The 251753-nt window shown below is 31.1% G+C and overlaps 4 protein-coding genes across 10 annotated transcripts; 1 reads left to right on the top strand and 3 right to left on the bottom strand.

Moving 5' to 3' along the window:
• Positions 1 to 1869: 1869 nt before the first annotated feature.
• On the bottom strand, positions 1870 to 4171 carry LOC129615671 (uncharacterized). The gene is made up of 2 exons (XM_055530998.1): positions 2376 to 4171; positions 1870 to 2317 (listed from the first exon to the last, which is right to left on the bottom strand). The coding sequence occupies exons 1-2, from the start codon at positions 3279 to 3281 to the stop codon at positions 1901 to 1903; spliced, it is 1323 nt and encodes a 440-aa protein (XP_055386973.1). The 5' UTR covers positions 3282 to 4171; the 3' UTR covers positions 1870 to 1900.
• A 2686-nt stretch (positions 4172 to 6857) lies between these two features.
• On the bottom strand, positions 6858 to 15232 carry LOC129615670 (small subunit processome component 20 homolog). The gene is made up of 4 exons (XM_055530997.1): positions 15117 to 15232; positions 12172 to 15058; positions 7364 to 12117; positions 6858 to 7305 (listed from the first exon to the last, which is right to left on the bottom strand). The coding sequence occupies exons 1-4, from the start codon at positions 15150 to 15152 to the stop codon at positions 6889 to 6891; spliced, it is 8094 nt and encodes a 2697-aa protein (XP_055386972.1). The 5' UTR covers positions 15153 to 15232; the 3' UTR covers positions 6858 to 6888.
• Positions 15233 to 17920: 2688 nt separating this feature from the next.
• LOC129615665 (AP-1 complex subunit sigma-2) lies at positions 17921 to 147770 on the top strand. 4 transcript variants are annotated; one of them, XM_055530990.1, is made up of 6 exons: positions 17921 to 18077; positions 60880 to 61058; positions 89100 to 89208; positions 147250 to 147291; positions 147413 to 147501; positions 147616 to 147770. In XM_055530990.1, the coding sequence occupies exons 1-5, from the start codon at positions 18075 to 18077 to the stop codon at positions 147464 to 147466; spliced, it is 387 nt and encodes a 128-aa protein (XP_055386965.1). In that variant the 5' UTR covers positions 17921 to 18074; the 3' UTR covers positions 147467 to 147501; positions 147616 to 147770. The 4 variants fall into 4 exon arrangements, with proteins under 4 accessions (XP_055386965.1, XP_055386964.1, XP_055386963.1 ...); XM_055530989.1 differs by having other exon boundaries at positions 147413 to 147497; XM_055530988.1 differs by lacking the exons at positions 147250 to 147291; positions 147413 to 147501; positions 147616 to 147770 and adding exons at positions 132728 to 132865; positions 134905 to 135060.
• Positions 109766 to 243374, bottom strand: LOC129615663 (diacylglycerol kinase theta). 4 transcript variants are annotated; one of them, XM_055530984.1, is made up of 10 exons: positions 243250 to 243374; positions 242861 to 243182; positions 242575 to 242804; positions 242355 to 242503; positions 242003 to 242269; positions 233777 to 234062; positions 231139 to 231295; positions 230947 to 231054; positions 184961 to 185121; positions 109766 to 109963 (listed from the first exon to the last, which is right to left on the bottom strand). In XM_055530984.1, exons 2-9 carry the CDS (start codon positions 243107 to 243109, stop codon positions 184966 to 184968), a joined length of 1602 nt encoding a protein of 533 aa, XP_055386959.1. In that variant the 5' UTR covers positions 243110 to 243182; positions 243250 to 243374; the 3' UTR covers positions 109766 to 109963; positions 184961 to 184965. The 4 variants fall into 4 exon arrangements, with proteins under 4 accessions (XP_055386959.1, XP_055386960.1, XP_055386958.1 ...); XM_055530985.1 differs by lacking the exon at positions 109766 to 109963 and adding an exon at positions 150611 to 150655; XM_055530983.1 differs by lacking the exon at positions 109766 to 109963 and adding an exon at positions 182683 to 184556.
• Positions 243375 to 251753: the final 8379 nt, after the last annotated feature.

The raw sequence follows: 251753 nt of genomic DNA on the forward strand, positions 1-251753 counted from the left end.
CAATGCTCAGAGAGAAACTTGAAAGCACGAACTTATTTTATATGGGTTTTTTTTAAATCGAAGTGGTTATATTTTGAGAAGAAATATTAAAATAAATTTACACTTATTATAAAGCAGGTAAAATTCTAAAAATATATTTGGAAAATCAAGAAAATATATTAATATTTTCATTCATAATTATTTTAAAATTCTTGAAACAGCCGAAAAACAACAAGCACAACCTTCGCCTTCAACATTTTATATGTTGCTGAAAGTATTTCATTATTTTTAAGTGAACATTTTTTTTTTCTCATAGGGTAAGTTAACTCAAGATATGGGAAGTAACTGTGGTGTCAAGTTGAGAATATAATTAATGAAAGATAATTATTAAATATTGATATGAACACATAGTAAAGAAAAAATTTGAAGAGGGAATTAGAAAATAATATCTAAAATACAATCAAATATTATTTTTTAAATACAAATTTTATATATTTTTCTAAATTTTCCAAAGATTTATTTTATATACACTTCTAGATTTTCTAAAGATTCTAAAGATTCGAATATCTTTTTTATTTTTTAAATAAGTAGTATCTTAGCAAATGACTCAAAAACTCCGATTGTAAAATGACAAGTAGTAGGTACTGATATCCGTAAATTTTTGTCCGTTTGCGTTTACTATTAATATTCATACACAGACAGGGCCATTTTATAAATAAGTTGCTCTTGTTTACCTGCTAAGAAAATATGAAAGAAGAGCACAACAAATTTTTGAAGCACTTAATATAACATGTTTGAAATAGTTTTAAAATAATTATTTAAAAAAAAATTGATGGGAAGTAGGTAATCGTACATACATATTTATTTTTAATAACTTAAAAACTAACTGAAATTATTGAAACATTTTTATAAGTAACGTATTAATAACCGAAATGAATAATTCAAATTGTTGAAATGTGTCAACCTATATTGTTTTTACTAACATTTTTGTTAGTCGACATTACTCAACCTTATATAAAACCTAAATAACTTAAAAACTAACTGAAATTATTTGAAACAATTTTATAAGTAATCTATAAATCACCGAAATGAGATAATTCAAATTGTTGAAATGTGTCAACCTTTATTACTTTTAATAACATTTTTGTTAGCCGACACTACTCAACTTACCTTATTGGGAAATACAAAATGTGCATAAAAAATCATACATCCTTCCTCATTAACATTTGAAACCATACTGAAATATGAATTTGAATTTTTTTTTCATTTTTTCTTTCCTCCTACCTTTCTTTCTTTTTCGTGCAATAGAATTTAAATGGGAAGTTTTTTAAAAAATATGTATAATATCCTTAGATTTTTTAAAATATTAAACTCTTTTTTACTTAAAAAAAAGAAAAAAATAATAAAAAATATGACACGATCAGTGGCATTTAAAGAAAAAACCAGCAACGAAGCCAAAAATTCGTAATATTTCGTAAAAAAAATTTAGTATTGGGACTTGTTAGATATAAAGACATTAAAAAAATAATAAGAAATATGACACGATCAGTGGCATTTAAAAAAAAAACAGGAACGAAGCCAAAAATTCGTAATATTTCGTAAAAAAAATTGAGTTTTGGGACTTGTTAGATGTAAAGACATTAGTAATAGGCATGGTAAAATAATTTAACTATTTTTGTGAGAGATTAGCAATGTTTATAAACAAATTTGATTAGCAATATTTGTTTATGATCACAAATATAGCGCAGTTTTCGCTATATAACGCGATATACTGTTTATGAAAAGTCCTAGAATCTGCAAAAGATTCAAGTTAACATAGAATCTATTTTTGGTAGACACATGCATTTCGAATTCAGAAAGTTTCAGAATTCAAGAAAAAGGAAGTTAACGTTTTTCGTAAAATCAATAAATGTACTTTATTCTAAAATAATTCATCATTTTTTCTTTTCCTTTTTTTTCCAGCAACTTTACCTTTAATGACATCTATCTTTCTCTTTTTTGATATTTCTTTTTTTTTTAAAACTGATTTCTTTCGTTTTACTGCTTTTATTGGGTTTAAAACTTTTGCTATTGCGATTTCCTTCTTTCTTAAAGTACGTTTTAGAAGTAACTTCGTCTGAAGTTCAGCCCTCAATTTATCGTAAACTACAGATCCAATTTTTTTACGTAACCTGCTTCCAATTCTGCAAGATTGTTGGTTCAATTCGGGGTGAATATTTTGATCATCTTCAACCATTTCTCTTACTAAGGGTGATAATATACTTACTGCCAATTCTTGTATTATATTTACGTCCAATATGGTTATTAATCCCTCGTAGAAATTAAAAACAAATTTTCGCTACAGAAAAAAAGAAGAAAATTAGGAAAACAGCAATCACATGTATTTCAGTATATACCAAAATAAAACTATGAGGAGCTTTTGAAATTTCAGCTTGAACTATATAGCGCATTCGTCTTAAAAGCCAGTTTAAATTTAATTTACATCTTGTATGACTTTCATTGTAAGTTGCAGTAGTATTTTTTGCATTGCTCATTAATTGGACTGCTTTCAAAATATTAGCAAATATGAGAAATATATTTGTGATTTCCTCAGCCAAAAGCTCACTAGTTTTTCCTGGGACCATTTGAGCACATAAATCAAGTGTCAAGTTTTTAATACTGTTTTCAGGCGTCACGTACAAAAAACTAATATCACTTTCATTAATTTTTGTCTTTTTTGTCAATATATTTGTAACTAACTCGTAATCAATATGAGAAAATATGTGTCTTATAATCTTAACCGCATTCAAACGGACCCATTCATGCTCATACCCCAGAAGGTTTTGACATTCAAATATTAATTTATCAATTGATTCATTCCATTCTGCATGTACGAGAATACTATCAGAAAAAAATTCTAATATCTTGAGTATGCAGTTTTGAATTTGAATCAATTCATGGTCAGTAGCTTTTTCCTTTTCCTTTCGAATGTAAATATTTTTTTCGTCTAGACTGAAACTTTCTCTATTGACAACGCTTTTTTTTGAAATTGACATTATCGCAGAGTGACCTGGTTGTTTAAAGGTATTTGAATTTAAAAATGTTACCAAAATTGGAAACAATATATTTATTCGTGGTAAAAATGAGGTTTTTTCCACCGAAATAAAACGAGAAAGCAATGTAGCAGCCATTTCCCGCACCGCTGGTTTTTTATCATTATTTAACATTAATGTAATGTCAAATAACCGTTGCTTTATATGTTTGTCCACACGGGCTATAAGAATTTCAATACATTCTGCCACTGCAGCTATACAACTCGGCATTTCTTCGTTAACTAAACGTGTCCCCAACTGTATTTATAAAAATTCGGATTTTTTTAATAGAAAATCGTAAGGTAATTTACGTATTGCCAGATCAATAAACTTAACAGCAGACATCCTTCCTATTGAGGTTTCATAATTCAATTGTATCGCAAAGAATTTTATTATTTTTTCACACTCTTTTTCCTTTGAATATTCAATAAGGTACTGTATCAACAAAGATCTAATTTCATCTTGTAAAAAAATTGATGGAGATATTATAGTTATTTTTGGTAAGTTTTTCATCACATTATGTAATTTTTTGTGTTGAATTTTTCGGAAAACCATAGCTTTAAGTAAGTTAATTGCTGCTGGCTGCCGTTCGGTCTCCAAAATATATTGTTCAATGTAAAATAAAAGCTGCCCAATTTGTGTTGAAGTCATATCAATTTTTGCTACATTTCGTAATAATGCTACAATTGTTTTCAATGCGTTTTTTACCAAACAAAAGCTGTCATCATTTCGTGTGGCCCCACAAGCTGAATATTTATGCAATATTTTAAATATTTGTTCTAAAATGTTATTTATCTCTAAATTACATTTCTCAATTTTGTAATTCTTATTCCAAATTGATGTTAAACATTTCAGTGCCAACGTAGTAACTTTGATGTAATTACTTTTCAGTGAATTATTTAAAATTGGTATAATTTATTTAAATATGGTTCATAGCTTATGTTAGAAATTTTATTCCGTTTGAGAATTATATTTAACAACTCTAATCCGAATTGTATTAAAACATGCGCGTTAGCTTGCGCGTTATTTTTCACATTTTTGTGAAGCATACTAAAGTTAGAGTTTGGGGACTCAGGGACCAGAAAGCAATCAGAAAAATTTCTTGTAACGTAATTTTTTTCTTTTTCTTTTTTCTTTTTTAACATTTAAATCTTAACCCGCATAAAGATTTTTTGTTATTCATATATGTAAGTATGTTTAAAAAAATAACAATCGTCTTCTTAATGTTATACATACATTTAAATATATCACTTTTTTAAAATAATTCAAATGCTTACTTTGAAAAAACTGCCAGAAATGTCAAAAACAAAAAATTTTAGAAAATGCTGTCAGTTTAAATTTTTTACAATGCGATTTTATTTCGTAGTACCAAACCACTTGCAGATCGCAAATCAACTTACGCAAATTTTTCGACTTTCGTATTTTTACATTGCAGGCCAGCAAACATGTGTTTCTGTCAGCCGTAGTATGTACCTATATAAGTTTACGTAGAAAGTTATATGGTTGTAACATTTCCGAAAAATATTATTAGTTATGCAAAGCGAGGGATAAGTGTAATTTCTGCAGATTACACCAAATTTAAAAAAAAATTCAAACTAATATAGAATAGATTTTCATTAACACAATACTGCAAGCAATGATGTGATACATACGCAATATATTTCGACAGTTGTAGTAAAACTTTTATTTTTTTGAATTTGCAGTATTGTGTTCAAGAATAAAAATTGTCGCTAACAAAAAAAAATTATTTATTTTGGGCCAAATAGTGGAAAATTCTATTTTAGGAAAAATAAAAACTAAGAAAAACAAAAAAAAAAGTTATTTTTAAGTACAATACTTAACAATTAAAAATGTAAAACCAAACCGCAAAAACTGGTAAAAAAAAAGAGTACAGCTGATTTAATTGTACTAGTAATGTCTTTATATCTAACAAGTCCCAATGCTCAGAGAGAAACTTGAAAGCACGAACTTATTTTATATGGGTTTTTTTTAAATCGAAGTGGTTATATTTTGAGAAGAAATATTAAAATAAATTTACACTTATTATAAAGCAGGTAAAATTCTAAAAATATATTTGGAAAATCAAGAAAATATATTAATATTTTCATTCATAATTATTTTAAAATTCTTGAAACAACTGAAAAACAACAAGCACAACCTTCGCCTTCAACATTTTATATGTTGCTGAAAGTATTTCATTATTTTTAAGTGAACATTTTTTTTTTCTCATAGGGTAAGTTAACTCAAGATATGGGAAGTAACTGTGGTGTCAAGTTGAGAATATAATTAATGAAAGATAATTATTAAATATTGATATGAACACATAGTAAAGAAAAAATTTGAAGAGGGAATTAGAAAATAATATCTAAAATACAATCAAATATTATTTTTTAAATACAAATTTTATATATTTTTCTAAATTTTCCAAAGATTTATTTTATATACACTTCTAGATTTTCTAAAGATTCTAAAGATTCGAATATCTTTTTTATTTTTTAAATAAGTAGTATCTTAGCAAATGACTCAAAAACTCCGATTGTAAAATGACAAGTAGTAGGTACTGATATCCGTAAATTTTTGTCCGTTTGCGTTTACTATTAATATTCATACACAGACAGGGCCATTTTATAAATAAGTTGCTCTTGTTTACCTGCTAAGAAAATATGAAAGAAGAGCACAACAAATTTTTGAAGCACTTAATATAACATGTTTGAAATAGTTTTAAAATAATTATTTAAAAAAAAATTGATGGGAAGTAGGTAATCGTACATACATATTTATTTTTAATAACTTAAAAACTAACTGAAATTATTGAAACATTTTTATAAGTAACGTATTAATAACCGAAATGAATAATTCAAATTGTTGAAATGTGTCAACCTTATATTGTTTTTACTAACATTTTTGTTAGTCGACATTACTCAACCTTATATAAAACCTAAATAACTTAAAAACTAACTGAAATTATTTGAAACAATTTTATAAGTAATCTATAAATCACCGAAATGAGATAATTCAAATTGTTGAAATGTGTCAACCTTTATTACTTTTAATAACATTTTTGTTAGACGACACTACTCAACTTACCTTATTGGGAAATACAAAATGTGCATAAAAAATCATACATCCTTCCTCATTAACATTTGAAACCATACTGAAATATGAATTTGAATTTTTTTTTCATTTTTTCTTTCCTCCTACCTTTCTTTCTTTTTCGTGCAATAGAATTTAAATGGGAAGTTTTTTAAAAAATATGTATAATATCCTTAGATTTTTTAAAATATTAAACTCTTTTTTACTTAAAAAAAAGAAAAAAATAATAAAAAATATGACACGATCAGTGGCATTTAAAGAAAAAGCCAGCAACGAAGCCAAAAATTCGTAATATTTCGTAAAAAAAATTTAGTATTGGGACTTGTTAGATATAAAGACATTAAAAAAATAATAAGAAATATGACACGATCAGTGGCATTTAAAAAAAAAACACGAACGAAGCCAAAAATTCGTAATATTTCGTAAAAAAAATTGAGTTTTGGGACTTGTTAGATGTAAAGACATTAGTAATAGGCATGGTAAAATAATTTAACTATTTTTGTGAGAGATTAGCAATGTTTATAAACAAATTTGATTAGCAATATTTGTTTATGATCACAAATATAGCGCAGTTTTCGCTATATAACGCGATATACTGTTTATGAAAAGTCCTAGAATCTGCAAAAGATTCAAGTTAACATAGAATCTATTTTTGGTAGACACATGCATTTCGAATTCTGAAAGTTTCAGAATTCAAGAAAAAGGAAGTTAACGTTTTTCGTAAAATCAATAAATGTACTTTATTCTAAAATAATTCATCATTTTTTCTTTTCCTTTTTTTTCCAGCAACTTTACCTTTAATGACATCTATCTTTCTCTTTTTTGATATTTCTTTTTTTTTTAAAACTGATTTCTTTCGTTTTACTGCTTTTATTGGGTTTAAAACTTTTGCTATTGCGATTTCCTTCTTTCTTAAAGTACGTTTTAGAAGTAACTTCGTCTGAAGTTCAGCCCTCAATTTATCGTAAACTACAGATCCAATTTTTTTACGTAACCTGCTTCCAATTCTGCAAGATTGTTGGTTCAATTCGGGGTGAATATTTTGATCATCTTCAACCATTTCTCTTACTAAGGGTGATAATATACTTACTGCCAATTCTTGTATTATATTTACGTCCAATATGGTTATTAATCCCTCGTAGAAATTAAAAACAAATTTTCGCTACAGAAAAAAAGAAGAAAATTAGGAAAACAGCAATCACATGTATTTCAGTATATACCAAAATAAAACTATGAGGAGCTTTTGAAATTTCAGCTTGAACTATATAGCGCATTCGTCTTAAAAGCCAGTTTAAATTTAATTTACATCTTGTATGACTTTCATTGTAAGTTGCAGTAGTATTTTTTGCATTGCTCATTAATTGGACTGCTTTCAAAATATTAGCAAATATGAGAAATATATTTGTGATTTCCTCAGCCAAAAGCTCACTAGTTTTTCCTGGGACCATTTGAGCACATAAATCAAGTGTCAAGTTTTTAATACTGTTTTCAGGCGTCACGTACAAAAAACTAATATCACTTTCATTAATTTTTGTCTTTTTTGTCAATATATTTGTAACTAACTCGTAATCAATATGAGAAAATATGTGTCTTATAATCTTAACCGCATTCAAACGGACCCATTCATGCTCATACCCCAGAAGGTTTTGACATTCAAATATTAATTTATCAATTGATTCATTCCATTCTGCATGTACGAGAATACTATCAGAAAAAAATTCTAATATCTTGAGTATGCAGTTTTGAATTTGAATCAATTCATGGTCAGTAGCTTTTTCCTTTTCCTTTCGAATGTAAATATTTTTTTCGTCTAGACTGAAACTTTCTCTATTGACAACGCTTTTTTTTGAAATTGACATTATCGCAGAGTGACCTGGTTGTTTAAAGGTATTTGAATTTAAAAATGTTACCAAAATTGGAAACAATATATTTATTCGTGGTAAAAATGAGGTTTTTTCCACCGAAATAAAACGAGAAAGCAATGTAGCAGCCATTTCCCGCACCGCTGGTTTTTTATCATTATTTAAGAACATTAATGTAATGTCAAATAACCGTTGCTTTATATGTTTGTCCACACGGGCTATAAGAATTTCAATACATTCTGCCACTGCAGCTATACAACTCGGCATTTCTTCGTTAACTAAACGTGTCCCCAACTGTAGGTATAAAAATTCGGATTTTTTTAATAGAAAATCGTAAGGTAATTTACGTATTGCCAGATCAATAAACTTAACAGCAGACATCCTTCCTATTGAGGTTTCATAATTCAATTGTATCGCAAAGAATTTTATTATTTTTTCACACTCTTTTTCCTTTGAATATTCAATAAGGTACTGTATCAACAAAGATCTAATTTCATCTTGTAAAAAAATTGATGGAGATATTATAGTTATTTTTGGTAAGTTTTTCATCACATTATGTAATTTTTTGTGTTGAATTTTTCGGAAAACCATAGCTTTAAGTAAGTTAATTGCTGCTGGCTGCCGTTCGGTCTCCAAAATATATCGTTCAATGTAAAATAAAAGCTGCCCAATTTGTGTTGAAGTCATATCAATTTTTGCTACATTTCGTAATAATGCTACAATTGTTTTCAATGCGTTTTTTACCAAACAAAAGCTGTCATCATTTCGTGTGGCCCCACAAGCTGAATATTTATGCAATATTTTAAATATTTGTTCTAAAATGTTATTTATCTCTAAATTACATTTCTCAATTTTGTAATTCTTATTCCAAATTGATGTTAAACATTTCAGTGCCAACGTAGTAACTTTGATGTAATTACTTTTCAGTGAATTATTTAAAATTGGTATAATTGGATTTAAATATGGTTCATAGCTTATGTTAGAAATTTTATTCCGTTTGAGAATTATATTTAACAACTCTAATCCGAATTGTATTAAAACATGCGCGTTAGCTTGCGCGTTATTTTTCACATTTTTGTGAAGCATACTAAAGTTAGAGTTTGGGGACTCAGGGACCAGAAAGCAATCAGAAAAATTTCTTGTAACGTAATTTTTTTCTTTTTCGGTCAACTGTTGGTTCTGAGAACTCGGTAATAATTCTGCTATCTGTTCTGATACTGCGCCATAAATGAAAAATAACATGCTTTCCTTTGATATTAAAGTATTTTCCGCTAAACCAATAATAATTTTTTGGAAACAGACCTCAATTTTTGCGACCGATTTTTGCGATATATTCTGCGCTAAATATTCTTTGAAAGGAATTAGTATATCTAGAAGGCAAGATTCTGGAATATTTCTGGCTGCAATATGTAACGACAAATAGCTTTTTGAACTTGGTTTTGCTTCCGGTGTGTGAGCTGCAATTTTATTAATTTCTTTTTGGTCAATAAATTCAGAAAATATATCATTCAGAATTATTTCTAAAATATCTTGTAAACATAATTCGATATGTGCAGGTTCAAATTTTTCCTTTAAAATATCCAATACGCCATGCAGTGTTACAGACAAAACATGAATTTGAAAACCTCGAGTTAATAAAGTTCGTAATTGTTCAATCAACAATGGTAAATATTTAGATCCTAGAGATAACATGATCTTTTTTAAAATATCTCTAGTTAGCATTCTAACGGACTTTAAAGGCGATTTTAAAAATGTGCAAACCTTCGCGAAAACTCCTGGTAAATTATCTTCTAAATAGTTCTTAGGTAATTTTTGCAAAAGTTTTATTAATGCAAGAGCTATCGGAACTTTATGTATTTCTTCCTCTTCCCTTTCTATACTATATCGTTTCCGATTCAACTTGTGCCTTGAATCATGAATACTTTTTTCATTTATAGAATTATTTAAAGTCGGAATTATTATAGAGGAAATATTGTTCAAAATTCTTTTAGCGGAGGAAGTCTTCAAAATTGTGACACTCGTTGGAAAGCTGGACTTTTTCTCCAAATTTTTATTCTCAACATATTTAAGCTGTGATTGAATCGCCAGAGTTTCCCTGATGAAATCTGCACTCTGCTCTGTATTCTCTTTTGAAATTTTAAGTTGATCTTGATTTTCTGTTGTACAATTATAATTATCTATAATTTTTTCACTATCGCTTGTATTTGATAAATCAAAATGAAATGAATCTAATATTGTTACTACTATTCGAACAGTTTGTTTCTGATGCTCATTTGACGTTCTCAATTTTCGCAAATAATATTTTAGTAACATTTCATATTGTTTCCAAGGTAAAAGTTTGCAAATAATACCGACAGATTCAAGAACAGCATCAATTAAAGCATTTTTATTGGAATATTTTTCGTTTAGTAAATATTTTGACGTCAACGGAAGTAAAAAGTTTGTTAATGTTTTCACATAAAATGGTTCATTTAAATTTTTGGTAATATTAGAAAATCTCTGCCAGGCTTTGATATGTCGCTGACTTTGTAGATGGGAGATATTTACGAAAAAATCAGTTTCTTCATCCTTATAGTCAACTAGATGGCAAAGATTTCTTAAAATGGGATTTAACATGTAACATTCTTTTGCCATTTCCCTTAATATCAAAATTCCTTCATTACGTGCAACATCATTGTTGTCCCGAAGTAAGTTTTTTATAATTTCAAAAAAGACTTCATTTATAATATAGTCCACATCCTCATTTAAATGTTGATTATCTTTTAATAGTTTTGGTACCAATATTTTGAGAAGTTCACTTGAATTTTCCCGTAATCCCACATCGCTGTCATATTTCAAAAAATGAAAACAATTGCATGCTACTATAATACCAAAATCAAGATTAATTTTTCTAGAGTTTAAAATTCCTATTAAACATTTGATCGCTGAAATCCTTTTGCAATAGTCTGGTTGTTCTACCCATCTTTTGTCCCACGCATTTAGTTCATTTATAACTTTAGCTAATTCTATCATATGTGGTAAAGTCGATATGTATTTTTCAGATATTACGCATAGTAATTCGCACAATTGCTTTCTTAAGCCGATTACTTTAGTATCAACAAATAATACGCAAATCTTTTTCAGATAGTCTACGGAATTACTAGAATTTTTTATTAAATTGCATACAGCTGCAATGGTATATTGTTGGGTTTCTTTATTTGCAATTTTTGTTTTTGCGAGCAAAATGGGTAAAAATATTTCGGTTATATTGTTACATATTTCTAAATCTTGTACAAAATACGTTAAACTTGATATTATATTCATATCGCGTTTGTTTACCTTGTTTTTGCACTTTTTTAAACATAAACTGTTTTGAAGACGCCGTAAAATTTGATGTATATGTGGTCTTATAACAGCTGCACCAAAACTATTTACATCAAATTCATCATATTCGTTGTAACATGACAATAATAGTCGTTCAATCATTTCTAAAATTGTTTTTCGTATTATGGGTCGAGCTTTCTCATTCAAAAGTAAATCAATAACAAATTTGAACGCAACTAGGCCTTCTTCACTTTCAATTAGGAAATAGGAGAAATATCGCTTATTTTGTGACCATATACAAAGGAGTTTTAATAGTGGAGTTGGATTATGTATGCTTTCGTAAGCTAATTTTCTTATGCTTGGGCAAATAAATATTTCATTTATTGTTTTTATTTGATTTTCTTCCCAGTCAAAGTTCTTAAAATGCGCAAAAAAATTAGTTATACCTTCCAGAGCTATTATTTTAACGTTCTTATACATAATCAAAAATTTAATGTTTTGAATTTTATCTGAATTTCGTAACACTTTTTCACAGGTATAACCAATATATATCATTATATTAAACATATATGTTAGAAAATCTGTATCCATAAGTCCTATAAAGCTTTTGTATGTTAATGCTATAAGGTTTAGTGTGCTCTTAAATATTTTAGCAGACAAAACGCTTTTTAAGTTAAATTCGACGTCAATATGGGCTACCATATTTTCTAAATCATTCTCAAAAACATTTCCATAATCCTTAAGAAATAATTGTAAAAACCAAAATTTGTCATCCTTCGCAAAATTTGCCAAAAATTGCAAAATTTGGGCTGAAATTTTTTTTAATAATAAAATATTTTTAAATATGACGAATAAATACAAACCTTTTCTCACTTGCTTATTCTTGTTCGTGCCAGCCACCTTTGAATTTATTTTCCCATGCAATATGCGCATTAAAATGTTCACAAATTCCGGACTGAATTTAATTTCTTTTTCCGGACTTTCTGCATTAATTTTGAAAGTTAATATTTCATCCTTAAATTTTTCTTCATCGACAAAATTATAAAGATGGTCTTTATACATTATCAAGTAAGTGTTTTTATATGCCATTAAACAATCTAACGCCAACTTTTGCAGAAGAGTATTTGAGCACATTAATAACTCCAAATAGACTTGATAAAGTTCCTTTTGGCGATGAAGTTGTTTTGGGTTATCTTGATTTTTAAATACATTTAATTTTATTACCAACGTTTGAACTGTATTTTTGAATGTTTTATTGTATTGAGTAAGTTGCTTGACATTTTTTTCCGGCACCTTTAAGCAATCTTTATCATTATTTTTATTGCAAGTTTCTAATAAGTCCCACGTAGTATCTCTTTTTTTTAAAACTTTGTATTCTTGATTAAAAAAATTTAGAAATATCGTAACAATATCCCTATTTTTAATTTCAACGAGTTGTTTATATGTAGGTAATTTTGACCACAGTAAATTACGATAATTTCTGTAATCTACTTTAACTTTATAGTCTATTGCATTTTCGAATATTTGTTGAAGAATTTCTGAAGAGAATGTTTTACCACTAAAAACTACTAATGTTGGATCTGCTATTTCTTCGTTAATAATTTTTGCTGTTGTTTCCAGTTTAGATTTATAAATTTCACAAAATTCCGAAGTTAGCGACAAGCAGTTTACTAGATTTTGGGTTACTTCGAAGATTGGTTCCCACAACAGTTTAAAATTATGATATAATAAACCTAGCAAAAATTTCAAACAGTCCAGAATCACGTATGTTTTGACTAAATGTTTCATGTACACCCCATTAGGAAGCAATTTGTTGATTAATATAATTTTTTCTCTGTATGTATAAATTGTAGTTTCGGTGCATTCAATTTTATAAAAAACTTGGTAGACATCGTTTGTAATAAGATTTTGTGCATTATAAAATTGGTTAAGTGTGTGCGCTGTTAACGATCTAAAATCCATCAATGGAGAAGATAAGTTGTTTGAAATTACCTTATGTATTTTTGTGAATAGATCGTATGTAAGTAACTCTTTACAATTTGAATTACAGTAAACACAAATCAAATTTAGCAATTTTAAGCATGAAATAAATTTTTCTTTTCCACAAAATGTTATAATGGTGTTAATTATGTTCTGTAGTAAAATGTTCTCAATTTTTAAATTTAAATGAAAAAGATTTTCAACAAATACAGCTAGCACAATAGTTTGCTTTTGGATGTTACTATCTAATTCAATTTCGTCAAATGTTTGCAAAATTTTGTTTATTTCGCTTTCTATATAATTTTTAATATCGCTTTGCACTTTTATATTTTCCAAATGTGGCGCAACAATTGAAACCAATAAATATAATTCAACTTTACATTCATCTTCCTTTTTACATTCGACAACGTTTAAAATTCTTCCAGTATTGTTGAGTTTAATAGGATATTTTTTCCAGTCAATGTATTTCCTACCGTCTTCACATAATGGTGCTTTAAATAGAACTACTTTAGTCAAAAATGTCAAACTATGAATATCAAAATTCGATTCAATAAATTTCAAAAAACTCGGAAGCATGAACAGTTCAAATTGTGGATGTGATTTCATATTCCAAATGAAATTCTCATATACAGAACGATATGGAACAGTAAGAATTTTTTTACACATTCTGTTTAGATCAAATTGAGTAATGTTACAATTAGAAAGTAATAAACAACATAATATCTTGTTAAGCTGAGTAAGAACTACTTCACTCGAATTATAGGAATCAAAAATTTGTAATACGACATTAGCAAGTAAATTGGGACTGATTAAATATTCCCCACTTTTATGCTCTATGCATATACCAATTATTTGAATTAATCGAATTATGTTTTCATTTTGTTCATCCGTTGCTAATATTTTTTCGACAACAGTAAAAATTGAATCCCAAATAATTGACATATTACTTGTGTTTACGAAATTCAAAATGTGGTGAACCATTTCTTTGACAATTTCGGTCAATATATCATTTATCGGAGTTATATCACTCAATAAACTTTCAAGTAAAAGCGGAAGAAGTTTCTGTGCGACCGAGTGAAAATCTTTATTGACTCCCCTAATAATCTCGAAGAACAATTTTCCACCGCCTTTAATTATACCTCTGCCTTGCTTTTCAATATTTTTTATAAAAACTTCTAATAGCTTTTTCTGATTTACTACATCTCGAGCAATATATGCAAGACACTCAACAGCAAAATTTCTAATATGATCTGGCCACTGCTCTTCATCAAAAAGTGGAATAACGAGGTGAAATATGAAACTTACATATCTTTTTAGAAACGTCTTAAGAGTCTTAAAAAGGTATGCCAAGCAAATTAAAGTCCACTCTAGTTGCTCTACATTCTGAGTGTTTAATAAGGAAATCAAACAATCGAATATTCTTTGAAAATGTTCTGTGTTACAGAAGTATTCACTTAAATCTTTTGAAAGACTCACTAGTATTTCTAATAGGGGTTGCAAAAATAATGTTGTGGAGGTTGATAGTTTTTCAAGTAAGATGTCTATTATAATATCTTTTTGGTGTAATAGTTGCGGAAGTGATATTACATTATAAAATCTCCTACTGAAATCGCTAAATTCCGCTGTCAAGTTCAAAACTGTCCATTTTCGAATAGTTTGGTGAAAATATGTTTCATTTTCTTGTAGAACATTTTCATTTTCTATACCAATACGATACAATGCAGTTTGTCGAATATCTATTTCACTTATCCTTTCACTGAAGGATTTAAACTAGAAAAATTTAAATTTTAAAATTTTTCAAGATTTATCAATTTGTTAATATACTCACCCGGAACCTGTTCAAATCTTTATTTTTTTCCGTCATAATCTTTCCAAATTTATCTATTTTAAGTATAAATGTTTAGCATTCCAAAGTAAACATGTTTCTTTTTAAACAACACGTGCACTGTAAAAAAGGCTATATTGTTGCACATATACATACATAATAGAATATGTATGCAGTATTGTTAACTTTATTACAATTGTACTATATTTTGGCATTTTGTACTACTATACTACGGCAAAGCCATTTTTACTACTTTTTTCAATACATACATTGGCTTATGAAAATGCCATTATTGTGTTGCTAAAAAAACCACTTGCACAAAAATAAAGAGGCCATAAAATATAAATTTTTTTTTTCTAAAATTAAAAATTATTTTCCAAAAGTTTATAAATTGTTAATGCTTATGGTCGCCCTCTACGCGATATGTGAATTAACAGTAACCAGATCAATTTGACAAAAAAAAACAATCAAAAAACAGAAAAAAAATGTACCTAACGTTGCCAAAATCGAAAATATCAATACGTTACGTAGGCGTATATGTCATTTGGATGACTTGATTTTACATGTACGAAAACAAAAATATTTTTACCCAAGCACTTCCTGCTACGCATCTATATAGCTAGATGCCTTACTATTTGTTTGGTATTAAGGATAACTCCAAATTACTACGCTAAAGCTCTTCATACTAATTTTTTTTAACACAAAATACTACTGAAAAACAAGTTGAAATTAACAACACTCTATGTATGTATATTGAAATCAATAGACGTACGTAACCCAGCATTTACACGTACAAGTTACTTGCAAGAAAGTTGCAATACATACAAAAATTTTACTAACACATTGAAATATTTCTACTTGCTTGTGTACTTGCAGTTCAACTTGCAAAAAATTTTGCTGCCAGTAATTTGAGCAAGTAATTTGACATATTGAGAAATTCACAAAAAAAAATTTGTTGTTTTGATTTTTTTTTTTTTTTTTAATTTAAAATTTTTGAATTTTGTTTTGAAAAAATTAAACTTAGCAAACTTATGGTTTCTAAAATTTATAAACAATTATATATATTGCTAGTTGTTTTCTTCTCAAAGACATTTTCAAAAATTAACTTGCTAAACGCCTACGTTATAATAGCAAGTAATTTGACATTTCGAAAAACTAATTGACAATTAATATTATACAAACTTACTTGCAAGTAACTTGTATGTGCAAATGTTGGGTAATCGAAAACCTAAAATTTCTCACTTTCTCAGAAGCCATGTGGCCTACTATATGGTATTACCGTCTTTAAACGATTCTCGCATTTCAAATTTTGATACTATGTAAATCGAATATCGCAAATTTGCGTATGCGAAAGTAGCAAAAGTAGGACAACAGAATGCTACTTTTGGATGCTTTTCATTCACTTGCCATTTTGTTTACAAATCTTACTGCGAAAGTCTAACCCTCGACGCCCAATGAGAAGAACAACTATAACGACTACATATTTCAAAAACAATTTTGCGGTGTCGTTGAATTAAATGAAATTTCAATTAAGTAGTATTTAGTTTGGCAAGCCGAACTATGTCGAACCGGAATACATTTGGTTGTTAGGCTGTTTGTCAATTTATAAATATTAAATAATCAAAAACGGAAACGACCTTTTTTATAAATGCACGTGTCAAATGAATGTGTTTAAATTAAATAAATATATTAATGAATTTTTAATATGTATATTTGCAAATTAATAAAAATAAGCTGTTAAAACGACTTTTAAGCACTGTGTAACACATAATTTTTATTAAAAATAAATTTTTCATTTTAATTGATTTTAGAAAAGTAGTAAAGTAAACAGATCGTTGAATTTTGTCGTTCCTGTTGAGTGTTGTTTCCCCGACATCTGCTGATTACGGTAAGTGTTACAAAAAATAAAACTAAACAATGTGTTACATTTATTTTGCTTTAATAAATTAAAAAACCCTTGCATATCAAACATTTAAATGTATGTATAATATTAAGGAGGCGATTGCTGTCAATTTTTTAAACAAATATGGTCGAGTAAAGTCAAGAAAATGGAAGCGAAACAAATTTGGTTGTTAGTACAAAATTAGTGCTATTTTTCTTAAACCGGAAAGGATTTGTATTTTATTTTGACCTATAATTATAATTATTAATTACAAAAATTTAGTGAACTGCAGTAAATTTGAAATGCAAGATTTTTTTAATTTAACAAAGCGAAATAAACATAACACTTACATTGTTTAGTTTTTTTTTGTTTAACTTAGATTTTCACAGCGTATACAAAATGGCAAGTGAATGAAAAGTATGCGAAAGTAGCATTCTGTAGTACCATTTTTGCTACTTTCGCATACGCAAATTCGCGATATTCGATTTACATAGTGTTAATATTTTTGCCATAATTTTTTAATAAGTTTTTATAAGATAATATTCTTTCTTTAACACTTATTTTTAAATATTTTAAGATTTTTTATTTGCAAACTGCACTAATTTTTTAAATAAAATAACAAAACTTTTGTTTACTTTATATATAGCAGAGCAAAGAAGAAACTTTCTTGAAGTTTTTGGCTTCACTATTTTTATTTTTCAAGATTCGATTTTTTAGGTAGTGTAAGCGAGATAGAAACAAAGATGCTTTTTCGTTTGGTATTCCTAATTCGTTTTGCGCTACAAATGCTACACATATCAGGAAAAAAATACGAGGAAACCGTCGATGTTTTTTGAAGTATTTGAAGTGACATTCTATCGATATGTCGATGTTAATATTTATGATATATCGGCCGAGCTAATTAGTAGTGCAACTAGTTTTTTTTAAATAGTTCACATTTTCGTGTTGAGTGTTGAGCACAAACTTTGTTGAGTGAATTTAATATTGCATTTATTGAAATATAGACTTTAGATATACATAGATATACCTAAATGTAGATTTCAAATACAAATACGTACATATATTTATTTACTTTTGAAATGGTAAGTTCTGAAATATGTTTTGATGTTTGCTAATTTTGTGTTTTTTTAGTAAAAATTTAAACTTAGTTTAAGTTCATGCAATTTTTATAAAGTTATACGTTATTTAGTTAAAGTTATTGCTCAAATGACAACGAATTTCAAGTGTTGAATGCACATACATACATAGATATAATTTAAACTTAGATTTTACTGAATATTAAAACAAAAAAACTTCAATAATACTACGTAAATATTTGGTCACCATTACTCGCTGTCTCTCAATATAGGACGTAATATGAGCTCAAATGAACTATTCTGTTAACAGATAAATATACATGTATTTCCAAAAAGTTCGAATTACAGATATTTTTTTCTAGGAATTTGTGCAAAACTAAGAAAACTAAATTTTTCATAATTTCATACATAATACTTTTGTACTCATTTAGATCTAATCAAAATTTAAAAACAAAGTTATAGTATCTGAAGGTATGATGTGAAATATGAAAAAGAGAAGAAACTAATACTCTAAATAAAGATAAATTATTAAAAAGAGGACTTTTCTATTTAATAAAACAATTGCAAAGTAAACTTAGTACCGATACAAAAGATCGTCTGGGTCGACGTGAAAAGGACCTAAGGACCTCGGTCCTCGGGAAAGAAAACAAAAACAAAATTTTGTGCTAATTGTGTCCTATGTTTGACACTAAAATACAGCACATTCGGTTAACAAATGTGTTTTGTAATGCTATATAATGTTGTAATAATATCGGTTTGCAGGATTTATTGGAATAAGCTTCTTTTAAATTTTTTTGTTATTTAATAAAAAATTTATAAACTGGAAACAATAAAATATTTAATTTTGTGGCTTCATATTTGAAACTTTAAAAAACATATGACAATTAAAGAACTTTCACAAATAAAAAAGCTGTTAGCTAAAAATTGGCCACTATTAGGATTAATTCAACATATTAGCAATATTATCAACATCTACATTATTCTGATTTTGGTCATAAACATCAAATTATACCTTCTAAATCAGTCAATGGCCATTTTATAACTAAGATAAAAAATAATACGCCTGATAACGAAAACTAATATGAATTTTCGGCTGTCGTCACAAGACTCAATTGATTACTTTTATTTTCCTATACAACTTATATTCCTGAACAACTAATTTAAACAGGGTAAACTTGGTAACGAAAGTCTAAAGAATGAATTTTATTGTTATAAATTATGAGTTATTTTGATTGTAATCAAAACTCTGATGATTGTCTTGAGACATTCAAAGTTTAGTTTATAATTTTATACTAAATTGTCATTTCAGAAATATCCCTACCCTGATTTATTTAATTTTATCAATTTTATGGAACAGAAGTACATATAAGATATAAGGCTGAAGAATGGGGCGATTATGTCCCGCCTAAAAGATCTATTGTAAAGTACCTCCCCCCCTCTCCCCCCTCCCCATCACTTAAAACTAATCCACCAAGCACGTGTTTGCGATAGGTTATTACCTTTGCTTCATGCTCGCAAAGGTGCTCTTAGTTGCCCGAATGTCCTCTTGACTTCTTCGGCATTCTTGAATCTACCAGGCGCTACAGTTGTGTTCCTGGCCATACAAAAGTATGATAAAAATTTTTTTTTTTTTTTATTATATTTCATATTGCAACTAAGAAAGTAATTCCTATCTAGCAATTTCTTTCTGTCTTGAAGTGGGGGTTATGGGCGCATCATCCACCGATGAGTTCCCCGTAACAAAATTTATTTTGATCTAGTCGACGAGTTCAAGTGGTCTGGTCCGTTTTAGGCGTCTTTGCACTTGACCAACATCTAATAGTTGCAGCATCTCGGGATTGTCATGCTGAAGTAATCTTGACTGATGGTGTATGGCGTGTTTTTTAATCTCTTCTTTGACTGTACGTACATTCAGATCTCGATGTAGAGTATCGTTACTTACGTACCATGGCGCATTAGTAATGATTCTGAGGACCTTATTTTGGAAAGTCTGTATAATTTTAATATTGCTGTCTTTGGCGCAGCCCCAGAGCTGTATACCATAAGTCCATATAGGCTTAAGAACCTGGTTGTAGAGCAAGAGTTTATTATGTATGTTAAGCTCAGAATGTCTTCCCAGGAGCCAATACATATTTCTAAGTCTGATATTTAGTTCTGTTTTTTTCTTTTTGACATGTTCCTTCCATTTAAGCTTTGCATCGAGTGTCATACCAAGGTACTTTGCTTCGTTGTCATATGGAACTACTACACCATTAAGTTGGACCCCAACCGGATCGTCCCTCCTGTTGGTATAATTTACATGAACCGATTTGGATTCATTCAGCTGAAATCTCCATTTTTTAGTCCAAGAAGACACTTCGTCTAACGAAACTTGCAGCTTACTTGTGGCCTCAACAACAGTTTTACCTGTTGCCAGAATCGCTGTATCATCTGCGAATGTTGCAAGAAATGTTTCATCATTTTGCGGGATATCTCTAGTGTAAAGAAGGTAGAGAAGAGGTCCAAGAACACTTCCCTGAGGCACACCAGCCTCTAACTTTTTGAAGCTTGAGTATTCCTCCTCAAATTTAACCCTGAACAGCCTGTTCGAAAGGTATGATTTTAATATCTTAGGAAACGGCTCCGGCAGATTTTCTTTTATTTTGAAGTTGAGACCCCCGTGCCAAACTCTGTCGAACGCCTGGGCCACATCTAAAAAGACGGTTGAGCAATACTCTTTTTTTTTCTAAGGCGTTTTCAATGACGTTCGTCAGCCTGTGGACCTGATCAATAGTGGAGTGCCTAGTCCGAAATCCAAACTGGTGATCAGGAATCAAACCTCTGCTCTCGATAACTGGTTTTAGACGATTTAATAACACTCTTTCAAAAAGTTTTGAAATCACTGGTAGAAGGGAAATTGGTCTATATGACTTCATTTCATTGGCCGGTTTGCCAGGTTTAGGTACCATGATGATTTCTGCGACCTTCCACTGGTCTGGCACATGCTTTATTCGTAAAGATGCATTGAACAAGTAAAGCAATTTCTTTACAGCGATTTCAGGTAGTTTTTTTAATACTTCAGCTGTTATCAAATCGTATCCTGGAGCCTTATTATTTTTTAGGTTCTTGATTTCAGCTGTTAATTCGCCCATTTTAATTTTCGGGATTTGAACAGGAGCAATTTGATTTACTGGAGTTAGATTTTCCTCTGATGTTTGTCTGGGTAGTGGCACAAAGGTTTTTTCAAGGAATTCCGCAAAACAATTTGCCTTCTCTGCATCATTTATTATCCAAGAACCATCGTCTTTTCTAATTGGGGGCACTTGATACTTAGGCCTCTTAACATTTTTAACGGCCCTCCACAAAGAGTAGTCGTGTTCCTTGTCAGCAGATAAATTACTCAAGTAGTTGGCTATAGCTGCATTTTTTATCTCTTTTAGCAATTTTTTAAGTTTGTTTCCAAGTTGGTTAACACGGGCTTTGTCCTGTGGAAACCTTGTACCTTGCCATATTTTACGTGCTTTTCTTTTTTCAGCTACGAGATTCCTTACTTCCAATGGATACAATACATTTTTTCCTTTTATTTTGATTTCTGAGGAGCTATCCCAAGCAGCGTTTTGCACATTTGTGATGAATGTGTCGAGTTCATCCTCAAGTTGGTGTTTATTTCTGAGGGGTACGTTTAGCAAAGTGTTATTTTCAAGTATACTCTTAAATAAATCCCAGTTGGTTGTTCTGTTAGTTAATTTGGGTATATCTGGCTTGAGTATCACTGTTTCGGAGACTGTCAAAATAACTGGAGAATGGTCTGAGTTTAAATCGTAACTTTCACTTACATGTATGTAATTTTCGGAGACTCCTCTACTTATGAAAAAGTCCAAAAGGTCTGGAATTCTATTTCTGTCAGTCGGCCAGTATGTAGGCCTCCCCGTAGAATGAAAAATACAACCCATTCCAGCTGCTGCTTCATATAAGGCTTTACCTTTAGGAGTGGTGAGTCTAGATCCCCAGAATGTGTTTTTAGCATTGAAATCGCCGCCGACCAGAAAATCTTCACCCATACAATCCAGCATTGATTTGTAATCCTCCATTTTCAAATTGTACCTTGGAGGACAGTAGATGGAGGAAATCATTAGATTTTTATTTTTAATATTAATTTTGACCGAAGCCACTTGCATTGTTTGTTTTTCGATATTTACTTGTCTTTGATGCTTAATATTGCTTTTAACAAAGATTGTCGAGCCACCTTTAGCTCTATTATCTGGATGAACAGCGTTATAGCACATATAACCACTTATTTCTAAGTGAGTTTCTTTGGTAAAGTGGGTTTCTGTAACCAAACAAGCGTCAATTTTTTCTCTGTTGAGAAAGAGCTCAAGCTCTTGGGTATGTTGCAGAAGACCATCGGCATTCCAAGTCATAATTCTTAGGGTTTGCGTCATCTTTTAATTAATCTCGAGTTTATTTTATTTTCTAATCTATCTAATCTATCATTAAAATGTTTTTCAGCTACTTTTTGGTCGTCAAGTCTTTTTAGTATCAATTCTAAAATTTCTTCTGTTGTAGATCTTGAAACCATTTGGGCATAGGTCTTTTTGGTCGAGTTGGTTTTGGCAGTTGCTTTTTTCTCAATTATTTGAGGTATCACAGGTACATTCATATTCTTTGGCTTAGCTTGGGATATTGGAGGAGCCCCCGAAGAAGCTTTAGATTTTTGTCTTGCATTTAGGGCCAAGTTTCTTCTACGCTGGAGTTCCTTAGCAACTTCACATCCCCTATAGTTGGCAGGATGCGCCCCATTACAGTTGGAACATTTTGGTGGAGTATTGCGGCTCTTGTTGCATGCAGAGGTAAGATGATTTGCACCACATTTTACGCATCTGGGAGATTTTTTGCAGTAGGATTTGGTGTGATTGAATTCCTGGCATCTTGTACACTGTGGTATAACTTTTGTATTTTTCCTTATTGGTTCAATTTTGACTCTTAGGTTAAGGATCGATTTGATGTTATATATTTTTTGAGTGTCCTGATTTTTATCGAATGTTAGCATGAACAAAGACAGCTTTTTATTGTGGACGACTACTTCTCCCCTTTCATTTTCTGACCTGTCCTTTTTCATTATATTGGTTGCATCTTTGACTTCGAAACCTTGGTGTAGAAGATCATTGATGATATCATTTTTTTCGCACGACCAATGTAATCCCCTGGCCATAACTTTGATCGGTCTGTCATTTTTATCTTCATATGAAAACCATTGAATCTTATCTTCTTCTAGCTTTTTAACTAAAGTGCGATAACTTGAAGGGCTTTCGGTGTTAACCTTGAATACATTGTTACCCAATGTAGTTATTTTGTAATTTGTGATGACAGCGTTTAGTAATTTGCACAGCTTGGGGTAATCGGTAATCCCCACAATATTAACGGGAGGTGGTCTGTGCACGTAAGTTTCCTTAATCTCGGCCGGTAGGTCTATGTTATTGTCAGTGTTCCGGGTATTCAATTGTAAGCTGGACATGGTTGGTTCATTATTTGCAGCTGGTTGCTGGACAGTATTCACTTCAGGTGACGACTTTGTTTTTCTCTTTTTACAAGGTCTTTTCTCTCTATGACTGGTCACAGGTTCCATTTCCGTGTCATATCCGGTAAGATCAGACAGCTCACTTGAGCCCACTGCTGCTCTTGAAACGACTGAAGGTTGTCCGCCCCTCGCTTCTTTGATTTGAGTTTTTAAGGCCTCGTTTTCAGACTTAATTTCGTTTATTTCTTTTCTCACGGTTAGAAGAATTTCTTCCATTGATATTATTTTTTGACGAAGCTTTTCATTTTCCTCTTCAAGAAGAGTGCTGGACCTTTCTGAAATGTCTTGGTACAGATTTGAAAGTGAAGAGCTTGTTGCGTTGGCCTTCTTTTCCACATTGTTGGCCAAGTCCGCACGCCTGCACCTTGTTGAGGGTGTATCATGCGATAATTTTTTAGGTGGAGTCCTTGGTGTTAATTTGCTCCTGCTGGAAATATTTGAAGAAAGCAATGTTTGGCCCCCCCCAGAATCCATGGGACCGACCTCCGAAGAGGGTGGATTTTCCAGATCAACTGGTCTGCCACCTGGGGTAATAAATCCTTTTGTTTTCGACATTGCATATTGTTTTTCTTTTTTTCTAAAGATGTAGAATTTGGATGCACATTTATAAAGCGAGCCGCTTGCTGCAAGACAGACGCCCGCCCGGAGCCGCCAATTATTGGAACAGACGCTCCAAATTAAGCTTTGATATTATCTCCACTTAACCGCCAATCTCGTCTGCTAGCCGACCCGAACTACACCATCTGGGTTGGAACCAGATCTTTCATTGGGGTTGCTCAGCGTAACAGGAGGGACCACTTGTAGGTGAGATGTGGCGTTGAGTAGTTTAAGCTAGGCTGCGGTAACAGGAAACCCGACAGCTATATTGCGCAATACTACCCCATTCCCCCCCCTAATGATAAAAATTAGAAAATAAAAGGTGAAATAAAATTTTACCAAACACTTTTTTCTGGTTTCTGAAGCAAAGTAGAGTGTTATTTTTATTGAATTTTTGGAATTCGATTTTTTTTTATCCAAAACAATTTTTTATTTTGTATTGTTTATGTATATGTGTGCGATTAGCGTTCATAAGGTGGCAAATAATTTAAGAGATGATTCTTTGATCAATTTTCAGCAGAAATTTGTACAGGGGAGGGGACAGCAGATATACTCGTTTTCGAGCTACAGCCTGTGGAAAGCAAAAGATATCGGACTTTTGCTGAATATAGACAAATGCTTATAACTTCGGAATCATACAACATATGTTTATCATTGGGAGCCCGTTTTACAGAATCGTTCTTTATTTGTGGTCTTCTAGTGAATTTGATTTGAGCCACAGTTTTCGGAGTCATCTCGTCAAAGTCAGAATTTTTTATTTTTTTTTTAAGTTTTTTTTTTACAAAACTCAAAATTTTTCGAAAATTTTTGTTATTATTATTATTATTTTCTTTTTGATGCGCTACGATGAGTTCTAAAAGGTAACCCATATAGCATTTTTCTCTATCGAGTTCCTTGATACAATTTTTGACCCACCTCGTCTTCCCCAGAATGTCGCAAACCAAGCTTCCCGCATTATGTGGAGGTACAGCGGTGGCAAGCCAATCATAACCTCCAACGCAGCGGTAGGAACCGTATGCCTCAGGTTTGCTAACGAAACTTTTACCGCCGATGACCTTCTTTATATAGTTATTCTAGGGGAGATAAAGTATCCTGCAGTATCCAACTAATCTGTCTACTCGTCATCGCATGAATCTCATGTTTGTGTAACGATTCGCAGATGATCGGTTAAGGTGTTATCTAATGCACCCTCAGTGTCAAAGAAGCAGCTAACTGCCATCTCTTGCACAACCAGTGTTTTATAGAAGTCTCCCACTAGGCCCTGCAGGGCGAACCTATTTGACTTTCCCGATTGATAGGCATCAGGAATAACCGTTGTCCGTGCCTCTCTGGCTAGCAGAGTGCCCTAATGTGGTAATAAAAAAATCGCCAATTTCGCCAAAAAATAGAATTTGGTCAAACCAATGGTTTGTATCGTGGTACATTTCTCTTCAACAAGTGAAAATACTGCTGCTAAAAACAATTCAGCGTTTGAACAATCTAGCGTAAAGTTATTGTCATTCACATACACATATATTACGAGGTGTTAACATAATTCTTGATTTTAATGGTTAATTGCGTAAGTTAAGAAAATAACTATATTTTTTAATGACATGGCAATTGTCGTTAGCTTTCTTAATTTATATAAATTTGGAAAAGCTAGCAGTTTTGGAGATACATACAAGGAGGTGGAGGTAAGAAAAAGATTTTCTAACGAAATGAACTAGTTATTAGTGTCTAAAAGCTGCTTAAACTTAATACCCCCCTACAGCCGGCGGTCTAGAAGAAAAGCGATATCATAAATTAGGAAAAACGGATTTTAGGTAATCAAAAAATGGCATTTTTAGGTTTTTGAGGGGCTATAACTTTCAGAGGAAGGGAAATAGGTAAAAATTTTCTTCTACGGAATTAAGTTTCTAGTAAAGATCAATGTATGTTTAAAATTTCAACTTTCTATCTTCATGGATGTACGGCTCCCAAGGCAACTAAGCCTCTGTTGTTCGTTGTCTATACTAAATATGGTGTCCCAATTCTTGATACGATAGCTCATATGTCCGTGTGAAAATAAAAAAATGTATATATTTATGAATAATATATGTGTATTTATAAATGTCTTTCTACTTAAATTTCTAAACTTATATATAATGTGCGATGATTACACTTTCAGTTTCATAGAAGTTACATGTATTTTGTTGTTGTAAAAAGAATGAACAAACTGAAGAAGGATTTTCAAAGTTCTTTAACTTTTTCGCCTTTTTTAAAATTGTTTAATTAAAACTGATAGTGATTACCTTTCACGTTTTTAGCACTGAGACACTGACTTGAAAACGGAGTGTGTATTCAACGCCACTGGTAATGAAAAACAAATGGCATAAACATGATAAAATTGATGTGAAAAACAAAATATTTTGGTTGATATTTATTTTACAATAACAAGATCTAACCCTTGTCCGTGCCTCTCTGGCACGTCTGTCAACAAATATGTGAAATGCACAAAAATTTATGGTTATTTGCATGACTTATTTTTTACCCATTCGTTGATGTTTACAGTTACGTTTGACGGAATAACTTGTAGCCCAAAAATCCTAATTTGTGAATTTTTGTAGCCCAATTTGTCGCGAGCTACTTTTTTAAAATTCTTTGGATGAATTTTTAGAAAATGTATTGGCGAAAAGTAACCCAATCCGGGCACTTTACTGGTTAGATCAATATCCGTCATCGTCCTGACAGGTGTAGACATGGAATTATTCAGAATAAAATACTTTTTTTTATTTTTTGCTAATATATCACAACATCGGGAGTATCGATGGGCAATCCACTTTCACCATTTATCGCAGAATTATTTATGTCCAAATTGGAAAAAAGAATGGAGAATGTTGATGACGTCTTCGCGATAGTGGACAAGGAAGAACTGGAGAATATAAACAGATGCATCAACAAATTACATAGAAACATCGAATTTACATTCGAAATTGAGGAAAATGGAGTGTTACCTTTTTTGGTCATACTGGTGAAAATAAAATCTGAAAAAATTGGATTCAAGATATATAGGAAGAAAACAATAACACAAAGATGCATTCCAAAGGATTCGTACCATTCAATGAAACATAAAATGGCGGCGTTTAACTCTATGATCCATAGAATGCTAACCACATCGATGGACAGACACGACTATAAATCAGAAGTAAACTTCATTTTGGACACGGCTGTGAAGAACGGTTATTCTACTGAACGTATTAACAAACTCATTAGGAAGAAAAAACGAAAAATTGAGCAGGAGAATATGAGCACATTGTTTAAACAGAACAAGATATCGGAAGAAGAAAGAACAAGATGGGCATCTTTAAGTTATGATCGCCTGTTGGACCCTTAACCTGATCCTTTACTATGTAAGGCTCTTACATAAGGGCGACGTTGAGGTGATCCTTCATAAATCTATGAGCCATATGATTTTTTCCGGCTCTTGTCCATGAGCTTTGGCCCTTTAAACAAAGGCTCTACATGGGATCTTTTCCTGTTTTTGGCCTTCTTAACTTGAGTTCCGGTGAACATTTTTTCTGACGGTTCACTCTCCTTTTTAGTCGCCACAGCACTCCCTTTTGACGTGGGGACTCCATATTCTTCAGCAGCAGGGCTTAGGCCTTTTGGTTCCGCTGAAGAGCTTGTCACCGTTGGCGGTGGTTTTGTCAGCTCCTTCGAGCCTGATCTGACGCCAGCGCACTGAAGTGATTTTCTCCCATTTACTCTAACGATTATTCACAAAAAATTAGAAAAAAGACAGGACTCCGCTTTCCATAGACCTTTCAACCGGCACCCCTCGTTCATCCATTTGGATCCCTCTCCAAGTGCTCACCTTGAGGCTCGGATTTTGTTTCATGTTTGAAGGTTATCTCACCTTTTGGGCAGTAGATAACAAAGATGTGCTGTCTGGCAATATTTTGAACATTAGTTACAAAAGTCCCAAGGTTTAATCTTACTGCAGAAACTGGTAATAAAATTCCTAATATCCCGGTGGCTGCATGTGACACATATCTATCCGTTCCTTTTCGAGGACGCAGTAAACTGGGGATGCGAGTCGGCAACTTTGACCATTTCGTCCATGATGGCTACTTTTATTTTGATGATTTTTATTTATCGAATTTTTTGAAGGTCCTGCACCAGGAGCGTTACTCTGTGACCTTTTCCTCTTTTGGGGATGGTTGGTTGTAATAACCGTCTGCCAGGTCTTCTGCTTTTCAAGCCTTTTCCTTTCGTATTCGCCGGCTTCTTTTGGGTTCATGCCATCCCAAATGTATGCCGCAATATATGTTTTGGAGGCACCAAAGGAAAGAAGGTTCCCCTGATCTTCAATTTCTTCAGCTCCTCCTCTGCTTCCTGAATGAGAGGTCCCATTTGATCCTGCTCTTCCAATTCCATACGAGAGGATTCGCCGCGAACATGGTCACGACACGAATATAAATTTGGTCATTTCAGTCATCTTTCTACATTTCTGCCACCACCGGGACCCACCGCGTGGGGGTAAGAGTGGAAGTGCCAAATTTGGCTATACAAGAAACAAAGCTAAAAGAACGACATTAGAACGATAAGAACTAAGAATTGAAAATTAGAATTTATATTATGATTAAAAATAAATTGTTTTAGTAATGTGTGTTTTTTTTATACAATGAAGTTGTTATAAAAGCTAATATTTTGTTTATTGAAACTAAATTTTTGGGAAACTCCAAAGATTTAGTAAAGTGAAATAATAAAACTAAAACTTATTTGAATAACTTGAATAAAAAATTTTATTAAAAAAAAATGAAACTTGTTTAAATTAAAAAAAAAAAAAATATTTTATTTGGATATGATTTTGCATTTCTAAATAATCGCATTTACGAGTATTATCGTATTTTGCATTTGCTGTGCACCTTCATAATCCTCGTTTTTGGCCATATTTGCATCATCGATTGTCTCGTTATTTACAAAATTTTCAACGTTTTGTTGCAGACGTGTGTTATGCACTGCGCAACGTACGTTTACAATTTCAGAAGCTTTGTCGGGATTGTAAAGCAGTTGCTTGGCGCCTAATATAAAGCGAAATACATACATTTTTCATCTCTGCAATTGTTTGCTTTATAGTAGCTTGAGTTTGTGAATGGGTGTTGGTATATATATTTATCTTCCAGATTCCCTCCCACTAGCTGACCGCAAAGGAACCATCATAGATAGCTTTAAAGAAAACCACAATCACCTATAAGTAAAAGTCATTTTTTAATAATTTAATTTATCTTCTATAATTAAAAACTTATTCTTATATACATAGTATGTTATTCTTATAAACTCATTCTTATATACGTATGTATGTATTCTTAAATACGTATTATACATGTAATTTCAAGGATGTTTCTTTGATCAATGTCCAGCAAAAACATTTTATGGGTAGGGAGGGGTTCAGTTTTCGAGCTACAGCCTGTTGGAAACAAGAGGTACCGGACTTTTCCTGCATATAAATAAGTGCTTATAACTTCAGAACCATTTATCATACATAGTTAGAAATTTTTGACATGACAAAATTACTAGTTTAAATAATTTTTATACAGGTTGCAAAATATTTATCAAAAATATTTTTCAACCTGTATAAAAATTACTAATGTCTTACTAGTAAAACTTAATACATACTATATTTAAAATTTTTGATTTCTTGCAGATAGTAAAAGATCTTGAATTTTTTATATTAAATAAAATACAAAACTACTTGGAAATTTTACTTTTATTACCAAATGAGAAATTAATGCCATATATACATATGTATTTATCGGGCCACCAAATGGAAATTATTATGTTTTGAATTGAAAAAAATTACCAAATCAATTTTCAATGTTTTCGAAGTATGCCGATTGAAATATTTTTTTATTTTTTTTTATGAAATTTTTGAGTATTCTTTGTGACTCTCACTTTGTTTAGTATGATAAAAGCCGTCTAGATTATAATTATTTTTTGCTTTTTTTCAATTTCTTTTTAAATTCTATTTCTTATTAAAAAATTTTACTACATTAGGAAGAAAAAATTGGATTTTTTTTTTTTAAATTAAAAAAAAAAATCGTAAAGCAAAAGAGGACCAGTAAAAAACGAAAAGCGGAATCATCCCCGGAAGTGGTTCAGGTGACGATCAACGCTGAGAAAGCGGATGTTCGTGATTCTAAAAGTCGAGGCGATGTCACGAAAAACTCTAGGCCGCCTCCAGTAGTCATAAGTAATGTGGTTGGCTATAATCAAATAGAGTCAACATTGAAAAATAAGGACATAAATTATAAGGTTAAAACGATGAATAACAATCAATTTAAGCTTATTGTAAATTCAGAAATGGACTACATGAATCTTACTAGAGCCATGAATGGATCTGGACTAGAATGGCATACATATGAAAACAAGCAGACCAGACCAATACAAGTCATGGTAAGAGATCTTCACCCCAGTTGTAAACTGGAAGATATAAAGGAAGACCTAAGCTCTAGGGGTTACAAGATCTTAGATGTAACCAATAAAATTAAAAAAATAAAAGAAAATGGGAAAACATTATGGTGCATTTATCACATTATGCAAAAAATACTAAAATACCGAATACCAAAAGACCTGGTAAATGATGGCACGAGGTAATCTTAAAATAGCAACATGGAATTGCAATGGTATTGCAAATAAAAAGGACATGCTTGAAGTTTTTCTGCATACACACAATATAGACGTGTGCCTCGTAACTGAAACACATATGACCTTTAGAAGCAGGATTCGGTTTCCAGGTTATAGAATTTACAACTCGAACCATCCTGGAAATATAGCGAAGGGCGGAACGGCGATAATAATAAAAGAAAATGTGGTGCATTCCGATCTGTACCAGATGCAAACCGAGGGAATGCAAATGACAGCGGTTCAGATCACTTCGACTAAGCAAAAATTTAGAATGGCTGCATTATATTGTCACCCCAGATTTAAAATTACGACAGAAATGTTTCAAGACGTTCTGACAGACCTAGGCGATAGATTCACATTGGGGGGTGACTTTAACGCCAAGCACACTGATTAGGGTTCAAGGGATACTTCAACTAGAGGAAGAGAACTTAGGGCAACAATTGGCGGCACGGGGTGTCTTTTTCAAAATTTCATCAAGGTTGTTATGAAATTAGTTTAGTTGATGTTTGGGGGACGACCTGGCAAAGCATGTCATCCGCAACTGGTTTTGGCATCGGCCACCAGCTACTTCAGTGTGCATCTAGCTGTGTCCCGGAGCTTCAGCCTGGGGTGGGTTAATTAGAAGTAGCCGGTTACCACCAATGGCTACGAAGCATAAACAGAAAAAAAAATTATGCACACGTTGAAACAAAATAAAAAAATAAATGCGATTGGAAAAAAAATAGTGAGGTTGGATTCAACTGGAACACCTTGTAGTGAACCAGAACGTGAAGTGCTGGAATAGGGTGCACCACACGGTACACCACTGTGCTGACAGGGTGACGAATCACCACTGTCCCGAGCCCTACCATTCCATGAGTCCCAGATGTTGTTGGGACTCCCAACTTTGCTCGAAAAACCCCTAAATTTTGAACACCCTAAAGGAGAAAGGAATTACTACTCCATCATCATTGTATTGAATTTTATATACAATTTGTAAATTCGATGGTCATTGATATTATTACAAAAAAAAAACACTTTTGAATATACATATACATATATTTTGAATTCTATTCCATTTCAATTTCAAATTCAATTTTTTTTTTTTTTTTTTTTGCATAAAACTCACGTTAAAAATTGCAATTTAATTTTTTTTTTTTAAAATATCGTTACAAAAAAATTTTTGTTGTTATTTTACAAATTTTCTTAAAATTTGTTAATTTTTACATTTTTAGTTGCAGAAAAATCTTAATATTAAAATTTATATCGTTTTAAACCTTTTTTTTCTAAACAATTTAAAATTTAAAACATTGTTTTAACATTGTAAATTATAACATTAAAATAAAATAAAATTTTTATTTTAAAGTCGGAAGTACAAAAAAATAACGAAAAATATTTGCAGATTTTATTAGATTTTATTAAGTTTTTAATCTCTTATTATGTATTTCTAAGTATTAAAATCCCATAATGTATTACTAAGTATTAAAATCTCCATGCTTGGGGGGGATTCCTTCCGTCATATTACATATGTATGTATTATTTAGATATACATGTATTATTTATATAATCCGTAAATTTAATACAACTAAACAATAAATGCATGTTTTCACGCTCCTGTGTATCAGTAATGTGTCCGTTGATGTAAAAATTGGTAGCAACAGGATACAGAATAATTAAATGCAATTGAATCACTTATTTGTGATTAATTTAATGATCAAGTTAATTAAATTTGTTATACACAAAAATATTTATAAAAAAAATCATTTTTAATTTTTAATATCATTTTAATTTTTTTCTTGTATATATAATGCAATTAAATCAGGAACGTTTTGATAATTTGATTGTCTTATTTTAATTGTTAATTACAAAAAAAAACAGAAATACTTAGGTAACACATTTATGTAAATACAAAAATTTTAATATTAAATTCTATAATATTTTATTTTAGGCAGGGTGTACTTATTATATTATAAAAGTATATTAAATACAATTAAACTTCTGCAATTATTAAAGTAATGTGAAACCATTAAAATTTTCTTTCATTTTTTGTCTGCTAAAATTTCAATATTTAATATAAATTTTATTTTTATTTTAAATAAATGCCATTAAAATTTAATTAATTCGTAAAAATTTTTACAAGTTTACTTTCACATTTCTTCTTGCTTATGTTTTTTATTATTGCACCAATAAAATTAAAATTATTATAAAAGATATAAAATAACCACTTTCCTTTTTTTTAAATTAAAGAAATTTTTAATATTTTAGTATTTTGTTGAAATTATTTGAATTAAACTGCAATTTTTCTTTAAAAAAATTTTTTTTTTAAATGAAATTAAGTTATAATTTTAAATGTTATTGCAAAATTTTTCAGCTTTAAAATATCCACGTGTAGTTATAATTGAATCACTCAAAACAAAAATGACCACCTTCCCTTTATTTTATCAAATAAAATATTTTAATAAAATTTATCAAGTGACAAAAAATAAAAGATATTTTTTCTCCATTTTTTTTCTAAATTCTTCTTTTACTTGTGCGCTTTTAATTTTATTTTAACATTTTTTATAAGTACACTTATGTATTTTTTTTGAAAAACAATTTTTACCGATCGTATTGTGTAAACAATAGGTAGGTTATGTGATGGCAACAAATTTTGCATATCGAGTTTTCGGTGGGAACGTACTTCTCCATAGTAGGGAAGTGTAAATAAACTATTTTTAGCAACCTGTCGGTCTGTCGGTCTGTGTGTGCACGCGTGTATCTCAAGTTCGGCTCAACCGATTTTGATGGAATTTTATATGTAAGTTTATTTCCACCATGGCACGGATCGATCAACTTTTGGTATATATCAGGCCTCGGGAACTGCACTTTTTAGCGGGCCTGTTTTACATTTTTGAACATTTTGAAGAAAATATTCAACCGATTTACTTGAAATTTTATATATAAGCTCCGCTCGGCCGTCCGTATTAAAACAATGAACATATAAATTTTTTGGAAAGATCAGATTTTACATTTTTCACCATTTTGAAGAAAGTATTCAACCGATTTACTTGAAATTTCATATATAAGCTTTGCTCGATCATACGCAAAAATTCCTTACTTTTGGAAGAAATCAGACATCAGCAACTGGGCGTTTACTACGGGCCAAATATACATTTTTGTGTATATAAAGAGAAATAATCAACCGATTTCATTGAAATTTAGTATTTGAGTTTCTCGTATTAAAACAATGAACATATAAATTTTTTGGAAAGATCAGGGCTCGAAAACTGATTTGCGGGCCGATTTTAGATTTTTCACCATAGCTACGGAACGAATTGATGGAATTTCTTGAAATTTGATATTTGAGTTCTGGTTGTTACCGAAACTAACTGGCGATCATTTCAGGGAATTCGGGTAGCACAAAGCGAAACTCTACTAAGAACCAAATTTACATTTTTCTAAGTATGTTAACTATAAGCTTACTAATGTCCTAAAAATTGGAAAGAAGTATTTAACAGACATTTTTATAATATTCTGTAACACTTTCATTTAACTAGACAATACACAATGCGGTCGGTTATGTGCTGACCACATCAGATTTTTTTTTTTTATAATTACATTAAATATATTTTATACATTTCAATATTTTAAATTTTTCAATAAAAAAAATTTATTTATATTTTTCACTTTTATTGATACAACATTTCTAATTAAAATCTAACTATGAACTCCCAAAAATTTACTGACCTATTTTCCAAAGCAATTCAACATCAAGAAAGGAAAAAAATTCCATTATTCATTTCCATTTCATACATACATAAAAACTTCAAAATTCCTAACGGTAGAATCGTATGATATTTTACTGGAAATTTCGATTCCGAAAAAAAAATTCCTAATAGAAATAAACCAACAACAATAAATCGGATCATAACACAAAAAAAAATTTGCATGATCCGGATATTTAACCCTAAACAGGATTCTAATATTTAATACAATTTGTTCTTATATAACACCTACATGATCATACACACATCCATAATTCGCATTAGGATGGTATATGACATATAAGGTTAGCAAAGAATTAGGTTATTTTAAACTGAAATGAAAAAAACTACAACAACAATTTTCATTATGCGTATGAGAAGAGAATAGAACGAAAAAAGAACAATAAAAAATTACAAATACCAATGAGGTACAAGTATACTTATGCGTAAACATGCAAATCATGCGATGTACATTTTTTGCTATGAATATGTATGTTTATGAATAACATTGTGTATACATATACATAGGTTATATGCATGCATACAAAATTATTTTGTTGAAGCAAAAAAAAAGTAATTGTTATGGAAAAAGAGGTATAAAATCTGACCAATTTATTATTAGGGATGGGAATTTTAAATTGCGTTATTGCTACCTAGAATAGAGCAATTTATGTAAAATTAAAATTTATATGCATGTATGAAAAATTTCCTTTGATGTTGAAGTTAAATTTTTCCCATAAAAAGTAATTTAATTTTTCGGATGAAAAAAAAATGTTACGTGCTTATACCTAGCCCATAACAAGGCAAGTTACACGACACGGTTGTGTAAGTTGAAAAAGGAATAGGACAAAAAAAAAGTGAGAAGTATGTAAAACAACCCAAAGAAAAATTGAAAGAAAGACTAGAAAATATAATAAGAGAGACCAGGCTAAATAAAAAAAATTTACAAGCAGTTGTTTTTTTCTTCTTAACAAAAAAAATTGAAGGTAATTAGGGCACGAAATGCACAAACACATTTCCACCACTGTTTATATAACTTAAAAGCTTCAAGCAGCCGAACTCTTTATATCTTTTGCATGGTACGTAGCTATCCTACCAGTCCCTTCATCCTGCAGCTCGTACATGCAATTCCCCCGCATCGCCAGAACCTTAGCCTTAATAAAGGCTGGTGCAAATTTAGCGCAATACTTCTTACTCGCGTCGCTCAGAACAAAGTTACGCCGAAAGACCATGTCCCCAACCGCAAAGTTTGGCAACCTGGACCGCAAATTGTAACGCTTACCCGAACGCTCGAAGGCGCTTTTTATATTCTCCAAGATTTCAGTGCGAATTAATTGGAGTCTATCTACAGTACTGAGCTCAACATCCTCGCCTCTCAGCACTTCCAATTTGCGTAGCAATTCGTAATCCTTCGCGTGGTTCGCCATGTGCAAGCCAAATAATGCGTGGTAAGGTGAAAATCCTATGGTTTGATGATAAGAACTTCTCAGCGCCTCAGCTATATCGGAGATGTTTTTGTCCCAATTTCTTTTATCTTTGTCCAAGTACGAACGAATCCCTGCTATTACTGAACGGTTGACTCTTTCGCTTGCGTTCGCTTGTGGACTGTACAAGGCAGTAGTAATGTGACGAATGCCTCTGTCGGCCATGAAATTTGCGAATTGCTTGAACTTAAACCGTTTCCCACTATCCGACAAGATAATTTCCGGAGTACCAAACACAGAAAATATTTTCCCTAAGGTAGCTACAAATTACAGAAGAATCGAATCGTTTAATAGGCTTCAAAAATGGAAAATTAAACACATGGTCGAGAACAATAATTAGGCCTCTATTACCAGATTTAGATCGGGGGTAAGGACCAAGTAAATCGATATAAAGTTTCTGGAATGGACGCTGAACCACAATTTGCGAAGACATAGGTGGGCGTTGACGGCCAAAAGAAATATGTTCGTAATCTCTGCAGCGTTTTTGCAATTCCTCCATGATAACATTACCAATAGTTTCGGTGATCAAATCCTTCAGGAATCCAAAGTTTTCAGTTATATGATTCACGGAGCTGATCGCCATCGGCATGTTCTGTACGCTTGTAAATTTTATCATCCATAATCTGAAGATCAGGAAGCCGACTACCGTTGTCGAGAATGTATTGCTTAACTTTTACGTATTTTTGAGATTTGAAAGCATCGGCACTGGAGTCTACCATTGCAGCCAAGTCAATTTGCGATATTTCCTCACAATCCTGCCTTGAAAGTGCATCTGGTACGACGTTCTGTGAGCCCCGGCGGTGTTCAATTTTAAATCTGAGACCCTGAAGTTTGAGAGACCACCTCGCCAATCTGCCGCTCAAATCGGTTTGACGCATCGGCCATTGCAAACTCGCATGATCTGTGATAATAGTGAAATCAAAGGAGCGGTCACTGATGCAAAATTCGGCACAAACCTACGGTACCAGCCGGCCATGCCCAAAAAACGACGAAGTTGCTTAACCGTTTTCGGCGATGGATAATCTGCAATCGGCGAAACCTTTTCCGGATCGGTGCGTAATGTACCCTTCCCGACAATGTAACCCAGATACTTAACTTCGGACAGACAAAACTTACTTTTCTCGACATTTATTGTTAAACCGGCAAGCCTTAATTGACGCGCTACCTCTACCAGCGTCTCCATATGCGAATCGAAAGTCTCAGAGATAATCAGAAGATCATCCAAGTAGACGAACACGCTTTCACGAAGCTGCGGCGGTATAACGCGATCCATCAATCTACATAATGCCTGAGGCTAATTACACAAACCGAAAGGCATGACGCAATATCTATACAAAGGTCGATTAGGAACAGTAAAACAGGTTAAATCACGAGAATTTTCTTCCAACGGAATTTGCCAGAAAGCATTACGTAAATCCAAAGAACTTATGAACTCAGAACGCGGCGAACGAGTTAATATACCCTCAATATGTGGAAGCGGATACGCGTCCCTAATTGTTAGACTATTTACTTTTCGAGAATCCAAACATAAACGTGTTTTATCCGATTTACGAACCAAAACTACCGGACTCGACCACGGGCTATTCCGCTCCACTTCGATCACTAATTTTTGCAACATTTCGTCAAATTCACGATGCACGAGCTTTTCCACTGCAGGTGAGATCGGAAAATACCTTTGTTTAATAGGACGGGAACCGGGTTCCAGTTCAATTTTATGTTCCATTAAAGACGTTTTCCCTCAATATTATACGATGGGAACAAGCCCTTCACAGCTTCCAAGCGGCGTCATTGAACAAAAGAAAGAGTATGCATATTCGGATCAATCTCCGAAGAAACTGACACGGGATTATCAATTTGTGAAATGAGATGGGGTGCAAGTTGGAATTTAGACCAAAAATCGATACCTAAAATCACATTCTGCGTTAAACTAGGGACAATATAAAATTCAATTAGTTCAGACTTTTCCTTAAAAGTTACTGAAAGTTTAAAAGTACCAAATACTATCTGCTCACGTCCATCGGCAGTTCTAACGGAAGTTTCACGAGCGACGCAGTTTTCGTTATTACGAATCTCTTTTTCAAGATCGCCCCCTATACATGAAACTTGCGCGCCAGAATCTAAGAGACCTAAATAAGTTTTATTCAATATGCTCACCTCAGCATAAGGTTGCATATCAGATTTATTACGAGTCAAAGCACAGATAGACCTTATTCCAAAAATTACGAATTCGGACGGACGAGCGTTTAAAATTATGAGTAAAATGGATTTCGTTTACATATCTAAAAATTTCAGCCCTTTTCTTTTCATACGATTTCAATCTTTCTTCATACGAAATAATCGGTTTTAAAATAGTTTTATAATATTTTATATAGAAATATTTGCAAAATCAAGGACGGAGGATCGGGAACAGGAATTGGTGGTTTTAATTCGACCGAGGGTATTATTTTGTCCCCTCGGGAGCTCGCAAGTTTCCCGACCTACACTTCGGACAATTAGGTTTATACGCGTTAGGAAGACCGCATCCGTAACAAAATACCTTCCTATCGGCCAAACAATCGTGATAGATATGCCCCTCCATTCGACAGTTCAAACATACCAATTTGGACCCAGAATCCCTCAAAGCCTCAACCTCGCTAATATGTCTCCCACTAGGATTTTGTTGCGACCTCGAATGGCTAAACGCGATAGAACTAGAGCCAGCAATCTCCTTCAAAAGTTTCTCCCCCTTCAGGCAAGATATGGATGGGTACGTATAACAATTGTTGACGAACACGCGGCCTAAGACCACGACGCAATATCTCAACCAGCTCAGATTCCGGCAAAGGGTCCTGCAAATTTTTAGAGATTTTAAGAATTGCATCGCGATAATCATCAAAGGATTCGGACGCACCTTGCTTAAGACCACGCATTGCTTCCCTCAGATCCGCATCGGAATAACAGCCCCCATAGTATGTACGCAGAGCTTGACAAAGACTGGGCCACGTAACACGCGCGACAGTACGGCGATAACGCCAGTACCAATCCTTAGCGCCTCCACCGAATAAAATCTGAGCGTGTTCACACAACGCATTAAAATTACCACCGAGAGTATCGACCACTTGGCTTTCAACACGGTAAATAAAATTTTCTACTGAAAATCGCGAGGTTCCCTCAAATTTAATATCCCAACCAGAAATAAGTCCTACAATTTTACTACTACCCGAAGATAGAGTACTATCGCTAGGCCGAAAATCGCCAAAACGCGAAAAACTTGTGTTTCCACCGCGGTCATTAGTGTGAAACGTTGGACCCTCACGCGGCCAATCAATATCTTGAGGATTAACTTGTGGAACTTGCACCTCCCGATTCGAAGTTTCTAAATCACGAAGCCTATTTGGCGTCCCAGTTACGGTGATGTCGCGTAACTGGGACGCCAAATTATTTTGAATAATTTGCGAAATATGCGCATCCAGGCCTTCCAAATTTTCGGTCAACGTCATCTACAGTAGAAGCGCTACCCGACGGTCCAGCATCCGCACTCGTCCCAGGTACAGATTCCGAATGACTCGCGCCAGGAAATAATTTCAACTTCAAAAGCAGTTGACAAATAGAATTATACCTGGCAACACCAAGTATCGGTTGCGCGAAGTACCAATCAAACTAAGTAAATAAAAGTAAAGATAAACAAGTGTATACAACAATAGAGTGTACACGCGCAAGGTAACAAAATGGAATTTTAATCTGATAAATACAAAATGGAATAAACAATCTGACAACACAAAGGAAAGATTGCCAGAAAAAGATATAATCAAGAGGATATAAAAAAAAATAAAAAGATAAAATTGTTTGATAAATATTTACATTCCCAATATGGGTGTCCTAATTTTCAAGGATTTAAAGAAAGCATTCGTACAAACATGCACAATGAATGACAGTGCAGAGACACACAATACCTAACAACACTCCACAAAATTGAGTTCACAGCGGTTCACAACCAAATTGCATTCGCGACACGAACTGGAAATACGTGTCGGCCCGCGGTCTGCCAGAACAGCATATAGCCAGATCTGCAACAGTAATTCCAGCTAAAGAACGAGTAGCGAGGTACACTATCCAATTCGAAAATATTTGTAGAAAACTTCAATTCTGGCAAAGATAAATCTACTACGATCCTGGTCTGTAAAATCTCCATAACGCTAATTTTTAACAGTAATTCCTAGTAATCAAAATAGAAATATCCGAATCGACTCTACAAAAAGAAACCTAGAAAAAGTTTTCACACAGGGTGTTCATGTTTTTTACGCGGTCTGCCAGAACAGCATATAGCCAGATCTGCAACAGTAAATCCAGCTACAAATAAATGAACAAAAAAAACCGCATTTCAAAAAGAATACAAGACAAGGTGTTCAAGCGAAAAAATAATACGCAATCGCGGGACAAAAAAATAATTTTTGGATGCCCCTCTGAGTCCTCGCGGTGTTGTTGGAAGCCTCAGTTTCGGGGGCCCCACGTTGGGCGCCATTTTCTGTTATAAAATTAGTTTAGTTGATGTTTGGGGGACGACCTGGCAAAGCATGTTATCCGCCACTGGTTGGGGCATCGGCCCCCAGCTACTCCAGTGTGCATCTGGCTGTGTCCCGAAGCTTCAGCCTGGGGTGGGTTAGTTATAAGTACCCGGTTACCACTAATGGCTACGTAGCATAAACAGAAAAAAAAATTATGCACACGTTGAAACAAAATAAAAAATTAATGCGATTGGAAAAAAAATAGTGAGGTTGGATTCAACTGGAACACCTTGTAGTGAACCAGAACGAGAAGCGGAATAGGGTGCACCACACGGTACACCATTGTGCTGATAGGGTGACGAATCACCACTGTCCCGAGCCTTACCCTTCCATGAGTCTCAGATGTTGTTGAGACTCCCTTTGCTCGAAAAACCCCTAAATTTTGAACACCCTAAAGGAGAAAGGAATTTCTACTCCATCATCATTGTATTGAATTTTATATACAATTTCTAAATTCGATGGCCATTGATATTATTACAAAAAAAAAACACTTGTGAATATACATATACATATATTTTGAATTCTATTCTATTTCAATTTCAAATTCAATTTTTTTTTTTTGCATAAAACTCACTTTGCATAAAATTTTCTTAACATTTGTTAATTTTTACATTTTTAGTTGCAGAAAAATCTTAATATTAAAATTTATATCGTTTTAAATCTTTTTTTTTTCTAAACAATTTAAAAGTTAAAACATTGTTTTAACATTGTAAATTATAAGATTAAAATAAAAAAATCTGATGTGGTCAGCACATAACCGACCGCATTGTGTACTGTCTAGTTAAATGAAAGTGTTACAGAATATTGTAAAAATGTCTGTTAAATACTTCTTTCCAATTTTTAGCACATTAGTAAGCTTATATTTTCTAGGTATGTTATATAGTTAACATACCTAGAAAAATGTAAATTTGGCTCTTAGTAGAATTTTGCTTTGTGCTACCCGAATTCCCTAAAATGCTCGCCAGTTAGTTTCGGTAACAACCAGAACTCAAATATCAAATTTCAAGAAATTCCATCAATTCGTTCCGTAGATATGGTGAAAAATGTAAAATCGGCCCGCAAATCAGTTTTCGAGCCCTGATCTTTCCAAAAAATTTATATGTTCATTGTTTTAATACGAGGAACTCAAATACTAAATTTCAATGAAATCGGTCAATTATTTCCCTTTATATACGCAAAAATGTATATTTGGCCCGTAGTAAACGTCCAGTTGCTGATGCCTGATTTCTTCCAAAAGTTGGGAATTTTAGTGAACGGTCGAGAAAAGTTTATATATGAAATTTCAAGTAAATCGGTGGAATACTTTCTTCAAAATGTACAAAAATGTAAAACAGGCCCGCTAAAAATTGCAGTTCCCGAGGCCTGATATATCCCAAAAGTTGATCGATCCGTGCCATGGTGGAAATAAATTTACATATAAAATTTCATCAAAATCAGTTCAGCAGAATTTGTGATACACGCGTACACACACAGACCGACAGACCGACGGACCGACAGGTTGCTAAAAATAGTTTACTTGCACTTCCCTACTATGTAGAAGTGCATTCCCACCGAAAACTCTATATGCAAAATTTGTTGCCATCACATAACCTACCTATTGTTTACATAATACGGTCGGTAATAAAATTTTTATTTTAAAGTCGGAAGTACAAAAAAATAAAAAAAAATATTTGCAGATTTTATTAAGTTTTTAATCTCTAATTATGTATTTCTAAGTGTTAAAATCTATACTAAGATTTTTCATGCATACTTCGAGTTTTTCGTATATATAGTTGGAATATTACATTATGAATCTATATGTTATTCAAATAACATGTTAATTTACAAATTATGGTTTTTATAAATTTTTTTTTTCTAAGATACAAAAAAAAAACACAACTTAAGCAAAAAAAAACAAAGGACTGGGCCCAGTACTCACGTGCGCGGGGTTCTTCGGAACTCCATGCTCGGGGGGGTTCCTTCCGTCATATTACATATGTATGTATTATTTAGATATACATGTATTATTTAGATGATCGGTAAATTTAATACAACTAAACAATAAATGCATGTGTTCACGCTCCTGTGTATCAATAATGTGTCCGTTTGATTTAATTGGTAGCAACAGAATACAGGATAATTAAATATAATTGAATGCAATTGAATCACTTATTTGTGATTAATTTAATGATCAAGTTAATTAAATTTGTTATACACAAAAATATTTATAAAAAAAAATCATTTTTAATTTTTAATATCAACTTAATTTTTTTCTTGTATATATAATGCAATTAAATTAGGAACGTTTTGATAATTTGATTGTCTTATTTTAATTGTTAGTTACAAAAAAAATAAAAATACTTAGGTAACACATTTATGTAAATACAAAAATTTTAATATAAAATTCTATAATATTTTATTTTAGGCAGGGTGCACTTATTATATTAAATAAAATTAAACTTCTGCAATTATTAAAGTAATGTGAAACCATTAAAATTTTCTTTCATTTTTTTCTGCTAAAATTTCAATATTCAATATAAATTTTATTTTTATTATAAAGAAATGCCATTAAAATTTAATTAATTCGTAAAAATTTTTCACAAGCTTACTTTCACATTTCTTCTTGCTTATGTTTTTTATTATTGCACCAATAAAAAAAATCTGATGTGGTCAGCACATAACCGACCGCATTGTGTATTGTCTAGTTAAATGAAAGTGTAACAGAATATTATAAAAATGTCTGTTAAATACTTCTTTCCAATTTTTAGGACATTAGTAAGCTTATAGTTAACATACTTAGAAAAATGTAAATTTGGTTCTTAGTAGAGTTTCGCTTTGTGCTACCCGAATTCCCTGAAATGCTCGCCAGTTAGTTTCGGTAACAACCAGAACTCAAATATCAAATTTCAAGAAATTCCATCAATTTGTTCTGTGGATATGGTGAAAAATGCAAAATCGGTCCGCAAATCAGTTCTCGAGCCCTGATCTTTCCAAAAAAGTTATATGTTCATTGCTTTAATATGAGGAATTCATATATTAAATTTCAATGAAATCGGTCGATTATTTCTCTTTATATACACAAAAGTGTATGTTTGGCCCGTAGTAAGCGTCTAGTTGCCGATGCCTGATCTTTCCAAAAAATTTACATGTTCATTGTTTTAATACGGGGAATTCATATATTAAATTTCAATGAAATCGGTTGATTATTTCTCTTTATATACGCAAAAATGTATATTTGGCCCGTAGTAAACGCCCAGTTGCTGATGCCTGATTTCTTCTAAAAGTTATGAATTTTTGCGTATGATCGAGCAAAGCTTATATATGAAATTTCAAGTAAATCGGTTGAATACTTTCTTCAAAATGGCGAAAAATGTAAAATCGGCCCGCAAATCCGTTTTCGAGCCCTGATCTTTCCAAAAAATTTACATGTTCATTGTTTTAATACGGGGAATTCATATATTAAATTTCAATGTAATCGGTTGATTATTTCTCTTTATATACACAAAAATGTATATTTGGCCCGTAGTAAACGTCTAGTTGCCGATGCCTGATTTCTTCCAAAACATACGAATTTTTGCGGACGGTCGAGCTGAGCTTATATATAAAATTTCAAGTAAATCGGTTGAATATTTTCTTCAAAATGTTCAAAAATGTAAAACTGGCCCGCTAAAAAGTGCAGTTCCCGAGGCCTGATATATACCAAAAGTTGATCGATCCGTGCCATGGTGGAAACAAACTTACATATAAAATTTTATCAAAATCGGTTCAGCAGATCTTGAGATACACGCATGCACACACAGACCGACAGACCGACAGACCGACAGACCGACAGACCGACGGACCGACAGGTTGCTAAAAATAGTTTATTTACACTTCCCTACTATGGAGAAGTACGTTCCCACCGAAAACTCGATATGCAAAATTTGTTGCCATCACATAACCTACCTATTGTTTACACAATACGGTCGGTAAAAAGGAAAGTGGTTATTTTATATCTTTTATAATAATTTTAATAAAAGATATAAAATAACCACTTTCCTTTTTTTTTTAAATTAAAGAAATTTTTAATATTTTAGTATTTTGTTGAAATTATTTGAATTAAACTGCAATTTTTCTTCAAAAAAATTTTTTTTTTAAATGAAATTAAGTTATAATTTTAAATGTTATTGCAAAATTTTTCAGCTTTAAAATATCCACGTGTAGTTATAATTGAATCACTCAAAACAAAAATGACCACCTTCCCTTTATTTTATCAAATAAAATATTTTAAAACAATTTATCAAGTGACAAAAAATAAAAGATATTTTTTCTCCATTTTTTTTTAAATTCTTCTTTTATTTGTGCGCTTTTAATTTTATTTTAACATTTTTTATAAGCACACTTATGTAATTTTTTTGAAAAACGATTTTGTTTTTTTTATAATTACATTACATAATACTAATGCATATATTTGAAATTTCAATATTTGAAATTTTTCAATAAAAAAAATTTATTTATATTTTTCACTTTTATTGATACAACATTTCTAATTAAAATCTAACTATGAACTCCCAAAAATTTACTGACCTATTTTCCAAAGCAATTCAACATCAAGAAAGGGAAAAAATTCCATTACTCATACATACATAAACACTTCAAAATTCCTAACGGTAGAATCGTATGATATTTTACTGAAAATTTCGATTCCGAAAAAAAAAATCCTAATAGAAAAGATCATAACACAAAAAAAAATTTGCATGATCCGACATTTAACCCTAAACAGGATTCTGATATTTAATACAATTTGTTCTTATATAACACCTACATGATCATACACACATCCATAATTCGCATTAGGATGGTATATGACATATAAGGTTAGCAAAGAATTAGGTTATTTTAAACTGAAATGAAAAAAAACTACAACAACAATTTGCATTATGCGTATGAGAAGAGAATAGAACGAAAAAAGAACAATAAAAAATTACAAATACCAATAAGGTACAAGTATACTTATGCGTAAACATGCAAATCATGCGATGTACATTTTTTGCTATGAATATGTATGTTTATGAATAACATTGTGTATACATATACATAGGTTATATGCATGCATATAAAATTATTTTGTTAAAGCAAAAAAAAAGTAATTCTTATGGAAAAAGAGGTATAAAATCTGACCACTGTTTTAAGTTTTTGTATTGATTTTATTATTATTAGGGATGGGAATTTTAAATTGCGTTATTGCTACCTAGAATAGAGCAATTTATGTAAAATTAAAATTTATATGCATGTATGAAAAATTTCCTTTAATCTTGAAGTTAAATTTTTCTCATAAAAAGTAATTTAATTTTTCGGATGAAAAAAAATGTTACGTACTATACAAATCTTAACTCCGATCATTCTGTGGTTATTCTTGTACTTAAGGAAAATATAGTTATGAAAAGAGCGAAACCTGCGCTGATAAAAGGAACTACAGATTGGTCAAGATTTCGCTTAGAGATTGAAAGACACATAGATCTAAAGAAAAGAATAAGAACGACCCAGCATATAGATGAGGAGGCCGAATACTTTACTAAAATTATTCAAAATGCGGCTTGGAGTAGTTCCAAAATTAACGTTATTAGGAGGGGGGCATTAACTATCCCCCACATATACTAGCAAAAGTAAGACGAAGCAGGCGGGCGAGAAAAAGGTGGCAGCAAACGCGTGATCCTGCTGATAAAACCAGATATAATCGTGAATCGCAGCAACTAAGACGCTGTATTAGAAAATATAAAGAGGACTCGGTTGCTGATTATGTTCAAAATTTGACGGCGTGTGAGAAAACCAATTACTCACTGTGGAGGGCAACAAAGAAAATGAAGCAACCTATCAAACATCTCGCTCCTATTAAAAACAGAGATGAAACGTTTGCAAAAACTGACAAGGACAAGGCAAATGCGTTGTCCTTTATTCAATGACAGAATATATCGGCCAAATGATCCTTGCGGATCATTTGGCCGATATATTCTGTCCGCATGACAGTCAGGGCGTGTATGAAAATGAGGAATCTGTTTTTGTTGGGGATAGCGTGACTATTCCAATTGTCAGGGAAAGAGATGTTATAGAAGAAATGAGGACTCTTAAACCTAGGAACCCCAGGATTTGACCTAATAACGGCCGATATTTTGAAAGAATTGCCCAAAAGGGGTATAACGATGCTTACGCGCCTAATAAATGCGTGTATACGGTTTAATTACGTGCCTGAAAATTGGAAAGTTGCAGAGATAATCATGCTGCATAAACCTGGCAAACCTACAGACAGGGCGATTTCTTATAGACCAATCTCATTGTTGACAATGATTTCAAAACTACTAGAGAAACTTTTATTGAGAAGACTCCAGCCTATAATTGAAAGTAAAAGGTTAATCCCGAATCATCAATTTGGTTTTCGCCGGAAACACTTAATCATAGATCAGATTCATAGAATAACTGACCTAATAGAAAATTCACTGGAAGAAAAAGCAGTATGTTCTATCATATTTTTGGACGTGACCCAGTTTCCTTCGACAAGGTTTGGCATTGTGGGTTAATAAAAAAACTTAGGCGATTACTACCAAGGCAGTATGTTGACCTGCTCGAATCTTACCTGACTAATAGGGTATTTCGAGTTAAACAGGAAGAGGAGTACTCTTCGCTTAGGGATATCAAGTCGGGGGTACCACAGGAAAGTATATTGGGCCCGATATTATACTTGTTATACACGTGTGATATTCCTGAATCGGAAGGAGTGATAACAGCTACATTTGCTGATGATACGGTAGTTATCGCAATTGGAAGAAATGAAAATGAATCTACCCAAAAATTGCAAAGGGCCAGTGATGAGATCTAAAAATGGACTAGAAAGTGGAATATAAAACTTAACGAGGTGAAATCAGTACATTTAAATTTCACTAATAGGAAAATTGACAATTCATTTTCAGTTCAAATAAATGGCGTCTTGATTCCGTACGCAAACACGGCGAAGTATTTGGGAATGACGTTGGAAAACTTTGTTAGGAGACTTAAACGTACGAGACCTCTTGAGTTAGTTTGAAGCTTTTTATCTGGAATAATGAGTACTTAATGCGCTATTGTGCCAGATCAAAGGCTTGTAAATAATCAAAAAAGTTAGAGCAAAATTAATGGGTAGTCGTTTCCGACTAGTTTTATAGTTTATTTTGAAGAGGGTGTTTTTTAGTGGATTAAAGTTACACTTTTTTGCTTTTCGTCCCAAATCCCTATAAATGTCACTATTGCGTACATATCAGGGAGCACCCATCATCTTAAGGACCTTGTTCTGGAAAGTTGTATTTGTTTAGTAGAAGCCCATAACTATGAACCATATGTCTATTATATGCTTCATTATTCTATTATACAAGTTGATCCGGTGCGAATGCATGACTTTACTCTAGCTTCAACAGCCTCGAAGGACAGCCTCTGTATATGCATTCTTTAATTTTAAGGTATGTAAAATGTTTGATAGAATGACAATCGATTTTCCGCGGCGAAATGTCAAAATTCATATAAAATATACATATGTAAGTCGGACTACCTAGAATGAAACGAAATTAAATAGCTTAATATCCCGTTTCACCACTGCCGGTTTTTTTTTTTACATCATGTTTTTGATATTATCTGTTTCCATATGTATGCGGTTTTAGATAGAAAATACTGATATTTGATTATGCGTATTCTTATGGGATCTGTAGAGAGCCCTTTTTAACATCATAAATCTCACACAAAATCAACTTTTCTCAAATTTTTAAAGTTATGTGTTATTGAAACATTAAAAAATTGATTTAAAAAAAACATTCCAGACCCGGTTCATTTTTTTAAGATTTCAATAAATACTGCACTACAAGAAATAAAAATTGTGCAATTTTTTTTTCGAAGTATTAAGTTGATTTTTGTGCTTCTTTTTCAAATTTGAGAAAGCGTACATTTGATATTAAGACATTTGCTAATTATGCATGAAATGTTTCCCACAATCCATACTTATACACTAAGTCCTCGAGATACGACATTTTTGGTTCCAGAAATTTATGTCGTAACTCGAATTGTCGTTTGAGGAAGGAAAAAAATCTGATGTGATCAGCGCATTGTGTATTGTCTAGTTAAGTGAAAGTGTTACAGAATATTAAAAAAATGTCTGTTAAATACTTCTTTCCAATTTTAAGGACATTTGTAAGCTTATAGTTAACATATCTAGAAAAATGTAAATTTGGCTCTTAGTACAGTTTCGTTTTGTGCTATCCGAATTCCCTGAAATTCCCACCAGTTAATTTTGGTAATACCCAGAACTCAAATATCAAATTTCATGAAATCCCATCAATTCGTTCCGTAGATATGGTGAAAAATGTAAAATCGGCCCGCAAATCAGTTTCCGAGCCCTGATTTATATGATCCAAAAAATTTATATGTTCATTGCTTTAATATGAGGAATTCATGTATTAAATTTCAATAAAATCGGTTGATTATTTCTCTTTATATACACAAAAGTGTAAACGTCTAGTTGCCGATGCCTGATCTTTTCAAAAAATTTACATGTTCATTGTTTTAATACGGGGAATTCATATATTAAATTTCAATGAAATCGGTTGATTATTTCTCTTTATATACACAAAAATGTATATCTGGCCCATAGTAAACGCCCAGTTGCTGATGCCTGATTTCTTCCAAAAGTTAGGAATTTTTGCGTATGATCGAGCGAAGCTTATATATGAAATTTCAAGTAAATCGGTTGAATACTTTCTTCAAAATGGTGAAAAATGTGAAATCGGCCCGCAAATCGGTTTTCAAGCTCTGATCTTTCCGAAAAATTTATATGATCATTGTTTTGATACGAGGAATCCATATATTAAATTTCAATGAAATCGGTTGGTTATTTCTTTTTATACAAAAATGAATATTTGGCCCGTAGTAAACGCCTAGTTGTCGATACCTGATTTCTTCCAAATCATAGGAAATTTCGCGGACGATCGAGAAAAGCTTATATATTAAACTTCAAGTAAATCGGTTGAATACTTTCTTCAAAATGTTCAAAATTGTAAAACAGACCCGCTAAAAAGTGCAGTTCCCGAGGCCTGATATATACCAAAAGTTGATCGATCCGTGCCATGGTGGAAATAAACTTACATATAAAATTGCATCAAAATCGGTTCAGCAGAACTTGAGATACACGCGTGCACACACAGACCGACAGACCGACAGACGGACAGACCGACAGACCGACAGACCGACAGGTTGCTAAAAATAGTCTACTTGCACTTCCCTACTATGGAGAAGTGCATTCCCACCGAAAACTCGATATGCAAAATTTGTTGCCATCACATAACCTGCCTATTGTATACACAATACGGTCGGTAAAAATGTATGGAAACAAAAAGTGAAAATAGATAAACTGTTTTATAAAATAATTGATCTTTTTTTTTTAAAAAAGGTAACAAAGTTTGAAAAAAACAACAAAATATAATAACAAAACCAAAAAAATTCAATGATGTAACAAAAATAAATAAAATAAAATCTAAATAAGTTGATATTTTATCACTTCAATTCTTATTCTTAACTACTAACTAGAATTTTTAACTAGAAAGAGTTCATTGTTGAAGTATGTGCTTTATTCTCGTCTTATAACTAAATTTGGTATAGATTTTTATTCAAAAAACAGTAAAATCTGCCAAAAAAAAACAATTTTTTTTTTAAATTTTCAATGTCGTATTAGGAACAATGTCGTAAGCCGAATAAAAATGATCCAAATTTATATCATGTTGTAACTCGAAATGTCGTATTAGAAGATGTCGTATCTCGAGGACTTAGTGTATGTATATCTACATATATATTTTTTATTTAATCTTTTTTAATTAATATGCTTCATTATTTATAAAAATTATTGCATTAAACAAAAATTAGGGTATTCATTTTATATTGAAGGTCCATATAATTCTTTTATAAGAAATATTTTCACATTGCTAGTTAGTCTAATTCAGTGATTTATCTAAATTACCGCATCAGAAAATTTATACAAGTTTCTTTTTACATATTTATTATGTTGTTTTTATATAGGGAAAAACTTGAAACGACACATTTTTCATAATGATTAAAAAATTATAAAAGCACTAGCATAATTATAAAACTTAAAATTAAATAATTACAAACTTAAACTCTAAATTAAAATCTAATAAAATTTTTATTAACTTTATTTTAAGCCGTGTATTCTAGATTAATATAGCACCAAATTTGTTTTTATTTAGTGTATTATCATTTTTTACTCTCAATTCTCTAAGATATGTTGTCTGACATGGCGGTATAAGAAAGCGTGGGAAAAACTCGAAAATATATTTATAATATTTATGTAATTATATAAATATAATTATATTTTGTTTTCCGAACAACAAAACTACAAATTTTATTTTAGTATAAAAATGTTTAGGTTTTATTAAAATTTTTCGTAAAGAAAACTTAAAATGGAAATAGGTCAAAATCATAATTTTTCCAAAAAAAACAAAAAAAAAAAAGATTCTTTAGAAATGTCATTTCGTCAAAAATACATATGCAATTTCTAACAAATACATTCACAAAAAAAAGCAGAGTTCAGGCCTTGATTTTTCAGGACATACAGAACTGCAAGAAATTTGTAAAATTTAAGTTCGTATTAATTTCAAATTATTACTCATTGATTAATTACTGTTGGTATATGAATGCAACTTTTTATATTTTGCAAACCTAATCTAATTTATAATTTTGCTTTCTTCATTAAAGATAAAAATTGTGTATTTTTGCACATTTTATTCTAATGTGAACATTATTACAATATCAATTTTTTTTTAAATTGGATAACTAGAAAATAATATTTTAACGTACATAATATTTTAAAGCTTCCTTAATTATTTAGCTTCTTTACATTTAAGGATTTCACCCGTTATACGGGGACTTGTGGTAAGTTTTCTCATTTACTAACTTTTTTAGATGCTGCAATATACAATGTACTATTGTTTTTAAATTATTTAATGTTTTTAAGTATATATGTATGTGTGGTCCGCCTAAATTTGTCTTTCGATGATTTTTAATATCTGTACTAAGAAAAAAATTTTGTAAGCGCCAAAGAAAATGTAACATCAACGAGAATGCATGAAATGATTCACATATATTTGATTTTGTCGAATTTCGTCGGAAAGAAGATACTGTACATACATTACATCAAATGAACAATGAAATGAATAGGAACAAAAAGTCGTTCGGAAATTGAAAAAGTTAGACATCAAGGAAGACTAGGAAAAATAATGAAAAATTGATTTTATATTCAAGATAAATTCAAATGGAATACAAGCAATGAAAAATGGTAAGGTTTTTGGAGAAGAGCTTTAATTGGAAATTAATTGATTATTCGCCTAATACATGAATTTTAGACATAAAGAAAAATTCTGATGGCAACGATGTAAAAATATAAAGAAAAATTATTAAGAAGAGGATTCGACCAGGAATATGGTATCGATTACGAAAAAGTTTCCCGTAGAGCGGTAACCGTGGTAAAACAAAAACAAAACTGTTGCACTATGTGAGACAAAAGAAGTCATGCATGCATTTATATATCAATCTATGGTAAAAGTAATGTAATATCAAACCCTATATGTAACACCATAATATATTTCTGTAAGCTTTTAAATTCTAGCTCTTTTTTCCAAGCAATTTTTGAGAATCAGTGATAAGTTAGTCAAGTAAAACTTTTTTCATTATGAATTCTTGTTTTTAATCAAATTTAAACTAAAAGTTTAACCCTTTGTTCTCGTTTTATTTTTAAGGTTCTTGCATGTCAACTTCTTTTAGCTAAATGAATTAAAGAAATTTACGATTAAATTCAACGGATTGTAGTGATTTTCATAAACACAATACTGCAAAACAATAACGTGATACATAAGCAATATGTTTTTGACAGTTGTATAAAAACTTTTGCTATTTTGAATTTGCAATATTGTGTTGATGAACAAAAATTGTCGTCAATAAAAAAAAAATTATTTATTTTGGGCCAAATAGTGGAAAATTCTATTTAAAGGAAAAATAAAAATTAAGAAAAAAAAGAAAACTGAAACAAAAGAAATTTTATTATTTTCAAGTACAATAGTTAACAATTAAAAATGTAAAACCAAACTGCAGAAACTAGTAAAAAAAAAAGTTCAGCTGATTTAATTGCGCTAGCCATGATAATTTAGATGTTTTTCTGATATATTAGCACTGTTTATGAACAAAATTGATTAGCAGCATTTATAAAAACAAATATAGCGCAGCTCTCGCTATATATCGCGATATACTGTGTTTATGAAAAGGCTTTATATTTATTTCACTAATTATTAATATACAATGTTAAAACTTCATAAATGATTACTGTATAAGATCTCGAATAAAGCAAATGAATTTAGTTTTGCCACCTCCAATGTGACATACGAGTGCAAACGGTTAAAATATCGATAGCAACCTTAAAATACCAAAATATTAACTGACACGAGTTGCTTTGTTACCATATAACTCTCATTTGCAAATGAGAGTGAATGACATGATTGACATAATTGTCTGATTTATTATGTTCTGGGAAAGTACCCCTTCCACATACGTCAGCACTATCTTCCTTAGATAATATTATAAAATTAAGTATTAAAATATATATCTTTATCACCCTATTTGGCTACAAAACGCTCGCAAAACTTTGAAAGTGACGAAGCTCTGGAATATCCACTGGCATCGCAAGTTCTCCAGAATAATTTTTATGTGAATTTATGTCAGGGTCACGCAGCTTAATAGAAGCAACGATAATGCAATAAGGACCCAAAAATCTATTAAGACCTGTTGGCTTTTGATTAAGGAAGTGGAGTGTCAATAATCAATCTTTGCTGAAATCAGTATCACCAGGGGATAAGGAAGTTGTACTCAATGAACAAGGAGAATATGAAGATAAAATCTAAACTCTTGGATTAGTATGGAGGTTACAAACTGATACCCTCACAATCAAATATAATGAAGAAGGTTCCACAACTAAAACATTAGAATATACAAAAAATTGATCTGCGAGAAACTATTTGATCTGCGAGGATTAGTGGAATCTACAGCAGTTGTGGACTGTTCAGGCTGATTGGGATACACCATCATGTGAGGAACTAAAATAAAATTAAATTAACACCATTCGATAATATGCAACTACATATTCTCATATACTACATGCGAGAAATAACAAAGAATAAGCGTATAATGGGAAATTTGTTATATGTAAAACCAAGGGTTGTGCTGATTAAAACCCAAGTGTTAACCAAATAATTATATTCAGCCAAATTAGCAGAAAATTAGCTCCCTTCATTCATCAAACTACAGTAATTTGTGTAGGTTGCAGGATAAATGTCAAGCCGATGTGTCGTATAACGGAAAACATCCCACTCTTCTTCCATAAAACTAGCTCATAATGGATGAGCTGGCATGAAGTATAGCAGCTCATAATGGATGAGCTACATAGAAACAAAATCTTTTGCGCGTTTCACTATACATCGTATATGTATGCACACATTATACAATGCAATAGAGCAAAACCAAAGTTGTGGCAAAAGATAATGCGAAGTCTACGTAAAAATCAATTAATACCTGCACAACCATTTGTCAATTTTGCAATAGATTTATGTGGTCTCTTCTAAATTCATTATAAATTACGAGGAAAGCGTGCTAAAAAATCATATGTCCCAGTATTCATATGTTGTGCAGCAAAAGTAGTACATATACGATTAGTCATTTATATCAAAACCGATGGATTTATAGGTGCGCTAAGAAGATTTGTGAGTCGGTGCTAAAATTTAAAAACTTAATCGAAAGAATGAAAATAACATGCAGTTACTAGGGTACTAGCACACTTTTTAACAGGAGCACAATTATCACGAGCAGTTGATCCGGAAATCCCACCCACGTACCTGCTAGCTAGATAGGAATTGGTGCAGTCTTCGTAGCCAGTTTTGGCAAGAACCATTGCAATAGTGAGAAAAGTGAAAGCCAGAATGCTTTCCAACAAAACGAAGGAGATTAGACTCAAAAGCTCCATTCTTAAAATTAATGATGACCTGCTGCCTAGTCACTCAAAGTACTTAGAAGACACCTGTTTACATTAGAATCGGGAATATACTTTGAGAATTTAGGAGACACACACCTAACATTTAATAAGTGGAAACTTGTAGTATACACAACTTAACATCACCTTAATGAGAATACGAGGTTTTTATAAAAAATGTTAAGACATTTGACCATATTTGTACGCAAGTTTAAACCAACTCTGCATGCTCAATTATTGTTCATCAATTTCAACAACTTAAAGATGAACTCATGTGTAAAGTCAATGTTAAATAGATATATAATAATGTTACTGCTAGAATGAAGAGTACCTTGTAAAAAAATTAATTTATTTTTAGGAATTTCCAGAACAATAATAAAAATTCAGTCAATCAATACATCTTAGCTTACAAATCCTGAACCAATTATGGAAAGGTCATTATAATCAGAATATTTAATATATTTGAAAACATTTGCCACAAAAAACTTTAAAAATTTGTTCACAATATCAAAGACAGTTGATTGTGGGACTGCAGTACATATTGCAATTACTCTGCAGGAAGAACATTATTTGTATGAATATGTAGAATACATTATGCCAATCTAAACTTTAATTTTTTGATTGGCATGTGAATTTTTTAAACGTTGAATAAGCATCTCTTAAATGTCTTCTGCTTTTGCTGTCGTTACCCATCATTACATCCGACGCTTGTTATATTTTGGTAAAGTTTTCTTTTTGCAAGATATAACGGAAAAAATAAAAAACTTGTAAAATTCATTTCTTAGCTTACAATTAAAATTATATTAAAAATAAATTTTGCTACATCATTAAATTGCTGGGAATCCTACAACAAAAGAATATGATTTTGCATAATATAAGTTATCATTATCATTACCATAATATGGTTTCTTTTTAAATATTCACTATAATTTTAGTAACATTTACAATAACTCAACTTTCAAAAAACTAACGTAGTTCATAATAAATTATTCTTGAATTTACCACTATTAGAATTAGAAATAAAATAAGAAGATTGTGATTATATCTGCTTATACCTTGGCATTACAAAAACCAAATCTGAAGCGGTCAGCACATAACAGAATATTATAAAAATGCCTGTTAAATACTTCTTTCCAATTTTTCGGGCATTGGTAAGCTTAAAGTTAACAAACCTGTAAACTTTAATGTAAATGTAAATTTGACTCTTAGTAGAATTTGCCTTTTTGCTACCCGAATACCCTGCCATTCTCGTCAGTTAGTTTCGGTAACAATTAGAACTCAAATATCAAATTTTAAGAAATTCCCATCAATTCGTTCCGTAGATATGGTAAAAAATGTAAAATCGGTCCTCAGATCAGTTTCCGAGTCCTGATCTTTCCAAAACATTTGTAGATTCAGATATTTCTCTTTATATAGGCAAAAATGTATATTTGGCCCGTAGTAAACGTCCAGTAGCTGACGCCTGATTTGTTAGGAGATTTCGTGGACTGTCGAGCGAAGCTTATATATGAAATTTCAAGTAAATCTGTTGAGCATTTTCTTCAAAATTATCAAAAATGTAAACCAGGCCCGCTAAAAAGTGCGATTCCCGAGGTCTGATATATCCCAAAAGTTGATCAATTCGTCCCTTAGTCGAAATAAACTTGACGTACATAAAAAATTTCATCAAAGTCGGTTCAGCCGAACTTGAGACACAGGCGTACACACACAGACCGACAGGTTGTTAAAAATAATTTATTTTCATTTCCTTACGAACCGAAAACTCGATATGCAAAATTTGTTGTAATCACATAACCTGCCCATTGTATGCACAAAGATTGGACCTTGACATTACCAAAAATCAAGATTTCGAACCTGCTTTTTTTTGAGAATGTATTTGTTAAATTGCATATGAATTTTTGCATAAACTCCTACAATGTACAAGACATCTTAATATTTTTGCATATGTGTGTTTACAAGAAACAAAGTTTCTTTTATAAGAGAAAAAACTATTCATTTCTTTAGTACATATATAAACTTCGTACGGGAAGGCTATAGGGGATATAGCGGCAAAATAATTTTAATTGTTAAAATTTAATTTTAATTTAAATTTAGTAAATAATTATATTTATTATTTGTATTATTAAATAAAATGAAGATTTATAATTCATATTAATTAAATTTTGTCTTTTGTTCATAATATTTAGTATAAAATAGAGGTGAATTTGATAAAATGACTTAATAAATTAGTAAAATTTGGTATACTTTTTAAAGTTTCTATTCATCACGTTCATATAAATAGGTGTTGCGTCATATAAATACCCCGAGGGTGGGTGTTGCATCGAAGGATGCAGAAGCAATAGTCTACGAGAAAAGGAGAACGTAAGTGCTATCTTTACATTCTTTGCTAAAGAACAAGGTTATCAAGGATAAATGGATACAAGCATTATGAAAAAGGAATTTGACACTAACGAATTATTTTTAATTTGCAAGAACTTTAAATTTTATTGTATTGCCTGTAATTATAATTTAATCTACTACCTACTAAGGTTAAGATTTTAACAATTTAAGTAGGTATCAAAGCATCAAATTCCAAAAAGTTTAGTAAAAGCTCTTGACATTGTACGCTTTTCATAAATGCGTTTTCTACGTAGTGGACACGTAAAATAAATGTAAATCGGGTATCGAAAAAATCGAGCACTCTTTTCTTATACCTTGCCATATAAATGTTGCCATAAATAACCAATTAAATAAATTTGTATTTATTTTCAGCAATAAAGTGCTAATTATTAAGTTTTTTTCCTAAAATACAGCATAAAAATGCAATGTTTTTAATGACTTGGTAACGTTTGTTAAAAATTAACATTTGCACAGAACTTTAAATTGAACTTTTCAAACAAACGCCAAAGTATGTAATAATATTGTAAAAATTGTATTCCAAAATGTATCAAAAGCTATAGCAGTTTTTTTGTACAATCTAAAGGTATTGAAAGCTCTGAGATGGTAATACAATCGTATTAATACCGTACTTAAACTTTTTATAAGGCGTTATTGAAGTCACGGTATATTTCTAAACAAAAAGTATAATAACCAACTTTGAAGATACCGTATGTAAAAAATAAGTAAATTGTATATTACGGAGTCTTGAGAATAAAGATGTTTGTGGTATTACGGAGTCTTGAGAATATGGCTTTGATTTTGAACGAAACATTTCTGAAGAAGAATTTATTTTGTTGTTTTTTTTTTGGAAAAATTATGATTTTTACCTATTTTCATTTCAAGTTTTCTATACGAAAAGTTAACTAAAACTTAAGAATTTTTATACTAAAATGAAATTTATAGTTTTTGGAACGACATGTCAAAAATTTAAATTTCCACTAAAAAATTTAACTATGATTTTAAGTTTATAATTATTTCAAATTTTATAATGATTATAAAAAATGTTTCGTTTTAAGTTGCCTCCTATATAAAAACAAACATAATAAAAATATTATAAAGAAACTTGTATAAGTCTATATTAAGCAATGTGAAAATATTTCCTAATAAAAAGGACTCCCTTAAAAACAATTATATGGACTTTTAACATAACTAGAAAGAATAGGGTTGACCGTGTCAACTCTATGATATCCGTACGAATTTATTATCCCATGTGTGAATAAATATGCCATAGCTGACTATGGGACAGACTATGACTTTAAGTGGCCGTGTTACCATATTAATTTGTGCAAAATTCAGTGCTGTGTTTTCTGTATTTTCTAAGATATGACCAAATTACTATTGAAGTTATGTGGCTGCTATCACAACGAGTCAAGAAATTTCAATGATTTTTATCACATATAAGAGCGCTAATAATATACTTGTTTTCACAAAATTTCTGTATTATAATTCCAATAATTTCTGAGATAGTGCCAAATAACTTTTGGAATTGTATGGCTGCTACAGAGGCAAGCAATTTCAACGACATTTATCAAACACATTGGCCCTTCTAATATATTTACTTGTACGAAATTTCAATACCAAAACTTCTATTGTTTCCAAGATATAGTCAAATAAATTTTGAAGGTGTATGGCAGCTACCCGAACCAGTACCCCAATCAAGTCCAATTTAAATAGTGTCCTGGGACTTGCTACAACAAATTATTTGTGAAAATTTTGTGAACGTAGCTGAATTAGTTTTTGAATTAACGCTAGGACGGAAAGGCAGGCGGACTGACGGACAAAGCTAAATCGACTCAGAATTCGACGCTGATCAAAAACATATACTTGAGTTATTTCTTAGTGGTACAAACGGTAAGTCAAATTTAGTTTACCTTTCGAACATACGTTCGTACAGGCATAAAAAAATTCACATATGCAAAAATTTTTATGAATTAAGAAGCATATAAATTTAATTAATATAGTATTCACATGAAAAATATATAGATATGTATATGTAATATATGTATATAGAAGTATGCATTGTGGGAGACATTTCGTGCATAATTTGTTCAACGTTTTGTACGTAGTAGACACGTAAAATAAAAGTAAATCGGGTATCGAAACATTCGAGCACGCGTTTTTTATACCTTGTCATATAAATGTTTCCAGAAACAACCGATAAAATAAACTAGCATGTATTTTCAGCAATTAAGCTCTAGTTATCAATTTTTTTTCCTAAAATGCAGCATAAAAATGCTATGTTTGTAATGATGTGGTAACGTTTTTTAAAAATGGACATTTGAACAGAATTTTAAATTAAAATTTTTAAATAAACGTCAAAGTTTTATTGCTGTGGTAAAAATTGTAATCCAAAATGTACGAAAAGCTTTAGAAGTTTTTTTTACAATGTAAAGGTATTGAAAGCTCTGAGACGGTACTACAACCGTATTAATACCGTACTTAACCATTTTTGAAGTAACGGGAAACCTCAAAATGCCGTGTAAAAGATGACTTTTTAAAAAGAAAAATCATTTTCTAAAGATTTCTAAATTTTCATCGATAATTAACCGATTTTCTTGATTTTTTCTGTGTTTCTTTGAAGAATTATAGTAGTTATTGAAATAAAGTAAACAATATAATGAACACAATATTTTATTTAAAAAACATGAAATAAAAAAAATAACAATTGTATTTTCCTGAACATTCGGTGTGCATCCCTTCCTTACACTATCCTTGTGACTACAGACCACACAGCGACACATCATCACTTTGGTCAGTATAATCATCACTCGAACTATCACAAGTTTCGGGCGAGAAATTTCGCGAAGTATTTGATCGCGACATTTCACGTATCAGAATCGTTGAATATCAATAAAATAAAATATTATTTGCAAAAAAATATCTACTTCAAAGAATAACACGAGTTAGGTTTACAAAGTGAAGAAAAAACACGGCTGGTAATTGCGCACTGTACGCGGTAGCGTGTTTGGGAAGTGACGCCTGCGTAATCGACGATTATTCACGATCGGCACTTTTCGGAAACATTCGATTCGACGAAAACCGATGATCGGCACTCTAACGGTTAAACAACTACACATTGTATTAGTAATTCAGTATATTGAATTTTAACTTTTTCTAATTAAAAATATGAAAAAAGTTGATTTTGTGGGAGATTCATGATGTTAAAAAGGGCCCTCTATTTGGCGTATTCCAATTAATAATAATTAGATTATATATTTCCTGCTCAACGTACGCGTTGATAAAGTATTGATACATTGCAAAAATAACATTAAGTGATTTTTCTTGAAAAACAAATTTTGTTCTCTGTTACTGCTGTTTTAACAAATTTCAAATTTTTCTATATTAATGCCGTCACATCTTTGGGAATAACAAAGATTAAAAATTTCTAAGAACAGTTTCTTTGAAATCATGTGTTCGCTGCACTTTGCGCTGAAATATTTTGTAAAATATAAGTTATTAATTTCATTAATAGATTTTTAAAAAGAGAATCTGCCTACCAGGCTGGATCCACTTGTCATATGGATGCATTCTACCATAATGCTTTAATGACACCAAGTGGGACACTACATATAATTATATGTACTGTCATAGTATTAATTCTCTGCCAAGTACTTTAATTCTTGAAGACACTTTTTCTTTCCTAGTTGATAACAGCTGTATGCTAATAAATATTCCTTGAATAATAAAATTTTAATTATACTTTTTCTTAAACTATAATTAGACACATATTTTATATGATCAAAACTGCTTGTGAAAAACACTAATAATATATAATAATATTTCAGATGCTTTTTATGCTTTTGTTCAGTAGACAAGGCAAGTTAAGGTTGCAAAAATGGTATGTTGCTCATCCAGACAAAGTAAAAAAAAAAATTACACGTGAACTTATAACAACAATTTTGGCTCGAAAACCGAAGATGTGTTCATTTCTGGAGTGGAAAGATGCAAAAATTGTCTACAAGCGGTAATGTATTTTTTCAAACAATAATTTTTGTTAATGATTGCTGCTAATGCGAATCTCTATTTACGACTAACAAGTGGTAACATAATGGGTATCATCGGAAAGCAATCACAAATGCGCATCATTGCAGCGTCGATGCAAGAAATAGTTGACAATGTTGTACCGATGCGACGCTTTTACCTTGGTGATGCAATATTATTTGACATTTTTGGGCACTTTCTAAATCACATGTTTTTTTAGCGTTTATTTTGAAAAGGTTTTGTGTAAAAGTTTTAAAATTATTGACAACTGAAAATTTATTAAAATTTTTTTTTTAATTTCAACTAAGTTTTGGAGATTTTAATATAATGGAACATTTAAAAATATTAAGATCGTGCATAAAGAAATAATTAACTTTCTAATAACTAATAAATAGTTAAAATAATAAATTATTTACTTCTCAGCTTCCATTTAAAAAACATTGCATCAATAAAAAATCACAAAAAAATTAATGCACAGCTAATTTATTATGATGCACGCACGACGCGTATTTTTGACATTTTTGAACACCAAACCTTAAAGTATTACCGTATTAATGCATTTTCGTACATGATTTTTATTTGATTACACGTCGATGCTTTACTGATTACATTCCGATTATTTCCAATATTAGTTAAAGAAACTTTTGACATTCAATATGCTATTATGCATATCATGCCCGATCTTGTTTATATCTAATAAATGCTCGAGTTATACACATAAAGTAGCTTAAATGTACAAAGTTCTTACTTTCAGCATATTTAAAATTTAAATTATAATTTAGTTTTTATACATCAAAGAAGGCTTATACGAATAAGTGAACATTTGTATGTACAAATATGTACATATTTGCAAATGTTGTTAGGTTTTTAAGCTGAAATGCGTGACAAATGTACTTTCGTATCAATATTTAAAAAAAAAAACACTTTTTAATTTTATTCAAACAAAAGACACTTTTATTAAAATTCAATTTGATTAAAAAATCAACCTTTATTGTTAAACCATTAACTATGACTGAATTTACAATTAAGTACTTATAACTAAGTTTTATTATTTTAATGTAAAATTGCTGATATCGACAAAACGTGTCTACATTTGGATTGTACCGTTTTGTTGATATCAGACATAAAATTTTGTAATTAGGTTGTCTGCATTCTTTTGTTATATTATGAGAACTTTTTTTTTTTAATTTAAAATTTTAAATAACAGGAAGTGTCTCATCACCTTTAACAACGGTGTTATACGTAAAACGTGCAGAAAACTGTTGTTTTCGCTTGCAAAATTTACATACTCTGTTCGATGTGAAATTTTCAATAAAATGGTTCGATCTAAGGCAATTGAAACATAGCTTCCTTTCCTTTATCTTATTTTTTCATTCCCTTAACTGAAAGAACCAAACGAAATTCGCATTTAAAAATAGGATGATCTGCAGCACATCCACAATCCCTTGTCGATGTTGCACTTTTGAAGTGATTCTGATATTTAATTAGTCTTTGTTGTTTGTCTGTTGATTTACATAAAGATGAAACCTCATAAATTCTGTTATTGATAAACTCCTGAATATTGGATGATGTCTGTTTCTAATTTTTTAGAACATTTCCGCCGCCATAACTATGTTAACTCAGGATCTAATTTAATCGTCAAAATGCTTTCAAAGCACGAATTGATGTTGTTCATTAATGTTGCTGCTGAGTATTCTAAAACTATCTGCTGATGGATGTGTTAATTTCTACTGTTGAAATATTTTCTCCAAATGAGAATTTATAATTTCTTGCTTTCTATTGAATGTATTTACCAATTCATCGAATGCTTGACTGTAGTTGGCATCAGTACTTTGTTAAGTACTAAACTAGCAAATAAATAAAAAAATTTAGACCAATCTCGATAATTGCCGTTAAATGATGAAAGTTCAATTGGTTGAAGTCTTATTTCACCTCTGTAATTTAATTTTATATCAATGCTTGAACGTAAAGTTGGAGCACTGGAATCCCCTTCCACTTCTAATAATTCTGTTAATGTTACTTAATTTTTTACAAAGTTTGAAGCACATCATTCAAATCATTGTTAATCTTTGATTCGTGTTGGGTCTCAAACGCACTCATAATTTGCTTAATTAATAAATATGTTTTATAATATTTTTTTCAACTATTTTCCGTTCATCCTATTCTGCTGTTACATCACCACATTCATCATGTACCTCTATTTGCATTTGTGTCTCAATTGTTTAAAAAAAATCTTGCGTTTCAATAAAATCTATAAAGCGTGTAATTCGTGACTTAATGCTGCTGCGTTTCTTTTTTGGTTGATCCTTCATTATTTATGTGATAAAATTGGAAATCTGTAACGTGAAATTGAAATATTACTTACTTATACTTATTTAAATTTTGTACTAGACTGTTTTAAAATAAAGTTTAAATTTGTGCCCACCAGAATACAAGTATGTACATAGGAAGTATATAACTCGTACGTACGCCAAATTACTAAACTTGTACGTAAAGTGAATGAAAATATTATTAGTTTTTTTGTAATGTAATTCACTTTTATGAAAATGCAAAATTTGATTTCAAAACAACATGTTTCATATATTTTTACGGTACTGTATGTTTCAATGTGTTGTGGGCACAGGAACCTAAATAACTGTTTAATTTTTTTTAAAATGCTACAGACTATAATACGAAAATTTGATTGTTTTTAAATGTGTTCACAAATTGCATATGTACCTTTGTATTTCAAAAAATCAAGGCCTGGACCCTGATTTTTTGTGAATATATTTGTTAAAATGCATATATATTTTTGGCATTTCTGAAGAATTTTTTTTTTGGTTGCTTTTTGGAAAAATTTTGATTTTTGCCTATTTTCATTTCGAGTTTTCTATACGAAAAGTTGACTAAAACCTAAAAATTTTATATTAAAATGATTTAGAGTTTTCTGAACAACATGTCAAAAATTAAAATTTCGACTCAAAATTTTAACTATATATTTGATTAAATATATTTTCGAGTTTTTTCCGCCAGGCGACGTATGTGAGCGAAAAAAATTTGGTGCTATATTTATAAACGGCTTGAAATGAAGTTAATAAAAATTTTATTAGAATTAAATTTAGAATTTAAGTTTATAATTATTTGATTTTAAGTTTTATAATTATTATAGTGCTTTTAAAATTTTATAATCATTTTAGAAATTGCGGCGCTTTTAGTTGTCTCCTATGTAAACACAAACATAATAAAAATATTATAAAGAAACTTGTATAAGTTTTAAAGTGACTGGGGCGGTAGATAAGGTAAATCAGTCAATTAGCCTTACTAACAATGTAAAAATATTTCCTAATAAAACTGAAATCACATACATACTTACCTAAAAAAAATTATATGGACCTTTAATATGAAAAGAATTCACATATGCAATAATTTTTATGAATTATGAAGCATATAAATTTAATTAATAGTTGACAATAATGTGTAGACTACGCATGAAAAATATAGATATATGTGATATAAGTGTGCATTTTGGTAGACATATCATGCAAAATTAGCAAACTTGTTATTGTCAAAATTTTCCCACATTTTAACAAATACATCACAATCAACTTAATGCTTCGAAAAAAAAACTACATATACTTTTTTTTTTCTTGTAGTATATCATTTATTGAAATCTTACAAAAATTAACAGAACCTGGAAGGTTTTTTTAAATAAATTTTTTAATGTTTTAATAATACAAAACTTTGTATTATTAATGTAAGCGTATAGCAACTTTGTATTATGAATGTAAGCATTAGTAAAGTAGAAAAAGATTGAATTTTAACTTTTTCTAACTAAAAATTTGAAGAAAATTGATCTGTGGGAGATTTATGATGTTAAAAAGGGCCCTCTATAGATTCCATAAGAATACGTGTTAATACGTCAGCCGTTAACTGTCACTCTCTCTTAGGGTCCAGGCTTGTATTTCTGTCAGCCGTGATATGTACGCAACACTCCATTTATTTCTGCTCTTTTTTATACACCTATACTTTACTACCATCTTATTGTACCCACGCATGAACTTGTAAATTTGAATATTTGAATAAACGGTAAATTTTGAAATTGATGCTTAGAATATGCTAGCCAGTATGATGCTATCACAATTTAATTTTTTGTTATTAATTTTTAATAATTTTATGATTCTAAATTTCAAAAATTATAAACTGTTACTAAGTTTAATGTAATATCATCATTAACAACATTAAACTTAGTAATAATTTAATGTTACAAATAAAATTTAATTGTTAGAATAAAATTAAAAGTAAACTGTATACTAACTTTAATGTTAATTTTACCATGGTTTCACTTGATAGACTATTATTAGCTGCATTATATTAACTGGCCGATCCGGTTCAATTGGGCCAAAAAATGTTTCTGTTTTCTTAAAAAAGTGAACTGTGTAAAGTTATTTAAGTGTTTCTTGTCAATTGTAAAATAATACACGAATTGTTGTGAACGAAATGATAATTAAAACTTGACATATGTTGAAGACTATTGACAATTTTACTCCATGAATAGTGAGCGAAAATGTGAATTACTATGATACGTTATACATATGTCAAAATGTAAATGCAAATTAAAATCTATGAAACAGTAATATTATTTATTTGATAACTGGAGTGACTTGCGAGTTTACAGTTGAATTGTCATTGATGCTTCTTCATCTATTCCTCCTTAATACCATTATTTGTGGCATCTTGGTAGTCTAGGTCACCCACCTCATCGTAAGGAATTATAACTGCTCTATTATTATTGCTAATAATAACAGGTCAGAGGAAAAGAATTTATGTATTTCGAATTGGCATCTTAAAATTTTAGCAGATTTTGTATGATAGCAAACTTTTGATATACCTGAACATATCTTTAAGTTTTTCAGGAATATATTTGTTAAAGATTGTTTTGACAATGTGAGTTATAAATTTGCACTACGATTTTTATTTGTGAGATTACATATTTTAAAATTTAGTTTAAAATTTTTTTCGATATGTTTTTACCGACCATATTGTGCATACAATATGTAGTTCATGTGATAGCAACAAATTTAGCATATCGAGTTTTTAGCATTTACAGTTTTTAACATATCAACGGAACGAGTTGATGAAATTTTCTGAAATTCCATATTTGAGTTCTGGTTGTTATCGAAGCTAACTGATGAGCATTTCAGGGAATTCAAGGAGCACAAAGCCAAACTCTACTAGAGCCAAATTTACATTTTTCTAGATATTTTAACTTTAAGCTTACCAATGTCCTAAAAGTTGGAAAGAAGTATTTAACAAGCATTTTTATAATATTCTGTAACACTTCACTTAACTAGACAATACACATTGCCGTCGGTTATGTGCTGACCACATCAGATTTTTTAAAATTATATTGGAAAGTTCTTTAAATTTTTTTCTTTTTTATAATTGTTGTTTTTCCGCTATTTTCAAAAGGGGAAATTATAAACTCTGTTGTTTAATTTTATAAAAATAATATTTATTTAAATGTTCAAATATGTTATTTAATATTCAAATAATGTTTTTTGAATATTTACTAATCAAAACACAATATTCAGTAAAGTGTACAATATTTTATGCGATTGTTTAGATCATCAAAAAGGGGAAAATTTTTGTTTGGAAGTAGCGGACAAGTCTTAACGATTTCCGAGATACAGAGATTTTAAGGAATTTTTACAAAATTTCCATTAATCCAAGCTGTTTTTAATTATAACATCCGTTCTGAAAATGTAAAGGCTTCAAATAAACAGTTTTTTGAAAGGGCTAATAAACGACTTGGAATCTACATACATATTTTTTAGTATTTCGTTTCATGTACTTCCGGAATACTATTCGAAGTATTCTAATATTATAAAAAAGCAAATTTTTCCCTGTTTTTATACCCTGCACTTCGTGAAGGGTATATTAACTTTGGTATGGAGTTTGTAACTACTTAAAGGAGTCATCTGCGGTATGGACATATATATATATTCTTGCTCAGCGTAAAATTCTGAGTCGATTTAGACATGTCCGTCTGTCCGTCCGTCCGTCCGTCCGATCGCACGATAACTCAAAAACGAATAATGCAATCGACACCAAACTTTCACAAGTTTTTTCTTTTGTGCCAAGGACGAGCCCTATTGTTATTGGACTAATTCGGACAACGGGTTCGGGTAGCTGCCATACAACTCCAAGAGTTTATTTTAAATATTTCAAAAACTAATAAAGGTATAAATATAAAATTTTGTATACATGTGTCCAATTATATTCTACACATGCTCTAAAAATTATAATGGGATAGCTGCACCAGTTCGGGTGGCTGCCATACAACTCCAACAGCAAATTTTTTATATTCGGCAAAATAATAAAGTCAGATTCATGAAACTTGGCAGTCATGTGTCCAATTATAAGTCAAATATATTTCTGAAGTTTTAGAGGAATCGCTTGACAGGTTCGAGTACCTGCCATACAACTCCAGAAGCTAATTTTAAATATTTGGAAAAATAATAAAGTCAGATTCATGAAACTTGGCAATCATGTGTCCAATTATGGCTCAAATATATTTCTGAAGTTTTGGTGGAATTGCTCGACAGGTTCGAGTAGCTCCCATACAAGTCTAAAAGCTTATTTTAAATATTTGGAAAAATAATAAAGTCAAATTCATGAGACTTGGCAGTCGTGTGTCCAATTATAGGTCCGACATATTTCTAAAATTTTTGGTTCGATTGCTTGACAGGTTCGAGTAGCTCCCATACAAGTCTAAAAGCTTATTTTAAATATTTGGAAAAATAATAAAGTCAAATTCATAAGACTTGGCAGTCGTGTCCAATTATAGGTCCGACATATTTCTAAAATTTTGGTGCGATTGCTTGACAGGTTCGAGTAGCTCCCATGCAAGTCTAAAAGCTTATTCTTAATATTTGGAAAAATAATAATGTCAGATTCATGAAACTTGGCAGTTGTGTGTCCGATTATAGATCAGATATATTTGTGAAGTTTTGATGGAATTGCTTGACAGGTTCAGGTAGTTGCCGTAAAACTCCAAAAGCTTATTTTACATATTTGGAAAAATAATAAAGTCAGATTCATGAAACTTGGCAATCATGTGTCCAATTATGGCTCAAATATATTTCTGAAGTTTTGGTGGAATTGCTCGACAGGTTCGAGTAGCTCCCATACAAGTCTAAAAGCTTATTTTAAATATTTGGAAAAATAATAAAATCAAATTCATGAGACTTGGCAGTCGTATGTCCAATTATAGGTCCGACATATTTCTAAAATTTTGGTGCGATTGCTTGACAGGTTCGAGTAGCTCCCATGCAAGTCTAAAAGCTTATTCTTAATATTTGGAAAAATAATAATGTCAGATTCATGAAACTTGGCAGTTGTGTGTCCGATAATAGATCAGATATATTTGTGAAGTTTTAGTGAAATTGCTTGACAGGTTCAGGTACTTACCATACAACTCCAAAAGCTAATTTTAAATATTTGGAAAAATTATAAGGTCAGATTCAAGAAACTTGGCAATCGGATGTCCAATTATAGGTCAGACATGTCCGTGAAGTTTCAATAGAATGATTTTAGAGGTTCAAGTAATTGCTACACAATAACGAAAGGTGCAGGGTGTAATTCAATCGGTTTATACCGACTGAAACGTTTTTACTTGTTAATTTTTCAATTAGAGCCAAATGATTTCGCAAGAAATTTTTGGAAACTTTAAAATTTTTCTTTACAGAATTTTGCTCTTTTTTTAGCTTTAATCATACCACAAGCATATATATTATTGATGTTTCTATTCCCCTCCATATTAATTTCTCATCTATTAGAGACATATTACTAAATATATAGGCTCTTTCCGAAGGTATCGCACTAGCACTTCGCACGAGCACTTCCAAAAAAAGCACCACGGCTGACAGCAATACGGACCTGGACTTTAAGACAGAGTTACATTTCACAGCTGACAAATTTACACGTATTCCTATGGAATCTTTTTTAACATCATAAATCTCCCACAAGATCAACCATTTTCTAATTTTTAGTTAGAAACAGCTAAAATTCAATCTTTTTCTACATTACTAGTACTTGCATTTTTAAAGTTTTGTGTTATAAAAATATAAAAAAAATTATTTCTTCAAATTTAAGAGCATTTGCTATTAACAAGTTTGGTAATTATACGTTATATGATAAGTCAACCACTAATGCATACTTCTTATACAATCACATAAATAGTTATAAAGTTATCAATGGTATATTATATATATTAAATTAATATCATAATTTTTAAAATTATTGCATTTGTGCAATTTCCTTATAATAAAAGTCGACATAATTTTTTGAAGTGATTTTAGTTACATTAAGAAATATTTTCACATTGTTAGTAAGTCTAATTCCCTGATTTACCTAAGCTACCGCATCAGGAACTTTAAAAAGCTTATACAAGTTTCTTTATAATATTTTTATCATGTTCGTTTTTACATAGAGGACAACTTGAAACGAGGTGTTTTTTATGATGATTATAAAATTATAAAACTACTATAATAATAATTATAGAACTTAAAAATCAATAATTACAAATTTATATACATTAGAACTTAAAATTTAATCAAATTTTTGTTTACTTTATTTTATATCGTGTATTCTAGACTAAAAAGGTTTACATTAATTCTCTCAAATATGTTGCCTGGTATGACGGTTTAAAAAAAGTAAATATACTAACTACTTAAGTAAATATACCAAAAGTAAATATACTTTCGAGAAACTCGAAACTCAAGCGCGGCCCTGCACCACTCTTTCGAGATTAACCGCCCTGGTGCACTCGATCAACTTGTGGCGCGAATTACGTTATAGTTATTTTATCGTAATAAAAAAAATAAAAACACAAAAATTTAAATTCTGTATCTTAATTAACTTTGTTCTTCGGAATAACAGTTAGTTGTTAATGAATATAAATTTAACTTAAGAATAATTTTTATTGAATTAATATTAATTTACTAAAATTAGTTGTTTGGAACTATAAAACTGTTTGGTCAGCAGTAATTATTTTAAGTGTATTATTTTTATGGTAAGTAATTTAATACATATATCAATTTATACTATAACTCCTCCTTCCCTTGTTTGAAGACTCTCCCGAGTCGTCATATTAATCTTGATTTTGAAAATTTTATGTTTCTAAGCAAATGTTACAATTATGATCAATAACAATATGATACAAATAGATGTAATCATTTTGTATATATATAGTATGGTTTTCTTTTGTATTTTATTTCTGTAATTTTATTAAAATTGTCAATTTGATTTAAAATAATGTCATCAGAGTTTAATTCATTATTTATGTTTTCAATATTATATTTAAAATTTGGTAATAAAAAATTATGTTTAAATTCAGATTTTTAATAATTTTGCAATATTAGAAATTGTAAAATTATTGATTTTTATAGAGCAATTATTAAAATTAATCAAACAATTTCCTTTCATGAGGAAAGGAAATTTATTATTAATTTTAATAATTGCTCATAAATTAATCATAAATTTCCTTTCATGAGGAAAGGAAATTTATGATTAATTTTAATAATTGCTCTATAAGTCGGCGGAAGTTATATAGGTCTATAATTACTTAGCAACAATTTTGAGCCTTTTTTATGCAAGGGAATTACTTCAGCACATTTTAAAAAATCAGGAAAACAACCACTGTAATAAATTAAAAATATAACTTAAGATTCAAGGATTGATCAGAAATGATGGTATTATTAAATTCAATTTCGTTAATAACTGTGCATGGATTCTTTTCGTTCAAAATATCTCTAAATTCTCTTATATCTATAAATCTATAAATTCTCTATCTCGATACGAATATTCTTACTAAGCTTTTTAAATAACTTTTTTAAAGACTCATTTTCAGAATTTCTTTTACTATTTTGGATTTATTATATATACAAAATTATTATAAGCAATAGATGGATTTGAAGCGTTATATGTTGTTTTCCAAGTTTCTGCTCTAAGAACCTCACATAATTTTTGAAAATTTGTATTATTCACATATATTGAATTCTTAATATTTTTTTGCTGAGGAGAACTTACGTGCATAAATTGTAAGGAAACCATATTATGATGACTTATACCTAAATTACGGTTTTCTATCGCTGGTTTTATATTGCAATTTTTCTCACAAATTCTTAAAAAAATATATCACTATAGATCCATATCTTAGTAAGTACAATAATTGTATGAATAATCTCCTAGAACTCCTTCGCCAGCGCATATGCTTCTTTATTTCCTTCTGCGCCCACATGGCGTAACATCCAGCATTACAGCATTACATGGCGTAGCATCCAGCACAGCAGTTTCCGTCATCCTCGTAGCTAATATGTTGGACATCCACAGAGAGATAGTAGGTGAAGTGTTGTCGAAAGCCCTCTCGACGCCACCTGTTTCTGTTCTATAGTTTTGTCGGAAAACCAGAAAAGAGCGGTCTCGGTCGACCTCCCTGCCCGATAGGCATGCTGATAATCGCTCAGTGGCCTCCTTATCAGAACCCCAGCTTGGATGTGGCTCTCTATTATCTTCTCCATTTTCTTCAATAAAAACGATGTGAGGCTGATCGGCCTGAGTAACTTGGGCGCCATGTCTTTTCTTTCCACCCTTAGGATAAAGACCACCTTAGCCACCCGCCAAGATTCGTGGATGTAGTCAATAACCAGAATATTCTTATTAAGAGAGGTATGTTATCCTTTGATCCGTTAAGATACGTGTAACCCTCTGCCAGTCCGCAGAACGCCGTATTCTAGTTTCCCTATACAAAAATTCTAATAAGTACCGTACCCAACGGACATGATCTTCCCGTCACTTCTGGCACCCGATATTGCAGCCTTAGCCGAAGATTTCTCCGACCCAATAATTGCTAGCCCACCATCATCCGTTTTGTTCGTTCTGAATCCGTGTATGAGGATTTTTACGCGGTATGGGGATGCTTGCTTATGCGTCATCGATGCCAATCTTCAACACCTGGCATCCTCCATCTTCTTTCTGATCAGCCATTTTCCAGACACGGGCGTTTATTTAAGCCTATAAAATGGACAAGGGTTTGCTCTACTCCTGACTCGCACTTTTTGGCACGAAAACGATAAAAACGTGGGATTGTCATCTCCCATCTTCAGCGGCAATTGTGGACCCTCCGACTTGCTAAGCGTGTATGTCTTCCTTATCAGCCATCTTGAAGTACCTTCATCTGCACAGACGAGAATCTTTCCCGGTTTGAAGTGAATTCCCTCAAACTGGATGACATTGGCTATCTCGTCAATGATTGCCTCCTCCAACGTGGAAAGCTACTGTTATGTCAGCATTATAGAAGGGTAGTCCCTCGTCAAAACTGCGACCTTTATGACCCTGACGGTCGCGGTGTTGTTGACACCCTCTGAGCAGTTCTTCTTTTTGTTTGCTCGTCCTGGGGTATCAAACAATCTTGTCCCCTTCTTCCCATGGGCAGCTGGACCTGTTCTCCCACTTATCTGTTCCTGTTCTCTGCAAATTTCCTGACCTCTTCGGTCAGGTGTTTTCCCCTGTTCCAGGAAACGTAGACCCCCTGGTTTTCCCAACTTCGGGTAGGGTAGCTTTCTACTTTCTTTTCTTGACTAGGGCATTTTCCCCTTTCGAAAACTGTCACAGCTCCGAATAAAGTAGGCCTGCTTCCTCTGGGAATCCCTGGTTGCTGGTTGAACGTAGAAGGGATGTTCTTCAAGTCCACATCCTTGTGAGCATCACGGAGGTTGATCTCCATATTGTTCATAAGGGTGTGGCCTTGCCTCGCTTTGCTGCTACTTTCCCGTTGTTGTTGGGTATCGGTGTTTTCCTGTACGCCTTGTTTTTGTTGTTGTTTTCTTTGTTTTTGTTGCTTTTCCATGTTTCGTCCCACGACTAGCTAGGGAAAAGGTAGTCTGCTACGTAAGAGTCCCGCATGGCATAGTACGGTCGAAAGGACTCTCTGAGGTGACCTGATATTAGAGAGACTCCGACAGCTAGTATACCCCCCATTGAATGACACCACTGAATTGGGGGCGACACTCACTGAAGATAGGTTTTACCGGTTACTTCAAGCCACCCGAGATTTTCTTAGTTTGTGACCTTCCTCTCGACCTATTCGGCATGGTTGGATCTGCCTGCCACCGCAGTTGCAGTACTAGCCGACAAAGCCCTTGAGTTGGTCGTACTTAAGCTGCCTCATTGCGCCGTGGTGGAATCTCGAAGAGACAGCTATATTTATTAAAAAAATCTTTATACCTTTGTAAACAGATCCTAAATCAATAATGGATAATTCATAATTAGGACGTGTAATATAATATATTTGGAAGCGTTTGTCACAAAAAACTCTAAAAATATGTTCACAATATCAAAGACAGTTGATTTTGGGACTTTGGTACATTTTGGAATTACTCTGTAGGAAGAATCACTCCCTAACCAAACTTAAAGTACTCACACTGCCAACACTAAAACTTAAAACACTAACCATAAGTTCTCGATCCTACTTCGCATGCCAATCTTCTAAGCGTTGAATACGCAACTTTTAAATGTCTTCTATTTTTGCCGATATATCACCATTTGTTATATTTTGATACAATCTTCTTTTTGCAAGCGATATTGAATAAAATTAAAACACGTTACATTTATTTATTAGCTAACGATTACAACTTTACTAAAAACTAATTTTACTATATCATTAATTTGTTGGGAATCACTTAACAATACGCCAATATTATTTTGAATAATATTAGTTAACATATTTCCTTTTATTTAATTAAAATTTATTGAATTACTTTGTTCTTAAAATGTTTCTTTAACTTTTTTATTTATCTTCATCTAGTGTTGAGTTAAAAACACTTAATTGAATCTTGAAAAAAACATAGTGAAGCTACAAACTTCAGGTAAATCTCTTTCTTTGCTCCGAGCATTGCCAAATTGCCAAATGTTGTAGTTTGTTTTTCTTAGAAAATTCGCGCCACTATATAAAAAGTAAACAAAGAAGATTTTGTTATTTTGTTTGTATAATAAGTGCAGTTTACAGGTGTTAAAAAAAAATACTGTTTTATAAAAACTTATAAAAAAAATCTGATGTGGTCAGCACATAACCGACCGCATTGTGTATTGTCTAGTTAAATGAAAGTGTTACAGAGTATTATAAAAATGTCTGTTAAATACTTCTTTCCAATTTTTAGGACATTAGTAAGCTTATAGTTAACATATACTCAGAAAAATGTAAATTTGGCTCTTAGTAGATTTTCGCTTTATGCTACCCGAATTCCCTGAAATGCTCGCCAGTTAGTTTCGGTAACAACCAGAACTCAAATATCAAATTTCAAGAAATTCCATCAATTTGTTCTGTGGATATGGTGAAAAATGTAAAATCGGCCCGCAAATCAGTTTTCGAGCCTTGATCTTTCCAAAAAATTTATATGTTCATTGCTTTAATATGAGGAATTCATGTATTAAATTTCAATAAAATCGGTTGATTATTTCTCTTTATATACACAAAAATGTATGTTTGGCCCGTAGTAAACGTCTAGTTGCCGATGCCTGATCTTTCCAAAAAATTTACATGTTCATTGTTTTAATACGGGGAATTCATATATTAAATTTCAATGAAATCGGTTGATTATTTCTCTTTATATACACAAAAATGTATATTTGGCCCGTAGTAAACGCCCAGTTGCTGATGCCTGATTTCTTCCAAAAGTTAGGAATTTTTGCGTATGATCGAGAAAAGCTTATATATGAAATTTCAAGTAAATCGTTTGATTACTTTCTTCAAAATGGTGAAAAATGTAAAATCGGCCCGCAAATCCGTTTTCGAGCCCTGATCTTTCCAAAAAATTTGTATGTTTATTGTTTTAATACGAGGAGTTCATATATTAAATTTCAATGAAATCGGTTGATTATTTCTCTTTATATACACAAAAATGTATATTTGGCCCGTAGTAAACGTCTAGTTGCCGATGCCTGATTTCTTCCAAAAGTTAGGAATTTTTGCGGACGGTTGAGCTGAGCTTATATATAAAATTTCAAGTAAATCGGTTGAATGTTTTCTTCAAAATGTTCAAAAAAGTAAAACAGGTCCGCTGAAAAGTGCAGTTCCCGAGGCCTGATATATACCAAAAGTTGATCGATCCGTACCATAGTGGAAACAAACTTACATATAAAATTTCATCAAAATCGATTCAGCCGAACTTGAGATACACGCGTGCACACACAGACTGACAGACCGACAGACCGACAGACTGACAGACCGACAGGTTGCTAAAAATAGTTTATTTACACTTCCCTACCATCACATTTGTTGCCATCACATAACCTACCTATTGTTTACACAATACGGTCGGTAAAAATGTAACAAGTTAAAAAAGAAAAAAATCTCTTGAAAAATAAAAAGGTGTCTAGTTCTATACTGTTATTCCCATTTGTAAAAACAAATAGTTTTATTACAACATATACATGTGAATATTATTCATTTCTATTGAAATTAATTTTAATTATTATTAAAAGAAATATTTGTTACATAGTGCTTTGATTAATTCATAATTTGTAATTTTATTAAGTTTTTAATTTTGCAAAAAACCACCTGTTTTTGTTTTGTTTTAAATTAAAATTACTTCGAATGACATATTTTACCAGGACCGGATTTTTTCCAAACAAAATTAGTTTGTGTTTGATAAAATATAGCATACATGCAATATTTTAATTTGGTTTTCTACGAGGTTAAAAAATCTCGAAAGACGAAGAAGGTCGGCGCTACCTGCCTTTTTCCTCCGACAGTGAGGGAGCGTGATTAAAAAATCACCTAAACTCTGAACGGATAAACCTGGTCCTACAGAGCTACTATTACCTCTGCGTGAACTTGATTTTTCCGTACAGTAATTAAATGCCTTCCATAAGGAAATTGGTATTTTGGGTTGAATCGAAAGGTTTTGTTCGTTTAAGTTTTTCTGTCATAACGCCATTGTTTAGCAGCCGACCTGTTTCCATACTAACATGCTGTTGACATGCTGTATTAGACGAGCTGCATGCTTTGTAGAATAACTCTTAATTTCATCTACAACCAAAGGAATCCCCAGGTCCCTGTGGATGTCACCGTTTCGTATAAACCATAGCGCATTTACCATGCCCCGTAGAACTTTATTCTGGAAGGTTTGAATTTTTTTAATGTGATTTTTGGCACAACCCCTCAGTTGAATGTCATATAGAAGTATTGATTTAATGATTTGGCTATAAATCGATTTCTTATTATAAATTGCCAAATTGGACTTACGACGTAGGAGCCAATAACTTCCTCTATATTTACTTTCTAATTCTGCGTGTTTCTTCTTTATATGCTCTTTCCATCTTAGCTTGACATCTAACGTCATTCCTAGGTATTTTGCTGAGTTAGGGATTGCTAAGTTCGTTCCATTTAAGTTAATTTGTGGTGGATTCACTATTTTTCGATTGGTGGAGTTTATGTAAACTGATTTTACTTCATTCAACTTAATTTTCCAATCTTTCGTCACTGGTTTAATTTGTTACTTGCCTTCTGTAACTTTGTTGTAGAATCGTCAAAGTTCGATTTTACCGTCAACAAAAGTGGCTACCGGGCATTTTCTATTTATTGTAAATCACTCGTGTAAAGCAAGTATAATATTGGCCCCAATATAATGCCCTAAGGCACATCTGCTCTTATTTCTCTTAGCGTGGAATATTCAGCGTATTGTTTAATTCTAAGTAATCTATCAGCTAATTGAGATTTCAAAATTGCTGCAAATGGCGATGGTATCATTTCTCCTAACTTAAATATAAGGCCTTTGTGCCATACCTTGTCGACTGCCTATGCTACGTCTACAAATGTAGAAGAGCATATTTCTTTATTTTCCAAGCTTTTTCCTATGATATTCGTTATTCTATAAGCCTGACCTATTATAGAATGATTTCTTCTAAAACCAAATTGATGGTTTGGTATAAGGACACTATTTTGTATTATTGGCTTTAATCTCCTTAATAGCACCTTTTCAGAAAGTTTAGACATCATTGGTAACAGTGAAATGGGCCCGCAAGGCTTTGTTTCTCTTTCCCAGGTTTGGGCACCATAATTACCTCTGCTACTCTCCAAGCACAAGGAACAGACGCAAAATCCATCTTAGTACTTCTGCAATAATAAGATCAAAACCTGGCGATTTTTTCAACTTCAGGGATCTTATCTCTTCCGCAATTTCTAATTGAGTAAGTGGAGCTATTCTACCTGCTTCATTTGCGACAGATTCTACTAAACTTACATCTGATGTTATTTCATTTGGTGTGAATTTGCTCTCTAAGTGATCAGCAAATAATTCGGCTTTCTCTATATTGCTCCTCGCCCAACTGCCATTTGCTTTCATCAGTGACGGAGCGTGCTTAATCGCTCTCTTTTTGCTCTTTGCCGCCTTCCATAAGGAATAATTCGTTTCCTTCGTAGTTGACAATTTCTTTATATAATTTTCATATACTGCCGATTTAAATTCCTGGATTTTTCTTTTTAGCATCTGGGCAAGTCTGTTTAAAACAGTTTTATCATCAGTGTGATCTGAACGTTGCCATCTACGTCTGGTCCTTCTCTTTTCACCTATTAAATCAGTTATTTCTTCAGGATAGCTATTTGCTGTCGGTTTTTAGTTTGATATTTTTGTATTGTTCCATTCAGCTTTTTGTATGGTTTTAATAAATCCTTCTGACTCAAGATCTAATTGTTCTCTTGATTGTATAATAATATTTGCGTCAATATTGTTTATTATTTCGTATTTAAAATTCGCCCAATCTGTCAAAGTGAGTTTAGATAATGTTTTAGTTATTTTTTCCCTTAGTTTTAATATGACAGCAGAGTGATATGCATTAAAATCGTAATTATTTAAATGGCTTAGAAAGTTTTCTTGGTTATAAAAAACTCAATAACATCTGCAATCTTGTTGGTGTTGGTAGGCCAATAAATAGGAGTGCCAGTGGAGTGATAGCAACAACTTAGTTCTTGAATAGCTTTCCTTGGCTCTCTTCCTCTATAGTCACCTCCTATTAGATATCTGGTGGAGAGTATACAGCACCAACACTAAAATTCTGTTTAGTAGATTTAATTTTTATCGAATAATCTTGAATCCTTCATTATGTTTTATACTTTCTTTCATTAGTATTAAACTACCTCCTCTTGCCTGATTGCTGCGATGTACCGCTTTATAGCAATCATAACCTTTTATTTTAAGGCCCGTATAATATGTTAAATAAGCCTCCGACAGCAAACAAATATTTATATTTGTCGTTTTGAAAAAAATCTCTAATTCTTGTTTCCTATTAAAAACACCATTACCATTCCGGGTTAATTTACATACCTCATTTACGTACATCTTTTCTTAATTTCTTTGGTGTCCCCGTATACACTTCAGTGTATCCATTTTCCATTTTTAGCACTTTTCCAAAAAATTTCTGAAAAAAAGTGCTTATTGGTTTCACTCCGTCCGTCCGTGGACATTTTTTTTGTTAACAGAACTTTTACACCCTTCAAGATAGAAAGCTGAAATTTAATATGTACATAGATTTTTACTAGAAACTTCCTTCTGTAGAACAAAATTTTTACCTATCTCCCTTCCTCTAGAAGTTAAACCTCCAAAAACCCTAAAAATGGCCTTTTTTAACTATTTGTTGCAATAGAACCATAAGCATTTTTCAAATTTTGCAAACGCAGAAAGGCAGTGGCTTGCTTCTCCTATCGTGGCATACTATAGTTAAACTAATGTCTTTATATCTAACAAGTCCCAATACTCAATTTTTTTTACGAAATATTACGAATTTTTTGCTTCCTTGCTGGTTTTTTCTTTAAATGCTACTGATCGTGTCATATATTTTATTATTTTTTTCTTTTTTTTAAGTAAAAAAGAGTTTAATATTTTAAAAAATCTCAGGATATTATACACAATTTTTAAAAAGCTTCCCATTTAAATTCTATTGCACGAAAAAGAAAGAAAGGTAGGAGGAAAGAAAAAATGAAAAAAAATTTCAAATTCATATTTCAGTATGGTTTCAAATGTTAATGAGGAAGGATGTATGATTTTTTATGCACATTTTGTATTTGCCAATAAGGTAAGTTGAGTAGTGTCGGCTAACAAAAATGTTATTAAAAGTAATATAGGTTGACACATTTCAACAATTTGAATTATCTCATTTCGGTTATTTCTACGTTACTTATAAAATTGTTTCAAATAATTTCAGTTAGTTTTTAAGTTATTAAAAATAAATATGTATGTACCTACTTCCAATAAATTTTTTTTTAAATAATTATTTTAAAACTATTTAAAACATGTTATATTGAGTGCTTTAAAAATTTTGCTGTTCTCTTTTTTCATATTTTATTAGCATGTAAACAAAATCAATCTATTTATAAAATGTCCCTGCATGTGTATGTATGACCTATCTTAATTCTAAACGGAAAGAATATTACATAAAGAACAAAAATTTAAAATACCTGTTAGTTTACAGTCGGAATTTTTGAGTCATTTGGTAAAATACCATTTATTTCAAAAATAAAAAAATATTCAAATCCGGTCATAAAAATATATGATTGTTTTTTCCAAACATTTTAAATATATTTAAAATGTTTGGAAAAAACAATCATATATTTTTATGAAAATAAAAATTTATGAAAATTTATATATAAAAATTTTAAATATATTTAAAATTTTTAATATTTTTTCAAATAAAAATTGAGGTAAAATTTTAAAGTTTATATAAAATTTGTATTTAACAAATAATATTTGATTGTAATTTAGATATTATTTTCTAATTCCCTCTTCAAATTTTTTCTTTACTATGTATTTATATCAATATTTAAGAATTATCTTTCATTAATTATATTTTCAACTTGACACCACAGTTACGTTGAAGGCGAAGGATGTGCTTGTTGTTTTTCCGTTTTTTTTTTAAATTTTAAAATAATTATCAATGAAAATATTAATATATTCTTTTGATTTTTCAAATATATTTTCTAAATTTTACCTGCTTTATAATAAGTGTGAATTTATTTTAATATTTCTTCTCAAAAAATAGCCACTTCGATTTAAAAAAACCCGTATCAAATAAGGTCGTACTTTCAAGTTTCTCTCTGAGCATTGGGACTTGTTAGATATAAAGACATTAGTTAAACTTTAGAAAAACAAAACGGCTGTTCAAATTTACCGTTATCTAAAGTCTTTTTTTTCCAAATTTTTGATTATGTTTTTCTTCTGGACCCCAGCCTGTAGAAGCTTGAAATTTTAGACGTTAGCAAATAGTTTATTTCGTTAGTAGAAAATTTTTTTTCTATCTCCACCCCCTCTTAAGTTATCGCCTCTTGAAATTTGTAAAACTTGAATTTTTGATACCAGAAATTTCCGAAACCGCAAGCTTTTTCAAATTTTTATAAACACAAAATTTATCAATGTATCATTGATTATCAATAAAAAATGTGTCATTTGCATAATGTCTGCGTCAGTTCTTTTTATTTCTGGGGTTTTGTTCTCAGGTTCCTTATTATTATTCAGTTTTGACTCCGGTGATACTCCCTTTAACACTTTGCTAGGTGTTGTTATTCTGGCTATTTTTGGTGCTCTTTGCTCATTTAATTTAACTTGATTTTGTTTGGTTGTATTCTTTTTTAATTTTTTTTTCAATTCTTTTGCAACCAAACAACCTCGATAGGTAGTAGGATGTGCCTCATTGCAGTTCGCACATTTCGGCTGAAAATTATCCTTCTGGTTGCACTCTGCTGTCATATGTTGACAGCATATTTTACACATCTAGCCTCTCTTTGGCAAAACTTTTGTGTGTGTCCAAATCTCTGGCATCTTTTGCATTGCGGACTGGACTTGCTGCTTCTAAGAGCCTCAATTTTTACTCTTATGTGCTCTAAGTATTCTATTTTATAGATTTTGGTTATCTCTTCCGAATGGTTAAAAGATAACATAAAGAGCGAAAGTTTTGTTGAAATATATCTTCCATTTTCTTTTTCCCTTTTGATATTATTTACAACATCTAGACATTTAAAGCCTTTGCTAATGAGCTTTTTGTTTTTATATCCTCGGCCTCACACGATGGATGGAGATTTCTAGCCATAACTTTAACTGACCTTGTCAGTTTATTTTCATACGTGTTCCAGTCCAGTCTAGCCTTATTTATAGCTTTTGTTAGCAATATATATTCTTTTTCATTCTCGACATTTATTTTTAATTGGTCATTATTCATCATATTGACCCCAACGTTTATTCTTTCTTTTTTTAATATCTTAACTATGTAGGAGTAGTTTTTAATGTTTCGCAATATAACCGGAGGAGGCTTGTGCTTCTTAGGATTTTCAGCCTTCATTTTAGGGCTGGTTTCATTACTTCTTTAACTGTCTTCTCTGGATTTTTTTCAGAAGATTTTTCCATTTTTCGCTTCTTTGCATTATTCTGTTTTAGGATCCAGTCGGTTTTTTTAGCCAGTTCTTCCCCGTTGGTTTCATATACAATAACTTCCGCATCTTTGATCTTCTTTCTTCTTCTTTAATTTACTTTGATATAAGTCAGGACGATTATATATATGCTCAAAATGTATGGAGTGAATTCGTTATAAAAAATTTTGGTGAATATTCTAATCTTTATTTACGTATTGATGTGCTATTGCTAACTGATGTATATGAGCAAGTTAGGAAGAATTTGCATAAAACTTTCGGTTTAGATCTTCCACATTATTTTACATTACATATAAAACCGATACAATACTTACACATACAGGTATTAAATTAGAATTACTCGCAAGGCTTGATATGATAACGTTTTTTGAAAAGTGAATTCATGGAGGTCTTGGTCAATGCTACAAACGTTATTCTAAAGCAAATAATGTTTATATGAATGTAAATTTCATATGAATGGCAAATCCTTCCAAGCCTACAATATTTGTGATGTATGACGATGTCAATTACCAATTAGGGTTGGCCGTTGTGTTTATGTTTACCTTAGCGGGTTGAATGGGTTGAAAAATTAGATAATTTTAAGCTGAGGAGGCTGATGATAACTCAGACACTGGAGTTTTTAGACATTTAATGAGTAACACTAAATACATAAACACGTTTCTTTTTGCCCTGAACATCTTTTTGTTCAAATAAAACGAACTAAATTGAAAGATACTCTTTATAATAAAACTAAATACGTTACACATTATCAAAATTTAAAATTAATAATAAACGAGAAAAAACAAGTAAAAACGTTTCAGTCGGTATAAACCGATTGAATTATACCCTGCATCTTTCGTTGTTGTGTAGCAATTACTCGAACCCGTGAAGTAATTCTATAGAAACTTCACGGATATGTCTGGCCTATAATTGGACATCCCACTGCCGATTTTCATGAATCTGACTTTATAATTTTTCCAAATATTTAAAATTAACTTTTAGAGCTGTATGGCAAGTACCTGAACCTGTCAAGCAATTTCATCAAAACTTCAAAAATATATCTGATCTACAATCGGAAACACAACTGCCAAGTTTCATGAATCAACTTTATTATTTTTCCAAATATTAAGAATAAGTTTTAGATTTGTATGGGATCTACTCGAACCTGTCAAGCAATTCCACCAAAACTTCAGAAATGTATCTGACCTATAACTCGACACACAACTGCCAAGTCTCATGAATCTGACTTTATTATTTTTTCAAATATTTAAAATAAGCATTTTAGACTTGTATGGGAGCTACTCGAACCTGTCAAGCAATTCAACCAAAACATCAGAAATATATCTGACCTATAACTCGACACACAACTGCCAAGTGTTATGAATCTGACTTTATTATTTTTCAAATATTTGAAATTAGCTTTTGGAGTTGTATGACAGGTACTCGAACCTGTCAAGCAATTCCTGTTAAACTTCAGAAATATATTTAACCAATAATTGGACACATGACTGCCAAGTTTCATGAATCTGACTTTATTATTTTGCAGAATATAATAAATTTGCTGTTGGAGTTGTATGGCACCCACCTGAACCGATGCAGCTATCCCATTATAATTTCTAGAGCATGTGTAGAATATAATTGGACACATGTATACAAAATTTTATATATATAGCTTGATTAGTTTTTGAAATATTTAAAATGAACTGTTTGAGTTGTATGGCAGCTACCCGAACCCGTTGTCCGAATTAGTAAAATAACAATAGAGTTCGTCCTTGGCACAAAAGAAATAACTTGTGAAAGTTTGGTCGATTGCTTTATTCGTTTTTCAGTTATCGTGCGATCAGACGGACGGACGGACATGTCTAAATCGACGCAGAATTTTACGCTGAGCAAGAATATATATATGTCCATACCGCATATGACTCCTTCAAGTAGTTACAAACTCCATACCAAAGTTAATATACCCTTCGTGAAGGGTATAATAAAGTTAACCGTGTTAACCCTGTGATACCCGTATGAATTTTGATAACTTATGTGCGTATGAATATGACATAGCTGACTATGGGACTGACTGTGACTTTAAGTTGCTATATTACTATATTAATTTATACAAATTTTAGTACTGTGTTTTCAATATTTTCTAAGATATGGCCAAACTACTAATGAAGTTGTGTGGCAGCTACCAGAATGAGTCAAGCAATTTCCTAATATTGCTTTGACCCTAAAAATATATGCGCTTGTGTAAGATTTTAATACCACAACTTTTATAGTTTATGAGATACACCCAAATAACTTTTGAAGTTGTATGACAGCTACCAGAAGGAGGCTAGCAGTTTTAATAACTCTCATTAAACACATTGGCCCTGCTAATATATTCGTCTATGTGAAATTTCAATACCACAGCTTTTATAGTTTCTGAGATATAATGAAATAAATTTTTAAGTTGTATGGCAGCTACCCGAACCAGTACCCCGATCATATCCAATTTAAATAGGGTTCCGGCATTTACTATAGCGAACCATTTCTGAAAATTTGGGTTGACGTTGGGACGGACGGACAGACAGACAAAGCTAAATCGACTCAGAAATCGACACCGATCAAAAACATACACTTGAGTCTATATCTCAGACCATTATTTCTTAGCGTTACACACGGTAAGGAAAATTTAGTATACCCTTCGAAAATACGTTCGAACAGGTGTAATAAAGCCTGGGGTGAAAACAACGAAAATTCATAGAATACTTGAGTTTAAACAATCTCAGTGGTTGAAACCTTACACAGATTTAAATATTCACTTAAGAAGTGAAGCGAAAAAATCTGATGTGGTCAGCAAATAACCGACCGCATTGTGTATTGTCTAGTTAAAAGAAAGTGTTACAGAATATTATAAAAATGTCTGTTAAATACTTCTTTCCAATTTTTAGGACATTAGTAAGCTAATAGTTAACATACCTAGAAAAATGTAAATTCGGCTCTTAGTAGAGTTTCGCTTTATGCTACCCGAATTCCCTGAAATGCTCGCCAGTTAGTTTAGGTAACAACCAGAACTCAAATATCAAATTTCAAGAAATTCCATCAATTCGTTCCGTAGATATGGTGAAAAATGTAAATTCGGCCCGCAGATCAGTTTTCGAGCCCTGATCTTTACAAAAAAAAATACATGTTCATTGTTTTAATACGAGGAATTCAAGTATTAAATTTCAATGAAATCGGTTGATTGTTTCTCTTTATATACACAAAAATGTATATTTGGCCCGTAGTAAACGTTTAGTTGCTGATGCCTGATTTGTTCCAAAAGTTAAGAATTTTCGCGGACGGTCGAGCAAAGCTCAAATATGTAATTTCAAGTAAATCGGTTGAATATTTTCTTCAAAATGGTGAAAAATGTAAAATCGGCACGCAAATCAGTTTTCGAGCCCTGATCTTTCCAAAAAATTTATATATTCATTGTTTTAATACGAGGAATTCATATATTAAATTTCAATGAAATCGGTTGATTATTTCTCTTTATATACACAAAAATGTATATTTGGCACGTAGTAAACGTCTAGTTGCCGATGCCTGATTTCTTCCAAAACATAGGAATTTTCGCGGACGGCCGAGCGGAGCTTATATATAAAATTTCAAGTAAATCAGTTGAATATTTTCTTCAAAATGGTGAAAAATGTAAAACAGGCCCGCTAAAAAGTGCAGTTCCCGAGGCCTGATATATACCAAAAATTGATCAATCCGTGCCATGGTGGAAATAAACTTACATATAAAATTTCATCAAAATCGGTTCAGCCGAACTTGAGATACACGCGTGCACACACAAACCGACAGACCGACAGACCGACGGACCGACAGACCGACAGGCCGACAGACCGATAGACCGACGGACCGACAGGTTGCTAAAAATAGTTTACTTACACTTCCCTACTATGGAGAAGTGCATTTCCACCGAAAACTCGATATGCAAAATTTGTTGCCATCACATAACCTACCTATTGTTTACACAATACGGTCGGTAAAAATCGGCAATTTTTTATGATCGTAATTCATTCAATATATTAGGTTGGATTTTTGTTATGTTTTTCTTGTATTAAAATGACCCCACGGAAGCGTTTTAAAACTAGAACCTATTCTGAAACGTTTACCATCAAAAGGATTTAATGCCGCTTTAGTCTGGCTAAGTGTGTTTACATTATGTTTTTGTAAGACTATAATATTTTGATTAATGCTCTTTTCAATGTTAGAATTCAAGCATTCGATATAATCATTGACAATTATGTCTTGTTTCATAATTTGTTTTTTAATTCCTTTAGCCTTTTAGTACAGCCTATATTTTCTACATACATTTTATGCGACTATTGTTTTCATCTTTTATTAGAGCTAATATAATGACATACATATATATCTATCAGGGCTATCAGGCTCAGAGAGCAAATTAAAAATAAATTCCAAATTTATATGGAACTTAAATGGAAGATGTGTCGGAAGGAAATAAATTAACCAATATTTTTAGCTCTACTGATTCTACATATTTTTTGAAATTTAAAATTTAAATTTGAAAAAAAATCAGTTGGTAAATTCTATCTGAAAAAACACAATTTTTATTATAATTAAAAAATGCAATTTTTAGCGCAGACAATCTTTCTTGTCTTCCAAATGGAAGGTTACTGAATTACAGGGTAAAAACTCAGATTGTCAAAGTGCAGGGTATTATTCAGTCGGTTATACCGACTGAAACGTTTCTACTTGTTTAAAGCTACTGAAGTTTCTCAGAATGAAAATTTTATACTTCTTTCCATATTTTCCAAAGTTTACAGGAAAAAAACATTTTGACCAAAAAGTCAAATTAATTCGTAATGCGTGTTAAAACTACTTCCACGACAGAAAATTTTTGATATTTCCGCTGCAATTAATTCTATACTAAATAACGCAATTAGCTAAATACGAATGCTACTTAAAATATCATATGTTATTGTGCTAGTCGTTAGTTTTTAGCACTTTTCCAAAAAATTTTTTGGAAAAAGTGCTTATTAGTTTCACTCTGTCCGTCTGTCCGTGGACATTTTTTTTGTTTACAAAACTTCTAAACCCTTGATGATAAAAAGCTGAAATTTCAAACGTACATAGATCTCCCCCCCGCTAGAAGTTATACCCCCCCAGAACCATAAAAATGGTTTTTTTTTAATATTTGTTGCAATGAAACCATAAGCATTTTTGAAATTTTGCAAACGCAGAAAGACAGCGGCTTGCTTCTTCTAGCGCGGTATACTATAGTTAAACTTTAGAAAAACAAAATGGCCTTTCAAATGTACCGTTACCTAAAGTCCTTTTTTTCCAAATTTTTGATGTCGTTTTTCTTCTAGACCCCATACTCTAGAACTTTAAAATTTAGGGACTTTTAGACATTAACAAATAGTTCATTTCGTTAGAAGAAAATTTTTTTCCATCTTCACCCCCTCTCAAGTTATCACCTCTTGAAATTCGTAAAATTTGAATTTTTGACACCTTATATTTCCGAAACCGCAAGCTTTTCCAAATTTTTATAAACTCAAAAAGCTAACGGTAAATTGCATGAAACTAAAAAATATAATTATTTTTCTTATCTCACACAATTAACCCTTAAAATCGAGCATTATGTTAACCTCTTTATACCCTGCACTTCGTGAAGGGTATATTAACTTTGGTATGGAGTTTGTAACTACTTGAGTCATCTGCGGTATGGACATATATATATATTCTTGCTCAGCGTAAAATTCTGCGTCGATTTAGACATGTCCGTCTGTCCGTCCGTCCGTCCGTCCGATCGCACGATAACTCAAAAACGAATAATGCAATCGACACCAAACTTTCACAAGTTTTTTCTTTTATGCCAAGGACGAGCCCTATTGTTATTGGACTAATTCGGACAACGGGTTCGGGTAGCTGCCATACAACTCAAAGAGTTTATTTTAAATATTTCAAAAACTAATAAAGCTATAAATATAAAATTTTGTATACACGTGTCCAATTATATTCTACACATGCTCTAGAAATTATAATGGGATAGCTGCACCGGTTCGGGTGGCTGCCATACAACTCCAACAGCAAATTTTTTATATTCCGCAAAATAATAAAGTCAGATTCATGAAACTTGGCAGTCATGTGTCCAATTATAGGTCAAATATATTTCTGAAGTTTTAGAGCAATTGCTTTACAGGTTCGGGTACCTCCCATACAACGCCAGAAGCTAATTTTAAATATTTGGGAAAATAATAAAGTCAGATTCATGAAACTTGGCAGTTGGATGTCCGATTATAGATCAGATATATTTGTGAAGTTTTAAAGGATTTGCTTGACAGGTTCGGGTACCTACCATACAACTCCAGAAGCTAATTTTAAATATTTGGAAAAATAATAAAGTCAGATTCATGAAACTTGGCAGTTTTCTGTCGAGTTATAGGTCAGATATATCTGAAGTTTTAGTGGAATTGCTTGACAGGTTCGAGTAGCTCCCATGCAAGTCTTAAAGCTTATTCTTAATATTTGGAAAAATAATAAAGTCAGATCCATGAAACTTGGCAGTTGTGTGTCCGATTATAGATCAGATATATTTGTGAAGTTTTAGTGGAATTGCTTGACAGGTTCGGGGACTTGCCAAACAACTCCAAAAGCTAATTTTAAATATTTGGAAAAATTATAAAGTCAGATTCATGAAACTTGGCAGTCGGATGTCCAATTATAGGTCAGACATATCCGTGAAGTTTCTATAGAATGACTTCACAGGTTCGAGTAATTGCTACACAATAACGAAAGGTGCAGGGTATAATTCAATCGGTTTATACCGACTGAAACGTTTTTACTTGTTTTATGTTAATTTTTGCTTTATTTCAAAGACTGCATATATGCGTCATCCTAAATATATGCAATCCTAGAAATAGTTTTGTATATGAATGAAAATAATTTTTATAGTGTGATAGGTATACATGGACTGTATTTAAAAGCAGAATTTTCACTTGTTGAAGGGAAAAGTGCTACAATACAAACCATTAGTTTGACCCAACTTTATTCTTTTTGGTGTCTGATTTGATTCGAATTGAACTAGTTATATTTTGGCTTCCTACTCTTAAATTTTTCCCTCTTGAATTTACCCTCTTAATTTTATTGATTTTTACAATTTTAAAGATTTTGAGTTGGAAATTGTTAAAATTACCTTTTACCAATTTTTTTTGTGCGATGCACCGTTTCCGAAATAATTCGATTGTAAGGTGGCTGATTTCGAGGAATGAAGATAGCTCTACGCTTTTTTTGATGTAATTAAAATAAATTTTGGAAACATATTCAATTACAGGTAAATGCTTGATGATAGGTAAAATTGATCTTGATATTTTATTTTTGTAAAGAAAATAACTTTAGAATTAAAAAAAAGTCAAATTTGCACTATTTTTTATATAAAATAAAAATTAAGTGTGTATGTAATATTTTCATTTCTTGGTCATTTTGAAATTGAATTACGCCTTAAATATGAGAAAAAACATTAATTTAAAAAAAGGTCTTGAATACAATAAAAAATTAGATGGTTCCGTAGCATGGTCAAGGAATAATTTTTATTTCTTTTAATTGCAGATATGCTAGCCTTTACTTCTGTTGCGCTATCGAACAAAATGATAATGAACTTTTAACTCTGGAAATCATACATAGATATGTTGAACTTCTTGATAAGTATTTTGGAAGTGTAAGTATAAATATTTAAATTTTTAGTTCTAAATAACAACAAACTTACGCTACGCAACGCGCTTCATTTGTAACCTTCCATCTGAATCAGAATAATTGATGCAAAATCATTCAATTTTCAACGACAAACTTAAAACAAATGTCATATTACATGTTATAAGTATTTTATTAATGCTCTAAATATTGCCTTTAATAAATATATTTTCGAACTTGAAATAGGATTATATTAATGAAATGTTTTCGAAATAATTTCTGGGCCACTTCCATACAAAATTCTGGCACTTTGTTTTATCTACGATCGTATGGTATAATGATAATCGCCTTGTACGATGTTGACGGTTGCGTTAATAGTGGTGGGGGCTGGGGTTAGAGCTGAGGTTAGTTGGTTGAAATTGTGATAGTAATAAAAAAATGATTTTATTATTTTGGTTTTGTTTAGTAAAGAATATCAAAATGTTATAATGCTCAAGTTGTGGTTTTTGAATGACTATTGTAGGTTAAACTGTTAAAAAAAAATTTAAAGTTTTCGGTTATTGTACAACGTTTTTTTTTTTGAATATATGATTAGGTAATAATATGTGTACATGTGAGAAAATAAATAATAGATAATTAGAACATATACGAAAGTCTTAAAAATGAATCAAGAAATCGAAACCGTCACTGAAGATTTTCAATAATTAAATAAAAAATCGGATGCACTTAGCACATAACCGACCGCAATGTGCGTTGTCTAGTAAAGTGAAAGTATTACGAAATATTACAAAAATGCCTTTTAAATACTTCTTTCCAATTTTTAGGACGTTAAGTTTTTACTTAACATACCTAGAAAAGTGTAAATTTGGTTCTTAGTAGAGTTTCGCTTTGTGCCAACTGAATTCCCTGAATGATCGCCAGTTAGTTTCGGTAGTTTCCAGACCTCAAGTATCAAATTTCAAGAAATTTCCCAAGTTCTGATTTTTTCAAAAAATTTATATGTTCATTGTTTTAATACGAAGAATTTAAATAATAAATTTCAAAGAAATCGGTTAATTATTTCTCTTTATATGCGCAAAAATGTATATTTGGCCCGTAGTTGCTGACACCTGATTTCTTCCAAAAGTTAAGAGGTTTCGCGGGCGGTCGGCCGTAGCTTATATATGAAATTTTAAGTAAATCTGTTGAATATTTTTTTATAATGATCAAAATGTAAAACAGGCCCGCTAAATAGTGCAGTTCCCGAAGCCTGATATATTCCAAAAGTTTATCAATCCGTGCCATAGTCGAAATAAACTTACATATAAATTTTCATTAACATTTCGTCCACACACGGACCGACAGACGGACAGGTTGGTAAAAATAGTTAAGTTACACTTCTCTACCATGGGGAAATGCTTTCCTATCGAAAACTTGTTATGCAAAATTTGCTGCCTTCACATAACCTATCTATTGTATTCACAATATGGTCGGTAAAAATTGTAATATTTCTAAGAGTAATGTTTATATTACACGGCTTGATATGATAACGTTTATTGAAAAGAGAATTCATGTGGGTCTTAATCAATGTTCTAAATGTTATTCTAAAGCAAATAATGTTTATATGAATGTCAAATTCATATGAATGGCAAATCCTTCCAAGCCTACAACATTTTTTTGTATAACGATGTCAATGACGAACATGGCTTGGTCGATGTGTTTATATTTACCTTATAAGGGATTCAAATGGGTTGAAAACTTTGATAATTTTAAAGTTTAGGAGGTTCATGATATCTCAGACACTGGATACATTTAAGAATTTGATTGAGTACCCTGATGTGGTACATTCAATACATAAAAACCTTTCCTTTTGCCCTGAACGTCTTTTTATTAAATTAAAGCAAACCAAATTGATAGGTACTCTTTATAATAAAACTAAACACGTTACACATTATCAAAATTTAAAATTAATAATAAAAAACATGGGTTAAAAAAAACGAAAATTCATAGAATACTTGATTTAAAACAATCTCAGTGGTTAAAACCTTATGTAGATTTGAGTGCTTACAGTTAGTGGTTGAATTATTGATTTGCGACGTTTGGCTTCTTTCCTTGCTGGTATGTTATTACAGTGTTATTATGTTTCACCTTGAAAATCAATTAAATTTCCGTCCTGATCAATTAGTTGTGTAGTTATCGAACTTGTTTGATTGGGAGCTAGAAGTAAATAAGATTTCTGGAAACTTCAATTATTTTATATTCTAGGGGAACTTCTATAGGAAATCCTATGAAGAATATATGCCTCCTGATTATTAATATATAATCCTTGTATAATATTACACCTTACACTTATAACACTAATTTTATTTATGTTAACAGGTAAATTTGATACATTTCATTTAATTAGTATGGTTTTCATTTTTTACCGATCGCATTGTGTATACAATAGGCAGGTTATGTGATGGCAACAAATTTTGCATATCGAGTTTTAAATGGGAACGCACTTCTCTATGCTGGGGAAGTATAAATAAGCTATTTTTGTTGCCCTATCGTTCTGTTGGTCTGTCTGTCTGTGTTTGCACGCGTGTATCTCAAGTTCGGCTGAACCGATTTTGATGAAATTTTATATGTAAGCTTATTTCGACTATTAATTGAAAACTATTGCCGATTGATCAACTTTTGGGATATATCAGGCCTCGGGAACTGTATTTCTTAGCGGGCCTATTTTACATTTTTGATCATTATGAAGAAAATATTCAACAGATTTACTTGAAATTTCATATACTCGCTCGACTGTCCGCGGATCCACTTAACTTTTGGAGGAAATCAGGCGTCAGCGACTGGACATTTACTACAGGCCAAATATACATTTTTGCGTATATAATAAGAAATAATCAACCGATTTTATTTAAATTTAATATTTAAATTGTTCGTATTAAAATGAGCATATACATTTTTTAACATATATACGGAAAGAATTGATGGAATTTTTTGAAATTTGATATTTCAGTTCTGGTTGTTACCGAAACTAATTGGCGAGCAGTAGTAAAAATATGGGGGGTAGTAAAAATATGGGAGGAAGTGACATCCTAAACGTATGCAATATTATATATGGGGTTCTAGACCTAAGTGTAATCCTAGAAGTATGCAACAATGAATATGGGGTTCTAGATATAAAGTATATGGGGTTCTTTATATGGCATTATTGCATACATTTAGGATAGCACTTGTGGTTGTTGTTTAATGTAAAAGTAAGCGGGAGTGTGACGCTAAGGATATGCAATGATGAAAATGAAAGTAAGCATTTTGAAGTATGATTGATAGTAGAGCGCCACGTTACGAGTAGAATTAGTTGTATTTATTACGAGTCTGAATTAGTTTTTCGATTTTTAAAATGAAGTATGCAATATTTGTAGAGGAGTTGTTGTCTCGGTTAAAAGTAGGTAAAATTGTAAGTAAGAACTATTTTTTATTTTAAATATTGATTGAAGTATTTAATATTTAAAATGAAGTATGCAATATATGTAGAAAGGTTGTGGTCTCGGTTAATGTTGTAAGTTTTTTAAAAAAGATGTTAAATTTAAAATCTTTTTCAAATAAAAAAAGTTCTTAAAGCTTGAAAGGTAGGTTTAGAATTATTTTAACATCTATAACCATTTAAACATTGATAACACAGCACCACGTTACGAGAAGAATTAGTTTTTAATATTGATAATACAGTTTAGAATTATTTTTTTAAATATTGATAACACAGCACCACGTTTCGAGATCTATTTGCTTCTTGAAAACAAAAGGTTAGGTCTAGACTATGTAATTTATGAAATGATTTTTTCCTTTTTAAAGCTTACGCGGTGTAATTGTTTCATCTGAAAACAAAAAGATTTGTGACAAAACACAATGCAATATTTTTCAACAATCTTATGTAATTTATATGCCATATTTAATACATTTCTTATAAAGTAATTTCTACCGTTAATTTTCTAAAGCATAATGCCCCCAAGCGTATATATTTACTTTAGCATTTAAAATATATCTTTTTTCATCTGCATTACTTAAAACTACCTTATTAAGATTTTGAGTATAAATAGAGTGTAGTTTGAATGTGAAAACCTTCATATTATTAAATTATTTAGTAAAGCATATTTGTAATCTTCTAATTTTAAATAATTAACACTATATAAATGGTCTTATTAAATCTTTTTCATAATCTGATGTGTCAAAATAATATGTTAAATATGGTCTTATATCTTTATAAAAATCATCTGTAGTGATTGTGTAAATAAAACTATCACTGTTTATATAAATAAGCATTAAATTATTTTGAAACTTTGGTTTCATAAAATTATAGTGAAAGTTATACATTAACATTTTCGATTGATCTAAAATTGTAAAACCTATATATGTAGATTAGTTTATTGTAATTTGCTTTTGTTTTATTTAATTCTACAACTGCTAGATTAGATTTAAAAATTAAAACGCTATTAAAATTAGGGGTTGTTATTAGAGCTCTAAGTCCTAAGTGGCTTAGAGTATGTTGCTAAGAATCAGCAACATACACTACTCTTCTGTTATCAACATTTTTCATGGTTTTACCAAACACGGAGTTATTTATTAATTTAAAAAAGTTTTTTTCAAAAGAATTTTGAGTATTTGTTCTATAATTAGTATTTAAATCAATGTATTTTTTTAACCAATTACCTTGTTGGAATTGTAAAACTCTATGTACTTTTTTCAAAATTAATTCATTTTCAAGACGCTGCTTAAGATTTCTATAGCGGATTACATAATTTTTCTTATTGTTTAAATTAGTTAATAATTTTTTGTTTTTCCATTTGGGGGGGTACTAATTTCATTACAAAAGGGTAAGTTATTATGAAGATCATGAAGATCCTTGTGATAATCTAAATCTACTTCTAAGATATAACCGATATCTGAATCATCAAATATTAACGGAACATCAATTGTGTTACCAATCCACTTGAAATTTTTATATGGGATTGAATTTTTCATTCTTATATTTATTATTGGCTACAAAATGACGCAAAGAACATTGACTAATACCTCCCCGTATTCCTGACTTTACAAAATTGTACATGTTGATAACTGCAAATAGCTCTAACTCTATTTCGGTGTATTTAAGCATCGCTTACCATGAAAGACCTGGAGCAGTGTAAAAATTAGCAGGATCTAAATTGTAGATTTTTCTACATATTTTTCTAAAATTTTCGAAAACATCCGCTAATAATAAAACATCTGTTTTTAAGTACAACTTAAGATAATCAGACAAATTTCGACAATTGAAGGTACTCCACAAGGTAATCGCATGTTCCTGAACTTCATTTGAACAAGACGTGTTCGTAATTGTATTAAAAAATTCTTTTTGTGGTGGTAAATCTTCTTGTAATTTTAACTGTTTAAATATTCATAGGGAAAAACACCGTTTCTGATCATTAGATTGTATTTATCACCAAAGTAACTTAAAATATTTTTTATATTACTTTTATCTATATCCTTGGCAAGGCTATCTAAGCTAGCTGCCATGAAACGAAAGCTATCCAAAAATTTAATATTGAAAGAACAGTTTTCTTTGGGAAGTGTAATCTTCTTAGTTAGAGATAAATACTTTTCCTTATTTAAAGGAATAACTGAAATATTTCCCGGTAGTAAATTTAATTATTTAAATAGATTATAACAATCATACCCAGAAAAATTATGGAAAAACACGGGGAAATATGAAGGTTTCCTAAATAAAATATCACAACCAGAGTGAGCTGGTCCTCGATATTTACCACTAAAATGACAATGGTCTCTTACTCTATCGCTTAAATCCAGATTCTTACCTCAAATGTGACAAATGGTTTCCGTTAACTGTCTTACTTCCTCATTTAGTGTCATTTTCTTCATTAGTTTTATACCCCGGGATTATTTCAAATAAACATATGAACAGTCTTCTGCCAATCTATAAGAAGCTAAAAATTAAAAATATATTATAAACAACAAGTCTGAAATATAATAATAATGTACTAACCTTTTAATTAAATCATCTGCACAAGGTGGTCAAACACATTCTACATATTTATTTAAAGATATGTCAAATGAGCACATAAAGTAGGAGAACGCAGCTGGAATATGTTCCTGTATATTTGTTTTAGATGATGTTTGTCCATTTGGTCGACATGTTGAAATTGGTTTTAATAAGCTTTCACTATCCGCATATATCACAAAAGGCGTTTACATTTGTTGCTCAAAGTTTTTAAATTTTAAAATATTATCATCTTTCGTTGGTAAAATAGTAACAACCATATTATATTCATTTTTATGGATTTTAAGATCTGCAGATTTATAAAAATGTTGTAAACAGTTTACTTAAATTACTGAAAAGTAATTTTGCTAAACTTTTAATCAATACGAAATGGCATTTTTCTCCATTTTCAAGTAGTAAATTAATATGATGTTTCTTTTCATTTTTGGTTAAATAATAAGGTCCTACTATTTCATTATTTTCCAATCCAAAAACGTTAACACTAATTGTTGTATTTTGCTCTTCAAATGTTTTTGATTGTATAAGTTTGAGCGGAAATTCTATCCCATCAAAATTTATCACCGGAACCAAACCATGATTTAGCTTTATTTTTGATTCGTTAATATTATTTATTTTATATGTTCCAGGTATTGATGTATGTTGTTGCTGGTTATAATGCTGATATTATAGCCCATTTAAAACAGTAAATAGCAAAATTTTTCATATTGATACAGGCTTTTTTATTTTCCATTTTTGCTGATGTCTGATATATGCTGATGCTTTTAATGGTTGATACTCATTAATACTTAGTTGTACACCAATAATTTTTAATAATGCCCATTCACTGATTCCATATTAATGATTTCAATAATGCCCATGATTGATTCTCTTAATCATGGTGTCAAATGTTGTATTTGTTCACAAACATGGGCAACAATACAAATTTCGAGTACATATTACAAAGTGTTTCATAATTTTCTATATATATATCTGATTCCAGAAAATTGTGATCAAGTCTGTTTTTGTAAAATTAGAAATGGGGAATCATTTTCAGCTAATAATCTAACTATAACTCATTTGGATTGGTAACATTTGAAAATAAAAGTGTACGGTGATGATATTAGCATATCTAGTAAAATTAGAATGAATGTAAACCGAAAAAAACATAAAATCTTTCATCAAACTGTCCGTTTGCTGATGAAGCTGATTGGGAAATTATTGAAAAAAGTATAACAGATATACTATTTGATGAAAACAAGAAGACAACAGAACGAAGGTCAAATACACTTGCCTCTATGAATAAAATAGTGCACAACACAATTGAAGAAGATAATGGATCATTATTAAGAGAGAGATTTGAAAGCTCTATAGATTTCCTGATTTCTATAGAGAATTTATATAATTACCAAAATAATAAAGCTGTATGGGGAAAATTTGAACTTCATAGAGTTTGAAAGTTCTGACAATGAGAAAAAAAGATACATGTCAACTATACTATTTTCAAATTAGTAGAAAAAAACAAAAAAGCACATAAAAGATAGCATTTGAGGAAAAATTGATACTATATTCAGATACTATATTAGATTTACGTAAAGTAAAGCAAACTTGTCGTATGAAAATATCTTAAATAAAAAAAAATTTTCATTGTGTTATCTGGAAACATGATTCTAATAAAAAAAAGTTAAAAAGTAAATTACATCTGTTTTATTTATCCAAGAACTATGAGTTGATGGAAAACCAAGCCATTTTACAAATACTTTGTCACCTTTATCTTTTACAACTAAATAAATATCATTATGTTTTTAACTAAATAAATATCATTATGTTTTGATTTCAGTAACTTATGTTCATAGAAACCACCTTCAATGGGTTGTCCTTCATAATCTTCTAATAAGTATGTGATGGTGAGTTTTCTTGGAAGACGTATTTTAAAGATTTCTCTCACGGAGGAGAATTAAAAAGATTTTAAATCCATCAAAAGTCATTATGCGATAAACTCTTAGGATGATAAATTTTTTTCCTCTATGATTAAGTATTTGAAATGACTGAAGTTGAATTTTACTATTTAGTTCATTTAATTTTTCTATAATAGAAATATTTTCTTCAGATCTCATGATTAAGATGTTTCTATGAGTACTGCTTTTTACAAACTAAATTATCATAATAATTTTTACATATATATGAATTATTTCCTTTTTAGCACTTTTCCAAAAATTTTTTGAAAAAAAGTGCTTATTAGTTTCACTCTGTCCGTCCGTCAGTCCGTCAGTCCGTCCGTCCGTCCGTCCGTCCGTCCGTCCGTCCGTCCGTCCGTCCGTCCGTCCGTCCGTCCGTCCGTCCGTCCGTCCGTCCGTCCGTCCGTCCGTGGACACTTTTTTGTTTACAAAATTTCTACATCTTTGAAGATAGAAAGCTGAAATTTTACATGTACATAGATCTTTACTAGAAACTTATTTCCGTAGAACAAAATTTTTACCTATCTCCCCCCCTCTAGAAGTTATATCCCCCCAAAACCCTAAAAATGCCATTTTTTAAATATTTAGTGCATTGTAACCATAAGCATTTTTCAAATTTTGCAAACGCAGAAAGACAGTGGTTTGCTTCCCCTAGCGTGGTATACTATAGTTAAACCTTAGAAAAACAAAATGGCCGTTCAAATTTACCGTTATCTAAAGTCCGTTTTTTCCAAATTTTTGATGTCGTTTTTCTTCCCCAGCTTGTAGAAGCTTGAAATTTTAGGGGCTTTTAGACACTAGTAAATGCTTCATTTCGTTAGAAGAAAGTTTTTTCCATGTTCACCCCCCCTCAAGTTATCACCTCTTGAAATTTGTAAAATTTGAATTTTTGACAACTTATATTTCCGACACCATGAGTTTTTAAAATTTCTATAAACGCAAAAAGCTGACGGTAAATTCCATGACATTAAAAAATATAATTATTTTTCTTAACTCATACAATTAACCCTTAAAATCAAGCATTATGTTAACCCCACTTTATATTAATTTTCAAATAATTTCTTTATTTCAAATACTGCATAAATCGTTTATCCTAAATATATGCGATTGCATATGTTTAGGATAAACTACGAAATAATTAACAAAATAAAATTAGATACGAAACTACTGCTAGCAGTAGTTTCGTATATCAATGAAAATAATATTAATAGTGAGATAGGTATACATAGACTGTATTTAAAAGCAGTCTTTTCATTTGTTGAAGGGAAAAGTGCTACAATACAAACCATTGGTTTGACCCAACTTTATTATTCTTTCGTACAGTTTTCTCACTTTATTATAATATTATCAGTAGAAATCCATGGACAACTTTCAGGTTACGAGTCCGCAATATCTGAAGAATATGGTCAAATATCCCAATGAAAGCCGTAAGGCTTTGTTTCTATTTGTTTTGAATTTTTGAATTTAACAAAAATTTATAATGGCCTTTTAGTTCATTAGAATGATCTTCTAACAAAATGTCATCATATTTAATAATAAAATTATTCAATTTGTGTCCGAATTGTGATATACCCATATTTTATGAATTATAGCTTGATATAAACTAATGTTTTATGTCATTTTAAGCACCTCTTTCTAATAATTTTACACGAGTTCAAAATTATTTAAATGTTCTGCGGTTTCAGTATTTACCAAATTCATAGTGTTATTTATTTTATCATCCATACTTTTCCAAAGAATTTTACTTTGTGTTTCAATTCTATCTTCGATAAAAGTTTTCATCTCATCGTCTAATTCATTCAATTTGTCGTTTAAAATTTGTTTTAAACTTTTAAGTGGGTTATCTAAATATTGTACTACAGACATTAACTCCTCATCAACAAATTTCTTTGTAGTAGCATCGGTAGGGTTAATCGGATCCCTAAGATTTATTAATTGTTTATTTTGAATATCATAATCCCCATTTGAATTTATTTTAAAATGAGGAAAAGTAGGACTTTGTCGTGGAATTTTATGACTGTGTCTCTTGACTATGCACCTTGACTATGTCCGAATTTATCGATAGTCATGTTTCAAATGGTTGTTTTTGTTATTTTGTTTTTTAATTTATTCAATTATATTAGCTTCCCTTAGTTCTTCAATTATGGAGTTAATTTCATTTTGATAATTATTATTACCAGCTAATTGTGATGCAAGTAAAAGTCTTAATCTCTTTACCAGCTCATTTGGATCATCCCAATTAACATACTGTACTGGATTTTTTGAATAAATCATGTTTGTTGTTTGTCTAGTTAAAGTTTTGCCTACTTTTTTACTTCTTGTATTATGTTCATGTTTATACGTTTACTTATGATATTATTATGATGATGTCATAAAACTTTCAAAAGTACAATTTTCTTTTTTTGGTGTGGTTGTGAAATCGATTTCAGATTCTTCTCTGATTTCGGGTTTGATATAATCAACCAGATGTTGATTATATCAAACCCGTTCTAATAGCTGAGTATTTTCCTGCTATAGAACTAACAGATAACTACATTTGCGAATTAGTAGATTTTCAAACGTATAACTCTGCTCCAAATATTGATGAGCAAAATAGTAAATTTATTTATGGGGATAAGGCTATCAATATTCCTACAGGTTCTTATGAAATCGAAGATATCGAAAAATTTCTTAAGAAAGAGTTGGGAATACTTAATAAAAAGGTGGAAAAAGGAAAATTAATAATAAAACCTAATAATAATGCATTAAAATGTGAAATTTATTCACACAGAAAAAAAAGAGTAGTAAATTCAACTAAACATTAGTAGAAATCAACTAAAGTTGTCATTTGTTTTTCAGCCAATCACCCTAATTAGTTAATTTAACTAATTTAATTCATTGATTTTAAAAATGTCATATTAGTTATTTCATTCAAAGATTTAGTCAAATCAACTAATTATTTGTTAGAATTAGAGAAACACTTTCATTGATTTAATCAATATATTATTTGAAACAACTAAAGAATTTGTATATTTTTACTAATTTATTATTTGATTCAAACAATACTTTATGTGAATCAATGAAAGAAAGTTGATGATTCAAAAAATTGTTTTGTAAATTCAACTAAAATATTAGTAAATTCAACTAAATGATTTAGTTGAAAACTAAAAAATTAAATCATTGATTTTACTAAAGATTTTTTATATGGTACAGGGTGCTTTCTCTGATCAGATTGCTTTATCTATGTGACAATGCTGGGATTCAAATTGAAATAAAATATCTCAATAATTTTAATTTTACATTATTTTTTTTTATTTTAATTCTCACCTTGGTAATTCAATTTTAAAAACCTTTAAATTCAAATAAAATTAATATAATTTATTAACATTTTTTTCAGTTTTTTAAACAGATGGATTTTTTATCTTAAGAATAAAAACATTATTTAATTTTAAAATATTTATCGGTGGATACCGAATATTCTCAATTTTTACTAAACTTATAGGTAAAGAAACTTTTTTATTTTCAACAATATAGCAGTTATAATGTGAATCATAATTTTTAATATCTAAGTAATGACCAGCGAAATAGTATTCAAGTGAACTTTTTAAAATGCGTGTAATATTAAAAAAAGTATAAGTTTCATCTTTATTTAACGTTAAAACTTGTTTTGTTTTATACAATGTGTTATTAATTTTAATACTTTTACTTGTCATTATAGATATTAAGATTGTTTTATCAATCAAAGTAACATTAGTGTATGATTTTAATTCTTTATGCTTACTGTGAAATCTCATTGTCTACAATGCTTTCAGTGGTCCTAATTTTCTTATTACAGTAGGGTAATGAACTACGAAATGTTCTTTAGGTGTTAGTATACATTCGAAAATTCGCAAATACATTTCGTGATGTTTTTTAATAATATTTTTTAGATAAATTATTTCATGTTCTTTGAATGTTGGCTTCATTATAAATTCTATCAATTCCAAAAGCACGTCAAGAGAGAAAAATTGCTTTTCTATAATAAAATAGTTTAAAATTTTTGCAAATTCAACATGATACACGCCTTCGAACACGTCGTGCATTATGTCTACAACAATATTATCCACGACGTTAAAGTGTTTTATATCATTGAAGACACATAGTTCCTTAATACCTGTTTCACTAGTATTTGCTGTTTCCACTTCAGTTGCATAATTTTTTATGTTTCTCAAGAGCAAACAATTTTGGATCCAATTCTTTGCTTTAAAATTGGCCAGTTTAAAAATAAATCTATATTTTCCTCAGATTGCTGTTGCCTAATTTTGAAAGTTTTTTTCCATTTTTCGATTACTGTATCTTCAGGCGATTTGTTATTTTGTAGCCACAGTATATCTTCGTTACCATCCCAGTTAGGCTCTTCTGAAAGTTAAATTTTATTAAAGTAAGTGCAAAACAATTAGCCTTGTACCTCTGTATGAGTTATGTTCCTCCGAAGTCTCCGTAGAAACTTTTCTTTTTAAGTTGTAACGACTCTTAACTAAACCATTCGCTTGAAATTTCTTCGTCAAATTATAAAACTTTTGGACCAAAATTCCTTTAGTTTTAGAGTTTCCAATATATAAATCCTATATGCAATTTAATTTATGAGAAGTTTTATGTTTTATTCATTATTCAACAAACCTGATTTTCACTTTTAAACAAGCTAGTTATTTGAGCTACTATATTTTCGTAGTCGGATTTGGTAGGATAATAATTTTTATTTAACCACCACTCACAAATAATTTGAACAAGTTGTTTGCGATCGTTACCTGTTAGATTTTTCTTTCTTAAGATTTCCTTTCCAAATAAGGACTGCGTCAAGATTAATTGAGGTTCTGAAATGCACATTACTAACGTTATAAGTATTATATAGCAAAAAACAAAATATATCTTTTGCATATAAAAACAAATTACCAAATCTTCAGAAATTTCTGTAGAATTCGGACAAGTAGTATTATTTGAGGACGCGAGAGATGAACTAGTCACCCAACTTACTGTATCTCTTGATGAATTGATAGATAATGTATCCGCCAAAGGGGTGCAAAATCCCTAAATATTAATTTTAATACTTTAATTTTTTAATTATAGTAATATTTGAAACATAGCTATAGTAATAAATTTTATAACCTTTTGTAAATAACAAAAGGTTTTCAAATCCTTTACTTTAGCTAGACTTATCATTCTAAAAAATTACTTGTTGAATTACCTGAGTGCGTCTCCACTCTAACACTTTCTGACGGAATTTGCAACGAAGGCCGAGTTTTTCTACTGGAATTAATTGTTCTATGTCACACAGCGTTAAGAGCTTCCAGATCTATGAGCTTGTCTTTGAAAAAAAATACAACCAATAAGAATTGTATTCATATATACATATATTATATATAATATTTTATTAGCATTAATATAAGTGTCTAATTTGAGCTTGTATTTGAATTTAAACTTTCACTTTAAAATTTACAAATTACATTTAGTAATATAAGAAAATAATATTTGAAACTGATGGTAGTTGTCACAATGTAAAATTAAAATTGATATTTTTTAATGATTAATGAAAAAAACAAAAAAATCACATTGTCACCAATAAAATATAAGACTTTGGAAACAGCGCCAATAGGTATTTAAATTCAGTACACTCTTTATATAGTTATAACATTATTATCTACCTGTAAAATTTTTTGCAAATTCTTCGTCAAATCCCCACTCTCGAATTAAATTCTGAAAAGCATCATCGTCTTCTCGTACATCGTCTACATACTCGTACAAAACGACATTATTATCATCGTTTATAAAAAATTCTTGCGCCATTTTATAATTATAAAATTAAATGTAATTAAAACACTGTTCTATAAATTTACATCGACCAATTGAAATATTGACAAATATTTTTATAACAATTACACTTATTTCACTTAATTCACTGAATAAACGCAAAACGCAAAATTTTTTATGGCAATATTTTATATTCGCATTTCAACACTATTACAGACCGCAATAAACTGACGCAATGATGATTGTTTACTTAAAAAGTATTAGAAACGACTAACGGGACTGATAACCAGACAACTAATTAAATTTGTCAAATCAACTAATGTTTATAGGTATTAGTTGAAATTTATTATGTCTTGTTTTGTTTAAAAAAAAAACAATAATAAAAAACAAAAAAAAATGTTTGTGATATGTCAAATCAACTAATGTTTAGTTGAAATTTATCATGTCTTGTTTTGTTTAAAAAAAAAAACAATAATTAAAATCAAAAAAAAATGTTTGTGATTCAACTAATTTTATTAGTAAAATCAAAGAATGTTTAAGAAAATCAACTAATTGTATAATTTATCAAAATCAAAAAATGTATTTGTATATTTCAACTAAAGTTTTCATTAATTCTAATAATTATTTAGTTGAAACATCTAATTTGTTTAAATAAATTAACAAATTCAAATCAATGAATTATTTTAGTTAAATTACCAAATAAAATTTTTTGTTTTATCAAAAGAATAGTCAATTTAACAAATGCATTTTGTTGAATCATACAATTTACGGTCAACTAATTTAGCTTAGTAAATTTTACTAATGTTGTTTTTTCTGTGAGATGAAGATATTGATTTCACACGAGAAGAAACAATTGGCTGATTGCTGGGTTTTGGTTAAAGAAAGCTAAAAGCAAATAGATGGCATTCGTCAGATGCACTAGTTGACATAAATAAAATTATTATTATACATGTTGAATGTAATATTATTCAAGGAACATATATTAATAATCAGGAAGCGCATATTCTTCATGAATAATCTATCGCTGTGGCTTCTGGCTATAAAATCATTGAAGTTCCTAAAAATCTTATCTATTTATCTGTAGCCACCAATCACTGTAAAACTAGTTGATAAGAATAACAATCTAATTAATTTTCAAGATAAAACTATAGCAGTGCGATTACACCTGAAACATAATCAAAATGATACTATTAAATAGCATAAGGCATAGCAGACAAACATTAATAAAATCAACAGATTTTAAACAAGCACTAACAGCAGATATCCAACAATATTTAAAATCACTCGGATTCAAATTGAAGAAGAATTAAAATGGACAATCTATTTTCAAGTCCTGTAACCGATGAAAGCATAACAAGTGCTCAGTTGCATACATATTCACCCTTTTTGAATTCATTTAACAAAAGCGATATTATAAGAATACATATACAGAATCAAAATTTGAATATCTTACCATCCGCTAGTATACTTTATCTTGAAGGTACTCTTACAAAAGCTGACAGAACTGAAACTTCAAGCACAAAATTTACCAACAATGCAATAGCATTTTTATTTGATGAAATACGATATGAATTAAAGGGTAAAGAAATTGGAAATAATCGAAATGTTCAAATCTTCTTGATTGAAAGGAAATACAAATAGCTTAAATGAATTTTCTGAAAGAGTGTGATATAATAAAATAAAAAAGATCAGGAATCGATATTAAAGATAAAACTAAATTCAATATTTATATTTGATGATATAGCTTGCAATAGACAATATAATATAAACAACTATTTTTGCATGGGATTACATGAAGATGTGTATAGCTTTTATTTATGTCAATCCTACACCCGGATTCAACAATTATTGTCTTTCAACAAGACGGTTTGAATTTAATACTGAAATACTGAAATGTATTTTGATCAACTCAAAGATTTATGTTCTTTCACATTGGTGGAAATAAAAATATGGTTTTCTAGTTATTGATAAAGATAGTCCCTACACGGAAAAAAAAATGGAGTGAGTCCCCAATTTTCGATAATTCTCATTTTTGGGAAATTTTGACTTAGCGACCAAAATTAGCACTAACTGCAACTGTTTTTTTTGGAAAAATTACCTCACAACTCCACAAAAAATATGCTAAATTTTCTTTTAATTTAGGAATTTCTTCAATTTTTTTTTTAATAATTTCTAGTCAAATATAGAACAGCAGTCATAGATATTGGAAATAAATCCTATTTTTGTTTGGTGCTATAATCCAAAACTTTGGCAATCACTACTATATAAGAACTCAATGCATAATAAACTTTAGAATTATTACTGAAGAAACTTTGTAAGCAATGCGATTTAAATTAAGCAACTGTTACCATAGATCTTTTGTAGACAATGCACAATAATTTAAGCAGTAAGTATCCAACAAAAAAAGAAATTGCTTCATTTTTACCGACCGTATTGTGTATACAATAGGTAGGTTATGTGATGGCAACAAATTTTGCATATCGAGCTTTCGGTGGGAATGCACTTCTCTATAGTAGGTCTGTCGGTCCGTCGGTCTGTCGGTCTGTCGGTCTGTCGGTCTGTCGGTCTGTCGGTCTGTCGGTCTGTCGGTCTGTCGGTCTGTCGGTCTGTCGGTCTGTCGGTCTGTCGGTCTGTCGGTCTGTCGTTCTGTCGGTCTGTCGGTCTGTCGGTCTGTGTGTGCACGCGTGCTGAACCGATTTTAATGAAATTTTATTTGTAAGTTTATTTCCACCATGGCACGGATTGATCAACTTTTGGGACATATCAGGCCTCGGGAACTGCATTTTTTAGCGGGCCTGTTTTACATTTTTGAATATTTTGAAGAAAATATTCAACCGATTTTCTTGAAATTTCATATATAAGCTTTGCTCGACCGTCCGTAAAAATTTGGAAGAAATCAGGCATCAGCAACTGGACGTTTACTACGGGCCAAATATACATTTTTGTGTATACAAAGACAAATAATCAACCGATTTCATTGAAATTTAATATTTAAATTCCTCGTATTAAAACAATGAACATACAAATTTTTAGGAAAGATCAGGGCTCGAAAACTGATTTTCGGGCCGATTTTACATTTTTCACCATATCTACGGAACGAATTGATGGAATTTCTTGAAATTTGATATTTGAGTTCTGGTTGTTACCGAAACTAACTGGCGAGCATTTTAGGGAATTCGGGTAGTAAAGCGAAACAAAGCCAAATTTACATTTTTCTAGGTATGTTAATTATAAGCTTACTAATGTCCTAAAAATTGGAAAGAAGTATTTACAGACATTTTTATAATATTCTATAACACTTTCACTTAACTAGGCAATACACATTGCGGTCGGATATGTGCAGACCACATCAGATTTTTTTTGGTAATGAACACCCGTTTTTTGTAGGTGTCATTACTAATATTACTGAACACTTGTTCTCTTTACCAAGTGTAACTATTACTGTAAAACAATGTAGAAATTCCTCAATTTTTTTAAGTAATATATGCCTGTGAACAAACGAAATCAGTCTATTTCTTTTTTTCAATAAAGGCAGTATTTGTTGTAGAGCTAGTGCTACTATTTTGTACCAGATGCCTTTTTTGACAAAATATTATGTTAAACGTGCTACATTAACCTTTTCAGTAATATTGTTCGCTATTTTACATTTTTGTTAATTGTTAAACATTTTTAAGCATTTCCTTTTATTTTTTGTGTTTTGAGCAACATCTTTTGGATAGTAGAAAATGGATTAAATAAACAATTTAATTAGGTGATTCGCGCGTGCTTAAAAGTTGCAAAATCTTTCTCCAAATTTTTATTTAAAAATATATTAAAAAATAGTTAAAATTTTGTGAAAATTACGGAATTAGTGAGTTGAGAGTATAGTTATTATATTTTAATTGTGGTTTGAAGAAAAAATTAAGAAAAGGTCAGTAAAAAATTAACATAAAATAGTATGTTCGCCTCGGCGAACACAATTACGTAACGGTCGTTGTTCTCAAAAAATTTATTCGGATGTAAACGAAATTGAAATATTTTTTGGAATTCATATCCTTATGCGAACTTTAAAATTTCGACTTATTAGACTATTTTGGGCATCTAATTATCAAGTAAAGTTGGTTATGGATTCCATGGACATAAATAGGTTTTTTTCACTACGACCGAATTTACGCTTCGTTGACAATTTAGAAATTGAAAATGAAGACGACAAGCTAATAAAGGTTCGTGCTGTTTAAAATTCAATTTTAAAACGTTGCTCTGAACTACAACCTGAAAAATTTTTGTGCGTAGAGGCAAATGACTCCATTCAAAGGTAAGTCTTTTATAAAACAATGTATGAAGGACAAACCTAGTCCTTGGGATCTGAAAGTATTTATGTTATCTGGTAAAACATAATTTTGTTATTTACCAAGGATACTACAGAAATAAAAAAGGAATTACAAGAAAAATATGGATTTGAGGCATCGGTTGTGTAACATTTAGTTGAAAATGTTTATCCTATTTTATCAGGCCAGTTCATAACGTTTGATAATTATTTTACAACATACTAACTTTTAGAAACATTAAAGCAAAAGGATTATCTAGCTGTCGGGACTGCCAGAGTAAACAGATTCAATAACCCTCTCTTTACACTTTCCACATTATTTCAAAATCAAAAATGTGGTAATTGCGAAGAAATTGTAGATTTGGATGAAAATGTTATACTAACTAAGTGGAACGACACTAAAGACATGCACTTGACATCAAATAATCTTGGCGCTCGTAAAGCTAATCTAGTTGAACGGTGGGACAAAAAAAACAGAAAATATGTAAGTGTTGATCGTCCCAAATCAGTAAAATTATATAATGAAACTATGAGTGGTGTAGATGAGTTTGATCAACTAATGCGCTATTACAGGATATTCCATAAATCAAAAAAATGGATACTTAGATCTATTGTACTTACTATCGATATGGCCATTTGCAATAACTGGCTAGAATATGAAAAAGGATGCACATAAGCCGGAGTAGCAAAAACTAATGTAATGGATTTGATGTTATTAAGACTTCGTTTAGCAGAAAAGCTAATTATTTTGGACAAACATATAAAATTGATTAAAACACATTTCTCTAATTTCTTCAAAAATGCGGAAGTCTAACGAATTTCGACCATATTAAGAAACTTATCAAGACAACGTTGGACATTACCCCGATTATGACACTTCCGGCGGTGGGACAAGATGCGAACTTTGTAATAAAAAAACATTTGTATATTGTGAGAAATGTACAATTCACTAGTGTTTTGTTCCCAAAACAAGGAATTGTTTCAAGCTATTTCATACCTCACCACAGATTTAAATTTTCAACAAAGTTTTTATTATGATTTTGTGATTCAGGTATTTTGTGTTTTTTTTATTTAATTGTTATTTTGAGTCATAGAAAATTTTTTGTTATATTTTTTTCATATTAAATTTTGTTTTTCATATATTTTTTAGATATAAATATTTTTTACCGACCGTATTGTGTGAATAATAGGTAGGTTATGTGATGGCAACAAATTTTGCATATCGAGTTTTCGGTGGGAATGCACTTTTGCATAGTAGGGAAGTGTAAATAAACTCTTTTTAGCAACCTGTCGGTCTGTCGGTCTGTGTGTGCACGCGTGTATCTCAAGTTCTGCTGAGCCGATTTTGATGAAATTTTATTTGTAAGTTTATTTCCACCATGGCACGGATTGATCAACTTTTGGGATATATCAGGCTTCGGGAACTGCACTTTTTAGCGGGCCTGTTTTTAACCATTTTGAAGACAATATTCAACCAATTTACTTGAAATTTTATATATAAGCTCCGCTTGACCGTACGCGAAACCTACTAATTTTTGGAAGAAATCAGGTGTCAGCAACTGGACGTTTACTACGGGCCAAATATACATTTCTGCGTATATAAAGAGAAATAATCGACCGATTTCATTGAAATTTAATATTTAAATTTTTCGTATTAAAACAATGAACATGCAAATTTTTTGGAAAGATCAGGATTCGAAAACTGATCTGCGGGCCAATTGAAATTTGATATTTGAGTTCTGGTTGTTACCGAAACTAACTGGGGAGCATTTCAGGGAATTCGGGTGGCACAAAGCGAAACTCTACTAAGAGCCAAATTTACATTTTTCTAAGTATGTTCACTATAAGTTCACTCATGTCCTAAAAATTGGAAAGAAGTATTTAACAGACAGTTTTATAATATTCTGTAACATTTTTACTTAACTAGACAATACACATTCGGTCGGTTATGTGCTGATCACATCAGATTTTTTTTTTATTATTTTTTTAGCCATAAAGACTGTTTTTAGTTTTTTTTACACATGAAGACTTTTTTTGTGATTTTTGTTCAAATGTTTTGTAATAAATTTATTAAAAAATATTAAAGTAGTTGTAAGAAATAAATTAGATTTTTTTGCAAAAATTTTTTGAACCTCCCCGAAACCCAACTAAAAATAGGGGGAAACCTAAAAAATTTTTTCAACTTAAAATAAATAAATATTATTGAAAGGGTTAACATGTTACTTTTAGCAACTATTATAACTAGAATTAATTCATTACACGAAATATAGGTATTTACTTAGTAAATATTTTATTTTTGTAATTATTCCTATTTATGTGATTTTTAGAAATTATTTCCTGCTTTTTCCTTTTTTAATACTCTAAACATAACTTCACATTTAAAAAAGAAAGTCTTTCAAGAGTTTATATTTCTTTGTATTGTAATTAGAATTAAATTAAACATTTGTTTTTAATAATTAAAAACTAATTATTTAAATTTGAATCAATAATTTAACTTAATATAATTTAATATAACTTTAAATTTTGTAACACAAAAATGTATTTATACCCATACTTAGATAGTAACATATGTGTATATTACTACATTTAATAAATTTTAGTGTAATTTCTTCTTGATGAAATCCAATAAATTAGGAACGCCGGAGTACCTTTTCCATATACAGATTTAATTTCATAAATTCCTTGCTGAATGAAAATCCAAAGTGTCCAATAAATTTGTTAATGTATAATATAAATCTTGCCCAATAAATTTGTTCTAAAAAAAAGAAAATGAAAATATTTATTTATTTAGTACAGGCAATAATTTAATATCTTTTTTGAAATTTATCTAAAATATATACTAAAGCAGGTCAAAAAACGAAAACGATCTTGCATAATATAACAAGAATTTGCAATATTTCAAAACTAGAAAATTCAAACAATGTCGAAAAAAAATCAAATAAGTAAAAATTTTTTAAACGTTACAAAAAAATTGTAGAAACAACTGATTTTTTATATTCTGTTCTCTTGTTTTGTACATATATATTATTTTGTATGTCTGTTTTTTTTACTTTTTTGTTTTTAAAGAATAAGCCAAAAATATAAAAACATAAAATTTAAAAACTAAAAAATTTATGGCTATAAGTAAAAAACTTTCGCCAATGCATATGATTAGAGGCTGCAATTTTTTATTTCCTTGCAATAGTTCCTTTTTTCTTTCGTTTATCGTTTCCAAAAGCAGATAACAATCCTGCAAATATTCAAACAATAATCGTTTACAGAAATATAGTGAAATAATTTAATACAACTTTCTTGTATTAACCTTATAAATTAATTTTTAGATTCGTCATTATTTTTCAATTTGTTGACAGACGTTTTGGGCCGTTGAAGTTTTAGGAAACTCAATTAATTTCTTATTAATATTTCCCCATTTGTTAAAATTAATTTCATGAAAATTTTCTTTTTTTCCTTTTCTGATTTTATTCTGTTTTTTTTTTCAGCTTTTTGCTTTTTGTTTTTTTGCTTTAATTTTTTTTAAAAAAATATACACAAAATACTTAAGTATACGAGTATATCTACTCACATAAATTTTTATTAAAATTTTTAATTATTTAAAGCTTAAATTTACAAAATTACAAACCTTTAAATTTTTTTCACTTAAAAAAAAGGTAGCACAAAAAATTTATATATTATAAAAGTTGACATAGAAGAAAATTTGATGAGTTGGTTAAATTATAAATATATGGAACATTTTGTAATATGAATAGATAAACAATAATAATCGATCAGAACAAGTCAATTGCAGTAAGCATATTACAGCACTTCAGTTCAAAAATATACAATTTAGTTTTCTAGCTTTAATTAAATCTTTCAGTACAGACGTACTGAAGGATTTAATAAAAGCTAGAAAAGATATAAATGAAAGTATGAGTCATTAAATACTGAGAGAACCGATGGTTAATCCTACAACAGAAATAAACTAATGTTGTGAAATATCAGTATCAATATTCAATCGGGAATAAAATATGAAGACAATAGTTTCAAGCAAGAAGCGAACACAACTGAACATCAAAAATTCAAATTTTGAAAGTCTTATGTCATTATACCCAAACACCAGTAGATCTAAATATACACCTTCAAATATTGGTAAATTTTGGGATATTACATCAATTTCAAAACTACCACCCTCAACGAGCCCTGGTAACAATAAGTCAAAACTTGATAAGAATTGCGGATCATATTTTGATCATTATTTTAACACACGGAAATTCGTAATTCCTTGTTTAGTATTGACTAATACGTCAATAATAGATTTTTCAAGGAACTGAGGGATGGCATGAACTAATATTTAAGAAGAAACCGGAAAACTACACCGAAATTGATTTAAAAGAATATAAAAAATTTTAGAATAAACTAATGCACATCGTGGAAAATAGGATTCATTAGATCAAATTAGAAGAAATAATGATTTTAAATATAAAACTATAATAAGAAAATTCTACAATCAAGAATATAGTTAGTACAAGAGGAAATAAAAAAGTAGGAAAATATATAGTCAAACTTACAACTAATCTGATTTACTTATCAGATCCAAGTCAATCAATATATTTATTAGATCTAAGTGTTGAGTTGACAGGTTGAGACTTTTAATGGCAAGGAGCCAGAACAAACAATCATCAAAATGAAATCAACTCCATTATTGAAAAGTGAAGAGAACTTAGTACGAGTATTCAAATGAATTTGAAAAACATCAACATTGGTAAAATGGCTGTCGATAGGTTTGGACATTGTGAAGCTGCTCAATATGCAATCAAACATAGAAATCAAGGACCGTCTAATTTTTTTTTCTTCAAATTAACTCCTTGTGGTTATTATCATATTCAAAACAAGTAATTTATAAAATTTTAAGAAACTATAAAATCTAATGAAACGGCAAACAAAAAATATGTTGATAATGAAATAAAGTTAGCTGTCTATTATTTAGATAGCTTAATTAAAAGTTTAAAAGATAATATATTAATAAACGTTGCATATAAAATAGATATTTTAGGTGTTAGCTTAAAACTTTCGTTGAAAACGAAATTGAGACGCGAAATTCATTTTTTTGAAATTTTTTTGAAAAAAAATTTTAGAGAACTTTGAACTTCGAATAAGGCTTTTAGGAAGAAAGCGAAATATTAGCATTAGAAATTCATCTTATTTAATCATCAGTCAATCACAACTGTTAATATTTTTTTTTGCCGTGCGGAGGATGAAAATCTCGAAAGATACTGCTAGACGAAAGAGCAGTAGTGTGAGACATTTAATCAATAAAACTAGTCGAAAACGACTAAACGTTAATTTTGTTCTGACTTTTTTAAAATTTCATTCGTTTCTGATCTGCGACAACGTCGTACTAGGTACTTGTTGTCCCAGATAAAAAACATTAAGCTAACGCGAGAGATCTCGCACGTTTAAGTGTCCTAACAAAGTTTTGATTGTCAACTAGACGAGCTGCTGCGACGTTGACATGTTGGGATAAACGAGTTTTATAATTGGTTGCTTGCTTTTTTATTTCGACTTTAACACTAGGGATCCTGAGATCATTATTACGAACATACCAGGGAGCGTTCACGATGTCTTGTAATATCTTATTTTGAAATGTTTGAATACATTGAATGTGAGTCTGCACAGCGCAGCCCCACATCTGAATAGTTTAAGCCCAGACTGGCTTTAATATTTAATTATACATATATCAAAACTTTTTTTGTATATTGACAATGATGAATCCCTTCCCAGAAATCATTTGAATTCTCTGTTTTTTTAGAGATTTTCATAAACACGATACTGCACAGCAATAATGTGATACATACGCAATATAATGTCTTTATATCTAACAAGTCCCAATGCTCACAGAGAAACTTGAAAGCACGACCTTATTTGATATGGCCTTTTTTAAATCGAAGTGGCTATTTTTTGAGAAGAAATTAAAATAAATTCACACTTATTATAAAGCAGGTAAAATTTAGAACATATATTTGAAAAATCAAAAAAATATATTAATATTTTCATTGATAATTATTTTAAAATTTTAAAAAAAGTGGAAAAACAACAAACACAACCTTCACCTTCAACGTTTTATATGTTACTGAAAGCATTTCATTATTTTTAAGTGAATAGCTTTTTTTTCTCATAGGGTAAGTTAACTCAAGATCCCATATCTTGAGGGGAAGCACCTGTGGTGTCAAGTTGAAAATATAATTAATAAAAGATAATTCTTAAATATTGATATAAATACATAGAAAAGAAAAAATTTGAAGAGGGAATTAGAAAATAATATCTAAAATACAATCAAATATGATTTGTTAAATACAAATTTTATATAAACTTCAAAATTTTACCTCTATTTTTATTTGAAAAAATATTAAAAACTTACTATAATTTATATCAATTACCTAAGAAAAAAAAATATTTAAAATGTTTGGAAAAAACAATCATATATTTTTATGACCGGATTTGAATATTTTTCTATTTTTGAAATAAATGGTATTTTACCAAATGACTCAAAAATTCCGACTGTAAAATAACAGGTATTTTAAAATTTTTGTTGAGGTATTTTAAAATTCTTTCCGTTTAGAATTAAGATAGGTCATACATACACATGCAGGGACATTTTATAAATAGATTGCTCTTGTTTACCTGTTTGTAAAATATGAAAGACAAACAAAAGTACGTTATATTTAACAAGAACTTAAAATAATTTATTTGAACTAGTTTTAAAATAATATGTAAAAAAATTATAATACTTTTTAAGTAGGTACACACATATTAATTTTTAATAACTTAAAAACTAATAGAAAATAAGAAATAATGAAAATTTTTAATTTTATTTAGTTTACAAGAGTTATAAACATATTTAAATTTTAACGGTCTCTAGTTTTCTTTGATTTATATTAGGTTTCTCTGATTAATTCTCTGTTTCTACAAAAAGTTTTCAACAAAATATTTGAAAACACAACAAATACTTTACTTAATATATTAATGACAGGAAAACCACAACTACAAAGTTCTTCGAAATTGATATCAAAATCATCAGAAATGAGACTTCGATATGTTAAAGAGCAAAGAGTTGCTTTCTGATTTGTATCAGTAAGAAATTTCCATTTATGATTTATAGTAATATTATGCATAATTGCATCCATGTGGAATATAATGTAATTTACCGTTTGAGTCGGTAAAACCAAGCCGCCTCTTTGAATATAATTGAAAAAATCACCTCCACTTTGATCCTCCCCCTTAGACTTCATAACTAAATTTTTACACTCTTCACACTTTAGGTTTTTGGATGCGATATAGCTGGCATAGCCAGAAACGTAAGCATTTGCTTCTTCATTAAATATATTTTGATAATTTTCTAAGTAATTTGAATCAAAAATTTCGATATAATTAGTAATGTCAAAGGTTAATAATGTTTTATTAGGCTTTGGTTCGACACTTGAAATATATTCAACAGTTGATTGCATTAGTTTTCTAATTCTAAGTTTTTTTTTCAGATTCTATAATGCTCTGATATGAAACTAAATATTCGCAACCACCTAGCCTTCTATAGAGGCCGAATCTTCTCTCCAAAGTATTTGTTTGTATTTTACCCGGCAAAAAAAAATTTATTTCCAATTCAGCAAAACTATATATAATCAAATCGATCATCGCAGACGTTGTTTGACAAAGAGCTTTAAATGTAGGTACAGTAAGAAAACCATTCCTTAAATTGTAATTGTTCCAATTTGTCAACCAGGTTAAAAACGTTTTCAAAAACAAAACACTTTCATCTTCTGCACTATAAATTGGGCATAAATTTTTGTCCAGCTTTTTAATATGACGAAAAACTGATGTATTGCTCATTATTTTCCACCATTTCAATACAATTTCTACGAATGCTGGAGTTTCTTTATGATTTTCGGAGTATAATGCTGCAATTGTTGAGTTATTGAAAACATTTAAAACAAGTTTAACACTTTGCCTTCAAAACTTGAAGGATATAGTGATTTATGATCAAGAGTGTAACCTTTTTTTATTAGAAGTGCCGACTCTTTGTAATAAAGGTTGCGCAAATCAGAAAAGCGTGCTGTTTGCATTATTCCACTCTCAAAATTTGAGTAGTACAAAGTTTTACTGTCATCTAATTGATTTATCCAATTATTTCTAATATTTTTAAAAATATGTACACTGTCATAAAATAGATAAATATATTTTTCTGTGTATTGGGGATTTAAAAATTTAAAACTATTTGATGAAAAAATTTTGAACATATTTTGGTTAATTTTGTGATTGTCAGTAGTTATTGAAATTACTCTAAAACCTAAAGTTTGCAAAAATTGAATTGTGTTGAAAGTGAATTTATGAAGCTCTTAACCGGTAACATTTTTTACCGGTATTAACTGAACTATTTCATTCATACTACCAAAAATTGAGTTAATTAAAAATGCAACAACAGTCTTTGCTGCTACGTTCTGATTGTTCATGGCAATCCTAGTAATATTATTAGCCTTGTAATTCACTTGAGTTTTTATATAAATTTCATCAATTTGAATATTAATATGTTTCTCCCGGTTACTTAATATTTTTAGAACTGTTTCTAAATAACTTAAATTGGATGGATCTCTTTCAACATTTACATTGAACGATGATGAAATTTTTCGCAAATATTCTAAGTGGGGCAAAATAAGTATATTGTTGTCCCTGATTATATTATAAACTGTTGACGAATGCAAAGAGATTATGAACGAATTGAAATTGAATACATTCTTTTTTTAGCAATTATTAAGGAAATTTGATCTATTATCAGTTCTAAATTATTTTTGAATTCAAATTGATCATCATCTTCAAGGCTGAGTTTTAAATCCGTTTTTAAAAATTCAATTGCTAAACGAAAACAACTACTGGGTTTTGGTTTTATTGCTGAATTCGAATAACTGTCTATAACAGTTTGTAGTTCATACCATCGTGAAACCTTTACAGTATTAATAATTCTCCTTACATTATCATCACTTAAACGAATATTATTTTCGTATATTGAAATGGTTAAATTTTGGCTAATTGTAATGCAAGTTGGAATTGCTATGCAAGAACAATTATTTTTGCAAACTCAATAAAAAACTACACTATCTTTATAAATCTTTAAATCAAAAACCTTTAAATCTAATTTTTGGTTAATTTTAACTGTAAGTTCTTTAAAATTTTCAATTAAATGTTCCTTAATCACTAGTTCTCTTAATTTTAAATTTTCACAAGGTACAGCCTTTTTTGTCAGTCTTTTTCGTTTTTTATCACATTTTATCATGTCTTTTGAAAAATGGTCACTGCATATAACTGTTGATGGATTATATGACTTTAAATTTGGCAATGCTTTCAACCACATTTCAGCCTTTTTTTTGTTACGTGGAAATTTAAAGGCTTTTATCTTTTGAAGCATAGGTGGTAGAACATCCTTCCACAACGCATTTCCTTGCGGGCATATCTAAAATATTTTTCCCGTAAAATTTACAGTGGTTTAGTTAATTCTTTTTTATAAAGACTTACTTATTAGAAGTTTTTCTTTCTTTATTGATTTAAACTTAAGTATCTCTATTAGTGTATTATAAATAACTGAAATAAGAAAATAACGCAAATTGTTGAAATGTACCACATCATATTATTTTCAATATCACTTTTGTTAGCCGCAACTACCCAACTTACCCTATTGAAAAATAAAAAAATATTTAAAAAATTGTACATCCTTCCTCATTAACATTTGAAACCATACTGAAATATGAATTTCAATTTTTTTTTCATTTTTTCTTTCCTCCTACCTTTCTTTCTTTTTCGTGCAATAGAATTTAAATGGGAAGCTTTTTAAAAAATGTGTATAATATCCTGAGATTTTTTAAAATATTAATCTCTTTTTTACGTAAAAAAAAAAATAATAAAAAATATGACACGATCAGTGGCATTTAAAGAAAAAACCAACAACAAAGCCAAAAATTCGTAATATTTCGTAAAAAAATCTGATGTGGTCAGCACATAATCGACCGCATTGTGTATTGTCTAGTTAAATGAAAGTGTTACGGAATATTATAAAAATTTCTATTAAATACTTCTTTCCAATTTTTAGGACATTAGTAAGCTTATAGTTAACATACTTAGAAAAATGTAAATTTGGCTCTTAGTAGAGTTTCGCTTTGTGCTATCCGAATTCCCTGAAATGCTCGCCAGTTAGTTTCGGTAACAACCAGAACTCAAATATCAAATTTCAAGAAATTCCATCAATTTGTTCTGTGGATATGGTGAAAAATGTAAAATCGGCCCGCAAATCAGTTCTCGAGCCCTCATCTTTCCAAAAAAGTTACATGTTCATTGCTTTAATATGAGGAATTCATATATTAAATTTCAATAAAATCGGTTGATTATTTCTCTTTATATACACAAAAGTGTATGTTTGGCCCGTAATAAACGTCTAGTTGCCGATGCCTGATCTTTCCAAAAAATTTACATGTTCTTTGTTTTAATACGGGGAATTCATATATTAAATTTCAATGAAATCGGTTGATTATTTCTCTTTATATACACAAAAATGTATATTTGGCCCGTAGTAAACGTCCAGTTGATGATGCCTGATTTCTTCCAAAAGTTAGGAATTTTTGCGGACGGTCGAGCTGAGCTTATATATAAAATTTCAAGTAAATTGGTTGAATATTTTCTTCAAAATGTTCAAAAATGTAAAACAAGCTCGCTAAAAAATGCAGTTCCCGAGACCTGATATATACCAAAAGTTGATCGATCCGTGCCATGGTTGAAACAAACTTACATATAAAATTTCATCAAAATCGGTTCAGCCGAACTTGAGATACACGCGTGCACACACAGACCGACAGACGGACAGACCGACAGACCGACGGAACGACAGACCGACAGACCGACAGAACGACAGACCGACAGACCGACAGTTATCTACTACTAACATACTGCTCCGGCAGTAGTTGTTGGAGTTTATTTATTTAACTATGATGCCTAAGCTTATCAAAAGCTACGTCCAAAAATATGACAGATCATATCTGCAGTCCATGAATTTGATCGTGAGTATACATGAATATCGCCGAGTATTTTCTTCGAAAGCCAAACTGATGGTTCGGGATCAAATCTTATTTGAACATTATACAGGCATTCATGAGACGTGTAAGCATTGTAGTTTCCTTTTTGGGTAGTTGCTTTAGTATATTATATGTCATCGGGTCAAATCCTGGTGCTTTTTTAGAGCGAAGAGACACGATATCTGCAAAAACGTCTCTTTCACTGATAGTTGGAATAGCTACATCACGGTCAATGAAACTTGTTTCCTGACTATCAAACATATCTTGATTGGCTTGTGACATATGTAAATATGCCAGCTAAATGATCAGCACAAGCATTTGCCTTGTCATTGTCACTCTTTGCCCAAGTACCATTTTTACATTTATTAGGCGCAAGAGGCTTGGCAGGCTGCTTGTTTTTCTTGGTAGCCTTCCACAGAGAATAGTTAGTTTTTTCGCATGCCATCAAATTCTGGATGTATCTGAAAATCGAATCCTGTTTATGTTTGTGGATACTACGTTTAAATTCTTGAGATGTACGGCTGTAATTTGTTTTATCATTAGGATCGCGGAGATTAGGATCGTGGAGTAAAAATTGCATCCCTAAACTCCTTACCTCTGGTCGAAATTTGTCGACAACCCCAGTCAATGTGCTTGGCGTTATAGTCACCTTCTAACACAAATCTGTCACCAAATCGGCTTATTATGATTGCAGTCCCTTCTTTTCCAATATTGCTGGAGTGAGATGTACTATGAGTTTTATAGTCACGAATCTGAATATTAGTTCTTGATGTCATATGCGTTTCAGAAACGAGACATACCTGAATACTTTGAGTCTGCAAAAAACTTCAATTATTTCCTTTTTATTTGCGATACCGTTGCAGTTCCAAAAAGCTACCTTAAAATCACTTTGTGGCATCATCTTCCCATTTTATTTGTTTTTATATTTTTATCAGAAGACCAACCTTCAATGGCAGTCAATCTATCGATAATTTTACCCATTATCACAATCATGTTTTGCGTCATTGTTCGCGTCGCGTTAACAATGTTTTGACAGTAACTGGTAAACAAAACTTTATGATACACCTTTGGACACCTCACTGTAAGTGAAGCACTTCGGGATTTGGCTAGAGCCTTCTTTTGATTGCTGTTTTGGTTCCTCCACTTCTGCAGCTCCTCAGCCACAAGGCATCCCCTGTAGTTTCCTGTGCCTCCAGGCAATTTTAACTTTTTGTATTCCTTTCGTTTCTTTCGCGTTGCCTCAATCTTAACTTTTATACGATTGGTCTATTTCATAGATTCTCTTTATGTTCTGCTCATTAGAGAAGGCGTGGTTTGCTTATTTTCATATGTATGCCATTCCAACCGTGATTTATAAAGGATCCTTTTAAAATTCCTGTAATCCATCACCTTATCTACAATAAGCTTTAATTGCTTATTGTTCATCATCCTGACTTTGTAGGTCACATTTTTATTTTTTAATAAAGCTTCTATTTGATTGTAATCAACCACGTTACTTATAATTATAGGGGGTGGCTTGAAATTCCTGACAGTGTCATTACCACCTTTTGAATACAGAGCACCCGAACCCTCCACACTTTTTGCTGGTTGAACTCTCTTTCTCTTTTACAGGACCTCTTTTGATTAAGAATCCAATCCGTTTGTCGTATGAGTTCTTCCTCTTATGTTGAGTATGTAACTCTATGTTGTCTTTAATATGTAACCGGATTTGCACTCGTATTATCTTTTAGCATAGTGTTGCTATATCTTTAAATTTTTAGTTTCTCGTTTTCTGCCCTTAACTGGAAAACCTCCCTTTTTAAGGTCAAGCAAAGAGACTCTAATTCAGATATTCTTTTATGTATATCAGCACCTTGATCTACATTTCCTTTGTCTTGAGCTTTGGTTATACTCGTATTTTTGTGTTTAGTGGACTTGGTATGTTTCATGGTATACCTCCCACAGTTGAATTTTCCTTCTTTTTGTCCGTTCTACATTTGAAGGGAGGGAAGGTTGAATCTTTGTGTTCCTCCTGAACGGGTTCATTAGATGCAATAAATGGCTCTCCCCAGAATCCGTAGAACCGATCTTCGAAGAAGGTGGACTCTCCAATGTAATTGGATTACCACCTGGAGCACTTAATCCTTTTGGTTTCTCAATTGCATTTCGATGAATCTGCATTTTATACCTCCTTCTAGGATTTAAAAACTGGCGTTCCTCAGGAATCAGACGCAAACCAGGGAGCCGCTTATTCTGGGTCAAACGCTTCTGGACTTACCGCCCGCACGTTTCTTAACCAACTATTACCCAATTAATGCGCGAGGTACTCGCATTCATCCACTCTCATCATCCACACCAAAGTGTGTTACCAGGAAACACCCGGCAGATAACTATGTTACCTAGCTTCTGAAAAGTGAGGATCGGATTTGCTGGCAGAGCTTATGATTAGCTCAGAGGGCATTTACCAGCTTTTCCAGTATCACACGTGAGAAGTGTGATTTGACTGAGTCCCACACTAACCTTTGTCTCCCTAACCACTAATATGGACTTACATCAAATTATACATGATTTTAAAAGTTTTTTATATTAATATGAAGATTTTCTTTTAGAGGAACACTTTATTGAACTAAAATATAACTTGAATTTTCTACTGCAATTTAAAAACCCAACATGATTGGAAACAAATAATTACGGGTTTCATTGGACTGTTTGTCCGTATTCATCAGAAACAGTGGGTTCAGTGCCTGACACTTATGTCAACTGAATTCATTGTGGAGAGAATCCTAAAATTGATGGCATTTTATAAAAGAATACTATATAAAAGACGGATCTACCACAAATTAGATATAAATTAAACAATTTTGTGAAAAAATATGATGATATATACCCTTATTATGATCGGCAGAGCTTATGGCTAGGCGAGTCGAAAGGATTAGGCGAATTGAATGACATTTTAAATTATTATCGGCGAATGCTTTCATTTACCAGATTCAAAATGTTGCTATCGCGAGGCGTCAAAAAGCCTACCGAAGATAATTAGGTTAACATCACAAATATGTACGCTTTTTTGCAAGAACAATTGAATTTTCCTAATCTTTAAGCAATGTCGGTGTTGTTCTCCATTAATTTATTTAATGCTAATTGTTTTTGGTTCTTTTTTTTCACGCTTAAATTCATATTAAACAATCAATATTATCATATTTTGTATAAATGAAAATGTGACTCAGCCTATATGTTATAAGCAGAGTTTTGAAAAGTGATAATCGAGAACAAATATTTAATGAAAGATTTAAATGAGATAATAAATTAAATTAACTTTTGATCAGAGATGATTAAAGATGAGTAAAAAAAGGGTTGTTAAAAAGTTACATAAACTTAGAAGAAACATTTTTTAAGACGCAGAGTTATTATGAAAGGTTACTTACGTTAAAGAATTGATACATATTTGAAATTTGCATGAGTCATTCCAATAAAATATAAAACTGGTGAAAATGTTGAAAACGTAATGCAATAAATTTTCAACAAATCTAATCGATATCCCCAAACTCATGATGGAAAAAAGTTCTTCAACACAAGTTTTAAGAAACTAATGAAAAAATGCAAAGTTAATCATCATTCAACTTTCAGCTCTTTGAAAACATGCATTGTAGAAGGCTTCAATCGAACTTTGAAAGAAAACACGTTGAAAGAATTTCGATTGAACTGAAATTACAAATAGATCAATTTAATTCAAGATTTGCTTCACCAATACAAAAACACAAAGCATCGTACAATTGAAAGATTTTCGTATGATGTTAATATATCAAATTCGAATGAATTATATGTCAACTGTTTATAAGAAAGTCAAGTGTTTATAATTACATTAAAATGCCACCACTTGCAAAATTCAAAATTGGTGACTCAGTTCGCAGAAGCAAGTTTAAACATGCTTTTGAAAAAGGGTTTCACAACTATTTGGATACCTGAAATATTCAAAATAAGGAAAGTACAGATCATAAACCCTGTAACATATTTGTTGGAAGATAATCATACATTTAAGTTAACAAATAGAATATTTACATCCATGTTTAATAGTTTCAATCTAATATGTCATTAATATCCTAAAGTATTCCCTTTGAAAACATCATTAACAATGGTGAAATAATTAACTAATTAACACTTTATATATATAAAAAGTAATTACAAAATAGCTCATAATATTAATCTATTTACAATGATTACCTTTTATTACAAAATAAATATGTCATTCTTCCTGTCATTTTTTCTCTAATCATGTACTCAAAGTAGTAAAGGTTATACAATAATATAAACTCTGAGTTTTTTGTCTACCATACGAAAGCGACTGTTCAAAACAGCAAATTCAACGTCGCCGTTCCGACCCCGATCTTCAAATTTACTGCTAAAATGTCAGTCCAAACCACCAGACCAGCCGTCGCCCACCGCCAAAGGACCAAGACGCCGAACAAGTATCAACTCATTACCAGCCAAACCCCAAGCCCAAACAACTTCATACTCACCCGTCATCCCAGCCTCAGTCGCCACCTGCTGCCCCCAAATAGCTCACCTCCACTTACCGAACTACAATTTTACATTATAACCGTCAATCAATTCTGTTATACCACTCTTCAAAAATTTTTTACACATACATCATACGACAAGACGATTACCGTTATACCACACGATCATAGGTAAAACAACATGTAGAAGTTTTGTATGAAAGTGGCTCAGAAATAACTTTGTATATATACTGACATAATAATAACATATACTTATCAAAATTGCATAATAATAATTATAATAGACTCGCATTTCATCAAAACAGAAATATAAAAACAGTCGTATTATAAGTCATATGCACATATGAACAATAATACATATGAACATATGAAGTAAAACAAATGAACATAAATACTTGTACGAGTATATACGTATACATAAAACGTTAAAATTTCATATGTAGATCAAATTTTGTTTTTAATGTTAATGTTTTCCGAATAGTTTTTTTGTTTTTAGTTTTTGCAGGCATTTAAAAAATCTCACCGCTTCGCACACTTAGATTACAAAAAAAAAACAAGAATAAAATTGACAAAATAATATGTTATGTAAAATAATTCACAATATTTTGACAAATAGTAACATACATACGTATGTAGCATAAAATTGCCTTTTTTAGAAACAATACAACCACCAATACATCCATAATAAGAGTTTGTGGTTGTTTTGTTGTATTGTCATTTTGTTCACATTTTTGAAAAAGCGTCGTAACTGCAAAAAAAATATTAAAATATTTTTGTTTGAATGCATATAAAGTTTATTAACTCTGTTCTCCGATGCCAATTCCATAAGTGCAGCAAGGCAGCTCCAGACTAGCTTGGATGTAACCTGAGCTGAACGAAGCGCCAGCAGTGCAACCCTGCTGTCCGAGAACACATAGATGGTGCGGTTTCCATACCCCCTTTCTAAATTGATTGTCAGACAGATCTCTATTACATGTATTTCGGCCTGGAACACTTTGCAATACGGGTCAAAGGTTGCATATACACGCGTGTCCGGGCGGGCACCGTATACGCCCGAACCCACACCTGACGCCGTTTTGGACCCGCCCGCATACTACGCGCTCAAACCCGACCTAAGTACCGGGCCACCCCGATCCCACGTCCATCGATCGGGAAACAGAACCCTGTACCTGTGGTCGAAGTTGTACCGCGGCAGACAGGTATCCCACATGTTTATTCTGAGAATCGAATCGCTCTCAATGAAGTCTCTGTGAGTGGGCCAACTTTAGCCCTGCCCCGTCCTCGCCAGAGGGAATTGGGTAAGTCTTCCTTCAATATATGGAGGTGCAGTGGCGGCAATCCGATCATCACCTCCAATGCAGCGGTGGGAGCCGTCCGCATTGCCGCGGTCATTCCCAGGCAGGCCAGCCTCTGTAGCTTTTCCAGCTTGGTCCGCACACCCGCCTGCTGAGCCTTACGGCATCATACAATCGACGCATAGGTGACGATGGGCCTAGCAAGTGCCGTATATAGCCACAGTGCTATTCTGGGACTAATTCCCCAGGTCCCCCCGATGAAGCTCCTACACGTGCACAAGGCCGCAGTAGCTCTCCCGATAACTCTATCTATATGGGTGTTCCAAGAGAGACGATCATCCAGGGTTACCCCCAGATACTTCACCTCCCTAGAGGAACTAATACGTTCACCAAACAGAATTGGACTCGTTAATCTATCTCTGCTTCTGCGTCTGGTGAAAGCGACCAAAGTGCTCTTGCTTGGATTTGTATTTAACTCAACGCCTTTGCACCACCTTTCCACAACACGTAAATTTTGCTGTAGAAGATCAGAAATAGTGCTCTCAAATTTTCCCCGCACGACGAAGGCCACATCGTCGGCGTATCCCCAGAAACGGGCCCCGGAGCCTCTGAGAGCAGCGATTAGATCATCCACTACATTGGACCACAGGAGGGGCGAAAGAACCCCGCCCTGCGGACATCCTTTTGCAGCGGAGATGAAGAGTATATCGTCAGCTATGGTGGACTTAATAATCCTATCCTGTAGCATCCGATTAACCCATTTGCTAGTCGTCGCATCAATCCTTCGTTTGTGCAACGACTTACAGATGACATGATATGGGGTGTTGTCAAAAGCTCCCTCTATATCAAGGAAGCAGCCAACTGCCACCTCCCGCAACTCCAGTGAGTTTTCAAGGACCCTCACCAGACTCTGTAGAGCGAGTACAGTAAACCTTCCTGACTGCGTACTGAGATTCATGCAAGGGATTGCTTCCCAGTGCATGGTCCCGTATAAATCTATAAATCACTTTTTATAGAAAAGAAGTAAGGCTGATTGGACGGAAAGGCCTTGGGTGGTTGCTTGGTCGCTTACCCACCTTCGGAATATACGTCACTTTAGCCACCCCCCACGCCTGAGGGATGTAACCCCACGGATAGCTGGCACGAAAAATTTCCAACAGTGCTGTGGCGATATGTTGGAAACCCCTCTGCAGAATGCAGGATATATCCCGTCATCACCTGGAGATTTGAAGGGCCTGAAAGAGAAAACAGCCCATCTAATCCTGCCCATCGTGAAGACTAGACGGGATCGCCAGTCTCAATCTCCGTGTCAGGAAAGTGCGTTGACGCCATAAGCTCCAACGTCCGCTTTCCGTTCTCAGTCCTGGAGCCATCAGGCCGTTCCATTAAGCCTAACCCGCTAGCATACTTTTTGGAAAGCACCCTGTGAAGACGCGCACTGCTGGAGAGTTCATCAATGCCCTTGCAGAACGCTCTCCGAGTCTTTATACTCTTCCCATGAACCCGACGCCTTGGCCTTATTGAATAGCTTTCTGGTCTTTAGACTAAGCCTTGAAAGCTCTTCACTCCACCACGGGCACTTCTTATTGCTCCGCCTCGGCTTATCGCGGCCGCTCCCATGGTAGGCATTAGTAATAGCCGTCGTCAGAGCCTCGCTGGCCAGTTTGATATCCATCACCGTTGTGACAGAAGCAGGAACGGATCCAATCCCATCCATGAGGAGCGAATCATTCGAATTGACTCCAATTTGTGGATTAGGGTACCTGATACATTTCTTCTGCCAGGCCCCCGGAGACCATGATATCAAACCTAATCTGCCTATGATCGGACATGAAGTTCCTCCTTCCACAAAAGTCCACTAGATCCCTCAGTTGCTCGTCCGAGTGGGCACAGTCCCCCGGGAGGTAGGATGAGCACACAATGAACTCTGTCCAGCCCCCGGAGGACTTCACCTTCACCAACGCAGCTACCTGATCCTTAGAACAGTAATCTGGATTGGGAAAATACATTAGCCTTTTACTAAACAAAATGCAAGCCCTAGGCCTGCCCCCAATTGTATTATCATACAATAGCTCACCTGTTAGGCCCTTAACCTGATCCTTCACTATGTAAGGCTCTTGAATAAAGGCAATATCGAGGTGATCTTTCATAAATCTATGAGCTAGAACATCAATAGATGCCCTAGCATGCTGTAGATTTATTTGGATGCACCTCACAGCCATATTATTTCCTCCAGCTCTTGTCTATGGGCTTTGGCTCTTTAGACAAAGGCTTTACATGAGCCTTCAGACTTTCCAATGAGTTTTGGCTCTTTTGGTTGGCCTGAAATGCTCGTCGTTAACGCGGTGGGCGTTGGTTTTTTATTTTGTCCTGTAACACGGAAGAAATTCGGGAAAAGTCGGAACTCCGCTTTCCGTAGATCTTCCAATCCGGAATCATCCACGGAACGGGTCATGGAGCAGCCCCGTCCTTTTCCTTATCCATCCTCAGCACCCTCCAAGAACTTATCTTGAGGCTGGGATTTTGCTTCCCTATCCTACTTAGAAATTTGCCCCTGGAGAGACTGACGGTTGTCTCGTGCTTTGGCACGTAGGTGACACAGACATGCTGTTTGGGCATGTCGTCGTCATCTAGTACCACGACGTTGCAACCGTCCCAAGGCTTTATCTTCCTGTCGACACTGGTTATGGCCTTCCTGGTGTATTGATGGTGGCATGTTACGGATATCCATCCGTCCCTTTGCAATGTTGCAGTGAATTGTGGATGAGAGTCCACAACTTTATCCATTTCATCCATGATGGTGACTTTGATTTTCCCCATCTGAACTTCGGATAACCTTTCCTCTGGATGCAGTCTATGAGTGATGGCCACCTTGATCTGTGCTACTGCATCCCGATAAGAAGTCATTTTCGGGTTTTGTTGAGGAATGTTCCCAGGGACCTTTTTCTCAACATTGAGGGCCCTGCATCAGGGGTGTTGTTTTCCGACCTTTCCTTCTTCTGGGAATGGTCGGCCACAATACCCGATCCGCAGGCCCTCAGCTTTTCTAGCCTTTCCTTCTCATATCTGCGAGCTTCCTTTAGGAACATGCCATCCCTGATATAAGCCGCGATACGCCACTTGGATGCACCAGAGAAATATTGTTTTCTTCCCCTGATGTCCAACCTTTTCAGGTCCTCCTCAGTTTGTTAGATAGTAGGTCCAAGAGGATCCTGATTATCCGTCTCCATCGGAGGCGCCGCCTTTTCCTCTACTGCCGTGAGAAGGAGTTCCTCCTCTGCGTCAGTCGAGAGAAGGTCTGGTTCCGAAGACCCTTGAGCACTAACTGGGTTTGTATTAATGTTGTCCTTAGTATTGTTGTTGTTGTTGTTATTGTTGTTGTTGTTGTTGTTGTTATTGTTGTTGTTGTTGTTATTGTTGTTGTTGTTGTTATTGTTGTTGTTGTTGTTATTGTTGTTGTTGCAGTTGTTGTGTTTGTCACAGTTGTTGTTTTTGTTGTTGCTGTTTTTGTTGTTATTGTTTATGTTCTCCATTTTTTAGTCCCACGAATAGCGCGGGAAAATAAAGTCACCCATGGCAGAGCCCGGCATACCATGGGAAGGTTCATTTAAACTGGAGGGCGCCTGGTATCCAGAGTCCGCATACTAACGACTAAGCTCCCTCTTAGCCACGCAGTCATCGACATATGCTGTTTCACCTTGACTTGGGACGCCCGTCGTCAGCTGACGTATAGACACAGGGCTGAAACTCACAAAGTAAGAGGCTCGCCGCGAAACATGACCACGACACGAACGTAACTTTGATCGTTTCAATCACTCCTTTATCCTCTGCCATTACCGGGGCCCATCACTAGGAGGTGACAGTGCGGTTTTGGGCCCCTGTAAAAATTATTTATATCTTAAATATTGGAGCGGCCTGGTTCCCAAAACTTTTGTGTAATTTCTGGTATATTTTTATTTATCGGTTAAGAATATTTATACTCGTAGATATGCACTAATAGATTTACCTACTTAGTTTTGTTAAAGATGAATGAAAAATATTACGGTAATTATACTATAATCTTTTTGTGTTTATCTACTTACCAACACTTTCACTAAAATTTATTAACTACCTCATTTTTATTAAAAGAGAATGAGCTTTGAAATTAGTTTGAGAATTTACAGTTTTATAATTTGGTAACATGCATTGGTTAAAAGCAAAGGCGATTTCTGCATGTGCATAAGATATTGGAATAATTTTTTAAGTATTGTCAGATAATATTTGTTTTTTTATATTTAATATTTAGTAGTTTATTTTATTTTAATAATAGTTTGAAGTAATTTTGCGAGAAGGACCTCTTTTTTTAACAGAAAAAATCAAACATTTGTATTTAGTAATTTATAACTTGCAAGTTCAAATCAAAGGGACTTTTATCTTTTAGAAGTTTTATTGATATATAAATAAAAAATTTTTTTGCACATTACTTTTATTTTTTTTTAATTTGTTTGTATGCAAATATTTTTTATGTATATGTACCAGAATAGCACGGAAAAAAATTTTTCAGTGATCTACGTTCCATGAATATGTATGTGTAGGTGGAGAAAGTGGATCAAAATGACATCTACGTGTCTATGAAACTAAATGAAATAGCGAAAAACTGATTACATATAATGAAAGATCATTCTCGAAAGCCTATGAAAGTGGTCTTAAGCCAAAAATCGTGAAAGGGACGTTTGGATCAAAATAGCACTCAGCCAACGATATTCAATTAAATTAAAGTTGCGACAAATCAATGGTTTCTCTTCAAAACAAAATGACAAATAATTAAATATCGAAAAAAACCTATATACTATTTATAATAAAATTTTATTATGTATGTTTGTGTATCACGCTTTTTCAATATAAAGATCTAATTTAAAGATAAAATTATGAGGTTCCTCAAACGAAGCAGCCGAAAATGTAAGACGCTTTTGAATCTTTTTTTTTAAATATTTTTTGTCAGTTGTCTTATATATAATAATTAAATTGTAGCCAAATTTTTCGCTTGATGCCTCGGCATCTTTATGATCATCTTAAAGCGTTTCTGATTGTAACTGTCCAAAAAACCCTTTACATGCCGACGCTCTGTGCGAAAAAACTCCAGTCTTTTCTCCTCACCTCCACAAGCAGGACTAGCTCCAGGCTCAGCAGCATATGTGCTTCCTCGTTTCCACTACATACATCATGATACATCAAGATTTTCTATCACATGGTATAAAAAGACCCGGTTATCCTGACCAAACCGTTCGAGGCTGCTGATCACACTTTTTATAGCACCCAAAAGATATCTGCGTACATATCCTTAGATTCGAAGTATTTGCTCCTTGGCCCAAATGCTCCGGGACTCATATCGAAAACCATTTTGGACTCGTCGAGGACATTTTCAAGTCATCGAAGACATTTACCTGATGGTGTGACTTACCATCGGGTAGCTAACCGAGTCCACCCTCAAAGTGTTTTTATTGTCATAGCTAGCGCGGTATACTATAGTTAAACTTTAGAAAAACAACATGGCCGTTCAAATTTACCGTTATCTAAAGTCCTTTTTTTCTAAATTTTTGCTTTCGTTTTTCTTCTAAATCCCAGCATGTAGAAGCTTGAAATTGGGCTTTTAGACATTAACAGATAGTTCATTTCGTTGGAAGAAAATTTTTTTCCATCTCCTTCCCCTCTCAAGTTATTGCCTCTTGAAATTTGTAAAATTTGAATTTTTGACACCTTATATTTCCGAAACCACAAGCTTTTTCAAATTTCTATAAACACAAAAAGCTAACGGTAAATTCCATAACATTAAAAACTCACACAATTAAACCTTAAAATCGAGCACTATGTTAACCCCTCTTTATATTAATTTTTGCTTTATTTCAAAGACTGCATGTATGCATGTATCATCCTAAATATATGCAATCCTAGAAAGAGTTTTGTGTATGAATGAAAATAATTTTTAGAATGTGTGATAGGTATACATAGACTGTATTTAAAAGCAGTATTTTCACTTGCTGAAGGGAAAAGTGCTACAATACAAACCATTGGTTTGACCCAACTTTATTTTAATAGTGTATTGGATATATACAGATTGTATTTAAAAGCAGTGTTTTCACTTGTTGAAGGGAAAAGTGCTACAATACAAACCATTGGTTTGACCCAACTTTATAAAACCTTGAACCCTATCGTAAGATGGTTATCCTTGCTTTACTCTCAAAGACCAAGTGCTGCAGAGACAAATAGAGGATCATCTTCATCGCCGTCGTTGGGCAGCTTCAGATGGCACTTGTAATGCGTTTCAAGTTCTTGTCATGTACAAGCAGCCCTGTGGAAAGTCTGTCCGCAACAGCACTCCAATTTTCGACTAGTTTTATTGATTAAATGTCTCACACTACTGCTCTTTCGCCTAGCAGTATCCTTCGAGATTTTCATCCTCCGCACGGCAAAAAAAAATATTAGCAGTTGTGATTGACTGATGATTAAATAAGATGAATTTCTAGTGCTAATATTTCGCTTTCTTCCTAAAAGCCTTATTCGAAGTTCAAAGTTCTCTAAAATTTTTTTTCAAAAAAATTTCAAAAAAAATAATTTTAATTTCAAAAAATAATTTTTTGTTTTCAACGAAAGTTTTAAGGTAACACCTAAAATATCTTTTTTATATCCAACGTTTATTAATATATTATCTTTTAAACTTTTAATTAAGCTATCTAAATAATAGACAGCTAACTTTATTTCATTATCAACATATTTTTTGTTTGCCGTTTCATTAGATTTTATAGTTTCTTAAAATTTTATAAATTACTTGTTTTGAATATGATAATAACCACCAGGAGTTAATTTGAAGAAAAAAAAATTAGACGGTCCTTGATTTCTATGTTTGATTGCATATTGAGCAGCTTCACAATGTCCAAACCTATCGACAGCCATTTTACCAATGTTGATGTTTTTCAAATTCATTTGAATACTCGTACTAACTTCTCTTCACTTTTCAATAATGGAGTTGATTTCATTTTGATGATTGTTTGTTCTGGCTACTTGTCATTAAAAGTCTCAACCTGTCAACTCAACACTTGGATCTAATAAGTATATTGATTGACTTGGATCTGATGAGTAAATTATCAGATTAGTTGTAAGTTTGACTATATATTTTCCTACTTTTTTATTTCCTCTTGTACTAACTATATTCTTGATTGTAGAATTTTCTTATTATATTTTTATATTTAAAATCATTATTTCTTCTAATTTGATCTAATGAATCCTATTTTCCACGATGTGCATTAGTTTATTCTAAAATTTTTCATATTCTTTTAAATCAATTTCGGTGTAGTTTTCCGGTTTCTTCTTAAATATTAGTTCATGCCATCCCTCAGTTCCTTGAAAAATCTATTATTGACATATTAGTCAATACTAAACACGGAATTACGAATTTCCGTGTGTTAAAATAATGATCAAAATATGATCCGCAATTCTTATCAAGTTTTGACTTATTGTTACCAGGGCTCGTTGAGGGTGGTAGTTTTGAAATTGATGTAATATCCCAAAATTTACCAATATTTGAAGGTGTATATTTAGAGCTACTGGTGTTTGGGTATAATGACATAAGACTTTCAAAATTTGAATTTTCATGTTCAGTTGTGTTCGCTTCTTGCTTGAAACTAATGTCTTCATTAAATCAACTTAAATTTTTTGTACGTGTTTAACCTGCTAATGGCTTACGATTCTGCGCAACAAATTCTCATATTGCCAGTTTCCCCATTGCCTCCGAGTGCTTCGGAATTGAAATTAATTTTATGTGATTTTGATTAGCGTTATTGTCAATTTTCAGTTGACAACTTAGTGTTGGTTATACATATTTCACACATCAATTATTTTCGTTTTTTAAATTTGTCGTCCTACATTGGAAAGCTACTCTCTATTTTCTCTCCTTTTAGATTTTTGGCTTATAATCCAAATATTTAAGAAAATTATCTCATTTGAAATTTTGACTTTTAGTTAACCAAAGTGATTTGTCAATATTATGAGTTTTACTAACACAACATCATAGTTGTGAAAATAATAAGTATGTGCTTATTACACTAATAATTTAACTTAATGGAAATGATTTGTCAAATTGTATTGTAAAAACTTTTATTAGGAAAGAATGCACAACCTATTTTAAATTACCTTTAAAACTATTGTACAATACTGCCTTCAGCAGTACTTTAATCACAATAAAGAAAAGTTCAAATTTTTGTAAAAAAAGTGTGTTTTAATATAACACAAAAAAAGAAATATATATCAACAAAAATTTCAAATCAACAAAATTTTTTAATATTTTATATATTAAAAATATTTAATATTTTTAATATTTTATATTATTTAATTAAAAAAATTAAACAAAATTATAAAATAAGTTGAGAATGAAAATCAAACAAGAAGAGTAAAAATTATGCCGTTTTCTGGATATAAATTTAAAAACTTATGAAAAGAGCTTTTTGTTAAAAAAAATGAAAATTTCATAACATAAAGAAGTTATTTAAATACTGCCTTCACTTTTTCTCAATTCCTGTTGAATATTATAGATATTGATTTTTACAGTTCAACGAGTCAATTTTCAACTAAATAATCGAAGTAATAACTTATAGTTTAAAGTTTTTTTTAGGTCTGTGAGTTGGACATCATTTTCAATTTTGAGAAAGCATATTTTATCTTGGACGAACTTTTGATAGGAGGCGAAATGCAAGAAACCTCAAAGAAAAATGTGCTGAAGGCTATTGCGTCACAAGATTTACTACAAGAGGTCAGTACACCGGAAAAGTGTGATTGTTGAAAAGTAACATTGTACCAAGTTTTACATATACATTTATATACGGCTAATCTATAAACGGTTAATTTCAAAGTTAATTTATAACATACATATTTTTATTAATAATTTTCATTTTTGCATATTATGATGCGGAGTATACATACATGTTGTTCTTTCATAACGTATTAAAAGTTAAAAAAAAATGATGCATTGATTGTTTGTTTTACGAAAATATGAAGGCAAAACAAGTAATTGTAGAAAATAGCTACTTGTCTTTCTTCCACAAACTATAACAGGAATTTCATATTTCCAAAAATTAAAAATACGATAACTTGAGAAACTAATTTAATCAATGATAATTACTTTACTAGAAGTGTTTAATCTTAACTCAGTAATCTTTTTAAAAAATATAAAGCTTTGTCTTATGAACGTATTTTTGTACCCGTACGAACGTATGTTCGAAGGGTATACTAAATTTGCTTTACCGTTTGTAACGCTAAGAAGTAATGGTCTGAGATATAGACTCAAGTGTATGTTTTTGATCAGCGTCGAATTCTGAGTTTATTTAGCTTTGTCTGTCCGTCCGTCCGTCCCAACGATAACTCAAAAACTAATTGAGCTAAGTTCACCAACTGATTTATTATAGTAAATGCCAGAGCCCTATTTAAATTGGATATGATCGGGGTACTGGTTCGGGTAGCTGCCATACAACTTCAAAATTTATTTGGCTATATCTCAGAAACTATAAAAACTGTGGTATTGAAATTTCACACAAATGAATATGTATATTATTAGGGCCAATGCTTTGATAAAAGTCGTTATAATCGCGCTACTCCTTCAAAAGTTATTTATAAAGGCTATTATCTTTGAAGTTGTAAAAGCTGTGGTATTGAAATTTTACACGAAAAATATATTAGTAAGGATAATGTGTTTGATAAAAGTCGTAAAAACTTAAAAAGTTATTAAGCAAAGTCAAATAACTTAAAAAGTTATTTGGCTATATCTCAGAAACTATAAAAGCTGTGATATTAAACTTTCGCACAAGTAAATATACATGTAAGTAGGGTCGATGTGTTTGATAAAAGTTTTTTAAATTGCTTGGCTCCTTCTGGTAGCTGCCATACAACCTCAAAATAGTTGGGCCATATCTTTGATAATATAACCATATATATAACCATATCTTTGAAACACAGTACTGAAATTTTGCATAAATTAATATGTTAATACGATAACTTAAGGTAATAGTCTGTCCCATAATCAGCTATGGCAAATTTATTAGTACGGGTGTCACAGAGTTGATACGGTCAACTTTATTTTTTATCGTTTTGTTAAAAATTATTTATCTTTTTGCCAAAATGTATTGATTTTAACACATGTATGTATAGGTATATGAAAATATCAAAAGATAAATCTATTATGTGTTTAACAAGACATTTTAAAATTTGTCTAGAAATTTAATATATGTATTTCAATAACAACTTTTCTGACACCCGTTCCTTTATTTGATTTGTTTAAAAGTGAGCCAGCTTTTCAGATGGAATTCGTAAAAGAAGGAATAGGAAGAAGGGGAGGAAGGGAAGGGGGTTATTGTAGATTCACTCGTTTTCGACCTACAGCCTGTTGAAAAAATCTGTATTTTCAATAAACTTTGCTACACTTTCGAAAATCATAACTTACTTAAGATTCTAAAACATTTTGTAATATAAAAAATTTGTGTAACAAAAATATTTTAAGTTTAGTAAAAATCTAAAACAGTAAATTAGTTAATTCCTGTAGATCTGTAAAGATGCAAAAAAAGTTTTAAAGACATAAGTTAGTGCATATCCCGAAAATCCTCAAAATTGAATTCGATATCAAAAACTGCACACATAAACATATAAACAAACTTTGTACAGTGCGAAAACAAGAGTCTTATACTAATCATAAAATTTTTTTTGGAATTGCACTTATCAAAACAAATTTTTCTAGTCTTCAGCTCCTTTTCAAGAAGATTTTCAACGAAGAAATTATTCAAATGTGTATATTTTTTTTAGGATGAAACTCCCCAAGGATTTTTTGAAGATCATGGGCTCGGATAAAACATTTGCGCATTATTTAATTTAAAAAAGAAAACATAAAATTATTTTAATGATTCAGTATGAATATAAATAAAATTGATGCAAAAAAATAATTGTTTAATTACTATGTAGCATATATTATATAATGTATGTATATTTTGATTATTTTATATCTGCAAGACTCAATTCCCAATTTTTTTTACGAAGTAAAATTCCATTGATTGTGTCATATTTCTTATTATTTTTTTTTTTTGTTCAGTAAAAAAGACTTTTAATTTATAAAAGTATTTATGAAAATTTCGATGAGTATATTAAGAATATTTTAAAAATCCCATGATATTATTCACATTTTGTAAAAAGCTCCCCATTTAAATGCTGTTAAATTTTTTCGTTCGAAAGCATTTAAATGGGAAGAAAGAAAAGTAGAAAAACTTTTCATAAATTTAATTATCTTTTTAAAAATTAATAAGAAACAGTGCTACAAAATAGATTAAACCAAATATCTTAAATTTTTTTAAATTAAATTTTCATTTTGAAAATTTGATAAAAAAGCGTCTTCATGAACCTTCGATATCTTCAATTAAAGTTTAGTTGAAAAAATTTAAAGTTAAATTAACAAGATTTCATTTCGAACCAAATGATACATCAAAAAGAAAAACTAATGACTGGCACAATAATAAATGGAAACTTCAGTAGCATTAAAAAACCTTAATTTTATTTGTAATTTGATATTTTTGTACGTAAAATTTATAAATTTTAAAAATCACATTTTGAAGTTTCTCACAAAATATATGACCAAAAAACCTTCACTTGGAACATAATTCTTCACTTTTGCCGGCGCTGATGAGAGCGAATGCGTGACATTTTCATGTTCATGTTATATTTTTAAATAAGGTTACTCAACTTATTTTGTTTTGGCTAATACGGAAGGTAATGAGAGTAATATAATGTAGTTTATTTCAACAATTTAAATTAATGTATCATTTAAGTTACTTAAAGGAATTATTTTAAATACATAATTTTAATTAGTTTTAAAGTTAAACTTAACGACAGAATCGTACCTGCGTGACGACGTGATACTGCGCAATCCCAAAAATGCTGACTTATCAATGGAAATTTTCTTATAGAAACTCTACAATTTTTTCGTTATTATAAAATTCTAATTTTAATTTTAAATTCTTATTCCTTACTTTGCGTACTTGGCAAAATAATTTCTCACAACTTTTAAAATGCAAAGTAATAAACAGAATCAATTTGTAGAATAGAGTTTAAGTTTAATTTAGTAATTTAATTGAAGTATAATAAAAACTCGAAATAAATACAAATGAAATTCTTTTTGTTAAACTTCGAACAACTAAACTCGTTAATTGGCCACCGTAACAGGACAAGCTCAGCAGTTCTATACCCGTGAGAACACAGGACCGTTCAAAGCTTGTTGTAAATAACAAGGTACCAGCCACTATACCCGCGAGAACATAGTTAAGGGATCTTGCATCGGAGTGATACTCATCGTATCATTAGTAGGGTAATCACAAGTATAAATTTTTTTACGCAAACGGGAGTTCTACTTGGTATCCAACCACCAGAGGAAACGTCCAAGGAATCTGTATAATAATCTTCGAGGAAACGTCAATCCAGGAGGAATTTTTTTACAATCCGGTGAACTTTGGATTTCTCATTTTGGTAGTGAATCAATTATTGATATAAATAAAATGCAAGTAATCGAAACGGCCTTAACAGAATTGACTGGGTCAGTAAATGCCCAGCTAGAAATGATCAAAAAATTGGAAGTAAGAATCAACCAAATGGAACAAAGTCCCAAAAGTGCAGAAGCAACAGCTCAAACTGTTCCCCAAGAAGACACTACAAGGGGCAAAAGATGAAAAAGAACTAGAGGACATTAATAAACTGCTCGATATATTGAAGGAATTTCAGACCATTTAATGGCAATCCAACAGAATTTCATTTCACTTTATTTCATTTACTTTCTTATCCTTAAATTAAATAACAATTACAAATAACATAGTATATATAAATGAATCCAAAAATTTTACAAGTATAATTAATCCAATAAGAAAATAAGTACAAGACCATTCAATTATATCTTAACATATAAGTTTTGAATGAATTTTCAATTAAAGTTTCATAAAAAATTTATAAGTTTTTAGAGATAAAAAAAGATATAAATTATTATGTAAATAATTTTCTAAAAAATACGTTCATTTTCTAAAAAAAAAACAAATTTAATTTAAACTATCATAAAATAAAGTAAGATAAAAAATCTAGCTCAAAAAACAAAAACCAGAATATAAGTATTACAAAATATAATATCAAGTCAACAGTGCTGAGAAAAAACCGTAAAAAACCGTAAAAATTTATAAAAAATTTTATAATAACATTAGATAAGCTTTCTACTTGTTGAAAGGCAAAACTAAATAACCATGGTTTAACCTCTCTTTGAAAACTCGAAAAATTTCTTTCCATCCGAACTGTTAATGGGAGCTTATTAAAAATTCTTGGGGCAAAAACACTATAAAAATGTTCAAAAATTGAAAAACGGACTCTGGGAACAGGAACAACAAAAAAATTATTAATCCTCAAATCATACATATTTACAAGTCTAAAAGTATGATAGCCCGATCTCAGAGAAAAAGTTTCGTAATTAAAGTTTTGTAAAAATATAAATGTCTCAATGGAGGAATTCCTAAATCGACAGAAAGTGGAAAGCTAGAAAATCGACAATTTTTACCATATATCATCTAAATTATACGCTTTGCAAAATCAACAACTTGTTCAGTTTTGTAATATGTGTACCACCCCAGCAAGAATAGACCGTTAAAAGTAAATCTAGGGAACAATACTACCTTAAGTGGTACACATTTCTAACCACATTCCTAAAATGTAAGTTCAGCTTACTTGTATGCACCAACACACTCATTTTAAAATCAATATTAAGCCCCAAGTATTTAAAAGACTACCAGCTCAATCAAAAAGCAGTTAGAACTACAATTAGAATCCTCAAGGTAAGACTGGGGGCCAGTGGAAACTAAAAGAAACCTAAGGCAATCCGCAGAATGATACCTGACACTCAGATCAACTGCCCGACCAAGATTAAAAAACATTAATTTTGTTTTAGGACTTATAAGCAATTTATCGATAGCAAACCACTTACGAAACAAATCCAGATCATAATTTAAGCTATAAATACACTCAAAAAGGTTTTCTTTGCTATATGAAAAGCAAGTATCGTCAGCGAAAGCGGTTGGGCTCCTCCTGAATTTTGCCTTAGCAAAGAATTAATAAAAATCACGAAAAAACTAAGGCCCAAAACGGAACCCTGCGGAGAAGCAAAATCCAGCTTAATCATGGCGCTCAATTCAGAACCCAGCCTAACACAATGCTTCCTTTCATGTAAATAAGACTTCAGCCATTCATGAAAAAAACCGCGGAAGCCAGCACTATAAAGTTTTCCTAGCAATAAATCATGGTTCATAGTGTCGAAAGCTTTAGCAATATGAATAAATAAAGCCACAATAAAAAAACCACTATTGAAACTTCCATATATTTCGGTACCGAATTTAAATATGGCATCCTCTGTACTTTTACAACTAAAAAAAACAAATTAATTGCAGCTACAAAAATTTACTTTGGTTAAATGCTTCAAAATTTTAGATTTGATACTTTTTCAAAAACCTTAGAAAAAGGTAACGGAGGAAATTGGACGATAGTTATTAGAATCAAGTGGCGACCTGTTTTTAAATAATGGAATGACGGTTGTAACTTTTAAATACTGAGGGAGGACCCCAGTAAAAATACTAAAATTGAAAATATAACTCAGAAAATCTGTAATTAAAAAAGAAATGCACTTTGAAATATTTTCAGATATTAAACCATCAATTTTAGAATTGGAATTTTTAAACTTTAAATAGTTTTATGTATTTCAAAAGAAGAAATTTCTTCAAAAAAAAAGCTATTAGAATAAGAGACATCACTTACTAAATTATTAAAGAAACTAAAGTTATAATTATTTAAAGACAAATTTTTAGAAACTGAAGAAAAATACTCACCAAATATTTAGTATCACTGTTAAAATTACCATTAATGGTCAGATAAATAGAAGGTTTAAAAAAAATGTTTGTTTAAAATTTCATTGACATCTTTTCTCAGCCTTAAGATCACCCTTATCACTCATCGATAAGATCTCAGAAATCTATTCGCAAAATAATTTTCCTTATAAATTTTTGTCCTATACATAACCCTTTTGCACAACTGTTTTTAATAAATCTTAAAACGACTATTATTAGAATGATTTTTAATTTTTATTCTAATCTTGTTTCTTTAATTCAATTCCTAATTAAATTCAGCAAAGAATCCGCCAAGGTTTTAATTTTTTATTTGCATTATAAATTCTAGAACAAGTATCAGAGAATATATTTATCAGAGAATTGGAGAAATAAAAAAAAGCAAGACAAAGATTCGCAGCAGCGTATAAATTATTTCAGCTATTTAACAGATCTAAAAAAGAAAAATTGTATTATGTTTATGAAAATAGGCGTTTTCATAAACAAAAATGTGATACGTACGCAATATATAATTTATTATATATTAATAAAATAAAAAAGCAATTTTGTTGTTTTCAACTACAACAATTAACAGAGGAATTTATATTTATATTTGTTTATATTTGTTTATTTGTAATCTCAATGAGCTGGTGAGCTCGCATAGAGTTTATAATACATATTTAGTTTTATATACAATATTTATGGTATTTATTTACAGTATTACGAAGTTAATGTTAAGGTTATAAAAATTAAATTCAAGAAAAAACAAAGAAAAAGTTAAAATTTTACTATGTACAAAAAGATGTAAGCTGCAATGCAATAATAAGATAAGAAATATAAAAATATACTATAATACAAAAAATTTATGAAATGAAAAAAATTAATAAGCAAAATAATCTTAAAAGTCAATTATAAACAATACAAAATTGAATATAAAATAAAAGTTATAAGTTGTGGTTATGCCTCTCTAAATAAATTTCTTTAATTTTCTAAATCTGGCTTTTGCCATATCTTTCAAGTGCAAAGATAAATTGTTATACAGCATTATACCTGATATCGCAATTTGTGTGAGGCCATTTAAACCACGACTAGTTATACATCTCAGTTCATTTGCTGCTCTAGTGTCGTAATTATGTATATCACTATTAGCTATAAGTGTGGAGTTTGATTTAATCTGGCTATTTTTAATATTATGAATATGACATAGTTGGTTCATTTCTTTATAATCCTGCAGTTTTAGGATGTTGTATTTTTTGTGTATTTCATTAGTTGAAGTTTTGTATGGTAAGCAAAAAAGATTTTTTATTGCCTTATTTTGGATTCTTTGTAAAGTATTCATATTTTTTAAAGACGTGTTACCCCAAATACCAATAGCATATGTTAAAACGCTATGAAAAAGACTATAGTTTATTGATATTTTGATATTATGAGGCACACACTCACCTAATTTTTTAAACAAGCCGGTAATTTTTATCGTTTTACTAATAGTTTCATTAACATGTTGATTCCAATTTAAATCTTGATCGACAGTTACACCCAGATACCTGTACTTCTTGACTTTATTTATTTTATTTCCGTTGAACTTGATGTCAATTTCGGAGGTTTTAGAGTTAATTAGCATGTATTTAGTCTTGCTCACATTTACCGATAATTTATGCACACACATCCAATTATAAATAGCTTCCATATCTTGATTAATATTTTTTTGCATATTATCGAAAGTTCTTTCTTTATAAATTACAGCGATATCATCTGCATATATTATCGGTTTACCGAGTAGTTTAATTTTAGAAAAGTCGTTAATGTAATAAGCAAATAAAGCTGGTCCCAATGAACTACCTTGAATGACACCATAATCAATAAAATTGATATTACTTTTTACAGTATCACACTCAGCATATTGTTTTCTATATTCCAAGTAACTTTTAAACCAATAGTATTCTTTGCCTCTTACACCACATTCAAATAATTTGCGCAACATAATCTTACGATCCACAGAATCAAATGCTTTACTCAAATCGAAGAAAACCAAACCGAACTCCTCATTTTTACATACAAGGCTTTGTACATAACTTACTACATACATCAAATAATGCAGTATTAGTATTTGATTGTTTATTGAAACCATACTGTATAATATAATATCAGATAATAGGTTGTTATTATATAAATATTCTGTAAATTGTTTATTTATGTATGTCTCAATTAATATGATGCAATAGAAATTGGTCTAAAATTGTTTATATTACTTTTATCACCAATTCGCTTATATACTGGTATAACTTTATCAATTTTTAATTCATTCGGGACACAGCATTCTTTTATAGAAGAATTAATTAAATTGGTCATGGACTTTGCTAATTCTCCACTGCATTGTTTTATAATTATTGAATTTATGTATATCATCTATCCCTGCACTATTTGTAGAAGAGAGTTTATTAATTAAATTTATTGTTTCTTTTTCATTAATTTCTGCAAAGTGAAGTCTGGTATTAGTTAATGTTTGAGGAACATATGTAGAATTAAACTTTGCAGCCATTACTTTACCTATATTACAATATGTGTCGTAGATTCGTAGATTCTAAGGGAACCGAGTGGGACAGGAGCATCCCCCCAAGCCACCGCAGCCATTTTTGGCTTATTGTAGCTACCCCACTCTCCCGTCTATAATATCCCCGTCCCAATCACAAAGCCGGAGATATCCCTAAGGGAGTTGGACAATAGTTCCCGAACACTTAGGAACCCATGTCCAAGACAATTGCGGCGCCGAACAGCCAGTGCCGGACAGTTGCAGAGAATGTGCACGGCGGTCTCATCGCCACCCCCACAAAATCTGCACAGGGGGGAGCCCGACTTCCCCAGCCTGTGCAGGTGGTATTTCACCGGGCAGTGAATTCGCAATAATGCGAACCCGGCTCCTGCTCATCCCCAGCAACTCCGCAGCGAATCCGCCGGAGCACGCCGGAACAAACACCTTCGCATGACGGCACCCTTTCGTGTCCCGCCAGTGACGACTGCATTCCGCCGCGAGTAGGCAGGCAAGCCTGGCCCCCACGGCGGAAGAAGGCAGACCACAGAAAGGCAGCGGCTGCACAAAGGCAGCCCCAGATCCCCTCCGCGCCAACTCATCGGCAACTTCGTTGCCCGCATGGCCACTATGGCCCGGCACCCAAATGAGCATCACTCTGTTTTCCGATGCCAATTCCATAAGTGCAGCAAGGCAGCTCCAGACCAGCTTGGATGTAATCTGAGCTGAACGGAGCGCCAGCAGTGCAGCCCTGCTGTCTGAGAACACATAGATGGTGCGGTTTCTATACCCCCTTTCCAAATTGATTCTCAGACAGATCTCTATTGCATGTATTTCGGCCTTGAACACTGTGCAATACGGGTCAAGGGTTGCATATACACGCGTGTCCGGGCGGACACCGTATACGCCCGAGCCTACACCCGACTCCGTTTTGGACCCGTCCGCATACCACACGCTCGATCCCGACCTAAGTACCGGGCCACCCCGATCCCACGTCCATCGATCGGGAAACAGAACCCTGTACCTGTGGTCGAAGTTGTACCGCGGCAGACAGGTATCTGACATGGTTATCCTTAGAATCGGATCGCCCTCAATGAAGTCTCTGTGAGTTCTGTGGGCCAACTTTAGCCCTGCCCCGTCCTCGCCAGAGAGAAGTCGGTAAGTCACCAGCCGAGCTTCCTTCAATATATGGAGGTGCAGTGGCGGCAATCCGATCATCACCTCCAATGCAGCGGTGGGAGCCGTCCGCATCGCCCCGGTCACTCCCAGGCAGGCCAGCCTCTGTAGCTTTTCCAGCTTGCCCCGCACACTCGCCTGCTGAGCTTTACGGCACCATACAATCGAAGCATAGGTGACGATGGGCCTAGCAAGGGCCGTATATAGCCACAGTGCTATTCTGGGACTAATTCCCCAGGTCCCCCCGATGAAGCTCCTACACGTCCACAAGGCCGCCGTAGCTCTCCCGATAACTCTATCGATATGGGTATTCCAAGAGAGACGATCATCCAGGGTTACCCTCAGATACTTCACCTCCCTCGAGTAACTAATACGTTCACCAAACAGAATTGGGCTCGTTAATCTGTCCCTGCTTCTGCGTCTGGTGAAGGCGACCAAAGTGCTCTTGCTTGGATTTATATTTAACTCAACGCCTTTGCACCACCTTTCCACAACACGTAAATTTTGCTGTAGAAGATCAGAAATAGTGCTCTCAAATTTTCCGCGCACGACGAAGGCCACATCGTCAGCGTATCCCCAGACACGCGCCCCGGAGCCCCTGAGAGCAGCTATTAGATCATCCACTACAATGGACCACAGGAGGGGCGAAAGAACCCCGCCCTGCGGACATCCTTTTGCAGCGGAGATGAAGAGTATATCGTCAGCTATGGTGGACTTAATAATCCTATCCTGTAGCATCCGATTGACCCATCTGCTAGTCGTCGCATCAATCCCTCGTTTGTGCAACGACTCACAGATGACATGATATGGGGTGTTGTCAAAAGCTCCCTCTATATCAAGGAAGCAGCCAACTGCTACCTCCCGCACTTCCAGTGAGTTTTCAAGGACCCCCACCAGACTCTGCAGAGCGAGTACAGTAGACCTTCCCGACTGATAGGCGTATTGAGATTCATGCAAGGGATTGATTCCCAGTGCACCGTCCCATATAAATCTATCAATCACTTTTTCCATTGCTTTCAATAGAAAAGAAGTAAGGCTGATTGGACGGAAAGACCTTGGGTGGTTGCTTGGTCGCTTACCCACCTTCGGAATATACGTCACTTTAGCCACCCTCCATGCCTGAGGGATGTAACCCCACGCATAGCTGGCGCGAAAAATTCCCAACAGTGCTCTAGCGATATGTTGGAAACCCCTCTGCAAAAATGCAGGATATATCCCGTCATCACCTGGAGATTTGAAGGGCCTGAAAGAGAAAACAGCCCATCTAATCCTGCCCATCGTGAAGACTAGACGGGATCGTTGCCAGTCATCTCTCCTGGGCCAGGGTGCCCCCGGTTCGATGACTGCATTTGAGTGATTCCGAAGAATCTCCGAGTCAGGAAAGTGCGTTGACGCCATAAGCTCCAACGTCTGCCTTCCGTTCTCAGTCATGGAGCCATCAGGACGTTCCATTAGGCCCAACCTACTAGCATACTTTTTGGAAAGCACCCTGTGAAGACGCGCACTGCTGGGGAGTTCATCAATGCCCTTGCAGAACGCCCTCCACGAGATTCTCTTCGCTTTCCTAATTTCTTTATTGTATTTTGTGAGTGAGTCCTTATACTCTTCCCACGAACCTGACGCTTTGGCCCTATTGAATAGCTTCCTGGTCTTTAGTCTAAGCCTTGAAAGCTCCTCATTCCACCACGGGCACTTCCTATTGCTCCGCCTCGGCTTAGCACGGCAGCTCCCGTGATATTCATTAGTAATAGCCGCCGTCAGGGCCTCGCTGGCCAGTTCGATATCCATCACCGTTCTGACAGAAGCAGGAACGGATCTAATCCCATCCATGAGGAGCGTTTCGAATTGACTCCAATCTGTGGATTAGGGGACCCGATATATTTCTTCTGCCAGGCCCCCGGAGACCATGATATCAAACCTAATCTGCCTATGATCGGACATGGATGTCTCATTTGAGACATGCCATCCACCAACCCTACTGCCGATAAATTCAGTGCAAAGGGTGATGTCAAGGACCTCTTCCCTAATTGCATTTATGAATGTCGGCCTATTGCCTCATTCATAATCATTAATTTATTGCTATATATAAATTCAAGTAGGCACTCACCTCTTTTGTTTATATTGCTGCTTCCCCAGACGGTGTGTTGGGCATTGGCATCACTTCCTATTATAAGTTGGAAGTTCCTCCTTCCACAAAAGTCCACTAGATCCTTCAGTTGCTCGTCCGGGTGGGCACAGTCCCCCGGGAGGTAGGATGAGCACACAATGAACTCTGTCCAGCCCCCGCAGGACTTCATCTTCACCAACGCAGCTACCTGATCCTTAGAACAGTAATCTGGAATGGGAAAATACGTTAGCTTTTTACTAAACAAGATGCAAGCCCTAGGCCTGCCCCCAGTTGTATTATCATACAATAGCTCACCTGTTAGGCCCTTAACCTGATCCTTCACTATGTAAGGCTCTTGGATAAGGGCGATATCGAGGTGATCCTTCATAAATCTATGAGCCAGAACATCAGTAGATGCCCTAGCATGCTGTAGATTTATTTGGATGCACCTCACAGCCATATTATTTCCTCCGGCTCTTGTCTATGGGCTTTGGCCCTTTAGACAAAGGCTTTACATGAGCCTTACCTCCCATTTTCGCCTTTTTACACATCTTGGTGGGCGCCTGCCCTGCCACAGCCTCTTTTGCCGCCCCAGGTGCCACGCTAGCCCCTCCAACAGCAAATACCGAAGCATTTCCGGGCTTCCCAATGGGCTTGAGCCCTTTTGGTTCCCCTGGGACGCTTGTATTTGGCGTGCTGGTCGATGGTCCTTCCGTTTCCCTTGCCAATGAGTTTTGGCTCTTTTGGTTGGCCTGAAGTGCTCGTCGTTGTCGTTGTCGCGGTGGGCACTGGTTTTTTATTTTGTCCTGCCCTGCCGCCAGCACCTTGAGAGGATTTTCTTCCTTTAACCCGAACGGTAACACGGAAGAAATTCAGGAAAAGTCGGAACTCCGCTTTCCGTAGATCTTCCAATCCGGAATCATCCACGGAAAAGGTGATGGAGCAGCCCCCGTCCTTTTCCTTATCCATCCTCAGCACCCTCCAGGAACTTATCTTGAGGCTGGGATTTTGCTTCCCTATCCTACTTAGAAATTTGTCCCTGGAGAGACTGACGGTTGTCTCGTCCTTTGGTACGTAGGTGACGCAGACATGCTGTTGGGGCATGCTGTCGCCATCCAGTACAACGACATCGCAACAGTCCCAAGGCTTTATCTTCCTGCAGACACTGGTTATCCACTCCCTGGTGTTTTGATTGTTGCATGTTACGGATATCCATCCGTCCCTTTGCAACGCTGCAGTGAATTGTGGATGAGAGTCCACAACCCTATCCATTTCATCCATGATGGCTACTTTGATTTTCCCCATCTGGACTTCGGATAGCCTTTCCTCTGGATGCAGTCTATGAGTGATGGCCACCTTGACCTGTGCTACTGCATCCAGATAAGAAATCATTTTCGGGTTTTGTTGAGGAATGTTCCCAGGGACCTTTTCCTCAACATTGCCCTTCATCGACCTCTTCTTTGAGGGCCCTGCATCAGGGGTGTTGCTTTCCGACCTTTCCCTCTTTTGGGGATGGTCGGCCACAACAACCGATCCGCAGGCCTTCAGCTTTTCCAGCCTTTCCTTCTCGTATCTGCGAGCTTCCTCTGGGGACATGCCATCCCTGATATAAGCCGCGATACGTCGCTTGGATGCACCAGAGAAATATTGTTTTTTTCCCCTGATGTCCAACCTTTTCAGGTCCTCCTCAGTTTTTTGGATAATAGGTCCAAGAGGATCCTGATTATCCGTCTCCATCGGAGGCCCCGATTTTTCCTCCACTGGCGTGAGAAGGAGTTCCTCCTCTGCATCAGTTAAGAGAAGCTCTGGTTCCGAAGACCCTTGAGCACTAAGTGGTTGTATGTTGTCCTTAGTGTCGTTGTTGTTGTTGTCACTGTTGTTATTTGTCTTGTTGTTGTTGTTGTTGCTTTCCATTTCTGGTCCCACGAGTAGCGCGGGAAAGTAAAGTCACCCATGACAGAGCCCGGCATACCATGGGAAGGCTCATTTAAACTGGAGGGCGCCTGGTATCCAGAGTCCGCATACTAACGACTAAGCTCCCCCTTAGCCACGCAGTCATCGGCATATGCTGTTCCACCTTGACTTGGGACGCCTGTCGTCAGCTGACGTATAGATATAGGGCTGAAACTCACAAAGCAAGAGGCTCGCCGCGAGACATGACCACGACACGAACGTAACTTTGATCGTTTCAATCACCCCTTTATCCTCCGCCATTACCGGGGCCCACCACTAGGAGGTGACAGTGCGGTTTTGGGCCCCTACAATATGTGTCATTAAACTCATTAATTTTGTTCGTTTTCTCAGTTAAAGAGACAGTTTTTGTAAAAAATTCATTAGTTTTTGTATGACTATCTGTGAGAATTTCATTAACTAAATTCCATATTTCTTTTGGATTATTTAAACTTTTTTGAATTATGTGTGTCACATTGTTTACGTTTTTTTCTTTTTAGAGCAGTGAATTTATTGAGCCAAAAGTGATATTTTTCTTTAAAGTAAGTATTATTTGAATCTAGACTATATTTGTGATACCAATAATTTCTAATTTTAAATTTTTATTAATATATTTATTATATTTTAAATTTTTATTTTTTTTTTTTTTTTCAAATGTAGTAGATTCGAGACAGTTGTTCAAATTTTCAACAATTTGTTTATAAGCTGATTCCTTAAAGCAACAAAATTTGTTTTTCTTTTCACATATGTATGTATGTAATTTCTTTTGAGTTGTTTGCAAAATTATTTTCATTAATTTCTAATAGTAAAGCATTATGATCAGTAAAATTGGTTCTTAGATGTGGAATAATTATTTTATTTTTTAGATTGTTTTTTAGAATGTGGTCAATGCAGGTTCCAGAGCTGGGTCTTGTCACAGAATCACCACAAAAGAAAAATCCATTGGTCTCCACAATAGTTTTATATTCAGAAGTGTTTTTATTTTGTAAATCATTAAAATTAAAATTGAAGTCTCTTATAACTATTGAATCTTTATTTAAATAACTTAATTGTGAATCTAACAGTGTGAAAAATTTATCAACAAAATTCTTATTGTTATTTGGAGGTCTGTAAATTGCAAAGATATTGAAGCTTTTGTTGTTTGTTAAAATTTTTACTGAAACTATACTATTGTAGTCATCACAAAAAGTATCAAGAATTTCATACTTTATTGAATTATGAATAAACAGACCAACTTCACCTCTTCTTCTATTCTCACGACAAGAAAAAACTTTATTATAACCTATTAAATGAATTAGGTCAATTTCATCTTGAAGAATCCATGTTTCTGTGAAAAGAATCAAATGAACCGTCTGACTTAAACTATCTAATAGGAAGGCTATTTCGTGCATTTTGAATTTGAGACTGCGCATGTTGAGATATAAGATTTTTAAAGAGTAATTTTTTTCAAATATCATATCTTGTATTCTGGTAATTGTTTTTACATGAATATTTAAAGGTAAAGTATCGTAATCTACACTATGATTAATTAGCATTACTCTTGGGTAAATTATTTATGGAAAAAATTACGAATTATTTTTGTCCTGTCATTTTCCCTTACGAATACTTTACCATATCTTGTATTCTGGTAATTGTTTTTACATGAATATTTAAAGGTAAAGTATCGTAATCTACACTATGATTAATTAGCATTACTCTTGGGTAAATTATTTATGGAAAAAATTACGAATTATTTTTGTCCTGTCATTTTCCTTTACGAATACTTTACCATGTTTAACCCAAGCATATTTTACCGCACCTGATCTTTTTAGATCTCTCGCCCTTTTAAGTAATAACCCAAAATAGGGTGTTAGACGCTCATTAATAAATATAACGTCCATATTGCAAAATTTTGCTTGTCTTAAGTATTTTGTTCTTTCTTGCTTCAATAATTTTACTTTTCATTTCAATATTTCGGAGTTCTACTATAAGTTTGGCTGGCTCACCTGAATTTTTTGAAGTTGTCCTTCCTACATATGCTTCTTTTATTTCATCAGCTATAATATTCACACCCAATTCCTGGATAACTTTGACAGTAGTTTCGACAGAATTCATAACTTCTTTAATCCCAGATATTTCAAGATATTTTCTGTATTTTTTCTGCTTTAGCAACTCGATTTCAACTTGTTTATCCTCAAGCTGGTCTCTAAGAACAACGTTATCATTGCGCAATTGAATGTTCTCTTCAACTAGAGAATCTAATGAGTCTTTAAATTCTCTAAGTTCCTTTTGAAGTTGTGCTAATAAACTCTCCTGTGATGATTGTCTAGAAATGATCTCATCTAGTTTTCTCACAACTTTAGAAGAAGATGCTCCATTGGTTCTATTAGATCCACTCGGACTCACCACATTGATAGTGTTATTTATTCCTAATGACTTGCGCTTGTTACGTTTTCCTAAGGACAAAACCATAATTCATCGGTATTTCCATCAAATTTCTTGAAATCTTCAATGTCTATACCAACACATTGTATATGGAACCATTTTTTGCAGTCACCATCACAATTTATAGCTTTTTCTTTTCTATTAAAAGAAAAATTGCTAAAAAAAACCATAAATCTAGTAAAGGAAAAGTATAGCTGATTTAATTGCGGTAGACATGATAATGTAAATATATTTGTGAAGGGTTAACAATGTTTATGAACAAACTTGATCAGCAACATTTGTTTATGAACACAAATATAGCGCAATTCTCGCTATATATCGCGATATATTGCGTTTATTAGAAGGCCTACTATGGACGAGTAACTTCCGAAACATCAGACAACCCCCAAAAGAAGAAAACATTTAAAGATAATTGTTCACAGTTTCACTACTAGCCAATATATCAACATTGACATCAGCTTTAATTTTTTTCTAACAACATAAAATTAGAAAATTCTTCCATGAAATCATCTATTCTACAAAAATTAAAACGATATACACATACAAATGAATAATCAAAACCACTAATATTTATTTTAAATTTTAATAAATCAGCACAATTTAAAATATACTTACGGGCATTAAAATTGCCATAAATATGTTATTACAAATATAAACAGGAACTCCACCAGCAGAATAGAAATCGTTACAACATGAAAAAACATCAATATTCGGTATATTGTACTGATCAATTTCATTATCATACATCCGTTCAAAAAGATTAAATCAGGCAACGAACGCAAAGAATTAAATATGCGAAAGTACGAATGAAATTCTTTCTGAAGCTTTTAATGTTTTGACTCAGCACTACAAACCTAGAATTACAATTATCGATAGTGCTTAGCGATAAATCAGCAGAAAAATTCGGCGGAGTATTATCATTAATTGTAATAAAAAATTATAAAGTAAAATAACTTACTAAATAAACTAATAAAAAAACTAATATTTTATCAATATCCTTCAAAGAATTTATTGCTAATTCAGCATCGCCCACGTTTTTTTTATCAACAGAGTAGAATTTTAAAACCATACATATTTAATGTTTTTATTTTTTCTTATTTTTTTACTTATTAAGAGATAACAAACTTTTATTGATGTAAATATTACTTTTGAACGATGATCCAAAAATATTAGCATTTAGATATTTTATTTGCTTTTTACTCGTCATAATCCTAATAATAGTCTCCATTTTATGAAATTTAACACAACATTGAATTTATTATTGCTGATGTAATGTCTTTATATCTAACAAGTCCCAATACTCAATTTTTTTTACGAAATGTTACGAATTTTTGGCCTCGTTGTTGGTTTTTTCTTTAAATGCCACTGATCGTGTCATATTTTTTATTATTTTTTTCTTTTTTTTTACGTAAAAAAGAGATTAATATTTTAAAAAATCTCAGGATATTATACACATTTTTTGAAAAGCTTCCCATTTAAATTCTATTGCACGAAAAAGAAAGAAAGGTAGGAGGAAAGAAAAAATGAAAAAAAATTTCAAATTCATATTTCAGTATGGTTTCAAATGTTAATGAGGAAGGATGTATGATTTTTTATGCACATTTTGTATTTCCCAATAAGGTAAGTTGAGTAGTGTCGGCTAACAAAAATGTTATTAAAAGTAATATAGGTTGACAAATTTCAACAATTTGAATTATCTCATTTCGATTATTCATACGTTACTTATAAAATTGTTTCAAATAATTTCAGTTAGTTTTTAAATTATTAAAAATAAATATGTATGTACCTACTTCCAATAAATTTTTTTTTAAATAATTATTTTAAAACTATTTCAAACATGTTATATTGAGTGTTTCAAAAATTTTGCTGTGCTCTTTTTTCATATTTTATTAGCAGGTAAACAAGAGCAATCTATTTATAAAATGTCCCTGCATGTGTATGTATGACCTATCTTAATTCTAAACGGAAAGAATTTTAAAATACCTGAACAAAAATTTTAAAATACCTGTTATTTTACAGTCGGAATTTTCGAGTCATTTGGTAAAATACCATTTATTTCAAAAATAGAAAAATATTCAAATCCGGTCATAAAAATATATGATTGTTTTTTCCAAACATTTTAAATATTTTTTTTTCTTAGGTAATTGATATAAATTATAGTAAGTTTTTAATATTTTTTCAAATAAAAATAGAGGTAAAATTTTGAAGTTTATATAAAATTTGTATTTAACAAATAATATTTGATTGTATTTTAGATATTATTTTCTAATTCCCTCTTCAAATTTTTTCTTTACTATGTATTTGTATCAATATTTAAGAATTATCTTTCATTAATTATATTTTCAACTTGACACCACAGGTACTTCTCATATCTTGCGTTAACTTACCCTATGAGAAAAAAAAGCTGTTCACTTAAAAATAATGAAATGCTTTCAGTAACAAATAAAACGTTGAAGGTGAAGGTTGTGTTTGTTGTTTTTCCGCTTTTTTTTTAAATTTTAAAATAATTATCAATGAAAATATTAATATATTTTTTTGATTTTTCAAATATATGTTCTAAATTTTACCTGCTTTATAATAAGTGTGAATTTATTTTAATATTTCTTCTCAAAAAATAGCCACTTCGATTTAAAAAAGGCCATATAAAATAAGGTGTGCTTTCAAGTTTCTCTCTGAGCATTGGGACTTGTTAGATATAAAGACATTAGCTGATGTTAATGCTGTTTCTGTCGTTTGTTCAATTATAACTTCTCTTAACAGATTTAGCAAAACAATAACTTATGTCTTTCTCATCTACACTAACTGCCTTATTGGGAAAGAGAGACAAAGCTTTCTTTTTCGCATTATTATTGTCTGCATTAGGAATACCTAAAATGTCTATAAGTTTTCTCTTTTTTTTTCTTACTTAAATTTTTTTTATTTTAAAGAGAAACAATTTTATAAACAGCAGAAAACGATACGTTATCTTCACAACAAGAAAGATTATTATTACCAATAGCTGAGGATGATGGAATTGAGAGTAATAATAAATTTGTATTTGTAGAAGTTGTAGGAGTTACAGGTTTGTTGTCATGATGAAGCAACTGCCTATGTTGTATATTACATGTACTACACTTAAATGGAATGTTATTTGATTTCATATAGTCCACATCTCTTAAAGATAAATAAGCACAAGTAGCTTGTAGCAACTTCTAGCAAACCACACATTGAATAGATTGTAGTCTTTCAAGTTTATTGTTACATGAGAAGCACTTGGATGGCATGTTTATGATTTTTGTTATTGGTATTAGTGCTGACACAAAACTACTACAAAATATATGTCTATGTATATTAGAGTTGAGAAGCAGAGTAAAACCAATATATAAAAAACAACTCAAAATCAGCGTAATAATCCAAAAAAAAAACTATATTATTTTATCAGTAACATATACAGAATTTAAAATTGAAATAAAGCAACAAAAATTTGCACACTTGAACCTCACAAGTGTGCGGAAGCGACAGTGAACTTTTTACGTATTCGTATCGTGGATTCATACAGTAGAAAATCTGCTAAGAGACTGTGAAATAGTGAAGCTTAAACTCATATGTCAAGCAATTCTACGCTTAATTCTAACACATCAGACGAGGAAAAGCGTCCGCTATATTGCAGCGAATGATTAATGACTATTAACATCAGCAGAGCTATTTATTTCCCCTGATTTTCAGAAGCCTTTTATATTCACTACCGATGCGTCAAACGTTGCAATAGGCGCATTAGTTTCATAAGGGGAAGTCGGAAAAGACTGTCCGATAACTTACATATCTAGATATCTCAACAAGACGATTCTTACGATCGTATGGGCTCTAGACAAATTGAGAAGTTACTTATATGGTGCGAAAAAAATCAAAATAATGACCGATCACCAACCTTTAACATTCAATGAGCAACGGTAATAACAACTCGAAATTGAAACGTTGGAAAGCTCGCATCGGAGAATATAACTACGAACTTGTGTATAAACCAGTAACTACGAACAAAGTAGCTGATGCGCTTTCAAGGTTGCCGCTAGAACTAAATATGTTACATACTTCAGAAACTAGCATCATCATCGACTGAAACCGCACACACTGCCGAAAAAGATGGCAGCAACTTAATAACTCACCACGAAGGTCCCACAAACGTCTTCAGAAATCTACAGATCAAATGAGTGAAGGAAAGAGCCTGCACGGATATGAAAAACCACAAACAAATATCTATTGATATTTCATATAATTGGAAAGAATAGACAAAGCTGCATTAAAAAAGATTTTAAAGGAAAAATTAATACCAACACTTTTTAATGGTATCAAAATACCGGAAAAATTTATTCAGCTATAACAAGAAGTCTTTCAAAAAACTTTCCAGAGTTACAAAATAAAAATAACCCGAATGATAACCTCAAAAATGAAAAGAACTAGTTTAGACTTATTTAAGAGTAACATAAAAGAGCACACAGGAATTGGCAAAAAAACAAACGGCAATTACTGGAGAAACACTTCTTGCAGATGGCTAGTTGAATAAAAAAATACGCATCTAACTGTGATATTTGCAATATTAACAAGTATCACAATTATTAGAAACCTCGGTTCCAACCTACATATTGACATTAAAAGTTAGATCTGTTATTCAAATAAGGGATAAACTCATTAAAATTATCCATTTTTTCACAGCGCTAACCATAATAGTAACGGACAACGAAATAGGTTGTGCTAGTCTAGTTGTCACAGATTACTTGAAAACGCTTGGTATCGAAATTTATTTAATACTGTCACAAAGAAGCGAAGTCAATGGAGCTATGGAAAAAGTTCATTTCACAATCATTGAAATTATAAGACGCCTTCAAAAACAGTCTAAGGATCTCAATATAAAAGAAATATGTAGTAGACATCGCGGTAGACCGATATAATAACTCCATACACAATTATAGGAAAAAAACCAAACTATATCTTTTTCGGAAGTTTGCAACGAATAAATTACCAAGACTTAGTGAATTTCAACTCAAAGGTCAATGAGAACTTAGTAAGTCGCATTAAAACGAGCCAAAAAAGATAAATTGACAGGGAAAAACAAAAGTGAAGAGCACCTTAATGATACTAAGCTGGAGAAACTGTTTATTGTGCAATAAAACAAATAAAGGGAAAACAAATTTTGTTTAAAAAAGAAGTAGTGGCAAAAGACAATCGAGTTACCATCACAACTTAATCAGGCCGCCGAATCCATAAGGCCCACTTAAGAAACTACAGTTGAACTAATTAACCATTTTTTCTTTTCAGACTAGGGATGTTTGCGTTAGCAATACCCTTGCAAATTTGGCAATTTGCATCTAATCTACAAAATAAATCTAGAGGGCTACCAAACAGTCTTGGAATTAGTTTCAAAAGAAGTACAGCGAAAATAAAAAAACATGAAGAGAAATAAATTCAAATGTCAAAACTACAAAAAATAAATTCAAATGCTAAAACAGTTATCAAAAAAACAAATTATTGATGAACCAAAAAGATCAAGCCGCTTCATTAACTTAAGGCAGCGCATGGAAATCGTTAGCTGGATCTCCAGATCGTACAGACTGGAACGAAATTGTTAAAAACCAAAATACCGTAGTCGAAAATAACAATCAACAGTATAAAATTAAAGATGTTCTAATGAATACAACACAAGAAATATTAAGAAGTTACAACGAAATATCTAGTAAACTTCATGAAGATAGACAATATGAACAGATTCTTTACAAACGTTTAGGCATTATCAAAGAAGAATTGAATGAAATTATAAACGCAATACAACTGGCAGAGGCGAAGATTATTTACATTAATATACTAAACCAGGATAAATTACTTCGGCTCGCATATGAAACAGAAACACTTCCATATTCTAATATAATCGAGGACAGTGAATACTCCTAAAATTATTACTAGAGTCAGAATAATGCTGTATGTTATCGCAGTGCCGAAAATCAGTGGAATTGAGTACAACACATCCAAAATCGATCCGAAACGAACAATACAAAAACAATAAACTTGGAATTTAATGACCTACTCATAACCAAAGGAGAAACATTCGGTATTACAGAATCTTGGCAGAACAATGAACAGCAGATCATGTCATGTAAACTTATAGAAGTTAAAGGATCTAACTAAATAATCGCATTAGAATGTAAATATATATGTAAATAAATGACGGCACAATTTATCTTAACAACTTTACCGGTAATGTCATTGGGAAGAATATAACAAAAACTCCTGATGGAGTTTTGTACTAGAAAATTGTGTATTGTACTAGAACTTCCTAGTACAATATCACAATGAAACAATAAGACTGAAAAACTGGATATTTTCCAATAAACAGATCAGAACAAGCTAGGTGCTACCAGCAGTCATGTACCCAAGTTCAATATAAGCAAAAGTGAGAATCAACTTGAGCTATCTACATAGCTTACACCTCGACAACGTAAAATAACTACAGAAACCCATAACGAATGACATAATTGAAGTTACCACAGACATCAGTATAACATCGGTTCTTCTCTTCGTAGCATCAGTACTGATAGTAAGAAAACTTATGACGAAACTTTCTACTTGGATACCACCAGTTATAGAATCAACCAGAATCCTGCTAAATGATATCATAACGGAGCCAAGAAGCACGATAGAATCATACATAACGTAGTACACGCGCAATACCAAAAATGCTGACATCAATAGAAATTTTCTTACAGAAACTTTCCCACAAGAATTGCTTTTAAGATCAAATTTCATAATTTTTTCGTTATTATAAAATTGTAACTTGAAACTTTTATTTTTTAAGTAAATTTCAATTTCAAATTCTTATTGCTTACTATAAATATGAGAAATCATTTTGCTCAAGTATGCAAACTTAGCAAAATGATTTCTCATACTTTTAAAACGAAAAATAATTAATTAATTGGTATAAATAGAATCAATTTGTAGAATAGAGTTTAAGTTTGATTTTGTAATTCAATTGAAGTGCAATAAAAATTTGGATTAACATCCAAATAAAATTCTTTTTCTTAAACTTCGAACGAGTTTAGTTGAGTTTTGTGACTTAACTTGTATATACCAAATTCGAAACAATTTTTTTGTACATAATTGTTTTAGAAAAAGCTTAAAACTGTTATATTTGATGCTTGCAAAATTTATTTGCGTTCTTTTTATACCCTGCACTTCGTGAAGGGTATATTAACTTTGGTATGGAGTTTGTAACTACTTGAAGGAGTCATCTGCAATATGGACATATATATATATTCTTGCTCGGCGTAAAATTCTGCGTCCGTCCGTCCGTCCGTCCGATCGCACGATAACTCAAAAACGAATAATGCAATCGACACCAAACTTTCACAAGTTTTTTCTGTTGTGCCAAGGACGAACCCTATTGTTATTGGACTAATTCGGACAACGGGTTCGGGTAGCTGCCATACAACTCAAAGAGTTTATTTTAAATATTTCAAAAACTAATAAAGCTATAAATATAAAATTTTGTATACATGTGTCCAAAAATATTCTACACATGCTCTAAAAATTATAATGGGATAGCTGCATCGGTTCGGGTGGCTACCATACAATTCCAACAGCAAATTTTTTATATTCGGAAAAATAATAAAGTCAGATTCATGAAACTTGGCAGTCGGATGTCTAATTATAGGTCAGACATATCCGTGAAGTTTCTATAGAATGATTTCACAGGTTCGAGTAATAGCTACACAATAACGAAAAGTGCAGGGTATAATTCAATCGGTTTATAGCGGCTGAAACGTTTTTACTTGTTTTTTTTTTTATTGGTATGAAAAGAAAACTTCATTTTATTCGGAATAAAATACTTTTTTTTTTTTATTTTTTGCTAATATTTTTCGTGCACTACATACGCACTTTATAGAAAGAAAATCAACTTTGATAAAGTGCGTATGTAGCGCATGAAATATATTAGCAAAAAATAAAAAAAAATGTATTTTATTCCAAATAAAAGGAAGTTTTCTTTTCATACCAATAAAAAAAAAAAGAATTATATTTCGGAAAAATTATCAACCATTGAAAAAAAAATTTTTTGAATTATTTGCGTTCTTCTTTCATATTTATTAGGAGGTAAAGAAGAGTAACAAAGAATTTATTTTGATCCATTCGTTAAGATACCACTTTTTTCAAAAATACAAAAGAAGTCAAATCCGGTCATAAAAATATATGGTTGTTTTTTCCAAAACATTTCATTATATTTCAATATATTTTTACCTAAAGTAATTGATATAAGTTTTTAAAATTTTTCTTAAATAAAAATTGAGGTAAAACTTTGAAGTGTATCCGTGATTTCAATAATTCGCTTACGACGTAAACTTTACAAAGAATCGGATTCCAAAAAGTATTTCTAGTGGATACGTGAAATAAAAGTAAATTGAGTATCATTAAAAATCGTATTTCTTATACATGTCATATAAATATTGCCAGAAATAATCAATTGAATAAACTAGCATTTATTTTCAGCAATAAAGTGCTAGTTACTAAGTTTTTTTTCTAAAATGCAGCATAAAAATGCTATGTTTTTAATGCTGTGGTAATGTTTGTTCAAAATTAATATTTGCACAGAACTTTAAATTGAAATTTTCAAACAAAGGTCAAAGTAAGTATTAATATTGTAAAAAATGTATTCTAAAATGTATCAAAAGCTTTCGCAGTTTTTTTACAATATAAAGGTATTGAAAGTACATAAACTTTTTATAAAGCGTTGTTGAAGTCACGTTACATAAATTTGTATTGGTAAAATAATATTAAATTGTATTTTAGATATTAATTTTTAATTATTATAATTGTTCATTTATTAATTCTTTTTTCAATTTAACACAAAATGTTGAAGGTGTAGATTATGCTTGTGGCTTTTCTGTTTTTCGTGCATGGATTTAAAGAATTTTAAATAATTTGAAAGAAAATATTGCTTATATACTTTACGCTTGATATTTACTATTTAATTCTTAATCATAGTATGCCATTTTTTTCCTCTTACTTTTTTTTTATGTTTTATTTGCATTATTTATTTTTTATTTCATTTCCTAATTTAATTTCTTCTTGAAAGGAGAAAAATGAGGTTTGGATATTAAGGACTTATTTTGTTAAAAGGTCATGAGTGTTGCTTTATTTTGTGTATGAAAATGGTCTTATTTTTGGAAGAGGTCGTTACTCTTGGAATGTGCACATTAGTGCCGTAAGAAGTATTTTTTCCAATGCAAATTCTACATTTTTGTGCATTTTGCTTGTGTCGCACCCGGACGAAGTTTATGCGACTCTGCAAATGATGTAAGACGTGCTACAGAGAATTGGCAAAAGCTCAATGAGATTAACTACTATGGAGAATAGATACACTAACGTGTATCTTGCGATACCTAGGCGATTATCTGAAAATTGTCAGTAAATAAAGTACGAATTTTTACGTAGAACTGTAGTGGCGTTGTAAGTAGAAAGCACAAGTTAGAGGTTTTTCTTAGACCTAAAAATATCGGCGTATGTCTGTTGTCACAAACGCACTTGGAGAAGGACTTGAGTGTACTGGATTATAGATGCTATAGGGCAACTCACCTTGGTAACCATTCAAGGGGAGGTAGTGCTATTTCAATTAGAAAAACCATAAAATATAATGAGGAATCCAAAATAGAGGCTGAGAAGTTTAAACTTGTCGTGATTAAAATTGAGTCTACCAAGCAGGATTTCAGTGTTGGTTCAGGATATCGTCCACCGGAAAGTAACATAAAAAAGGATATTTTTAAGCATCTCCTATACGCGGAGGAAACCGATGCTTACTGGGAGGTGGCTATAATGCCAAACACCAAAATGTGGACTAGGGCTCCAGATGGACCTCAAGTAGTGGTATAGAGCTAAGGAAACCCATTCGGGAATGTTCCTATTATTCTGCTGGCAGTCCGACTTATTGGCCTACTGATGCTAACAAATTCCCGGATTCTATTCACTTTTTTATATCTAAAAGAATTTTAGCAAATTGTTTGAATTTGATTAATGAATTTAATTTGCACTCCTTTCACTCTGCTTTAAAATTAAATAGTTTAGTGAATTTAGTGGAAAAATAGCTAACAAACAAAGCGAACTTTAGTCAACAAAACCACAGATTGGTTAGACTTCAAACATGATGCACACATATAAATTTTAATGCTGAACTGCAGACTAGAGATCAACTAGATTTTGAGGTGGAGGGTTTTGTCAATTTGATACAGAAAGCCGCCTGGAAATATACAAGATTCTTTGAATTGAAACCTAGATCAAGTCAGTATTCTAACGACATAATTGATTTCATAGTACAAAAAAGAAGGGCTAGACGTAAATGGCAATAGTCGCGTCACTCAGATGATAAAATTATTGTGAATGGACACTCAAAAGAAAACTAAAAAATTTTAAATCAGTTTCATACGAGAATTTTATAAAGGGCAACTGAAGAAACGAATTTAAAATAAAAAACATTCGTTGTAAAAAGCAACGAAAAGCATCAAGATCCCAAAAAAGCGAATCTCCCCACTGAAAAAAGCAGATAGTTCATGGAACGAAAGCAACAGGAATAAAGCTGGACTCTTTGCACTTGTAAGGAATTTTACAATCAAATGAACTTAATTCCAGTGTTTCTTTTGAATCATATTTATCTGACAGGCTTTCTCGAATCAAAGAGGACGAGGAATACTCTACGCTTAGGGAAATTAGGGCTGCTGTACGTCAAGGCAGCTTTCTGGGTTCTTTCATATTAAATATAAAAGAATTCTACATTACCTCATTATATGAAAGAAAAAAATTTTACATATCTTACATTTGATGTTTTACATTTTTACATATTTTACATTTTTATTATATATTTTACATTTTTATTTTACATTTACGCTTTATTATATGAATGCCATTTTTTTTCTTACTTTTTCTTATGTTTCATTTGGACTATTTATTTTTTGATTCCATTTTTTAATTTAATAACGAGAAAACGCAAAAAATGAGAGGGATTGGAAAGAATATAAAAAAGAGTATGTTAAGGAGTTGTTTTTAAGAATTGGGTTCTCCTATTCCAGAGCCTTCAGGCCTTAATACACTTCGTGCGAAAGACAGGACGAGTTTTTGCCCGCTTCCGAAAGCACATCAAACTTTTCCGACTCGGAAGACTTGGACCTAACTTCACTTCCTGTTGGACAGAGTGAAGATGTACAGGTTGAACTTTTGCCTGACCTCGACATAAAACTTTTTTCAGCAACTGCTGATTTTCGAGATCGACTTTGCGATTCCCGCGTCCAGAAGTCCTTAATGGCGCAGTGAAGAGGCATCTCAGACACTTTCTTCGTACGGATCTACGTCGCGACAAGACCCTCGAATTGCCAATCCAAGACCAATCCATCCTTTGCGGATATTGTTAAGGCCATAAATCTAGCCATAACCGGGGAACGAATTCCCCGAAAAAGGGCCGAGGTCCAGCTTCAACTGATTCAGGATTCGATCATGAATCTGGCAGTCGACCTCCCGCTGGATGACATTTTCCCCTCTTCTCTGAGTAGTAGGAAAAGGGACCGATGGCTCAGCAATAATTATTAGCGACGCTGAGACATCTACTTGGCTTGGTATCGTTGTCCTCAAGGGGACCTCACCCTTCCTGTAGTATTTTTTGCTTACCTCCCTCAAGGCATAATAACGACAAGATCATTCGCAGGCTCAAAATCCAGAATCGAGAGAAAAATTTTCTCTATCATCTTCAGGCGGAAGAAGGAGCCGGCTCATGGCGCAACTTATGTAGCGAAATATTTTACGGATTTAAAGGGAGCCAGACCACCACCCTCTACGGATGATGAGAACACGACCTTAAAGCCGACAACCTCTACCGAGGTTGGATCCACGACCCTAAAAAAACACCCGTCTCTGCTGTTGCAAAACCTTCGTCGTGTGAAAAACCTAGACAACCCCTCCGGAAAAACCTTGATGGTGTCGAGACTGATGCGGCATTTACCTTTACGGTGAGCGATGACGACGTCTTTACTTTGGCCACTAAGGCCTCTTCCGCGAGCAGTCGTGCAGATCCGAGCTCAATGGCGGCAGCAACTCCGGGTTCTTCGCGGCCCAAAAACCAAAAGTCCGTCCCTGGGCGACGGTTAGGGAAACAAAAGGAAAGTCCCGAAAGAACAGGGCTCCTAGCTGCCCTAAATAAAAGACAAAATGGCGAGCATTCGCATGAGTACACCGATTATTCCATCTGTTCAGATTAAACTTCAAGGCAGGTTCCGCTAATCTCGAAAGCTCCCCCTTAGCAGTTGCTGGAACATTACCTTCATCCATGACCCATGGATTCATAACGGTAAAGTTAGAGGCCTTCCAAGTAACAAACATTATAGTTGTATTTATGATCTGAATGCAGAGAGATCTAGGGGCGTAATTATGTTCTGCATAAATGAGTATATTTCACAAAACTTCACGGCGGTCTCACCAACATTGGGTCTTCCCGGTGGTGGAAAAATAAACATAAATTTGGCTTCGTCCTATTTTGCCGTGGACATTGACTCTCCCCCCTTAGGTTGATGTGTTCTTTAATTACTGTAGGGTGGGTCGAACCAAGTTCACAATTGGATGCGACTCCAACGCCCATCACACGGCTTGGGGCAGCTCCAAGAAACGAATGCGGGTTGCGAACCCACTTTCATAAATGCCATTCGACGGGAGGTACTTGATCTCACCTTGTCAAGTGCGGGGATAAGTAACTTTGTCTCCGGCTGGCATATTTCAAGGGAGCCTTTCCTCTCGGACCATATGTATATTAGGTTCGACATTGCGGTTATACAAATTCAATGAGGTTATACAAAATGCTAATGCCTACAGCTCACCGTTTATAAGAGTCAACAACAAAAGAGATGTGCCTTGGTGGAATTCTGTGCTCGAGAATTTAAGAAGAACGAGAAACTATAGCTAAACATTACGGAGAAGCAAGAGATTGAGCTGGCGGAATCCCCGTGGGTACATCGAGAGGTTCCCGATAGCATTTAATTAGCAGAGGGTTTTGTCGATGAACCACAAGAATGCGTTGGGTTCCCTTAGGGAGCCAGCTGGTGGCTTCATGGCTACCTGTGCGGAGACCCTGGAGCTCATGGTGAAATCACACTTTCCTGGCTCCGGGGTGCGCCGAAATCGTTATATCACGTAGTTCCCGCGCGCTTACAAGGTTGCAAGGCTTTTTCATACAGGCCTATCAGCTTGACATCTTTTGTACTAAAGGCTATGGAAAAGGTGCTGCCTTAACAAATCATGGAGCAATATCTCGTCACACATCCAATACATCTCAGCCAACATGCCTATCAGGCCGGAATATCCACAGATATCGCTCTTCATGAGCTTGTCAATAAGGTTGAAAGTACGCTGCGCTATAAGGAGATATTGGCGGGTACTTTCATGGATATATCAGATGCTTTTGACGGTACCAGTTTTGGGGCCATTGAGCAAGCGTTATCGGTCTACTCATGCGATTGCTCGCCATTTTGTTTATTATTTAGGGCAGCGAAGGCTGTCATTTTAAAGTCAGAGGGAGGAGAAATGAAGTCGGGATGATCGGAGTGAGAGATCGAGGTCGTCTTGTCGGGGGCGTTCCGCTCCTATCAATGCCTAGGGAAGACATGGTCAGGAGGTACAGCTTCGAGAAAAATTTTGCCTGGTTACTGAGTAACAGGAGGGATCATGGACAGGAGATAATGATTATGTCAGATAGCAGGGCTGCGATTGAAGCGCTGAACTCGTTTTCAATATCCTCCGCGGCACTATGGGGCTGTCTTGAGAAGCTCAATGAGTTGAGCATACGCAACCTCATTGGAATTAAGGAATAGGGATGGGCAAGATTTAGGTGAGAGTCCACAGGGCGTTTTGACGGTCGGCTGGACCTGGAAAATGAGGATACTTGCAGATTCTGTAGGGAGTATGGAGAGACCTCGATGCACCTCATGGGGGAGTGTGAAAATCTTGCTTACACGGGGGGGAGGTATTGGGGACCTCTAACGGTGGCGAAGTTACGGTCTTCTAATCCTCACAAATGCTTGAGTACATCCGGAGGATGGGTCTCTAGAGTGTGTTGTAGGGCATGCCTCGAATTCGGAGAAGGACACACAATACATCTCTATAAATGGTCGCGGTGCACTGTTGCCCCCGTTGTACAAATCTACAAAAATCTACAAAGTGGGCAGATTTAAATGTGAATTCGCGAAACGTAAAGTGTGTACCTTTCACCAACAGGAGGGGCGTGACCTTCAATTCACCGAAATTGGGCGGTGTTCATGTTCTGATGGCTCGAGACGTCAAATTTTTGGGGGTGATGTTGGACAGGCGTCTAATGTGGAATCCGCACGTCAAGTACGTGGAAACTAATGCTGTGAAGGCCTTCTTTGCCTGCAAGGCCTTATTCGGGAGGACCTGACCCCTGAGTCCGCAACTGGTGGTTTGTCTGTACAAGACTGTGGTTCGGCCAATGGTAACGTATACTACTTTTGTATGGTGGCCTAAGAGGCGGCAAGGGGAGCACAAACTGTCTGGGCGCCACTGGTACCGTAAGGACGTCACCGATGGCAGCGCTTGCACCCAGAGGGTGCTGGGACTTGTTCCCTTGCATTTGCATGTTGATGCCACTGCGGCGACAAGGGCTGCATGATTGAGGCTCTCAGAATTTATAAGGCGTGGCTCGACGGGCCGTACTTCCGTCCTGGAGAATGATTGGATTGGATGAAGACGATTAAATGCGAGAGGAACTTTCAAGTAATAATACATGAAAAGGAATCCCTTGAGGCAATTATAGGTTCTATGTGCCTTTGGGCGAAGCTCCCTCCTTTTTTCAGGTGGAGATCTTCGCCATCGAGGCATGTGCTATGCGGTGCTTGTGCGGCGGCTCGCGGAAATGCTCCAGCTTTATAGTTTCCGACAGCCAGGCTGCTTTGGCGGCACTGAAATCATCAACTTTTAACTCGAAGCTAATCTGGAGTTCCTTTAGCAATCTGGAAAAGCTGAGTGTGAGAATAACAAAATCACTCTTATGTGGGCTTCTGGCCATACAGGAGTACCTGGAAATGAGAAGGTCGATTATCTGGCAAAGTTGGAGGAAAATGCCTCCTTCATCGGGCCTGGTGGGAGCGTTGGCCATTCTATGAGGTACCTTGACCAGATCGTCCTACCTGGGTGCAAAGACGCGCTTCGGAACTGTGGCGCTCAAGTGCGGGGCTGTCGCGATCCAAAGACTTCTTTGATCGACGGATCGCGTGCATTCCTGACATTGTAAGGCGGAGCCGCTTTTCACGTAAGGTTCTATCGTCGTTTGGTGCTGGGCATAGGCCCCTTAACTCATATTTACAAAAAATTGACAGATCAAGCATCTAGCGATGTAGATTCTCCGACCAGGGATGGAGGACTCCACTCACGTCCTATTTGCGTGTGATGGCTTGGCCCCATGTAGAACAGATTTCTCGGGGTCTTGGACTTGGATTCTGATGAATCGTTGTGCATGGCGGGCCTGTTAAAATTTATAGCCTTAATCTTGAGTTCTTTTGATCTGGCGCGGGGATGTACAAAAGACCTGTATGGTCCATTTACATTTTTTCGATATTTACAATACGAATTAATGGAAAATTTTGAAATTTAATATTTGAGTTCTGATTGTTACCAGAAGTTTGTGACGAACTTTTCGTTTAATTTGGCATAATGAAACTTTACTAAGAGGTTTTTTAACTAAAAGCTTATTAGTGTCCTTAAAATTGTAAAGAAGTGTTTAAAACGCATTTTCATAATCTTCTTGCGGTCGGTGCTGATCACAACAAATTTTTGTTTTTATGTTCTACTCACGCTTTTAAAATTAAATGATACATTTCTACCGCAGCCAACGCTGCCAAAAGTGAAAATTTACCTTCAAAACGATGGTTTTTTGGTCATATTTTTTGTGAAAAACTACAAAATAAGATTTTTAAAATTTTTAATTTTTATATACAAAAATGTCTTCAAAACTGAGGTCTTTTAATGCTACAAAAGTTTTGCACCTTTTTCCATATTGTCCAAAGTTCGCAAAGAAAAATTTTGCCAGAAAGTCAATTTAATAGCTGGTCGTTGATAGTAAAGGCATTGTATTGTTACACTATCTTCGTGACAGAATATTTTACATGAATTTCTTACACTTTGTCCGCGAACATCTCAAGCAAAACTTGAAAATTATTTAAATATTGATAACATGATGTCATGATTGCATGCAAAAATTTACAAAAGTTATTTAACATACTTACAATTCAAACCTGTAATTTATAATGAACTAAGAAAAAATGTAAATTTAAATTTTTTTATTGTTTCATTCATATTTAACTTTTTTCTTTTTTAAATTATTAAAGAAAGAAAGAAAGAAATTAAAATGAGAAAATAATTTTATTAACAACTTTTCTACATATCAAATATAAAAGAATTCCACATTATTTCACAATATGAAAGAAAAACCTGTTACTATGTACATACATTATCAAATGATCCATTATCATTTTATCAATATTTAAAATTTTTAAAGTTTTGTAAAGTAAAATTTAGTGTTTTAAAAACTTTTAGCTGTCAAAAGATATGTTTATCTTTTCTATGTATTGCCTATGTTTGTTAAATATTTTGAAGCTTGATGTATTTTATAAAATTTTTAAAAGTTTTTTCAACTTTTCACATGCATTTTAGTTCTGTTCAATAAAATTTAATTTTTAAAAAAATCATCTATATGTTCTGAATTCTTTTTATGCATTTTTTTTATTCTGGTTAAATGGACCATCCTCCACATTTACCTTACTAGTGGTTCAAGTTTCCTATCCAAATTTGTTCAACATAGAAAATTCAAACATTTTAAATGACTTCAATGATAAAATAAAATTTAGTCGAAACCTAAGTTCCATGTGTATCAATTAACACGACAATTTTTTAAAAATATTAAAAGAAACTCAGCGGTTACAACTTGAATTGAACTCTTAATAACTATTTATTTTTGCCGTCCCAAATAGAATGAAGAATGATATTAAGAATAAAGAAGAGTAAACTATTGATAAAAACTTTTGATTGAGAATTAAAGTAAAATGTGTAAGATGTATTTTAATTGAATACACAACTTGGTTTTCAGAAAGGGCTGTGAGAATATCCTTCAAATAATTTTTTTTCTATAAATTTCTCCATTAATAAAAACTTTTTGAATAGTGAAAAATTCCTTCTCAGAAAGTCGAATCAATAAGAGACATGTGGACACCTTGAGAAGACGTCTTCTCAGGGTTTAAAATGGAGCTACTGATCTTTACTATAGAACCCGAAACTCTGGACTACCGGCTGCCAGGACTGGATGGTGTACCCTTGCGTGTTAGTCTGACGGCTTAATACTTGGGTATTGCGCTGGATTCAAAGCTAAACTGAAGAATTTATGTTGAAGAAAACCATGAGGAAGACCAGCACAGCCCTCAACATCTGGGAGAAAATGGTTAAGAGGCGGTGGGGATTGAACCCTAGCATGGTTATGTGGTTGTACACAGCGCTTGTGCGACCAATCCCCTTCTTAGGAGCGTTTGTGTGGTGGCCGGCCTTCTCCATACCCCGTACCAAAATTTGTTGAGTTCATAGGGCTGCGTGTATCGGTATTACTGGGGCTTTGAGTTGACGTCCGCTGATGCCTTGGTACTGCTCCATTCCGAGGGACCTGTGGTCAACTGTGCAATCGATTCAGAGAGGCTGGCTGCTAGAACCCGGTGTCTACGGCCATAGTAGTATTCTTACGTTGCTTCCTGCAGGAATGGCCGATATGATTACGGACTATTGTATCTGAAGATTCAGATTCGACAAGAATTATTGTGTCGAGCTTCCCACTTGTACCAGTTGAGGGAGCTGGCTCCTTTAAGACGTTTTAAAGTGGCTTTCTTCAACCATGGCTTGAAGAATTTGGATGGGGTTGGTGCTGAAGTTTTTTCTTTGATACATGCGATGTCTGAATAATATCGGTTTCGTGGCGGGTTGAGTGTCTTTCAGGTGGAAGTTTTCGTCATATTGAAAACATGAAATACCTGGGTCAGTCTCCCTGTTGTGGCTAGTAATGTTGCAATAGTGAGCGTCAGCCGATTCGCGATTCTTACTTTAAGGTCACCTAGGGTATCCCCGAAGCTGGTGGGCCAGTGCTGTCGTCAGCTCACACTTGGACCCCGGACCATAATATAGCGAGAAACAAACGGGCGGATGAGATGGCTAGGTGAGACTCAGACAGGAATATTTCCGTGGCAGAACGGATTTTCGTTTCCATCAACGCAGTGAAAATTAATATATGAAGACATCATTTACCGTGCACCAACCGCTGGTGAAGAGTTTCGTTCATATGCGTTACGACAAGAGAAATTTGGCAAAAAAAATCTTAGGAAATCTGATGGGTTCCTGGCGAAATCTTAGTTGGATATTGCCTGCCTGGCGGCAGTCTACAAGAGACACTGACCATTGAGGCAACATGCAGCTAGGCCGCGATCGTACTCCAACACAACGTGCCGCAGCTGCCAGGAAATGAACAAAAAGAAGACCAGTGTCTGGCTCTGGGTAGTAGACTGGTCACCAGGGGCAGAGTGTGTGTAACGGGGATGGACGAGATAGTTTGAGCTAATTAGAGTGCGATAGACCTGCTTCCGCGTCACCAACCATATACCATCAATCAGCCAATCATAAGAATAGATATCGCTGCTGATTTTCTAATCTTTTTTAGAAATTTTTTTTTAGCAATTGGTTAGTTATAATGTTTTTCAAAGATTTTTTTAAAGCTACTGAAAAAGTGAGCTTTTTTGCATCAGGAAAGGTTTAAAATTTTTAACACTTTGAAGAAACTTGCTTGTCCAAATATAAGATGCGCTCGAAGTTCCGTAAAGTTAGCGTCTTCGAATAAGCACAGGCCCTCGCTGATAACGATATATTATGGATGCTCTGAAGAAACTCATTTGTGCACGTTGTATGGTGCACAAATGTGAGAAATTTTTTTTATTTGTTTTCTTATTGAGCTCACTCAATGTTCACAAAAAAAAAAAATAAAGAAAAAGAATTGTAAAATATGCATAAAATTGACAAATAATTGTTAAAATTGAAAGTTGTATCGTAATTGCGAAATTAATACGACAAAAGGAAGAAGCAGCAATTACATCTTCAGTTGCACAGACAGATAGTTTTAATTTTCCTTTTTCTTTTTGTTATGTATTTGTGTGTTATAAATTTGCATATTTCCAAAACAATACCCTCGATTTCTTTGTTGTTTCATTCAACTGTGCCTTTAACCGCCAAAAAATTTTTAATTTTTTTTTCTATTTCTGCTTAATTTTTTATATTTTTTAACATTCAAAAAGCAGTAATAGATAGATCAGTTTATAAAAGTGAATGTTTTAAGTGTGCAATAATACTGTATTACTGTATTTTGAAATCCAAAGATCACTATAAATCTAAATATAGATTAAACTTATCTGAAAAGAAAAAAAGTCTCAAATTCAAAAGTTAATTTTTTATTCAATACACATTTATTTTTACTGCTATAATTAATCTTGTTATAATCACAAATATTTCTTTTTTTTATAAATTTTATTATTATTTTGTTTTTCTTCTTTATGTTTTATTTTTCAATATTTTATTAATTATAACATATCTTTATAACTTGCATTGATAAAAATATGTTTCTAATACTTGTTAGCTGTATAGAGAATTTATTTAAAATAGTTGAATTCAGCTAATTATTTTAATTATTTATTGAAAGTTTTACATGTGATATAAATTTTTTTAATAATCAAAAATTAAGAATTTATTTTGAAAAAAAAAAACTTTTTTTTTTGATAAGTTGGTGTTTACCACATATTTTGCGTAATGATTCTTAACATTATTTAAAAAAAAAAATAAAATTAAAGAGTGTTCTTCCTAAATTGTCAGAATTAATGCATTCATATATTTTTAACATAATCATTTTTTTAACGAGAAGTTTCAAAAATTAGAAGCTGCTATAGTTACTTATATATGTAAGTATTCGTAGTATATATATCCGTCGTCGAATAATCCCGTAAACGAGCGGATTTCGAGTGCTTAATTTATTAACAAACATCTAATTTTGAAAAAAAAATCTCACAAGTTTTCATTTCACATCAATCTTCAGAATTAGATTACTATAAGGTAAATAATATTTTTTTTAGTTTTTCAATTATGTGCTTACATATCATTTGTTAAATCAAAAATTAAGAATGTACTGAAATTATTACAGTTATTTTCGTTATATTACTTGTCAAATACTAAATTTATGTGGAATAAAGTAATATTTAAAAAAATTATGTTTCACGATACATTTATGTACATATATTTGTATAAACATACAATACAGGATACTCATAGTACGTATATACAAATATTTGTGCATTGGCTTATGTGCATTACACGTCTGCATACATCCTGCCGCATAGTTAACTATACATGTTTGCGCAATTCAATTTAATCAAAAAATATATATGTATGTAACATACATACATATTATATTTTAATATCTAAACACATTGTAAATATGCATATATTTATATATATATATATATATACATATATATATATGTATATATATATATATATATATATATATTTTTTTTTTTTGTTTTTCAATTATGTGCATATGTTATAATTATATATATAAACATGTTATGCATATATATATATATATATATATACGCATAACTTTTTTATATAATAAACCATTTAACTGAAAATTACAAATGACTAAAACAATACAACTTAAAATTTATACATACATATATACATGTGGATCATGGATATTATATTTATGCAGGTTCATGCACGCATACATATTTTCATGAACTGCGTAAAAATGTATTTTAGTTTTTAAAGTAAAACATAAAATTTAATTATTTTAAGCCACTGAGCCCCTATTTAATATTCGATTTGCAATAAATTAAAAAGTTTTAACATTCTCTGGTATCGTTTTGTCTATCTTTTAAATTTATTTTTATCATATACACAAATACATACACGCATGTATGTTATCTTTCTAAGTACATATATATGAATATATTCAAACATACTTAAAATCAATTTCCATATAAAATCAATTTTTATTGTTTGAACGAATTATTTAAAATAGTATAATGTATGTATGTATATGATGATGAAAATACATATTTACCAAACAGTATAATTTACAACATTTTTTTTATAAATAAATTTCTTTATATTAACACATTTTTAAAATTGTGTAAAATTAGCAATATGTGATGATCTATATGTACAATATAATGTATGTAACCAAATTTTAAAAATATTTAAATTGTATTCATATTAAAAATGAATTGGATAGGCGCATATATTGTAACAATTTCTAAAAATTTATATATTAATGTACATGTATGAATATTTTATATATTAATGTACACATTAATGTAATGTACAAACAATTTATTTTTCAATTAAATAATGAATTACTAAGTTCATTCTATTCAAATATGTGTATAGAGATAATTTTAAAGTTTTCACAAATTACGTGGTATAGGTTAGCATTTGTGATGCAGGCCTCTATTAAATTAATTATCCTTTCAGAAAATGTTCATGCCGTTTCATTGTCATGCTTAGACCTTTTAGTCATATTCATAAAAGTACGAGTGGGTAATGTGTGAAATGAAACAATATACATAATAATATGTAGTTATGAGTTTCTACATTACTATGACAGCGAAAGTTGCTAGAAAGCTAAAAATATTACTCGATTCACTGTAGTAGTTTATGTTGCTGTACCGTCGCAACAGCTTGCGTTTAAATATTTGTCGCTGTAATAACCGATTTTTCATTTTAATATAAAATTTGATATAAAAATTATGGAACACAATATAAAAATGCATAAATTGACTTTTGCATATAGAAAAATTAATAGAGCTTGTACAAGTGAAAGCAGAGTTATAATATGATAAGAAAACTATATATTGTGATTTTAATATATTGTCGCTGTTGCAACAATGCAAGCTGAAATGCGTTAATGCAGACACTGCACTATTTGGAGCGAAGTGTATATAACATTCATATGGAACCTTGAATACTTGACTTGAAATCAACTCCAAACTTAATTGACATTTAAACATTAGAAAAATAATGACGTAATCATTTTCTCAAAAATTTTTACAAAATTTTTTTAAGTTTTACCAACTTTAATAAGTTTTCAAAAACTTTCTTGTACCGGACGAACGTACGTATTACATTTAAAAAGATTTTTGTTATACATAAAAGATTAATAACAAAAACTTTACTTATTTTTGAAGTCCTAATTAACAGTTTTCACCTTTTTTCAGTTTATTAAATTAAAAAATATTCTGCATCCTTTCACATAATAAATAATAATATTTTTATTTTCAAATTTCTATAAAAAATTACCAAAATAAAATGGGCTGAGAATTCATTTGACGAGACCTTTTCGGGTTAGCTCGCAACAACCAATATTAAGGTCATTGTCGGTTTACAAAAACTTTTATATCTAAAAACATTAAATGAAAATCATAAAGCGAACTTGGTTATTTAAAAAAAACTATTATCCTTTTATTTGCACTTAGTTTCTGTTTTAAGAGATATTTTTACATGTAGTACAGAACTTGGCTGCTGGGTGTCCTTTTGTATTTTAGACAAAGGAAATTCGCCGGTCAGATAATACTGGTTAGAGTTCTTAATCGAAACAGTCGACACCAAATGAGATTTATGAAACTTCAGAATTGATAAAACATAGAAGCATCAAATGGGGATGTTTTTAAAACTAAACGATTTCTTTTTACAGAAAAGGACGTTGGAATATAGAAACAATTTGTTAAAATATACCTTTGGTATTTGGTACTTCATAACTACGATCTTGAATATAACGGTCACTGTCTCAAAATATGTGTTTTTTTCACAAGAAAAAAACACATACTTGTTAATAGTTTGCTAACAACGTAAACTGATATCTTTTAATACATTTGAGCAAATTAGCTACATGTACTTTTTATTTTGAAGACATTTTCAATAAAAAGCAAACTGGATTTACAATTCAACTGTGATCAGCTGTTTCAATATTTTTTTTTTGTTACGATTTTTCATTTTCAAACTGAGAACCTGAAAGGAGAATGGGAATATTGGTGTTTTAGTTTACGAAACCCCTTTCACATAAAGAGCAAATTTTTATTTATTTTTATAGATTCCCAATTTTGAAAATTGGAATGAATAGTAGTGTCGGTACAAACCGACTGAATAATACCCTGCACTTTGACAATCTGAGTTTAAAAATTTGTTTTATAAATATTTAGGAATATCTTTGATTGCTAAATGACAGTTACTTAACCTTTCAAACCATTCAAAGGAAACTTCCGGGATGTTATGTTTGACCTATAAGTTGACATACGACGGCCGAGTTTGATGAATCTAACTTTGTTACTTTTCCAAATATTTAAAATTACTTTCGGAGTTATATGGAAGCTATCCGAATCAGTGCAGCAGTTTCATTGAAAGTTTCAGAATATATGTAGAGCATAATTGAACACACCTCTACAAAATTTGACATTAATATCATTATTAATATCAAATCGGATGGACGGACGGACTTGTCTAAATCAACGCAGAATTTTACGCTAAGCAAGAATATATTTATATGTCCATATCGGAGATGACTCTTTCAAGTAGTTATTAACTTCATACCAAAGTAAATATACCCTTCACGAAGTGCAGGGTATAAAAAGAGAGTGTTAATCAAATTTTCGCTAAATTTCTATTTTCAACATTGGGTGTTAATAGTTTTAATGTATAAAAACACAATTATTGACACCAACTAAAAAATTGCACATTTTGCAAAATTTTTTAAGAAGAAGTAACCCGGCAAAGGGAAGAGCTTCTAAGCAACTCTGCTTAAGAAAGAAAATAATAAATAAAATTATTATTAACATTTATGATACAGCCGATATTTGATAACATATTTATATGTATTTGTTCTATTACGAGTACATGCATATACTCGTTTTTTAAGCTATCCAACATTTTGAATAACGTAACTTAAAGTTTTGTCAGAATTCACTTATGTATATGCATACAATCTATATTTAATAATTGTAGTAGGTAAACTTACTTGACGATGTTTGATCCAATATCGGTAAAAACATAGCAGTTGTTGCGTCAGGGTTTTCAAAATGCATTTTTTTTTTTGTAGATTGATATTTGGGAAATCTGGGATTAAGTCTTACATAATGTAAAAAGATTTTATTAAATGCATACAGATAATACTAATATTGCATTCCTTCTAGTTGTCCCAGTTCTATAAAATAGCTTAAAACGTTAGCAGTGGCTTTCAAATATGATTAACTTTTCTTTATTTTCTCATAAAAATATTTCCATAATTATGCCATGTCAATAGCTATATTTGTAGCCATGTCAATAAATTTTTCAATATTTATACCATGTTAATAAGTATATTTGGTTGTCAATATTTGTACCATTAGTCCATGTCAATAGTTGTGCCAGGATGTCAAGAATTTTGCTTTTTAAAATTCCTGCAAACAAACTTATTTTTCAGTATTATTGTTTTACGTTTGATAAATTTTGGTATATGATTATTAAAGAGTAATATTCAATTTATATTTTACCGATGCTCAACTTTTCATAATTCAGTATAGAAAAGTTTTATTGAAAAATACCGCCTAAGAGTGTCATTAATTGTACCCGGTACGTTATACATTTTTTTTATGTCGAATGATATCCAAAAACTGAAGTTTAATGACTTTATTTAAATTTTACTTTATTAAAATATTTAACTTACGTAGAATCAGGATGATTTAAAAATTTTCCTTTTCACGTGAACATTTTTTTCTAATTTTTTTATTATTGTCGTCTATTTCGTCTATTTTCTTTATTAAATAATAAAAAACAGGATCCATTTATCTATTTTGTTTTATTATTAATCAAATTTAGAATTCACAACCCTATAAAACTTTCCAAATTTATAATATTATAATTATATTTTGACATTTAATTTCGAAAATGGAATTGAATAATTCGAATACGGAAGAAGGTTGATTCCGGAGAATGTAAAATTTTTATTTTACTCACATTGTCTCGAATGCTGGAACATGAACGAATATAAAAAACAGAGTTCTTTCTGTTACGTTTAGATTATTTTTACAAAATATTAGTTATAATGCACAAAACAATGCTCACGGTTACGTGCAGAAACTCCGTTGTAATTTTATAATTATTCATAACGTTCTAATCGACATTAAATTAGAGTTTTTGGCACAGGTAAAAAATGATTTATTCTTTCATGAGACTTGGAAAAGCGACATATAAATTTTGTTTCCTTTTTGTTTACTCTGCTTTTGATTTTTATTTTTTATTTCGCCTTTATTCGATAAGTTTTTTATTTCATCAAACTTTTCTAAATGATATTAATTTAGTTAGTTGCGAAAATGTTTCATAGGAATCAATCACAACAGTCATTCTTCATTTAAAAGAGCCGAAATATATTTTAATATTGATCGTTACTGATTAGTTACATGTTACATAACTTCGTAATTACCTCCCTTATGGAGCGTGAATGCCACGCTGGTCTGCAAATACAAAAATAAGTTAGATAATATCAGAAATCTATAAAAAGAATACAGAAAATCGATGACATTTAGAGTTGACCATGTAAGTAGTGGTCATACGATTGAATAAGATTGAAAGTTGTACTATAATTGTCAAATTGTCTCACATGTCTTTGTTTTTCCATGTGCAATGCTATATTGTACGTACATATATGGTCGTTATTGCATAAACTCATACCGTCTCAAAGATTTTTACTGAAAATCAAAAGTATGTCCGTGTGTCCGTGTGTCTATCTGCAAACTTCTACACCCTTGAAGATAGACAACTGTAATTTCACACATGCATAGATTTTTACCAGAAAATTATATGTCCGTATCAGAAAAATTTTACCTATCTCCTCCACTACAAAAGTTATAATCCCTCACAACCCTAAAAATGCCAGTTTTTAACAACGTAATGCAGCGAAACCGTTATCCGTTTTTCCCAAATTTTTGATATCGGTTTTCTTCTAGATCTCAGGTTGTAGGAGTTTGAAATTTTTGCAGCCAAACACTAATAAAAAATTTATTTCGTTAGAAAAAAATTTTTGTGTACGTACAGCCCCTCTCAAGGAATCGCCCATAAAAATTTATAAAATTTCAATTTCAAATTTAAATAAATGCAGAATGCTAATGGTAAATGCCTTTAAAAATATAATTATTTTTCTTAGCTCAAGCATTTTTTTTGTTTTATTTCAAAGATTGCATACAGTGTTCATCCTAAATGTATGCAATATTTGAAATCTAGTCGTGTATGAATGAAAGTAATTTCATTAATGTTGTACCAAAGACCCATATATTATCCAAACATACAATCTAATGCAAAATTTTTTGCCAGAAAAGAAATGGTATATGTGTTTCCAATTTCTGTTAGCGACATCTAATGATCTTAAATCAAGCATGTATGACATTTAACCAATTGTTGTTATACGATTTATTTTGATAGAAGGAATGGAAAAAAAGATGAAATAAAATATGAACAAAGGAAATAAAAAAATCTGATGTGGTCAGCACATAAACAACCGCAATATATATTGTCTAATTTAGTAAAATATTTCATAAGAGTAAGAAAATGCATCTTTTTTGCAATTTTAAGCTTAAGCTTTTAGTTAACATAGCTAGAAAAATGCGAATTTGGCTCTTAGTAGAGTTTCATTTTGTGCCGTCCGAATTATACGAAATGTTTGTCAGTAATTTTTGTAAGAACTAGAGATCAAATATTAAATTTCAATAAATTCCGTTAATTCGTTTTGTAGATATCAAAAAAATGTAAAATCGGTCCTCAGATCAGTTTCCGAGAAATTTCCAAAAAAATTAAAGATTCATTGTTTTAACCTTGTTTAGTAAAAACCAAAAGTTAGGATTTCTTGCAAAAGTTAGGAGGTTTGGCATTCGGTCTAATGATGCTTATATATGAAATTTCATGTAAATTTGATGAATATTTTTTTCAAAATGATAAAAAATGTAAAATAGGCCCGCTAGAAAGTCTAATTTCCAAGGCCTGATATATCCCAAAAGTTGGGGAAGTGTGTTCATACCGAATACTCGATATGCAAAATTTGTTGTCCTCACATAACCTACCTTATTGTATACACAATGCGATGGGTAAAAATTTATACATAGAAACAGTCAACAATGCTGTTTATAAATTTTTAACAAGTGTTGTTTGCTGTTCGTTTCTTAATATTAATATTCTGATTTTAACTTTTCTTAAAAATTTACATTCAAGAACATTAAAAAATTTATATTTAGGATTTCTCTATGTAAAGTTTTTTAAGAATCTTAAGAAAACTTTATTAAAAGAACTCCAAGCTTTAATTTTTTAAACGAAAGATCAATTTAAAAAATGTTATTAAATGTTATTAAAAATTTTAATAAAACTTTTCTAAACCTGCATAGATTTGTTTTGTTGTGAATACCTAAATAACGTTTACAACTAATCTAAAATTTGTAGTTTTTTGCCCTTAGATATTAGCAACTAAATTAATTTTAATTTTTACAAATGTGGTCTAATAGAAGAATGGATTGAAAACAAAATTTTGTGCAGATATTGCATCAAAAATCTTAATTTTGAATATTATTCTTTTTTTGCTTCTTTTCAAAGTAGAAAAAGAAGAGTAGAAAAAACATATAAGTATTTTTATAATTATGCATATTCAAAGAAGAAAAAATTGACATAACTTTCTTCAAAGGAAAATGAAAATAAAACCATTAAAGCGAAAATAATAAATTCTTGAATAAATGCATAAGGCAGAGGTGGGGAATCTGCAGCCTCGAGGCTGTATGTGGCCTCTATGGTTCTATTCAATTGGTTCCAAGTAAAAAACAAATGCAAATATCTCAGTTAATATAGTGTAACTTGAATTAAATTTATTAGACAATGAATTTATTTTAATTATTTACTTTTCATTGAATTGATTTTTTGTTTTATTAATATAATTTTATTAATTTTTATAGGTACTTATGGATGTATGCAATAATTTTTAATAATTAAAAATTGAATTTAAAATAAAGCGAGAAAAAATAGAGTTGACCGTGTCAACTCTGTGATACCCGTACAAAATTTCAGTCCGCTCGTCAGTCCCTCCAAATAACGATAACTCAAAAACTAATTGAGCTAATTCCACGAAATTTTCACAAATGATTTATTAAGTAAACGCCAGAACCCTATTCAAATTGGATGTGAGCGAGGTACTGGTTCGAATAGCTGCCATACAACTTCAAAATTTATTTGACTATATCTCAAAAGTTATAAAAGCTATAGTATTGAAATTTTCCAGAAGCGAATCTATTATTAGGGCCAAAGTGTTTGTTAAAAGCGGTTGAAATTGTTTGGCTGCTTTTGGTAGCTACCATACCACTTATTTTAAAAACTGTACAATCTGCAGTACTGAAATTTTGCAAAATAAAATAAGGTACAATGTCGGCTATATCCATTAAAAATTGCTGAGATCTCATTTGCACTTGTGATAGATGAGATACAACTCCAACAGTTATTTGGCATTATCTGAGAAATTATTGGAGCTAAATAGATATTTCGTGAAAACAAGTGTGTTATTAGGGCTGTTATGTGTGATAAAAATCGTTGCGATTTCTTCACTCCATGTGGTAGCCACCATACAACTTCAATAGTAATTTGGTCATATCTTAAAAAATATTGAAAACACAGTACTGAAATTTTGCGTAAATTAATATGGCAATACGGCAACTTAAAGTCACAGTCTGTCCCATAGTCAGGTGTGGTATATTTACTCGCAAATAGCTATTATATTAGTAAATAGGAAAATCGTAAAATTTTTCATACCCAAAAAATTTTACACTAGATTGGATGTCTGAATAACATAAAATGCGCCTTTGGTATTGGATAGCAAGGTAGATACACAATATGATGTAGTAATATGTATGTACTCCGTTTATATGCCTGCTTCAAGCTTATTATTGTCTATATAAACGTTACTTGACCTGAAGCCGGCTTCACTTAAGTCGCTTACTTGACTTGAAATGTTAATAATGATTCGAAATTTTATAGCTAAACGTCGTTTTTGGGCTTTTAAGCTAACATAGTAAAAACGCAGCTTGAACTTCGAGCCGATTTCACGTCAAGCCGCAATGTAAACGAGGCATAGGAATTAAGCAATTTATAAAAAAATGCCTATTACCGATACGCGTGTATGTATGTATATTCCTAAGAAATATTTGTTTTAAATTTTTAAAACAAAATTTAAATTAAAATAAAAGATTCATAGTTTATATTACAATAAATGTAATGACAATTGCTTATTACAAATTTTAAGTTTATTGTTAATATTATTTGTCTTTTTCAAATTATATACATATAATATGTAAATTACATATATATATTTTTTTTTAATAGTCAAATTTTATTTTAAAACCGCTTCGCTTTTATAATATGGATACAAAATTTCTGCCACCTTGTACTGGAATAAGTTCAAGAAACAAAACTCCCGCTTTTAAAATTCTTAATATTTTTTCTTATACTTCATATACGAAAAAATAAATAACTCCCGCTTTTAAAAATACATTATAAAAAAACAGGTAGACATCTATTGCGTACTTTTTCCCTCCCCAAAATATTCTTATGTGTATAAAAACGAAAATAAGAAGCTATACTGCTTAACTCTTTTAACTAAGGGAATTTTTTGTATACAAATATTGGTGAGTGATTGCATTAGTGTGATGTAAACGGCGAGTCGAATTACTTATTAATAGATATACTTTGCTTTAAATATTAAAATCAACAGAGCGTTCACATAAGCGAGTCATTGCTACAAATGTTTTAATGCATACGATAATTTCACTAATATTCTGAAATATTTCAATTTACTAGTTTAGTGGCAAGTTGGAATATTTCAGAATATTAGCGAAGAAAAATAAGCATGATATTTTTTAAAAAATAAACGAAAAATATTTTAATTTCACTTTAACGAAATGAGATGTTGTTTTAAAACAAAATTTTAAAATAAAGTTGGGTCAAACCAATGGTTTGTATTGTAGCACTTTTCCCTTCAACAAGTGAAAATTCTGCTTTTAAATACAGTCTACGAGTATGGATACCTATCACACTATTAAAATTATTTTCATTCATACACAAAACTATTTCTAGGATTGCATATATTTAGGATGATTAGGATGATACATGCACTCTTTGGAATAAAGCAAAAATTAATATAAAGTGGGGTTAACATAATGCTCGATTTTAAAGGTTATTTGTGTGAGTTAAGAAAAATAATTATATTTTTTAATGTCATGGAAACTACCGTTAACTTTTTGCGTTCAAAAATTCAAATTTTACAAATTTGAAGGGGCGATAACTTGAGAGGGGGTGGAGATGGAAAAAAAATTTCTTCTAACAAAATAAACTATTTATTAATGTCTAAAAGCCTCTAAAATTTCAAGCTTCTACAGGCTGGGGTCTAGAAGAAAAACGACATCAAAAATTTGGAAAAAAAGACTTTAGATAACGGTAAATTTGAACGGCCATTTTGTTTTTCTAAAGTTTAGCTATAGTATTCCGTGCTAGAGGAAGCAAGCCACTGTCTTTCTGCTTTTGTAAAATTTCAAAAATGCTTATGGTTTCATTGCAACAAATAGTTAAAAAAGGCCATTTTTAGGGTTTTGGGGGGGTATAACTTCTAGAGGGGAGGGAGATAGGTAAAAATTTTGTTCTACGGAAATAAGTTTCTAGTAGAGATCTATGTACATACAAATTTCAGCTTTCTATCTTCAAGGGTGTACAAGTTTTGTAAACAGACACACGGACGGACGGACGGACGGTCGGACGGACAGAGTGAAACTAATAAGCACTTTTTTTCAAAAATTTGTTGGAAAAGTGCTAAAAAGAACTTGCCAAATGCGAAGCAAAAAAAAATTGACAATTAATATTTTGCACATTATAATGACAGTGCAAATCGTCGGTTAATACGTATAAGCCTAATTACAGTTGTTATTTTTTAAATAATATTTTATACTGCTTTAATATTGAAATTTTTACAGCTCAATCATAGATAATATTATAGTTACATAAAATTCCATACAAATTTATAATTTGTTAAAACAAAACAATCATTAAAGTCAGAATATGAGAACAAAAACTAAAATTTTGAGATAACTTTTTCAATCACAAAAAAAGTAAACAAGCGCAAATTTATAAAAATCTTAAAATTTAATTTTGTTGCCAAAATAACGGTTCTAAAAAATGTAAACTACTTTTCAAAGTAACTGTTTGGGTCAAAAATTAATAATACTTGTGATTAGTTTTATTACAATTAAGTGACAAATGTCTCAAAATTAGTGACATTTGTCTGATTTTTTACATTTTACAAAGGCCCTTAAAATCTTGACATAAAATTTGTTTTTGTGTTATATCTCTTGTACTGTAAAAGGTTTTTTATCGTTTGAGGACTTAAATTAAAGCTTATGGAAGTGGCCAAAATTCTGTAACAGGGAAAATTGTAAAAACGTTTTAGTCTGTATAAACCAACCGAATTGTACCCTGCACATTGGCAACCTGAGTTTAAAATTTGTTTTTGAATCACCTAGCTTTAATTGTTGTATACCAAGTACTCGACTACCAGGTTTCGTGAATTAAGCTTCATTATTTTTCCAAAGATCTAAAATAAGCGTTGGGAGTAATATGGCAGACACCAAACTGGTGCAGCCATCCCATTAAAATTTTTGGAGCATATAAAGAATTTAATCGAACACACATATACGAAATTTCATATTTATTCTTTTATTAGTTTTCGAAATATTTAAAAATACTTTTTGAGTGGTATGGCTGCTATCCGAACACCGTTGTACAAATTAGTCCAATTACAATAGTAGTCGTCCTTGTCAGAAAAGAAACAACTTGTGAAAGTTTATTGTCGATTGCATTGTTCGTTTTTGAGTTATTGTGCGATCAGACGGGCGGACGGACTTGGCTAGATCAACGCAGAATTTTACGCTGAGCAAGAATATATATACATGTCCATGACGCAGACATTTCCTTCAAGTGGTTATAAATTCCATGCCAAACTGAATATGCCTTCACAATGGTGCAGGGTATAAAAATACGAAATGGCAAAAATAGGTGTTTTCCCAATGTTTGAATGAATCGTTTTCCGAAAGAACATAAAATACAAAATTAAGTAATATGTTGCTTTCAAGCCCTTTACTTGCCCTTTCAGAAACTGTTTATGTAAATCCTTTACCTTTTTCGGAATGGAAGTTATTCGCATAAAATCTAGACCAAGTAAAAATCACTGTATATCGGAAACCCATGAGTTTTTACAACTAGTTTCAAACAAAAACTTTAACCACCTTTGATGCCTTAAACAATGATATATAATATTGTACTCTTTACAGAATCACATTGTACACTTTAATGTCATTGTTAAATTTCACACCAGTTTTAAGAATTTAAAGATCTGCTTTGAAGAGCTTTCGATCGGTTTGTTTGTAGCTATATTGTGTAGCTCAATTTCGACTTGATCGACTTTGTTTAAAACTTAACATTTTTGCAAATATAGAAAAAAAACTTTATAAGGAATCGATTGATTTTTTTTTAAATTAAATATAACGAGAAAAAGGAGAGTTTACATGGTCAATTCTACTTTTGCGATACTCATACGAATTTGTTACCCCATGAGCAAGTAAATATGCCGTAGCTGACTATGGCACATACTATGCCTGTAAGTTGTCGCACTACCTATTAATTAATGCAAAATTTCAGTACTGTGTTTTTAATATTTTTTAAGATATGGCCAGACTATTTTTGAAGTTGTATTACAGCTACCACAAGGAATGACGAAATTTCAACAATTTTTATCACACATAACTGCCTTAATAATACACTTGTTTTCACGAAATTTCTATATTATAGCTTCAATAATTTCTCAGATACGGCCAAATGACAAGTGCTCATGAGATCTCAAGTACTTTTAATTAATATAACCGCCATTTTACCATATTTTATTTTACAATATTGCAGTACTGTAGGTTGAACCTTTTTATTATATAACCAAATAACTTGTGAAGTTGTATGGCAGGGACCACAAGGATCAATACCATAGCTGTTATAATTTCTGAGATATTGCCAAATAAATTTTGAAGTTGTATGTCTAACCGAACCAGTACCTCGATCATATCCAATATAAATAGGCTTCTGGCATTTACTAGAATGAATAATTTGTGAAAATTTGTTGAGTTTAGCTCAATTAGTTTTATTTAGGCAAACGGATTAACAAAGCTTAATCGACTCAGATAATTATTTCTTAACGTAACAAACGGAAAGGCAAATTTAGTATACCCTTCGAACACACGTTGGTATGGGTGTAAATATATAATTATATATATATATAGATATAAATTTTTTGAAAATATGAACTCTACTACAGTCCATTAAAAATATACCACGCTGTTCTTTAAAAAAAAAACGTAAATTATAAATTAATAATGCTAATGTATTGAAAAACAAAGTATTTTTAAAATATATCACAAATTTGTAAAAAAAAATATCTGATCTTTTCTTTCTTTACAATTATTTTATTGGTACGCGTTAATTGACTAAAGTAAATAAAGATTGCATATAGTTAAAGTGTTATTAGTGGTGCTGTTACATCGCTGTTCACATTGCTGCGACACTGCGACAAAGAGAGGCGCAATTTAATTTACATCTGTTAGGACAGCGACAGTAATTTAAAAACAAATCTGTGTATCACATTATTAAAATTAGTTTCATTCATATATACTTCAAAGATTCTATACATTTAGTATGAGTAATGCATGGAATCTTTGAAATAAAACAAAAAAAATTAAAGAGGTGTTAACATTTAGGATGAGGAATGCACGGACAAGCACGGCTTGAATTGACCTATGCCTTTTTGTCAGCATTGTACTATTTCTCCAATTTTTTCTTTTAGTTTTTGAATTTTTTCTTTTAGTTTTAACATAAGCTGTTTTTTTTACTTTTTTTAAATTTTTCTTTGAAATTATATTTTTTTTCATTTTACTTTTAACCCTTGTGTTCGCACCTTCTCTCACTTTAGCTTTGATGTAGTGCATGTGTAAGGCGCGAAATATATTAGCAAAAATAAAAGAATTTTACTTCGAATAAAAGGGAATTTTCCTTTCATATACCTAAAAAAACCTTCTCTCACATTATTAGTCACTCCTGTAATTAGTACAAATTTCTTTTTCGTAAGTAGTTAGGACATTCAATTTTCGTAAATAGTTGCTAACCTATATTCTTAGTTCTTTTTTTTTTAAGCCATTTTTGTAATTTTAAATGAACTTTATGCATTTTTTTATTTTTTTAACATTAATGGAAGATAACTGTGTTTAAAGTTTTGCTTAAATTTTCATCAAATTTTAATAAACGTATGGCTTACAGTGCAAAATTATGACACTCTAACATTATGATAGTTTCATGAAAAACGAAAGTGAAAATTAAAGTAATTTAGGATACTGATTACGAGAATGAACATACTGCATTTTCTCGAATTTGCTTAGAGCACTCTGATGTAGAAGATCTTGTTAATCATAGTGAACCTATAGAGATAAATTTTGACATTACAAACAAAACAAAACGTATTATGTTTTGTTTTAAATTACAAAATGCCTTCTATAATCCCGACTTAAGTTTTTATGTTAAATTTGCGTTTATCTTTCGGAATTTGTATCGTTTACTTCGAAGTTTTTTATTTTTAAATTTTATTATGAAAAAAATTCCTAATATTGAACAACATTTGTCAATTTTATTTTTCTTTTTCAATATTTTTTGTTTATTTTACAATTTTAAGTTTCATTTTACACACGTAAGAAGTCGAAATTGAAAGTTTTGAACAAATATCATACAATCACCCGGATGACCACTTATGTTTTTACATCATAAAAATTTTAAAGGGCTGTTGAATGGCTAATTTGAATTTCAATTTTCTTTTTTAAAAGCCTTTAGAAGAAACTAATCTTTAAACAAGCTTATCTCGGAAGACAGGCCAAAAAAGAAATTTTTTTATTACGTGCATACGTACGTAAGTATATGCATGTACAAATTAAAATTTTAATACATTATTACGTTATTATGTGATTTATATGATTGTGATAATATGGACCTTTTATTATATACTTCCCGCTATTTTTGCAGCTACACATATTATTTTGATATATTTAAGCTATAGTTTAAGTTTTTGGAAAACATCGTTTAATTGTCCAATATTTGAAGCAAATTCAGTCAATTAAATCATCTGAAACGGCGCAAGAGGCAAAAATTAGCTCCGAAAATTTTTTTTAATTAAATTAATATTGGATATAAAAGGTTTAGTATAATGTAGCACGGATTGTAGATTATTGAAAAAAATTTATATTCCTCTTTTTGACAAAATATAAATGGAATGACTGCATTAATTAAATTCTTATTCAAATTAATTAAAAGTTGAGAAATTTATGCATATGATTTAAATACAATAAAAAGGAGTGAATATGTACGTAACTATGTACATGTAGAAAACAATTTTTGTAAGTTGTAGCAATATACTTCACTGAGTGTTTAAGCTAGAATGAACTTAATGTGAAAAAAAAAATAAAATATTTGTGAAATTTTTATACATAATTTTAATGAAGAATTTATTAAATAAGGCGCTCATTATACCATATTCAGAAGTCCGTATTGTTTGTTGTGTTATTTGCTGAGTTGTCAGAACTATTTTCATCGTGATCACTTGCTGGTATAGCTAAAGACATAGTTGGGGCGACCATTGTTGGTTCTGTGTTTCGCCTTTTCATTTTTTTATTCTTTTTTAGCATTGTTGCCTAAAGGAGATGATTTGAATTTTTATGAAACAATATTTTTTACAAATCAAGAATATAATTATGTATTACTATAATTAGTTTATTTAATAATTTTTATATGAAACAATGACTTGAATGATTTTATTTTTTTAACTAATATTTTTTTGCACAATTGTAAGTTTTTACCCGGTGCGGTTCGGTCGAATGGTCTTTTCAAAAGAATAACTATGTATGCAGATGTACTGCAAAATACGTATTACTATTTCTTAAGGTTAAATTATAAAATATTATAATAGACAATACAATATTATAATAAATATTACGGTTGTCGTTTTTCAAATTTTAAAATCTAAAACATTATGCCCGAAAGTTAATTAAAAACAAGTAAAAACGTTTTAGTCGGTATAAACCAAAGGAATTATACCCTGAATCTAGGCAATCTGAGTTTAAAATTTGTTTTTGAAACACCTAGCTTTAATTGTTGCACACCAAGTACTCGAACCTGCCAAACCACTCTATAGAAATTGCACTGATATGTCCGATCTATAATTGGACACACAACTGCTTCGTTATTTTCCCAAATAATTAAAATTTATTTTTTGAGTTGCATGGCAGCTGGCCGAACATGTCAAGCTATTACACCGGAACTTCAGGATTATATGTGACCTACAATTGGACACATGAGTGCTAGGTTTTATGAATCTAACTTTATTATTTTTCCGAATATTTAAAGTTAGCTTTTTAAGTTGTATGGCAGCTACCAGAACCTGTCAAGCAATTCAAGCAGAACTTTAAGAATATATCTGATCTCTAATTGGATATATCTGCTAAGTTTCATGAATCTGATTTAATTATTTTTCCTAATATACAAAATTTGCTTTTGGAGTTGTATGGCAGTTATTCGAACCGGTACAACCATCCCATTAAAATTATTAGAGCACGTAGGTGCTTATTATGTACGTAGGTCCATAGGCAATGTTGATAGTTACCTATATTATATATGTACAGTTTATGTTAAGATATATATAGTGAGTCTGAGGCTAGTGACTTATATAGAATGTTGCCGATTGTTAACTTTGTCTATGTATACCTACCACATTATTAAAATTATTTTCATTCATAAACGAAACTATTTCTAGGATTGCATATACATATATTAAAAATAAACAATTTATGCAGTCTTTGCAATAAAGTAAAAATTAATTTAAAGAGAGGTTAACATAATGTTCGATTTTGATGGTTAAGAAAAATAATTAAATTTTTTAATGTCATGGAATTTACCGTTATATTTTTGCGTTAAAAATAGAAATTTGAAAAAGGTTGCGGTTTTGGAAAGACAAGGCGTCATAAATTCGAATTTCACAAACTTCAAGAGGCTTGCAAAGAACTTGAAGGGGGGTGAAGATGGAAAAAAATTTTCTTCTAACAAAATAAACTATTTATTTGTGTCTAAAAGCTACTTAAATTTCAGGCTCCTACAACCCGGGTCTAGAAGAAAAACGTCTTCAAAAATTTGGAAAAAAGTTTGACTACAGTATGCCGGGATAGGCGGCAATGAGAAGCGAAGCTCATGTAAAGCCTTTGTGCAAAGAGCCAAAGCCCATAGACAAGAGCCGAAGAAAATGATATGGCTGTGAGGTGCATCCAAATAAATCTACAGCATGATAGAGCATATACTGATGTTCTAGCTCATAGATCTACGAAGGATCACCTCGATATGCCTTTATCCAAGAGCCTTATATAGTGAAGGATCAGGTTAAGCGCCTAGCAGGTGAGCTATTGTATGAAAATACAATTGGGGACAGGCCTAGTAATTGTATTTTGTTTAGTAAAAGGCTAACATATCTTCGCATTCCAGATTACTGCTCCAAGGGTCAGGTAGCTGCGATAGTGAAGGTGAAGTCTTCCTTGAAGATGACGGGATATATTGTGCGTTTTTGCAGAGGGATTTAAAACATATAGCCAACTAACACTGTTGGAAATTTTTCGTGCCATGCGTGGGGCTACATGCGTGGGGTGACGTATGTTACAAAGGCAGGTAAGTGACCAAGCAACCACCCCAGGTCTTACCGTGCCATTAGCCTTACTTCTTTTCTATTGAAAACAATGGAAAAAGTGATTGGTAAATTCATATGGGGCGACGCATTGGGAAGCAATACTTTGCATGAGTCTCAGTACGCCTACCAGTTGGGAAGGTCTACTGCACTCTCTCTGCAGAGAGAGGGGTCTAGTGGGGGTCCTTGAAAACTCACTGGAAGTGCGGGAGGTGGCAGTTGGCTGCTTTCTTGTAATAGAGGGAGCTTTTGGCAATACTCCATATCATGTCATTTGTGAGTCGTTGCACAAACGAGTGATTGATGCGACGACAAGCAGATGGGTTTATCCGATGCTACAGGATAGCATTATTAAGTCCACCATAGCTAACGATACACTCTTCATCACCGCTGCAAAAGGGTGTCCACAGAGAGGTTCTTTTGCCCCTTCTGTGGTCCATCGTAGTGGATGATCTAATAGCTGTTCTTGGGTTACGCCGACGATGTGGCCTTCTCCAGCAAAATTTACGTGTTGTAGAAAGGTAGTGCAAATGCGTTGCGTTATATATAAATCCCAGAAAGAGCACTTTGGTTGCCTTCACCAGACGTAGAAGCAGGAACAAATTTACAAGCCCAATTCTGTTTGATGAACGTATTAGTCACTCCAGAAAGGTGAGGTATCTGGGGGTAACCCTGGATGATCGCCCCTCCTGGAATACCTATATAGATAAAGTTATCGGGAGGGCAACAGCGGCCTTGTGGACGTGTAGGAGCTTCACCGGTGGGAGCTGGCGGAATAGTCCCAGGATAGCACTGTGGCTATATACGGTCCTTGCTAGGTCCATCGTCACCTACGCGTCCATTGTATGGTGCCATAAGGCTCAGCAAGCGGGTGTGCGGGCCAAGCTGGAAAAGCTGGAGAGATTGGCCTGCCTGGAAGTGACCGGGGCAATGCGGACGGCTCCTACCACTGCGTTGAAGGTGATGATTGGGTTACCTCTGCACCACCATATATTGAAGAAAGCTCGGTTAGTAATTTGCCGACTTCTCTCTGTGGAGGACAAGGCGTTGCGAAAGTTGGCCTACGGGACTCACAGAAACTTCGCGGTGTCCGCGCGGACACGCGTATATATGCGACCCTTGATCCGTATTGCACGGTGTTCCAAGCCGCAATACATGCAATAGAGATCTATCTGAAAGCCATTTAGAAAGGGGGTGTTTCTTTGGCGTGTTCCAGCGGATTCACCGCAGAGTTGCTATGAATGAACAGGAGTCGGGTTCGCGCTATTGCGAATTTCTTCACAGGGCACTGCCCATTGAAGTACCACCTGCATAGGCTGGGGAAGTCTGGATCCTTCCTGTGCAGATTTTGTGGGGGCGGTTTTGTGGGTAACTGGCTGTTCGGCGCCGACATTGTCTTGGAGATGGGTTCCTAAGTTTTTAGGAACTTCTGTCCCACCCCCTTGGGGATATCTCCGGCTTTATAGTTGGGACGGGGATATTATAGATGGGAGCGTGGGGAGACTAAAATAAATCAGGAATGGCTGCGGTGGCTCGGGGGTTGCTCCTGCCTCACTCGGTTGCCTTGGAAATCTAATCTAATCTAATGTCGCGATAGGAGAAGCAAGCCACTGCTTTTCTGCGTTTGTAAATTTTGAAAAATGATTATGGTTTCACTACAACAAATAGTTAAAAAATGGCATTTTTAGGCTTTATGGGGGGTATAACTTCTAGAGGATAGGTAAAAATTTTGTTTTACAGAAATGTTTCGAGTAAAGATCTATGTACATATAAAATTTCAGCTTTCTATTTTTGAGGGTGTAGAGGTTTTGTAAACATGTTCACAGACTAATAAGCTAATAACTAATAAGCACTGTTTCAAAAACTTTTTGGAAAAGTGCTAAAAAGAACTAACAAATGTGTGTGGTTAATTCACTAAGAAAAATTGCAGATCGCAACATTATAAAAAATTTTTTTTCTGATATGCTTGCATTCAGTATTCTAAAAATATAACAAGAACGCTACAAGACAATATCTCGTACAACTTTTAAATTAGATAGATGAAATAGAAGTCAATAGTTAATTTCCTTTTTTACTCTACAGCGTTTTTTATGAACATTTTTTAACAGCTTCTCGTTGAATAAGGAATAATTTTTTAAGAATTTCAACTTTTCTCAGAGAAAAATACAAAAGATATATACTGCGTTGCTCCAATACAAAAAATCTGATGTTGTCAGCGCGTAACCGAGTGCCGAGTATAAAATACAGTTTAAACAGTTTGTTTCCACTGAAATTTTCTCAGACTTAGCAAATTTCAGAAACTTTACCAAATTGCAACGAAAATTATAACCAAAATGAAAATCGGCGGATCAAAACTTCCACAAGAAATTAATTGTGTTTATTTTACTTTTAAAAAATCTTGTAGTAAATCTAACAAGAATAGATTAATTTCTATTATTCGCCGTCAGACAAAGTCTGATGTCAAACATTATAGTCATATATGTAAACAGTAACTTATTGATGGATTGAACATATTAACGGCTTTTGATTTTACTCTGCAAAAAGGTGTTATATTTTCTTGTTTTTAAATACATTAAATTATTGAAACTGAAGCAATACAACGCATAAGTTTTACTAAAAACTTTACTTTTCATAATTGAAATTTCATTTGAAATCTAATTTTTACATACTACATTTTGTAATTTTATTTATCTAGCAAATTCTTTAAATTCATTGTGCCAAAAGATACAAGACCACAGTAAATGTAATGATAATAATCATTTTTTTAATGTATATTAAATTAGTACTGAACTTTATAACGTTGTTGAATTTGTGACTCTAATTTGGTTAAAAAAATAATAAACTAAACTATAATATTCTTCTTTGCAGAAAACACAATTTACTATTTTAGATTTTAAGCAGCAGAGTATATAATGAGTATCAAGAAAGTTTAATTTATTTGAAATTTTTCGTTTTTCTTATACTATCTATTTTCCTCGTTTTAAACAAATAAACTACAATTAAGGAAAATTGTTGAAAGATTCATAGGAAGTTTATGTTTTAAGTGAAATAATTATTTGCTTCTAAAAAATATTTGTTTTAGTTTCAAAAAAAATTTTATAAAATTAGTAGATGTTACTATACTACAATATTAAGCAATTACTGGGGCCTTAATGACGCCCGCAGATTTCTTGAATACGCTTCTTCTTTTGCTTGCGGCGCAATAACGAATTTCCTACACTTGGTAAGCAAACAGCTCAAGCAAAATGCGCAATTGCCATTAGATCACCTCTCAGGGCACTAATGCGCACCTATTTCAGAAGTAAGGCTACAAAAAATAACGCAACACTCATGACCTTTTTAAAAAATAAGTTCTTAATATACTCTTTTTAGCACTAATTTTTGAAGAAAAGTGCTTATTAGTTTCACTCTGTCCGTCAGTCCATCCGTCCGAGGAAACTTTTTGGTTTACAAAACTTCTACACCCTTGAAGATAGAAAGCTGAAATTTTATATGTACAAAATCTTTACTAGAAATTTATTTCCGTAGAACAAAACCCTAAAAATGGCCTTTTTTAAATATTTGTTGCAATGAAACCATAAGCATTTTTGAAATTTTGCAAACGCAGAAAGGCAGTGGCTTGCTTCCCCTAGCGCGATATACTATAGCTAAACGTTAGAAAAACAAAATGGCCGTTCAAATTTACCGTTATCTAAAGTCCTTTTTTTCCAAATTTTTGATGTCGTTTTTCTTCTAGACCCCAGCCTGTAGAAGCTTGAAATTTTAGGAGCTTTTAGACATTAACAAATAGTTCATTTCGTTAGAAAAAAATTTTTTTCCATCTCCACCCGCTCTCAAGTTATCACCTCTTGAAATTCGTAAAATTTGAATTTTTGACTCCTTATATTTCCGAAACCGCAAGCTTTTCCAAATTTTTATAAACGCAAAAAGCTAACGGTAAATTCCATGAAATTAAAAAATATAATTATTTTTCTTAACTCACACAATTAACCCTTAAAATCGAGCATTATGTTAACCCCATTTTATATTAATTTTTGCTTTATTTCAAACACTGCATATATGCGTCATCCTAAATATATGCAATTCTAGAAATAGTTTTGTATATGAATGAAAATAATTTTAATAGTTTGATAGGTATACATAGACTGTATTTAAAAGCAGAATTTTCACTTGTTGAAGGGAAAAGTGCTACAATACAAACCATTGGTTTGACCCAACTTTATTTATTTAAATATTTATAAAGCATTTCTTCTTTGTTTTAATTTTTTACTATTTACCGACATTATGTATACAATAAGGTAGGTTATGTGATAGCAATAAATTTTGCAAATCGAATTTTCGGTTAGAACGAACTTCTCCATAATAGGGAAGTGTAAATAAACTATATTTAGCAACCTGTCGGTCTGTCTGTCTGTCTATCTGATTAACTTTTGGGATATATCAGGCCCCGGAATTGAACCTTTTAACGGGCCTGTTTTACATTTTGGATTATTTTGAAAAAAATATTCAACAGATTTACGTGAAATTTCATATATAACCTTCATTTAATCGTACACTGAGGGTTTTTCCTAGCTTTTGCAAGAAATATATATTTTTGCGTATATAAAGAGAAATAATCCATCGATTTATTATTATTATTAAATTTGAATGATATTTAATATTTACATTTCAGGTGTTAAAATCTATAAATTTTAATGAAAAGATCAGGGCTCGGAAACTGATCTGGGGGCTGATTTTACCATATCTACGGAACAAAATTTTGGAATTTCTTAAAATTTGAGTTCTAATTGTTACCAGAAGTTACTAACGAACTTTTTGTATAATTCGGACGGCACAAAATGAAACTCTACTAAGAGCCAAATTCACACTTTTCTTGGTACGTTAACTAAAAGCTTATTAGTGCCCTTAAAATTGTAAAGAAGTGTTTAAAAGGCATTTTCATAATCTTCTGGAATGATTTTTTTAATCTATACAATATACGTTGCGGTCAGTTATCTGCTGACCACATCAGATTTTTTTTTGATTCAAGGCTAATCTGAATAGTGAGTTTTTTTTTAGTTTTGATAAGCTTATTGAGTAATTATCATTTTCACGTTTGGTGCAACGAAAATTTTGCAAATTTTTTGATCTGTTGAAAAGTAGTAAGTATTAAGTGGTTAGTGCAATGAGGCCCTGAATTAAGTAATCTGAAGAAATTCCATGTTTTTTGTGATAGAATTAAATAAAAGTGCTGTACGTTTATGAAATGTATTGAAATAATTATAAAATTATGTTATGCTTACGTAACAGTGATATCCACAGGGACTTAGGAATTCTTTTGGTTGTGGATGAAATTAGGAGTTGTGCTATAAGGTATTTAATTCCTGCACGAAAAAACCAAGTTAGCGCGGAGGTAATAGTTGGTTTTATCCGTTCAGAATTTAGGTGATTTTTTAGGGTAGAAGTCTTGCTCCCCCACTGTCGGACGAAAAAGGCAGATAGAGCCGTCCTTCAAAAAAAAAAGGGGTTATGCTTACTATTTTTCAAATTGAGTATTCACAAATAAGCAAATTAGTTTGGGTTTCGAGCAATATTTTTTAATATAAATTGTGAAATATTTCAATTTATTTCCAACCTTATAAGTAAACTTAATTCAAAATAAACATATTTAATAAAAATGTTTAATAATGTCTGAATTGTATTACTTCTTATATGACAAAATTTTTTAACTTCTAATACTCTTATTGAGTATTTAAAATTAGCATATGGTTCATGAATATAAATATAAGCAGCATAGATGCAAACAACATTTGAAGACGTGAGGGCAAAAATCAGGTTACTAACGTAAATTTTTAAATTTTTTAGGAGAGACAAAAACATTATTGCTACTATAAAGTGCTTATAAAACTCAATATTTTTTATAACAAAAAGATAAATTATTTATTTTTATGAAACGTTTATTCATACATAAAAAAACGAAAACAAAAAAATGCATTGTCTGGTTCTTGCCAAAGAAGTCGAAATTTGAGGTGATAAATTAATACAATGTTGTTTAAATTTCATTTTCAATCGTGTAAATTTAAACTTATGCGACTATAACTGAGATTTGACGGCATTACTCTTCCTTCATGTCTTTACATCTAACAAGTCCCAATACTCATTTCTATTGTATAAATTCTATTGCACGAAGAAGAAAGAAAGGTAGGAGGAAAGAAAAAATGATAAAAGATAATGTCTTTATATCTAACAAGTCCCAGTGCTAAGAGAGAAACTTGAAAGCACGACCTAATTTTATATGGGTTTTTTTAAATCGAAGTGGCTATTTTTTGAGAAGAAATATTAAAATAAATTTACACTTATTATAAAAATTTCGAAAATATATTTGAAAAATCAAGAAAATATATTAATATTTTCATTTATAATTATTTCAAAATTCTTGAAACATTATTGTATTTTAGATATTATTTTCTAATTCCCTCTTCAAGTTTTTTCTTTACTATGTATTCATATCAATATTTAGTAATTATTTTTCATTAATTATATTTGCAGCTTCACACCACAATTACTTCCCATACCTTGAGGTAACTTACCCTATAAGAAAAAAATCTGTTCACTTAAAAATAATGAAATCCTTTCAGTAACATATAAAACGTTGAAAGCGAAGGTTGTGCTTGTTGTTTTTCCGCTTTTTTTTAAATTTTAAAATAATTATGAATGAAAATATTAATATATTTTTTTGATTTTTCAAATATATTTTCGAAATTTTACTTGCTTTGTAATAAGTTTGAATTTATTTGAATATTTCCTCTCAAAAAATAGCCACTTCGATTTAAAAAAACCCATATAAAATAAGGTTCTACTTTCAAGTTTCTCTCTCAGCATTGGGACTTGTTATATATAAAGACATTATCTTCCTTATATGTCATTCACAATATTGACATTAATTGTCAAAAAGAAAGAACACATATATGATATGCTATGTACTGATATTCTTGTTTAAATAGGTATTGATAGTTATTTTTGTATGTTCAACCAAAGTTTATCTATTAATAAGTAATTCGACTCTCCGTTCACATCATGTCACTAATACAATCACTCACCAAAATTTGTATACAAAAAAATCCCTTAACTAAAAGAGTTAAGCAACCTTCTTGTTTTTGTTTTTATACACATAAGAATTTTTGGAAGAGGGAAAGAATACGCAATAGATGTCTACCTGTTTTTTTTATAAGGTATTTTTTAAAGCGGGAGTTTTATTTCTGTAACTTCAGTACAAGGTGGCAGAAATTATGTATCCATATTATAAAAGCGAAGCGATTTTAAAACAAAATTTGACTATTAAAAAAAAATATATATGTAATTTACATATTATATGTATATAATTTGAAAAAGACAAATAATATTAACAAAAAACTTAAAATTTGTAATTAGTAATTGTCACTACATTTATTGTAATATGAACTATGCATTTTTTATTTTTATTTAAATTTTGTTTCAAAAATTTAAAACAAATATTTCTTATGAATATACATACATACACGACTTTTGTAAGTCTTTTACATTTAATTTAAAAAAAAACACTTTTTGAATTTAATATAATTAAAACACTTTAAAGTTAAATTTTTATGATTTATTTTATTTATGAAAAATCAACCGTAAACTTATGGTATCTAATTATGACTGAATTACAATTAAAATTCTTATAATTAAGTTTTATAATTCTTAAGACTAAAATTGCTGATATAAACAAAACGTGGCAAAAATTGTATTGCGAAAGTTTTACTGATAGCTAATGACAAATTTTGTAATTGGAGTGTCTGCATTTATTTTTATGAGAAAGAATTATTTCCACAGAATAACAGGAAGTGTTGCGTCATTCATAGCAACTGTATTAAATGTACTACAGTTAATACAGTTATAGTATGTAACTTCTCCCCCGTTCAGACTTGAATTCTTCTGAATTTTATTAATATCAAATTTCTTAAATTTTTTACATATTGCAAATACTCCAAAACAAATTATTACACTCAATATTATAATTGTTTCAGTTATTAAAATATATGAAACATTTTTATGATAATGTAAAATTATGAACAATTTCATCAAATGTAATTTGTGTTTTGAATTTTTTAAAATTTTCATTATTTTTACTTATAGGATAGTAAAATCTTTCTTTTAGATTTGGTCTTACATTTGAAAAATAATGGTCCAATACTTTTAATGAGCAATTATTTAAATGAATAAGTACATTTTTAGATAGAACAAGATTTCCATTATCACAAGTTTGATTTAGTTCAATATTTTTTGCATTTTTTATTAGAATCGTTTCTTCATCAATTTCAATAATTTCTGTAATATTATTATTTATAAGTTTGCAATCATTTTTAAATGTACAATGTTTAATCAATTTTAATTCATTTAATGTTTTTGATTCTTCATAATGGTCATTTAAACTATTATACTTGAAAATTGTTTCTTATACATGATCAATTTCTTTATACAAACTATTTGGTAAAGGAATTATTAATTTTAATTGAAAATTTTTAATCTTACTAGGAATTTTAACAGCAAGTAATAATGAATTTTCTTGAAATATAGCTACTCCGAATCTAACATATTGTAATTTATAAAAATCTATATCGTAATTTTGGATTTCCTGATTCGTAAGAATATTAGTGTGGAATATACCATGCCTGGCTGAGGCTAAATTATCCTGAATTTGATTAATTTTTTCTTTAATAAGTTGGATTTTAAATTTTAGTTCGATGTAAAAGTTATGCTGGATAGTGGGTTCCTCTATTTTGTTAAGGCTTTCTAATAATAAAGTTCGATCCTTTTCTTTAGATCGCTTTAGTTGATTGATTGGACTATTAAAGTGATCATTTATTTTGACTTCTGCATTAGCATTATAAGTTGACTGGTTGCTAGTGTATGTTAAAGATTCTAATTGTCTGTCTATATTTTGCCGATCGATATCTACATTAAACTGACTTTTTGGTCTATTGTACAAAAAAGCCAGTTTGATGTAGTTCCTAAAGCATTTATTAGTCCATTTATTTGGGTGTAATTGTTTTAATTTTTACGATAAATTGAGCAATCTCAGACTCCAGTATTGTCCTGTATTTTAAATTTACGTTTTTTGTAATTTCGGAGATGTTTTGTAAGGTGTAGTAAATTTCTTGAATGTTTATAATGTGTACAATAATGTCCGTTTTTGTGACTAAATCTGTTTTGTCCAAATTTATGCTTACAAAAACAGTTTCTGTTGTTATAGTATTAACTTCCAATGAGGCTAAACTAGGTGTTGTTAGAAGTATGACCGTCGTCAATATTTTCCATACCTGAAAATTTTGGAGGTCGTTTAATATTGAATATATGTATTTTACCAAGTCTAAGCTTTTTGAACTTTGGTTGCTCCTTATGCCTATGTTTTCATTTAATTTATTAATTTTTTTAACTTTATCTGTTTCTATGTTTGTTTTGACCCTTTCAAAATCTACTTTACGATTCTGTACCTCAGATGGTTTAAATTTAATTGTGGAATGATATCGCTCATTATAAATTCTGATAGCTTGTTGTACAAGTCTCTTAACATATTTATCCTTATTTTGTATTCTAAGAATTCTAAATATTTCCGCGATGGAATTGTGGAATCTTTCAATGTCACCATTTCCAGTGTGTCTATTTGGTTTAGTAAGGTGTAGTTCTATTCCCTCCTCCTGTAAAAATTCCCTCAACTGGATAGTTTTAAATTCATTATCTGCGATAATTTTCTTGGGTTTACCTGCCCTGCTAAAATGTCCTTCTAATTGTTCTATTATAGTAATATTAGTCCTATCCGTTAAGTAATATGCTGTACCGAATTTTGAAAATTTATCTACTACGGTTAGGAAAACGTGTTTCATTATAACATAGGTGTCTATATGTATTCTATCATTAATGTCAGTAGGTGTTTCAGTCAATTTAAATTTGGGGTTTATTGGATTTCTATCGTACTTAACTTGTTCACATTGATCTATTACAATTTGTATTAGTTCAAGCAATTTTGGGTAGTATATTTTGTTTTGATTTGTTGGTAGGTTTCCTGAATACCTGAGTAAAAACTTTCTTTTACGTGATAAAGTGATATCTGTTTTACAGCTTCCACTTCTGTTCTAAGTTCTCGTGCCCTAAACGAACTTTTTATAAATTTTACTTTCCTATTGTTTGAATATAGCTCTATTAATTTTTCCTGCACTACGTTGTATTTACCGTCATGTAATTCTGGAAATATACCTGTTGTACCTTTTTGTATATATCCTCTAAATATTTCTTTTAATCTAGGAAAATCGTGTTCTGCTATAAAAATGATTCTTCTACCTAATATAGTCTCAAAATCTGTAGTTTTATTATTCGTTATTATTATTTGGGTTTTGTACTTGTTAACGATTTCTTCTTTGATAGGTGTGTGTTACAATAGCTCTTCTTCGGCTGAATGTACTGTAGCTAATGTTTCACTTCCTTTTTCGTCTTCCATATTAATTAATTCGAAATCAGATGAATCTTCTACGTTATTCGAGTTAGTAATTTCTGCTGTAACCTTCTCATCTGTATTGGTTTCCTTTCCAATTACTGTTTCTTCACCAACTTCAATGCGGCTTAAGAAATCTGCTACCTTGTTCTCCTTACCTTTCAAGTATTTTATATCGAACTGATACTCGCCTAATTTAAGTAATTAAATGATTGGTGTCTCGGAGACATATCCTTGCCTTTGTATTTAGTATGTAAGAATTTTATAGGTTGGCGGTCAGTTAGTATTTTAAATTTCTTTCCGTACAAATATGGGCGAAAGTAATTTAGGGACCAAATAATTGCTAAGAATTCTATATCCGTAGCAGAGTAATTTTGCTCGCGGTGGTTTAAGGTTCTAGATGCGAAACAAACTGGATGTCCTTGCTGTGATAATACGGATCCTATTGCGTAGTTTGATGCATCTGTTGTGACAACAAAAGGTTTTTCAAAGTTTGGAAATCTTAATATGGGCTGGCTCGTAATTAGAGCTTTAAATTTTTCAAACGCAATAATGTAATTTGGGTCATTTATGTTAATTCTTATGTTCTTTTTAAGATATTTTGTTATCGGCTGTGCCACCTTGGCATAGTCCTTAGCAAATTTTCTATAATAGCCAGTTAGGCCTAAAAAGCTTTTTATTTGCTTTTGCGCTTTTGGTAATGCCAAATTTTGTATAACTTTTATTTTGTTCGGATTAAGCTTCAGACCTTCGTTCGTTAGTATGTGCCCTAAGAATTCTGTCTCTTTTTTCAGAAAATTGCATTTATCTGTTTGTATTTTAAGGTTATTTTGTTCTAAAATTGAAAAAATTTCGCTTGTCGCTCTAACATGTTCTTGAATTATTGTGCTAAATATAAGAATGTCGTCTAAATAGACTACACATGTTTTATTTATATGTTCTCTAAGAATTTCATTCATTTTCGCTGGAAAGTTGCCGGCGCGTTTTTTTAAGCCAAACGGTATTCTATTGAATTCATATAGTCCGTGAGGTGTGACGAACGCCGTTTTCTTCCTATCTTCTTCATTTATAAGTATCTGATGGTACCCTTTTGCCAGATCGATCGTTGTAAAATATTGTGCCTTTGCTAATTTGTCCAAAATTACATCTAGCAATTTGTGCAAAATTGGTAGCGGGAACTTATTATCCACGGTGACCTCATTAAGTTTCCTATAGTCAACTACTATTCTGAACTTCTTTTTGCCTGAGTTGTCTGCTTTCTTTGGGACTACTATTAAGGGACTGGAATATCTCGAATTACTTTTCCTGATTATACCTTGATCTTCCATCTTTTTGACCTGTCTTCGCCCTTCTTCCTCGTGGTACGGTTGGTATCTATAAAGTTTTGAATTTATAGCTTGGTCAGTTGTTGTGACAAATTCATGTTCGACAGCCGTGGTGCTTGTAAGCCTATCACCCTCCTTATAAAAAAATTTACAAAAGTTTTTAAGTAACTTGTTTACTTCGTTTTTTTTTTCTGAGTTTAAATGATCCAAGTTTAAATTTAAATTATTAGGCTCTGCAACTTCTAGACTGTGTATTTCTTTAAACATATAGGGATTATTTTTAAGTTTTATCCATTGATTATTTAGAATAATATTTCCTTCTTCTAGACTTATTTTGCCATTTAAATTTTTTAAAATATCTGCTCCTATTATAAATTGGTAGATACGGTTTGGTAGTTCCTTCACTTTCCATTCATCAGTGCATTTGGATAAACCTTTAACTTTTTCGTCAATTATACTAAGCGTTGAGCCTGTATCAATTAATGCTAAAAACTTTTGTTTCTCTATTGTTATTTCGATTATTGGTAATTCTTCCAATGCTAGTTTAGAAAAAAATTGATATTATTTGATACGTCCTCGCAATAGTTATAGTTCGTATCGTTTTGTAATCGGTCTTGTCTTTTTCTAGTGGTGTCCTGTTGAGGGGTGAGAATATCCTGACTCACAATTACGCTTACTATTGTTAGGTCTATATTGCCTATGTCCATTGGTTCTACCAGATTATTACCTTGATTATATTGGCCTATATTATTTCCAAAATACCCTGATCTGTGAATAAAGTTTTGTTGTTTATTACTTTGTCTGAAAAATCCTGAATTATTGTTTCGACTCGGGTTGGAATAATTTTTATTAAAGAAATTGTTATTATTGAAATTTTGTCTGAATTGACCAGAATGATTTCCAAAATTATAATTAGTATTACTAGGATTTTTATTCGAAGCGAACCGTTCATTATTACCAGTGTTAAAATGATTAAATTTGCCATTCTTAGTACTACAGCTTTGTTTTACATTATTTCGAGCATTGCAATTTTTGTTGTTATTATTATTATTTTTTGAAAAATTATTACGATACTCTGCTCTATTACAGGTATCTTCGAATCTACGATTACTCATGATTTCTAATATGAAAATATTATTTATCAAAATCCTTCTTCATAAATTTTATCCAATAGAGTGCCTTGGCACATTTCTCTTATGGTATTTACTAATATTGAACTAACATTGCTTAAATCTACATAATTATCTTGCTTATAATATACTTCTAACTCGTCTGTTTTATATTTAATTTGTTGAACAATAATTAATAATTCACTTACCGAATTACATCTGATGTTGTTAATTCGTCTGTAGATCTCCGCTGGCTCGACGTCAGGTTTGTATCTGAGCCTTAATGTTGATTTGATTGGGTTCCAATTATCTGGCTCTGATATATTGATAATACACTTCTTCGCTTCATCTTGGTTTTTTTCGTAATTTATCGTCCTCACCAGTAGTTTTTTCAGTTTATTATCTGTTACCTTCGTTAGATAATACTCGATACTGCTAATAAAAGAGTTTACTGAAACATCACCTCTTCCGGTGAACGTTGACATGTATCTGACTTCCCTTAAAATTTTTTCCGTAATTAGATTTGTTGCATCTCTCTCCTGGTAGTGTTGAACGGCAGCTGTTAGTTGTCGAATTTGCTGACCTCTATTGGCAATTTCGTCCATCATGTTCTGCTGTTCTTGAGCCATAATGTACCTTCTGTAGCTTTGTCTATTTTGATCAAAACCTTGGTTTCTTTTCATAAAAATGCTTGTTCACTTTAAAATTTTTGTTTTACTATTTCCTTTGTTCTATTTAAGGAAAAAAATTTTAGCTTTAGTTCCTATAAAAATTTTCTAATTTTATTTTTGTGTGAACTTTTTACCGCTGTTTATGTTAACATTCTCAAATGAAGAGGAGATGAAAAAAATTTATGAAATCGATCACATAAATAGGACGAAAGTTAGGATAGAGGCACTTCGAAAGGATAGGACCATTCCGCAGTGTTAAAGGTGTCAAAGATATGGGCATACACAAAAATTTTGCCAGAGAGAACCGAATTGTGTTCCAATGTTAAGTGGCTGCCTGCACATTTAGTGCAGGCAGCCACTTAACATCAGATTGTAGTAAGCCAAAGATTACTGTAATAAAGTGTTCCAATTGCTTGGAGGCCCACCCAGCAAACTATAGGGGTTACCTTGTAGCTAAGAAACTGCAAAAACGTAGAAATAAGAACAGCAACATCAACTTGAAGAATTCTGAAAGGCCACCGAGGCAATTAACCTCGAGAATAGTCTCAAAAGATGTAACATATAAAGACGTTCTCCAAACGAAAACTGATGACGATGGCACGAGCAATAAAACAAGGGCCAGTAAAGTGAATGTTTTGTATAAAATGCGAAATATGATGCTGAACATGCTAGATATGATGGAAAAAATCTCTTAGAGATTGAGCATTTTAGAGAGCGAAGGGAAAAAATCGAGTACTAAAAGACCTGGTAAATGATGGCACGAGGTAATTTCAAAATAGCAACATGGAATTGCAATGGTATTGCAAATAAAAAGGACATGCTTGAAATTTTTCTACATACACAGAATATAGACGTGTGCCTAGTAACTGAAACACATATGACCTTAAGAAGCTGGATTCGGTTTCCAGGTTATAGAATTTACAACTCGAACCACCCTAGAAATATAGCGAAGGGCGGAACGGCGATAATAATAAAAGAAAATGCCTGTATAAATGACAGTGGTTCAGATCACTTCGACAAAGCAAAAATTTGGAGTGGCTGCTTTATATTATCACCTCAGATTAAAATTACGGAAGGAATGTTTCAAAACGTTTTGACAGACCTAGGCGATAGATTTATATTGGGGGGTGACTTTAACGCCAAGCACACTGATTGGGGTTCAAGACATACTTCAACTAAAGGAAGAGAATTTACGACAGGAATTGGCGGCACGGGGTGCCTTTTTCACTCTACTACGAAGCCAACGTATTGGCCAACCGATGTTAATAATTGTCCAGATTTAATAGATTTCTTCGAAACAAAACGGATGGCGAAAAATTTCATCGAGGTACATGATAACTATGATCTTAACTCTGATCATTCGGTGGTTATTCTTGAACTTAAGAAAAATATAGTTATGAAATGAGCGAAACCTGCGCTGTCAAATGGAACTACAGATTGGTCAAGATTTCGCTTAGAGATTGAACCACAAATAGATCTAACCAAAAGAATAAGAACGACCCAGCACATAAATGAGGAGGCCGACAACTTTACTAAAATTATTCAAAATGTGGCTAACTATCCCCCACATATACTAGAAAAAGTAAGACGAAGCAGGCGGGCGAGAAAGAGGTGGTAGCAAACGCGTGATCCTACTGATAAAACCATATATAATCGTGAATCGCAGCAATTAAGACGCTTTATTAGAAAATACAAAGAGGATTCGGTTGCTGATTATGTTCAAAATTTGACGGCGTGTGAGAAAACCAATTGCTCACTGTGGAGGGCAACAAAGAAAATGAAGCAACCTATCAAACATCTCGCTCCTATTAAAAACAAAGATGGAGCGTGGGCAAAAACTGACAAGCACAAGGCAAATGCGTTTGCGGATCATTTGGCCGATATATTCTGCCCGCATGACAGTCAGGGCTTGTATAAAAAGCAGGAATCTGCTTTTGTTGGGGATAGCGTGACCATTCCAATTGTCAAGGAAAGAGATGTTATAGAAGAAATCAGGACTCTTAAGCCTAAAAAGGCCCTAGGATTTGACCTAATAACGGCCGATATTTTGAAAGAATTACCCAAGGCAGTATGTTTTGTAATGCGTGTATAAGGTTCAATTACGTGCTTGAAATTTGGAAAGTTGTAGAGATAATCATGCTGCACAAACCTGGCAGGGCGACTTCTTATAGACCAATCTCATTGTTGCCGATGACTTTAAAACTGCTAGAGAAACTTTAATTGAGAAGACTTTAGCCTTTAATTGAAAGTAAAAGGTTGATCCCGAATCATCAATTTGGTTTTCACCGGAACCACTCATCCATAGATCACATTCATAGAATAACTGACATAATAGAAAATTCACTGAAAGAAAAAACAATATTTTCTAACATTTTTTCGGACGTAGCCCAGGCCTTCGTTAAGGTTTGGCATTGTGGATTAATAAAAAAACTTAGGCGATTACTACCAAGGCAGTATGTTGACCTGCTCGAATCTTACCTGACTAATAGGGTATTTCGAGTTAAACAGGAAGAGGAGTACTCTTCGCTTAGGGATATCAAGTCGGGGATACCACAGGGAAGTATATTGGGCACGATATTATACTTGCTATACACGTGTGATATTCCTGAATCGGAAGGAGTGACAACAGCTACATTTGCTGATGATACAGCAGTTATCGCAATAGGATGAAATGAAAATGAATCTACACAAAAATTGCAAAGGGCCAGTGATGACATCTCAAAATGGACAAGAAAGTGAAATATAAAACTTAACGAGGTGAAGTCAATACACGTAAATTTCACTAATAGGAAAGTTGACAATTCATTTTCGGTTCGAATAAATGGCGTCTTGATTTCGTCCGCAAACACGGCGAAGTATTTGGGAATGACGTTGGACGCGAAGCTCAGATGGAAGGAGCACATAAAGAAAAAGAGATCTCAACTAGAGGAGGAATACAGAAAGTTTGAATGGCTTTTGGGAAGGCGTTCTAAATTGACAATATACAACAAAGTTTTGATATATAATCAAATATTTAAGCCTGTCTGGGCTTACAGTATTCAGTCATGGGGCTGCGCTTTGCAGACTTATATCCAATCTATACAAAGATTTCAAAATAGAGTATTACAAGACGTTGTAAACGCCCCTTGGTATGTCCGTAATGCCGATATACACAGGGATCTCACGATCCTAAGTGTCAGAGAGGAAATTAAAAAGCAAGCAGCCAATCATAAAATGCGTTTATCCAATCATGTCAACATCGAGGCGGCTCGATTGGTTGACAATCAAAACTTTTTTAGGAGACTTAAACGAACGAAACCTCTCGAGTTAGTTTAAAGTATTTTATCTGGAACAATGAGTACTTAGTATGCTATTGTGCCAGATCAAAAGCTTGTAAATAATCAAAAAGGTTAGAGCAAAATTAATGGTTAGTCGTTTCCGACTAGTTTTATAGTTTATTTTGTGGAGGGTGTTTTTTAGTGGATTAAAGTTCCACACTACTGTCTTTCGTCTGGCAGTGTCTTTCGTGATTTTTCACCCTTCTCCTCTTTTTGTGTGAAAAAAAAATTTATTATTTTTTTTTTTTTTTTAGTTATCGGTTCGTATCACTGGATTGTTTTTTTTTTCTTTTTTATTTTAAATTTTTAAAATCCTACCGTAGCTGCGCCACTTTTGTATGTCTTTTACATTTAATTTAAAAAAAAAAAAATTTGGAATTTAATATAATTAAAACACTTTGAAGTTAATTTTTTATGATTTATTTTATTTATGAAAAATTAACCGTAAACTTAAGGTATCTAATTATGACTGAATTACAATTAAAATTCTTATAATTAAGTTTTATAATTCTTAAGACTAAAATTGCTGATATCAAAAAAACGTGTCAAAAAAAGTTTTGCTGATAGCTAATAACAAATTTTGCAATTGGAGTGTCTGCATTTGTTTTTATGAGAAAGTTTTATTTCCTACAGAATTTTGAATAATAGGAAGCGTTGCGTCATTCATAGCAACTGTATTAACTGTACTAACTGTATTATACGTAACTCACGCGTATCGGTAATAGGCATTTTTTTTTATAAATTGCTTAAAAACTATGCATCGCCTACATTTCGGCGATGCATAAAAAGCCCAAAAACGACGTTTAGCTATTAAATTTCGAATCATTATTAACATTTCTAGTCAAGTAAGCGACTTGAGTGAAGCCGGCTTCAGGTTAAATAACGTTTATATAGACAATAATAAGCTTGAAGCAGCCATATAAACGGGGTACATACATATTATTACATCATATTGTGTATCTACCTTGAATAGATATGTACCGTATAACATAGTATGAAATTTTAAATTTATAATTATTACTTTCATACATTCGAACGTTTTTACCTAACTTTTATGAAACGAAAAATAAAAAAAAAATTTTTGTCATCAAAATAAAAATAACAAAATTTTTACCTAGCTTAATTTAATTTTATTTCAGTTCAATGTTTTTGATACACTTGTTTATTTACAATATTTTGTTTCTTTCTTGCCTACACAACTCTTATTACCATCTATTTCGAAATAAAAATGGAATATTTTAAAAATTTGGAAGCAAAATGCAAACGAAAACTAATGGAATGGAACGAGTCGAACTACTTACTCGTATTAATAGATATACTTTAACGAAAACTCACGGAATGGAACGAGTCGAACTACTTATTATTAGATATACTTTGTGTTCAACTAAAGAGGTCGTTAATAAGTCGGCAACAAGATAAGATGTATTAGGTATGTATTTTAAAGTACAAGTGGAGTTAATTCCAGTGTTAAATTTTAATTAATAAAAACTATTGTTCATATAATAAAAAATAAATATTATTCAGAAGAAAATCAGACGTTTAATTTTATTTTATTCCTACAAAAAATTCAGGTTTTGGGCATCTGCTAAATGAGAAAGTATAGGAGTTCTACATAATAATTAAAAGAAGAAAAAGGAAAAATTATTCATAATTAACAGTATTGTGGAAAATATAAAATTTGGAAAACTAATGAAATTCAATATCTAAATATCATATGAATTACTTCTAAACACTATTCTGAAACATTATGTGTTTAATTATTATTGCATGTGCTTACACGTGCAGACATGTGCAGTTAATATTTTGTGCTCTTATGCCATAGACCAAGAAATTAAATCATTTTATTTAATTGGTTATTTGGATAATTCTGAAGTAGGGTCTATTGATTTAAGTGTCGATGAAAGTATAAATAAAAAATATATTAAGGAATTTCATTTCATTGTAAAACGAACCATTTTATTCTTTACCTAGGCGCTAATCATTTTATGAGTCACAAGAAATTTTAAATCATTTATTGAGCCAAAACATTATTAGACCAAGTGAATCAGAATATTTTTCTCCTATTTTTTTAGTCAGAAAGGAAAACAACGAACTTAGGTTATGTATGGACTATAGGTTTTTAAATAAAATTACTGTTAGGGATAAGCTTCCAATTCCATTAATAGAAGATGAAATTGTTGAGTTAAGGGGAAAGCGTTGTTATATTTCTTTGGACTTAAGGAATGAATTTCATCACGTTCAAATGCATCCGGATTTAATTAAGTACACACTTTTATTACTCCGGGGGGCAGTTTGAGAATCTTAAGAACGCTTCGGCTGTGTTTCAATGATACACCACCTTAATTTTTAAACAAATGATTGAAGCAGGAAAAGCATCTATTTATTTCTTTTAATTATGAGAATAATTTAGAACTTAATTTAAGTAAATGTAAATTTATTCAGGAAAACATTAATTTTTTAGGAAAATCTGCTAGTTGTGGTAGAATTCAATCAACGAATAAGGAATTTGTACCTTCAAATGTTAAATATGTATATAGTTTTGTTGGATTATGCTCTTATTTTCGTAAATTTATTCCTCAATTTTAAATAGTAGCTAAACCATTTAATGATTTAATTCATAAGGATGTCAATTTCAGAAAAAAAATTAAGTCATTTGAAATTTTAAAAATTTATTTGACTAGTTCACGTATATTAAGTATTTATAATCCTAACGCGGAAACGGAGTTGCACACAGATGCAAGTTCCTTAGGTTTTGGCGCAGTATTAATGCGGCGTCAAGCTGATAAAAAAATTTTTTCAATTCCATCCTATTTTTTTAATTTTTCAAAGAAAATAATAGTAGAATACCCCATGGGCTCTTGAGCTACAAAGTTATGATTATTCTTTAGAACATCGTAAAGCAAATAGGATGGGTTACGTCGATGTCCTTAGTAGGTCAACGAATATTTTAGTTTTGGAAGAAAATACTTTTGAACAAATTTTATCTATAGCCCAAAATAAGGATCCGAATATTCAAAAAATTAAGAAAAAATTAGAAAATTCTGAAAATAATTTTTATGAGGTGAGAAATGGATTAATTCATAGAAAAAACAAAGACAGGTTATTATTTTACGTGGCGAAGGCAATGGAACAAAATGTTATTCGTCTTAATCAGGATGATATTGATCATGTGGGTATTGATAAAACTAACGAACTTATTTTTGGAAATTATTGATTTCTAAATTTAAAGGAAAATATAAAAATTTATGTTTCGAATTGCTTATGAAAATGTATTACTTATTCTGCCAAATGTGGCAAAGTTGAAGGATTTCTTCATTACATTTCTAAGCCAGAAGTACGTTTCGATACAATACATATCGATCATTGTAGTCCAATAGATAGCAATATTAAACATTCTAAAAAACATATTATATTCTTGATTATAGATGCTTTTACGAAATATGTCAAATTATTTGCAGTTAAAGCGACTTGTGCAAGAGAAGTAATATTTTCTTTAGAAAATTATTTTAATAATTACTCACGACCAGGATTCATTACTTCGGACAGAGTTAATTGTTTTTCGGTTAAAGATTTCGAAAATTTTGTTAGTCAGAGTAATATTTAACACATTAGGATAGCTACAGGTTCGCCTCAGGTCAACGGGCCTCAGGTCAACGTAGATGTGGAAATAGGACTTTAATAGCCATGTTAGCTAAATTGTCTAATAATGGTAATCGTAAATATACGTTTAATGTATTGCATAAAGCTGAATTTAGTTTGAATAATACTGTAAATAGGTCAATTGCTACAACGCCTTGTAAAATGTTATTTGGAGTTAACCAAAGAGCATAATTTAACAATTCGGTAAAAGAAATTATTGAGAATGAAATTAACTCTGAAAATAGGGATCTAAACAAAATTAAGGAAAAAGGTAGTGAAACTACAAATAAGAAATATTTTGATAGGACTAGAAAACAATCAAAAATTTATTCTTCAGGAGATTATGTTATGATAAGAAATTATGTTAGTACTCCGGGTATAAGTAAAAAGTTATTGCCAAAAGTGGAGGGACCATTTTTTTTTATAATAATTCCGAAAGGGAAATCTAAAATTGGCGCAGTCTACGATTCGAACTTATTATCGGAAAATAGTGAAAAAAATTAAAAAGAACTTTTCATTAACTCTGGTAAAGTAAAATAAAATAAAAAAAAATAATAAAGTGTAAAATAATAACTAGTGAAAAACGGAGAAACCACTTTGTTAAAAAAATACAAAATTCTTTATATTATTATAAAAATACTGTAATAAAGCTACAAATCAGCTTAACATGCTAGAAAGTACTAGTGAAAATTGCAGTGATAATATTAAAAAAAATTTTTAGTCACTACAATTTTTAAATAAAAAAAAAATCTAAAAACTTTTTAACAAAAATTAGTGACAAAATTAAAAATTAAATAAGAATGGCAGAATTGCAAAAGACAATTCAGGAACAACAAAAACAAATAGAGGAGCTAAAAAAAGCTCTAGAGTTTTTCCTAATCAAGGAAGGAAAAACAGAAGAACAGACTATAGAAGCAGATGCAGAAATAGAACCATTAATGTCAACAGAGAATATATATAAAACAATAAATGTCAGCATTTATGGGGAGAGGAGAAATAAGTATAAATAGTTTCATAAGCAACGCAGAGTATCATCTCAATACAACAAAAAATCAGCAATAAAAACGAATTATGACAAGAATAATATTTCATGAGAAGATACAAGGAGACGCGAAGGATTGTGTAATTAACATGCCGGACCCAACAGATTGGGAACAACTTAAATTAATATTGAAAATGAGATATCGACCGGAGATGGAATCCTCAGATATCTACAAAATGATCACCAACATCAGAGCTAATACGGTAAGTGAATTAGCAATTATTTTACAAAATATTAGTTATAAGTCAGATGAGGTACAAGAATACTATAGTGACAATATAGCAATAGACTTAAGCAATGTAGGAAGTATGCTTGTAAACGCTACAAAAGAAATGACTCAAGGAGTCTTACTAGATAAAATATACTTTGAAAAAGATTTAGGAAAAATTATTACAATCATGAGGCAAAGACCTTATGAAGATAGCTGTATCTGAGAGGAATTTAAATAGAGACAAAATGTAATTAACAATAATGACAAAAGAAATAAAAGACATATAAATATAAATTATAGTCATAGCTTTTCTGGCTCCAACAATTATAGTAAAAACACAAATTTTAGAAATAATAACATGAATAATTTTGATTGCGGAAAAAAAATTAACAATTTTGATTTAGGAAATGTTAGAAGAAATAGTTTTAGCCATAATAATAATAATTGGAATAGAAATAATACAGGTCAATCAGGACATTATAATAATAATAGGAATTATAATAGTTTTGGTCAAAAATAAAAGTAATAGAAATAACCCTAACAATTCGGGCCAATACAATAACAGTAGAAATAATAATAATAATTCAGGCCAATATAACAGAAATAACGTAAGTAATAACAATAGAAATCAGAATAGTAGTTCAGGTCAATATCGACAAAATCATACCAGACAAGATGAGGCTATGGAAGTGGACAATATACAAGGAAATAATGATAGGCGAGATATTCAATCAAATCATGTAGAGATTTTTACAAACTAGTCCTGGAACATCTACCTATAATACAGATCACTATAAATAAACAAAAATATTTAGCAGCGATTGATACTAGATCAACATTTTGTATAATAGACGATAGAGTAGTAGGTTTTAGAGAAGTAAAAATAGCTCCAATTCATTATTCGACTATAAATAAAAAAGATTCAATAAACAGTAAGGTACATACACCAACTCCAGAAGAATTTTGTTTTTCGTTAGGTGCAATGACTAGTTGGAAGAAAACAAGCCTTCCCAATAGAAGATATGTGCGCACGATCAGATATGTGCGTTAGAAATCGTTGGTAAAAACATAATGGATCATCTCAAACTTGATCATTTGAACAAAGAAGAATTTGAAGTAGTTAACAAAATTGAAAGAAAATTTGAGGACATATTTTTGAAGGAGGGAGATATACTTACCAGTACTCCTGAAGTTAAACACGAAATAATAACGACTACTGACCAACAAATTAATGCAAAATTATATAGGTATCCTCCAAAACATGAGGAAGACGTCAGGAAACAAATTAGGGAAATGGAAACACAGGGTATAATTAGAAAAAGCAATTCTAAATATTCAAGTCCGTTGATTGTAGTTCCAAAGAAAAACGATAATTCAGGAATACAAAAGTGTAGAATTTGTATAGATTATAGGAAACTAAATGAAATTACTGTAGACGATAAATATCCGTTGCCTTGACAAACAAGGCAAAGCTCAATATTTTACAACATTACATTTAGCTAAAGGATACCATCAAATACTTATTAGGGAGGAGGACAAAAAGAAAACTGCTTTTGTGACTCCTTATGGTCTTTATGAATATAATAGGATACCATTTGGGTTAAAGAACACCCCGGCAACATTTCAACGCTTAAGAAATTATGTTCTTAGGGATCATATAAACAAAAATTGTGTAGTATATCTTGATGATGTTTTAAGATTCAGTGCTTCTTTAGAAGAACATGTTAAAGCTATTACAGACATATTTAAAATTTTTAGACAAAAGAAATTAAAAGTTCAAGGAGACAAATGTAATTTCATGAAAAGAGAAACGGAATTTTTAGGTCACATTGTAACAAGAGAAGGTATTAAACCGAATTCAGAAAAAATTAAAATAGTAGAAACAATAGCACTTCCGAAAACTCAAAAACAAATTAAAAGTTTTTTAGGTTTAACTGAGTATTATAGAAAGTTTGTTAGGGACTACGCAAAAGTTGCCCAACCCATGACGAAATATTTAAAGAAAGATACAAGAATTAATTTAAAAGATCCAAATTATGTAGAGGCCTTCGAAAAATTAAAAAATTTAATAACAAGTCACCCTATATTAATATATCCTAATTTCGATAAAATGTTCACGTTAACGACGGACGCATCAAGCTATGTCATGGGAGCAAATTTGTCTCAAGAGGGACACCCAGTTTGTTTCGCATCCAGAACATTAAATAATCATCAAAAAAATTACTCTGCTACAGACAAAGAGTTCTTAGCAATAATGTTGGCTGACGGATCACCAACCCATTAAGTACTTGCACACTAAATATAAAGGTAAAGATATGTCATCAAGACATCAACGATGGTTGTTAAAATTAGGAGAGTATCAATTTGAAATTGATTACTTGAAAGGGAAAGAAAATAAAGTTGCAGATTTCATTAGTAGAATGGAACCAGACAAAGAAAATAAATTAGTAAAAAATGAAGAAAAACTAGAATTAGAAAGAAGTATTAGTGATTTAGGAATATATAATGTTGAAGATGACGACGTAACAATGGGGACAATTCATTCAGCTGAGGAAGAACTCCTTGAACACTTCCCAATTTCTGAGGAAATTGTAAATAAGTGCAAAACACAAATAATATTAACAAATAATAAAACAAAGGAACACGAAACTATATTAGGAAGAAAAATAATATGCATCGCAGAACATGATTTTGAAAGGTTAGGAGATATATTTAGAAATTGTTTGCAAAAAGGAAAAGTAGGTATATATTCAGAATTATCTGATAGGTTATATAACATAGTTCAAATAAAATTAATAGAAATGTTTTCAAATAATAAGGCAATAAAATTCATAAGATGTTCATATAGAGTTGAGGAAATAGAAACAGAAGTAGAGACAATAGATTTCATTTTAGCATATTAGAGAAAGTGTGCATTCAGGAATACAGGAAACTTATAACCAAATTAAGTTAAAAATATATTACCCAAAATTATTGGAATAAGTTCAAATAGTAATTAACCAATGTGATATATCTAAAGAGGTGAAATATGATAGAAAACCAATTAAACCGAAATTTTCAAAGATTGAAACCCCCTCAAATATTAACGAAATCATTCACATGGATACATACGTTATATTAAAAAATAGCTTTTTGACAGTCATCGATAAATTTTCAAAATTTGGTACAACATATGATTTAAATGATAGAAAGCACATTACAATTATAGGAAAATTTGAGGAACACTTTACAAAAATAGGAAAATACGGAAAAATAATAGCAGATAATGAATTCAAGGCAATTCAAGATCAAAGATTTTTTAGAAAAAGAAAAAGTAGAATTACACTTGACAAAACCAAATAGTCATACTGGTAACGCGGGCATAGAAGGGTTTCATAATCCTATAGCAGAGAAAATTATAATTTTAAAACTAACAAATAAAAATATAGGAATAAAAAGATTAGTTCAACAAGCTGTTAGGATTTATAATAATAGATTTCATTCCACAATAAAATTCACGCCTAGTGACGTACAACATCATAAAGTAGATTTAGAAAAGGCAAGAGAAAATATGAAAATAAGTAAAGAAAAAGTTAGGGAAAAACATAATATAAAAAAAGATATTATAAGGAATTAAGAAAAGAAGGATTTGTTAAAAACTACAAAGCGGTTAGACATAAGCATATACCAAAATACAGAAAGTTAAAATTAGATAACATACATCCTAGTAATATTAAAAAACAATTAAAATTTACAGGTAAAGATTACGAAAGTGACGATGTTGATATGGTGTCTATTAATAACACCAATTAACGCTAGACTAATGGTACATGAAATTAATGACGAGACAGGTTTTCCAACTATAAAACTGGACAAGGTAAAAGTAGTAACGAAAACACATATTATTTTACATTTAATAAACCCAAATGAAATTTTAAATATAATAAGTCACATGACAACAAATATAGAAAATAAAAACATAATTAACAAACAACTGTTGTTAAACGAACTGAAAGACTTAACGCACAAGGTACATACACTTATACCTAGGCATTATAGAAAAAGACGAGGACTATTAAATATAGTAGGAAGCGTAACGAAATGGTTATTTGGTAATATAAATGAAGAAGATAGAAAAAACATTGAACAACATTTAAATAGTATAGATATTAATAATCATAATCTGATTACCAATATGAATAAACAAGTAAAAATAAATCAACAGTTTAATAAAACATTGATTCAATTAAAAAACATAATTTTATATAACAGGAATTTAAACTAGGGCATGATAGATATCATGCACTAGGAGTGAAGAAAAAAAAAATTCCAAATAAAATGAAAAAAGAAATAGATTATCCAATGGAAACAATTTTTGAATTTAATAATAAAACATATAAATATGAACCGCTTAAAACAATAAATGAATTAAAACTGTCTAAACATTGCATTTTTCAAAAGAATTGTAAAGTAATTAAAAATAAAGCAATAGAAATGATTGAAATAGATGAAGAGACAATTGTTGTAAAAAATGCTAATAATATTTCAATTAAACAAAGTTGTGACAATAGAAAACTGTTTCTAAGAGGTAATTTATTAATACATTATAATAATTGTTCTGTAAATATTTTGGATTAAGAATTTAATAATGACAAAGAAATTATAAAAGAAAGATTTTATTATCTAAATATGCAAAGTAATAATTTTACAGATAAATTAACATTCGAAGAATTTGTTATAAAGTACGAAGAAAATATAAGTAAAATAAAAGAAGAAAAGCATAACAAGAAATCTGAAATAATAAAATTTAGCATTTTCACATTAATTGGTAGTAAAATTTTAACAATTATAATAAAAATTTTTATAATAAAATGTATAAAAAATAAAGTTTGTAGAAGAATTATGGAGAATTCTAAAGTAAAGGAGGAAGAAGTTATGTATAAGGATATTGTAGATAACAGTAAAAGTATACCTCCCAAAAATAATTTTAATAAACAAAATCAAGAGTCAACAAGTTTTAAAAACAATTATGCTGAAGTACTATCAGCCACAAACAAAAAAGTAAATAAACAAAGTAACAAAATGGAAAAACATGTTTACTCTTGATAGTGGTAAAAGTATGATTATTAGTTTTTAAGAAATTGACTACAAAATAATTAAGATAAAGAAAAATGTCTTTGTTCGATAATTAAGAAAAATAGTTTTGTAAGATTAAAGATTTCATTAAAAATGATTGTATTTTAAAAGATTGTATTTCTGTTAACATAATAAAAGTTATGTTATAATAAATTAAAAGTCTATTTAATGACAAGAAAGTGTCAACTGCTGCCATAATATTTTGTATTTAAAATATATATAAAATAAAAGAAACAAAAGAAAAAAAACATTTTGTTTTTTTTTTATGCAAATATTATTTTGATGGAAAGGGAAATATAAAATTCACGTGCACACAGACCGACACACAGACGGATAGACAGATCGACAGACAGGTAGATCGACAGACCGACAGACCAACGGACTGACGGAACGACAGATCAATAGGTTGCTAAAAATAGTTTATCTACACCTACCTACCATGGAGAAATGCGTTCCCACAGAAAACTTGACATTCAAAATTTGGTACCATCACATAACCTACCTTTGTATATACTATGCGAAATAATAATAATAATTCAGGCCAATATAACAGAAATAACGTAAGTAATAACAATAGAAATCAGAATAGTAGTTCAGGTCAATATCGACAAAATCATACCAGACAAGATGAGGCTATGGAAGTGGACAATATACAAGGAAATAATGATAGGCGAGATATTCAATCAAATCATGTAGAGATTTTTACAAACTAGTCCTGGAACATCTACCTATAATACAGATCACTATAAATAAACAAAAATATTTAGCAGCGATTGATACTAGATCAACATTTTGTATAATAGACGATAGAGTAGTAGGTTTTAGAGAAGTAAAAATAGCTCCAATTCATTATTCGACTATAAATGAAAAAGATTCAATAAACAGTAAGGTACATACACCAACTCCAGAAGAATTTTGTTTTTCGTTAGGTGCAATGACTAGTTGGAAGAAAACAAGCCTTCCCAATAGAAGATATGTGCGCACGATCAGATATGTGCGTTAGAAATCGTTGGTAAAAACATAATGGATCATCTCAAACTTGATCATTTGAACAAAGAAGAATTTGAAGTAGTTAACAAAATTGAAAGAAAATTTGAGGACATATTTTTGAAGGAGGGAGATATACTTACCAGTACTCCTGAAGTTAAACACGAAATAATAACGACTACTGACCAACAAATTAATGCAAAATTATATAGGTATCCTCCAAAACATGAGGAAGACGTCAGGAAACAAATTAGGGAAATGGAAACACAGGGTATAATTAGAAAAAGCAATTCTAAATATTCAAGTCCGTTGATTGTAGTTCCAAAGAAAAACGATAATTCAGGAATAAAAAAGTGTAGAATTTGTATAGATTATAGGAAACTAAATGAAATTACTGTAGACGATAAATATCCGTTGCCTTATATAGATTCTATACTTGATAAACAAGGCAAAGCTGAATATTTTACAACATTACATTTAGCTAAAGGATACCATCAAATACTTATTAGGGAGGAGGACAAAAAGAAAACTGCTTTTGTGACTCCTTATGGTCTTTATGAATATAATAGGATACCATTTGGGTTAAAGAACACCCCGGCAACATTTCAACGCTTAAGAAATTATGTTCTTAGGGATCATATAAACAAAAATTGTGTAGTATATCTTGATGATGTTTTAAGATTCAGTGCTTCTTTAGAAGAACATGTTAAAGCTATTACAGACATATTTAAAATTTTTAGACAAAAGAAATTAAAAGTTCAAGGAGACAAATGTAATTTCATGAAAAGAGAAACGGAATTTTTAGGTCACATTGTAACAAGAGAAGGTATTAAACCGAATTCAGAAAAAATTAAAATAGTAGAAACAATAGCACTTCCGAAAACTCAAAAACAAATTAAAAGTTTTTTAGGTTTAACTGAGTATTATAGAAAGTTTGTTAGGGACTACGCAAAAGTTGCCCAACCCATGACGAAATATTTAAAGAAAGATACAAGAATTAATTTAAAAGATCCAAATTATGTAGAGGCCTTCGAAAAATTAAAAAATTTAATAACAAGTCACCCTATATTAATATATCCTAATTTCGATAAAATGTTCACGTTAACGACGGACGCATCAAACTATGTCATGGGAGCAAATTTGTCTCAAGAGGGACACCCAGTTTGTTTCGCATCCAGAACATTAAATAATCATCAAAAAAATTACTCTGCTACAGACAAAGAGTTCTTAGCAATAATGTTGGCTGACGGATCACCAACCCATTAAGTACTTGCACACTAAATATAAAGGTAAAGATATGTCATCAAGACATCAACGATGGTTGTTAAAATTAGGAGAGTATCAATTTGAAATTAATTACTTGAAAGGGAAAGAAAATAAAGTTGCAAATTTCATTAGTAGAATGGAACCAGACAAAGAAAATAAATTAGTAAAAAATGAAGAAAAACTAGAATTAGAAAGAAGTATTAGTGATTTAGGAATATATAATGTTGAAGATGACGACGTAACAATGGGGACAATTCATTCAGCTGAGGAAGAACTCCTTGAACACTTCCCAATTTCTGAGGAAATTGTAAATAAGTGCAAAACACAAATAATATTAACAAATAATAAAACAAAGGAACACGAAACTATATTAGGAAGAAAAATAATATGCATCGCAGAACATGATTTTGAAAGGTTAGGAGATATATTTAGAAATTGTTTGCAAAAAGGAAAAGTAGGTATATATTCAGAATTATCTGATAGGTTATATAACATAGTTCAAATAAAATTAATAGAAATGTTTTCAAATAATAAGGCAATAAAATTCATAAGATGTTCATATAGAGTTCAGGAAATAGAAACAGAAGTAGAGACAATAGATTTCATTTTAGCATATTAGAGAAAGTGTGCATTCAGGAATACAGGAAACTTATAACCAAATTAAGTTAAAAATATATTACCCAAAATTATTGGAATAAGTTCAAATAGTAATTAACCAATGTGATATATCTAAAGAGGTGAAATATGATAGAAAACCAATTAAACCGAAATTTTCAAAGATTGAAACCCCCTCAAATATTAACGAAATCATTCACATGGATACATACGTTATATTAAAAAATAGCTTTTTGACAGTCATCGATAAATTTTCAAAATTTGGTACAACATATGATTTAAATGATAGAAAGCACATTACAATTATAGGAAAATTTGAGGAACACTTTACAAAAATAGGAAAATCCGGAAAAATAATAGCAGATAATGAATTCAAGGCAATTCAAGATCAAAGATTTTTTAGAAAAAGAAAAAGTAGAATTACACTTGACAAAACCAAATAGTCATACTGGTAACGCGGGCATAGAAGGGTTTCATAATCCTATAGCAGAGAAAATTATAATTTTAAAACTAACAAATAAAAATATAGGAATAAAAAGATTAGTTCAACAAGCTGTTAGGATTTATAATAATAGATTTCATTCCACAATAAAATTCACGCCTAGTGACGTACAACATCATAAAGTAGATTTAGAAAAGGCAAGAGAAAATATGAAAATAAGTAAAGAAAAAGTTAGGGAAAAACATAATATAAAAAGAGAGATTATAAGGAATTAAGAAAAGAAGGATTTGTTAAAAACTACAAAGCGGTTAGACATAAGCATATACCAAAATACAGAAAGTTAAAATTAGATAACATACATCCTAGTAATATTAAAAAACAATTAAAATTTACAGGTAAAGATTACGAAAGTGACGATGTTGATATGGTGTCTATTAATAACACCAATTAACGCTAGACTAATGGTACATGAAATTAATGACGAGACAGGTTTTCCAACTATAAAACTGGACAAGGTAAAAGTAGTAACGAAAGCACATATTATTTTACATTTAATAAACCCAAATGAAATTTTAAATATAATAAGTCACATGACAACAAATATAGAAAATAAAAACATAATTAACAAACAACTGTTGTTAAACGAACTGAAAGACTTAACGAACAAGGTACATACACTTATACCTAGGCATTATAGAAAAAGACGAGGACTATTAAATATAGTAGGTAGCGTAACGAAATGGTTATTCGGTAATATAAATGAAGAAGATAGAAAAAACATTGAACAACATTTAAATAGTATAGATATTAATAATCATAATCTGATTACCAATATGAATAAACAAGTAAAAATAAATCAACAGTTTAATAAAACATTGATTCAATTAAAAAACATAATTTTATATAACAGGAATTTAAACTAGGGCATGATAGATATCATGCACTAGGAGTGAAGAAAAAAAAAATTCCAAATAAAATGAAAAAAGAAATAGATTATCCAATGGAAACAATTTTTGAATTTAATAATAAAACATATAAATATGAACCGCTTAAAACAATAAATGAATTAAAACTGTCTAAACATTGCATTTTTCAAAAGAATTGTAAAGTAATTAAAAGTAAAGCAATAGAAATGATTGAAATAGATGAAGAGACAATTGTTGTAAAAAATGCTAATAATATTTCAATTAAACAAAGTTGTGACAATAGAAAACTGTTTCTAAGAGGTAATTTATTAATACATTATAATAATTGTACTGTAAATATTTTGGATTAAGAATTTAATAATGACAAAGAAATTATAGAAGAAAGATTTTATTATCTAAATATGCAAAGTAATAATTTTACAGATAAATTAACATTCGAAGAATTTGTTATAAAGTACGAAGAAAATATAAGTAAAATAAAAGAAGAAAAGCATAACAAGAAATCTGAAATAATAAAATTTAGCATTTTCACATTAATTGGTAGTAAAATTTTAACAATTATAATAAAAATTTTTATAATAAAATGTATAAAAAATAAAGTTTGTAGAAGAATTATGGAGAATTCTAAAGTAAAGGAGGAAGAAGTTATGTATAAGGATATTGTAGATAACAGTAAAAGTATACCTCCCAAAAATAATTTTAATAAACAAAATCAAGAGACAACAAGTTTTAAAAACAATTATGCTGAAGTACTATCAGCCACAAACAAAAAAGTAAATAAACAAAGTAACAAAATGGAAAAACATGTTTACTCTTGATAGTGGTAAAAGTATGATTATTAGTTTTTAAGAAATTGACTACAAAATAATTAAGATAAAGAAAAATGTCTTTGTTCGATAATTAAGAAAAATAGTTTTGTAAGATTAAAGATTTCATTAAAAATGATTTTATTTTAAAAGATTGTATTTCTGTTAACATAATAAAAGTTATGTTATAATAAATTAAAAGTCTATTTAATGACAAGAAAGTGTCAACTGCTGCATAATATTTTGTATTTAAAATATATATAAAATAAAAGAAACAAAAGAAAAAAAACATTTTGTTTTTTTTTTATGCAAATATTATTTTGATGGAAAGGGAAATATAAAATTCACGTGCACACAGACCGACACACAGACGGATAGACAGATCGACAGACAGGTAGATTTACAGACCGACAGACCAACGGACTGACGGAACGACAGATCAATAGGTTGCTAAAAATAGTTTATCTACACCTACCTACCATGGAGAAATGCGTTCCCACAGAAAACTTGACATTCAAAATTTGGTACCATCACATAACCTACCTTTGTATATACTATGCGGTCGGTAAAAATATTAAAGAAATTATATGTAAAAAAAATGTTCTAAAAATAAATAAATTGAATTAAAATTTTATATATGTATTTATCTTTCATTTTATTACACCCGTTCAATAAGATTCCGAACAAAAATAAGTAGAATTTCACTTTAAAACTTAAGAAGATTCATCATAAATTTCAGGAGAAAATCTCATAGCTTTTAAGAAGATTTATACATATCTTTTCAAAAAAGAATTCTTCTGAAAAATTAATAAGGTGGCCTACTATGTAAAAATGCGAAAGTCGCAAATTTGTGTAAGTTGAGGCTTCAGATGAAAAGTTAAGTCCCATAAAAATAAAACTGGGAAGGGGGCAAAGTCGAGAAAAGACAAGCTAAACAAATTTGGCATAGTGTACGAATTTTACTATTATCGTAAACCGGAATAGTTTTGCATTTTATTTTGGCCTATAATTATAATAAATAACAAAAATTTAGTTCAATGCAGTAAATTTGACAAAATTAATATACCCTTATAATATCAAAGTTTTGGTGAAACGGCTTGACTGGTGCGCGTAGCTGCTATAAAACTGCAAAAGCTAATTTTGAATATTTGAAAAAATATTCAAAATTAGCCAGATTCATGAAAAGCCAGATTCATGAAACTTGGTAGTCGTGTGTCCAATTATAGGCTACATATATCCCTGATGTTTAATAGGGCTACATATACCCCTGAATGATAGCAATGTCTTGGCAGGTTCGGGCGTCCGCCGTACAACTCCAACAGCTAATTTTATATATTTGGAAAAACATGAAGCTAGATTCCTGGCAGTCATGTGTCCTATTGTAGGTTACATATATCCCGGAAGTTTTGGTGGAGTAGCTTGACAGGTTCGGGTGGTTGCTATGCAACTCAAAGTGGTTTTTTTAAATATTTCATAAACTAATAACGATATTAATATAAAAATTTGCAAAGATTTGCCCAATTACGCTTTACATATGTTTTACAAATTTTAATGGAATAGCTGTACTGGTTCCGGTAGCTGTCATACAACTTCAAAAACAAATTTTAATTACTTGGGAAAAGAATAATGTTAGATTCATGAAAATTATTAGCCATGTGTCCAATTATAGGTCATATAATAACTAATAAATTTTGTAGGATCTAGTCTTAGCGCACAGAGCATAATAATTAATTCACAAAATTAAAATGGGGTTTTTATATAAACCAAAAATGTTTGTAAAATTGTTTTACAAACATTTTTATATTGATTTTTTTTTCAAAAATGTTATTAATAAAATTTGTTTTTGTTTTGCATATACATATATATTATGTATGTGCCTATGCAGTTAAAGGAAAAAACGCGGAATTGAGGGCTTTTAATTAATATTTTACATTTAACGTACATATATTTTAATTCACACACTATTTATGTTAGTGATGTCAATTTTGTTTTCTAAAATATTATTTGTTCTGTAAAATATTTCTGGAAAATATGTATGTATGTATTAAGTAGATAAGAAAGCAGTATATCCAAGTGTATTTATGCTTAATTGGCTAGGTGTGAAAGTATAATGATTTTTTTTTAAGTTGAATCAATGTGTTCCTTTTTTTTTACTTTTAACAATTTCTTTTTTGTTTTAAAAAAACATATTTCAAGTTACCGTATTTTGCTTAACATTTAATTTTACGTTTGCAATTTCGTAACACTTAAAATAATATATTATTTTATGTTTTAGTTTTTAATTAGTTATTTAACGTAATGTATTTATCTCACAAATAGTAAAATAAATTTTAAGGAAACATGAAAAGAAAAACTTGGACCGGACAAACGGGTTTTCTATGTGCCAAAAGATTCTTTTTTCTCGCGATCATCGTTATCTTGAAGAAGTTACGTTGGGCCCCCTTAAGATGACGTTGTACCCGCCACGGTAGGTGATATGTGCGGTTCCGTTAATCTTCTTTTACATTTGGTTTTCTTCAACATTGTAGCCTGTTTTCATGTTTAAATTTTTGATAACAAACAAAATTTGTTTGCAAAAAATTAAAAAAAATATTAAAATTAAAAGAAATTAAATAAACATTAAAAATATTAGCTATGGAAATTATATTCAAAGACTAATCTAATAATCTCATAATGTAAATAAATTCCATTTTAAAGGGATTACATACAGCGTAAAAGGGATTCCAAATAAGGGTTTCATTATTGTGAAGTCATAGCCTATGATGGGATAACAAACTTTTGTTTTCCTACTTTTGATTAAAACATCCTTATAGGACGATGAGAACCGGAAGAGATAAATATTTTGAAATTTTTATAAGCCTAAAAGTAGCTATCAACGTCAGCAAAAGGTTAAATTCTGTAAGCCATATTTTATTTTTCTATTCCAAGAATGATAAAATGTGACTAAATGTTATTTTATTCTATGTCAAGGTTTGAAAGTCCATAAAACATAATATTCCTCTGGTTTTGGCACATACCAATACAACATTTTTTTTTAAATGAATAATATTAATTTGTGAAACAGACCGAGAATTCAAAAATGCGCTCACGACGTAAATTATATAAAGTATCAAATTCCAAAAAGTTTAGTAAAAGCTCTTGACATTGTACACTTTTCCTAAATGCGTTTTATATCTAGTGGAGACGTAAAAAGTAAATTGGGTATGGAAAAATTCGAGCACGCTTTTCTTATACCTTGTCATATAAATGTTGCCAGAAATAACCGATAAAATAAACTAGCATATATTTTCAGTAATAAAGTTCTAGTTATCAACTTTTTTTTCCTAAAATGCAGCATAAAAATGCTATGTTTTTAATGATGTGGTAACGTTTTATTTAATGGTAACGTTTTTTTCTAATGAACATTTGAACAGAATTTTAGATTGAAATTTTCAAATAAAAGTCAAAGTTGTATTGATATGCTAAAAATTGTATTCCAAAATGTACGAAAAGCTTTAGTATTTTTTTTACAAAGTAAAGGTATTGAAAGCTCTGAGACGGTACTACAACCGTATTAATCCCGTACTTAAATCTTTTTTAAAGCATTATTAAAGTCACGGAGATTCTTTCTAAAAATATCATTATTTATATACTGTTTTGTTAATTAAATAGTTGCTTTTCTTACCTTATTTTCATTTTATTCTTATTTCATATAAATGAAAATTTAAAATTTGTTTGAAGTTTTAAATTTACTCTTTCTTCATATTATTGTAGTTTTGAAAAGCGTTTTTTCATTTTTTCTTGGTTTTTTAGCAAGTTGAACTTTAATTATACTTGTATAATTATACATATATAATTTTTAGCACTTTTCCAAAAAATTTTTGAAAAAAAGTGCTTATTAGTTTCACTCTGTCCGTCCGTCCGTCCGTCCGTCCGTCTGTCCGTGTGTCTGTTTACAAAACTTTTACACCCTTGAAGATAGAAAGCTGAAATTTTGTACGTACATAGATTTTTACAAGAAACTTATTTTCGTAGAACAAAATTTTTATCTATCTCCCCCCCTTTAGAAGTTATACCCTCCCAAAACCCTAAAAATGCCATTCTTTAACTATTTGTTGCAATGAAACCATAAGAATTTTTCAAATTTTGCAAACGCAGAAAGAGAGTGGCTTGCTTCCCCTAGCGGGGTATACTAAAGGTTAACTTTAGAAAAACAAAATGGCCGCTCAAATTTACCGTTATCTAAAGTCCTTTTTTGCCAATTTTTTGATATCGTTTTCCTTCTAAACCCCAGTATGTAGCAACTTGAAATTTTAGGGACTTTTAGACATTAACAAATAGTTCATTTCGTTGGAAGAAAATTTTTTTCCATCTCCTTCCCCTCTCAAGTTATTGCCTCTTGAAATTTGTAAAATTTGAATTTTTGACACCTTATATTTCCGAAACCGCAAGCTTTTTCAAATTTCTATAAACACAAAAAGCTAACGGTAAATTCCATGACATTAAAAAATATAATTATTTTTCTTAACTCACATAATTAAACCTTAAAATAGAGCATTATGTTAACCCCTCTTTATATTAATTTTTGCTTTATTTCAAAGACTGCTTAAATCGTTCATCCTAAATATATGCAATCCTAGAAAGAGTTTTGTATGTGAATGAAAATAATTTTTAGAATATGTGATAGGTATACATAGACTGTATTTAAAAGCAGAATTTTCACTTGCTGAAGGGAAAAGTGCTGCAATACAAACCATTGATTTGACCCAACTTTATTATTTATTTAATTATACTTTTATAATTTTTTTTTGAAAAGGCGCAAGAAATTTAAGTGAAGGTAACTTAAAAGAGAGGTGCATAAACGAAAAAAATGTTCCATAACTACAAATTTATGAAGAAAGAGTAAACTAAAATATTGCACGCAAATTTTAAGTTTTCTTGTACGTATTCATTAAAAAAGAAAGTAAAATTTTTTGTTAAATAAAATTATAAGGATTAAAAAGATTATAAAGGGGATTTTTGGAAAATATAACTATTTGCATTATCTAAACCAGTGATGAGCAACCAGCGGCCCGTAACTATTAATTTTCATCAATACAAAAGAATAATAAAATAAGTTTGATAAAATTTAAAAAAATTAAAAAACTGCTTGTTTGAAGCTCCTATCTTTTTCGAAACGGAAGATATAATCAAAAAAGCTTAGATAACTAGAAATTTCGTGAAAATTCGTTAAAATCACTGTATCTTGAAAACCCTTGAGATTTCACACCTACTTTTGAACAAAAGTTTTACCCATTTTCGACCCTCTAAGCAATGGTATATGTTGTTGTATAATTTTCTGAATCACCCTATATAATACTCAGCAAGTCGAGTTGTAGTCAACCTCCACATTGCAGTATATTTTTATAGCACTTTTGGGTACATATCTTTGCGTACGATAACTCAAAAACGAATAATGCAATCGGCAGCAAACTTTCACAACTTGTTTCTTTTGTGTCAAGGACAAATCCTATTTTAATTGGAAAAACGCGTTCGGGTGCCTGATATAGAATTCAAAGAGTTAATTTTCAATATTTCAAAAACTAATAAAGGTATAAATAAGAAACTTTGTATACGTATGCCCAATTACATTCTACATACGCTCTAAATTTTAATAGGATGGCTGCACTAGTTCGGATGGCTGCCATACAACTACAAAAGCAAATTTTTATATTCGGAAAAATAATAAAGTCAGATATATTTCTGATGTTTTGGTTGAATTGCTTAGCAGGTTCGAGTAGCTCTCATACAAGTCCAAAAGCTAGTCTATACGAGAAAAATAATAAAGTCAAAGTCATGAAACTTGGCAGTCGTACAACCAATTATAGGTCAGACATATCCGTGAAGTTTCTATAGAATGGTTTCACAGGTTTGAGTAATTGCTATACAACAATGAAAGGTGCGGGGTATAATTCAATTGGTTTATATCGACTGAAACGTTTTTACTTGTTTAATCTTATTTTAAACCGTATTTTCCAAACCATTTTTTTTAAAGTACTCTTATACTATTCTGCAGCCTACCCATAATTACTTTACGCATTTACTTTTAAGTTACAATTAAGCTTACTGTAACCTTTGCACTCTTATTTAGAAATTATATTAGCTTTTCGTTACCCCTAGTATAATGAGTTCAAAATCAACTAATGAGTTATTAAATTTAAAGCGTCTTATTATTTTATAGCATGTTTTTCAAACATCATTTTTCAAACTTTTTAGGCATCAGCTTGTTTATTTTTTTGAAATTAAACATTTCAAGTTTATTTAGAGAATCTGATCTGAAAATGCTCATTGGATTAAACTCAGGATAAATCGTAAATTTAGTTTGCTGTGTAATTGGCACCTTAAAGAACTAAAAATCCTTTGTGTACGATCTTCTAAAAACATATTTTTTTTTACGATTTCTTAAGATTGTGTTAGTTCCATTTAGTACAGGTCAATTACCATTAATGAGCAATAACCTTAAATTTTTAAATTGATCTTTAATGTTTTTGGAACTAATTTTTTATTTGTGCAAGATTGAAGATTAAAATTTGAAACAACCTTTACTTAAAATGAAAAACAAACTTTACAAATTAGAAAATGTTAGTTGTTTCGATAGTTGTTCAATAAACGTTATAAAATAAATTTTACATATTATATGTAGATGAAAAGCTCTGGCTACAAATAAAAATAGTTAACTAAATGGAAATAGTTTTAATATTTCTATATAATAATAGTAAACCTCGGCAATTAAGAAGAAATTGAATTGAAATTAATTAAAAATTTTACTGAAAAATATTTAAAAAACATATGTAAATGTATAGAATAAATATGCTTTTATTAACAAATTTTTGTTGATTCAGAATAAATTTTGGTTTTGAATTGAAAATGTGTCGAACTTTATAATCTTTAAAAAGTATTTGATAATGCTTTAATGGAATCTAAATATTATAATAAGACTTAAATTAAAAACTTAAATTAAAACGTCGTTTTTACCCTCATTTTCCATCAAATTCTCGTACAATATTAGGAATGTACATTCAATAAAATATAATTGATATACTGGTATTTCGGGTTACTTCGTGCAATGAATTTAGTCATTGAAAAAATAAATAACTGCCTTTCGGAAATTTTTTTAGCTTTTAATATAGATGGTATTCCTACACGTAAAAGTATATTCACTTTGGTATGGAGTTTGTAACTACTTGAAGGAGTCATCTCCGGTATGGGCATATATATATATTCTTGCTCAGCGTAAAATTCTGCGTCGATTTAGACATGTCCGTCTGTCCGTCCGTCCGTCCGTCCGTCCGTCCATCCGTCCGTCCGATCGCACTATAACTCAAAAACGAATAATGCAATCGACACCAAACTTTCACAAGTTGCTTCTTTTGCTCCAAGGACGAACCCTATTGTTATTGGACCAATTCGGACAACGGGTTCGGGTAGCTGCCATACAACTCAAAGAGTTTATTTTAAATATTTCAAAAACTAATAAAGCTATAAATATGAAATTTTGTATACATGTGTCCAATTATATTCTACACATACTCTAAAAATCATAATGTTATAGCTGTACCGGTTCGGGTGGCTGCCATACAATTCCAACAGCAAATTTTTTATATTTGGAAAAATAATAAAGTCAAATTCATGAAACTTGGCAGTCATGTGTCCAATTATAGGTCAAATATATTTCTGAAGTTTTAGAGGAATTGCTTGATAGGTTCGGGTACCTGCCATACAACTCCAGAAGCTAATCTTAAATATTTGGAAAGATAATATAGTCAGATACATGAAACTTGACAGTTGTGTCTCGAGTTATAGACCAGATATATTTCTGAAGTTTTGGTGGAATTGCTTGACAGGTTCGAGTAGCTCCCATACATGTCTAAAAGCTTATTTTAAATATTTGGAGAAATAATAAAGTCAGATTCATGAGCTTTGTCAGTCGTGTGTCCAATTATAGGTCAGACAAATTTCTGAAGTTTTAATGGAATTGCTTGACAAGTTTGGGTACTTGCCATACAACTCCAAAAGCTTATTTTAAATATTTGGAAAAATAATAAAGTCAGATTCATGAAACTTGGCAGTTGTGTGTCGAGTTATAGATCAGATATATTTCTGAAGTTTCGGTTGAATTGCTCTACAGCTACGAGTAGCTCCCATAAAAGTCCAAAAGTTTAAATATTTGGGAAAATAAAATCAGATTCATGAAACTTGGCAGTTGTGTGTCCAGTTATAAATCAGACTATCCGTGAAATTTCTATAAAATTGGTTTGAGTAATTGCTATACAACAACGAAAGGTGCAGGGTATAATTCAATCGGTTTATACCGACTGAAACGTTTTTACTTGTTAAATTTATTTAATATGGAGGCATGAGCTTTTTTTATAGGGAATTAACGGCCACAAAGGTTATTTTGCTTGTGAACCTCGCAATATCGAAGTCGATTATAATTACACGTCCCATCTAATACGTTTTCCTCAAATATAGTTAATATTATGCGAATAGATGATTCATTCGTAGAAAAGTTCATGAAGAACATGAACTTTTGTACCATATAGCTGAACTTTTGTCCAGCGATATGGTAACAAACTTTCCGTTATATTATATGCGCTTTAAATGCCCAGGAGTAATGAAAAAATTCTTAGTTATTTGGAATATAATTATTTTCCAGAAAGCTAACAGAGTAGCGCACTTTCTCTCTTAATTTGGCACTTGTCGTATTAAAAAATTTAATAAATGATGCTGTATATGAAAATTTTATGCATTTAAGCTGCGCCGTTTCAATATGCATAAATAAAGACAATGCGAAATTCATAAACATTGCTGAAAAACTTTTTAAGATTTTTGTAGAAAGTTTTGGAAAATTATACGGCTCTGGAAATATCAGTTATAATATTCATAGCTTAAACTAACTAACTCACAAGGTAAAAAATCATAGTTCCTTTGATGAAATTAGTGCTTTCAAATTTGAGAATCGACTACAATATTTAAAACTTCGTGTTCGTTGTGGTAATAGACTTCTTGAGCAAATTTCAAACAGAATTTGGGAAGATTTTCAGCATATAACTGGCGTGTTGAACAATGAAAATACAAGTCCTATTTTATGTCGAAAGGATAGTGAGGATTGCCAATTAAGTAATTGTAAAGAAATATGTCAAGAAGTAAAATTTAAAAATTTCATGCTAAAATCTAATGCAGGTGATACCTTTTTTTAACAAGATATGTAACATATTTAAATAATTGTGCCGTAATTTATGAAGCCAGTTTATTGCAAAAAGAAAATTTTTCTGAGGAGCCATTTCACTCGAAATTGTTAAATATCTTTAAATCAAACAGCAACTTTTTGGAATATCAATGATATCAATGAAGTTTTTCTGTTTTCTTCCCATTAGCACAGACACTATCTATTTTCAATTAAAACAAAATCTATCAAAACAAAATTGTGTTTTGTGTAGTAGAAACAATAGAGAATGGTTTAAAACTCATTAGCATTTCTATTCCACAAAAATGGGTTAAAGACAATATTATGTTGATATGGCCACTTAAAAAGGAAGTGAATGGCAGAATGGAACAAAGAATTGCTTACCAACGAATTTGCAAAAACTGCTTGCAAGATATTAACTTGTATTATAGGTATGTCGTCATTATAATATTTCACTTTTATAAAGTGTTTGAAGCTATTTGAAAATCAAATTTTATAAGTTAATCAAACACGTAAGTCTACCCTAACTTATCAAATGCAGTTAGTAAATCGTTCAATACGAGTTATGAGAACGTATATATATCTAAATACATTAGGACTAGAAACTTTCCTTCCTATCTTTAATTTGACTTTTGCTTGACATCGAGAACTTCATTGGTTTTAACAATAAATTCTTTCAAAAATTATGTGAGCCAAAAGTAATAGAGCAGAAGTTTCTTGCTTCATCACAGGCTGCGACGTCACAAAGTACGAAGTCACTATGTTCAACAACCTTTTCCCTACAAAACCCATTTTAGTGTAGAGTTTTATATACTTATTGAAAAAATATCAAAAATTTCGTAACACTTCGATTTTGTTAAGGAAAAGTCCTTATAGTATAAACATTAAGCTATCCGCAAAATATTCGAAAAGTAAAGTATAAAGAATAACTTGCTTCAATTCCTTCTGATAAAAAACACATTGCGTATTATGCCTAAAATTCCAAAACAATTTAGATGAAGTAACCAACTAATAAATTGGTCTGTCTGGTATAAGAAACTTTAAAACTTGGCAAAACTTGAACAAACTTTATAAAGTTTCAGTATGCAAAGCGTCTATTATAACACTTTTTAAAATAAGCGAGAAAAAATAGAGTTGACCGGGTCAACTCTACCCGTACGAATTTGTTATTCTATGTGCGAATAAATAAGTCACAGATGATTAATGAACAGGCTACGACTTGAAATTGCCATATTACCATATTAATTTATGCAAAATTTCAGTACTGTGTACATTTTATATTCAATGTTTTGTAAGATATGGCCTAACTACTATTGAAGTTGTATGGCAGCTACTAGAAAGAACCCAGTAATTTCAATGAATTTCATCAAACACATTGACCGTACTAATATAGTAATTGAAATTTCGCTTCTGCAAAATTTCAATACTATTGCTTTTATAGCTCCTAAAATATAGAAAATAAATTTTGAATTATAATGATAATAATAATAATAATAATAATAATAATAATAATAATAATAATAATATTAATAATAATAATAATAATAATAATGATAATAATACATAATAATAAATAAAAATAATAATAATAATAATAATAATATTCCATTAAATGTGTGCATTACTTTCATTATTGGACATAAAGATATTTATCTCTTACAATCCCAATGTCCTATTTTTCTTTTTTTTTTCTTATAACCTTGCGAAGTACGATATTATGACATGTTAGTAACATTTAAGTTGAAAACGGACCACAGCCGTCGTTGCACACAAATTGCTCGTCGTTGTCCAGCCCATGCTCAACGCCGAGCACAAAGAAGCTAAATTATCCTAAATTTCAATGTGAACATTTTTGAAACATTTCTTTTCAATTTAATAACTAGATAAAAGAAAGATAAGTTCACTTTCTTCCGAAGGAGAAAAGGCCTAGTATTTTAAAGCATTTTTAAATATAATAATATTCTTTATACATATATTAATTCTAGAAATTTAAAGATTTCATCGGTTACACAGGAATTTTTTATTATTTTTTTTTAATTTCCTAACTTATTAAGATATTAATATATGTAGAATGTAATGATTTTTTTTAAATTACTTAATTTTTAAAGTATGTATATGTAGTAGAAAAACCAATTAATCAGAAAAAAAAATTAAAAAAGTTCAACTTTCGATTCCATAAATACCGAGATTGGGTGCTTTCGGCGCCCTGAAACATGCTAGTAGATATAATAGAAATTCATATGTAAATATTGAAATATTGGTTTAGGATTTTTGTAGAAAGGTTTAATTCATCAAGAGAGCATTAATATTTGCAGATAAAACTAAAAGTAGTTGTTAACAAAGTCGCACATTTTCTCAAAGGGGTATAGAACAAAAGTTTCATCTAAGGGATTAATGAGAAAATCACAATACCGCTTTAACTAGAAAATTTTCTTTTCGCTTTCTTTGTATAGCCTATTTTTTTACATAATATGTATGCTTAAATCCCTTTCATTAATATTCTGGTAGCAGAAATTATTCGGTATAATGATAAGTGAGAACTTATTTAAATTGATCTATGAAAGATGGAATTATATAAATTTGTGTGTAAATGATATTTAATTGTGTGCGTTTTATTTTAATTTTACCTTTAAAGCTGATTTAAGAACGACAACATCACCAGGACTTTGTACCCATGGTTCTCCATCAACTTGAACTGGAATATCTGAATGTAGATGAATTTTTATGTGACCACCCTACAAAAAAATTTGGTATTTTAAAATTGAGTTCAATATTTTTTATTTTAAGAATAAAAACGCATCAATACAAAACATAATTACTTGTGCTATGCGCATCGCAGATCTTAATCCAGATTGAATTTGACCCAGATGCACAACTCCAGTAACGCCAACAATTTCAAGCATTCCGTCGTAGTGATTTGGTTTAGTGAAGTTATCTTCTTTTTCAGGTCCCCAAGGATTTGCTCCTGATCCCCAACTAATGTAATATGTGTTTTTGGTGATATTAATTTGATATGAAATTTATTTAATATATAAAGTGTAACAGTAGTTAAGGAAATAAAAACATTGTTGTTGACAAAATCTTAAGATATAAGGTATGTTAAAACTGGTATCTTCTGAACAAAACGTTACCTCATAGTTCAAAAAGTAAAATCGTTATTTTGCTAATTTTTGTTTATAATTGACATTGGAAATTTTAAGATTAAGAAACATAAGAAAAAGTTTTTTATAGAAAACTCTTGGTGAGTTAATTTTTTTAATGATGAGTGTATTTCTCTGATCTTCTTAGATCAAAATATTGTTACCCTGTTCATACAAGAGATATGTTAATAGAGTTTAACAAAAAAAAATATATTTTATTATATTTTATTGATAAATATTAATATATTTTAATAATAAAACATTTTTATCCAAAATCATAAATTTTATTATAGAAAATTCTAATGTTATAAATAAATGTGTGTAATTAGTACAAACACTTTAATTGTGAATTTCAATTAATGTCTTTACATCTAACAAGTCCCAATACTCAATTTTTTTTACGAAATATTACGAATTTTTGGCTTCGTTGCTGGTTTTTTCTTTAAATGCCACTGATCGTGTCATATTTTTTATTATTTTTTTCTTTTTTTTAAGTAAAAAAGAGTTTAATATTTTAAAAAATCTCAGGATATTATACACATTTTTTAAAAAGCTTCCCATTTAAATTCTATTGCACGAAAAAGAAAGAAAGGTAGGAGGAAAGAAAAAATGAAAAAAAATTTAAAATTCATATTTCAGTATGGTTTCAAATGTTAATGGGGAAGGATGTATGATTTTTTATGCACATTTTATATTTCCCAATAAGGTAAGTTGAGTAGTGTCGGCTAACAAAAATGTTATTAAAAGTAATATAGGTTGACACATTTCAACAATTTGAATTATCTCATTTCGGTTATTTATACGTTACTTATAAAATTGTTTCAAATACTTAATTTCACTTAGTTTTTAAGTTATTAAAAATAAATATGTATGTACCTACTTCCAATAAAATTTTTTTTAAATAATTATTTTAAAACTATTTCAAACATGTTATATTGAGTGTTTCAAAAATTTTGATGTTCTCTTTTTTCATATTTTATTAGCAGGTAAACAAGAGCAATCTATTTATGTATGTATGACCTATCTTAATTCTAAACGGAAAGAATATTACATAAAGAACAAAAATTTTAAAATACCTGTTATTTTACATTGGAATGTTTGAGTCATTTGGTAAAATACCATTTACTTCAAAAATAAAAAAATATTCAAATCCGGTCATAAAAATATATGATTGTTTTTTCCAAATATTTTAAATATTTTTTTTTCTTAGTTTTTAATATTTTTTCAAATAAAAATAGAGGTAAAATTTTGAAGTTGATATAAAATTTGCATTTTACAAATAATATTTGATTGTATTTTAGATATTATTTTCTAATTCCCTCTTCAAATTTTTTCTTTACTATGTAATATTTAAGAATTATATTTCATTAATTATATTTTCAAATTGACACCACAGTTACTCCCCATATCTTGAGTTAACTTACCCTATGAGAAAAAAAAAACTGTTCACTTAAAAATAATGAAATGCTTTCAATAACATATAAAACGTTTGAAGGCGAAGGCGTTTAAAATTAAATTTTAAAATAATTATCAATGAAAATATTAATATATTTTTTTGATTTTTCAAATATATTTTCAAAATTTTACCTGCTTTATAATAAGTGTGAATTTATTTTAACATTTCTTCTCAAAAAATAGCCACTTCGATTTAAAAAACCCCATATAAAATAAGGTCGTGCTTTTAAGTGTCTTTTGAGCATTGGGACTTGTTAGATATAAAGATGTTATTTCAATCTTTGATGAAAGAGACCACAGCAAATTATTAAGTACAAAATAATAAGTATATGTTGAAAAAAAAAGTTGTTAGTGTAAAATATTAACTTTTGTTAAGTTATAAATTTTTTATCTTTGTAGTAGATTCGGGGGAAAGTATGGAAAATGAGCTCGACTATGTATAGTAATATTTGTGTGTTTGGACAAATTTCAACGACGTTCGGCGCTGAGGTTGCTGATAGTGAAAATACTTTATGATAAATTCAGCTCTGTAAATTCTTTGTATGCAATTGGTTTTAAATCCTCTTATCTACTCGTATTGTACGTCTTTTTATTTTTTCAATTCTGATGAAAAATGTTTATATTATTAGTGTTAAATGAAAGAAAAAATAATGATAAATTGATGATGTAATAGAAGCAAGAATTAAATGTGGATTACGTGAAAGTATCAACTCTTTTTGACATAAACTTTGAAAAATATTAATATCTTCTTATAAAATAGCACAAATTTGAAGTACCAAAAACGGGAATCAACACTTTGTTTTTGTACACTGCATCATGCAGCAAATTTGAATTCTTAAATTTTGAGATTATAAAAGATTACCTTAGTATATTTAAGATTATTATTCCTTCAACTGGCGGCAAGTCTACCACTTTTCCATCAACTTCTAGACGAATTTCCTTGTGAAGTTCTTTTACCATTTTTCTTCCAACCATTTTTCGCAGACCCATTTTAACATACACTCCTTTATTATGTAACCTTGAATTGAATTTATTTGGGTTCTCTTCCCGTGCATTGTGGAAATCTAAACAAAGATCTGCGTCTATTCCTATTCCAAAATAGTTATTCATAACAAATATTTGAGAATTGTCTTCACTTTGAGCGCCTCCTATGTATAAAATAACACAATATTTTATATTTTAAATACACCTAAACTGGTCATGTATTAGTTACAACATTTATGAGAAGAATGAGCAGATAATAAAAAAAAAAACGAATATTTTAAATCATATTCTTATAAGATTGCAATAATACTTGAGAAGAGTTACCCTAAATAAAAATACTCTAATGATAGTTGTGACCTAAATAAAGAGGGGTTAAAAGAGGGGAATTTTTTATCATTGATTTCCAAAATACAGCAATTTTAATATTCAGTATATAACACAGTAATTCAAACTTTAAAAAAAATTAAATTTTACCCTTATTTTAACTTTTTAGTTTTTTCTAACCCGATAATATCGTACGAAATTTTACGAATTACCAGAATGACAATTCTCAAAAACTGCATTTTAGAGTGAATTTTTTAATCAAAAGTACTAATAGTTGATAATTAGAGCACTTAAAATCAATGAAAATCAAAAATATCAATAAAATCAAATTTTTTTGATTTCTACATTTTATTAGGGTATTTAAAATCTTGGCTTAGAAATGCTTTTTATTGCTTATTGATTTTAATTAAATTAGTGGCCAAAATGCTGTAAGAAAAATCTTATACGAAATTATTGGGTTAGGGAAAGCTACAAAAATACAAGAAGGAAAAATTTGGTTTTTTATAAAGTTCGAATGCTTGGTATTCTGAAACATTGTGAAATACAAAATCAAATAATATGTTGCTTTCAATTCCTTTACTAGCCCTTTCTTAACTCTTCATTTGAAGCTTCTATCTATTTCGGAATGAAAGTTATATGGTATGTCAAAATTTTCTTAAAATCCCTGTTGCTCAGAAACGGTTTCGATTTGTACACTAAGTTTCGAACAAAAATTATGCGGAATTTAACTATCACTCTGCTTGCAGAAAAAAAAAATATTCAATTGCGACTATTAAAACTTGAAAAATTTTTTTGAAAAAGATTTTAAAGACTGAATCCTAGGTAATATTACCTAATACATAAAATTCCATACAAAATTATTATTTGTCAAAATAAAACAATCAATAAAGTCAGTTGAAAGTACCATTTCCTCCTCTAATTAGGTAATGTAAAAAATTCAACTGGCCCATGCTCATACTCGCATAGTGCATACTTGCCTATAACCAGCAAAAGTTTGCCGACGGTTGGCCTTAACAATGTATTATATGTGATTCACCAGTTACTTTCGGTAACCCAAATATCAAATTTCAATTTATCCGTTCCATAAATATGCTAAAAATATAAAATCGGCCCCAAGTTCGGTTTCTGAGCTCAGATCTTTCCAAATTTATAGATTCATTGCTTGAACACCCCCATTTTACATAATGCCAATCCTCAATAAATTCTTTAAACCCCAATAATTTAAAATAAATTTCAAGGAAATTGGTTGATAGTTTTCTTTCATAAAGGCAAAAATGTAATATTGGCTCGCAAATACGTTCAGTTCCGGGGGTTTAATATATTCCAAAATTTCATGAAAATCGGTTCAGCCGAACTTGAGACCCAGGGGTGCACATAAAGACTGACAAATCTCTAAAAGTAGTTTATTTACACTTCCCCACTATAGAGAAGTGCGTTCCCATCGAAAACTCGACATCCGCAATTTGGTGGCATCGCATAACCTACCTTACTGAAGACAACGCGGTCTGTAAAAATCAGATATGGCCAACACATAACCGACCGCAAGATATTGTTTAGTTTAGCTAAAATGTTGCATAAGAGTACGAAAATGCCTTCTAAATACTTCTCAAAAATTTTAGGGAGGCTGGTGCGGTTTTAGTTAACATACCTAGAAAAATTAAATTTTGCTCTTATCAGAGGCTCATTTCATGCTCAATAAAATCTCTGAAAAATCCGTCAATCAGTTTTGGCAGCAAACGGAACTCAAATTTTTAATTTTAAGAAATTCCATCAATTAGTTCGATAGATATTGCAAATCAAATTTCGTCCCCTGATTTGGTGTCAAATCCCCAACATTACCAAAACGTTTATAAATTGATAGTGTTAAAGCCCTGGATACAAAGATTAAATTTCACGAGGTTGGATGAATATTTCTCTTTATATGCGCAAAAATGTAATCTTGGCCCGTATTAAAAGTCCTGTTCTTGATATCTGATTCCTTCTCGTAATATAAGACGAAGCTTATATATGAAGTTTTGAGAAAAACTGTTCCATATTTTTATAATAAAGGTCCAGTTTTCGTGACCTGACATGTCCTAAAAGCTGATAAAATTGTGACATAACTGAAGTAAATTCAGTTCAGTAAATAAAAATCGGCTCTGCCGAAATAGATATATAGATCCGCATAGGTATCATATACTTGTGCGGATCATATATTTCATGGAATGTGGTCATTAAAAACTTCAATGTGGCACCAATATATAATATATAAATACTGGAAAGCCTGGTGCGAATCGCACTAATTTCAAATATTTTTGAAAACAAATTTTTAAAGACAATTCTTAAAAGACTTAGTAGAGTCCGTGCGGACCTGTGGTGACTTACTTTGTCCCTATATCACAGGTGTAGTCCCACAATGTAGAGAAACTAAGTATATGAATAAATAAAAGATCTATACATATATAAATTATTAAGATTGTTTTTCTCCGTAGACATCAAATTTATTTCTGCGTTACTTAGTTACTCGTATGTTCTGCAATGATTTAACGCATAAGGGTTTACTACGTTCATCATTTTTGGCATTTTAAACTTGCTCACCGATAATACATTGAGACTCAACGCGTCAAAATATGAATGTATGTAGATTAGTAATTAATTAAATAAGGGAAGGAAAATTAAAACTCAGAAAGGTAAGCTGTTAACTCACAAAATATAAAAAATTAAGTTCTATATAAACTTCACGTAATAACGAATATCCTTTGCAAGCATTATGTTCATTTATATAAAAAAAAAATCTGGTATGATCAAAACATAATCGACTGCAAGATATTCCCTAGTTTAGCTAAAATGTTATATACGACTACGAAAATGCCTTCTTAATACTTCTCACAAATTTTAGGGGGGCTAGTACGCTTTTAGCTAACATACCTAGAAAAATGTAAATTTGGCCCTTATCAGAGGCGCACTGATAACTTTATGATAAATTTCCTTAAAAGGTCGTCAGTTAGTTTTGATAGCAAACAGGCCTCAAATTTTTAATTTCAAGAAATTTCATCAATTAGTTTCATAGATATGATTACAAATCAAACTTCGGCCCCTAGTTCGGTTTCTGGGCCCTGAAATTTTCTAAGAATTTAGAAGTTTATGGTGTAAACACCGTAAATGTAAACATTAATTTTCACGCAAATCGGAATTCGTTTTATATGCGCCAAAAAGGGGACTCGTCCCATATTTTTTGTTTTATTTACTTTGTATTTGCATTTAAAGACGAAATGGCCGTTCATATTCAACGTTATCTTAAATCCGTTTGTTCCTAATTTTTGATGTCGTTTTTCTTGTAGACCACAGGTTGTGGGAGCCTGAAGCTTTTAGACACCGAAAAATAATTCATTTCGTTAGAAGAAAATTTTTTTCTATCTCTACCTTCTTTCAAGTCATCTCTTGAAATTTGCAAAATTTGAGTTATTGGCGCCTTATATTTTCGAAACCGCAACCTTTTTTAAATTTCTATAAACGCAGAAAGCTTCCATGGCATTAAAATGTATAATTATTTTTCTTAACTCACGCAATTAACCCTTAAAATCGAGCATTAAGTTAACCCCCCTTAAAGTAATTTTGGCTTTATTTCAGAGACTGCATAAAACGTTTATCCTAAATATATGCAATCCTAGATTCATAATAATAGTTTCGTATATGATTTAATTAAATAATTTTAAAAGTGAGGTAGGTGTACATACATTGTATTTAAAAGCAGTATTTTCACTTGTTGAAAGGAAAAGTGCTACCATACAAACCATTGGTTTGACCCAATTTTATTTATATTTACTTTTTATCTCAACATAAGTATTTTATATATTTATATTTATTTATAGTTGTGAAGCTCAACGTGTTAATTTTGTTTTAATATTGTTAAAAATATTTCAAATTAGTGTGATTCGCACCAGGAGCTTTTGGTATCATTACAATGGCAAAAAATTTTACACACAGAAATAATCGGAAATAATTGCAAAAGCGTAAACTACTTTTGTTACTTCTTACTCGTCAATATTCAGTATAAAAATATACAAAACGAGAATAGATATATTTAACCGTGTCAGCTCTGTGATACCCGTATGAATAAATGATTTTAAATGTCGGAGATGATTGGCATACAGATTCGTACAACTTCTTGCTTTTTATATGTCTAGTGCTATTTTATACATATCTGGTAGTTGCCATATAAGCCTATACAACCTAATGGAGTTTTACTTAGCCATGATTAAACAACATTCGGAGTTGTATGAAAGTTAACAAAAGTAGTCGAGAAATTTCAGCGGCTTTTATCAAACATAACAGCCTCAATAATATACTTGCTTTTGAAAAATTTTCAAAACTGTAGCCTAAATATTTCCTGAGATATGGCCAAATAATTTTTGGAGTAGTATGACAGCTATCTCAAGCGCTCATGACATCTAAACAACTTTTTATTTTAACATATTTGGCTTTGCCAAACTCCGGTATTGTTGGGTGAACAGTTTTTAGGATATCGTCGGTTGAGAGCCACTTTCGTAATTTTTGACTTACGACCACTTTCATTGGTTTTGGAAGATGATCTTTCAGTATATGTATTCAGTTTTTCGCTATATCATTTTCATCCATATCCAAAATATTTGGTGTATTAATCAAATTTTCAAATAATTTTTTAATAAAATTTTTGAATACTTTAATGACCCATGTCATACAAAAAAATTTTGCGGACCACATAGTGTAATAAATAAGGTAAGTTATATGATTGCAAATTTTGCTTATCGAGTTTTCGGTGGGAGCGCACTTCTCCATGGTAGGCAAGTGTAAATGAACTACTTTGAGCAAGCTGTCGGTTTTTATGTGCTCGCGTGTATCTCAAGTTCGGCTGAACCGATTTTGATGAAATTTTATATGTAAGTTTATTTCGGCTATGACATGGATGATCAACTTTTTGAATATATCAGGCCTCAGGAACTGAACCTTTTAGTGGGCCTGTTTTACATTTTTGATCCTTTTGAAGAAAATATTCAACAGGTTTTTCTAAAATTTCATATATAAGCTAGATTCGACCGTACGCGAAACCTTCCAGCTTTTCGAAGAAATAAGGTGTCAGCAACTGGACGTTTACTACCGGCCAAATATACATTTTTGCGTATATAAAGAGAAATGATCAACCTATTTTGTTGAAATTTAATATTTAAATTCGAGGTGTTGAAATAATGAATACATATTTTTTTGGAAAGATCATGGCTCGGAAACTGATCTGGAAGCCGATTTTACATCTTTTACCATTTCTTCCTAACGGATTGACGGACTTTCTTAAAATTTAATATATGAGTTCTAATTGTTAAAAATAATCTTCTTAAGTGGCATAGCAGTAATGGAATCCATAGTTCGAATTGTTTTCCTAAAATTAGCAACAGTCCCTGGCAGAAATAAAAAAACAATTTTTGAAAGTTTCGTGCTCTTTTTTGGATAATTATGCGACGGAACAAAGACACTTATCGAAATTAAAGAAGAATCTTACGCTTAAATATCTATACAGCAGAAAACTCTTTCAAGTGATTACGAACTTTATACAGAATTATTAGTTTAGGAAAATCTATTGTTCGAATTCTTTCAATTTAATTAGGTTAAATGTTCATATTTTACGTATGTTGTAAATTTAAACTGAATTTAAAAATAAGCGATATAATAATTTTTGTAAAACAAGTGTATGAAAAATAATGGGGCATGGGGGACAAATTTTTTTTTAAGTTTGTGTTTGACATTTTTGATCAAAAAAGTGGATATGTATCAAAATCGCACTGGACCTTCTTTAGTTAATTTGCTTTAACTCTCGATCAGTACTCAGCCGACGATATAGCAAAATAACTTTCCAAGTTGTATGGCAGCTACCAAAAAATAATAAAGCAAATTTATTAATATTAATAATAAATTATATTATTCAGAAATTATTAAAGGAAATTTAATAATTCTGCAAAGCATTGAAAATTTGGTCTTTACAAATATAAGGTGATAGAAGTATGGTGTGAAAAAGTTTGTGTTTGCATATGTCTTTCAAAATTTATAATTGTTTTTGCAAAGTATCGGGAAAACGGGAAAACACAATAAATTGTATAATATGCGTACATAATTACGAGAGAAAATTTTTGTAATGAAAATATCATCAAATATCATCGGTTCAGCTGACCTTGTGATACGCTCACACAGAGCGACGATCGAAATCTCTTTAAAAATTATTTATTTTCGCTTCTCTACCGTGGAGATGTATGTTCCCACCAAAAACTCGACGTTTAAAATTTGGTGTAAAAAAAAAAATAAATCAAAACACACAAAAATAAGTTTTTGGCCAAATAAAAAAAATATTTAATTCATTTAATTCACTTTTTAATTCAACATTTACCTAAAAGAGATATTAAGATAATATTAAGAAAACTTTTAGCAAAAATCCCCGATGCATTTATTTCAAATTTGTTTGAAGACTTGAGATATAAATGTATTTATACAGTTTATGTACATAAATAATTAATTCAATGAATCAATTACCACCTTGCTCTAGCTTTAACAGCTTCGAAGCTATGATGGATATTGGTCGGAGAGAATATTTCCAATCCGATTTTTTCAACTCTCCAAAACTACCCCTAAAGACTTGCTTATTAAATATTAAGAATTAGCTTTTGTTCTTTTTTGGCAACAAAAATTTCACTGACATTTCTGACCTACAATTAGACACACGACTGCCAAGTCTCATGAATCTGACTTTATTATTTTTCCAAATATTTAAAATTAGCGTTTGGAGGTAGAACATGTATTTCATAAAAATTTCATATTTATATAATTACTTGTGTTTGAAACATTTAAAATAATCCCTTTGAGTTGTACTGCAGCTACCCGAACGCGTTTGCCGAATCCAATAACAGTACGGTCCGTCCTTGTCACAAACCTGTGAAAGTTTAGTCGTATTTGCTTTATTTGTTTTTGAGTTATCGCGCGATTGGACGGGGACGGACGGACCTGTCTAGCTCGACACGAAATTTTATACACTCAGCAAGAATACATATACATGTCCAAACCGCAGATGACTCCTTCAGTTGGTTACGAACTCCGTATCGAAGTTAATTTAGTAAAAAATTTTGAATTTGTAGTCTTGGCCGTAAACGATTTGAATGTAGCATACTTTTAGCATACAAATAATACATAGGATTACGCATAGAAAGTATGTTCTGCTTTGTTTCTAAATAGTAGTTTCTCAGAAAAACTTTGCAAATCTTTTTTAAAAGCTCTTGTGTAAAAACAAAATTGTCCTAGACAATAAAAAAATGTGATGTGGCCAGCACATGTTCATAGCACTTCATGGAGAAATATGTTCCCACCGAAAACATCCAAATTTTGGTGCCATCACATATCCTACCTTATTGTACACAACGCAGTCGTAAAAATGTTCAAATTGATATTGTAACATGTTGTAATTGAAAATTATTTACTTTCTATTATTTTCAAAAATTTATGCAATAAAAGTTATAATAATACGAATCATGAAAAGCATTTGAGCTGAAACATATGAAATTCACAACAAAATGATTTATTAGTTTTCAGCTACATATCTCCCGCACAATATTCATTTAGAAAAAAAGCAATATACTATGCTTAAAAGATGAAGGCTGATATATACAAATTCTTTTGAGTATAATGTTGCGACTCTTAATGGTGTTACGATCTTATTTTCAAATAACTATTGAACGAGAGATAACAAAGCTGACAAATATAACAATTAAAACAGACACCTATTGACCTGATATATCACTCGAACACAACATCGGTACATGAAAATGCTGGTTTTGTTGTGATAATTGAGTTTGATGAATCGTCTTCTTCTTACCAGTTGTGTTTGAAGGCGGTTTAACTGTTGGTTCATCAGGTTTGTCCTCTGGGTGAAAAACTACTGTCCAACGATCCAACCGAATTTCTTCAGCTTCAATAACATCACGTAACAGGTTTAATGGATCTTCACCTCCAGTGTATCCGGGACCCCACCGCAATACCCGAGCTAAATCGTTACCTAAAATAATAAAAATTCATGATTTTCTTTTAATTTTGAAATACTCCAAACATATACAACTTTGTTGAATGTTTTTATTTTTTACCTGTTCCAAGCGGGACTATAGCACAAGGGGGACTTGAACATTCTGAGTCTTGGCCTACATTATCAAGGCATTGTAGCACCCACCCAATAGTTCCATCGCCTCCACAAACCAGTATTTTGTAGTTTTTTATTTGACGGAACACATAAAGGCTAAAGCACAAAAAAAAAGCGAAAAGTATAATAATAAACTATCATTTACAGAGAACGGCTTCATATCTTACCCAGGTAGAGGTCCACCATTGTCTAAATCAAAAACTTGGTATGGATTTAAAAGTTTTCTAAAACTAGATATTAATTCTAAACCTTGACATCCTCCTGATTTAACATTAACGAAAACAAGTAAAGGTCTAACATCAGAAGGAACCATTCGAGGTTCGATATTTGGCAACAATAACACCAAAAGCTTTTTGTCTTCAATAACTGCATCACGAAGATTATAAAAAGCTCGAACCTTTAAAACGAAAAAACTAATATAAATTTTAAAGCTAACGTTAAAATTCCACTCACAGCTTTTTGTGAATCTTCGTATATTATTACAACTGAACCGTATTCATAATAAATTGGACCGATACTGGAAAATTTATTTTCCTCCGTTGCATATTTACATAAAATTTGTTCATAATTTCTTTGCGACAGGCCGGGTGGTAAATTTCCGATAAACAAGGCTATGTTTGGACCATGTGGGTCCTGTTTATGTTGCAAATAAAACCGCATTAATTCCATTTGTCTAATTGAATCCTTGCCAAGTTGTTTCATTATTTCCCAAGGCCGTTCATTCCAAAGCAAAATACGTTCGGTGACCCCACGATCAAGTAATACTTCAGAACATCTTAATTATAGAAAAAAAAGATAATTGAAGGCGTAAATAAATATTTTAGATATATTTTAAAGCATACCTATAGTCTTGCACTTGATTATCGTGTAAACCAAATTTATCTAAAGCGTTCCTAATTAAATCTTTGACGGTTGTGTTATTGTCTACAGAGACACTCACATATGATTCTTCAACTTGCGATTGTAATTTTCCTGGGTATACTCTAACTAACACTTCATCATTTTCTTTATCATGTAATCGTAAGAAAATCGCTAATCTCTTGCCTTCAATCCGTGTCAAGTTGAGAACTGGATTTGGATCTTGAAGAGGAATTTCATCGCCCCCAGGAGCATATAAATCAGTTAAATAAAATTCCTAAACAAATTTTTACTATTGAAATTAGTTTAAAATTAAATAACAATGATTAACTATGTTTTGAAGTTATTTGTAACTATCTCAAAATTAGCTTCAATTTTGATAATATAATTCATATTATTGTAATGTTAAAATAAATTGATGTTTATTTTCAAAATTTATTTTGTTTGCATAGTTTGCATTTATAACAGTTATTTGCAGAATCACAGATGAGGTAATGTTCAAACTTAGTATTATCAGAAATCTAATAAATCAGAATTGTAAACTTAAGATGAATTAGACTGCGAAGTGGAAGACAATCAAATTAATATAGAACAACACAAAGAAAAATAACATTAATTCACAATAAAAAACATTAATTCACAATAGAGTAAATTACAATAATATGATAAAAACTAACCTATCTAAAAAAAAGTTTAAAAATAGTGATTTACATGCACTTCATTTTATATATGTATAGAAAAAATTTTATTTTCACTATTTTTTATATTTTGTTATTTTAATCTAACATTTTTGAACTTTTCTTTAATATGTATACAAAATAAATATATTTTTAAATTGTTTCTTTATAAACACATATATGTACTAACTTTTATATATATTACTACATTAGTTGATTCACTTATTTTACCTGAACTATATTATATAAATTAATTTCTTTCTTTTTTCTTACAATAAAACATTTTACTTTCTTATTTGTAATATTTAAAAAAGAAAAAAAAACTTTCAAATTCAAAAACTCTTTTTAAGCTTGATTGTGAAGGAATATTATATGCACTTAATTTTTTCTACTCAATTGTTTTAAAGTATTACACCTAAAATATTCATATTCTCTATGATTTTTTAAGTACTAAATTTTTGACAAAATTCACTTTAATGTTTAATTTTCGATGGGAAGCTAACTATATTTTTGCCTCTGAAATAGTTTCATTAACTATAACGAGGTATTTTTTATAAATTAATTTTTATTCGATATGACTACCGAGACAATTTTGGATAAACTAATTGTATTACAACAGGTTTTGATAAGATGCACATTAAATAGAGTGACGTCTTTGGTATCAGTTGTATTCTCAATTCAATATTTCTTTTTCATAGCAATTGTTTTCTGTTTCTGTTTTCATAGTAATTGTAATCATGCAGTTACATAAATATATGTTAGTGACGGCTTGAAGGTTCATTATTTTTCTTTTATAGGCAATCTGAATGTTTTGTATTTGAATGTTCTAAATTTGCGGAACAAATTGAATTATTTGGAGTTATTAATAAATTCGTATGCTTTTGATATTCATGTGGTTTCTTTAGTAGAAATTTGATTGAAGGAAGATGAAAATCCTTTTTATAATATTCATGGGTATCATCGTATTTCTCGAATCTTGATGTTCCTTATGGTGGCTGCGCTATACAGGGTGTCCGGGACTCAATGGTATTCCCGAAGCAGGGTGATAGAATACATGCAGACGAACAAAAAACACCTAGTGACATTTTCCTTTTTGGGCCCTTGTTCTCGAGTTATGGGGCCTCAAAGTTGGAACATCCAAAAACCGGCTTATTTTCACATTTTTATTTATAACTCGGGAAATGTGACAGGTAAATCCAATCTTGTACACTCGTTTTAAAGCTAATGAAATACTCATTCTAACGGTTTACCAGCGGTTGCAAATGCTTTTTTAGTTTCAGAGATATTTAAGTGCAAAGTCAAAATTTGTTAAAAATTTTTTTTTTAAATTTTCGTTTAACCGTCATTTACTCATAATTCCTCGTTATCAACCTATCATTTTTTTTACAGGAAGACGAGCCCTATATTCTGACCTTCATTTTGATATGACATAATGTGGGAAAAATTTTAGAAATAACATGTCTATCAGGCGAAAACTGAGGCCAAAACCTTAAAAATTAACTAAAACAACGTATTTTTCAAACAAAAACAAATTTTTTTAATCTTTATTGCGCAGTATATGCATTATTAACATGCACTTTTTCTTTTCCAAAACGAAAGACATTTGCATTACCTTTTTTTCTCCACAAAATATTTCCAAAAGTTTCAGGAATACCGTGTCTACGGTGATCAAATTTATAAAAAACAACAAAAACGAGATTTTTCGCGATAAATTAATTATAATTCAAGAAATATTCATCCTTTAACCTTCTTTGTGTTTTGTTATTATTCGAAAAATGTAATTAGTGATCTTCACCTGTAGGTAATATAGAAAATTTTAATTTTCTTATTACTTACAAGAGTGTTTTTTAATAGGAAAGCCAAATTAAAGTGATCAAAATTAACTAAAATGCTATTTATACAAATTTTTCTATTTCATACCCTTAATAATAGTTTAAATAATATGAATCAAAATTAAAAGTACTTTTTTTAGGTGAAGTTCATTAGTGTTTTAAATCTTGATGCGACAGAAATTTTGCAATTTTTTTGATACTTAAGTTGATTTAAATAAAAGCGAAAAGTGGTTGGAGCAATAGGGTCCAATGTAGTTATGATAAAAAGTATTTAATTTTTTTTTTCTGATTAAGAATACTAAAATACTTACTAACTCTACTTTCATGTGAATAAGAATATTAAAAGATCCAATTAAAAGTATTAGTAAAAGTATTATTATAAGGATATATGGATATAAAAAAAAAGAAGTTTACTTACAAAAAAACGTTCTTGTAAGTAATATGAAAATTAAAATTTTCTACATTATGTATACCTGAAGATCATCAATTGGATTTTTAGAATAATATCAAAATACGCAGAAGATCAGAGGGTGAACATTACTTGGATTATAACTAATTTATCGATTATAACTGATTTTTTTATAAATTTGATCCCCGTAGACACGATATTCCTGAAACTTTTGGAAATATTTTGTGGAGAAACAAAGGTAATGCAAATGTCTTTCGTTTTGGAAAAGAAAAAGTGCATGTTAATAATGCATATACTGCGCAATAAAGATTAAAAAAATTTGTTTTTGTTTGAAAAATACGTTGTTTTAGTTAATTTTTAAGGTTTTGGCCTCAGTTTTCGCCTGATAGACATGTTATTTCTAAAATTTTTCCCACATTATGTCATATCAAAATGAAGGTCAGAATATAGGGCTCGTCTTCCTGTAAAAAAAATGATAGGTTGATAACGAGGAATTATGAGTAAATGACGGTTAAACGAAAATTTAAAAAAAAAATTTTTAACAAATTTTGACTTTGCACTTAAATATCTCTGAAACTAAAAAAGCATTTGCAACCGCTGGTAAACCGTTAGAATGAGTATTTCATTAGCTTTAAAACGAGTGTACAAGATTGGATTTACCTGTCACATTTCCCGAGTTATAAATAAAAATGTGAAAATAAGCCGGTTTTTGGATGTTCCAACTTTGAGGCCCCATAACTCGAGAACAAGGGCCCAAAAAGGAAAATGTCACTAGGTGTTTTTTGTTCGTCTGCATGTATTCTATCACCCTGCTTCGGGAATACCATTGAGTCTCGGACACCCTGTATATATTAAGACGGGAATTAGTAGTACTTTTGTGCACAGTGAAGCTTTTAACTCTTCAACTTTTTTGGTGATTAACTTGGTAAATTTAGGAATCAACGTATATAAAACGCGTGTTGGAGATTTTATTGATAAATTTGACGCGATTACTCAGAAAAACCGTCGATCTATTATTCTTGGAGATTTTAATATGCATTTATTAAGGCGTGGGTGTGCTGAGTTATTTGTAATAAATTGTCGACTGATTTTGTAACTAAAGTGGCTTCAAGCACGATAGTTGATCATATGATTTCGGACTTAAATAAATATTTGTACAATTTTCATGTTTCGGAAAAGTGCATGTCAGATCGTCAATTGTTATTTGTAAGCGTGGATATTAGACCAAATATAAAGAATGACTATGAGAAACTAGCGGATCCTGACATCTGGACAGGTCTTGCATCTATTGATAACTTTGACATTTTTGTGGAGCGGCTAAAACAGATAATGAATAGGTAACTAATGAAAACGAAAAACAGATATGAATGGGTAACTAATGAAATTGTACAAGCAATAAAGGTTCGTGATTCATATTTCAAGTATTTCAAAAAATATCAGGATGATCTTCACGTTCGAGTTTTGTACGAGGATGCTAAAATTACTGTTAGAAAGCTGGTTGCAATGCAAAAGCAAAGTTTTATTCAGAAAAACTTTCAAGGGATCCTATTAATAGTAGAACTCTATGGGGTATTTATAAAAGGATTATGTTTAATACTAACAATAATGCAGGGACGAACGATGCCACTATCAGGCCCATAATATTTGATAACCACACTGTTTTCGAGGAAAGCGAAATTGCAGAATGTTTTAATGATTATTTTGTGAATGTTACGGAAAGATTTAATATTCCAGCAGATTCGGTCGATCACGAGTATATGAACAACTTTAAGCCAACAATTTTTTCTAGTTTTTATATGTGGTCTACTGATGCGGAACAGGTGAAAAATGTGATTCACTTAATTCGGAAGCAGCAACTGGATGTGATGGAATTTCGGTTAAGTGAAATGGTGGCAAAATTTATAAATAGGTCTTTTGAGACATCTTGTTTCCCGAAATCACTGAACAGGGCCATAGTAACTCCAGTTCACAAGGGTGGTGCAAGAAATGTTTGTTCGAACTATAGACCAATCTCGGTATTACCTGCACTATTTAAAATTTTTGAAATTATCGTAAAAAACCGTCTAACGTAATTCTTGAGAAACAATGGTGTTCTTCTTAGTGAACAATCTGGCTTTGAAACAAACTCCAACACTAATGCGGCATGTCTCAATCTGACAGATTTTATATCAAGAAACTCGGATAGTAGTAAGTGCGTTGCTTGCGTCTTTTTGGATTTGCAGAAGGCTTTTCGCATCCATTTTTGTCCTTAGGCGACTTCGAAGATACTTCTCTGCTTTCTTGTTGTTTTCAATTTTTTGTTCCTATATTTTGTCGAATATAATTTACTTAAACCCTCTATGAAGTAGGGCATCATAAACTGTTTTAGCTAAATTAAATGTGGTTTATAATAAAGCAATTAAAATTATAAAGGGGCTTTCTGTTAGGTATCCCAGTGATAGACTACATGACGAGCGGTATTTAAGTTTAGGTACTTTATGTAAAAGGGAACTATATTTTATTACTTACTATTTATGTATTTGTATAAATTTTTAAATAATATTTTTGAAAATTAACATAATCAGGTGATAAATTAAGTTCAGATACCTTATTTTGAAATCGATAATTATTATAATCTTGATAAAAGTACTTTAGGATCACACAGCTTAAGCTAAGATCTAAAATTAATGTTATTTTTCAATTTTGTTATATGTAATTTCTAAGATTTTATAATTTTTCACGTTTAAAATAAATAAAGAAAAAAAAACTAAGTTCTCTGAACTTATATCAAGAAATTATCAAAAAACTATAAATGGTTCCATAGCACAAAAAAAGGCCATGATGTAACGGTAAAAGTGACCAGATATAGAACCATTGTAGATAGACTTACTGAAACACTTGAAAAAAAGCCGAATTTAAATTAGTAACGTAGTTATGTAAAAGGCTTATCCGCAACTAATGAAACAAAGAAGGCGATCAAGTGATTCCACCCGCTGAAAAAGAATCAGATAGACAAAAGATAATACGAATAAAATCGAACTCTGTACTGACAATATAAAAAAATTTTTGTCAAAACTTTACAGAATAAAAGTTTTGACAAAACTTTCTTGCTACAAAATTTCTTGTTACAAAAAATAACAAGAAATTTATTTAAAACGATCAGCTACATTAAAAACGAGAAAAAATACAGTTGATCATGCCAATTCTGTGGTACCCATACGAATTTATTATCCTATGTGCGAATATATATGTCATAGCTGACTATGGAATGGACTATGACTTTAAGTTACCATGTTACCATATTAAATTATGCAAAATTTCAGTATTGCGTTTTCAATAAGATATGGCCAAACTACTGTTGAAGTTGTATGACAGCTACAAGAAGGGGCCAAGTATTTTCAACGACTTTTATCAAACATATTGGCCTTACTAATATATTCACTTGTGTGAAATTTCAATATCACAGTTTTTATAGTTTCTGAGACATAGCTAAATAAATTTAGAAGTTGTATGGCAGTTGAATAATAAATCATTTGTGAAAATTTAATCATTTGTGAAAAAGTGAACTTAGCTCAATTAGCTTTTAAGTTATCGTTAGACCGGACGGATGGGCAGAAAAAGCTAAATCGACTCAGAGTTCGATGCTGATCAAAAACATAGATTTGAGTCTATATCTCAGACCATTTTTTCTAAGATTTACAAATGGTAAGACAAATGTAGTATACCCTTCAAACATAAGTTCGGACGGGTATAAAAAGTATGCAATAACTAACAAAGTTTGGAGGATAACCAAATATGTTAGGCAACATTACTGCATAAAGCCTAAGCATTGGACAAAGTTTAGAGTACTCTACGGTTAGAAAAATCTAGTATTCTAAATTGTTATAGAAGATATAATAATGCAAATCATTAAAAACACTTGAGGTCAATTAAATATGAAATTCACAGCTAAATGATTATTTTATTTTTCATACTATTTTATACTTTATATTTTCAGAAGCACAAACTAAAAAATTAATAATATTTGAAAATATAAAGATTTTACATATTTTTGGATGACTCGAAATAGGGTTAGATAAAATGAAATAGAATAAAAAAAGAAATTCAAAAATAATCCAAAAAAAATCTGATATGATCAGCACATAACCGACCGTAATGTGTATTGTCTAGTTAAGTGAAAGTGTAACAGAATGTTATAAAAATGCCTGTTAACATTAGTAAGGTTATAGTTAACATACCTAGAAAAATGTAAAGTTTCGCTTTGTGCTACCCGAATGTCCTGAAATGCTCGCCAGTTAGTTTCGGTAACAACCAAAACTCAAATATCAAATTTCAAGAAATTCCATCAATTCGTTCCGTAGATGTGGTGAAAAATGTAAAAACGGCGCGCAGATCTGTCTTTGAGCCCTGATCTTATCAAAAAATTTATATATTCATTGTTTTAGTACGAATAATTTATATATTAAATTTCAATGAAATCGGTTGATTATTTTTCTTTATATACGCAAAAATATATATTTGGCCCGTGATAAACGTCCAGTTGCTGGCACCTGATTTTTTCCAAAATTTAGGAGGTTTCGCGGATGGTCGAGTTAAGCTTATATATGAAATTTCAAGTAAATCGGTTGAATATTTTCTTTCAAATGGTAAAACAGGCCTGCTAAAACGTGCAGTTCCCGAGGCCTGATATATCCTAAAAGTTGATCAATCCGTGCCATGGTCGAAATAAACGTACACATAAAATTTCATCTAAATACTAAAACAGTATTGCTAAAAAAACCAGGCAAAGACCCGTCTAATCCAAGTAATTATAGACTAATAAGTTTGATGCCTAACATCAGGAAGGTTTTCGAAACACTTATAAATGACCGAATTACTAGATATACAATAGCAAAAGACATAATACCACAAAATCAATTTGGTTTTAAATTCAGACAAAGTACTGTTCATGCTGTAACTAAACTGACTTCGGACATCTGCTGGTTTGTCAACAAGGGCTTTGGTGTGAGTGTCTGTTTAATAGAACTTGAAAAGGCCTTTAATTCGGTCTGGTTGGATGGACTAATTTATAAGTTATTGCATGAATACAAATTTCCTCGTCATTTAACTGCACTGATATGTAGTATGTTGTATAGGAATGAATTTATGATACAGATGTCGCAGGATTGCCAAAGTGGAAATTTCGTAATTGAGAATGGATTGCAACAGGGAACGGTTAATGCACCGATTCTTTTTTCAATCTATGTTCCTGAATTGCTGAAATTGTTGGTTCGTGTATAAGGTAATTCATACTGCCTTGCCTTTGCAAATGATCTGATAGTATATGCCACAGATAATACTGTATCCAGCATACAGCACAGAGTTCAAAAAGAGTTTAATATCATTTTGGACTACTGCAAAGTATGGATATTGAAAGTGAACTACAATAAATGTGAGACCGTGCTATTTCGTAACACGGTTGACAAAGTAAGTTCTGACATAAAAAAAAAACTGGAAAAACTTCATTATAAAGACTCCTGAAAACACATCTTGCCAACAAAAAATTTGTTAAATATCTTGGAATATTTTTACATCGCAACTTAAACTATTGC

This window comes from Condylostylus longicornis, unplaced genomic scaffold (assembly GCF_029603195.1).
Source record: "Condylostylus longicornis isolate FDR11 unplaced genomic scaffold, ASM2960319v2 ptg000143l, whole genome shotgun sequence".
In the NCBI taxonomy this organism is placed as follows: domain Eukaryota; kingdom Metazoa; phylum Arthropoda; class Insecta; order Diptera; family Dolichopodidae; genus Condylostylus; species Condylostylus longicornis.

Excerpts from the sequence above, each read along its gene's own strand:
- LOC129615671 (XM_055530998.1), bottom strand. The coding sequence starts at position 3,281 with ATGCCGAGTTGTATAGCTGCAGTGGCAGAATGTATTGAAATTCTTATA. Across the intron at positions 2,318-2,375 it reads CTCCTCATAGTTTTATTTTG|CGAAAATTTGTTTTTAATTT; the intron begins GTATATACTGAA and ends TTTTTTCTGTAG.
- LOC129615670 (XM_055530997.1), bottom strand. The coding sequence starts at position 15,152 with ATGACGGAAAAAAATAAAGATTTGAACAGGTTCCGG. Across the intron at positions 15,059-15,116 it reads AAGATTTGAACAGGTTCCGG|TTTAAATCCTTCAGTGAAAG; the intron begins GTGAGTATATTA and ends AAATTTTTCTAG. Across the intron at positions 12,118-12,171 it reads GAATAAGCAAGTGAGAAAAG|CCCAAATTTTGCAATTTTTG; the intron begins GTTTGTATTTAT and ends AAAAAATTTCAG.
- LOC129615665 (XM_055530987.1), top strand. Across the intron at positions 61,059-89,099 it reads GCAAAAATTGTCTACAAGCG|ATATGCTAGCCTTTACTTCT; the intron begins GTAATGTATTTT and ends TTTTAATTGCAG. Across the intron at positions 89,209-132,727 it reads TTGATAAGTATTTTGGAAGT|GTCTGTGAGTTGGACATCAT; the intron begins GTAAGTATAAAT and ends AGTTTTTTTTAG.
- LOC129615663 (XM_055530984.1), bottom strand. The coding sequence starts at position 243,109 with ATGAAACAACTTGGCAAGGATTCAATTAGACAAATGGAATTAATGCGG. Across the intron at positions 242,270-242,354 it reads TATAGTCCCGCTTGGAACAG|GTAACGATTTAGCTCGGGTA; the intron begins GTAAAAAATAAA and ends TTATTATTTTAG. Across the intron at positions 231,055-231,138 it reads CTGCGATGCGCATAGCACAA|GGTGGTCACATAAAAATTCA; the intron begins GTAATTATGTTT and ends ATTTTTTTGTAG.